Below are 288,358 nucleotides of genomic sequence, written 5' to 3' on the forward strand. Positions count from 1 at the left end.
TTTGCTTAATACATGATTCTCAACATGCGTCCTTATCACATGCTGGACCCACATGTTAGGATTTGTCATCTGTCAACTCCCACAAAAGTACACCAGAAAAACCTATTGATTGAAGAAAGAGAAGTTTACTGGACATACTACAATGAAGGAGAGTACCACACTGACAGTCTAAATGGTGTTTCCAAATGGGAAACCAGGGTATTTCTTGGGCTAAAGGTGAATAATCAAACAAGAAACAGCACATGACCTATTTAGAGATGCAAAGAGGAAACAGAGAAAAGGAATGGAAATAACATGTGACAGACTAATCCTCACAAGAAAAATATTGAAAATAAGCACTTTGAAATATTTTACCCTAAACAAGAAAACTTAAGTAGTTGTCTCCATAAAAGAATAACACAGAGCAAATATGTAAGAGCACATGGAAAATGTACTGACATAGGAAAGATATCTTCTGAGCTGTGTCAAGTCATATTTAAAATGCAAAAACCCCCAAAATCTGTGGGGTTTAAGAGGGAATTTGAAAGAAGGTGGGTGCTACTAAAATCACAGCAAGCCTTTGGAATGAAATGAAAAAGTAGAGCACAATTATGTATGTGTTGGACTCCCTTGACTATCTCTTTTCTCACTCATCCTTTTAAATTCTTTTTTTCCATTTATTTGCTCTGGGCCATTGCTTCAGTACTTTAATGGTTTCAAATCAAACATTAACAGTTTTACGTTTTGTTTCTCTTTCTCCTATGAATGATAGTCTTTTGCCTGGCTGTCCAAAGATTCATTTTGATTTTGGACACAAAATGGTCATCACTGAAATCTAATAACTTTACTAAGATTGTGTCTTTCCTCCTGGGTTGTGGTGTGGTATTTTAATTTAAAAGCTTTCTAGAAAGAAGACTGCTTTTAATTTTCAATATTCACTACCTATTAAAGAGTGGTTGCCGCATATAGAGTTCTTTGGTCATGCTTTATTTCCTTAAGCACTTTGCTTGCCCTTATTTGAACAGAAGTTTGGAGAAATGCCTGCAAATATCTTTGGATGAACATTCTAGATCTCAGGGAATGAGCCATTTCCTTAGAAGAACATGAAACTCAATCAGATAAGATTACTGAAAAAAAAAAGATGGTAAAAGAACTCATGAAAATATACTTAAATATATGATTGGCTAAAATACTTTTGGACATTCACATTCTGTTTTATAACTAATTGAAATGGAAGGGAAAGAGGAGATATGGTGGGAAGCAATATCGTTTCTACATTGTTAGAGTTTATAACTGCTCAGATTTCCTCATCTTTTATAGCTGGGAGGTTACATTGTTTGATGTGCTGTTGGATTAGTTTTACTAGGATTTTGTTGAAGATATTTTGCATCTATATTCATAAGAGATATTAGTCTGTAATTTTCTTGTGTTGTCTTTATCTGCCTTTGGTATCAAGTTAATGTTAAAACTAAGAAGAACAAGATAATCAATAAAAATCAGATTGTTGGGGGAAAGGAAGGGGAAGAGGAAGGAACAGTAAATATACTAATTTGAGAAGTAAAATGTTAAATCGTTTGTATTTCAAAATACAAATTTAAATTAAAACTGTTAATGTTACTGGGTAAGTGTTCGCAAAGCCTAAGAGAAAAAAGTAGTTAGATTTATGCTTAAACATGTTGGAGTGGAAGTGTTTGCCTTTAGGGATTAATACTTTTTAAGGAATTCTTGCTCTTATTTTATTTTATTTTATTTTTTTGTGTGGTACACGGGCCTCTCACTGCTGTGGCCTCTCCCGTTTCGGAGCACAGGCTCTGGATGCGCAGGCTCAGCGGCCATGGCTCACGGGCCCAGCCGCTCCGCGGCATGTGGGATCTTCCCGGACCGGGGCACAAACCCATGTCCCCTGCATTGGCAGGCGGACTCTCAACCACTGCACCACCAGGGAAGCCCCTTGCTCTTATTTTAATTTGGCTCTTTAAAGAAGCAGGGATAAAGAAGATGGGAGAAGAGACAACCGTGGAGACATATAAACACATCTTTGGCAGCTAGGAAGTTACCAGCTGGCAGAGGGGATGCCACGAAAAGTATTCTGATTCAGGCTGCTGACAACGAAATGCTCATCACAAAATACTGTACCTCAGAAGGGGAGCTGAGGCTTGGAGCTGAAAATGAGGAAGTTGTTTTAAAAGTCTGCACAATGAACGGTTAGGCCCTGAGCTCCCTTTCCCTCTCCTCCTATGAATCCAGGAGACCGCCCCTCCCAGAACTGCACTGGAAACTAAAGGCTTATTCTAAGGATATGTTGTACCAGAGAAGCTCTTAATTCCAGGGCAACAGGCATATTGAAAAGATTGATGAAAGTTTTCCTAAGTGAATGAAGAGACTCACAATCCCTTCTCATGCTCACTCTTAATAATGCTGACCATTGAACTTGACCCTTCCATCCCACACTGGAGATTGGGACTGTTGAATTTTCTCCAAAGACAAAATTTCTAGAGAAAGCCTGTTGATATGACACTTGGTGGGACTTCAACAAACTTTCAGGAGCTTACCAGATCAATGTCCACTGAAACTGTAGGAGGAAAACAGAGGGCTCCAGGAGAGGTAGCTCCAAGAAGTCAAAAGATGATTTTGACTAGAAAAAAGTATTCATAGGGGTTAACAGTTCGATTGTAGAACATAAAGAACTAGTGTTAAGGAAATGAGAAATGAAGAAAATGAAAAAAGTAAAAAAGGCAAAAAGACATTTGTGGTGAGTTCCCCAAGCTGGGACAGCTAGAGTTTTCAAGGTCTCTACAGGTGGTTTCTACCCCAACCCCCCAGAGCTGACTCCCATGTTGGCATCTCTGGACAACACTGCCCCCTGCTGGACACCTGGATACTGAGCAGTGCTGTCGCTGCCTCCATCCTTACCACCTCTACCAGGGTAGAGCATTTCTCAGAGGTTCAGTGCCTTCTTGATGCCTAGCCTCTTCCTGAGGCACTGTCCCTTGCAGCACCTAGTGCTCTCCATGTTTCACTGCCTTCCTGGGATTTTCACTTTTCATCTGGAGGGTTGTAATACTTCCACTGCTGAGTTAAAGTTTCAAGAGACTGTCCCCAGTACTACAATATTGAAAACATATTTTTTGTGTGTGTGAAAAATAAGATACAAATTTGAATGACTTTAATCTCTTTTCCAGTAGGAAACAGATGAAAAAAGAGAAAGAAATGTATTTTATAGTATTTTAATATTTTGTGATTCCTGCGATCATGGCTTCAGAAGTCAAGATAAGTATGACAGGCATATATCTGAATATGCAAAGGTTGATTGTCCTTTTAGTGTATGTGAAAAGATTGTCCCATTCTTTGAGAAAATTATGCATGCTTCTGCTCAAAGAAGGTCAAGTTAGAAGATTGCAAAATGGAGGGAAGAAGGAAGAGAAAACCATACATAACTCAAGCCAATCTTTTTTATTTCTGGCCACGCCAAGCGGCTTGTGGGATCTTTAGTTCCCCGACCAGGGATCAAACCTGTGGCCCCTGCAGTGCAAGTGCAGAGCCCTAACCACTGGACCACCAGGGAATTCCCTCAGGTCAATCTTGGAGGGAGTAAAAAGTAGAAGAAAGGAGCGGTATGGTTGCCACAGTATGGCCTGAAGAAGGGGATGTCCGGACATTTGCAAACGGCAAAGATGAAAAGTTGTGGAAAAAAAGATCCCAAATGGAAAAATGATTGTGTTGAAAGTAAAGCAGGGACTGGGTCAGGCAATTGCTAGTATGGTTCAAAAATGGAAGGTCTGGGCCTCCCTGATGGCGAAGTGGTTGAGAGTCCACCTGGCGATGCAGGGGACGCCGGTTCGTGCCCCGGTCTGGGAAGATCCCACATGCCGCGGAGCAGCTGGGCCCGTGAGCCATGGCCGCTGAGCCTGCGCGTCCGGAGCCTGTGCTCCGCGACGGGAGAGGCCACAACAGTGAGAGGCCCGTGTACCGAAAAAAAAAATAAATTGAAGGTCTGCTTGAGGTAAATGCTCACAAAGATGTACCAAATGGCCCAAATGGCCTCAGGCCCCCTTAGCATTCTGGCACTCGGGTTCTGAGTCTGTTAACAAGGAAAATCCAGAAAACATGGATACATCCCAGAAAGTATTACCCTATGCTCAGTAACGAGAAGGTATGGCAGACTTTCAGATTTGGAGAGCCAGAGAAACTGACATCTCCACTTAGGTGCTCAGGACTATTGCTAAGAACATTCATATTAGTCTCGATGGGAAAGTGAATGTAAGAAATCTCTCGGAAGGCAAAGGAGAAATGTTGAAAATGATAAATGCCCAAGCAAGGAAAAAAAGGGCTTGCTGCCCTTTTCTGTGTCCCTTCTTCCTTCTCTTCCTTCTTGTTAGCAAAGAGTGCATCATCAATATCTCCTGACGATATGTGTAGATTTGGACATTCAGCATAAGAAAAATGTTACTTTGCAGTCTGTGTGATACATCAAAGAATACTTTTTAGGACTTAATTGTGTGAAAAATTGAGAATGTACAGGAGTCTGTTTCAACACATAAAGCTGAAGCATATAATGGTAGTATCTTTTAGTCTGAAAAGGTTTTCCTCCACTAATGACTGATAACTAAATTGTAAGTCTTATGAGACATAGCAGATTTCCAAATTGTTTCTTTTGAACCTATGCAAATACTTAACTGAAATAAAAGAAAAAACAAGGCAAATGAATTCCAGGTACGGGGTAGAAGAGCACCAAAAAGGAATCATAATCATATTTACCACTTAGCTTTTCAGGGAATCATAGTGATCTTAATAAGGAAAATAGTAAATACTGGTTTAACCAGAAATTGATATAATATTAGAGGTGAGGGAGGCTGGCATTATGTAAGAGTGCTAAATCCACCTTCTGTAGTCAATTTATGAAATATTAAAGTTTAGAAATATAGAGGAAAAACCTGTTTTATTGTAAGTCTTGTAGCCTATGTTTTGATCATGTAATACAAAAACCAGAACTTAAAATTCAGACAGTACTGCATGACACTTGTATATCATCTCAATTTAAGAAAAATAATGTACCTAAGAAAAATAAAAGAGGAAATCTAACAAATATATTTCAGTTGAGGAATTGTGGATGATTTTAATTTTTTTAGTGCTTACTTTTTGTGTGTTTTCCAAGTTTATAAAATATTTACTCCTATGTTTTCAAACAAAACCAATCAATTTGCCTTCTCCCAAGGTGGGACAGGTCTGGGTGCAGATTCCAGTCTAGAGACTGCTTATTCGTTTTCATGTATAATTAACCTGGACTCTAAGAGTTTCCCTTTCCCTGTTTTCCTGAGTTTGGCCCATGTTCTGTCAGATTCTGGTTCTTTCTGGGTGTCCTTATGCTACCTCTAAAGCATTAACTGGCCGCTGAATAGGTTTTGAATGGAGAGAAATGAGATTCTTCTCTCACTTATATGTGATTCCTAAAGCCACAGCATGGCAAGTGTTGACTTTCCTCAGTGACTTTTTTCCTTCTCACTTCAATTCGATTTATTTTTCATTCTATTTTTTTGTTTGTTTTGGTCTAAGAAGAAGCTACCTTCCCTAGGCTCATGTTCTTTATTTATGGACTAATTATACTATCCCACAGTGGTTGGGCTTAAACTCTGGACCTCTTAAAATCATTTTCAGAGGAGACATAATCCCATTGGTCTGCTGGACAGCCCTGGTACCTTCCTACCTTTGGTCACCTAGAAAGGAGTTGGCTTAGCAGAAAATGCTGCAAAATCCCTAGCTGATTCCAGCATGGGTGTGTAAACTCTACTGTGTGCCTGATGTCTGAGAGTGGGCTGTTCCTCTTGCCAAAAAGGTCTTTGTCTGACTATGTGAGCTCAAGGACTTTCAATTGCCATTCACAAGACTCTTTGGTTACTCCCAATTTCCTTATAAAAAATTCCTTATAAAAATGTGAAATGTCAGGGAAGGGATCCTTCTCTGGGGGGCGCATTCCATGGTGCATCCAAGCAGATCCAGACCAAAAGAACATTTCTCCGAGGTGGGTTTAGGATACGCAGTCTCCCAAGCTCTCATTGTTCCAAGACAGCAAGCAGGGCTGTGGCCTGGAAGGGCAGCTTCACACATAATGGAAGCTGTATCTGGTATTAATGGGACTAGCGATACAGGCTGGGGCCCAGCCCAGATGGTGGCTGCTACTGCAAACTGATCAGCCAGAAAATAAATGTAATCATATAATGGGTGTAGGGATACCTAGAAGGTACTGGTAGAGAGTAATAGAGGTCTCGTCACATTTAGATGTTTGAGCCAGGGGGAGTGGAACTCACCACAAATGGAACTTATGACCTGCAAATGTACACAATAAGTTTGCTTTAGATCTGCAGCCTTCCTCATTGAGAGCAGTCCTGTAGTGCAAAGTGGGTGAGGCCAAGCGCATCATGGTCAGGCCCCTGTGTACATGGCTTTAAAGCTATAACAATTATCTTAGAAGACAAAATACATGGGGAGTTGCTGATATACCTTAACATCTCACCTTTTCCCTCCTGATCAACCAGAGTCTAGTTCTCAACGAGCTTCTCTTATTTGCAAGGCCCCCTGAGGTAAAATGTACATGGAAGACACCTCCCACCAATAAAACATATATTACTCAGAAGCTTCTGTTGGACCACATGAAGCCTGTTGCTAATTCTCCAGAAGGCTACACTGACTTTCGTACACAAGTTGGTCAGGCATCAGTAACCTCCGTCACTTTAGGACCTTGCTACTAAACTGGAATCCATGGACTGACAGCATTCGTATCCTCTGGGAGTTTGCTAGAAATGCATATTCTTTGGCCTTACCGTGGACCTACTGAATCAGAATTGTTTTCTAACAAGGTCCCCAGGTGATTCATATGCATGTTGGAGTTTGGGAAGAAGTGCCCTAAACCAGTGGTCCTCAAGCAGGAGGATGCCTAGGATTCCTTGTTATTCTCAGCCTTGTGAGATGGAGAGAGTCCAGAGATGGTAAAACCTCTCTGTAAGAGCATAATGCCCTCACTGTGCCTTACCTTTGCAGGGATGAGATGTGGAAAAGCTGGCCCTGTTTTCTTCCACTAACCCCTTTAGATAGGGAGTCTTTTCTTTGGGTATCAGGACTCTTATGAGGGAAATCAGGAGGAGCCTTGATGGTCCTATCAGCAGAGTCATTGTTTGGTGGTGGTATCACAGACTGATATCTATCCCTTGCTGTAAAGATTTCTGTTCCTTGTAGGAAAGGAAAGATATTTCCATTCTACCTGGCGTAAGGTTACCTTCCTACCTCAATGTAAACAGTAAAAGGCCTGGGGGATAAATATCTATATTAGGGTTCTCCAGAGAAGCAGAGCCAATAGGATTTATAGATAGATAAATACATACATACATACCATACATACTTTAAGGAATTGGCTCATGTGATAGATTGATAGATACATACATACATATTTTAAGGAATTGGCTCACGTGATTATGGAGGCTGGTAAGTCCAAAATCTGCAGTTCAAGTCTTAAGGCTGTCTGCTGGCAGAATTCCTTCTTTTTCAAGGGAGGTCATTCTTTTTCGTTGAGGTCTTCAACTGAATAGATGACTCCCACCCACATTATGGAGAGCAATCTGCTTTACTCAAAGTTCACCAATCTAAATGTTAATTTCATCCAAAACACCTTCACAGAAGCATGTAGAATAAAGTTTGACCAACTATCTGAGCAGTGTGGCCTAGTCAAGTTAATATATAAAATTAGCCATCACAATACCTCTTTGCCCACTGCTCTCTGTGCTATTCTTGAGTGGTGATTCCTCTTAACTATTCCCAGTTGACTCCTAGAACTATCTCTCGAGACTTGCTCCAGAGTTTTCTATTGCAGACACATCTATTTCACTGATACTTCAAATTCAGCGTGGCCCAGACATCCAACTTTATTTCCCCTAACCAGCTCTCCACCCCTAAACCTTTTCTGGTATTCACGATCACAGTTAATGTTACCGCACTCCCGCATCCAACTAGTCATGCAAGCCAAGTAGCCTGAGGGGATGTTCAACTCTTTTATCACCTCCTATGCTTGTCCCCCCAACAAAGGAAAATGTCCCACTTACAGCAGTGCTTGCATAGGAGATATGAAAGTTGAATGCTGTGTATCACCACAACTGTCTGTAACCAGCTGAAGCTGACAAAAGATCATGCTTTTTGAGTGACTGTGGTAAGCCACACACTTGTTGGAACTAATTGATGATGCTTTCCTGACCAGTGGGTGCTAGGACTTGAGTAAACCAACCTCGTCAGACCTATGGATTCATTCTGTTTTATCCAGAGTGTTAGTTTTCAATCTTCCATTAGCGTAACCACTATGAAGCTCCCTTTCTGGCACTTAATAATACCTCTATTTTTTTCCTCAGTAAATTAATCAGTGCATTTCTTCACTGGTGTGTGTTCCATTGCGTGGGAAATTAATAGACTCAACTTTGTACTTTTTTAACCTCTGATGGTTTTCATTTGTTCTTTGACACCTCTATTTGAGTATCCAGTTCTATTGATTTTTTTTACTTTTAAAATATTTATCAAACACATCCCAAATACTGTTAACCTGGTTCACATTTTCATCTCATGCCTGGATTGTGGTAGATTCTCCTCAGCTGGTTTCCATATTGCCAAGTTTCTGCCCTAACCATTCTCCCAACTTCCTATGTTGGGTGGAAACTATATTCAAAATTCTAAAACACTATACGAATCAACACCCTTCAAGAACTGCCTTTCTCTCTCAGACACACTGTCTGACATTGGGCACCAGTCTCAAGGTACTGGGTACCAGATCAAGAGAGCCTTGTGTGTCATATTAACTGCTTTTCAGCTTCAACTGAATTGACCTGTCTTGCTTTATAACTTACTTTCTGGTGGTACTGAATTACGCATGGTCCTCCATGAAAACATGTGAATAGCCTCCATGTAAACCACTCCTATTATTCCTCAACTTTCTTTACCTGAGTTCAGTCTTAGGGGATGAATATGATTCATTCGGGTGTTGTATCAGCCACGGTCCCAACAGGAAACAGATGGCACACCAATAGGGATCATTTAAGGAGGGTTTATTTACAAAGCGTTTCATTGAAATATAGGTGGAGTGAAAAGGACTCCAAGAGATAGTGCAGGAAGCAAGACTAGAAGCTGCTGTTACTAACCCTAGATCAGGAGAGAGGAGGGGAAGGAGCCATTACTGGAAACTAGAATGAGACGGAATCCTGTAGGGCAGGCCCCCGCGAGAGGAAACTTCTGCAGCAGGGTGAGCGATAGCAAACTTGCAGGGAGAGAGTCATGGGAATAAAAGCCCGATGGCACTCACCTTTTCTCTTCTGATCTCCCCACTGCATTCACTGGCTCCTGTGTCCTCTGGCTTCCAATCGACACAGAGCAGCTTTTGGGGCAGAGAGCAGTAAGGAAAAGGGTACAAAGCAGATCTGGAAGGCAAAGGAAAATACCCAGCACAGGTGTCATTCCAAACACCTTAGACCCACCTTTTGTTTTTCCTCATGTAACTACATCTGGTTTACAGCTTCTACTAGACATTGTCTCAAGGGCAGAGATTGCTTTACCCAGCTTTGGATCCACCAAGCCTAGAACCTAGACGTTTACAATGAGTTTAACTGACCAGTCTCGTGTTATCTTTCTCTTTCCTTCTCCTCATTTTGGAAGTGCTCTTTCTTCAGTGATTGGCTCTTGATGACCTTGTGCTTGGTGTATCTCTCTTGGCCACAGGCATGGTATTATTACACAGTGACAGAACACTAAGCTCATTCCTGAATTGACGTGGGGACCTAGCAATCAAAGTCAACTTGTGACTTCTCTCTGTTCTCTTGGGCATCTGGCAGGACTTTCCTACTAGATGGTCTTTTGCTGCCATCTCCTGGTATCCTGTCACCACAACCAAGAGTCATCAGGAAATTGTAGTCATACCTCTGCTGCTGAGGGTGGGGTCGAGGGGGAGTGGAAGAGTAGAACTTGTTCAAAAATAAGCAGGCACTGCTGGCCTTAGTCCCTTGTTGGTGAGAGGGCAGGAAAAGCTAGTATTTCAAGAAGCAGTAAAATAAAATTGTTCTTGTCTTTAATTACCGAACACTAAATCTTGATGTTATCCTGTTATTATAGCTTTTATGAAAGGCTGAAATGCTAGCTAGAGCTATCTCCTCGCCTTTCCACTGACTTCTGTACTACAACTGCAAGCATCAATATAGCATACTTCTCTGCCACACTCGAGTGGTTGCCCAAAGGGCCAACAAAATTTTTATTGTGGTAAAATCTACGTAAGATTTTACCATCTTAACCAATTTTTTAAAGTGTACGATTCGGTGACATTAAGTACACTCACATTGTTTTCCAACCATCACCACCATCTATCTCTAGAACTTTTGCATCCTCCCAAACAGAGACTCTGTCCCCATTAAACATCAACTCCTCATTCCCTCTTCCCTCCAGTTCCTGGCAACCACCATTCTACCTTCTATCTCTATGAATTTGACTACTCTAGGTGCCTCACATAAGTGGAACCATACACTATTTGTCCTTTTGTGGCTGGCCTTTTTTCACTTAGCATAATGTCCTCAAGGTTCATCCCTGTTGTAGCACGTGTTAGAACTCCACTCCTTTTTTGTGGTTGAATAATATTCCATGGTATGCATATAAATGTGCAGAAAAAGAGAAGAATATAATAAGCACCAATTTATATAAAAATGCCAGAGAAAATAGGCAAAATTAAGTGAAACCTTGCAGATATAAGTTCCGTGTATCCTCCTCCCCAATCCCATTCCCTTTCCTCCTTCCCTAAAGGCAACCACTGTGTTGAACTTGTTCCATTGTATATTTGTACATTACATGTTTAGTTTTCCAAAAACAACATATAGTACTGTGCTTTCATTTGTACATAAATAGTATGCTGTATGTATCATTCTGAAGTTTGCTTCTTTCACACCATTGTTTTTAAGATTCGGCCATGTTGATACATATGTAGCCCTTGTTCATTCAGCTTTACTGCTTTATGCTATTTAACTATGACAAACTAGCTGTCTTCTTGTTGCTGAACGTTTAGGATGTTTCCAATTTTTTTTTTTTTTTGCTCTTACAAATAGTGCTGCCATGAACATCCTTGTAACACATTTCCTTGAGCAGAGACATTTCCTCAGGTTTAGAATATATACCCAAATTAGAATTGCCCAACTACTGTCCATGCACATCCTCACTTTTACTAGATATTGCTAAATTGCTATTGGTATAGCAAAATAGCACTTCCAATTTGGACAGCAGTGTTTGAGAGTTCCCATTTTTCCATATTCTGGCCACCAACTGGTGTCAGACTTTTTAATATTTGACAATCTGTTGGGTATAAAATGGTAATTCATTGTTTTCATTTCCTTGATTTCTAGGGATGATAAACATTTTTTTCATATATTTATTAGTCTTTTGGAGTTTCTTTTCTAGGAAAATCCTAGGACTGGTTTATATTTTAGAACTCGAAAGGGTTCTAAAATGTAGCAGACTGCTAAGATCTTGTGATGGGTGTTGACAGTTTGCTTCCTGAAGCATTAAATAAGAACACTTCATGTTTCAGGGCCTGCTGCCACCAGGTGCCAGCACTGTACCACAGTCTTAAAGTCCTGATTTGCCAGGAAGTTGTTTTCTATAAGATTTAAGATGGTGGATCTTAATCACTTTAGGTAATATGGTACAACTCTGGGTTTCTGGAACTTATGTAAATAACTTGTAAAAATTAAAATATACTCAAGCAAATTGCTATTATTCTTTAAAACAAAACTTCAAAGCAAGTTAAGCACTGAGTCTAAATATTTTTTAAATATTTTTATTTATTTTTATTTTATTTTTGGCTGAGTTGGGTCTTCGTTGCTGCGTGCGGGCTTCATCTAGTTGCGGCGAGCGGGGGCTACTCTTCATTGCGGTGCATGGGCTTCTCATTCCAGTGGCTTCTCTTTGTTGCGGAGCATGGGCTTTAGGCACACGGGCTTCAGTAGTTGCAGCATGCGGGCTTCAGTAGTTGTGGCTCGTGGGCTCTAGAGTGCAGGCTCAGTAGTTGTGGTGCATGGGCTTATTTGCTCCGCAACATGTGGGATCTTCCCGGACCAGGGCTCGAACCCGTGTCCCCTGCATTGGCAGGCAGATTCTTAACCACTGTGCCACCAGGGAAGCCCCCGCAGGTGGATTCTTAATCACTGCACCACCAGGGAAGTCCCTCTGAGTCTAAATATTTAAGTAAATATTAGATTTCTGATTTCTACTGTGCCTATCTTAAAATTAGATGATAAGAAAATGTTGAAAGCAAACATCTTTTGAGTGATTATGTGCCAGGAACTGTGCTAAGAATTTTTCATATGTTGCCATATAATTCTTTTTTTAAAAAACATTTTATTGTAGTATAGTTGATTTACAGTGTTGTGTTAATTTCTGCTGTACAGCAAAGTGACTCAGTTATACACATATAGACATTCTTTGTTTATATTGTTTTCCATTATGGTTTATCACAGGATATTGAATATAGTTCTCTGTGCTATACAGTAGGACCTTGTTGTTTATCCATCCTGTGTATAATAGTTTGCATCTGCTAATCCCAAACTCCCAATCCTTCCTCCCCCCACGCCCCTCTCCCCCGTTGCCATGTAATTCTTTCTGCAGCTATGTGAGGTAGGCACCCTTACCCCATCTATCGAATAGGGAGAACTGAGATCTAGAGGGGTTGAGTAAATTGCTCACTAGCACACAGCTAGTTAAATATCACATACATGTCTTTCAACACAGGCAGGCTGGTTCCAGAGTTTGTATTTCCCACTATTATGCCACTCTGGCTCTCAACATATGCAATTCTGCAATCAACCCATGTCCCCATCCCCTAGGCAGTTTGTGTTTAGGGATCAGAATAAACTTGAGCTAACAAGGGAGAATCCTTTCTAAAACTGTCTCCTGGTGGTGGAGACACATCTGCTTATTTCTGAGGTCAGCGGTTTCTTCTAGTGACAAGCTTTTTTCTTTTTTTAAATCTTCCCCCTTTCAAAATCCATTTCTAAAATAATAACCCGAATTTTCTTTCACTCTGTCTCTTTGCATACTTTCTCTGAATTTCACCGCATTCAGGAAGAAAACACTTGTTTGCCAATTCTGCATGTGTCAGTGTAGTTTCCAGCAACTCTGTCCCCCACCAACTCCCAAAAGACTCCAGGTCTTCATTTCTACTCTCTCACTGGAGCTGCGTGCTCAGTTTATAATCTTCTTTGTTAATTTTCATTCGTCATTGGGCTTCCTTTAGAAACTTTGTGGTGCTATGTAGAAGAGGAAAAATGATTTTTCTCTACCTTTCTAAGTTCTTGGCTGGGACCCCTGTAAGAAAAGACGGGTTAGCAAGAGAAAAACAAAACAGACATGTGTACAAGGAAGAAACCCAGAGAAAAATGAGTAACTGTGTGAGGTGGCTTAAAATTCAGGCTTAAATACCATCTAGAGTAAAGATAAAAGAAAAGAAAGGTTTGAAGGGGAGGCCAGTTATGGGAGGTGACCAGGCAAAGCACAGTAAACAAGGGTAAGGTTGGCCTTCTCCATTGATAAGATTCTCTTGTAATTTAGAGTCATCCATTTCTTCCTGGTACAGAGAGGGAGACATCTGTACAAATGGACATTTCCCTTAAAAATGTAAATGTCTCTTACAAAAGAGTAATTTCTACTCAGTTTTCAGAGTGTCTCCTTTGCCTGCTGTTTCTCAAAGCAATCAGCTCAAATTAATCTTTATGCCATAGGGGCATATTTTGTTTTTGTTTTTTTGTTTGTTTTTTTGCGGTACGCTGGCCTCTCACTGTTGTGGCCTCTCCTGTTGCGGAGCACAGGCTCCAGACGCGCAGGCTCAGCGGCCATGGCTCACAGGCCCAGCCGATCCGCGGCATGTGGGATCTTCCCGGACCGGGGCACAAACCCGCGTCCCCTGCATCAGCAGGCGGACTCTCAACCACTGTGCCACCAGGGAAGCCCCATAGGGGCATATTTTGGGGTGGCATATTCTGTTCCCCTGCAGCTCTATCTTTGACAATTTGGTAATACTGTTTCTCACAGCAGAACTGAAATTTGGCATAAAGAAGACCTCTTGGGCATTGCTGCATAGGTTCTTGGCTCCATCTCTTGTTCCAGCTACTGCTGTAGTGACCAGTCCTGACCAGGCTTCAGCCGCTGTGCACAGGGGCCACCAGACAGCACCTGGCCCTGAGCCCACACTGAGTCCTCCTTGCTCTCTGTCCTGGGGCTTTTCTGACTCTGATTCATATTGTACAAGGGAATCAATACCAGTAGAACATCCCTTGACCAAAGGAGGACAGGAACTAATGGGCAAGTACTTCCCTCTTTTCTTCCCTAGACAGGTAATTCTTAGACACATTTCATAAGGTTCCTCAGAAAGTCCTGAAGATCAGTCAGCAGTCACCCATAGTAGTGACCAACTTGATAATATATCCTTACATTGAATTTCCCTCCTTCCATCACCCCACCTCTGGTCCCTCACTCTTGCTCCCTGGTAGCATTTCTAAATAAATGGCTGTTAGAACCCACAACCAAATACTGCCAGGAATATACCTGTAATCATAACAATGAAAAAGACAGGTCTATTTAGCTTGCTGCAGCAAGGGAGAACACACTCCAGGAACATCTCAGTAAGAGGGAGTAGAGAGGAGCTTCTTACAGGACGTGGAGTTGTGCTGGATGATCCTAAGGAGGATTTAATGGAATGGGGACCAGTTCTGATTTAGATGTTTTCAGAAAGCAGAGGCAATTCAGTTATTGGTTTTTTTAAAATAATTTTTATTTAGGTGGTGGGAGCATTAAAGTGGGGCTAGAGTTGTCACTGAGAAGAAGCCTCAGTAATCCATGTTAGTCAGAAAGGGGATGTTTAGTCATGGGGTGCATATGTGTGTGAATGTGTGGTTGTCTAGTGGCCTTGTCCCTGTCATGTTCCAAACATAGTCACAGAGTACTTGTCTGGACATTGTTTATATCCCGTGAGCATTGCTTATGTTCAGTTAGGGACATCATGGTCCAGCCACTAGCAGCGTGATTTTCTACTTTCTCACTACCTATTCACAAACTTTAGCTCGGGTGCCTCCAAAGAAGAGCCTAAAGGGAAATAAAACAAATCAAAACAAAACAATACAAAACGGGGATTGAGGTGGGACTAGTTCCCTTCCAATCAAGCAGTCCTGCTTTCTCTCTCATGCCTGGTCTGCCTTTGCACATGCTATTTCTTCTGAGAATATTCTTTTGTTGCGGCTGGTAAAAGGCTACTTACTCTTCATATTTTGCTTAGATATCACTTCATCCATGTTGCCTTACTGGATTCCACCAGGCAGAGCCAGGATAAGAAGATTCTGCTCTGTGCCCAGAAAATGTCACGCCTACTTCTCTGACAGTACTTATCACATTGTTTTATAATTTGGCCTTCTGTAACAAGGCATGAGAGACAAAGCTGTTTGAGATCAGAGCATATGTCTGGATCATCTTTCCATCACAATTAAATTGAAAAATAGTATACACAAATATCAAAATATACATTTAATACTTACTAGGTACTAGATATGCTTCTAAGACCCTGACTACAAATAAGATTGTTTGCTCAGGAATCCTGTAAATGATAAAGACACCAAATTGATGGCCTGATAGTCAAGACCACCCACCATTTGGCCACAAGCTACATTTCCTAGGCAAATTCTTCCACACTTTCCTTAATGGTCATTCTGTGTCATTTAAGCTGATCAGCCTACTGTCCCTTCAGCATATTTCCCACATTCCATCTAAGTACCTCTGCTCACAATAAACCCCTCACCTGAAAAGAAGGCCTTGTCGTATCTTTCTGTTTCCTATCTTTTCTAGTCATAACAGGTTAATGCAATGCAGATAACAGATATGAAGGGATGGCATCTAAATTATAAGGAGAGGTAGAGACATCTGACCCTGGCTCTTAAGTGTTGGGACACTTGCCCTTCACTTTTCACCCCCCATTGTCCAGCCACCACTTTTTACTGAACATGAGACAATATGATCTCGGTATGTGTAGTGATAATCTCTCCATGAGCTTCGTGTCTCTGCTTCGTGTCTCTGCTTCGTGGAGCTAGGGGTCACCATGTTTCTTCTTCAATGAGGGACCTAGAAGTCTACTGAGAAATTACTCCTCAGAACAAACCAGACTGTGTCAGCTATCATTCCAAAGAACAACACCCCTGTCTTGAATAGTTGAGATGATTTTGAGTATCAACATGGTCTCCCACTCAGCCAGCCCTTCAGTCCAGCCCCCATTGACTAATGTCTGAGTCCTGGGGTGAGCAGGCTGCAGGTGAAAATGAGAAGAATGGTCACACTGAAATGTCTGGGACTTAGGACTTGAAACAATGCAGTCTTATTTCCGGAGTAACATTTACTTTATTTTTTAAAATTTTTTTACATTTTTGGCCACACTGCAGCTTGCGGGACCTTAGTTCCCTGACCAGGGATTGAACCTGCACCCTCGGCAGTGAAAAAGCACAGAGTCCTAACCACTGGACCACCAGGGAATTCCCTCCAGAGTAACATTTAAAACACAAAGATGAGCAGAGAGGAATTTTCCCCACTTCTGAGAAGATATAGCCCAGCTGCAGTGGGACAGAGGCTTTGTATAACACAGTGAGTTACCCCATAAGTTCTCTTAAGGGGTGGCAATACCAGGGCCCTCACCTATGATGGCAGGTTGTTATAAACTGAAGGGCATTGCCTCTCGAGGGCATGAGCGGGCTGACATCTCAGCTTCAGAGAAGCACAGGAGGAGGAGAGAGAAATGGCTGATGCCGTGGAGTGGCAAAGAGAAATGTTCCTGTGAGCTCAGGCGAAGTGTCCCTGGAGATTCCCAGAAATAGTGCCTCCCTCCTCTCCTCTACCTCCGCCCAGGCCTGAAGATCCTGCTTTAGAAGGCGTGGGGAAAAGAGTCAGAGAAATGTTACTGATGATTGTGACTTACACAATTCTATATTCAAATAGGAACCTCAAGAATCAGGACAGGTCATTTAAAAACAAATTAGAGGAATTTGCCCTCAGGGGTTCTTGTTGGGGTATGACAACATAGCTTTGTATATTAACATTTTCTGAATCACATTAGACGCAGGGACAAACAATGTCCCAAAGTACAGTGCCCTGAGCTTCACTTGTCTTCCTGTGTTCATATTAGCAAGGAGTTCAGCCTTCCTGTCTGGGTTCCTGTTTTTGTAATAAGCCCAAGAACAGTGGTTGAGTTAGTTCTAAGAGTCCATCCTGATTGTGATACTTTGAGGAGGAGAAAAACAAAGAACCTGCTTGGAACTCCAAGGGCTGCCACTTGTATTGCCATGTGGCTCAATTCTGTCTCTGTCAAGTGACCTTTGGTGATTGAGGCACTGTTCTTGATCTGACGGTAGTACCTCCTGTGTTACCCACAATTGTAGACTCTCCCAGACTTGCCTGGATCTCCGAGTTACAATTCTTTATCTACAATGGTTTGTTAATTAGCATCTCTACTCATAGACACATCCCTGGGACAAATTCCACAACCAGAAGGAGCTTTGGGGCAGAATCTTCAGTTGGCCTTTTCACAAACCCATAACCATATCCACCTTCAGCTATGGAAATCCTGGTTTAGAAGCCACCATCACGGTCCAGTCTCTTTCTACTTGCAGGAAGGTTTTATCATCAAGGTGTGGCTATCTTTTCTATCACTACATCATAGCCAGAAACACCTCTAACCACCAAAATGGATTTCAATAACTTTGAGTCTCAGGAAGTAGTTTGTGGTCTCAACCTCTTCTGTTACAGAAGGTTCCCAGCAAAATTTCCCATGGCTTTCTCAGAAAGCCATGGAGTTTTACAGTTAGTGGAGTTTTACAGTTAGTGGAAATGGGCAAGTGTTGGGGATGGCTGGGTGATTCTGCCCCAACGATGAAAAGAGCTAGAGGTCCAAGTCTTCTTCCCATAACAGTGAGTTCCTATTTGCCTTGCTTCTATGCAGCCAAAAGGGAACATTTAATTTATTCCCTACAAAACAAGGAGGGTCTGCTCCAAGGCTAGTAAATGTCTCCATTGCTATACATAGAAAGGATTCCTAGAGAAATGATTACTTCTGAGTTATTGGGAAAGAAACAAAGAAACATCATTTGGCCTTATTGAGTACCCCCCAAATTGTGCCTTTTTTTTTTAATGTAGAATGTAAAGGAGACTTTGGGGAGTTTACCAATTTGTTTACTGTTGTGGTCATTGGTGTTGCTCCTTTCAGGCTCTTCACTTTCCAGACACATGGTAGGATTGAACTTCCTACCCCTTTGTTGTTAGGTGGGACCATGTGACCCATTTTGGCTAATGAATTGTGAGCTCCTATTAGTGTGAAACCCACTAGAGCTATGCTTCTACCATAGCTATTGGCAATGCTCCAAATGGTGTCTGCTCTCTTAGTTTGGGTCCTGAACTTGAGGGCAAAATAGAATAGATCCACAGCCAATGCATGAAGAAGGTGTAACATGATCGAGAAGTGAACCTTTGCTGCTTGTATAGCAGTCCCGATAGACTGGGTTATCATGGCAACCATGGAGGTGTGATACTTGGATCTCCCATCAATAAAAAAACTTGCCAGTCAGCTGTGAGGCGAGGAATGTGGCTAGCTGATAGCCTCCAGCTTGAGCACCTTTGAGATCCGTTGCATCAAGGCCATGGTCTTCTCAGGGAGCCCCCAGATGATGACTGAGCATGACATGACAGGGATGTATTAGGACTTGGCTGTTGGTGCACAATGTGGGTCTCTGCTAATGGACAGTCTTTGCTTCATTGCTCTCCATTGTGTTGACCAGATTTGTCCCAGCTGCATTGCATTCTGAGGCTCTGCCTGCTGGACTCTGCTTCCTTCCTTCTTTTCTTTCACAGGAGTCTGACTGGCATCCTGGTCTCAAGTCTTTCTGTGCCTAAACCTGCCTTCTCCCCATTTACCTTTCATAGGTATTACTCCCCAGCACACGTGTTATACTCTTAACTCATTCTCAGTGTCTGCTTACCAGAGGACCTGAACTAATAGCATTCTGCTATGGTAAAACGCCATGTATTTTGGGTACACAGTGAGTAGGGCAACGTATTGTAGCATGAGAATGAAGAGAGGAAACTATGAGAAATGAGAAGGGATGAAATGACATTCTTCAGGGGTAACTGACAGTTACATTTAAACTAGTAGAGCAGTTTAGGGAGACTAAAACTTTTGGTTAGCTAGTTGGCCTGTCTCAGAATGTGTTTCCGCCTTTATTTGAAGGGCACTGCTCCAGCTTTTCTTTCCAAGGTCATACCCAACCTCTGTCCCTTTAATTATCAATGTACGCTCTGTCTGTGGACTGTAATGTGTGGGTGTCCACCAAAGTGAGAAGGAGGATCCTTTTTACAGTTAAAACAGTAAATTAACTCATGAGGATAAAGGAGAAAAGCTCCGGCCATGCAAGTTTCCTGTTCAGAAAAACATGCTTTGGACATATAATGTTCCTTAATAATGAGAAGAGTCATTTGTTTCCTCCACTCCTGAATGGTTATTATTTAGCTGGGAATGAGAACACAAAATAGGTCAAAAGGACATAATCTGCAGCTCCTGCACATGGTGATAAAAATAATATGCTTTGGGTTTTTCTAATCATCTTAGGTAGCTACTGACTCATTAAGTATGATATGCCCTACAGGTTGTCCTTATGACACTGAACCAGAAGTTATGGCCCCGTGCTTAAGTGTTCCACAATTACCTTCCTCAGGATGTTAATTATCCACTTGGATTTCTCTCCTGGATGACTCAGTGGGCTGTAATAGCCCTGATGGTAAATACCTATGGCAAGGCTGTGAAGCAGTCATCTCCGTAAAGGGGGGCTAGATCACTAAGACAGAAATGGTCCATAAATACTAGTGCCTGACAGGTCTCAGGGAAGCAGCTAAGGGAAGCCATTTGGCATAGTCAGCACAATCTGCTCTGTGTGTAGGAACACATGTCTTGCGAAAGAACAATTTTCTCTTGCATTCTACTTCTCTTGCTTATTCGTTCACTATTTAGGGTGCCAGTTTGGGTCTTCAGGAAGCAGACGCTGAGATGGTGTTAAAAGTGCAAAGTGGCTTATTGGGGGATAAATGCCCATGGAAGGTAAGACAGAGGAAGCAGGATGGGGCAGGCAAAGCCTTCAGGCTGTGATGCTGACTCCCGAGGAAAGGGACTGAGAAGCAGGACTGGACAGAAGAGCTTCAGACTGTGAAGCACATATCACAAAGCCTTGGCCGAACCAGTGGAGAATGCTAGAGCAAAGGTAGCTCATTACAGGAGGCCCACACTGGACAGAAATGACTCTTGCCATGGTCAGTCAGCAGCTGGGGCTTTCCAGGAAACCTTGACTCAAAAGAGGGAAGTTGTCAGTTAACTGCAGTTCTCACAGCTGAATGATAAGCACTTTCTTGAAGGGAGATCTGTGTGATACACTTCCACACTTACCACATGTATTGTCGTCTTTTTGTGAGTACAAGAAGGATCCATTTTAGGGTCACCCTCGCGGAATACAGAAATGCAAAAATAATGACAGGGTGTTAAATATGACCTCATAGAGTCGTAAAAGGCCAGGGTTTTCGATGGATGGCACTTGGGCTAAGCCTCGTGCTTTGGGATCATCTGTGGCTTTACCACTGCTAGTTGGGTAACATTTGGCAAGTGATTTCCTAATTCTCCGAGCCTTGGTTTCCTGATATATGAAATGGGAATATCTGTGTTGAAAGATAATTGTGAAGGTTAAATTACAGTTTTTAAGACTCTCTTTGTAAAGCATCTGACATAATTTTTTAGTGCATCCTCTTTCTGTTTTTTAAGAGCTGACCTTTAAATTAAGCTCAATTAGCCTGATTAAGACCAGTTTGGGAGCTGGAGGTTCAAGAAGAGAAACGCCTGATAATTTCAGGATTATTAAAATAAGATATTTTAATCAGTATTTGCATGTTGGGTTTCTCTCACTTGCAACCAAAAATTAGGTAAGGCAAAGAGGAATTTATTGACTTATGTAAGCAATCTGAAAGAAGGCCAGAGATAATAATGGATTCAGAAATAATTGGAACCAGAAGTTGAAATGCTACAGGACCCTCACTCTTCACCTTCCTTCTCTGCTTCTTTGTTCCAGCTTTATTCCCTCAGGCTATCATTTTCCCCAAGGCAAAAAAAATCAAGGCTCATATATCTCTGTTGGTGAAGCTGGGAAGATGTTTATAAGTGAATCATGGAACTGCTCATGAATTGTATTTCCTTAATTCCAATACAGGAAATCTTGTTACGGGCTACCCCCACCCAAATCAGATAAAGTGCGGAAAGGTAGAGCAGTTTATCAAGAGTATGGTATACCCAAAACCACTTCCTTCAAGGTCAGCACCCCACACTAGTGATTTCTGCTATACCAGGTTGAAGATGAAGCAGGCATATCTTCTGTGTCATCAACCCTTGTTTTTCTTTTTCCATTCTAATCTTTAGCAGTGATCTGTAGAATTTATGGTGGTGAGTGGTACAGTTGCTCTACAAGATATTAGGTGATCAAGGACAGTCATTTTTGTCTCAAAAAATAGAGAAAATTTCCCTTAATTCCTTCTATACATTTTTTTTTCTCCCATAATTTTTACCCTATTTTAACAGAAAGGATGAGACTAAATTATCTGGTGGTGTCTTAAGTTGTTACCCCAGAAGCAGACCCAGAGACAAGGATTTGAGTAGAAGTACTCTGTTTGGGAAATGATCTCAGTAGTCATAGGTAGGAGAATAGAGAAGTAAGATGGAGATGGAGTGGAAGCCAATAAAATGTGCATTAATGAGTAGGTTACTGACCTGTGACCACCTGAAGGCTCAGTTCTTTTGGGAACCTCTGGAAGATGGTGTTCTACGTTTAGGGGCAAGGAGGCTGGAGTGTTTATCCAGCAAACTGTCAGTCATTGTAGGAGGGCTCCTTCTGGGGATATTGACTCCCTGATACTTCTGGCCTGCCCCTGCATGTGGAATGAGTGGGCTCCAGCAGCGAAAAAGCCCTCAGGCACAGAGTTACGGACGCCTTCATTTGGTAGCTGTTGGGTTGGCATGCACTAGAACAGTGAATATATTAATTATTTATTGCCACATGACAAACTACCCCCAAATTTTGTGAGGTAATGAATGTTTATTGTTTCTAAGCCACTGTTTCTGTGGGTCAGGAAATCAGCTTAACTGGCAATTCCGGCTTATGGTTTCTCATGAAGCTGTGTTCAAGATGGTAGCCACGCTGCAGTCATCTGAAGGCTTGACTGGGGCTGGAGGATCTGCTTCCAAGATGGCTCACTTGTATGACTGTTGGCAGGAAGCTTTATGTCCTTGCCACATGGGTCCCTCCTTAGGGCTCCTTGTGAATCCTCAAGGCATAGCAGCTGACTTCTTCAGAGTGAGTGATCCAAGAGAGAGCATGGAGGAAGGAGCAATGCCTTTTATGGCCTGGTCTTGGCAGTCACACACCATAATCTATTTCTGCCATTTTCTATTGTCATTAGAAGCAAATCAGTAATTCCAGCCCATACTCAAGGGGAGGGTTATCAGTCTCTACCTTTTGAAAGGAGGTGTGTCAGAGAATCTGTAGACTATTTTAAACCCACTACAGTGCATATGAGCTGGGCACCAACAGCATCTGCTAAGGGTGGGTCTATATCCTATTTTCTACCATCACCAGTCTGGGTTCTTATAGTTCCTGTCAGAAAGCACTAAGGATCAATTGCTCTGTCAGCTGCTTTTTAACATTTGCTTCATCCCTTCCCAAACACTCTCCTCTTCTTCACCTTCTGTCCTCCTGCCCCCTAAAAAGTCAACAGTTATTTTTTACCACTAGACTAATTGATCTCATGTCAGAGTCTCTATGTTGTACTACACCAGAGGTACCACCATATTATAATTTAAAGACTGTGATACTAAGTACCTTGTTGGCACACCAACCCCCAGTACCCTTTGCCTAAGAGCCTTAAGCCTGTATTGTGGTCTGCCTGCATATTGGTTCTTTAACTCAAAGGACACTGACAACCTGGGCCTCAGACTTCTGTCTGCATATAAAATTCCTTGTTGTGCCTAATATCATCAATTCTCTATTTTAATACTGCCTTTCTTACCTCTACCCCATAGATCTCTATACCTTTCCTTTCTTCCTGTTTCTTTTTTATTTTGAATGGTATATATTGTTTGGCATTTTTTGGAAAGAGAGTAATTTTAGAAGAGAGTGTAAAACATACTATATGACTATATTAGATTCTGCCTTGAGGGAACCCAAACTGAGATAAGGACTTGAGAGCAGGTGGTTTATTTGGGAGGTAATTGCAGGAAGCAAGAGTGGAGAAGTGGGGAAGAGAGACAGGGAAGGTAGAAAACCCTATATAAGGATTTGTAATTGAGGTCATTGCTATGAGGAACAGGGTCTTGATTCCACCGGGGCCTTCTAATAAGTGTAAGGAAACTGATAGAAACCCAGAGCTTTTATCTATTTACTCATCAGTCCCTTCCCCTATTGTTTGAGAATTGCCCCTGGGGTCATTGCTTTCCCACACTTTTGGGTCATGCTTACATGCAGGCAGAGCAAACTGCTAATATATTGGAGAAGATCCTAGAGCAAAAAGCTGAAAGAGGTGTGGCTTCCCGTGGGATGAAGGCAGAAATGGGTTTTTGCACAGAACTGAACACCATAGCTTTGGCTAAAGTCAAAGAAAGGCCCAGGGGCTATATCTAGAGTACCAGAGGCATCTGCTGTAATGGCCAAATAGTGGGTATTGAGAGACCCCTTGGACTAAATGGAAATACCTCGATGGCAGGTAATAACCAGGGGTTGAAGTTGCTGAGGCAGATGGGGCTGGGAATTTACCTGGAAGGGGTAGCCAAAAATCTTGATTCAGGAGTTCCCTGGAGGTCTAGTGGTTAGGGTTAGGCTCTTTCACTGCTGTGGCCCAGGTTCAATCGCTGGTCGGGGAACTGAGATCCCGCAAGCCGCACGGCATTCCTGCCCCGCCCCCACCAAAATCTTGATTCAGAAAAAAATCTGTGACGTTATTGAGATAGGAACATGAGTAGAAAGGCAGGGATAGCTCGGAGGCAGGCCTTATCTAAGCACAGGTCTGCAAAGAAACAAGTATATAAATGCAAGTGGCATTTTACAGAAGAGTTGTAAAAAAAAAAAATGGTCCCCCAGGAGGCCGGGTACCAGTCATATCTGTAGTGGGGCTGCTGGCAGAGTTTGGTACCTGGAGGAGGGAGGTGGGGCCAGGGAAGACACTGTGGGGTGGTACACAAATGTGACATAGTCCACAAGGAGTCCTGTTTGATTGAGGTGGCTGAAAACAAGAGTATTGAAGTGACACTGGTCAGTTCTAGAGGAATCAGTGGAAAAGAAAGAAAAGAGTATGGTGGTGATAGTAGAGGGTTAAAGTAGGATGGGGTCGTCTTTCGAAAGCAGTCCTAAATGGGCTGTGGCCACACATCTGTGTAGTCATTCTGGACAAGCATGATAAAGCGAATCCACAGCTAATCCAGGACCTGATAATTCTATTTCTTTAATGGTTCTTTACTGTCTGTTTTTTCTCTTTCCCACTGCAATTTTCTAGTTTGGGTCTCCATAGACTACTATAACCATCTTCTAACCAGTCCCCTGTCCCAAGTCTTGACTCTTCCAATCCTTTCTCCACAAAGTTACCAATTGTAATAGGTCTAGTAAATGCATGTATTATGATACTCTCCTGCCTAAGGTAACTCCTGATCATTATTTAAATCAGCTTAGCCACCCCCCTATTCCAGGAAGCCCTGCTAACTTCTGGGATGAATAAGCCTCCCTTCTTCTCTTCTCATAGCACCTGGTTCTCACCTGCACTATATTATTCATAATACCCTGTGATTTCATGTTTGGATCTGGGAACCACATCTTTGACTTACTGTCTGTAGTGCTCATTACATTCCCTGAAATAAAGAAGGCTTCATGTTTTAAACTAAGGTAAAGAAATTACTCGTCTCCCAAAGATGTTGCAAGACAGCCTTTCCCCTTTTTTTGTAGGTTTTTTCCCTTCTCTTTCATGGTAAAGAAAAGGGTCTCCCTGGCAGAGTGACCCATGCCTTGCTGACGATTCGCAAGAGCTGTCCATGGTCCTACTCCTGGGGCCTAGGGGGCAACTGTCTAGGTGATGGTACTTGGGGGACACAACATGGCTCTGCCAGCGCCCAAACACCCATCTCCCACCCCCTACACATGACTCTTCTAAAATCCATCTTTAGACCATTTGGTTAAGACAGTATTCTTAGGAGTTCCCTTTAAAATATTCGTAAAACTTCTTTTAAGTGTAACAGGGCAAGTAGCTAATATCTGCTACCACATCAAGCTACTACACCTCACCTTGCAGAGAAAGGTTCTAAAAAGGAAGGGATAAAGAACAATGCCTTTATATGAGGGAGAGGGGGAGGGGAAGGATAGAGACCAGTGGTTCTCAAAGTGTGATCCCTGGACCAGTACCATCAGCATTTAGAATGAGTTAGAAATGCAAATTCTCAGGCCCCACCCTAGACCTACTGATTCAAAAACTCTGCGACTGGGGTTGAGCAATCTGTGTTTTAGCAAGTCCTCCAGATGATTCTGACGCATGTTAAAGCTTGAGAACCACTGATAAAAACGCACACATGCATGTATACACACACAGAACCTAAGCCGGCATACCAACTCTGATCACTTTTTTTTTTCTCTTACTGTTGAGTTAGATTTAACTGCACAAGTTAAGGACACACAATGCTCTAGGTATCCACTATTGATTAATCAGTTAGGAATGTCTGCCTGGGCAGTGAGATGGGGAAGGGGATGGAGGCTGCACAGGTCTGTTACAAAGGCATACCCAGGTAGGTACAGTGGATCTCAGACAGAACAAAGGCCCCAGATAAAGAAATATGTGGGATGTTAGCATTCCATTTTTTCTCTTAACCAGAGCTACTGAAACTTTCATCTGCTTGTGAATCCCCTGGAGATTTGCTTCATGTCCAGATTCCCATTCAGTTGCCCTGGGGTGGGTCCCCAATTCTGCATTTCTAACCAGCTCCCAGCTGATGCTGATGCTGCTGGCCCTCAGATCTCAGTTTCGGTACTAAGCCACTAATCTTTATTTATCCACCTTATTTTTGTGACTCCCTGCCAAAATGTTATTTTGAGAAGAAATAAAATATTATATAACATTTTACAAAGAAAAATACTGAACAAAATGATACCTGGTAAAACACTCTGAAGGGCAGTTAACTGCAGGCTCTGAGTGCACTTTATCTGCAGTGCTCAGTAACTGCTCCTGTGCCCCTGCCTCTGTCAGACCTGCACTGCAGCCCTGTGAGAAACCCTTGGAACCTTCCCACCTTTGTTTCTGTTTGTTCTGTCACATTGTTTTGTTTCCTACTTTGGGTTCAATGCAATGTGGGAGCCAAATGGTAAACAGCGTTTGATGATTGATGTCTTTCCCTTCCCTCCTCCCTCTCAAATAAAATCTACCTGCTGTCAATTACCGAGTGCTTCTAGGCAGGATTAGAAATGTCACTAAAATCAGGTCAGCAGTACTTTGGAATCTGTGCAACGTGGGATTCCCTAGTGTTATAGCAGTAATAATAAAGTAAAAGTATCCTCATCCTTTCTCCCCAGCCTTCCTTTTCCTCTACATGTTTCTTCTTTCCCTAGGTTGCTTAAGCCATTCTATTCAGTATTTTCCCCGACAGATGCTCAGTCACCATGGAGTATAGCCAGCTGCAGCGTGGCAACAAAAATCCTCTCTGCATTAAGAAACAACAAACAAACAAAAAAACCTTTGTTACTGTTTTTCTTCCCCTAAAATTCCAACTCATAAGGTATATGATAGAGCACATTTCTTTCTTTCTTTTCTTTCTTCCTTCTCTTCCTCCATCCCTCTCCCTCTACTGCGTTTTCCTTCCCCCTCCTAACTTTTCCCCTCCTCTTACCTCCTTCCTCCTTCCCCTCCTCTTTTCCCCTCCTCCCCTTCCCCATTCTCTTCCTCTCATGTGTCTGAGTTTCCCCCCTCTCTCTTTGTCCCCCCTTCTTTCCCCTCCTCTCTCTTGCCCTCCCCCATCATTGTTCCTGGAATGTGGAGGTATTATAAAAATCTCTCTGCCAAGGAGGTTGGTGCATGCCTCCAAAGTCTATCATTGTGGAGTCCCCTGATCCTGAGCTCAGCGAAGACTGAAAGGGTTATTTCAGGCTTCCTGTTTAGTAACCACCCTTCTAATGAATGCCTCAATTGTTTTTTTTTTTTGCGGTACGCGGGCCCCTCACTGTTGTGGCCTCTCCCGTTGCGGAGCACAGGCTCCGGACGCGCAGGCTCAGCGGCCATGGCTCACGGGCCCAGCCGCTCCACGGCATGTGGGATCTTCCCGGACTGGGGCATGAACCCGTGTCCCCTGCATCGGCAGGCGGACTCTCAACCACTGCGCCACCAGGGAAGCCCCAATTGTTTGTTTTAAAGTAATGAATTGTTATTAACCAGCGACTTGAAATCTAGTATGTGCAGCTAGAGCAGAGTTTCCATCAATGTGGAACAAACATGATATGTTTAAGGTAGCAGCATGTTTATTGCTTTTCATTTGAAGGGATTAGGTAATGAGGTGGGATGTGAAGCATCTGCCATCTCTGGTTACAGCTCACATCGCATGATATGAAGCCAAGTGTCTCTGTCCAAGTTAGGGGTGCAGACATTCGCCTCATACTCACCACCTGGAATGTCTTATTGATACAATAAAAGTGTGGGCTGCAGCTTCCTTGACAGACAAATATCCTGAGCCTCTGGGAGCTGCATGGATGTGTGCATGGCATCATCACAGCCCATCCAAACACTTCCACTAGGTCCAGGGCTCTGAAGCCATTTGGAGATATTTTAGCAGTCCTAGGAGGGAGAAAGAAATAGGAGAGCAGTCAGGAACACTCAGGCCTTGCCTTCCCACAGCATCCTTGCTGGAAGGAGCCCTCCCTGAGGTGGGGTGCTCCCTCCTCCCCCCACCCTCCTGGCCGTGCTTTCTCCTCCTGAGCTCACCGGAAGCACGGCCCAGCACTTTTCTGATCGCATGAGGCTTCAGAACTGCCTTCAGTTGACCAGCAGAAATCACATTTTGTAATCATAGGCTGCCTAGAAGCAGCACGTGGGTAGAGAAGCTGACCAGTGTACAAGCCTTTTGTCCTTATCATCCATTCTCTTTTTCATTATATTTCTGAGTCCTTTTGGAAATCCACGCAGCTTGCCTTGCTTTGCACACAGTGGCCTGACCTCACATGCATATTTGACATACGTGAATTTTCCTGTATGTGTGCAGCAAAGAGAGATGGAGGAGGGAATTAAAAACACTCAAAGAGATTCTTCACTCAGTGGGCACGTGTCCCAGGTTGAGCCTTCCTAAGGCAGATGTCAGGCTTCAATATCATGCTCCTTTGCACCTTTTCTTGCCTGAGTATGATTTTAGTATTTAGAGACTCAAAATGTATTTCGAATACAGTGTGACCCCTGTGTGAAACTGGGCTGTAAGAATACTGTTTTTCTAAACTGGAGTTGTAGTGGAGTAATTAAGAAAGAGCATAGGGCTAAAAAAGAAAGAGCGTAGGGACTGGAATCAGACTGCCTGGTTCCAAATCCTGGCACTAGCTACTAGCTGTTTTGCCCTCATTCTCTCTGTAATCAATTTCTCATCTGCAAAGTGGGGTTATTGTTGTAGGAGAAAAAAAGCTTTTGCCCCTCTTAGGTTCAGTAACTGCGGTCTGTGAATTAAACTGACAAAAGGCAGATTAACAGGAGAAAAGATTTATTATGCAGGCATACAGGAGCTTCACAGAAAAGAAGTAGTAACCCAAACCTAGAAGTGACTAGGCTTGAGAGTTTATATGCCATTTTAACAAAGGGCAATACACTGAGGAGAAGTGACTAGACAAAGGAAAAGGGATTTGGGCTTCTAGGGGCTGTAAATTGTGGGAAGGGAAATACGTGGGGGGAACTAATGGAAGATAAGGATTATTTAGTAAGGTTTGTTATGCAGACTCAAGTTGGTGCTGTCCCTCCTGGGATTAAGACTAGTTCTCCTCTTCCTGGTGTGGGAGGAGGAAGGAGGACACCTTCACAAAGAGAAATTTGTGCCCTGCTTTTAGGCAGAAAGGGGGAGGGAAGAGAATTCCTCTATGTCTGCTGTCTCTTAATTGCTTTCACCTCAAAACAATCCTTATGCCAAAGTGGCATATTTTGGGGTGGCATATTCTACTCCCCTTCAGTGTAAAGTATAAAGAATAAGAAACTCATAGGGTTGTTATGAGGTTTAATTATAGTAATCATCTTATAATTGCTCCTTTTGCCTCTCAGGGGAGCAGGCTTCAAACCATATGGCTGGGGAAGTACATACATATTACTTGGAGACCACCAGGGAATGGGAGTACCTTCATCAGCCAGCACCCCGCAGAAGTCAAGGTGATCAATCAAATAGCCATGGGGAGCAAGGCCTGGCCCTGCCGAAGACCCTTCCTTTACCATAGGGCTTAGAGCGGGCTGGCAGTGAGAGGGCATGGCTGGTGGTTAGGAGGGGCTGTGTTGGGCTGGGCAGATAAGGAATGATGCTTTCCTAGGTAATCGCTAATGGCCACTCTTCCTATTCTTACTGCAATTATGGAATTTAATCACACATAACATGCCTGTGTTTTAAAGACTTTCACTTACAACTGGCTCATGAGCTAGTTAAGCTAAGAGTCAGGGTCAGCCATAGGCAAGCTTGGTTTTCCTTATAGTCCTCTATTTTGCTCTCCAATCAATGTTTTCTCCACCCAACTTCCCATATAAGCCTCATGTGCCATTTATGGTAACCCCAAGCCTCCCAGAAACCCCTCTCTTTAAGCTGAATCCATCTGGAGTCCTTCTCTAGGGGTTAATCTAACTAATATGGTAAACTAAGGTCTGCTGAGATGTTAATGAGGGCTAAGGAGTTATTCTCACTCAGGCGTAGCTTGAGGTGATATAGTTAACTGCCTACTAAATTATTTGATGGTGTAATTTCCCCCTTCTCCTCTCCCTCTCCATTGCCACTGGTCTGCTGTAATTCTGCAAATGTCCAGCATGAATCATTTATTTGGGTTAATAAGCTAGTGTGTGGCCTGAAAGTTAAGTTCACACTTAACAACAAGGAGATCTTAACAAGAGCACCTGGTCCAGACAGAAGCTACCCAGTTTGGTTTCCATGGGCATGGTGGGTGATTCATGGTGGGAAGAAGAGAACACAGAAAGTGTCCCCTTTATACTTGAGAAAGTAACTTATTTTTCCCTGAAGTTCATTCCTCTCAAAGCTGCCTATTCATATCAGATCTCGAACATTTGCAACGTACCTTACCCCAGGGCATATGCTCATGTAAAATATTTGGAATAACTGAGTGTAGACTGTTGTCAACTGGCCTGTTAAAATTGAAGACTGTTTCCTACTCCTGTATATTGGAAGATCTTCCTTAAACCTTTTTGGTGTACTGAGACTCAGACTTGCTCTTTTTTCTAGATCTGCTGTCCACCTAGATGTGTCTTAAAAGCAAGTTGATATATATTTTTTATTCTAAATACTTATGCTATAGGGACTTCCCTCGTGGCGCAGTGGTTAAGAATGCGCCTGCCAGTGCAGGGGACACAGGTTCGAGCCCTGGTCCTGGAAGATCTCACATGTCGCGGAGCAGCTAAGCCCGTGTGCTACAACTACTGAGCCTGTGCTCTAGAGCCCGTGAGGCACAACTACTGAGCCCGCATGCCATAACTACTGAAGCCCGTGTGCCTAGAGTCCCTGCTCAGCAACAAGAGAAGCCACTGCAGTGAGAAGCCCGCGCACCTCAACGAAGAGTAGCCCCTGCTCGCCGCAACTAGAGAAAGCCCATGCAGCAACGAAGACCCAATGCAGCCATAAATAAATAAATGCTTATGTTGTAAAGCAAAGAAAATTCTTGGATGGCTTTCAGAAACTCTGGGTTTGGGTCCAGATGCCTCAGGACGAAGCAAATTGTCCTCTCACTGAGATCACCTTCTCACTGGAGGCTTTGTTGTGTGGAAATAAATGAAGACCACCCACAGGAGAACAAAAGCTGTTTATTCTAAACTCTTTATAGCAAGGGAGTCAGCCACCATCATTTGTGATTTGGCAGAGACTCAAAGGCAGGCAAACGAGTGGGAAAGCTCTATGGTGGGAAAAGGGGAAGGCTTCAGGGATGCTCTGATTGCAGGCTGTTGGCATGGGGGAACTGCAGGTGGGCCAGCTAGGAGCGGGCATCGTATGCGATTGGTTCGGGGAGCATATTTGACTTTTCTTCGTTGGTCCTAAGCTGGAGGTGGCCACATTTGGTGCCGAATAACAGGAGTTATTCTTTGGCGTCCTGGATTGTTGCCACAAACAGAAATCTGACTCTCTACAAAATTGACTTATAGAGAGCAGACTGGCTTTCTGGGCTGGTTACTATAGTAAATGGGTTCGTTTCCTGGCCTGGTTGCTACAGGTTGGTGTGAGGGTTCTATTTTTATATGTGGTACGGCCATTGTCCATTGTCCGTTCAGGCTCTCATTTGAGAGCTGCAGCGCTTCGTATCTCTTTGTATGAATGAAGTTATCTGAGAATTTTCCGTTGGATTTTTCATACACCCTGCATGTACTTTGGGAAATAGTTTCTTTAAGAAACCCTGTAGTAGTTGATGTGCTGTGTTGCCAAGATCCTTCTTCAGGATGGGAGGACTTACTCCACTAGATGCCCTCAGGTATCAGTCCTCTCCTCTCTGGGACTTGCCTTCTCCTGAAGGAGCTGCCTTGCCCAAGTGTGTGCCTTTTCCTATGGGCAGCCAATAGCCAGTGATTGGCCAATGCAGGGGGCATAATGGCCTGACCTCCTCTGCTAAACTTTGGACAACTCTGAAGAACTGTCCTGGCTTCAGGGCTCCTGATAGAGTCTACTGAGACCTTAGATGAGATGGCATCATAGTTCAACTTCTCTCTCTGCCCAATTCTGCTTCCTTTTCTTCCCCAAGTTTTAATTCTCAGAACACTTCACAATAAACTTCCTATTTGCTAATCTCCATCTCAGTCTGCCTCTCGGGGGATATTACCTGTAACATTCCCTCTTTAAATCATCCTAATTTGAGTGTACCGTCTGTTTCCTGCTGGGACCATGACTGACTCAGGATATTACATTTATTATTTATTGCATTAAATGCAGGTTTATGATTCACAACAGGGCTTGGGTTTTTTGTTGTTATTATTTGTTTTTTACTCAGACCAGGGGATATAGGGTTGTTCTGATTGTGTGAATTGGGGTATGTTTAACGTCCTTTTTGTTTCCTTTTTTAATCACATTTTTCTGTTCTGTCACATTTACTTACACACACACACACACACACACACATTCACTCACTCTTTCTATGATGCCCAGTGTATATATCTAGGATTCAGAGCTTAATGGAGTGTGGTACTACACAGAGAAGGGACAGATGTAGCATATCTTGGTTTGGACTTGCACAGAGACTGTCAGAGGCAGCTGGGTGCGCTGATAGGGTATGGAATTGACAAAACAGCTCATTTGTTGCTATGCTACAAACCTTTTGTACTGTGCCTTACATAACTATTCTGGAAGAACATACACCAAGAATATGTGCAGTTCACTTTATAGCAGTTTTCACAGGCATTGGACTCTTCTGGTTCTTGAGCCACGTTCAGCATTTTGAGGACAGCAGCATCATAGGGAAGAAAGCAGGGTCAGTACCCAGGTGACAGTGAAAAATATGTCCACATCTAACTTCCTTAAGCTCTGGAACGTTATTTTTCTGTAGAGTTTGTCTGAGAGATAGAATTATAGCACAGAGCTTTAAAGCATGGGCCATGGAACTAGATTGCTTAGGTTCAAATCTTCTTTTTTCCATTTACCTGCTCTGTGGCCTTGGGAAGGTACTTAACCTTTCAGTGCCTCAGTTTCCTTGTTTGTTAAATGAAGAAGATGATAATACCTGATAAAATAGTTGTGCTGATTGAATGAGTTAATCTGTATGAAGCACTTAGAATTGTACCTGGTGTCTAGTGAGCATCATATTCCTTTTATGGTGTCAGCTTCATTGTTTTCCATGTAGAATTTTAAAATTATTGTCTAGTTAGATGTTAATATTTTCCTGTTTCTATTTTTTTCTTTAAGAAAAGAAATAATAGAGGAAGAAAAACTGACTTTCCAACCCTAATATCATGAGAGCCTTCACCTATGTCTTCCTCTAGCACATTTCTTCTAAATAATTAAAAATGTGTTATGGCAAAAAAAAGAGAAAGCTTAAAGACAAGAAACAAATACAGTCTATTAGACAAAGTTTTAATCTTTGTAACATATGAAGAGTACTATAAATCAATAAAAAAGATAAAGAACCCAGTAGGTGTATGGGCAAAGTATATATACAGGCAGCTTACAGAAGAAATGTGAATAACCCAACAAACGTATGAAAAGATGAGTAACCTCACTGGTAAAGCATAAATGCAAATTAAAACAAAAATAAGGTCCCTTGCCATCTATTGTTTTGGCAAAACTTAAAGGAAATGAGCAAACAAGATTCCTGTATTCCTTACTCTCCCCACCATTTGCCCTCCACTACTTCTAATATTTTGGAAGCTGTTCATCTTCTATCCATGCTAGTGCTTGCTATTAAGTTGAAATGTTTTTTGGTTATAAATTAATGTTTTTCTATCAACAGCTAGAATTTCAATATCTGTGACCTACCTCCCCTTTAATCTACTTTCATTTTCTGTCTTCACTCTCCTAATATCTTTTTGCTTAATTAATTAGCGTACTGGAAGATGGAGCAGAGTGATTCTCTCAGATAATTTCTTCAACTGTGTCCATTCTGCTTTTCAACCCATTTATTTTTATTGCTATAAGTCACATTTTTAATTTCTAAGAACTAATTTCATCTTTTTCATAGCAATCTGTTTTGCTTCTCTGGGTTAGTTTTTCTCTTGATTCTCGTGAGCTGTGGCTGCCATTTGGGACTTTAGATTTTATGATACCCCCTTATATTTCAGATAAATTCGCCCTTTTCTTTAAACCATTTGAGTAGGTTTCTATTACCTGCAATCCAAATAATGTCCACCTAGGACAGGAGTCTTATGGAGAATGGGAAGTGGGAGAGATCACATCTACTTAGTTGAATCAGCAAAGGCTTTACGTGGTGGTTTGTAACATTTGCTTTGTCAGATTATAAGATTTAAGCTACCAAGAGTGGATAAAGTGCTCCAGGTTGAAGGAAGAGCAGTAACAAAAGCAGCCTAGTACAAAATTTTCAGAGAACAAGAAGCATTACAATTTGGCTGGGATCATGGGATAGGTATGGTAGTGGTTGGTTAAGTGGGAAATCTGAAAAGGTATCTTGGGGGCAACATGTGAAGGGCTTTGAATACCAAGGGGAAGACTTTACAACTAGTCTGACATTGATAAGATGCTAAACGGGTTTGAATAAAAGCATGGCATAATCAAGGATGTTGTTCAGAAAGATTAATCTGGCTACAGTGTGCTGAGTGGATTGAAGTGGTGACTGGTAGCAGAGGGACAAGTGAGGGAGACTATCGAATTAGTTCAAGCAAGGTGTAATGAAAGTCTGAACGTGTGGAAATGGAAATATTTCACACTCGATACAGGATTTGAGTATCTATATTAGAAGGTGGTATATGCAAAGGAATAATTGTATTTTTATGTTCTAAGAATCAAGCAATAGCAGATTGTAGCGAAAAAATGCCCAAAATGTAACTCTCGCCGTATTGAAAACAAATTCACTCTTTACCCCCTTTAAACATTTACTTAACAGTTTTTCATAATAGTTCAACAAATGACATTGACAACATGTGTGAAATTAGGTTTGCATCATTTTGTGTGTTCTTCAAAGACCTGATCTTCAGAAATGTGTTTCTTAAAATGAATTCCTCAATTTCCCTCTAGAGTTCTCAGCTAAACAGTATCTCTTTTTTACTTTTAGCATGTTTCAGAATGATTGTATTGATCTTGCTCCTTGAGTAGTTTCTGGGAAAATCTGCTCTCTGAAGCTTTTCTTAACTTTAGAGACCCAAGGGAACTGAGGCATACAGAACATAAATGGAACTGTCGCCCTTCTCCCCCCACCCCACCAAAAAAACAAGAAAGCTCAAGAATGCTGAAGTAAGAATAGGATACACAAGTTTAATTTGCTTGGTAACAGCACATCTAACTGAAGCTGTTTTCCCTCCTGGGGCTACATATCAGTACTGCAAGAACTGGAGGTGAGGATGGGGATAATACATAGGTTTTCAGAGTACACTGGATTCTGTAGTATGCTGCGGAGATCCACCTTCTCATCCTTCCAAGACTTAAGCACTTATTGCCTCAGCCTCTGGGAGCGCTATGAGCCCTCTCTGGGAATTGCCCTTGGTTGAAAAAACTTCCTTGCTCAAGGTCACGCTGTTTTCTGGAGAACAGTCTGCATCCAGTGGGTGGTTTATTTGCAGGTATAAATGCCCAGTCCATAAACCTAACTTGGGACAAGTCTGAAAGGCCATTTCAGCTTCAGAGCTCCCCATGGAATTGGCTGAGGCCTTTTGTATGAGTTTCCTATTACTGGCTGTAACAAATTACTATAGACTTACGGGTTTCATACAACACAAATTTGTTATCTTACAGTTCTGGAGGTTAGGAGTCTGAAATGGATCTTATTGGGATAAAAATAAGGTGTCAGCAGAGCTGCATTACTTCTGTAGGATCTTGGGGAGAATCCATTCCCTTGCCTTTTCCACTTTCTAGAAGCCACCTCTATCCTTTGGCTCATGACTACTTCTTTCTTCTTCAAAGCCAGCAGCATAGCATCTTCTCTCCTCTCTGTCCTCCGCTTCCATCATTACTTCTTCTCTCTCTGACTCTGACCCTCCTGCCTCCTTCTATTTCTTATAAGAATCCTTGTGATTATATTGGGCCCCTTTGAATAATCCAGGATGAACTCCCCATCGCAGGATCCTCAACTTATGCGAAGAGTCCCTTTTGGCATGTAAGGAACGGATTCACAAGTTACAGGGATTAGGACATGGCTGTCTTTAGGGAGGGGTCACTATTCTGCCTACCACACCTTTTTTTTTGGTGGCTGCATTGCAGTCCAATTTCTCTTTCTGCCCGGTCCTGCTGCGTTCACTTCCACACAGGTGTCCATCCTAAGAGCACTACCTAGTAAACTTCCTGCACACAAGTATTCATGTCAAAGTCTGCTCCCCAGTGGACCCAACCTCTTACACAGAGCAATCCAGGTGCTTAGGAGAAGAGTCTGGGCATGGAACTAGACATTTGGAGTGGAATGAAATTTTAAGTACTCCTGAGAGCCTTTGCTGACCAGAAGGTAACTCTGAATTCCTTTGGATGGCACCCTGTCTTTACTCCCTGAAGGAGCATTCCTTAGCTCTCCAGAGACATAGATCTTATTTTAAACGCAAGGGGCGCAGTCTCTCTTTGACTCCCTCATATAGGAGATTATCCCATGTAGTGCTGAGCAAAAATCCCAGGGGCTTCAAAGAGGAAACCAGACAGGAGAGTTGTCACAGGTTGGGTTTCCTGAGAAGCAGATTTGAAGAGGAAGTTAAGTCTGCAGAAGGTGTTTTGGGACATACCCTTGGTGTCAACATTTATGGAGAAAGGGAAGGAATTAGGATTGGGCAGAGGGAGAAGTTGGGCTGCAATGTAGCTTCAATAAGCCGTTCAAACAAATGGATAGAATCTCTAGCCAATCTAAGAGAGTCTGTATCTCATTGTAGTTTTAATTTGCATTTCCCCAATGACTGATGATGTTGAGCATCTTTTTATGTATGTATTTGTCACCTGTATCTTTTTGGTGAAGTGTCTGTGCAAATCTTCTGCCTGTTTTTCAAAAATTAGATTGTTTGTCTTCTCATTGTTGAATTTTGAGGGCAAGTCTTTTTTATCAGGTGTGTGTTTTGCACATATTTTCTTAAGTCTGTCACTTGTCTCTTCAAGTAGTGTTTTTAAGAATAAGTGAGAGTAATCTCGACTCAGTGCCTAGGTTTTGAGAGTGAAACAAAGAAGGAAGGACTAAGGTGAGGAAAGCTGGAGTAGAATAGCTGTGCATCCAAGGAGTACAATCAGGAAGATTGGCCAGTTTGATGACACATTTTTCTGCTTCTATTAACTTGGCACAGGGCTTCTATTACATCAGCACAAGGCACTGATGTAGAATTACCAAAAATAAATACAGCAAATTATGGCAAGCTGGATTGGGAAACTTTGAGTTCCCTCCTGCTGGGGAGATTCCTGCCAGTGGAAATAGCACTCATGTAATGCTAATTATACAAAACAGTTGCTTACTCTGTATGTAGTGAGGTAAATGGTTTGATGGTACTCAATAAAGAAACTCAACTTTGAAGAGAGAAGCTCTGCTCCAAACGCATGTAGGTGTGGAGGAGGTTCTTCTTGGTTTGAGGAAGAGCCTGAAAGCTGTTCCTCCTAAGAGGAGAAGAAACTCATTAGTGTGACCTTGAGAGCAGAACCTAAGACAAGGCCTCTGGTGCAAGTAGTTTATTTGGGATGTGATCTCAGGAAGCAAGACAGAAGGCATGGGGAGAGTGAGACCGGAAAGGAGAATAAGCTGATTGAAGATGGAGTAGATGATGTCACTGCTATTGCCTTGCTCCCCACTGTTTGCCCAGACCCCAGCCTCTGCGTGATTTGCTCTCATTGACTCATAGCTGCAGCCTTCTTTATAGAAGTACCCTTGAACTATTAGAGTCGCCTTATCTGGAGACGCTGAGAGCCAGGGGTGCCTGGGAATTTATGTCCTTCCATCCCCCATGTCCCACGGTGGCCCATAGCCAGTGGCTGACTGGCACAAGGAGTGGGAAAGCCCAGCTCCCTGCCTTGAGGTGGGAAAAACTGTGGTGTGATTTACACTCTAGAATTCCTCAAGGCTGGGATTCACCTGAAATCCCACTCTTGGTGTGTTGCTTCTTCAGCTCTGCTCTGCTTTCCTCACTCCCTGACTGCTTTCTTCTGGGAACACCTATTTCCTTAATAAGTCACTCACACAAGAATCTTCATCTCAGGATCTGCTTCTGGGGACAAGGCCAAAACCTAAGGATGCATTATCGAGGTTGCCTCTGTAGGGAATAGTACCATTATTCTGCCAGGACTTCACAAGAAGCATACAGGAGAAAAATGAAGATGATATGCCTGATTTCATCTACCTGACAGTTTATAACAAGGCTTCATACTTTGTCTTTCTGAAAATATGAAAATTTAAAAAAAATCAAAGCATAATGGGAAACACCAATCTTTTACCAAGCTTATTATCTCTGTGTTTTAAACATTCCTAATAACGAGAAGATGAGACATTTCATTCATCAATGTCGTGGTGTCTGTTTTCAGCTTCAAGATTTTGGTGAAAACAGCATTTAATTTACATGATAATATAAAAGCAGTATATAAAAACTTATTTCAACTTTCCCAACCCTTTCTGGCTATATGATATTACACATGGTGCCTCTAAGTGGAAGAGTAACAGGAATAGTAAATTGCCATGTTGTAAGTTTTAGTGAAGTGTTTTTAACATACTCCCCACAAAATGAGAAAGTGAATGACTGAGTAGACTGGGTAACAAATCTATTTGTAAATCATATGCTTTCTAATTCCTTCTTTTCAAGTGATTTGAATAAGGACCTCATTAGGTTATCAACTGATACATCATTAAAAATGATTTCTGGTGCTATAACTACTATTGGACTTTTAGCATATAATTGGGAATGGAGTGGATTAAATGATTTCTACTTGTTTACTTATCTAGGTGAACGAGGTTTTTCAATTTTCACATCTATAAACATAATACAAATTTACCTTTTAAGAATATCAGGTATGTTATTTAGTTAATCTCATGAAAGGTTCATTCTGTGCACAGGTCTGGGTCACTCTGTAGAGACTGCAGTGAAGAGTGCCCCTGTGCCATACATTTTTTTTTCTTCTCCTTGCTGTTAGACAAGAAGGTACAACTTGGGTTGTATTTCTGCTCTCTGGGCCACAGGGAGGCTGGGGACCTGTTTCATTAATTACAAGAAAATGGCAGAGAGTCATTCTCCAACATTCTTTCTTCAGACAAAACAGTATTAGCTCTACCACTTTGAAATGGCTTGGCAAGTTGTTTTCAATACAAAGCCATGGTGTTTGCTGTGTAATTAGAGTGTTCTAAGGCACCTGTGAGAATTTAGTAATGCAGACGTTTTCTTGATGGATTTTGAGTATCTGATACTCTTAGCATCTTCAATTATACATTTTCTAGGAGAGCAGTCTTTAAACAACATACTACCCGTAATAACCAGCTCTACATTAACAGATTTTATTTATTCATATTGGGAGTTGGATTTTCCAAGACTAACTGAACTTTACTTATCCTTTTTGATATATTTATACAAATGAGAGCTCATCAATATCATCATTGTATTCATTGTACTTGTTAATATCTTAACACTATTAAAGCTGGAGAAAACAGTGAGAAGTGCCTTGTTGTTATAGTAAATTTTACTTTTGAGAAGATCTTGCAGTCACTGCAAAGAAAATGTGAGAGTTAAGTTGATGGTGAACTAGACTGTTTGATTTCTCTCATTCCCTGAGAGAATGAATAAGAGAGAAGGGGAAAAAAATAATCATGCCACATTTGACTCTGGAAAATAAACAGCTTCATCATACATAAGTGCCTAAAATATATATGACTAAACATTAGAATTGCAAATGAATTGGGGGAGGTAAGAGCTCTGTCTGCTTTTACATAATTTTGTTTTGCATTGGGCTAGGGGATTTTTTTTCCTACTATAAACTAAGAAGGAATTCCCAACTTCAAGCAGAGGCATGGACAAGAATTACCCTGCTTCAAGTGGTGATTAGAAAATGGATGTTTTGTTGAAGATCTGTCTCTTTTTAAATCATATAAGTGGAATCTAATGAACCTGATTAATTAGAAAAAGAAATGGCATTCATGGCAGAAAAATATCTTACCACAAATATATGCTTAATCCTGAAGCACGATGCCTTGTGTATAAATGTGTTCAGGCCCCAAAGTCCTTAGGTTTTACATTCAGATGAGGAGCCAGAGTAGGGGCAATTACTGTCCTAGGCAACAGAGCAAGAGTGGCAATCAGAAAGTTTCTTCATGTCATGTGGGCATCTTCGGGGGTGCCTAATTGATCTCAGTGTCCCTAGGACTGAAACAAGTTATTAGCCTATTGTCAGAGTTCAGCTTCTTCAGGACCAAACTCTGAGACAAGGTTTGTATTGTGAAATTTTATTGGGGAGTGTTTTTTGGGATTAACACCCATGGAGAAGTGAAGGAAGGAGGATTGGGCAGAAGATGAAGTTAAACTTCGATGCAGTCACAAAAGAGGCTACAGCTGATCCTGCGATGAGCTTTGAACCTGAGATGGACCTGCAGAGAGTTCATGTTTGGAGCAAAGGTATCTGGCCTTTATGCCCCTGCACTAACCAGTCATTGGGTACAGGCATGATTTCGGGCAACGCATCTATCTCTTCAGGCCCACGCAAGCTCCAAAGAGGGATTTCACTGCAAGCTGTTGGCTGCTAATACGCTCAATATCTGGGGAAATGAGCGCTTCGGTCTTAAAAGTCTGGGCTTTTGAGAGGTGCCCCAAAGTACCCACCTACTGAAATATTATAGGACCTATATGATTTGGGGGGAAAAAGCCTAAATCTAGTAAAGAGAGACCACACTTGAATTATGACAGTGAAAATCATCGCTTCTCACACTGTTCCCAGACCTAAGCCAGGTCAGAGAAACAGAGCCCCTTGAATAAAGGGGTATTGGGTCCCTGGAAAGGAGGATCCTTGTGACATTGCCATAAGCACATGCTGTAAATTTGCCTCTACACCTTCCTCCCAAAGACTTGGAGCCGTTTATCAGAGTGAACGTGGACTGGGGAATGGGAAATAGCCACATCAAGGATGACCCGTAGAGGCTTAGTGCTAATCCTGGAGTTCTCAAATGCTGCTGTGGCCCGCAATCAGAGTGGTGGCCGGAGGTTAGATGACTAATAGAGTTTTAGGCTAAGACTATGATTATTTCCCCAGTTTGGGAATCATGGCTAGGGTGGAGATACTGAGCAACTGGCAGAATCCCCTCATTGGCTCCTGTGCTCAGAAAGTGAGAGCCACTGCAGTAGGAAGGGCCTAGTGAAAACCCCTGGAATTTCCATCCCCTACCAGGATAATAAGCCAAGAGTAGTATTCCTTTCCTCGGGTAACAGAGGAAAAGCTTCCAAAACAACTCCTATGGCTACAGAGAACATCTCCTTCGCAATTGCACTTAGCCTGTCCCACATCCTCTCCCTGACCCTGGCTCGTCAGCTTAGCAGGGGAGGAAATGAGAGCTAATGAGAGAGAGCAGAGAAGTGGAGTTCAGAAAAACAGCTGAAGAGATGCCTTGAAGACTTCTTTAAAGCAAGCTTGACCATCTTGCTCCCTTTCTTAAATATGCATGGAGATGATCCAATTAGTTGGAAACCTGAATTTTTTCTTCCCCTGCATTTGTAAGAAGATGAACAGTGAGAAAACACTCACCGGAATCTTTGGAGCTGAATATAAAGAGAATCCCTAGGAAAGAGGGCGATAATGTTATGGATGACAGGAGGTAAGGGCATGAGGAATTTATCAGGAATGTTGCCTCAGATTTCAATGATGCAGTGAGGGAAATTTATGAACAAGTGACTGGGAGAAAGAAAAACTCAGCATGAAGAATGATATAAAATTTGCTGGTGCCATAGCTGACAGGGGAGTGGAGGAAGAAAAATAGCATATGTGTAGAGTCTGAGTGAGACACACTGCCTCAGAGCAGGAGCGCTGGCTGTTCCTGTGACATCGTTGCATGGGCCCTAGGAAAGTCTCTTCTACCCACTCTCCTTGCTGCCCCCCAAGTATCTTTGAAATGCACTGTTAGAAATTACTTTATCATGTCTTCTTTTCCCTTGTATTTGTACTTTGAAACTTATAGCATCTAGAACGAATTTGGGTTTGTGGTTGTATTCTGTAAACACTTCCTTTTTTTGAAAATGTGAATCCTCTTGGGAAACGTGACATTTCATATTTACTGGGGGAATTAACTGCATGTGATATATACTTTCCTTAGCTATTCGAGAACACTGGGCATACACCTGAGATGTGGGACAGTAGGAAGAAGGGTGTCAAAAAGAGAGGAAAAGGCCACCAGTGGTCCCAAAAGACCTGCACTTCCTATTTTCTAATGCAGCTTCAGGCCATGAGAAAATTGTCCAGTGGAGTCAGTGGTATGAGTTCAAGTCCTACCCTGAACTTATTTTTTTTTTCTGGAACGCGGGCCTCTCACTGTTGTGGCCTCTCCCGTTGTGGAGCACAGCCTCCGGAGCGCAGGCTCAGCGGCCATGGCGCACAGGCCAAGCCGCTCCGCAGCATGTGGGATCTTCCCGGACCGGGTCATGAACCTGTGTCCCCTGCATCGGCAGGCGGACTCTCAACCACTGCGCCACCAGGGAAGCCCCTGAACTTATTTTTTATAGTTAAGTGTTATAATATTTATAACCATAAATCACAAGTTAAAAGTCATAATATTTCAATCATATAACTATAAATCACAAGTTAAAAGATTTTTTTTTGTTTTTTTATAAATTTATTTTATTTATTTTTACTTTTGGCTGTGTTGGGTCTTCGTTGCTGTGTGCAGGCTTTCTCTAATTGCGGTGAGCAGGGCTACTCTTCCTTGCGGTGCGCGGGCTCCTCATTGCGGTGGCTTCTCTTGTTGCGGAGCACAGGCTCTAGGCGCGTGGGCTTCAATAGATGTGGCATGCAGGCTCAGTAGTTGGGGCTTGCAGGCTCTAGAGTGCAGACTCAGTAGTTGTGGCGCATGGACATAGTTGCTCCATGGCATGTGGGATCTTCCCGGACCAGGGCTCGAACCCCTGTCCCCTGCATTGGCAGGCAGCTTCTTAACCACTGTGCCACCAGGGAAGCCCTAAAAGATGTTTTAAGTAGAAAATATCTCTCCCTTAATTCCACCATGCTAATAGAGCAACTGCTTTCGTTTTTCTGTATTGCCTTCTGGTATCCATATACATATTTTAAATAATTTTGTAGTTATAGAATATTTTATATTTTGATTTGTCACATAAAAATAACTTTTCCATGTTGTTACACAGTCTTAATAATTATAGTTTTTCATGAGGTTCTGTGCCATAATTTACTCAGTTGTATTCCTACAGGACAATTGTGCGGGTTTGGAATTTTTGCACTACAGAGCAGTCTCAAATTTGAAAAGAGAAAGTAGTTGGTCACAGGGTTATGAATTTTGAAATATTGCTGGATTACTTTCCAAAATGTTTGTGGCAATTTAAAATCCACCCAACATTTTCACCTCACTTGCCAGCATTTGGTGTTACCATTTTAAATGATTCTATTGTTTTAATGATGTAAAATATGACTTTACTGTTTTACCATGTATTTCTTTGAGGATTGGCAAGGTTTAATGGATTCCCCATAGGCTTGAAATTTCCTCAAAATAAAAAGTTAAAAAATACATATGTAACAAATTTTCTAGAAGTTGTGGGAAGGGTACAAAATCTCTGTATACCTTTGTCCTAATGCACCAATTGGAAACATCTTGCCACATTGGGTTTTTTTTTTAACATTTTATTTATTTATTTATTTATTTATTTATTTATTTATTTATTTATTTATTTATGGCTGTGTTGGGTCTTCGTCGCTGTGCGCGGGCTTTCTCTAGTTGCAGCGAGCAGGGGCTACTCTTCGTTGCAGTGCGCGGGCTTCTCATTGCGGTGGCTTCTCTTGTTGTGCAGCACGGGCGCTAGGCATGCGGGCTTCAGTAGTTGTGGCACGTGGGCTCAGTAGTTGTGGCTCATGGGCTCTAGAGCGCAGGTTCAGTAGTTGTGGCCCATGGGCTTAGTTGCTCCACGCATGTGGGATCTTCCTGGACCGGGGATTGAACCCGTGTTCCCTGCATTGGCAGGCGGATTCTTAACCACTGTGTCACCAGGGAAGTCCCTTGCCACATTGTTTTATCATTTTCTCTCTCTGTATATTTATAAGTATTATTTTTCCTGAACCATTTGAGAGTATGCTAAATACATCATACACATCTACCCATCCACAATACTGTATTATGTTACATTTCCTGACTTTGATAATTATGCTATCGTTATGTAAGAAAATATCCTTGTTCTTAAGAAGTACACATTTAAGTTTTATCTAATCTAAGATTCATATTCCAGTTTTTTTTAAACAGCAAATGGTGTGTGGTAGTGTCACCTTATTATGTTACATTTTTCTTCTTTTAATATTTATTTTATTTATTTATTTGGTTGTGCTGGGTCTTAGTTGTGGCAGGTGTGCTCCTTAGTTGCGGCTCTCTGGCTCCTTAGTTGTGGCACACAAACTCTTTAGTTGTGGCATGCATGTAGGATCTAGTTCCCTGACCAGGGATCAAACCCGGGCCCCCTGCATTGGGAGCATGGAATCTTAACCACTGTGCCACCAGGGAAGTCCCCATATTCCAGTTTTACAAATTATTTCATTAATATCTTTGAGAACAAAATATGTTTCCTTTTCAGAAACCAATCAGTGATTGTGCATGCACCTAGCTGTTGTGATTCTTTAGTTTCTTTTAATATGGAATATTTTCTCAGCATTATTTGTCTTTCATGGCACTGACATTTTCAAAATGTACAGGCCAATACGGTGTTTTGTATAATGTCCAGCAGTGATCTGGTAATGTTTAATACATGTCTTTCTGAAAAATAATTCCTACTGAGTCGCATTTGCCGATTTCTGTGGTATAAATATTCCCACCATGTTTGATGTCAAGCTACTGATGTGATGTTGCTGAATGTGCCACTGGAGAGAACTGTGCACAGTCAGCTCTCATGAGCTGTATGCATAACTCCAGCACATCACTGAATGTCCCTCAGTTTGGGTTTATCTGCTTGTTTTCTCATGAATAGAACAGGTTATGCATTTTTGTCAGGAGTGTCAGTGAAGTAATGCTACATAGTTCTTAGTACATCATATCAGGAGGCACACGACGTAGATATGTCCCACCTTTACTTATTTTAGAGTGAAAAAAAAATACATTTGGGTATGTGTCTGTGTGTGTCTAATGTGAATTTGCTTCCCCCTCAATATATGAAATATGTGGAAGTGGGAATAAGGGGATGTTCTGGTTGAAGCAGAGGAAGTCAGGTTCTCAAAGTCCCATTATCCCCACATTGTGGCCATGAGAGGACTCTTGAGTTGCGCAGTTTGAAAATCACTATCCCGAATGGAGGATGAGGGTTTATTTTCAAAGGGCACAGGATTTTAATTATTCCTGAAGGTTGTGCAATGTTAATGAAAAGGATTGGTTCACTTATTAATATCATGCCTGTCCAGCGTGCCAACCTAAATGCACCAGTGGGACGCACTTCCATCTGTATTTATTTAACTCAAATGTATTTTTAATTAAATAGATTTGCATATCAGATATCAGTCTCTCCTAATTTAATTATCTCATTCTTATTTCTTCAAGAGTGGTATACTTAGACTTAATTTAGTTCTGTGACAATAAGTATGTCACATAATTTTCTGGCGTCTAATTCTGTCACCTGTGAAAGGAGAAAGATGTTGTACTCACTGATCCCTGGGTCTGTATGGGAAAGGACTCTAAAATTCCAAATTGGACTGCTCCCAAAGGGACAGAGATTAGCCTAGGTACGATAGAATAACTGCAGGACTGTCACTTAGGCTCTCTGAGCCTCATCTTTCTCAAATGGAAATCTTGATCTGAGTGGGCTCACACCAAGTGACAGCACTTCCTTGGCTCTTATCTATGAAAATCTGTTCCTCCCCACGATTCACAGCACCTTCGTCACATTTTACCTTCTTCAGGTACCTGTGGTTCCTCCTATTATTTGAAGACTTTTAATAAGAAAACAGTGAGTGGGCAAAAATAACAACTGTACAAAACATCCTATTTTTGAGGTAACTCAGTTTTATATATGCTGAAATGTTAGCTGAAGTACAGCAATTAAATCTTTTAAAAATTATGTTTTACTCCTATTATATATATATATATATATTTATTCTTCAATGGACTGATGGAATTTCAGCATTATAAATCTCATAAATAGGGTCTTCCCTGGTGGTCCGTGGTAAAGAATCCGCCTTCCAATGTAGGGGACGCAGGTTCAATCCCTGGTGGGGGAACTAATATCCCACATGCCGCGGGGCAACTAAGCCCGTGCGCCACAACTACTGAGCTTGTTCGCCTCAACGAGAGAGCCCTCGTGCTGCAAACTACAGAGCCTGCGCGCTCTGGAGCCCTTGCGCCACAACTAGAGAAGAGAAAACCCGCACGCCACAACTAGAGAGGAACCCACGTGCCGCAACGAAAAAAGATCCCATGTGCCACAACTAAGACCTGACACAGCCAAAAAAAACCAAAACTCATAAATAGATTTTTATTCCAGGTTATAGATTATTTATACATATTTAAAAGCAAGTGCTCAGATGTTAATGATAAATCTGAAAGAATGACATGCCTTTTTTTGTTTGTTTTTGTTTTTGCGGTACGCGGGCCTCTCACTATTGTGGCCTCTCCCGTTGCGGACCATAGGCTCTGGACGCGCAGGCTCAGAGCCATGGCTCACGGGCCCAGCTGCTCCGCGGCATGTGGGATCTTCCCGGACCGGGGCACGAACCTGTGTCCCCTGCATCGGCAGGTGGACTCTCAACCACTGCGCCACCAGGGAAGCCCATGACATGCCTTTTTAATACTATGGACGTTATTCAAGGATGCCAGAAATGATGTCGATGTGGGTGTTTGGCTATTCAGCCTTTCAAAGGTTGAGATATAAAAGGAATATTACATTTTGGATAAATGTCAAAGCTAAAGCCAACTTTCAGTTGTCCCTCACGTTCTGCCCCTGCTCCAGGCTTTTAGTAAATCTTTTTTGAAAGGACTTTTGAAACACTTTTGCTGAGAAAGACGCCAAGGACTTTTCCAGAGCTGAAGCACCTCTAGTACACAGTCACAGTGCGGGCATGCCAGGCTTTGTCTCCCCTTGTTGCTGTTAACTCTGTCTTAGCTCACCTTCCCCACTGGGAAAATGCACATTTCCCAGTGGCTCTTCTTTGCTCTCAACTTTTGGTGTGTTTATCACCCACTCATTTTTTAAAATGGAGCCAAAAATGGAAAGAAACAAAGGAGAGAAACAAGGAAGGCATTAAATAAATTTGACAACTGTTCTAGGTCACATTTTGGAGGAATGGGTAGCTTGAGGTGCAAATAGAAGACATGGAAACACTGGCTGCTATGCATGTCAAATAGTTCTTCAAAGTATCTTGTGGCCATAAAAGAAAACAAACGAGAAAACCAAGATAAAGAGCTACACAAATTCTGTAATCTCTGTGAAGGCAGAGGCCATGTTTTCTGTTTCTCTGTTATGATTTAGTACTGGACACTTAGTACGTAGATAATTACATGTAAAGTTAAACTCAATTCCAGCAGCCCAGTTCCTCAGGTCCAGCTAAAGAAAAATCCTTGTCTAAAGAAAACCCTAGGGAAAGGAATCCTCATGTTTTCCATGTTTTTTCTCTCCCATATCCTCTTTCTGTGATGTTTTGATGGCTAATCATTAATTCTTTCAACAAATACTGTCTTCTTCGTCTTTTTCTTTTTTTTTTTTGTAAGTTTGTATTGAGTGTTTCTCTCTCAATGACTATTGAGTGTCTTCTATGTGGTACTTGCCATAAAGATATGAACAAGATAAACTTGGTCCCTGCGTCAGGGTCTAGCTGAAGTTCAAGTCGTGGTGAACTTAACTTTGCTGATTGGCCTAGCTAGAATGGCCCCTGCCATGTGCAGAAGGCAAACCCAGTCTTCTGATGTATTTTCTGGGAAATGGTGTTGTTCACATGCTTACCAATCCTATTACATTCTTTCAAAGAGTTCCTTGAGCTATAGAGCCCCAAATTAACGTCCTGTTCATTTAAAATGCATCTAAATAAGATGGTTAAACAGACTAATTTCAGTATATACAGAACCAAGCAATGCTGGGGGAGTTATTTCTCAGATTCCCCCACCCCCATCTCCAACACCATATACTCATTACAAACACGGGAAGAAAGAAATGTTACAAATGGCTTTATGCAAAGAACAAACTGATAGATTTTTTTTACATCTTTCTCAAGTTTGTAAGTCTGTGATCTTCTTCAGAATAGCATGCTATGGACAGGTTGATCATGCCTGCAAATGGAAATATTTGCAAAAATACAAGTCACTGGTTTGTCTTTGCTGTAGCCATCAGATACATCTGCAGAAGAATTTCTTAGGTAAAGTGTAATCCTCCTCATGAATATTTGCCTCCTTCACTCCTTAGATGATTTCAAATGAAAATCCATTTTCAATGAACTGTAATTTTTAGAGGCCAAGATGTACATTAGAAAGATTATTTTGGAAAAGAGCAAATTTGAACTCTCCTTATATTAGCCAGGGCCCCAACAGGAAACAGATGATGCTCTTGAATTAAGATAATTTAAGGAGGGATTAATAAAGGCAGTATTTATAAAGGTGTGGGAAGGATATAGGGAAACCATAAAAGATATTGCAGGAACCACAGACTTTAGTGCTGGTAACTGCAAAATGTTACTACTGCTTGGCCTGAAGGGAGATAAGAAAGCGCTTACTGGGACCCAGAAGGCCAGAGTCTCGTAGAGAAGGTTTCCTTTGGTTGAGGAACTCATCCAGCTCAAGGCAAACTGGCAGGGAGGGAAATATGGAAATAAATACATTGACCTCACTTAATTTTCTCCCCGATCTTCTGCCAAGGGTCTTCATGAGCCAAACCCACCTGGAAACTAAAGGACAAGGAAGACATTGATATAGTTTATACTGACCAGGTTCTCAAGGCAGAGAGCAAGATGGAGAATGATGGATAACAGATCTGGAGGGGCAAATGGAAGATACTCTGGTACACCTTCCCTATTAATTATAAACCTCTTCAATTTAGGCTGTAGCGCAAGGAGATTACAAAATCATCTTTTAGCTTGAATCATACCTCCAACTTTGTAGATTTATGTATGCCTCTTTTAAGCCCCTGTTTTGCACCAAACTATTTGGTGTGAATAATACAGACAAAAATTCCTACCTCCATTAAGCCTATATTCTATTGGTGGCCATTTCTATTAGTCAGGAGTCGTTTAGTTGCAAGAGAAAGTCACTCAGCTTAGAAATTTAAAAAAGATTGCTTGTAAGAAATTCTTCTCAATTGCCGTAAATCTGTCAGACCACTACCCTCTGGGCATTTTATTACACCTCTGTCTTCTCCAAAAGAGAAAAAATGGTTTACTTCTCTACATATTCCTCTGAATCTGTTCTTCTCTCCTCTGTATTAGGCGGGTTTCATTTTAAGGCTCTTATTTTCAACTTCCCTATGTTTTCAATTTGCATGTACCTTGGTTATCCACTGTTTCAAAAAATTTTATATGAAAGTACTCTCTCAAGTGGTGGTCATCTTCTTCCAGCCTACATTACCCTCACCCTAAAAATGGTTGTTCATGTGACAGGTGCTCTTCTGTGCCATATCTATTCACCTGTCTGTTCATTCCCTAAAACTTCATTAGTATATTTATTGAGTACTTCGGCACACCAGAGGTCAAGAGAAAATTCCCATGGAATGGTGGACACTTCATTCACTCAGGTTGGCACTGGGGCAGGGGTAGGCTGGGCATATAATGAACTGCAGGCTTTGCAAGAAGTTGCTACCAGATGGAACAAACCAAATCCAGAGTTCAGAGTCATTTCCTATCTGAGCTTGAAGCATAATGCCCAAGAGATAGGAGCACAGACAAACCAATCTGCAGAGTGGTTGAAAAATGGTAGAGGGACCATTAAGCTGGAACAAGAATCCAAATCTTCTAAGAGCAGGAACTCTGTGTCTCAGAGACTGTTCAGAGTTTCTGCACTCAGCAAACACTTACTGAGTGTCTACTCTTTTTCTTTCTTTCTTTTTTTTTTTTTGGCTGTGCGGCATGCAGGATCTTAGTTTCCCCACCAGAGATCGAACTTGTGCCCCCTGCAGTGGAAGCATGGAGTCATAACCACTGGATGACCATGGAAGTCCCCGAGTGTCTGTTCTTATAGAGGGGGATAGACGTGGTTCCTGCCCTCAAATGGTTTTACTCACTTACAAAGGTAGAATAAGCATTTGTTGATGGTTTCAATGGTCCGCTTTTTAGTGTTTCCCAGTCCATCTCTTCCATTTGCTCTGTGTTTTCTTCAGCATTTACATATACTGAACACTTCCATTGCATTTTGGAATAACAGGTTAATGTGCTATCTTTTCCAAACAGCATTTTCATTTAGTTCCTATTTATTTCTCAATAAGTTATACCTGATCATATATATATATATATATATATATATGTACGCACCTATATGTATATGTTTGTAGGTATGCACGCGCGCGCGCGCGCACACACACACACACACACACACACACACACATCAATGTTTTGATAGAGACTGAGAAAGTACAGTGGCATGGTGGGCCTTAATCGATCTACTCTGCCCTTTGCAGAGGTTTTGAGTCTGGGGGTGAAATTGTATTCTGGTCCTTCATTATTTTTCCAGTCCTTGTTTCCAGTGGTTGTTATGGTAACAACCATAGCCTAAACTGTGCTACGTGAATTGACATTTGAAAAGGGAATTCCCTACATCTGATATTGCTCTGCACCCAGTGCATGGTCTTAGATTTTCAGATGCCCTTTTGGATTTACTCTCCCTGGGGTGCAGGCACTACATTATTTATTTCACTCTAGACTAAGTTTCTTAAACGAGTGCACACAGAACTGCCTGCAGACCTTGTTAGAAATGCAGAAGCGCAGATGATAACGCCATGGAACTGCCTGCAGACCTTGTTAGAAATGCAGAAGCGCAGATGATAATGCCGTGGACAGTGACACAATAGATCATGGGTGTATTGTTTTTTAGGACTGCTGTTAACAAAGTATCACAAACTGGGTGGCTTAAACGACGGAGGTGTATTTTCTCACAATTCTACAGGCCAGAAGTTGGAGATCAAGGTGTCAGCAGGGCCACGCTCCCTCTGAGGGTGCTAGGAAAGGATCTGTTCCAGAGCTCTCTTTTAACTTCTGGAACTTCCTTGGTTTGTTGCAAAATAACTATAATCTTTACGTGGTGTTCTCCCTGTGTGTGTCTGTGTCCAAATTTCTTCTTTTTATAAGGATACCAGTCATATTGGATTGTGGTTGCACTGTACTTTAACTTAAGAATTACTTAACTAAGCATGTCTGCACTGACCCTATTTCCAAATAAGGTCACAATCTGAGATACTGGGAGTTCGGACTTCAACATAGGAATTTTGAAGGGGACACAATTCAACTCATAACAATGAATAGATCACCAGGAACTGACATTTTAACATGCTGTATTGGAAACCTCTTGAGCTGCGCTTATAATTTTGGCCCCATCTTGGACTCCAGTAGCCTGATGTCAACCAGTTCTAAGCAGATTTTGGTCCATTTCATCCAGATGCACCTGGACAGCACCTCACCCCTAGCTGGCACCTTCTACTTCTGGCTTCTTGTCCCAGGTTTCTTCAACACAATAGCACAGAATGCCTGCTGCTGCCCACTCAGCAATGCCACGTGAATAGCTCAGGATTTTGGCGGAATTAACACGCCATGGGCAATCCTTGACCAATGGGAGATAAAATCCAATAAGTAAAAGCTTCCCTCTCTTGTCCTCAGGTGAACAGGTCTGAGACCAATTCCATCTGGATCTTTAGAGAGCTGTCCAAAATCAAGCACCAGTCACCAGGAGCAGTGGCCAGCTTGATAGTGCATCCTTGTATTGCTTTGTCCTCCTTCCCTTTTATTTCTTCAGTTCTTACTCCTACTCCCTGAGTTCAGTTCCCAAATAAACTACCTATATCAAAACCTTGGGCTCTGCTTCTGGGAGACCCTAACCTAAGCTCCAAGCTTCCCAGGTGATTCTGATGTAAATGATCCTTGAACCAACAATTGTAGAAAATTCTATGCAAAACAGAATGGGTTAAAATCATACTTTAATGTATTTGTTAAGTAGGAGATCCACCACACCATCCTCTTTTGTTAATCCTAGAAATACAGTTGGCCCTCCATATCCATGAATGTGGAACCTGTGGATGTGGAGGGCTGACCGTACTACACCATTTTATTTAACGGACTTGAGCATCTGCAGATTGTGCTATCTATGGGTGGGGGTGGGGATATGTGTCCTGCGACCTATCCCCCGCAGATAACGATGGATATAAGAGAGATCCTGAAGCAGGGGCTAGATGAGCAGAAGTCCAAAACCACAGTACATCTCAGAATGAGGAGCAAGCCATCTGTGACAGAAGACAAGTGCCCAGATACTATGGCTAGTACTTTCCATCTTCAGAAAATATCTGTGTGATGGGTCAATGTGACTCAATTCTCAAAGCTTCAGTAACTCTGCACACTGAGAAAATTTAGTTTGGGGCCCTGTAAAGCTGTGGTCATATGCTCCCAACCCTTCATGACGCAGGGTCCTGTGCGTCTTCAGAGCTGGCCAAAAGGTGGGAAGGCCAGCACGCTGATAGCCGGCAGGAGTTTAGGTCATGATAATTTCCCTGCTACATCCCATAAAAATGGGACTTGTGTCCCTGAGAACTCTATACCAGTCTTAAAGCTTCATTTGAATAAACCACCAATTTACAATAGCCTTTAACTTGGCGGAACAGATGTTCTAACCTAGACTTTCTGTTTCTGCTACTAGACTGACAGGAGGGCCAGTTTTGTCTGAGGTTGACTCAGCAATTTATTTTTTTAATTTAAAAAAAATTTAATATTTTTAAACATCTTTATTAGAGTATAATTGCTTCACAATGGTGTGTTAGTTTCTGCTGTATAACAAAGTGAATCAGCTATATGTATACATACATCCCCATATCCCCTCCCTCTTGCGTCTCCCGCCCACCCTCCCTATCCCACCCCTCTAGGTGGTCACAAAGCACCGAGCTGATCTCCCTGTGCTATACGGCTGCTTCCCACTAGCTATCTATTTTACATTTGGTAGTGTATATATGTCCATGCTACCCTCTTACTCCGTCCCAGCTTACCCTTCCCCCTCCCTGTGTCCTCAAGTCCATTCTTTATGTCTGCGTCTTTATTCCTGTCCTGCCCCTAGGTTTTTCAGAACTACTTTTATTTTTTTAGATTCCATATATATGTGTTAGCATATGGTATTTGTTTTTCTCTTTCTGAGTGACTTCACTCTGTATAACAGACTCTAGGTCCATCCACCGCACTACAAATAACTTAATTTTGTTATTTTTATGGCTGAGTAATATTCCATTGTATATATGTGCCACATCTTTTTTATCCATTCATCTGTCGATAGACATTTAGGTTGCTTCCATGTCCTGGCTATTGTAAATAGAGCTACAATGAACACTGTGGTACATGACTCTTTTTGAATTATGGTTTTCTCAGGGTATATGCCCAGTAGTGGGGTTGCTGGGTCGTATGGTAGTTCGATTTTTAGTTTTTTAAGGAACTTCCATACTGTTGTCCATAGTGGCTGTATCAATTTACATTCCCACTAACAGTGCAATAGGGTTTCATTTTCTCCACACCCTCTCCATCATTTATTGTTTGTAGATTTTTTGATGATGGCCATTCTGATTGGTGTGAGGTGATACTTCATTGTTGTTTTGATTTGCATTTCTCTAATGATTAGTGATGTTGAGCATTCTTTCATGTGTTTGTTGGCAATCTGTATATCTTCTTTGATGAAATGTCTGTTTAGGTCTTCTGCCCATTTTTGGATTGGGTTGTTTGCTTTTTTGTTATTGAGCTGCATGAGCTGCTTGTATATTTTGGAGATTAATCCTTTGTCAGTTGCTTCATTTGCAAATATTTTCTCCCATTGTGAGGGTTGTCTTTTGGTCTTGTTTATGGTTTCCTTTGCTGTGCAAAAGCTTTGAAGTTTCATTAGGTCCCATTTGTTTATTTTTGTTTTTATTTCCATTTCTCTAGGAGGTGGGTCAAAAAGGATCTTGCTGTAATTTATGTCATAGAGTGTTCTGCCTATGTTTTCCTCTAAGAGTTTCGTAGTGTCTGGGCTTACATTTAGGTCTTTAATCCATTTTGAGTTTATTTTTGTGTATGGTGTTAGGGAGTGTTCTAATTTCATTCTTTTACATGTAGCTGTCCAGTTTTCCCAGCACCACTTATTGAAGAGGCTGTCTTTTCTCCATTGTATATTCTTGCCTCCTTTATCAACAATAAGGTGACCATATGTGTGTGGGTTTATCTCTGGGCTTTCTATCCTGTTGCATTGATCTATATTTCTGTTTTTGTGCCAGTACCATACTGTCTTGATTACTGGAGCTTTGTAGCGTAGTATAGTCTGAAGTCCGGGAGCCTGATTCCTCCAGCTCCGTTTTTTTTCCTCAAGATTGCTTTGGCTATTTGCCTCAGCAATTTAAAAAGCCAAATAATTACTAACCAGAATGGCCAACTCAGCAGAAAGGATGACAACTCTGGGCTCTGAATATCAGGATTTAAAATCACGCCAGGCCTTGTCAGTCCTATGTGCCCCGATACAGTTGGGGAAAAAAATTCCTGAGGGACAAGAGAAATAATAAACTAAGGAAGATAAATGCAAAAATGTGTGTGTGCATGAGTGTGTGTGTGTATCTCTGTGTATAAAATGATAGCATTATCCTAATCATGGATGAAGTGTTTAGTGTTCAGAAGACTGGTTTGTGCATGGATGACTCAACATGGAGGAAGAGAGTGAACAAGAGAACATGACAAGGACAGACCAGCCAGGCTGTGCCTAAGCAGAGACCCTAAATCTACTGGTAATGGAGCCAGCCACTGAATGAATTTCATACTTCCCCTGTTACCCTTGAAAGGGTTTAGACTTGGGGAGATTTGGGCTTGTACCATAGCTCCTTCATTTACCAGCCGAGTGCCAGCCAGTTTCTTAACCTCCCTAGTTATACTGCCTTGCAGGGTTGCGAGGAGTAAATGAGAGAATGTATTAAAGACACCCAGCTTAATTCTTAGTACATAGTAGCCATTCAATAAATGGGGTGTATATTATAGTAATTGTTATGAGAACACTATTTTAGTGGACTCACACATGGGTTCCATCTTGGGATTTTGTGTATGCAATCTTCATCCCTGAAGTGTCTAAAAAATCTAGACATACAGCAGTCACTGGGCATGGACCACAAAGACCAATTAGAGGGAAAACTTGTATATATAAGAGATGATTAAATATATGCATTTATATATATATATATTATAACATATACATGTACTTATATTTTTGACTTTTAAAAATCCTTCCTTTAAATCTCTGTTCCTCTTTGTCTTGTTCTTTTTCAGGGTTGCAGTATCTTTGCAGCTCTTTGATTATTCAGGGAGATGAAAGTTTAGACAAAGTACCTGTTGCCTCTGATCGCTTTTTTTCTGCTTATCTGGTGATCCTTGGTTGTTTGTTTACATTTACAAGAGGGACACTAGAAAGGTGCTTTAGCACGAGTGGGATTTGTTAACTGTGAATGTCGCTCTAGGGTTATCTGGCTGGGCCATTTCTTTGGGGAAAGTTTGATTAGGTTTTCCTCTTGTGTTGGTCAGATTCTTTAGTGAAGACTTTTCCAGTAGCTTTCCTTGAGGGTAAAGGCATGGTGACCAGTATTCTGAGAGTAGGAGTAGGTAGGGAAGAAGACTGGACAGAGCTCACCAGAGAATAAATCTCCAATAATGTTCTGTGGTGAGTGGAAGAAATTTTAAGGACTGAAGGACTGGACCTGGGGACCTAATTGCTGCCTAAATAGATTTAAAACTCATCTTCCTTATTTTGGATCTTTCCTTTCCCCACTTCCAGAGGTACATGATGCTGACATTGGGGATTTTGTTCTGTAAATTGATGTACTTTGTGTTGTTTCCTCATTGCTTGGCTTAAGATTCAGTGTTCTTGTGCCTCCTAAAATTCCTTCCCCTTGTTTGCCCGTCAGCTTTCCAGTTTCCAAAATTTTGTTACTGTTGTGTCCTCTCCTGTCCACCCAATCCTTGTGTGGTTTTGTGCCTTTAAAAATATATTTGAGATGAGTTTGTCTAATCTACTATCTTTACCTATACATATATACTTTTATTATGATCCTGATTAAATGTATTTAGTGTAGAAGTTTTATTTTTTGACCTTTACTTACACAGTATGCAGCAAAGCAAAGTTCCAAAAGGCGAAGACAGAGGAGGAATAACTAGGTAAAAAGGGAAATGAAATGAATTTTGTGTCTTGGACTATGTACTTGAACCTGGGCTTCAGTCCTGCCATGTCTGTAGTCCAATGTGTGGTAGAACATTTATGAGTGTTCCCTCTTGCAAGACCCCCATGTGCTAGTTTAATGAAATTTGAAACTGTGTTTCCCCTCAAGAATGTGTCATACAGAACAGTTAAGTCCATGCCCCAGAACTGCTTCTTCAGTTCTGCTACCTCTAATAGTGTTAAATAGATAAAATGACCAGAAAGAAAAAGGCACTGATATGTGTGTATATATACATATACATATAAACTTTTGGGGGATCCTGGTATAGGCTGTGCTCTAAATTCTCATCCTGCTTACTGACATGAACTTCAGTGGTCATAAATAAGGCAAGCTCACACTCACTGGTGATGAACTTGGCTATTATGCAAGCTGATTTTTTAGGCCCATGTGTTCCGGTTTCCCCAGAGGGCTCAGAAAATACAGACTGTAGTCCCTTCCAAAACCTGTGATCCAGACACTTGCTGTTTGGGATGTGCTGCACTTGTTTACCCTTCCCACAGTCCATTGAAAACTCAGAGGGAGGTAGGACAAAAAAACCTCTTTTGATCTATTCCTGCATTGCTGCCATATCTTTCCATTGACACTGCCAGCTTGTCATATATCTTCCTGTTTCTTTACTTACATCCAGGAAAGAAAAGATGAAAAATATTGCAGATGTTTCTGAAGCATTGAACTTCTAGAGCTTGTTTACCAATTATCTTAGTGTCTGATCCAGTAAACTCTACCACGTAATTCCTGAATCAAAGAGGCTGTCATTTAACTCCTCTGGGCCTCAGTTTCTCTATCTATGATGTAAAAAGGAGATGAGAATCTCTAACCTCTTCCAGACTTTGTTGTCTTCTTCTATACCCGGAATGTGTCTGGGGATATCCATATTCATATGGATTCCATTTTGGGAACTCAATGGAGAAGCAAGATGTCAGAGAAGTCCTCTGATTAGATTTTACCAATAGGGAGGAGGGAGAATCCATGAATTAAGCAGAGAGAGAGTTGTTCTTTCTTCCTCCTGAGGACATTGGCTACTGCCTTTGGGAAAATAATTTTAGTTATTTTCAGTCAAAATGAGGATGATCAATCCTGTGACCAGACACATGGATTATTCTGAGAGTTATGGCAGGGCACAGGTGATAGGAAGAGAGAGAACTAGAGCAGGGAGCTGCTCTGGTTGACTGAATGTCCAGGGGAAATAAGAGAATTGAGGTTAGGATGGGCAGGCCTTGCTCTGCTAGGAATGGACATGTGGATCAGGAGTAAAGCTGAAGGAGACTTTATCCCCTCTCCCGGGAGGAACCTTTAGGAAGGTTGAGGGGAAGCAGAGGCTTTGACACCAGAACACAGCCTGGTGGGAGTTCCTAGTCTGGGAGTAAGGCAGACCAGAAGTGAAACTGGAGAGGGATGTAGAAGTAAGAGGTGAAGGTCAGGAAGCCATGCTTCCAATTCTGGTTCTAGAACTAACTAGCTGGGTGATTTGACCAGATGTAGCCTTCAGATTTCTCATCTGTAAGATTAGCAAGTTGGATTACTACTCTCTAATACTAGGTAGTTTTAACATTTTTTATAATTTTATGAAATGGAAAAGGAAAGGCTTACGTTAGTGAAAAGGTAATTATTATTTTTGATAATAGAAATGCCAGTTACTACTGTTAATTGGTTGCTATATGCTAGGCATTGTGCTCAGCATTTTACAAACATTACAACTTGTAAATGAGGTAGTTCTTTATCTGTAAAAAGAAGCACAGATAGTTAAATATTTTAATAAGATTACATATCTAATGAGAGGCAAAGCCACGATTTGAACTCAATTTAATAACCAGTCGACTTAGAATCATAGAATTAGAGATTACCTTAGGTTTAAACAGATGGTATTCAAGCCAATAATCCCTTTTAAAACTTGAGGAAACAAGGCTAGAATTCTTGTCCCAGTACTCATTACAGGTATGAACGTAAAGATGTCATTCCCCTTCCCCAGCTTTCTGGGTCTCTAAATCTAAGTGCAGCTTTTTTCCAGTGCCCTAGGTTGCCTTGCTCAAGAAAAATGGGCTCAAGCTGGTCTGTAGCTGTGTCTTTCAAGAAATAACTGCTTAGAGTACAGGAGAAGTAACGTGAGCCCTTGGAGAAAGGCAGCCTTTCAGACATACTGGGCTCAGCATGTCTGAAAGGTCCTTTGCTGTGTGGGTGACTTTCACACCTGATTGGGTGTGCCTTTTTTTTTTAAACAAAACATGGTTTTCCAGAACTTTATAGTCTGGGCCTAACTCCATTCAAATTAGAATATGTAGCACCCATTTGTAGTGAGCAAAATTTGCTAGGTTATATCTGAGAACAGAACCTGCCTTGTCTTGTCAAAGTTTACACAAAGTGTTAGCATTGCCAGGGGCCAACATTATGCCCTGCTTATATTTTTCCAATGTGCAAGTTCCCTGTCCCCAGAGAGCACTTACTGAAGGAGTCAAAGCTCGCGGGTTTGTTATGTTATTTAATCTTTGCCCTGGACCATTTCTGGAGTGAGTAGCAAAGTAATGAGACAAAAACAGTTACATGGGAAGTAAAGAGGGGAAAAGAAATATAGTAAAGTTATAAGAGCTTTCTTTTCACCTTGGATTATATCTCAACAAGTGCCCTCTTTTCAAACTGCCTTATCCTACCCATTTTTATTTTAAAATAGAATGTTAAGTGACTTTTTAATATTTGATATAAATCAAAATACCATATACAGAATTGTATATTATGGCTGCCATCATGCAACAATGAACTTTCATAATGAAAAATAACATTTGAAAATAAAAATAGTTGTGAATTATGGGTGCTTGTATCTGCTCTCAATATGCTTATTAATTGTTATATGGCCTTTTAATTAAACAAGTACAGAGCTTTTAAATGGGTCCTCCAATAGGAAAACGGGCAAAGATATGAGTAAGCAATTCACAAAAGAAGCAAAAAAAACCCCACCAATAAACATGTCAGAATTGTACAATTTTATTTATGCTAAAATGTGCACTTTTGGTGCATAATTTCATATGTCAACTCAGCTGGCCACCGAGTGCCCAAACATTTGGCCAAACATTATTCTGGGTATGTCTGCTATGGTGTTTCTAGATGAGATTAAAATTTGAATCTGTAGACTGAGTAGTGCAGATTGCCCTCTTTAATGTGGGTCGGCCTCTTCTAAACAGTCAAAGACCAGAATAGAACAAAAAGGCTGTGTAACAGGGAACTCGTCCTGCCTGACTGCTTGAGCTGGGATGTCAGTTTTTCTTGCCTTTGGACTTGAACTGAAACATTGGCTCTTCCTGGGTCTCTAGCCTGCTGGCTTTCAGGTTGGAATTTACACCACTGGCTTTCCTGGTTCTTAGGCTTTTGGACTCAGAATGGAACTACACCTTTGGCTTTCCTGGGTCTCCAGCTTGCTGACTGCAGACCTTAGGACTTCTCAGTCTCCATAATCATGTGAGCCAATTCCTTGTAATAAATTCCTCTTGTCTTGTCTCTGGAGAACCCTGATTCATATAACATTTTAGCAATAATAAAATATTATTTTATGCCAATTGTACGTTTGTTAGGGCTGCCATAATGAAGTACCACAAACTGAATGGCTTAAACAGCAGAAATTTATTGTCTCACATTTCTGGAGGCTAGATGTCCACCATCAAGGTGTCAGCAAGGTAGGTTCCTTCTGAGTGCTATGGGAAATAATCTATTCCATACCTCCTCTGTCCTAGCTTCTGATGGTTTGCTGGCAATCTTTGGCATTTCCTGGCTTGTAGAAGCATCACCTCCATCTTGTCTCTGCATTTAATCTTCACATGGTGTTTTACTATGTGTATTTGTGTCCAAATTCCTCCTATCTATAAGGACACCAGTCATATTGGATTAGGGGTCCACCCTACTCCAGGATGACTTCATCTTAGCTAATTATATCGTCAATGACCCTATTTCCAAATAAAGTTACATTCTAAACTACTGGGGGTTAAGATTTCAACATATGGATTTTAAGGTGACACAATTTGACCTATAACATTTCCACCCTCTGGCCTTCACAAATTCATGTCATATTCAAAATACATTCATCCCATCCCAACATCCCCCAAAGTCTTAACCCATTCCAATATCAACTGTAAGTACAAAATCGCATCTACAATAGCATTTAAATTGGTATGGATGAGGTATGATTCATCCTGGGACCAAATTCCTCTCCATCTGTGAACCTGTGAAACAGACAGACATAGGATACTCATTCCCATTCTGAAAGGGAGAAATTGGGAGGAAAAAGGTATTACAGGTCCCAAGCAAGTCTGAAACCTAGAAGGGTAAATTTTATTAGATTTTAAGACTTGAGAATAATCCTCTTCGGCTGATGCTCTGTTCTTCAGACACTGGGCAACACTCCTGCCCTCTTGGCCTGAGAGGTGGTCCTGCCCCCTGGACCTGTGCCCTCTGGGTTGGTGATATCAGTGGCAGCCCCATCAGCCTCTGCATACACGCCTCTGCCCTCAAAGTCATTCTTCCGCCATTTAATTCACATATTGAAGTCCTAACTCCCAATACTTCAGAATTTAACGTTATTTGGAAATAGGGTCATTGCAGATATACGATGAGGTCATGCTGGAGTAGGGTGGACCCCTAATCAGATATGACTGGTATCCTTATAAAAAGGGGAAATTTGGACATAGACACATAGTTGGAGAATGCCCTGTGAAGATGATTGCAGGTTGGGAATGATGCTTCTACAAGCCAAGGAATGCCAAAGATTGCCAGTAAACCATGAGATGATAAGGGAGAGGCATGGAAAAAATTATTCCTCACAGCACTCAGAAAGAGCCAACCCTGCTGACACCGTGATCTCAGATATCTAGCTCCAGAACTGTGAGACAATAAATTTCTGTTGTTTAAGCCACTCAGTTTGTGATAATTTGTTATGGTAGTTCTAGAAAACTAATAATACCTATCAAATTGGAAAAAGTTAAAAAGATGGGTAAGGTTCAGTGTTAGTACAGTTGTGGAGAAATGGAGAAAGTATGAATAGGCACCTCTTTGGAAGTATTTTGGGAATAAACAGCAACATAAATTTCATGTATCCATTGATGCAACAGAATACGTGCTCAAGTACTTAAGAATTTATTTGACAGGATGATAGTTACAGAGCTACTGATAAGTACAAAAATTTCAAACAATCAAAATTTGTATCAATAAAGGAATGATTTAAAATTTAATGTAGATTAATATTATGGAATTAATGCATCTGGTTAAAAGACTGAGATAGGTCTAAGTGAATTGGTAGGAAGGTTGTCCTTGATATGTTGGTTAGTGAAAAAAGCAATTTGCAAAAGAGCATAAACTAATGATCTCATCATTGTAAAAATCAAAAAAGCTTTTTTGAGAGGTGATTGACATACAATTGAACATATTTAAAGTTTGCAAATTGATAAATTTTGACATATGCATACACTCATAAAATCATCACCACAACGAAATAAAAAACATATCATCACCCCCAAAACTGTCCTCATGCCACTTTGTAACCTCTTTCTCCTGCTCTTTCCCAATCCACCAGTGATTTATTTCTGTCACTATAGATTAGTTAAAACTTTCTAGAAATTTAAATAAATACAATCATACAGTATGTACTCTCTTTTGTCTGGCTTTTCTCACTTGACATAATGATTTTGAGATTTCAACCATTTTGTGTGTTTCAAAAGTTGGTTCCTTTCTATTATGTACTAGATAGTATTCCATTGTATGCATATATCACAGTTTGTTAATTCATTCATCTTTTGACGGGCATTTGGATTGTTTCATTTTTGTCTATTACAAATACAGCTGCTATGAACGTAGTATACAAGATTTTGTGAGTTCCTGTTTTCATTTCTCTTGGGTAAATACCTAGGAGTGGGATATCTCAGTCATACTTTAGGTATATGTTTTAATTTTTTAAGAAACTGTCAAATGTTTTCCAAAGGAGATGTACCATTTTACATTCCCATTAAGAGTTGGAGAGTTTCACTTGCTCCAATCCTTGCTGATACTTAGTACTATCAGTATTTCTAATTTTAGCCATTCTGATAGGTGCATAATATATCTGATTGTGGCTTTAATTTGAATTTCTCTAATGACTGATGACATTGAAAATCTCTTTGTGTGCTTATTTGCCATACATATTTGTTCTTTAGTGAAGTGTCTATTCAAATTTCCCCCCATTTTTTTTTTTTTTTGGCTGAACCGTGCAGCTTGTGGAATCTTAGTGACCAGGGATTGAACCCAGGCCCTTGGCAGTAAGAGCGAGGAGTCCTAACCACTGGACCGCTAGGGAATTCCCATCCCCCAATTTTTAATTGTCTTATTTCCTTATTATTGTGACTTGAGAGTTCTTTATATATTCTGAGCACAAGTCTTTTATCAAATATGCAACTGGCGAATATTTACTTCTAATCTGTGGCTTGCCTTTTCACTCTTTAAATAGTGTCTTTTGAGGACAAGTTCTTAATTTGTGAATCTTTGTCTATCCAGTTTTTCTTTCATAAATTGTGCTTTGGTGTCATACTTAAGAAATCTTTGCCCAACCCAAGTCACAAAGATTTTCTCCTATATTTTCTTCTAGAAGTTTTATAGTTTTGGTTTTTGTACATTTAGGTCTATGTCACATTATGATTCAGTTATTATAATGGTACAAGTTATGAATGGTAGGCAGAATACTAAGTTGACTCCCAAGAGCTCTGGTGTACACACCTTTTCATAGTTATTCTAACATTAATCTAGGTGTTACTGTGATGAGATTTTGCAGATGCAATTAATATCCCAAATCATTTGAATTTAAGATAGAGAGACCATCCTGGGTGGGCCTGACCTAATAGAGCGAGGCCTTAAAAAGGCCTGGGCTTTTCCTGAAGTAAAAGATTGAAAGAATAAGAGAAGTTGAACGTAAGAGAGCTTATCCATTGCTAGCTTTGAAGATGGAAGAGGCCATATGTCAAAGAGAGCTGATACCTTCTAGTTGCTGAAAGTGCCTCCTGGCTGATAGTCAGCAAGGAAACAGGGACCTCAGTCCTACAACCTCAAGAAATTGAATTCTGCCACAACCACATGAGCTTAGATGAGGAGTCTGGGCTCCAGATGATAACACAGCTTGGCTGACACATTGATATTAGCCTTCTAAGACATGGGGCAGAGAATCCAGTCATAATGTACCCAGACTAAGAAGTAGGTAAGAACCTAAAGAACTGTGAGTTAATAAATGGGTGTTATTTTAAGCCACTAAGTTTGAGGTAATTTTTTTAATGCAGCAATAGAAAACTAATACATTTTGGGTCAAGGTTAATTTGTTTCTTATATGGATATCTAATTATTTCAGCATCATTTGATAAAAAGGCCATCCTTTTTCCATTGATTTGACTTTGTACCTTTGACAAAAATCACTGCACCATATTTGTGTGGGTCTATTTTTGTTCTGTTTCACTTACCTATTTGTCTATATTTATGTCAATACCATACTCTCTTAACTAGTTTTAGACTAAATCTTAAATTCAGATAGTGTATACCCTGTCCAATTTATTTTCATTTTCCAAAGTTGTTATGGCTATTCTAGATCATTTGCTTTTCCATGTACATTTCAAAATCAGCTTGTTATTTTTCAAACACACACACACAGGCGCACACACACACACACACACACACCCCTCCAATTGAGTGAATTGAGATTGTGTTAAACTTGTAGGTCAGTTTGTGAAGAATTGATATCATAAGAGTATTGATTCTTCCAATCAATGAATATATCTCTCCATTTATTTAGGTTTTTTCAATTTCCCTCAGCAGTATTTTATAGTTTTCAGTTTACAGGTCCTGCACACATTTTATCAAATTTATCCCCAAGTATTTCATATATTGATGCTATTGTAAATAGTATTATTTATTTAATTTCAATTTCCAATTGTATATTTGTATGTATTACACACACATACATACAGAACTGATTTTTGTATATTGACCTTATCTCTCCAAATTCTTATGTTTAACCCCTGACCCCCAATGTGATGGTATTTGGAGACGGGGCTTTGGAGAGGTATTTAGGGTTAGATTAGATTAAGAATGTGGCACCATCATGATGGGATTAGTGGCCTTATAAGAAGTGGAAGAGAGAGAGATTGCTCTCTCTCCTCCATGTGAGGACACAGCAAGAAGGCAGCCATCTGCAAGTCAGGAAAACTCTCACCGGAACCTGACGCTGCTGGCACCCTGATCTTGAACATCCAAACTCCAGAACTGTGAGAAAATAAATTTTTGTTTTTTTAAGCACCCCCCCCACATACCAGTCTATGGTATTTTGTTATGACAGCTCAAGCTGACTAATACAACCTTGTATCCTGCCACTTTGCTAATCTCACTTATACTAGTACCTGTTTCTAAAAGATAATATAGGATTTTCTACATAGACAATTATATCATCTGCTAATAAAGGTGGTTTTAATTGTTCTTTTCCAGTCTTCATGATTTTTCTTTTTTCTTGCCTTGTTGTATTGGCTAGAACTTCCAGTCTAATGTGGAATAGAAGTGGTGAGAGTAGATATCCTTGCCTTTTTTAAGACTTTAGGGGAAAAATTCCGTTTTCAGTTTTTTTTTTACCATAAGTATGATATTATTTAGATTTTTTTCAAAGCTGTCCTTTATAAGTTTGAGACAGTTTTCTTCTAAGTTTACTGAGATTTTACTGAGAATAGATGTTGGAATTGTCTTTTGTGGTTTTTTTTGCAATTATTGAGATTATCATTTTGTTTTTCTTTTTTAATTTGTTAAACCAGGAATGTTAAACAAGTTTGCACTCTGAGAATAATACCTACTTGATCATTGCATATTAACTTTTTTATCTACTGTTGAATTAAATTTGTAAAATTTTAAGAAGTTTTACATCTATGTTCATGAGGAATATTGTTCTGTAATTTTTTTTAAAACAGTCTTTGTCTGGTTTTGGTATCAGGCTATTTCTTATTTCATTGAAAGAATCAGGAAGTATTTCCTCCTTTTTAATTTTCTGGAAGAGTCTTGTAGAACTAGTATTATTTTGTTTTTAAATGTTTGGTAGAATTCACCAGTGGAGTCATCTGAGCCTAGAGTTTTGTTTATAAAGTTATTCAGAATATTTCCTTACATGGTGGTTTTAAATTATATTCTGATTAGTCTGGCTAGAGGTTTATCACCTTCATTTTTTCTTTATCTCAAAGAGCCAGCTGTTGGTTTCATTAATTTCCTCCATTAATTTGGTTTTGTATTCTTATTTCCAGGTTTAATTTCTCTTATAATTTCTAGTTCCTTAAGGTAGAAGTCGAGGTCATTGACTTGAGACCTTTCTGCTTTCCTGATATAAGCATTTAGTGCAACTCACAAATTTTGACATGTTGTGTTTTCATTTTCGTTCAATTGAAAATACTTTCAAATTTCCTTTATTATTTCTTCTTGGACCCATGGGTTAATAAGAACTATGTTATTTAGTTTCTAAATATACAGTGACTTTCTGGATATCTTTCTGTTACTGATTTCTATTTCATTGTGGTCAGAGAAGATACTTTGTATGATTTAAATTTAAAAAAATTTATTGAAACTTGTTTTATGGTTGGAAATATGGTCTATCTTGGTAAATAAAAATTTGGTGAAATTGGTTGTGTTATTTATTCAAGTCTTTTATGTCCTTACTGATTTTTTTGGTCTATTTTTTACATTAGTTATTGAGATAGGAGTGTTGAAAGTTCCCCTCATTATTGTAGATTTGTCTATTTATCACTTTAGTTCTATCAGGTTTTGCTTAATGTAGTTTGAAACTCCATTATTAGATAAATAAATGCTTAGAATTGTTATGTCCTCTTGATAAATTGACAGCATTATCCTTGTGAAATGCCCCTCTTCATCCCAGGTAATATCTTTGCTCTGAAATCTACTTTATCTGGTATTAATGCGACAATTCCAACATTCTTTTGCTTAGTGTTAGCATGGTATATCTTTTTCTGTCCATTTACTTTAATTTATTTGTCTTTATATTTAAAATGGGTTTCTTGAAGGCATCATATAGCTACTTGGTCCTTGCTTCTTAATCCAGTTTGGAAATGTCTAGCCTTTAATTGAGATGTTTAGACCATTTATACTTAACATGATTATTAATACAGTTGCACTTAAATCTTCTACCCTTCCTTTTTTCCTATTTGTCCCATCTATTATTTGTTCCATTTTTCTTTTTATCTTCTTCCTTTTTGTTTAATTGAGGAGTTTAAAAAATATTTCTTTTTATCTCCTTTGTTGGATTATTTGCTATGATTTTGTTTTGGTTTCTTTAGTGCTTACAAATACATCTTTAATTTATTGAATTAATTGTCTTCAAGTAATATTTTACCACTTCACATATAGTATAAAAACCTTATAATCATGTATTTCCATCTTCCCACTTCAGCCTTTGTGTCATTTTACTTATACATATGTTATAAAGTCACAATACATTGTTATTCTTTTTGCTTTTAACAGTTATCATTTAATAGGTTAAAAATAACAAAGAAAGTATTTTATATTTACACACCTCTTTACCACCTCTGGTGCTTTTCATTCCTTGTATAGATCTTTTTCTTCTACCTAAAGCACTTCCTTTAATATTTCTTGTAGTGCAGGTCTCCTGATAATGAATTCTTTCAGAATTTGTATGTATGAGAAAATCTTTTACCCCTTTTGAAAGATACTTTCACTAGGTGTAGAATTCCATGTGAGAGTTTTTTTTTTCTTTCAATACTTTAAAGATGTTGTTCCACTCTCTTGGGTTGCATTATTTTAAATGAAAAGTCTGTTATCATTCTTATGTTTGTTACTGTACATAATGTATCTTTTTACCCTCTGGCTAGTTTTCATATTTCTTTTTATTACTGGTTTAGTATTTTGAGTATAATATCCCTTAATGTGGTTTTCTTCATATTTCTTGTGGTTAAGAATCACTGAACATTTTGGATCTGTGAGTTTGTAGTTTTCATTAAATTAAAAATTTCAACCATTATTTCTTCATGTTTTTCGATTCTTCTGTGAACTCTGATTACATGTATATTAGGCCACTTAAAGTTATCCTAGAGCTCACTAACACTCTGTATTTTTAGTCTTTTTTATCTGTATATTTCATTTCTGATAACTCCTATTGCAATGATTTTGCGTTTACTATTGCTTTCTTCTGTAGTGTCTAATTTGCTTTTAACCCTGTCCAGTATATTTTTCATCTTGGACATTGTAGTTTTCATCTCTAAAATTTTAATTTGGGGCTTTGTATTGTTTCCATGTGTCTATCTAACATGCTCAATCTTTTTTCTGCTTTCTTAAACATATGAAATATAGCTATAATATGTTTTAATATTCTTGTCTACTAATTCTGACATCCATGTCACTGCTGGGTTTGTTTCTACTGATTGACTTTCTCCTCATTATTAGTTGCATTTTCCTGCTTGTTTGAAGACCTGGTAATTCTTAATTGGATGCCAGGCATTGTGAATTTTATTTTGTTGGGTGCTGGATATTTTTGTGTCCTATGAATATTCATGAACTTTGTTCTTGGATGTAGTTTGATAACTTGGAAACAGTTTAATCCTTTCAAAGCTTGCTTATAAGCTTTGTTAGCTGTTACCAGATCAGCCTTTAGTCCAAAACTAATTTTCTCCCCCACTACTAAGGCTATACTTTTCTGAGTACTGTGAGTACTCAGTTCATTGTCCTGTGAATTACAAGGTTTTCCCACTCTGGTTGGTGGAAAGACAAAGTATTCAAGCTCTACCTGTTTTCCAAGTAGTTTGGATGCTTCTGTCCTCAGCCTCAGGTAGTTTCCTTCTCATCCTATTGTGTGAAGTGGCTTCATGCAAATTTTTGGAAAGCAGGGGATACCTGTACATCCAAACTCTGTTTTCTGATGTTCAAGGCCTCCTAGTACAATGAAAAGCATTCTATCCTTTTGTTTCCCCTTCCATTGGACAAAGAGAGGATAAAGAGTAGGAAGTCACTTTGATGCCGTTCCTCTTTCCCTTTGAGGGATCTGCCCCAAGATTGGTAGCCCTTTTGTGTATAATCTATGATTCTAGGTGAGACTGAAGGTCAGACAGTGGAGAAGTATGTAGCTGACAATCAAAACCTGTGATGGCAGGATTGTCTTAATTATTTGAATCCTTAATGTGTAATGTATCTGGTATATATTTGATAAAGATACATTCTGTGTAAACCACAGTACCTGGAACAAAACTGTGTTTACATAATAGTTCTATAGAATTACTTCTTGGCTTAGGAAGAGATAAATACATTTAAGACCTTAAAAATGTAGAAAAGCATGAATCACATCTTTTTTCCTCTTAAGCAATCAATTAGGCCTTATTATCACTGGCATTTTCTGTTGCAGATCAAGCCGTGGCTATCTCAGGTAGGGAAAGCTGTTGTTGACATTGTTTCTCAGTCTCAAAGACTGAGGTTTAACATAAAATATTTGAAAGGAGGAATTGGAAGGAAAAACAAAACCCTGTCTGGGGAAATGTTAGTAGCCGTGTCCAATCTCGATGAAGCAAATAAGGAGAGAGTTTTCCTAGCATTTCAGTTGTCACTTTTATTTGTCAGTAAATGTTTTTGAATTTTCCCAGGTTATGAAACAACCAGCGGCAGCAGCAGGGATGGGCTAAGTCATAAGCTGCTTGGCTGATTATCTCAGTACTGACCTGTAAGCGGCCCCCTCTGGGGTGAAATGCAATTGAGCCTCCCTATTAACTCTAGTCCTGAGCGGCTCCCCAGCAGTCTCTGTTATCAGGCTCGGGACACATTGAGTTAAGCAGGAAGGCACATGGTAGGTAATAATATTGTGACACAGGTGACTATCAGCAAGAGACTAAGCTGAAAATGACTTCCCTGGGGCAGCTGAGAATGGGAAATCAGGGTGAAAGTTGAGATTGAGCTGCAAGGTTTGGTTTTCTATCCTCTGAAATGGTCTTGCACTGTGGGTTAAAGGCCACTGTTGTACTCATGAATATATACTATTTCTGGCTGCTGTAATTGATTAGCTACACTTTGCAGCTGGCTTGATGAGCCTGCGAGCTACTCAAAGCCCGAGGAGCAGTACAGAATAGCATATCCATAGAGGCTTTGAGTTCTCATTGGCCATGTGAAAACTGAGACAGCAGACTTGACAGCAGTAAAATACTCTACACATTAAAAGGAGTGAATTTTGAACCACTGTCTTCCCGGCACTGTTTCCAGGTTGGTTATATCCCTTTATATTTTACAGGAAAAAAAACCACCCCAAAACCCTCAACTCTTAATCTTTCTTAAGTTTGCCTTTACCTTCACTTATCTGTGTAAGCACATGGTTTTATCTGTGTTATGGGAAGTGGATTCAGCATCTGATATGGCATGGCCCCAGGCTAAGACCTGGACTCTGGAGAAGACCTTATGGTGTTGGATCCCAGCTTTACCTTTTACTAGCTGTATGACCCTAGGTAAATTACTTCACCTCTCTGTGTCCCAGTATACTCATCTGTAAAATGGGGATGATAAAATGACTGTCCTGGTATGGCTGCTATAGTACTAAATAAGTTAATAAAGGTAAAACACTTCCATAGTGTTTACCACATTCTAGACCTTATTCTAAGCTGTAGTCATTATTGTTATTTGAAATGACAGAAGAATAGCAATGTACCTGTGTACAATGTAAAGCTTAGGATTCAAGCAGATGTTACCATTTCATCCTTGACCTCAAGCCTATTTCTGAAAGGCTTTCCTTTGTGTTTGGTTATACACACATGTAATTTATTACTATTACTTTTTGAATTTTTAAAGTTCTTTTTCCTTTTTTGGTAACATCTTTATTGGAGTATAATTGCTTTACAATGGTGTGTTAGTTTCTACTTTATAACAAAGTGAATCAGCTATACATATACACATATCCCCGTATCTCCTCCCTCTTGCATCTCGCTCCCACCCTCCCTTTCCCAACCTTTAGGTGGCCACAAAGCACTGAGCTGATCTTGTGCTATGTGGCTGCGTCCCACTAGCTATCTGTTTTACATTTGGTAGTGTTTATATGTCCATGCCACTCTCTCACTTGGCCCAAGCTTACCCTTCCCCCCGCTCCGTGTCCTCAAGTCCGTTCTCTATGTCTGCATCTTTATTCCTGTCCTGCCCCTAGGTTCTTCATAACCATTTTTTCCTTAGATTCCATATATATGTGTTACCATACAGTAGTTATTTTTCTCTTTCTGACTTACTTCACTCTGTATGACAGACTCTAGGTCCATCCACCTCAGTACAAATAACTCAATTTCATTTCTTTTTATGGCTGAGTAATATTCCATTGTATATATGTGCCACATCTTCTTTATCCACTTGTCTGTCGATGGACAATTAGGTTGCTTCCATGTCCTGGCTATTGTAAATAGAGCTGCAGTGACCATTGTGGTTCATGACTCTCTTTGAATTATGGTTTTCTCGGTATATGCCCAGTAGTGGGATTGCTGGGTCATAAGGTAATTCTATTTTTAGTTTTTTAAGGAAGCTCCATACTGTTCTCCATAGTAGCTGTATCAATTTACATTCCCAACAACAGTATAAGAGGGTTCCCTTTTCTCCACACCCTCTCCAGCATTTATTGTTTGTAGATTTTTTGATGATGGCCATTCTGACTGGTGTGAGGTGATACCTCATTGTAGTTTTGACTTGCATTTCTCTAATGATTAGTGATGTTGAGCATCCTTTCGTGTGTTCATTGGCAATCTGTATATCTTCTTTGGAGAAATGTTTATTTAGGTCTTCTGCCCATTTTTGGATTGGGTTGTTTTTTTGATATTGAGCTGCATGAGCTGCTTGTAAATTTTGGAGATTAATCCTTTGTCAGTTGCTTCATTTGCAAGTATTTCCTCCCATGCTCAGGGTTGTCTTTTGGTCTTGTTTATGGTTTCCTTTGCTGTGCAAAAGCTTTGAAGTTTCATTAGGTCCCATTTGTTTATTTTTGTTTTTATTTCCATTACTCTAGGAGGTGGAACAAAAAAGATCTTGCTGTGATTTATGTCATAGAGTGTTCTGCCTATGTTTTCCTCTAAGAGTTTGATAGTGTCTGGCCTTACATTTAGGTCTTTAATCCATTTTGAGTTTATTTTTGTGTATGGTGTTCGGGAGTGTTCTAATTTCATTCTTTTACATGTAGCTGTCCAGTTTTCCCAGCACCACTTATCAAAGTGGCTGTCTTTCCTCCATTGTCTATTCTTGCCTCCTTTATCAAAAATAAGGTAACCATATGTGTGTGGGTTTATCTCTGGGCTTTCTATCCTGTTCCATTAATCTATATCTCTGTTTTTGTGCCAGTACCATACTGTCTTGATTACTGTGGCTTTGTAATATAGTTTGAAGTCAGGGAGCCTGATTCCTCCAGCTCTGTTTTTCTTTCTCAAGATTGCTTTGGCTATTAATGGTCTTTTGTGTTTCCATACAAATTGTGAAATTTTTTGTTCTAGTTCTGGGAAAAATGCCATTGGTAGTTTGACAGGGATTGCATTGAATCTGTAGATTGCTTTGGGTAGTAGAGTCATTTTCACAATGTTGATTCTTCCAATCTAAGAACATGGTATATATCTCCATCTGTTTGTATCCTCTTTAATTTCTTTCATCAGTGTCTTACAGTTTTCTGCATACAGGTCTTTTGTCTCCTTAGGTAGGTTTCTTCCAAGATATATTATTCTTTTTGTTGCAATGGTAAATGGGAGTGTTTCCTTAATTTCTCTTTCAGATTTTTCATCGGTAGTGTATAGGAATGCAAGAGATTTCTGTGCATTAATTTTGTATCCTGCTACTTTACCAAATTCATTGATTAGCCCTAGTAGTTTTCTGGTGGCATCTTTAGGATACTCTATGTATAGTATCATGTCATCTGCAAACAGTGACAGCTTTACTTCTTCTTTTCCGATTTGGATTCCTTTTATTTCCTTTTCTTCTCTGATTGTTGTGGCTAAAACTTGCAAAACTATGTTGAATAATAGTGGTGAAAGTGGGCAACCTTGTCTTGTTCCTGATCTTAGTGGAAATGATTTCATTTTTTCACCATTCAGGATGATGTTGGCTGTGGGTTTGTCATATATGGCCTTTATTATGTTGAGGTAAGTTCCCTCTGTGCCTACTTTCTGGAGGGTTTTTGTCATAAATAGGTGTTGAATTTTGTTGAAAGATTTTTTCTGCATCTATTGAGATGATCATATGGTTTCTCTCCTTCAGTTTGTTAATATGGTGTATCACATTGATTGATTTGCGTATACTGAAGAATCCTTGCATTCCTGGGATAAACCCCACATGATCATGGTGTATGATCCTTTTAATGTGCTGTTGGATTCGGTGTGCTAGTATTTTGTTGAGGATTTTTGCATCTATGTTCATCAGTGATATTGGCCTGTAGTTTTCTTTCTTTGTGACATCTTTGTCTGGTTTTGGTATCAGGGAGATGGTGGTCTCAAAGAATGAGTTTGGGAGTGTTCCTCCCTCTGCTATATTTTGGAAGAGTTTGAGATGGATAGGTGTTAGCTCTTCTCTAAATGTTTGGTGGAATTCACCTGTGAAGCCATCTGGTCCTGGACTTTTGTTTGTTGGAAGAATTTTAATCACAGTCTCAATTTCAGTGCTTGTGATTGGTCTGTTTATATTTTCTATTTCTTCCTGGTTCAGTCTCGGGAGGTTGTGCTTTTCTAAGAATTTGTCCATTTCTTCAAGGTTGTCCCTTTTATTGACATATAGTTGCTTGTAGTAATCTCTCATGATCCTTTGTATTTCTGTGGTGTCAGATGTTACTTGTTTTTCATTTCTAATTCTACTGATTTGAGTCTTACCCCTTTTTTTTGAGGAGTCTGGCTAGTGGTTTATCAATGTTGTTTATATTCTCAAAGAAGCAGCCTTTAGTTTTTTTTTTTTTTTTTTTTTTTTTTTGGCGGTACGTGGGCCTCTCACTGTTGTGGCCTCTCCCGTTGTGGAGCACAGGCTCTGGACGCACAGGCTCAGCAGCCATGGCTCACGGGCCCAGCCGCTCTGCGGCATGTGGGATCTTCCCGGACTGGGGCACGAACCTGTGTCCCCTGCATTGGCAGGCGGACTCTCAGCCACTGCGCCACCAGGGAAGCCCCCTTTAGTTTTTTTGATCTTTGCTATTGTTTCCTTCATTTCTTTTTCATTTATCTCTGATCTGAACTTTAGGATTTCTTTCCTTCTGCTAACTTTGGGGTTTTTTTTTTTTTGGTTCTTCTTTCTCTAATTGCTTTAGGTGTAAGGTTAGGTTGTTTATTTGAGATCTTTCTTGTTTCATGAGGTAGGATTGTATTGCTATACACTTCCCTCTTAGAACTGCGTTTGCTGCATCCCATAGGTTTTGGGTTGTCTTGTTTTCATTGTCATTTGTTTCTAGGTATAATTTGATTTCTTCAGTGATCTCTTGGTTACTAAGTAGTGTATTGTTTAGCCTCCATGTGTTTGTATTTTTTACAGGTTTTTTTCCTGTAATTGATTATCTAGTCTTATAGCATTGTGGTTGGGAAAGATACTTGCTATGATTTCAGTTTTCTTAAATTTACCAAGGCTTGATTTGTGACCAAAGATACTGTCTATCCTGGAGAATGTTCCATGAGCACTTGAGAAGAAAGTGTATTCTGTTGCTTTTGGATGGAATGTCCTATAAATACCAATTAAGTCCATCTTGCTTAATGTATCATTTAAAGCTTGTGTTTCCTTATTTATTTTCATTTTGGATGATCTCTCCATTGGTGAAAGTGGGTGTTAAAGTCCCTACTATGATTGTGTTCCTGTCGATTTCCCCTTTTATGGCTGTTAATATTTGTCTTATGTATTGAGGTGCTCCTATGTTGGGTGCATAAATATTTACAATTGTTATATCTTCTTCTTGGATTGATCCCTTGATCATTATGTAGTGTCTTTCTTTGTTTCTTGTAATAGTCTTTGTTTGAAAGTCTACTTTGTCTGATATGAGAATTGCTACTCCAGCTTTCTTTTGATTTCCATTTGCATGGAATATCTTTTTCTATCCCCTCAATTTCAGTGTATATGTGTCCCTAGGTCTGACGTGGGTCTCTTGTAGACAGCATATATATGGGTCTTGTTTCTGTATCCATTCAGCCAGTCTGTGTCTTTTGGTTGGATCATTTAATCCATTTACATTTAAGGTGATTATCATACATATGTTCCGATTACCATTTTCTTTTTTCTTTTTTCTTTTTTTTTTTTTTTTTTTGCGGTATGTGGGCCTCTCACTGTTGTGGCCTCTCCCATTGAGGAGCACAGGCTCCGGACATGCAGGCTCAATGGCCATGGCTCCTGGGTCCAGCCGCTCCACGGCATGTAGGGTCTTCCCAGACCAGGGCATGAACCCATGTCCCCTGCTTCGGCAGGCGGACTCTCAACCACTGCACCACCAGGGAAGCCCTGATTACCATTTTCTTAATCGTTTTGGGTTTGTTATTGGAGGTCTTTTCCTTCTCCTGTGTTTCCTGCCTGGAGAAATTCCTTTAGCATTTGTTGTAAAGCTGGTTTGGTGGTGCTGAATTCTTTTAGCTTTTGCTTTTCTCTGAAGGCTTTAATTTCTCCGTCAAATCTGAATGAGATCCTTGCTGGGTAGAGTAATCTTGGTTGTAGGATTTTCCCTTTCATCACTTTAAATATGTCCTGCCACTCCCTTCTGGCTTGCAGAGTTTCTGCTGAAAGATCAGGTGTTAACCTTATGGAGATTCCCTTGTATGTTATTTATTGTTCTTCCCTTGCTGCTTTTAATATTTTTTCTTTGTATTGAATTTTTGGTAGTTTAAGTAATATGTGTCTTGGCGTGTTTCTCCTTGGATTTATCCTGTATGGGACTCTCTGTCCTTCCTGGACTTAACTATTTCTTTTCCCATATTAGGGAAGTTTTCGGCTATAACGTCTTCAAATATTTTCTCAGTCCCTTTGTTTTTCTCTTCTTCTTCTGGGACCCCTATAATTCTATTGTTGGTGCATTTAATGTTGTCCCAGATGTCTCTGAGACTGTCTTCAATTCTTTTCATTCTTTTTTCTTCTACTCTGCCATAGTTATTTCCAGTATTTTATCTTCCAGGTCACTTATCCATTCTTCTGCCTCAGTTATTCTGCTATTGATTCCTTCTAGAAAGTTTTTAATTTCACTTTTTGTGTTGTTCACCAACTTGCTCTTTAGTTCTAGGTTTTTTTGCTTGCTCTTTAGTTCTTCTAGGTCCTTGTTAAATGTTTCTTGTATTTTTTCCATTCTATTTCCAAGATTTTGGATCATCTTTACTATCATTACTCTGAATTCTTTTTCAGGTAGACTGCCAATTTCCTCTTTATTAGTTTGGTCTGGTGGGTTTTTACCTTGCTCCTTCAGGATCTGCTGTGTGTTTCTCTGTCTTCTCATTTTGCTTAACTTACTGTGTTTGGGGTCTCTTTGTTGCAGGCTGCAGGTTCGTAGTTCCCGTTGTTTTTGGTGTCTGCCCCCAGTGGCTAAGGTTGGTTCAGTGGGTTTTGTAGGCTTCCTGGTGGAGGGGACTGGTGCCTGTGTTCTGGTGGCTGAGGCTGGATCTTGTCTTTCTTGTGGGCAGGACCGGGTCCGGTGGTGTGTTTTTGGGTGTCTGTGACCTTATTATGATTTTATGCAGCTTCTCTGCTAATGGGTGGGTTTGTGTTACTGTCTTTCTAGTTGTTTGGCATGGGGTGTTCAGCACTGGAGCTTGCTGGTTGTTGAATGGAGCTGAGTGTTAACGTTGAGATGGAGATCTCTGGGCGATCTTTTGCTGTTTGACATTACATGGAGCTTGGAGGTCTCTAGTGGACCAACGTCCTGAACTCAGCTCTCCCATCTCAGAGGCACCCGCCTGACACCCGGCCGGAGCACCAAGACTCTGTCAGCCACATGGCTCAGAAGAAAAGGGCAAAAAAAAGAAAGAAAAAGTAAAAAATAAATAAATAAAATAGTTATTAAAATTAAAAATTAAAAAAGAAGGTAAAAAATAGTTATTAAAATAAAAAATTAAAAAAGTTATTAAAAGTAAAATAATTAAAAAATAATTAATAAAAGAAAGAAAAGAGCAACCAAACCAAAAAACAAATCCACCAATGATAACAAGTGCTAAAAACTATACTAAAAGAAAACAAAACCAAAAGCAGACAGACAGAACTGTAGGACAGATGGCAAAAGCAAAGCTATACAGATGAAATCACACAAAGAAGCATACACATACACACTCACAAATAGAGAAAAAGGAAAAAAATATACCTTTGCTCCCAACGTCCACTGCTTCAATTTTGGGATGATTCGTTGTCTATTCAGGTATTCCAGAGATGCAGGGTACATCAAGTTGATTGTGGAGCTTTAATCCGCTGCTTCTGAGGCTGCTGGGAGAGATTTCCCTTTCTCTTCTTTGTTCTCACAGCTCCTGGGGTTCAGCTTTGGATCTGGCCCCGCCTGTGCATGTAGGTCGCCTGAGGGCGTCTGTTCTTCGCTCAGACAGGACGGGGTTAAAGGAGCCGCTGATTCGTGGGCTCTGGCTCACTCAGGCCGGGGGGAGGGAGGGTCACGGAGTGCGGGGCGGGCCTGCGGCGGCAGAGGCCGGCGTGACGTTGCACCCGCCTGAGGCGCGCCGTGCGTTCTCCCGGGGAAGTTGTCCCTGGATCACGGGACCCTGGCAGTGGCGGGCTGCACAGGCTCCCAGGAGCTGAGGTGTGGATAGTGATCTTTGCTCGCACACAGGCTTCCTGGTGGCGGCAGCAGCAGCCTTAGCATCTCATGTCGGTCTCTGGGGTCCGTGCTGATAGCCGTGGCTCCCGTCCGTCTCTGGAGCTCGTTTAGGTTGTGCTCTGAATCCCCTCTCCTCGCGCACCTGGAAATAATGGTTTCTTGCCTCTTAGGCAGGTGCAGACTTTTTCCCCTGCAGGCTGTGTTCACGCCGCCAACCCCAGTCCTCTCCCTGGGATCTGACCTCTGAAGCCCGAGCCTCAGCTCCCAGCCCCGCCTGCTCCGGCGGGTGAGCAGACAAGCCTCTCGGACTGGTGAGTGCTGGTCGGCACCGATCCTCTGTGTGGGAATCTCTCTGCTTTGCCCTCCGCACTCCTGTGGCTGTGCTCTCCTCCATGGCTCTGAAGCTGCCCCTGGCCACCCTCCATCTCTGCCCACGAAGGGGCTTCCTAGTGTGTGGAAACCTTGCTTCCTTCACAGCTCCCTCCCACTGGTGCAGGTCCCCTCCCTATTCTTTTGTCTCTGTTGTTTCTTTTTTCTTTTGCCCTACCCAGGTACGTGGGGCGTTTCTTGCCTTTTGGGAGGTCTGAGGTCTTCTGCCAGCGTTCAGTCGGTGTTCTGTAGGAGTTGTTCCACATGTAGGTGTATTTCTGATGTATTTGTGGGGAGGAAGGTGATCTCCGCGTCTTACTCCTCTGCCATCTTGAAGGTCCAAAAAAACGTAATTTATTGTTGTGCTGTCTTGGCTGACTAGAAGCTCTTCAGGTGGAGATTTCATTTCGCTTTTCACTTGCTCTGTAAATAAGGAGAGGCTAGCACAAGCAATGTGTTTGTACATATTACTTTTACCAAGTCTATTTTTCACTAAATAAAAGCACTGGCTTTATGTGCAGACTCTACACCTTGTTGCTGTGAGTGTAAATGTGCATGTATTAACTCTTTAATTATCTGATATTATTAGGATCATAAGTCCAAAAAGATACCAGCTACCATTTATTGAGTGGCTACCATCTGTAGGGCTCTGTACAACTACTTTACATAGCCAGTCTTCTGGAACTCTCACAAAATCTCTGTGAAGTGGCATTAGCCCCACTTTAGAGATGGCAAGATAGAAGCTCAGAGAGATGGAGTTACTTACCAGGGTCACATAGCTCTGTCGCCTGGGTCTGTTGGACTTTAAAGCTTATTGGTTTGTTTATCACACTGCACTGGGATTCTCCGTGTTTTTGCCTCACAGGTGTCCTCACTTTATATACCCTCTATTGAATTTTTTGCCTCCTCGCCTTGTATTGCTTTGATAGTTTTTATCAACAGGCATAAACATCAGAGTTAAATGGAGCTAGTTCACTTTAGTTCAGAAAACTAAGCCTTGAGACTTTCCCTGTGGTGTAAATGAATAAAAGCATGGTTAACCTTTGATTAAACATCTCTCCACGTCACTTGATGTGGCCACTTGCAAAGCTTTTTTTATCCTAGGCTCAAATACTCTGATTAACCGAGAATTAAGTGACTGAAGTCCCCACTGTGCTCAGAGAGCAGCCACAGTGATGGGGTGGGAGGAGAAATACAGGTTGAGCTTTTCATAACAGACAGAAAAATTCATAGGCTTCATGAGGATTCTGGATTATCATGCGGGGAGAAGATCTGGAAATGACTGTTCATCAAAGCTGTGATTGAAGGAGGGACTGCTTCTCAGTTCTTCTCTACTCTTTTCATGTTTCAGTGGCAGCACAGCATAGTGGTTCAGAAACACTGATGGATGCTGGAGCCTCATAGCTGGCTTGATATCACAGCTGGACGTTACTTAACAGGACGTGTGATGTCGGGCAGCTACTTGACTCATCTAATCTTCAAACAGCCCTACGTGGTAGGTACTGTCATTGTCCCCACTTCACGGATGAGAAGACTGATGCGTAGAGAGTTTCTATAGCCTGCCTAACTTCATCCTAGTGGCATATCCTGAAGCCTTGTGATTCTGGGTGTAAGAACCAATCCTTTAGGTTAGGGCTTTGGTATATAAGAAGCCATGATTAAATGGAAATGTCAAATGGAATTATTTGTTTCTTTTTTAGCCATATCTGCCAGCCCTTTTTCTTATCTATCATCACTATAATTGCTAGTCTCTTGACATATTTTCCTCCTCCCATCCCTCCCCAAGCTCTATCCTAATTCATCTCACACCCTCACAGGTAGAGAGCATCTGTTCCCAAGCCAGTGATATGGATCTAGGGGAGGGAAAAAGGTGAGAGTGGGGTGCATGCTTGATGGAGCATGCTGAGAAATGCCAGGAACCAGCTTCCGTAGCTCTGTGACATCCCCTTGGCCCACCACTTTCAGCTAACTTCCTCCAAAGTGCCTGCCAAACCAGGGCTTCTCAAATTTTGATGTGCATAAGAGTCACCTGGGGATATTGTTAAAATGAAGAGTCAGACTCATTAGGTCTGTGGTGGAGCCTACGGTTTGTATTTCTAACAAGCTCCTAGGTGATGCTAATTCTGCTGGTCCGTGGACCACATTTTGAGTAGTTAAGTGCTAACATCCTTCTCTGGAAAGAAAGAACAAAGATAGTAAATATGTGGTGAGCATTCAGAGCATTTTCGGAGTATAAGAGGGGTCTGACCAGGGTTCTCCTAGAATATCCTGCTAATGAGAATCATGATTCAGCGTGAGTCCTAATGACTGGTGGGCTCTACAGTTTTTCCAGTTTGTAGTAGCTGGTAGGGCTGGGTGAGCTGTCACTGAACATAGCTTTTGCCCACAGAGCCACAGCTTTCCCCACTAGCCCAGTCTGTAAGCCTCGGCTGCTGCTATCCCATTCCTGACTTTGCCTTTAGTTCCTTCTTAGATTAAGTCCCTAGAATGCTAGCGCCTTGACTGGAGCCCTGGCAACCTGCCTAGTCTTGCCAGCCCTCCTTTTAATGGCACATGGCCCTGACCTTATGCCATGAGACCCTGGGGTCCTCCCCTAAAGGAGGGCCTCCACTTGCCTGACTACAGCTATTGCCACTGACCTGTGATAGGTGATGAATCAAATATTTCACTGGATGTTGCAAAATGGTGATTTTCTAATTTTGTCATTTTATTGCTGGCTTTCATTTATTGTTTCCCTTATTAGCTGGGAATGAACTACAGGTCCTCCCACATCAGCAGTCTAAAAGGTATATTATTTTATCACTATGGATTCATGTATTTAAATTTTTTCAGTGTTTTATAACCAGTTGAGAGTCACTATTCTTTTGATGCTCACATTGTGCTCACTTTGGCCAGTGTGAACCCTTTCACGTTGGCTTCTGTATCCTTTTGACATGTCCCCATTATTCTTTGAGCCCTTGCTTGCTTTCTAGCACAGAATCATTCAGGCTCCCCTTTTATTTTGCCTGCCACAGACATGAGTTCAGCCAGTTCTCCACGTAGATTCTTTCTCGTGGGAAATGGTTCGTATATATCAAGATCTGAGTGCTAGTTATCCTCAGTACAACTGTGATGTCATTGCTTCTAATACCTTTCAGGGATAAAGCTAGCATATATTAATATGAATTAAATTGTTTAAAATATGTTTCCAATACAAATTTAATACTACAGAGTTTTTTTTTAATTTGCTTTTGTAGTTCTTTTCTCTAACACTTAAAATATTGGTCCCTGAAAAGATTAACTATTTACTTCCTTGCTTATTCTACAATATACATACAATTGCAAGACCACAATACTAATATTCTCACTGTTTTAACGACTGAATTAAGTTTAAGCTTTCTTTGCTGTTCTTTTTGTCTTAACTATTTAACACACAAATCTTTCTGTATATGCTCTGTAAACATCTAAGAACATACAGATATCTATGAGAAAAATCCCTTGAAATAACTCTTTTCTTTGTGTAATTATTACCCATTTCATATGAAATTAGTTTATCTGTGCTCAATTTTAAGTTTTGCATACTTTTTATTTTTGGTATAAATTGATTTTTGTGTGTATAAGACATTTACACAGTTCAAAGTCAAAACTTTATTTAAAAACTATATTCAGAGAAGGGCTACTTCCATCCCTTTTATCTGTACATACTCCTTTCACCCTACTGCCATAAGTAATCACTTTTATTCGCATTTTTTCCTTTTTTCATTTCACTAGTTTAGATTGTAGTTTGTCTATTTTTTTTTCAAGGAACCAGCTTATTATTTATATATTAGTTCATTCATTAACTCTACTCTTTAGTATTTTGTTCTTTCTGCTTTAGTGGTTTTTTCCTTACCTTTTGAGTTGGATATTTATTTTCATGCTTTTATCTTTATCAATTTTAGTGTTTAAGGGTATGAATATTTCTATTATCAATGTTATATGTGGAGTTTTTTGAAATTCAGCATTTTCATTTTATTTCTCCCATTTAATAGAAAGTTTTAAAATGTGCTCTGTATTTCCTACCACACTTTGCAGTTTTGTTGGCCATGTGACTGGTTTTATCCAATGAACTATGAGAAGTGGTATGTTTCACTTCTGGAAGAAGGCAGTAAAGTAGACAGTCTGCCTGCAGAGACAATTTTCTCTTTTCTTTGTCTGAGCGGCTAGAAGTGAAAGACTCCATCATGATAGAACCATGATTGAAGGAGCTTGGATCCCCAATGTATTATTTTGAGGAAGGGTTGGTGAACTTTTTCTATAAAGGGCCAGATAGTAAATATTTTTGGTGTGTGTGTGCCATACTGCCTCTGTTGCAAAAACTCAACTCTACTCATAGCCATAGATAATATGTAAATGAATGGGTGTGGCTATGTTCCAATAAAACTTTATTTATAAAAACAGGGGCTGGCTGGATTTAGCCTGTGAACTGTAGTTTGTTAACCCCTGGTTTAGAGAAAAGCTGCCAGGATAGCTGCCCAAAATGCATGAGATCATGTCAGAAATGAGAAATAAACTTTTATTGTATTAAGTCACTGAGTTCTGGGGTGGTTTGCTACAACAGATAACAATATTTCCCCTGAAGGGGGGGCTTCCCTGGTGGCACAGTGGTTAAGAATCGACCTGCCAATGCAGGGGACATGGGTTCGAGCCCTGGTCCAGGAAGATCCCACATGCCGTGGAGCAACTAAGCCTGTGTGCCACAACTACTGAGCCCGTGTGGCACAACTACTGAGCCCACATGCCACAACTACTGAAGCCCACGTGCCTAGAGCCTGTGCTCTGCAATAAGAGAAGCCACCGCAAAGAGAAGCCCATGCACCGCAACAAAGAGTAGTCCCTGCTCTCTGCAACTAGAAAAAGTCCTTGTGCAGCAACGAGGACCCAAAGCAGCCAAAAATAAACAAATAAATAGATTTAAAAAAATTTCCCCTGAAGGGAAATACAAGGAAGAATCTGAGAATCAGATTCAGTAATTTCCTCAAGAGCCATAGCTAGTTCTCCACAAACCTGAGATTTTAACAACGTCTATACAACTCCAAAGCCCATGTTTCCCTGTGATACCATATTGCAGCTCTATCTTCTTCACTTTTTCTCTTGAGGAAATTTTAGACAAGTGAGATTGAAAGATATGGCCCAAATCGCACAGCTAGTTAGAACTGTATCAGATTATCGTTCAAAAATGTTTACTCCTTTCCTCTCACACCTATGGAAAAGGTATATTTCCCTGAAACATTGACTTTGGGCTTGTCCGTGTGATTTGCTTTGGCCTTAGAGTGGAATGAGTATATTTTGTTGCCCCTTATTGTTTAGCTTTGCTTTGCCATGTGACTTGCTTTAGCCAATGCTGTGATAGAAACTTGATGCAAGCAGAAATGTGAAATGCACTTCTGCAATTGGGTTTGTCTTCTGGTGCCTCTGCCATTGTCCTGGCTAGCTGCTGTCCATTCAGCTGGGTTCCACAGTGTGAGCACACATAGATCAGACTTGTGCCCTTGCAGCAAGGGAACAAGCCACGCTGGAGCCTAAGGTTGAAACAGAGTTACCCAGCCAAGCACAGCTTCAATCAAAGATGTATAAGTGAAAATAAGTGATTGTAGTTTTAATTCCCTGACTTTTAAGGTGATTTTATTACAGGGAATTATTTTGACAATAGAAAATTTATAACGGCAGAGACGCCCCCCCTCCTGCCACCAGTCAGTGAAGTTTTCTGAATCCTTGCCTAGTCATGTTTTCTTTGGAGTAGTTTTTGATTGATACTCTCATATACCCTTGAATTGCAAAATATTTCAGTTATAAGTTCCTCACTCTTACATATACTATTCCTTTCTTCACTGTGGTAATGAGTTATATTGATTTGATTTTCTATACATTTTAATAGCTAGCTGCAATTCACGTTTCTATTACCTAGAAATAAATAAGCAGGGTTGAAAATAAACCACAACCCACATCCTCTCCCATGTAAAACTCAGGTGGCAGTTTAAAGCACTTGTTTAATCCAAGAAAGCAACCAGTTGAAACTAACTATTAAAATGTTAGTCTACCCGCTAACTATATTCTTAAATAAGAAAATAGTATTTGCCTCCCATCTCCTTTTCTTTTCCCCCTCTGTTCCATATACCGCAACACAGGCAAAGCTGTAAATCTAAACTGTGATCCCCAGAACTGATAGCAAAAAAGACCCTAACTTTTCGTCAGTTTCAGTGTGCCAGAGAATCAGTATTTTCCTTAAGTAGCACGTCCTCTCCCCCCACCCCCCGCCACCCCAGGCAAAGGCACAGAGAATGGTCAGAGAATCCTCAGGAAGGCTGGAGATTTTTATGAGACAAACATTGATAGTTCTGAAGCCCATAGCCGGGCTGATCTGTCTTTTCCAGGAAGATTATTACGTAAGCAACAATACTAGGCCCACAGGCCACAGGCTTAAAAATTGCATTTTAATACCGTATTGAGCTCTCTGACCTTCTTGTAAAAGAGACTGAAAAGTAAACAAATGGTAATTTGTACTTGAACTCCATCATGCAATTCAATTTTTGCTTATGCTATCCATTTTTTTCTTATTTCCAATGGTTCATTTAAAATAATATGCTTGGCTTATTTTAAAAAGACTCATTATGTATTTCTTCTCCTCTGAACCTCTCTTAGGTCACCTTGCCACTAATTGAGACCGCAAGACAATTCATCTCTTGTTTCTTTGTTTCTGCTGTGATTCTACATTGCTTCTTTTCTTGTTTTTAATGATCAGGTTGAGAGGTAACAGATATTTTTTGGATTGTATTAAATAGGTCAGGTGTGATAATATGATCTTTTAATACTTTTGTTTGCCAGGTATTGATTTCTTGCTTGCAAGTGTTCTCATTCTTCTGTCTCTCTCCTCTACACACACCCTCATTGTTCCTGAGGTGTCAGAATTCAACCCACCCCCCAAAATGATTTCTCTTGTCTCAGATTTTTACGTTTTTTCATTTTCTTTATGATGAGGGAGTATTTGAAGAGAGAATTAGATGCTTTAAGCTACTGATTCTTTGTTCCCATGGCAACCTTGATGACATCAGGGAGAAGACACATCAATGCCACAAAGATTCCAGTGTAAGTGAATGTAGCAAATGCCTCTTAATTGCAGTTTAAATCTTTTCTATGCTAAAAACAACCCCAAGCTTCAGCAGTGGAGGTGGTGAATAAAAGTTCATTCCCTAAAGGCTGCCTGTACTATGCAGTTCTCAGCTTTCACCCCCATCCATAAGTGTTTTTCTGTCAGAAAGCATTCACCTAACACCACACTCACCTGTAACTTGGTAATCCATCCAGCTACAGATGGCTCTGATAATATTTAGCGTGCAGTTGAGATAAACTGAGTAGTACAATTCCTTCTCTTATTTGCCACACAAAAAGGGCATACTTCAAGGACTTATCCCTGGGAGACGAACAAACAAAAAAACCATGTTTGCTTCTAAGAATCTCTGGAAGCTAAAGACAGCTGGGCCAAAAATCATTTCCAGATTTCCATGGAGCTGAGGTATTGTATCATTTTCATTTTCATTTTTGTCACAGCCCAAGACTTCAATGCTGTGACTCCTTTAAAATAAGTCATTTTCACTTTCAAGGACTTTATCTGTTTACATCTTTTATTGAAAAGCCTTTATTTAAGCTTGGCCTAATTATAACAACTCCTTTGACAGCCATCACTCCCTTCTCCAAGCACTTTCTCCTCTCCAAATGAACGGCATAGTCATCATCTGCAAAGGGCTGTAGTTAACAGCTTGTCCTCACAGTTTTCCACAGTAGGGATGGGATCCTCATAGCATACAAGAGGAACTGCCTAACAGTCTTTGATGTTCTGCCTTGTTTATCTGGGCCATGATTCCCCATCATCAGATTTCCATGCTGCTGGTCTAAATGGGCTTTTGTCTGAACGCAGGCTAATTTAAGACACTCCTAGACCCAACCTTTCCTGAGTTCCCAGATCTTCTGTTCTGGTCTTGGGCTGTTGTGTGAGGTTCAAGGTGTGTTAACTGGACGGAGGCTCTTCTGCATCATTCCTTGCCTACATCCTTCACTCTAATCTGTACTGACAGATAGATGGACAAAATAAATATAAACGTGCTCTGCCTTCTGAGTTCCACACATCACAAATCAAGCGATGTGAATTAAGTTTTCAGCATCTGTGCAGTGCTGCTTTCTGAAACACTAACCACTGTGCATGGAAGAATTTCATTTTCAGCCCCGTGTGTTCCTCAGCTGCCTGGAGTAAGCAGGGATAGAAAACCCACAAAGCACAAGATAGTGTTTGGTCGAGTCACAGTTGGATACTATAACGTACCAGTGAAAGGATTAAGCCCTAGTTTTAGCAGTGGACATTGAATGTCTCCTAACCCCAAGTCACAGTGTTGTTAGGCAAAGAGTGTGACCCCCAAGCCTCTCTAAAGGTTTAAGGCCCAAGGAGGCAATAAGGCATGGATGCAAAATCCTCCTGAAATTTATCTTTGGAGAATGTAACATCACCCAATTTGAATATAACTCATTTTATCTCTGTAGTTATGAAAAGTGATCAAATATATACTTCATTAACAGTCACTTACGACAAAGATGCACATGTTTACTTTTTTCAGGCATAAGAATGAATACTATGGCAATCACTTCTTTTCACATTAAAGACCACAGATTTACATGATGTTTTGAGTCATAGGCGAGGAAGGCATGATAGCATTTAAAACTTAACCGTTAAAAGAAAACTGAACAAAGAAGGTAATGATGTTATGTTTTTTATTGTATAATGGTCGGCTAAGATAGTTGAAGGGCATTACTGTTCAAAGGCAGGTAAAGAATATGTTGCTATCTCAGAGTATCTTATGACTCACTGCTCTGACGGTTGACTATTTTCTCATCCAGCTAGATTTATCAGGGTCATGTAAGTAATTAATTCTGTGAGCATGATTTAGGCTTGTAGTAAACAATGTTGGTTTCCTAGCCACAATCCCATGACCTACTCCTGATTTCAAGTGCAGCTACATTGGACAGTTTCCATGTGTGTTGTCAATATGTTACCTCAAATCCTTGTTTCATTGCTCTAGCTTTTTTTTTTTTTTTTTGCCTCAGAGTTTTCTCCAAAGCCATAGAAGCTTATTCAGTCTTCCTGGAGGGTAACCTCATTCTAAGTGGAAGTTAACACCCTCAGCTTTAGCTAGCAACAGGAGGACAATTCTAAGGCACTCAGGGGGCCCCCAGTTGCCCACAGCAGTTACCAGCACAATAACGTAAACGTTTATTAGATCTCTCCTTCCCTTTCTCATTCTCCCTGCTCCTTCACACATACACTGGCATCAACTCCCAAATAAACTAGTGCACCCAAATGAGTATAGCACATTCTGTATGCATAGACAAACACCTGGGAAGATACACACCAAACTTAAAGTGGATACCTATGGGGACTGGAACTGTTGGGTATGTGGGATAGGAATGGTAGCAAGTGCTATTGTTGTCATGCTCATATCTCCTTGGCATTCGTTGTTGCCATTCATACCTATAGTTTCTTACTGCAAGCACATGAGGACTTCCTGTGGACACAGGAGTGTGCTTGGCCTGCCTACAGAGTCAGCCAGAAGGTCTGAGGAGTTAGCACCCCTAGGGCAGCCCTCAGCTGATGAGGGATGAGTGGAGGTCAACACTTCAGCCTCCTCACCCTTGGTGGGACAACTCTGAGGCAGGTTCTATACCATGGACTTGCAGACTTTGTCTGTAGGGCCAAATAATAAGTAATTTAGGCTTTGAGGGTGATATTGTTTGTCATAATTGTTCAACTTACAGAAAACATGTAAAAAAAAGAGGAAGTGGTTATATTCCATTAAAACTTTACTTATAAAAATAATCATTGGGTGGATTTTACTCATGGGCTGAGAACTTTGCCAGCTTCTGTTTTATACCATCTACTGGAGGTTCATAGGGGAATTGGCCCCAACTGCAGTGAATGAGAACTTGCTCATCAACACATCCTTTATTGACTTTCCTTCCCTCCTCTGTGTCATTTTCTGGCTCCCTCCCTGTGCTCCTTTACCTTACAAATAAACTGCTTGTCTGCAAATTCTAATCTCAGGGTCTGTTTTTAGGGAATCCAACCTAAGGAACTTGACTTTTTACTTCTGTATATTTTACATTTTAATTTTATAAGAACATATTATTTAAAAATCCTTTTAAAGAAAAGATTAATAAATGGCACATGAGAGATGAGTCCTTGTTCTTGGACCCTGAACCAGCTACTTTCAGAATAGTCTTAATAGAGGGAGGACAGTTTTGGCACTTTGGGGAAGTAAGCCTGTGATTCTCTCGGGGACCCTGGCCTTGACAATGGTCTATATAAAAGTATATCTTGAGCTGTGCCAAAGTGTTTCTGAAAACCTGGCAGTGAATCAGAGTTTAGATAATCATTTACTCTCATATTCTCTGTTTATATAACTTATAACTTTACCTGTGTTATTTCTATTTCAAATGAACTCAGAATTGGTTAGGGCTCAACTACTTTACCTTCACTCTCTGTCCTACAGCTTCTTTGTGATCCATTAGTAAGATCTCAAGGCTGAAAGGAGCTCTATATTTGAAGGAATCATTAACAATACTAATGACCACCCAAATTCAATTTTCTTGAGTTTGGGCAGAAGCTTGGTTTAATCTATTTCTTTGAACAATCAAAGTGCCACCTAGAGTATCATAATGATAAAATCGGAATACTGGTTACTTTTTTGGGGGATTGGGGGCTAGTATTTGGGGTGAAGGGCACATGGAAATCCTTTGGGATGTTGGCAGCATTCTATTTATCTGGATGGTGGTTACATGGGTGTTCATTTTGCGATAAATTCTTGAGTTGTACATGTTCGTTTTGTTCAGTTTTCAGTATGTATGTTAATATTTCACAATTTAAAGGGTTAAAAAAAACCATGGTGATCATTTTGCCCATTCTTGTACTCAGTACTCAGAAGGAAAGCAGGCAATTTGCTTTAAGTCAATTTTCTGCTTAGGAAAAATTTCTAATTCTGCACCGTCTCTCTGGGGCAATCATGGAGCTGTGCCACTCAGAAATGAACTTGCCATTCAGCTGTAACACCTTAAGGATCCACCTCTGCTTTTGAGCAGAGGCTGCACTCTTCCTGTGTAGCCGCCAGCCAAAGGCTGAGCACAGCTGGGCTTACTAGAGCCTGGCTGTTTTTATCCAATATGAGACTTCTCTAATGGGCAATCTTTGCTTTGAAGTTTCCTGTTGGGTTGACCAAGACTTTGTCAGGTCTGACTTTTCATCTGAGGTGCTTCCTTTTCAATCCTATTTCCTCCCCTTTTATCTTTCAGGGCGTTTTGTCCCCAACTTCTTATACTCCTAACTTAGTCTCAGCATCTGCTTCCTAGAGGAACCAACTAGTTAGTGATTTGGCTTACAGGCCTTCTTGGTATTAAACACTGATCAGCTTGTGAGTGTCAGAAAAAAAGAAAAAGAAAAGAGAAGAAAAGAAAGGGGTATTAGTTAGAAGGAGTGCCTGTGCCTGTGTTAAAAATGTTGCCCTGGCTTCTCTTGATAATCTGTTCTTTTACTTTCCTGGGCATCATCTGTTTCTTAGAGCACCCTGTTTTCTCACCAAAGAAGCACAGAGAAGATTCCATGCATCCTCCTTACGATATGAATTGGCATGAAGGGAAAGCCTCAGAAGTCCAGGCCAGCCCTGCTTCCTCAAGTGTATTGCTAACTTTCAGTAACAGGGTGGAGGTCAAAATATTAAACATCCTGAATGAACTTCCCTTGAATTAATGCATAGCCCAGTGAATTGCATGGTCTTGGATGGAAGGGACTTACCCCATACACACCCAACACAGTGCCTGAAACTAACGAAGAAAAATTGTACCAGACAAATTAAACAGGCAAGGAAGAATTTATTCAAGACTATTGCATTAGGGGAGAGAGAGCTGTGGATTTATAGTCATTGGGAAGGGTGAGGGGGGTCAGTGAATGGAAAATTACTAGGAAAAACTTGCTTAAGTGTGAAGGAGGGAACAGATTCCTGCTAAACTGGCTTGGCAGGATTTTTTTTGCAGGATTGGGTTTGGCAGGATTTTTTTTGCAGAATTGGGTTTGGCAGGCCAAGGACAACAGTCTGTAGAGGAGGAGAAAACATTTCCTCTACCCTCTTAGGTTTAGTAACTAAGGCCCTGCAAATTAAACTGATAAAAGGAAAATGATCAGGAGAAAAGGTTTATTATGTATGCATATGGAAGCCTTCATAGAAAAGAAGTGAAGACCCAAAGAAGCGGTTGGATGGGGTTTTATATACCATTTTAACAGAGAGTAATAAATTGTGGAGAAGTAACAAAGCAAAGGGAAAGGGGCTTGGGCTGCTAGGGGTGGTAAATTATGGGAAGGCAAATATACTGGGCAAACTAATGGGAGAAAAGAGCTATTTTTATAAGGTTTGTTATGCAGACTCATCTCATGCAGTCCTTGGGGTGATAAAAGTATCTCTGGTGATTAAAAATCATTATATTCTTCCTGGTACAAGAGAGAGGACAAGGGACACCTTCACAAAGGGAAGTTTATACCTTGTCTTTAGGCAGAAAGGGGGATGGTAGTGAGCTTTTCCTGTTCCTGCATTAATTGTCTTCGGCTCAAAATAATCCAAAGTGGTGTATTTTGGGGTGGCATACTATAATCTCCTTCAAGGACAAGGAGGGTAGGCCACAGATGAGGCCTAGTCTAGAAGAGGGCTCAGGGGAACCAAGCCAAAGCTTGATCAAGGAGAGAGTCCTTGTCAGCACTTAGTATGCTTTCCAGAGCTTGAATTATGTGATGCCTGTCAAGATACCATTTCACCCCAGCAACATAATTTTCCTTCAACCCAGAGTGTCAAACACACAAAACACAATTTTGGTATTACTCAGAGAATAGCAAACTCATAATCAGAACAATATTTTGAAAAGAATGGTTTATTTAAAATAGTATTTTACAGGTATCTAGATTTAGATACTACATAAATACTCCTCCCAAAAGATATCCAGGTATTTAGTCAGTTTTCTGCTAAATGGATAAGGGAATCAGTGAAAATACAGTCTTGCTCATGATAGCAATACAATATTGATACAGACCGTCTGCTGGGATATAAAGGTCCCTCTGTAAGGACTGAGGTTTTGTTCTTTTTATTCATTTAAGTGGGATTCTAATGGCAGAGGGTTTCCTTAAATTGGGACCTAACTAGGTTATGGAAAGTGCTAAGGATAAAACATTTCCTTCCACATTTATAGAGACAAAAATGTGCTTTAGGCTCCTCATGCTGTGTTGTAGGCACAGGGACTGTGGTTCTATAATATGTACTGTTCTGTCTAGATAGGTTCAACCTGTTGGACTTAGAATTATCTGATGCTTAGAGAACTAGGATACCAGGGGAAATTGCTCCTTGGGGAGATGATTACCACTTAATGGATCTCACTGTCTGATAAATAAGAACCTGCCTTGGAAGAGGTTTAGAGGTAGGGACTCTTAAAAGATTTCTCTACAGCACCAACTCAACTACTCCTCCAGTTCCTTTTTCCTTGATACATCAGGAAATAATGACCCAGATTCTATTTCTAAAGTGCAAAATCTTTTCTGCTTGGCAGCTCTGATCATTCTCCTTTGGCCCATGGTGTAAACTCCAACCTTTTCAGCATCCTCACGAGGGTAGCTTTCAGACTGGGGAATTTGTACTCCCAGAGATATATAAAGTCTTTCTAAGTGGGACACAGGAATGGCTGGTTTTAAGGGGATCACGTTATAAATCCTAAACTTCCATATTTACTCGTTTTTGTATTTTCTGTGTGAAAATGCACTTGGGGCCAAGACCTCAAGGTGAATTCCCACACTCCCCTTTTATTTCACATTCTCCTTTATTCTATTTTACAAAAGAAAGGCACACTTCTCACTTAGGATCCTGTTGTGGAACCTTTCCATGAGTATTACCCTCCTGGGTAACAAACAGAAAGACAGTTCCAAATATTGGTGTCAGAAGTCCTCCTTACGGCAAAAATAACCTCTGTCCTTCTCATAGAGATACGTGTCTCCAATAAATCATTGCTTTTTAGGTTTAATAATTTTCAAAGTTTTGTAATGTAGTCATTTTGATCAAATGTGTATTACTGATAAAAATTTATTCTGGATTGAACTGTAATTATAATTAACATTTAAGCCTTAAGGCCATGGGTAATTTTATTTTATTTATTTATTTTAAATTTAATTTTAAAAGAATTTATTTATTTTATTTATTTATTTTTGGCTGCATTGGGTCTTCGTTGCTGCGTTGTGGGGACCGGGGACTACTCTTGGTTTTAGTGCGCGGGCTTCTCTTGTTGCAGAGCACGGGCTCTAGGCATGCAGGCTTCAGTAGTTGTGGCTCATGGGCTGAGTAGTTGTGGTTCATGGGCTCTAGAGCACAGCGCAGGCTCTAGAGCACAAGCTCAGTAGTTGTGGTGCAAGGGCTTAGTTGCTCTGGGTCATGTGGGATCTTTCCAGACCAGGGCTCGAACCTGTGTCCCCTGCATTGGCAGGCGGATTCTTAACCACTGTGCCACCAGGGAAGCCCGGTCATGGGTAATTTTAAAAATTAAAGTTTCAATTTATATATATTCCTATTGCAGAGAGGTATGTTAGTATAATCAGTGGGACTTTAAAGCATAAAAATGTATCTCAATAGAATTAAATTATGTAGGGGGATAATTTGGAAATATGAGTTCAAGAAGAATAAGGAATAATTTAATATTTCTGACAGTTAAGAGAAGAGCTTGTTCATGTATTTGTTAAATTGAAGATCGTGATTCAAATTGCTTTGGTATTTATAGTCTTTTGAATATATTTAAAAGAGTCATGTGACAGTTTTAGTTTAAAATAGCAATATTTATAACATGTTGGAAATTATATCTTTTGCAAATATTTAAACTTATGATGAAAAAGTTTAGATGTCACCTTAAAAGTACCTGAGAAGATACATATTATTTTTTTAAATAACTTTTTGTTTTGAAATACTTTACAATTTACAGAAAAGTTGCAAAGACAGTGCAGGGAGTTTCTGTTTGCCCTTCACCTACTTTCCTCAAATGTTAATATCTTATATAACCATGATACATTTATCAAAACAAAAAACTTAAGAGAAATAATAACTCTATACTTTATTCAGATTTCCTTAGTTTTTTCTTTTTCTTCTTCTTTTTAAAAATTTAATGTCTTTTTTTTTGTGTGTCCATTTCAGAGTCCTATCCAGGAAACCACTTTACATTTAGTCATCATGTCTTCTTAATCTCCCTTGATCTGTAACAGTTCCTTTGTCTTTTTTTTTTTTTTTTGCTTTTCATGACCTTGATAGTTTTGAAGAGTATTGGTCAGGTATTTTGTATGATGCCCCTCGATTTGGGTTTTTATGATGTTTTCTTATGATTAGATTGGGGTTATGGGTTTTGGAGAAGAAGGTCACAGAAGTGCAGTGCCCTTCTCATCACATCATATCAGGGAGTACATGCTGTCAACATGACTTATTGCTAGTGTTAACCTTAATCATCTGGCCAGAGTAGTGCTTGCCAAGCTTCAACACCATAAAGTTACTATGTTTCCATTTCTGAATTGGTCAGAAGCAAGTCACTAAATCCAGTCCACATTCAAGGTAGAGGGGATTAAGCTCCACCTCCTGTAGGGGAGAATATCTACACATGTTCTGTAAGGAAGATTTATCCCTTCTGCCCCATATATTTACTTATTCAACCATTTGTTTACCTAGTATAGACTCATGTATATTGAGAGACTGAATATACAGATGGACAATGGCCAGACCATATATAAAAATAGAACTCTGACCCATAATCTGCAGCAGCCCTCCCAGGAAACCAAATCATTATCTACAGTATCCAGCTCAGAAAGTCAGCCTGCTATCTCTAAGTCAGCTTTGTAAAAAGCCAAATTGCTATCACCAGCAACAATCCAGGAAGCCAGACAATAATTCCTATAGCAATCAGCCTCAAATTGTCAGGACTTGATTAATAACTGACAGCTTTGCTAATTTCTGTCCTTACTTCCAATTTAAGACTAACCAGAGAAAGCCAAGAATGCAGCCCTAACCAATCACATAAGATGACCCACTTCTAGGTGGCCTGCCTCCAACTCCCTCATGCCCACAGCCTCCAGTCAGGGCGTACCTGAAGCCTTCCCTTTGTTCTGCTATGAAGCTTTCCCACCTATTTGCCTATCTTTGAGTCTCTGACAAAACACAAGGGCTGACTCTCTTGCTATAGAAAGCTCTGAATAAATTGCCTTTGCTTGCTCTCATTTGGTTGGTCTTCATTTATTTCCACAGTATTTATTTTATACTTGGGTTATAATGCAGTATTATTTTATTTATTTTCTTGCTCAAGTTGTTCCAGCTTTGGCCATTGGGAGCTCTTTCAGTTTGGCTCCTGTTTCCCTTTAACACGTCCCATCATTTTGTTTCTTTGAGTACTTTCTTTCTGGCATACAAAATGCTGCAGACTCATCTTGTGTATTTCCTGTCCCAGTCCCAGAATCAGCTGTTTTTCCAAGGAGTCCTGGTTTCTTTTATTAAAGAATGGTATTTAAAAAACAAAATCTGGGTACTGACTGTGCCTCATTGCTACTGGGCTATCATTACTTCTAGATCCTCCCAGGAAAAAGAGTTAGGAAATATATGTATGTTTACTAAACAATGTATACATATACCTATAATTATTTCTGTATCCATTTGTATATATATCAAGCTAAACATGGATTCATACTGATGTCTCCAACTCTAATCCAGCACCACACGGTTCATTCTAGTCTTCCCCTAGCTTATTTTTAACTTTTTTTCTATGATGGTGAGTAACATAACTGCATTATATATCATTTATTAACTCATGTATTCTATCATAGTATATACATAAAGATTTCAGACTTCTCAACTGATACCCCTTGAGAAACAAATGTACCCACTCGAGTACACTGTTTACGTATAGTCTTTTTGTCTTTAGCCTTACCTTTTCCAGTCAAAACACCATTTTCCAAAGTTATTTAAATCAGCTTGTTTTTCCTCATACCTTTCACTGAGATGATGTCATAAATTTATTATATAGTTAGAATAATATGTCATAATCTGTATTCCATCTGAAGATCCCTTGACATTCTGGTTGATTTTTTTATTTGCATACTTTAAAATTGACTTTTGGTGACGTACTTAGGGTTTTGACAAATGCAAAGGGTCACGTATCCACCAGCTTAGTGCTGTATAGAATGGTTTCATCACACTAAAAATTCCCCTGTGCATCTCCTTTGTAGTCATCCATTCCTCCTTCCTTAAATGCTGGTGGCCTGTGATCTGCTTTTCATTGCTATAATGTTTCATTTTCCAGAATGTCATATAAATGTAATTATACGGTACATATCCTTTTGGATCTGGCTTCTTTTACTTAGCAAAATGTATTTATAACTCGCCTATGTTGTGTTTATCAATAAATCATTCCTTTTCATCGCTGAATAGTATTCCTTTGTATGGGTGTACTGCTGTTTGCTTATTCATTCACCCATTGAAGGACATTTGGTTGCTCGCAGTTTTTAGAGATTATGAAAAGCTGCTAAAACACTTGTATGTAGGATTTTGTGTGAACATAAATTTTAAATTCACTTGGGCAATACCAAGGAGTGTGATTACTAGGTCGTATTGAAAATCTATGAGTTTATAAGCAACTGCTAAACTGTCTCTGATTCCCACTAGCTATGAATGAGTGCATGCTGCTCTCTATCCTTGCCAGCATTTTTTATTGTTATTTTTTTAAATTTTAGCCATTCTAGTAGATGTGTAGTAATGTCATTATTGTTTTAATAATAATTTCCCTAATGACAGATGATGTAGAACGTCTTTTTATATGCTTACTTGCCCTTCTTAAATCTTTCTTTAATGAAGTATCTGTTCAGATCTTTATTTTCATTTAACTAGATTATTTGTTTTCTTATTGTTAAGTTTTAGGATTTCTTTATGTGTTCTGGATATAAGTCCTTTATCAGATATGTGATTTACAAGTATTTTCTCCCAGTCTGTACTTTATCTTCTAATTCTCTTAACAGTGTCTTTCAAAAAGCAAACATTTTAATTTGTTAAAGTCTAATTTTTTTTCTTTCATGGGTAATGCTTTTGGTGTTGTATCTAAAAATTGATTGCAAAACCCAAGGTCACACAGATTTTCTCCTAGAAATTTTTATAGTTTTAGATTTTACATTTAGTTCTATGGTCCATTTTGAGTTAAATTTTGTTTGTAGTATGAGGTATGTGCTGAAGTTCATATTTTTGCATATAGACATCCAGTTGTTCCAGCACCATCTGGTGAAAAGTTTATACTTTCTACGGTAAATTGCCTTTGCATCTTTGTCTAATATAAGTTGACTGTATTTGTAGGGGTCTATTTCTGGGCTCATTGTTTTGTTCCATTGATCTCTATGTTTATCCTTTTGCCAATACCACACTTTCATGATTATTATAGCTTTATGATAAGTATTGAAATCAGGTAATGTGTGTCCTCTAACTTTGCTTTATTTCAGATTTTTTCTACTATTCTAGAGCCTTTGTCTTTTCATATAAATGTTAGAATTAGCTTTTTGGTATCAATAAAAGCTTTCTGCATTTTGATGATGATTGTGTTGGATTTATAGATCAAATTGGGGAGAACTGATATCTTGACAATATTGGGTCTTCCAGTTCATGAACTGCATATTTCTCCATTTATTTAGATTTTCTTTGATCGATCTCTTAATTTTTTTCAGTTTTCAACATACAGATCCTATACAATATGTTTTATTTAGATTTATACCTGTACCAGTCAGTGTTTAGCCAGAAAACAGGATCAGTAGGATCTGTCTATCTATCAAGATTTATTACAAGGAATTGGGTTATATGATTGTGAGGGCTGGTCAGGAAAGGAAGCTTACCAGCAGGATGAAACTCCACAGGTTGAGCTAAAGCTCTTGTTCACAAGTAGAATTTTTTCCTCTTCCTCCCCCTCTTCTTCCTCATCTTCCTCCTCTTCTCTCCTCCCTCCCCTCTTCTCCCTGTTCTCTACTCTCTCCTCTCCCATCTCCTCCTCCTTCTCCCCGTCCTCCTCCTTATTTCAGTATTTAAAAAATTTATTTATTTTTTGGCTGCGTTGCGTCTTCGTTGCTGCATGCGGGCTTTTCTCTAGTTGTGGCGAGCGGGGGCTCCTCTTCGTTGAGGTGCACGGGCTTCTTATTGCAGTGGCTTCTCTTGTTGTGGAGCACGGGCTCTAGGCACGTGGGCTTCAGTAGCTGTGGCTCATGGGCTCTAGAGCACAGACTCAGTAGTTGTGGTGCACGGGCTTAGTTGCTCCGCAGCATGTGGGATCTTCCCGGACCAGGGATCGAACCCGTGTCCCCTGCATTGGCAGGCAGGTTCTTAACCACTGTGCTGCCAGGGAAGTCCCTCCTTATTTCATTTTATTTGTTTTTATTAAAATTTGCTGATTATATGATCTTTTGTTAATTTATTTAAAAAATTGATGTATAGTTGATTTACAATGTTGTGTTAGTTTCAGGTGTACAGCAAAGTGATACATATATATGTGTGTATATATATATATATATATATGCTTTTGCAGATTATTTTCCATTGTAGGTAATTACAAGGTGTTGAATATAGTTCCCTGTGCTATACAGTAGGTCCTTCTTGTTTACCTATTTTATATAGTAGTGTGTATCTGTTAATCCCAAATTACTAATTTATCTTCTCCCTCCCCACTTCTATCCCCTTGGGTAACCATAAGTTTGTTTTCTATGTCTGTGAGTCTATTTCTGTTTTGTAAATAAGTTCATTTGTATCATTTTTTTTAGATTCCACATATAAGTGATATCATATGATATTTGTCTTTCTCTGTTTGACCGACTTAGTACGATAATCTCTAGGTCCATCCATGTTGCTGCAAATGGCATTATTTCATTCTTTTTTGTGACTGAGTAGTCAATGTCTTTTTTTGATGGATAGGATTTATTATCTGTATTACATAGATAGGGGAAACTGAGGTTCAGGCACATTAAATTAATCACCCAAGTTTTGCAGCTGTGTCACTCCAAATGGGAATGCAGACAGGGACCATTGTATCAAGAGCCAACGATGGCTTCACAGGACCTTCTTTTGTTCCTCCCTTGGTTGTCAAATCTTGGTCAGTGATGCCCAGGCTACCTGGTCAAAATGTACCATGTACCTGCATGGGACAGCATGGCTGAGAAGCAGGCACAAGAGTAGAACTGTGGCAGTCACCCCTGGTTTGTCATCCATAAGTACACACTTTGCTGACCTTTGCTCCAGGAAAAAGACACAAAAATAATTGCTAAAAAAGATCTGAGGATCACAAGAAGTTAATCTGAATTATGGTCCAGGATTATGATTGACATGGTAACTTGGATCCTCAGATGATTTCTAGATAAAAGAGAAAAATACCCAAATACAACAAGATACCTAGGAAAGTGCCCAGTGTGAATGACTGAAAAATTAAGTAGACTCTGCAAATTAGCATGGCAATATTTGAGACAGCTGGTACTTGGAGAGGGTCAGTTTTCTTGATCAAAGTTAATTTGACAGAACATCCATGAGTAGCAGACATCTGACATCCCTTTCCCGATGGCCATTGTCTGCATATGTGCAAGTTGTCCATACAGTGGTGACCCCTAAGAGGGTCAGTGGGGGCTGAATTCTCTGTCTCTAGGATGGATAAAGAGCACCTTTTTCTACTACATTCATCTCGAGGGGCAACTTTTTCTAACTTGCATTAAGTCCCAACTTCCATTTTCTTTTAGTATAGCACCACCTTACTTTTTCTTTGGAAACTGGTCTCCCCACCATCGGACGCAGAGCTGGTGGGGTCTTCCATTGTGCTGGCTCAACTCCCCCCAACCTAGGGGGATATACTCTTGGGCCAAGCTGAGTGAATTGGGCTCTCCTGGGATCTTCAACTTGAGAACACAAGGATGACCCAAGGATGGGAGGTGTCCAGAGCAAAGTTATTATAAAGTTGGAGCTGGACATGCGTTCTTGCTTCTGAGACCCTCAGCGCTCCCTGGCACCTGTGTTTCCTGAGGCCTGAGACTTTACCAGTTCTTTGACCATCTTAAGCAAAAGGAAGATGGCTGTAGAAGGAAGCTGTGGCTCAAAGAAAGACTCCTGTTGTTTAATCAGTACAAAGGAAATCAGAATCAGAGCTCTTTGACGTTTTATCCATCAAGGGCAATATCCATTCAACCATCATTCAACAAGTACTGAGTTTTTTATTTTCAACTCTCAGTAGTCATTTTTTACCCTGTGAAGTTTGTGAATCGGTTTACCTTTTAAAACCAATGTGTGCTTTTAGGGGAGTGTTTTTTATTTTCTCAGATATGTCATTAAGTGTGTAATAAATCTTATAATCAACAGTATCTGAGGCACCCAATCAGAGGGTCCCAGTAGCTGGTGCCCTTGATACTGAAATCAAAGGTCTTCCTTGGGCTGTCCCAGCAAGACAACAAGTACCCAAGGATGTCTGGTTTCATTAAGATCAGGCCTCAGCAAGGATCCACCCTTGGTTATTGGTACTCTTACTTTTTAGCAATTTTACTGTCTTCAGCAAGAATCTGTTTGCGTTGTTCTGTCCATTTTTCTGTTAGTTCATATAGTTAAACCTACTCAGGATTTTTTTGTTGTTGTTGAATTACTAGGGGGCTGAATAGCCCTGCTTTCTGCAGTCTCCAGAGTAATACTCTACTGGGTCTACGTAGGAGGTGGGTTACAAGCCCTGGATTAGCTATCCTCAGTTCTCAGAGTTTGCAAAGGATGTCTTGGACTGATTTCTTACTCTGGGTTAGATGCCATATCTGGCAGATAGTGAGCTTTGAGCAAGAAGCCGCAGGTTTGTTTTCCAGAAAGTTCGACCCTCATTTTGAACAATTTCTAAAATCAAGATGCTTTATAGAGAATGTCTAAAAATTGTCAACTACCTTCTAAATAAACTGCATTCTTTTACTTGAAAGTTAATTGATTTTACTTTGCACTTAAAAGATTGTTCTTTCTGTTTGAGAATGAGTTTTTTTTTAATGAGAAATAAATTCATGGCATAGTCACATTATGTGCACTTATGTAGCCACTGTATTAAAAGTTAGGAGAGTCAGAAAGTTAGAAATAGGGGCAGATGTGGGGATAGAACTCATGTTCCTAAGTCTGGGCCTTCTATAAAGACAGGGATCTTGTTTGCCCTCTCTGACTCTCAGGGTTATGGGGAGCATTAGAGAAGATGCCTTGGAAACTTAAGTGCTCTACAAATGCAAGTTATTAGTATAGCTGATTGTGCAGACTGAAAGGAATTCCATCTCAGAATAAAAACAGTTTCAAGCAGGCAGACACCACAAATTAGGCATTCTTGCAGCCATCGCTAAACCTGACAGCAAACAGAATATAGAAGCAGGGCCTGCCATGAAAATATTGAGCCAAATAAATTATTAATTGGCAGGTATATATGAAATGTTTGACTTTGAATTACTGATGGGTAGATCTCAAGGATGTCAAGGCAGAAAGCCCCCTTACCTCACCAGGATGTGAAGGTGAGTGGTTGGAAAAGAAAGATGTGTGCCCAGGGGCTAAGAACTCGGTAAGACCCAAAGGAAATCAGGCATAGGTGCTAAACTACATTATAATATATATTTAATCACTCAACAGTCATTGTGCTGTAGGTTGAGATTACAAAAATGAATGAGATAAAATATTTGCCTGAGAAGGACATGTTCACAGGTTAGCGATTTAGCAGCAGAGAAGAAAATACTAAACTCTAATAATATGAATTTTCTTTAATAAAACCATATGTTTAAAACTGTGCCTTAAAAGTAACAGTTTATGGAAAAAATAGGCTTGAGGCATGCCACTTAAAATTTATGGCAAATGTGAACCAGAGAACTATCAAAAACAAGGATGTGAGACTAATAAAACACTGGCATGGAGAAATCTGCACTGATACTTGCCCCCAGCTTCACATTCAATCTTTGGCATCTTATAAACTGGAGTTTCTGTTTCCTCCTCCAAGGTAAGTCCTAGAGAGCTGTTTCATCGAACATATGTTTCATCAAAATTAAACATTTCATCTAGGGTATAGCCTTCTTCATTTTCTATCAATATGAAGGGAAATGTCTTTGCAGCTTCTGCACCTGCCTTTGCAACTACCCTAGATAGTCGCCACTTCTGAAGTCACTAAACTATTTGCACTGAAGGAATTTACTTCTATAAGATTTTCAGGTTTTTTCCTTAAGGTCTTCATGTGCTGCTAGGTCTTCCACTTTAGTGTGAAAAAAAAATTGTCCCCAGTTGCTTCAAACCATTTTATGTTGGAGAAAGCATATGTAAACCATGACTGCCACAAGGGACAGCGTCATATTTTGTGGATTCTGAATTTCATATAATTAGGAGAACTTCCCTTCAAGAAGAATATCAAATTTTATATGAAATTAGGTAAAGAGTTGTTTATGAGGAAAAATGTGCTGACCTAAGTAACTCTGGAAGTGAGTGGAGTCTTTAAACAAAAGGCAGAAGGAACTGTACATAAACACTGTACTTCACTTGATAAAATTGTTTCCATTTCAGAAACAGTTCTGAAATCATGATACATAAATGGATGGCAGATGTTGGAGCCAAATTTTTCACTGTTGGAATGGGAACTTACAGATAATCAAGGGGAGGACCCTCGAATGATCCATATGGTAATGGTTTAGAGTTGGAGACATCAGTATGAACTCATATTTACCTTAATATAGATACAGATGGCTACATACAGCAATATATATGTATAATTTACATATATATCCACATGGGTTTTCTTAGTCTGTCAGTCAGAGGATGTAGATGTAACAACACTCCAATCTCAGTAAATACCCTTAGAACAAAGATCTTGGTTTCTAATACCATTTTCCAATAAAAAGAATCAAGACTCCTTGGAGAAATGATTCTAGACCTGGGTCAGGAAATGTACAAGATGAGTCTGGAGCATCTTGTAGTGAGAAAGTAAGAAAGGACTCAAAAATAAACACACACACAGTTATTGGGGCATGTAAAAAGGGACACAGGAACAACTAAAAGAACTCCCAATGGCCAAACTGGAACACTTTGAGCAACAAAGTACATAAAATGGTATTGAATTATAGCCCAAAGTATAAAATAAACATCCCTGAGTCCACACTGATATAAGCATATGATTGAATAAATAATTAAATGGGGCAGAAGAGACAAATCTATGTAAAAAAGTCCAAATAATGTATGTAGGTACTCTGTCTTCAACTATGTGGATATAACTCCCCACTCCTTAGGTGTGGGCTGTGCATAGTGACTGCCTTTCAAAGAGTACAGTGTGAAAAGAGGGAGAATAGAGTAACTTTTTAGTGGCAAAACCTGACAAACAGTACCTCAGCCAGGAGATTAAGGTTAGTATCATCAGTGACAAATGATGTTGATAGTATGGACCCTTGCTGTAATGTGGTGAGAATTTCACTTTATTTCTGTGGTGTTCCTCCCCAGAACTCATAACCTCAGTCTAATCATGAGAAAACTATCAGACAAATCCCAATTGAGAGACATTCTATTTGACCAGTGCTCTCCCAAACTGTCAAGGTCATCAAATACAGAGTCTGAGAAATAGTCACAGTCAAGAGGAGCCTAAGGAAACATGTTGACTAAATGTAATGTTGTTAAATAACATTCTCAATAAAGGGGTAACACCAGGGAGGTCTTTGTGGTGATGGAACAGTTCTATATCTTGATTGCCGTCATGGTTGTATGAATCTACACATGATAAGGTGGCATGGAACTGTATGTGACTTTGTTTTACTACCCCTTTATTTTATTGCCCAGGGTAAGTTGGTATAGTGGGAAGTAGCAGTATGCCTGGAAGCCATTGCTATGCCACACTGTGCTGTATACTTAGACCATCAGCAGTAACTTGATGAGATTACAAACTCCATCAATTGCCCACTCTCCATAATCTAAGTGTATCTCCAACTTAGTTTCTCCTTGGCTAGGTACCAAAATGCCTGCAGCTATTCCAGTGCCTCATGGGCTGATAGGAAATTGGGGTATAAAAACACAGCAGCTTTAAATAGCTGCAATTAAAAAATCTCCTCACCAGTTTTACTAACATGCCCATGTGAACGCAAAGCTAGGGCCTTGGAAGGGACCCATGTAATTGAGGGCCCTTAAGGCTTAGCTTCATTAGCTTCACCGTAAATCTGCTTCTGATTTCCATGTTATGCTGGTTTCAGTCCCCTATTAATCAATCATGTATAAGCCAATTCACAAACAAAGAAGGGTAGAGATTTTCGCACAGCAGATAGTACTGCTATACAGGATACATGCTACAGTGTTGAAGGAAGAGTCAGGTTTTGACCAGAGTGTTAAGGAGTGTGAAATCCAGGTGGAGGAAGCTATAGTTCAAAACCCTTCCCAATCCCAGGGCTCTGAGTTTGTGAGGGTCTCTAAGGGCTATTTCTTCAGGACAAGCTGTTGACCCCATAATGGAGAGCCAAGACAGAATGGGAATGCTTCAAGTCAAGGGTGTCTTTGTTAACTCCAAGGCTTTCAAAGAGAAATCTGTGACTCTACCATAAGAGAAAATGCAGGAATGGAGCCCTTCAAACCATGTGGCTTTCCTGCGAGTGAAGTGGGAACTTGCTCACAGACAGTCCCTTAGAACTCGGAACCTCTGGCTGCCTGCAGCCTGGAGTCCAGCCTGTCTGCATTTTGGAAAAGGCCAATTTCCCAATTTGTCCTGGAGGGAGGCATGGCTGGGACCCCTGCTCCATTTCACTTCCCCAGGAGAAAAGAGGGAGCCTTATCTATCACGAAGCTTTCTCATTCAGTGTTGTTTTCCTCCTGGGAACCGCATGTAAAAAGTTGGTCTGGGTAATACTTCAGTTCTACTAAATCAGAGGATTTTGTATTTCATGCTCATTAGAATCACCCAGGGTGCTTGTTTGAAAGGAATTGTGTGGGCAACCCCAGGCATTCTAATGTGGGGGGGGGGGTGGTCCGTGGATTTCATTTTGAGAAACATTGAGCTAATCCCTCCTATCCTTCAAGTAGGCTTGGCAGTGGGGACAGTTTGATTCTTTCTTCTAATAGTTGTCTTCTGCCTAGATAAGGGGGTGGGGGGGAGGAAGACTAATGAAAAAGTGGCCCCAACTTATCCTGCTACAATAAATACTGCACAGATAATGATCCCTTTCACCTACCATTTCTGCAGTCACCTCTCATTGAGTGCTGTGTAGTCCCAAGACTAGATAGCAGCCTCACCCCAGAAGAGGCAAATCTATAGTATCCAGGGACTGGCAGACTGTTCTACTCTTTCCTCAACTCTTTATCTTCATGCACCTGAACCACAAATGCCAATTAGGAACAGATGCGAATAGCATATGCCCTGAGTGTACAAAACTTCTGTTCTAAAAAGCACAGTAATCTCTGGTTTCCTAGTGCTTGAACTAGCAGAAATGTTAATTTTGGATCATTTCTCCTAAAGTATATTGTGGTGTCTCACAAGCTGTGTATGGTTTACAGACTCAGAGTGGGGATTCATGGAGCATTTCCACATATAGAAAGATTCTACTCCAACTGCACAAGGCAATCAATAGAGAAGCCAACTTCCTGGCTCAGAAAGAAAACTCCCCAGCCCTCTAATACTGCAGGTGACTGTGTGTGCCCTGTCTGGGGGCCCCCGCATAGAGAAGTCTCATTTTCACTCAGTGTTGGCCTTTAGTGTGCCATGCAATGATGCCATCCACAGTGTTTCAGAACAGACAGGGCAGAGGGCATGTGGAATCACTCCTTGTGCATTCTCTGTGGACTCTGAAACTCCCGTTCTCCTATTCCAGCTCCTATCCTGCCAAGTGAAAGCAGTCAATGAGGATGAAGCTGGGTGTTATCGAGTGCTTCTTCATGCTGGGCCTATGCTAGGTGCATTGTCTAGTTTAACCTTCTTGGTAACTCTGTAAGGTAAATGGTATTTTTATTATCTGGGTTTCCCTAGGAAACGGAGCCTTGGGCAAGGATTGAGCGTTAATGCTTTCTATGGGAAAGGCCTTCTCAGGACAGTGAGAATGAGGGAAAAGGGACATGGGCAGGAAAGGCTCGTAAACAAAGCAAAGCAATTTATTACTGTATTGGCCACTGTTTCATCACAAGCCCCGAAGAGACACAGCTGATTGCTCAGTAGGTCCACCGAGTCAGGTATGTGGGGTATCTCTGAACAGGCCGTGTGGTGAGCCATGTTTTAGAATATTTTATCAGAGGGAGAAAGGGAGAGGAAATTTATTTGCCTGACTCTTTCCATCTTCTGTGTACATTTGGTTAAAGTTTGCTCAGGGTGGGAGGTGTTAACTGCCTCATACCTCCAGGTTGCTTCATCAAGCCCTGTAGCAGCTGCTCTGGAAGCCATGACTCCTTGTGGGAAATGAGGAATGGCCGTGAGGATGAAGTGAGATAGCCCTGTAGAATGATGAGGCATTTCCCAAGTAAAGGGTTTTGGGGAAGGGTGCCTGGGCAGAGGGAAGTGTGTGGGGCTTTTTCATATTACATAATGGCTAGAGCCTGCAGTACAACAAGGACTCATGTGAGTGGAGATGGAAGATTGAAAAAGGGTTAAATCATAAAACTTAGGCTGGGCTCTTTAAACTCTATCCTGTAGGTTATGGTGAGTCATTTATGCATTGTATGGTTGAGTATGATACATAAGAATTTTCAGGGGCTTCCCTGGTGGTCCAGTAGTTAAGACCCTGTGCTCCCAATGTAGGGGACATGGGTTTGATCCATGCTGCACGGGGTAGCCAAAAAAAAAAAAAAGAATTTTCGGGGGCTTCCCTGGTGGCGCAGTGGTTGAGAGTCCACCTGCCGATGCAGGGGACACAGGTTCGTGCCCCAGTCTGGGAAGATCCCACATGCCGTGGAGCGGCTGGGCCTGTGAGCCATGGCTGCTGAGCCTGCGCGTCCGGAGCCTGTGCCCCGCAACGGGAGAGGCCACAGCAGAGAGAGGCCCGTGTACCGCAAAAAAAAAAAAAAAAAAAAGAATTTTCATTTCAGAAAGCTCACTCTGGTGATCTTGGTAAATAGTTTGGAGCGGGAAAGATATAAAGGTAGAGATACTAGTCATGAGGTAGTTCACTATACCAGAGGTTGTGTATAATATATTTCTATAATAATACAGTAATGATGGTGAGTATGTAGATAGGAAAATGGATTCAGGATGTGTCATAGAGGTACAATCATCTGGTCTTAGTGACTGATTAGATTTGGGGACTTAAATAAAGGGGGGATCTGGGATGGTGGGGGCTGGGGGTGATGTCACCTTTCAAAGAAACAGGCAATATAGGGGATGGAGAGAGAAAGGTGGAAGAGGTAGGGGTGGTGAGAAATGAATGCAGCTCTAGACATACTACACTTGAGTAGCCTATGAGGCAATCAGGTGATACATGGGGAGAGGTCTGGAGTAACAGTTTTAAGAATCATCAGTATGTAACCATGTGGTAAATGAATCCACAGAAATTGATGAATTTGCCTAGAATGGGTATAGAGTGAAAAGCGAAGTGGTTCAAGGACAGAACCTCAGAGGGCAGTTATTTTCAGGGATGGACAAAGGAAGAATGGCTGCAAAGGAGACCAGAGACTGTGCAGGAGCAACCTGAGAGGAAGAAAATCAGGAAAGAATAGTTTTAGGAAATTTCCCTTTGGGAAAATTAAGGATTGAGTGTAACCAAGGAAATGATTCACGCCACTTCAGAACAAAAGGTGGATCTCTGAAAAACTCTTTGTAAGGAAGAAGCTACCCTTGAGGAATTAGTAAGCAAAGGGTAAACATATGCATTTGTTTAACACTATGATTGTTGCATATACTATATTTTCAGCTGCAGCACATTTTATAAAACTTCCAGATTTGGTACATCAATTTCCTTTTAATTTTTTTTCTCTTTTAAACCATGCACCATATGTCAGTCACCATAACAATGACAATAGTAACAATAATAAAGGAAATCATATATAACTTCTTATTTTATGAATATACTGTTTTCAAATTTTATTTGCTTTCTGATAACTTGTGTATTATAATTTTAACATATGTGCACTGAAATTTTTGTTTATTTACAAATGTTGTAAGCATATCTCAACATAGATACATAGATGATAGAACTGTGATTTTAAATGTCTATCCAATATTACATTATATGTTAATACTCTAAATTACTATTCATTCTTTTATAGGTATATATTTAGTCTGTTCCTAAATTTGCTAAATTGAATGTTTATATGCATAGTGAGTCTTTCCAGTCACTCCTAGAATTGAAGAAATGCACTGCAAATTTGAATAGTTTTTGAAATTTCAGTTTAACATTATAATACAGTGATTAAAATCTAGCTTAAGATTTAGTTCATTTATGTCTTTGATTTTAATGACTGTCATAGTTGAAATTATTCATTACAAGGTCTTTAACATGAAATAGACACTTTGGGAGAGGTCTGTTGTTAATAGCAGATGTAAATCCATATTTCAGATAGTCTTATTGTTAATTCTGCAAGTTTGTTGTCAACTTCTGGTCAGATATCATTAAATAATTATTTAAAAAAATACTATTTTCTGTCTAATGAAGAGTTCATACTAGGAGTAGAAGTTTTAGCCTTGCTTTTTTATTTTTTGTTTACTTGAGCTTATGTTATTAGTGTTACGTTCAGTCATGCTTCATTTATCTAACTATCCATCTGTCTATCTGGCAGAAATAATTCCTAGCTTCTCCTTTCTAGCACTTTATGAGAATTTGTTTAGTTAAGGCCAGTGATATGACTATTCGTCTTAACTATGTGGGTCGCATTTTGCAGCCTGTTGCAGGAGGCACTGAATTCATGAGTTGTCCATGACTCTAGACTTACGGACCAATAAGGCTGCCTCATAGTAAATAGTTGGTAGAGCTTTCCTTCGTCCCTTTTTATTCATACATAACGATAACTAGAAATTCTAATGTTTCTTCCTTCCCCTTTTCCACTAAAATCCTATTCCTGTTCCAGGATCCAATTCAGGATCCCATATAGGATCATCCTGCATCCCTCTTGAGTGTGAGCATCCCACTTTGAAGACCACTGCTCCAAAAGAGATTCCTTGTCTTTGCACTCTAACAAGCTTCTGCTGTTGTCTGCTGTCAAGCTTCTGCTATCTAGCAATTCTCGGGTGGGGTAGACATAGTTCTTTCCACGGAGTAAGCAGAATCTTTGAGTACTAAGCATTGCTGAATATGGTTTTTCTTTTTTTTTTTTTTTGCTGAGATTTCAAAAACAATAGTGACCTATCTAATCATTACTATGTACAAATGTATAACATCACTTATAATGAACGCATCATATAGTATTGCTAATTAGGAATCACTAATATGTAACCAAACTATATAATTAAGGACCAGTGTTTTCAAATTTATGTAGCCCTGTGAATTTAGTTGGTATAGTTACCAGACCTCACCTGAGAGACCATTTTCTCTTGCCTTTCAGTTTTTCTCTTGCTCTTATTCATTGATGCATCCATTCACTCAACCAGATTTTAAAGAGTATCTTCAATAATAATAAAGAAAAGCTAATATTTATTGATTGGGTGCTTAGTTCCAGTCCCTGTTCTAAGCACTTTAAAGGTATTAATTCCTTTAACTCTCATAGTAATACTAAGGGAGATTTTCGGAGGCTCCATATATGATCCCTGTTTGCTACAGACATTTTCAAATAACCTTGAGTATGCTGTTCATAAGGCCCCAGTAACAGGAGCCACTGCAACAGCCTGGACCTGCTGCAGAGCCTTTTCTTGCTGCAGAAGAGCACACTCAAAACTGACAGCCTTATGGGTTAGCTGGCAAATGAGTCTGAACAGCATGCCCACATGTGGTGGGTGTTGCTGAGGCACATAGGTTGAGAAACAATTTGCCCAAGGTCATGTGAGTGTGGCTTCAAAAAGCTAAGAACCATGCTGAGCCATAACAATAGAGAAAGACACTGTCTGCTCTAAAGGAGCTCCCAGATATGTGGAATATTTTTAGAAAGGAGAGAAACAATGTGCTTTAGTAGATTCTGTGGCTTTATGCATTCATTGTCAAGAACCTATGTACCAGGTCTCTTTGTCCCATCAGATTCAATAATGAAGGTCAGAACAAGAGATTTTCCTTTAGAAAATTGCCAACCTTAGCTTGGTCCATTGTACACAAATATTGATGCAATAATTGTAATTGCAAGTTATGTTTTCCTGAATTCCTATCAAGTATTCTACTTGACATTTTATTATGAAGAGAGTGGAGATTATATGTTACCTGACTGGGTGAGGTAGCATTTCTTGCATTCTACCTCTTTGGAGAGTTAGAATGTTTCAACATATAATTTGACATCAAAATCAGTGTTTTTGCCAAGAAAATCTTTGCAGCTCATTCATGAACTTTCCATCTCCTGCTACCTTCTTTCCCCAACCCAGTCCATTCATGTGCCCTGGTCTAATGTTCCAAGTGTTACCTTAGAGTCAGGCTGTAAGACTATCAGAGCTAGAGATTTGGTTTGCTTTATTTAGTGCCCAATAACCATTCAGTAAAGGAATTGCTTTTCTGAATGATACTTGAGCACTAAGTCGTCGACAGAGCCTGAGGGAATGGGCAGAAACAAAATGAAACTCACTGTCATATCTTACCATAAAAGCATGATCCGGAACTTCATCCACTGTTTCCCACAGTATCCTCTTCTGTCAGGACCTACAGGAGAAACCACTCTAAGATTTATATATCACAAACAAGTTGCCTAGGAAAAACAGAGCTTTTTCTATCTTATGGACTCTGTGAGTCATGTTTCATTATCATGTTTACTTTTTGTTTGGCCACTAAAAGCAAACAGATAAATTGTTGTAACTATATAGGATGCTATGCTCTGCAATTCCAATAGTACCTCTGTCTGATTTTTTTCCCATCATACCAACCAACCTCAAGTGTTCATTTGTATCCTGTTGTACAGCATGTCTTTCTGAAAGCAACCTTAAATCTTTTGTGGGAGAGTCTGGGGTATAAATAAATAATTGTGGTGCAGTTTTTGTGTTGTTGTTGTTCATTTTGTTTGTTTCCCACTGTGCTGCATCATTAATTGTGTATGAATCTGTACTGAAGAAATCAGCATATGTCCTAAGTTGTATTTTTAAAACTGTTTACAGAATAGTTTCAAAAATGTGTAAGCTCAAAGCCATTCCCTGCCATGGATCACTGATGATTGTGTGTCTTCAGAAAATTCCAGAGTTGTTGACATTGTCATGTCATTGACCACATAATTATAATTATTTTTAAAAGAAATTTATTTATTTATTTATTTATTTATTTATTTTTGACTGAGTTGGGTCCTTGTTGCTGCACGCGGGCTTTCTCTAGTTGCAGCGAGTAGGGGCTACTCTTCGTTGCAGTGTGTGGGCTTCTCATTGCAGTGGCTTCTCTTGTTGCGGCGCATGGGCTCTAGGCACGCGGGCTCAGTAGTTGTGGCTCACGGGCTTTAGAGCGCAGGCTCAGTAGTTGTGGCACACGGGCTTAGTTGCTCTGAGGCATGTGGGATCTTCCCGGACCAGGACTCGAACCCGTGCCCCCTGATTGGCAGGCGGATTCTTAACCATTGCGCCACCAGGGAAGCTCTATGATTATTTTTAAATGTATGTTTTGTTGTGGTTTTCCACCTACTAAGTTGAGTGTTAATGACAGAAGGTGGTAAAATCCATTAATCTAGGTGAAATATATGTAGGCATTCATTGTATTAATCTTTTGACTCTTTTGTAAGTTTGACTTTTTTTATTTTAAAAAGTAAAGCATAAGTAAATAAAAATGTAATGCTAGCAAAGAATCCTCTGGCCCTACTCCAACTTGAAATATGTTAGACTGAATAGAATTCAAAGAATCACCAATGTTATATGAATCTTGAAGCAATTCTTCTATTATGCTAATGACTGGACATCTGTGCTTCCCTCCTTGGAGATGAACGATGATTTGTGCTAAACAAGATCTAAAGTGTCTTTGAACATTATTCCAAGTTAAATACTGTTGTCTCATGCCATTGAGTTATGTGAGTGGGTCAGAACTTTGTTAAATCTGTTGTGCCTGATACTTACTTTGCAGGTATTCTCTGGTAAATATTCTCTGAAAATGGCTTTCTCAGTTTTTAAGAGCTATGGTTCTTTGGGATTCACATATTTGGGAATGAATAGTATGCATATCACTTAAGTCCCTCCTGGATCTTTTCTAACTTCATAAGTTTGCTAGCTTCTTATTACTAGTCCTCATCCAGATGGAAAAACATTACGCCATCTGGCTATGATTCTGAGTTGCTCCATATACTATGAAATATAATGAGTACTTCGCTCTCTCTAATGACACAGGCTTATCCTCCATCACCCGCCTTACCAAAGCTGTCAAATATAACTTGAGCCTTAAAACTCAAGGGAGCTTTCCAGATCTACATATGCTGTAGATGATTTTTCTTTCCAGGAGGGGAGGGGAGGGTCCTGTGGATTCGTGGATTACTAGTGAGATATTCAACTCAGTATTTATTGAGCACTTACTAGGTGCTCTGACCAAGTTCTGGATGGGATAGAGAAATCAGTTTTGTTTTGAAGATTAGCCAATGTTTTTATAGACAGAGATGGGAGAAAGGTGTGCTACATGGGAGAAAAACAGTTTTCAAGACATGAAAAAACAAAGAATATATCCAGGGAATAGCAATAATTTTAATTTGGCTGGAATATTGGTTGGGTAACAAGGAATATTGAGAGATCCCTTGAATACCATGCAATTTTGATATTTGGGTAATATCAAATAGCTGATATTTGCCTATTCACCTTTTTTTTTATTCACCTTTTTATATTGACATAAATTTTGGGCAGGGGAGAGATAGATTGATCTGACAACAGTGAGTAGGATAAAGGCCAAGAGGGAAGACTATAGGCAAGGAGATGGTTTTTAAATGATTGTCATAACTTATGCACGAAGTCATGCAGGCATGTACCAGTGTTTTAGGAGTGGAAAAGGGAATGATGAGAAAGGTATGAAAAGGAAATTCAGAGTTGGGAGTGACAGCATTTAGCAGATGATTGTTAGGATTGCGGGTAAGGAGGAAAGGGAGGATGGGAAGTAGAAAGTTCTCAAGGTTTTGATCTTAGAAGTACTCAAAGATAAAGGCATTAAAAGAATATGAAATATGAGAATATTTGCACTAGGAGATTTTAATATGTTTACTTTAAAAAATATTTTAATAATATACATATGGTGAAGCGCACCAATTTAAAGTGCTTGATAGACTCATGAATTGAATACACCTGCGTAATCAACAATTAGATCAACATATAAAATAAAATTTGACCAGCACCCCAGAAACCTTTATAATGCTCTCTCAGTTACTACTCCCTCCAAAGTAACAACTGTTCTGAATTATCTCACTGTAGAACAGTTATAGCTGCTTTTGTGTAATACATTAGTATGGTGATAAAATATTTAACAACCAGCTGTTGGGTGGGGGAAGGAGAAGACCTGCTTTGTAACATTTGACAATTTCTGTGGTATAAATACTCCCAGCACGGCTGATTTTAAGCTACCAAGGAGATAATCACCGAACATGGAGTTGAAAAGAACTGCACACAATCAGCTCTCACAAGCCGATATAAACTGGCTGTATCACATGCCTGGAGCAATATGATATATATTCTTTTGTGTTGGCATCTTTTGCTCAGTATTGTAAGATTCATCCATGTTGCTCTGTGCAGTAGTGGTTCATTCTGTTTTATTCCTATATCACAATTTATTTACCCAGTCTACATTTTATGGAATAATTGGGTCTTTTTCAATTTTTAGCTATTACAAATAATGCTGCTCTGAAGGCTTTTGTACATGACTTTTGATATACATATGTACACATTTCCACTGGGTAATGGAGTTCGATTACTGGGTGTGCAAGTGTTAAGTTTTACTAGATACTGCCAAACAGCTTTCCAAAGAGGTTTTTACCAATTTATACTCCAGTAGAGCTATATGAGAATTTCAGTTTCTCCATAACCTTGTCAAAACTTGGTGTTGTTAGTCTATTAGCCTAGCTATTCTAGTGATTATGTAGCAGTACTGAATTGTGGTTTTAGTTTGTATTTCTGTCGTGTACCATGAGGTTGGGCATTGGCCATTTGAATATTATTTTTTGTGAAATGCCTTTGTAGACTTTTGCTGGTTTATTTTTAATTGGGCAATCTGCATTTTCTTATCAATTGGTGAAGTTCTTTATATATTCTCAGTAAGAGTTCTTTAGATAAATCTCCTGTGGCTTGATTTTCTGTCTTTTAGTGGTGTCTTTTGTTGAAAAGAAGTTCTTAATTTTAATAAAATCTAATTTATTAATCTTTTATGGCCGGTGCTTTTGGTATCTTGTTAAAAAAATACTTTCCTACATCAAAGGTATTGAAGATACTCATTTGTTTTCTTCTATTTTCTTTTAACTTTTCACATTTCAATGTGAGATCTACATAGAATTAAATTTTATCTATACTGTGATGTAGGGGACCAGAGTTGTTTACCATACGAGTGCACAATTGATTCAAGCCATTCTTTCCCTAGTGTACTACAATGGCACAATCATGTTTTCTATGAATAATGACAATTTTATTTCTCCCTTTATAACCCTGCTACTTTTCTTTCTTTTTTAAAATTTGCCTTGTTTCACTAATGACCATCTCCAAATCTCCAGTACATGTGAGAATTGATCTTAGTGGGTAACCTCACCTCATTCCCAATCTCAGCAGGAAAGCATTCAATAATTCACCATTAATTATGATGTTTGCTGAACAGTGGTGTTTTTTTGTTTTTTTTTGGTTTGTCTTTGTGTGATAACCCTATAACAGATTTTTAAAGTTCCTATCTGCTTCTTTGGATATTAAATTTTATCAAATAATTTTTTTGCATCCATTGAGATAGTTATATATCAATAGTTGTCTTCCCTTTATTTCCTATCAATGTGTTGAATTGCTGTGATTTATTTTTGAATGTTAAAACACCTGTGCATTCCTGAAAGAAACTAACTTATTTGTGACATTTTATCTTCTTTGTATGTTGATGGATATTACTTGAAAATGTTTTAAAGTTTTTTTTAAATTTTCATATCAGAGTTTTACCTATAACTAAACTTTTAAATAATATACCTACAGGTTTTGGTATAAAGATTGTCCTGACTTCTCAAAACCACTTGGAGGTGTCTCCTTTTTTCTAGTTTCTGGAAGAGGATTTTTCTCTTCTCTTGAAGTTAATATTATTTTTCCCTTAAATATTAAAGATAATTTACTGGACAAGCCATCTGGGTTATTGGAAGTTTTATTATTTTTTTAATTTTAATTTTAATTTTTTAATTTTTTGGCCGTGCCACGCGGCATGCAGGATCTTAGTTCCCTGACCAGGGATGGAACCCATGGCCCCTGCATTGGAAGTGCGGAGTCTCAACCGCTGGACTGCCAGGTAAGTCCCTGGAAGTTTTAAATTACAAGTTCACTTTCTTTACAAGAATAGGGCTATGCTTTTTTTTTAAAATTGAGATATAATTCGCATACCATAAATCTCCCTTTTTAAATGATAGAATTCAGTAGTTTCTTGTATACTCCTATAATTGTACAACCATCACTACTATCTAATTCTAAAATATTTTCAGCACGACAAAAAGAAATCCTGATCTCATTAGCAGTCAGTCCTCATTAATCTTTCCCTTCAGCCTCTGGAAAACTCTAGTCTACTTTCTGTCTCTGTGGATTTACCTATTCTGTACATTTCATAAATATGGGATTATACAGCATATAGATTTTGTCTGACTTCTTTCACTTAGAATAATGTTTTCAAAGGTCATCTATGTTTTACCATGTATCAGTATTTCATTCCTTTTTACAGCTGGATACTATTATTGTATGGATATACCACATTTTGTTTATCCATTTATAAATTGATGGACACTTTTTGGCTATTATGAATAATGTTTCTATAAATATTCATGTCCATGTTTTTTGTATGGACATATGTTGTCAGTTTCAAAGCAGCTGCACCATTTTACATTCTCAGCAGCAATGTATGAGGGTTTCAGTTTCTCGTTATCCTTGTTAATATATGTTACTGTTATTTTGATTAGAGCATCCTAGTATGTACAAAGTGGTATTTTATTGTTGTTTTGATTTGCATTTCTGTAATGATTAATGATGTTGAGCATCTTTTCATGTACTTACTGGTCATCTGTATATCTCCTTTGGAGAAATATCCAAAGATACTTCCAGGATATCCAAGATTCACATCTTTTGCCAATTTTTAAATTGGATTATTTGTCCTTTTATTTTTTTAGTTGTAAGAGTTCTTTGTATATTCTGGATACAAGCAGTTACCAGATATGTGATTGAAAAAAATTTTCTCCTATTCTCTTAGCTGCCTTTTCACTTTCTTAATAGAATTATTTAAAGCACAAAAATGATTTTAATGAAGTCCAATTTATCTATTTTTTATTATTGTTGTTGGTTGTGCTTGTGGTGTCATATAAGAAACCATTGCCTAATCCAGATAGACTACACCTATATTTTCTTCTAAGAGTTTTCTAGTTTGAGTTCTTAAAATTAAACCTTTATATATTTTGAGTTTATTTTTCTGTATGGTGTAAGGTAGGGCTAGAACTTCATTCTTTTGCTTGTAGATATCCATTTATACCAGCAGCATTTATAGAAAAAAATATTTTGTCCCCATTGAATTGTCTTGACACCAGTGTCAAAGGTTAATTGGCCATAATATTTCTGGACTCTTAATTTGATTCCATTGATCTATAAGTCTATCCTTTTGACAGTACCCTGCTCTCTTTGTTTTTTTTTTTAATATTTATTTATTTGGCTGTGCCTGGTCTTAGTTGCGCTGCGTGGGATCTGCGTTGCTGCATGCGGGATCTTTTAGTTGCAGCATGCAGGGTCTTTAGTTGTGGCATGTGAACTCTTAGTTGCGGCATGTGGGATCTAGTTCCCTGACCAGGGATCAAACCTGGGCCCCCTGCATTGGGAGTGTGGAGTCTTAGCCACTGGACCACCAGGAAAGTCCCAGTACCATGCTGTCTTGATACTGTAGCTTTGTAATAAGTTTAAAAATCACAAAGGCTGAGTCCTCCAACTTCGTTCTTCTTTTCAAGATTGTTTTGGCTTTTTGGGGCCCTTGCATTTTCACATACCTTTTAGGATCAATTTGTCTATTACTGCAAAAAAAAAGGCAGTTGGGATTTTGATGGTGTATTGAATAAGCAGGTCAATTTTGGAAGTATTGTCATCTTAATAATATTAAATCTAATAATCCATGAACATGGGATATTTTCTAATTTTTGTAGGTCTTTTAAATTTCTTGAAATGATGTTATATAGTTTTCAGTGTATAAGACTTGTTCTTTTTTTGTTAAATTTCTTCTTAAATATTTTATTCATTTTAATGATACTGTAAATGGAATTGTTTTCTTTATTTCTTTTCTGGATTGTTCCTTGCTAGTGTATACAAACACAAGTGATTTTTATATTGGATATTGTATCCTGTAACCTTGCTGAACTTGTTTATTAGTTCTAATAGGTTTTATGTGGATTACTTGGGGTTCTCTATATACAAGATCACGTCATCTGTAAATAGAGATTGTTTAACTTCTTCCTTCCCAATCTGGATGCTTTTTATTTATTTATTTATCTTCCTGGGTAATTGCTGGCTTGAATCTCCAGTACAATTTTGAATAGAAATGTTGAAAAGGCATGTCCTTGTCTTGTTTGTGATCTTAAGGGGAAAGCCATCAACCATTCACCATTAAGTGTGATGTCAGTTGTGGATTTTTTTGTAGATTCTCTATATCTATATATGTCAATTAAGTTAAACTTTTAAATTATATTATTTAAAACTCCTATAACCTTACTGATTTTAGTTTGCTGGCTCTATCCACTGAAAGAGGTATGCTGAAGTCTCCAACAGTTGTTCTTGGATTATTTATTATTCCTTATTGGTCTGTCAGTGTTTGCTTTATATATTTGGGGGCTATGCTATTAGACATTCAAATTTCGATTTTTATATCCTATTGAATTGACTTTTCTGAATTTGAATTATTCCTCTTTTTCTCTAGGAATACTTCAGTAAAATTTTTGTCATTCTTTTTCTTTAAAACTTTTGATACACTTATATTTTAGGCATGCCTCTTTTATTTTTTTAATTTTTTTATTGGAGTATAGTTGATTTACAATGTTGTGTTAGTATCTGCTGTACAGCAAAGTGGATCAGCCATATGTATACATATATCTACTTTCTTCTAGACGCCCTTCCCATATAGGTCATTGCAGAGTACTGAATGGAGTTCCCTGTGCTATACAGTAGGTTCTCATTAGTTATCTTTTATATATAGTGGTGTGTGTATGTCAATCCCAATCTCCCAATTTATCTGCCCCCTGCCCCGCACCGTTCCCCCTTGGTAACCATTCTTTTCTACATCTGTGACTCAGTTTCTGTTTTGTAAATAAGTTCATTTGTACCATTTTTTTAGATTCCATGTATAAGCGATATATGATATTTGTCTTTCTCTGTCTGACTTACTTCACTCAGTATGACAATCTCTAGGTCCATCCATATTGCTGCAAATAGGCATGCCTCTTTTAAACAGCAAAGAGTTTGTATGTGTATATGTGTGTTTTTAAAATTTAGTCTGAAGGTCTTAGTCTTCAACCTCAAATATTTGGTCTAATGTTATTTAATTTAATAGTGATATATTTATATATAAATATACTATTTCTTATTTCTCCTCTCATTTCTCCCTCATCTTGATATTTTTTCCTTTTTGGGGGGGGATTAATCAGTATTCTTTTTTAATATTCCATTTTCACTGTTAATTTTTCATTATTTTATTATTCTTTTAATTTTTAACCTACACATTACAAATACATCCTTGCCTTACTTGATTCTAATCTAAGGTAGATATTTTACCACTCTCTGAGCAATGCAAGGATCTTACAACATTTTAACTCCATTTACCCCTACTCTGCTTTTGGCCTATTGTTGTTATGTATTTTAATTCTCTCTATATTTTAAACCCATAAACTAATAGTTTTGTTGTTTTGAACAGTCAGTTTATATACATATTTATCCTATTTAGTGGCTCTTTATGCCTACTTACATTACCATGATTGCAACTCAGATAATTTTTCTTCTTTCTTCTTCCTTCTTCCTTCTTCCTGTAATATTTCTTCAGTGGATCTAAACAGGTTCTCTTTGCTTGAAAATGATGTATTTCCTCTTTATTTTTGAAGGATATTTCCCCTCAGTTCTAAGTTGGTAGTTCTTTTATTTCAGCATTTAAAACATATTATTCCACAATTTTCTGTATTCCATTGTATCTGGTGAGAACGTGACTCTTAGTCATGTAGTCACATTGCTGTTCCTTTGGAGGTATATGCCATGTTCCCTGCTTCTAAATGTTTTATTTTTCTTTTCCTGTCATAATTTAAACGATTTTATGCCTATATGTAATTACACATTTCAGATTCATGGAGCTTCTTGTTAATGGAGTTTGTGAAACTTAAAGAATTGCATCTCTTCAAATATTATAATATTACTTCTACTCCATATTCCTTCTAGTCTTGCCAAAAATATAAATTACACATATGATAGACCTTTTGCCATGTCTCATACCTTACACTCTTTTCTCATTTCTTGTATTTTCTCCCTGTATTTTATTTTTTTTCATTTTTCTTTTTTTAACATCTTTATTGGAGTATAATTGCTTTACAATGGTGTGTTAGTTTCTGCTTTATAACAAAATGAATCAGTTATACATATACATATGTCTCCATATCTCTTCCCTCTTGCATCTCCCTCCCTCCCACCATCCCTATCCCACCCTTCTAGGTGGTCACAAAGCACCGAGCTGATCTCCCTGTGCTATGCGGCTGCTTCCCAGTAGCTATCTATTTTACGTTTGGTAGTGTATATATGTCCATGCCACTCTCTCACTTTGTCCCAGCTTACCCTTCCCCCTCCTTGTATCCTCAAGTCTATTCACTAGTAGGTCTGCGTCTTTATTCTCGTCTTGCCCCTAGGTTCATCGTGACCATTTTTAAAAAATTCTATATATATGTGTTATCATATGTTATTTGTTTTTCTCTTTCTGACTTACTTCACTCTGTATGACAGATTCTAGGTCCATCCACCTCACGACAAATAACTCAATTTCGTTTCTTTTTATGGCTGAGTAATACTCCATTGTATATATGTGCCACATCTTCTTTATCCATTCATCTGTTGATGGACACTTAGGTTGCTTCCATGTCCTGGCTATTGTACATAGAGCTGCAATGAACATTTTGGTACATGACTCTTTTTGAATTATGGTTTTCTCAGGGTATATGCCCAGTAGTGATATTGCTGGATCATATGGTAGTTCTATTTTTAGTTTTTTAAGGAACCTCCATACTGTTCTCCATAGTGGCTGTATCCATTTACATTCCCACCAACAGTGCAAGACGGTTCCCTTTTCTCCACACCCTCTCCAGCACTTATTGTTTGTAGATTTTTTGATGATGACCAATCTGACCAGTGTGAGATGATACCTCATTGTAGTTTTGATTTGCATTTCTCTAATGATTAATGATGTTGAGCATTCTTTCATGTGTTTGTTGGCAATCTGTCTATCTTCTTTGGAGAAATGTCTCTTTAGGTCTTCAGCCCATTTTTGGATTGGGTTGTTTGATTTTTTGATATTGAGCTGCATGGAGCTGCTTCTAAATTTTGGAGATTAATCCTTTGTCAGTTGCTTCATTTGCAAATATTTTCTCCCATTCTGAGGGTTGTCTTTTCGTCTTGTTTATGGTTTCCTTTGCTGTGCAAAAGCTTTTAAGTTCCTTTAGGTCCCATTTGTTTTTTTTTTTTTGTTTTTATTTTCATTCCTCTAGGCGGTGGGTCAAAAAGGATCTTGCTGTGATTTATGTCATAGAGTGTTCTGCTTATGTTTTCCTCTAAGAGTTTGATAGTGTCTGGCCTTACATTTAGGTCTTTAATCCATTTTGAGTTTATTTTTGTGTATGGTGTTAGGGAGTGTTCTAATTTCATTCTTTGACATGTAGCTGTCCAGTTTTCCCAGCACCGCTTATTGAAGAGGCTGTCTTTTCTCTATTGTATATTCTTGCCTCCATTATCAAAGATAAGGTGACCGTATGTGCGTGGGTTTATCGCTGGGCTTTCTATCCTGTTCCATTGATCTATATTTCTGTTTTTGTGCCAGTACCATACTGGCTTGATTACTGTAGCTTTGTAATATAGTCTGAAGCCAGGGAGCCTGATTCCTCCAGCCCCGTTTTTCTTTCCCAAGATTGCTTTGGCTATTCGGGGTCTTTTGTGTTTCCATACAAATTGTGAAATTTTTTGTTCTTGTTCTGTGAAAAATACCAGTGGTAGTTTGATAGGGATTGCATTGAATCTGTAGATTGCTTTGGGTAGTAGAGTCATTTTCACAATGTTGATTCTTCCAATCCAAGAACATGGTATATATCTCCATCTGTTTGTATCCTCTTTAATTTGTTTCATCAGTGTCTTATAGCTTTCTGCATACAGATCTTTCGTTTCCTTAGGTAGGTTTATTCCTAGATATTTTATTCTTTTTGTTGCAATGGTAAATGGGAGTGTTTTCTTAATTTTACTTTCAGATTTTTCATCATTAGTGCATAGGAAGGCTAGAGATTTCTGTGCATTAATTTTGTATCCTGCTACTTTACCAAAGTCATTGATTAGCTCTAGTAGTTTTCTGGTGGTATCTTTAGGATTCTCTATGTATAGTATCATGTCATCTGAAAACAGTGACAGCTTAACTTCTTCTTTTCTCATTTGGCTTCCTTTTATTTCTTTTTCTTCTCTGATTGCTGTGGCTAAAACTTCCAAAACTATGTTGAGTACTTGTGGTGAGAGTAGGCAACCTTGTCTTGCTCCTGATCTTAATGGAAATGGTTTCAGTTTTTCACCATTGAGAACGATGTTGGCTGTGGGTTTGTCATATATGGCCTTTATATTTTGAGGAAAGTTCCGTCTATGCCTACTTTCTGGAGGGTTCTTTTCATAGATGGGTGTTGAATTTTGTTGAAAGCTTTCTCTGCATCTATTGAGATGATCGTATGGTTTTTCTCCTTCAGTTTGTTAATATGGTGTATCACATTGATTGATTTGCGTATACTGAAGAATCCTTTCATTCCTGGGATAAACCCCACTTGATCATGGTGTATGATGCTTTTAATGTGCGGTTGGATTCTGTTTGCTAGTATTTTGTTGAGGATTTTTGCATCTATGTTAATCAGTGATATTGGCCTGTAGGTTTCTTTCTTTGTGCCATCTTTCTCTGGTTTTGGTATTAGCGTGATGGTGGCCTCATAGAATGAGTTTGGGAGTGTTTCTCCCTCTGCTACATTTTGGAAGAGTTTGAGAAGGATAGGTGTTAGCTCTTCTCCAAATGTTTGATGCAGTTCGCCTGTGAAGCCATGTGGTCCTGGGCTTTTGTTTGTTGGAAGATTTTTAATCACAGTCTCAATTTCAGTGCTTGTGATTGGTCTGTTTATATTTTCTATTTCTTCCTGGTTCAGTCCTGGAAGGTTGTGCATATCTAAGAATTTTTCCATTTCTTCCAGCTTGTCCATTTTATGGGCATATAGCTGCTTGTAGTAATCCCTCATGATCCTTTGTATTTCTGCAGTGTCACAAGTTACTTCTCCTGTTTCATTTCTTATTCTATTGATTTGAGTCTTCTCCCTTTTTTTCTTGATGAGTCTGGCTAGTGGTTTATGAATTTTGTTTATCCTCTCAAAGAACCAGCTTGTAGTTCTATTGATCTTTGCTATTGTTTCCTTCATTTCTTTTTCATTTATTTCTGATCTGATCTTTTTGATTTCTGTCCTTCAGCTAACTTCGGGGTTTTTTTGTTCTTCTTTCTCTGATTGCTCTAAGTGTGAGGTTAGGTTTATTTGAGGTGTTTCTTGTGTCTTAAGGTCCGATTGTATTGCTATAAACTTCCCTCTTAGAACTGCTTTTGCTGCATTGCATAGGTTTTGAGTTGTTGTGTTTTCATTATCATTTGTTTCTAGGTATTTTTTGATATTTTCTTGATATCTTCAGTGATCTCTTGGTTATTAAGTAGTGTGTTGTTTAGCCTCCATGTGTCTATATTTTTTACAGATTTTTTCCTGTAATTGATATCTAGTCTCGTAGCATTGTGGTCTGAAAAGATACTTGATACGATTTCAGTTTTCTTAAATTTCCCAAGGCTTGATTTGTGACCCCAGATATGATCTATCCTGGAGAATGTTCCATGAGCACTTGAGACAAATGTGTATTCTGTTGTTTGGATGGAATGTCCTATAAATACCGATTAAGTCTATCTTGTTTAATGTATCATTTAAAGCTTGTGTTTCCTTATTTATTTTCATTTTGGCTGATCTGTCCATTGGTGAAAGTGGGGTGTTAAAATCCCCTACTATGGTTGTGTTCCTTTCGATTTCCCCTTTTATGGCTGTTAATATTTGCCTTATGTATTGAGGTGCTCCTATGTTTGGTGCATAAATATTTACATTTGTTGTATCTTCTTCTTGCGTTGCTCCCTAGGTCATTATGTAGTGTCCTTCTTTGTCTCTTGTAATAATCTTTGTTTTAAAGTCTATTTTGTCTGATATGAGAATTGCTACTCCAGCTTTCTTTTGGTTTACACTTGCATGGAATATCTTTTTACAACCCCTCACTTTCAGTCTGTATGTGTCCCTAGGTATGAAGTGTGTCTCTTGTCGTCAGCATATATACGGGTCTTGTTTTTGTATCCATTCAGCCAATCTATGTCTTTTGGTTGGAGCATTTAATCCATTTATATTTAAGGTAATTATAGATATGTATGTTCCTATTACCATTTTCTTAATTGTTTTGCGTTTGTTATTGTAGGTCTTTCCCTTCCCTTGTGTTTCCTGCCTAGAGAAATTCCTTTAGCATTTGTTGTAAAGCTGGTTTGGTGGTGCTGAATTCTCTCAGCTTTTGCTTGTCTGTAAAGGTTTTAATTTCTCCATCAAATCTGAATGAGATCCTTGCTGGGTAGAGTAATCTTGGTTGTAGGTTTTTCTCCTTCATCACTTTAAATATGTCCTGCAAGTCCCTTCTGGCTTCCAGAGTTTCTGCTGAAAGATCAGCTGTTAACCTTATGGGGATTCCCTTGTATGTTATTTGTTGTTTTCCCCTTGCTGCTTTTTTTTTTAATTAAAAAAAATTTTTTTTACTTATTTATTTTTGGCTACGTTGGGTCTTCATTGCTGCGCACGGGCTTTCTTTAGTTGTGGCGAGCGGGGGCTTCTCATTGCAGTGGCTTCTCTTGTTGCAGAGCTGGGGCTGTAGAGCGCAGGCTCAGTAGTTGTGGTGCAGGAGCTTAGTTGCTCCGCGGCATGTGGGATCTGCTTGGACCAGGGCTCAAAACCGTGTCCTTTGCATTGGCAGGCGGATTCTTAACCACTGCACCACTAGGGAAGCCCCTCCCTTGCTGCTTTTAATATGTTTTCTTTGTATTTAATTTTTGAAAGTTTGATTGATATGTGTCTTGGTGTGTTTCTCCTTGTATTTATCCTGTATGGGACTCTCTGTGCTTCCTGCACTTGATTAACTATTTCCTTTCCCATATTAGGGAAGTTTTCAACTATAATCTCTTCAAATATTTCTCAGTACTTTTCTATTTCTCTTCTTCTTCTGGGACCCCTATAATTCGAATGTTGGTGCGTTTAATGTTGTCCCAGAGGTCTCTGAGACTCTCCTCAATTCTTTTCATTCTTTTTTCTTTATTCTGCTCTGCAGTAGTTATTTCCACTGTTTTATCTTCCAGGTCACTTATCCGTTCTTCTGCCTCAGTTATTCTGCTATTGATCCCATCTAGAGTATTTTTAATTTCATATATTGTGTTGTTCATCATTGTTTGTTTCATCTTTAGTTCTTCTAGGTCCTTGTTAAATGCTTCTTGCATTTTGTCTATTCTATTTCCAAGATTTTGGATCATCTTTACTATCATTATTCTGAATTCTTTTTCAGGTAGACTGCCTATTTCCTCTTCATTTGTTAGGTCTGGTGGGTTTTTATCTTGCTCCTTCATCTGCTGTGTGTTTCTCTGTCTTCTCACTTTACTTAACTTACTGTGTTTGGGGCCTCCTTTTCACAGGCTGCAGGTTCGTAGTTCCTGTTGTTTTTGGTGTCTGCCCCCAGTGGATAAAGTTGGCTGAGTGGATTGTGTAGGCTTCCTGGTGGAGGGGACTAGTGCCAGTGTTCTGCTGGATGAGGCTGGATCTTGTCTTTCTGATGGGCAGTTCCACGTGTGGTGGTGTGTTTTGGGGTGTCTCTGGCCTTATTATGATTTTAGGCAGCCTCTCTGCTAATGGGTCGGGTTGTGTTCCTGTCTTGCTAGTTGTTTGGCATAGGGTGTCCAGCACTGTAGCTTGCCGGTCATTGAGTGAAGCTGGGTGCTGGTGTTGAGATGGAGATCTCTGGGAGAATTTCGCCGTTTGATATTATGTGGAGCTGGGAGGTCTCCTGTGGACCAGTGTCTTGAAGTTGGCTCTCCCACCTCAGAGGCACAGCCCTGACGCCTGGCTGGAGCACCAAGAGCCTGTCATCCACATGTCTGAGAATAAACGGGAGGAAAAAAATGAAAGAAGAAGGAAAATAAAATAAAATAACATAAAATAAAGTTATTAAAATAAATAATTATTAGAAAAATTTTTTTAAAAGTAATTTAAAAAAATGGACAGGCAGAACCCTAGGACAGATGGTAAAAGCAAAGGTATACAGACGAAATCACATACAAAAACATACACATACATACTCACAAAAAGAGAAAAAGGGAAAAAATATATATATATATTGTTGTTCCCAAAGTCCGCCTCCTCAATTTGGGATGATTCGTTGTCTGTTCAAGTATTCCAGAGACGCAAGGTACATCAAGTTGATTGTGGAGCTTTAATCCGCTGCTCCTGAGGCTGCTGGGAGAAATTTCCCTTTCTCTTCTTTGTTCGCACAGCTCCTGAGGTTCAGCTTTGGATTTGGCCCCGCCTCTGCATGTAGGTCGCCTGAGGGCGTCTGTTCTTCTCTGAGACAGGACGGGGTTAAAGGAGCAGCTGATTCGGGGGCTCTGGCTCACTCAGGCCAGGGGGAGGGAGGGGTACGGAATGTGGGGCGAGCCTGCGGCAGCAGAGGTAGGTATGACGTTGCACCAGCCTGAGGCGTGCTGTGTGTTCCCCTGGGGAAGTTGTCCCTGGATCCCGGGACCCTGGCAGTGGCGGGCTGCACAGGCTCCTGGGAGGGCAGGTGTGGATAGTGAGCTGTGCTTGCACACAGGTTTCTTGGTGGCTGCAGCAGCAGCCTTAGCATCTCATGTTGGTCTCTGGGGTCCGTGCTGATAGCCGTGGCTCCCGTCCGTCTCTGGAGCTCGTTTAGGTTGTGCTCTGAATCCCCTCTCCTTGCGCATCCGGAAACAATGGTCTCTTGCCTCTTAGGCAGGTCCAGACTCTTTCCTGGACTCCCTCCCAGCTAGCTGTGGCGCACTAGCCCCTTCAGGCTGTGTTCACGCAGCCAACCCCAGTCCTCTCCCTAGGATTCAACCTCTGAAGCCCAAGCCTCAGCTCCCAGCCCCGCCCGCCCCAGCGGGTGAGCAGACAAGCCTCTCGGGCTGGTGAGTGCCTGTCGGCACCAATCCTCTGTGCAGGAATCTCTCTGGTTTGCCCTCGCACCGCTGTTGCTGCCCACTCCTCCATGGCTCCGAACCTTGCCCCCTCCGCCACCCTCCATCTCTGCCCGCGAAGGGGCTTCCTAGTGTGTGGAAACCTTGCCTCCTTCACAGGTCCGTCCCACTGGTGCAGGTCCCGTCCCTATTCTTTTGTCTTTTTTTTCTTTTTTCTTTTTCCCTCCCCAGGTACGTGGAGAGTTACTTGCCTTTTGGGAGGTCTGAGGTCTTCTGCCAGCGTTCATTCGGTGTTCTGTAGGAGTTGTTCCACATGTAGATGTATTTCTGATGTATTTATGGGGAGGAAGGTGGTCTCCACATCTTACCCTTCCACCACCTTGTAGGTCCTCTTCTCCCTTTATTTTAATATGTATATTTTCTACCAACGAACTTACTGTTCACTATGCTATTCTTCTGTTGTGCTAATGTGCTGTTAATTATATTCAGTTAGTGTTTAATTTCATATTATTGTACTTTCTATTTAGAATTTCCATCTGATTTTTCAAATAGACTCCAGTTCTCGGGGGAGAAATTTCTACTTTTTCATCTGTTTTCTTGAATGACTTAATCGTATTTAGAAAGTTTTAGAAGTCCATGTCTGATAACTCCAATTTCTGGATCATCTGTGGCTGTAATTGTCTCTATTTTTCTTGATTTTTAGTCATTTTGTTCTGTTTCCTGCCATGACTTTTAATTTTTGAATGTGAGGCATTGTGTATAAAAACTTGTAGAGGCCCAGGATAATACTATTTTCCTCTGAAGAAAATTTAATTTTCTTCCAATAAAAGTTGGGGTTAGGGGAATCACATTGTTCTAACTGAAAATGTTCTATTTCCATTTTGCTCTTATTCTTAAGTATAGCCATTCTGAATCATTTACTAAAATTTCATGGTGGGCCTTAAATTCTGGTTTTCATCCTCTTAGCAGTTGCTTTCTTCTTGGTTCCCCAGAATCGTTCTTCATGTGCTTTCAAATTGCTTCAAGGGAGGATGGCATGTATGATATTAATACATTGATGATCTCAGTGTATTTCCCTTCTCTCTGGGATCCTGGTCCTTTGAATTCTGACTCCTAAATGCCATCAAACAACTATTTTTGTACTGTAATAACTTTTGTACTTGTTCTCACTGGGAGATTTAGTCTGAGATCGGCTAATCCTTTATTGTTAGGAACAGAAATATTCCCTTCATAAACTGTATTCTCATTATGTACTTTAGTTACTGGCGGAATATTCAAGAGGTGTTATATGACAATAGTATTCAAATCTGGTTTTAGGGTTCAGGAACAAGTAGTAGCTAGCATTGTAGGTCTCAGTGTCATCAACATGCATAAGATTTTTGAAAACTTGGAATACCCAGAGAATGAGAACTTTAGAAAGGAAAGGAAAACAGTAAAGGAGAAGAAGAAATTGTCACTAAAATAGGAATATAACTGTAGATGAACAATTTCACAGAGAAAGATTCAAGAAGAAGGTAGCCAAGTTGATCAAATTCTAGAGTTAAGGAAGAGGAAGACTCAGAAAGGATCATCGGATTTTATCTTTATGCAGACAGTTTGGACAACCGAGTGAGTAGTTTTAGCAAAGAGATAGGAGTAATGCTTAGATTGTGAGAGATTAAAGAAAAAGAAGGCCTTAATAAAGTGGAAGAATTAGAGTTTTTAAAAAAGAATTTAACAATGAAATAAAAGAGAAACATCAGAAGCTTAGTGGGATACCAAACCTTGGGTAATATTTTTAGAGAAATTTTAAGGCTATATGAACATGGAGGTAGAAAGACTTTAAGGATCAAGTAAAGAGGAGGTTAAAGATGCATGTAAGGACAAAGATACATATGATAAGGATATCTAAGGTGTGAAATTGAGAGTAATTTGAATGAGAAAGCTTGTAAAAGGAGATTATGGAATACTTTGTCTTCTGAGAGGAAAGGAAAGAAAAAATGACCCTGTTTTATTTCAGTTAAGGAGTAGTTGAGGTTGTATGCTGAGGGTGGGGATGAGAGTCAAGATGTGAAAAGAATGGAGTTCAAGATGGAGTGACTATGAGGGCTGTTGGAATTATGGGGTTCAAGGGACAGTGAGGTTAAAGTATAAAATATCTATCTGGATAATCCTCTTAGCTGATTTTAGTGATAAATTCATCAGCAACAGAGGCCTGGAAGTCCACAAACTAAAGATAAAGATAAGAAGAAAATAATATGAAACAAGATGTGTTTCAGAAGAGAAAGGATTATCAAGCAAGAATGGGAAAAAACCCCAACATGGAACAAGTTTTTTTTTTTTTGTTATTTCTTTGCTGTGAGATATGAGGTGGCTTATCAGGGAGATATTTGGTTGGGGGCTGTGATTTTTAATTAAGGGGCATTATAGAAAAATATAAGGATAGATTGGAATTTGATCCAAGGAGGCTCAGGAATAGGGAATGGTAGAGAATCCTGCAAAAGTTGTGTGGACCTGAGATGAAGCGATGAAATGGATAGGAATAAAAGTAGAGGAAGAAGTGGCATTGATGGATTAAAGATGAGGAAATGGGAAGCTGAGTCGTAAGCCAGAGGTACATGTTAGGGACCAGGCAGTGTTGAGGAAGCTAGAATTTTGTAATTGGGAGTTTTCAATGGATCCACATGGTCATATTAACTTTCCAATGAAAGATTTTGATTATTTCTGCACATTCTTTGAATCAAAATGTTGGCTTCTTGGAGGTTTATTGTGTCTTGTAAGGTGGTAGGCTATGGCAGTGGTACCTTTAATTTCAGGGAGATAACACTGGAAACCTTTAATTTCAACTTACTTTATTGTAGCCTTCTATTATTTTTCACATGATACTGTAGTAGAGGAATAACTTCCCTCTATCATCTTAGGTTCAATGAATAGGGCCCTATAGATTAAACTGACAAAATACAGATTAACAGGAGAAGAAAGGGCATATATAGAGAGAGAGCTTCACAGAAAAGAAGTGAAAATCCAGAGGTAGGTGGACCTCGGGCCTTACATACCATTTTAACACAGTGTGAAGAAGGGAGTTGGGCCTCTGCGGTGTGGGAGGGGATAAGTTGTGGGCAGGTGACTAAGACATGTATGGTAAATAAGAGTTGTTTAGAAAGATTTGTTGTGCAGATTCAAGTCATCTCATGTGACAGGAATTGTCTCCAGGCAAGTCAGGAGAGGACAACTTAAAAAAAATCCTTTATAAATATAAATTGCCTTTACAAAGGGAAATTTATGTGCTGGTTTTTGAGCTTTTCCTGCATGTGCTGTCCCTCAATTGCCTTCAGCTCAAATAATTCTTATGCCAAAGTGGCATATTTTGGGGTGGCATATTCTGGTCCCTTTCAGTACAATTCAGCGACACTCTCTAGTTACATCTTTTAATATATTCTCATAGGTGGTTTTGATTGCCATCAACTAACAATTTCTGGATTTAAATTCTTCAGGAATTTCTATCACTCTGGAGTCCAGGGTTGGCTCTTTTCAAGGTTCAAGGAATTATGAATTTTATGGGAGAAATGTTTTCAAAGGCATGCCTGACTAACATTTCTTGTTCTGAATCCAGTCTTGTCTCTTAGGACTTTATAGTTTTGTTCATCTTACACCAAGCTGATTTATAGCTGATGTCGAAAGCTTGGCCTCTGTGCACTGGTGCCAAATCAAATCTCAGAGACAGAGTTTTGGGTGAAGTAGAAAAGAATAGCTTTATTGTTTTGCCAGGCAAAGGGGGACACAGAGGGCTCCTGCCCTCAAAACTGTGTGTCCCAAAATGGGAGGATTTGGTGAGGAGTTTTATAGCAATGGTTCAAGGATGGGGTTGCTGATAAGGATTAGGGTGTGTGCAGGGCCTGCACTCCTTTAATCTGTTCTCAGCTAATCTCTTGATGAGCTTCTTTGGTTCCTTTAATCTGGCCTCAGGTGGTCTTCTCTGGAATGAAGAATGCTAACTCTGTTGGGGTTTTTAGTTCTGCAGAAGAGCTCAAAGATATTGCTATGTGTGTCCCTTGAGGTGGCACCAGGACCCTGCCCCAAGGCTGCGCTGTTGTTTCTTGACTGCTCCTTGCTTGTCTTTGCATCCCCTCCTTCCCCTGATTAGCAACTATTTGAATCTGCCCTTTGGAACTCGGAAAGTCATGGAGGCTGGAGTCTGTTCTGTACAAACAAGGAACAGGGGACACAGAAAGGTTTCCATGCCCAGGAGCCCTTCAGCATCCTGCTCAGTTTCATAGCTCCTGTATGCATTTTTTAGGGAACAATTTCCAAAGTATTTGTTTTATGTCTACACTTTTCATCTGTGTATTCTTCAAATAGATGTAAGAACTCTACCTCTTTTGCTAAACATATAGTTGAGTGCTTGGTATTCACTGGCTCAATCTTGGACACAGTTTATTAGTTTGGTCTCCAGTTCCCTGTTTTGTTTCTCAGCTTTTTTGGTTCTTTGCTGTAGAGTGCAAATACCACTCATGCTGAGACTCTTCTGATTTAGACTAAAACCCGTAACACACGCATTTGGAAACCTGTGGCTGCTTGCGGGGGGGCATATGGCAACTTAAGAGAGTCCCTGTTACTGCTGCCAAGTCCCTGGTTGTTATGAAAACACAACTCCATTGTTTCCAAAGCCCTAGGAAGGGGAGAGCTAATTTTTCCTTCTTCTTTTGCAAAACAGCAGGAACTGTAAATAACAGTCCTCTAGGTAACACAAATAGGTAAACATTGCACAGGTTTGTTATCTAAAGTACCAAAAATTCTACCTTCTTATTGGGTGGTTGTTTTACTACTTACAGAGGTTCAGAATGTCTGTTGCTGATAGTGGTAGCCAGCCAGAGGAGAAATTATATGGAGGAGAAAAATAGTATCTTTTCTTCTAAGTAATATGGAGTAAATCTGTTGACTTTTATTGTATTTTGAATTTGGAAAAACATTTTATTCCAGACAGTACTATCCTGACAAAAGATTTGAAACACAGCTCTGTTTTATTACCATTCATTATAGGACAACCACTTTAAATTCTTACATAATTTTAAAGTTTTTTAGTGAGTTGGCAGTTTTTGGGTATGTTAAACATCAAGAGCAATTCCTGAGTTTTCCTCTTTATTTTAGGTATGAAGAGTACTGTACCTAATGGGTTTTTTGTTGGAAAATAATTTTCTGATATTGAAAAATGTGAAACAAGTATGATTTGTGTCACTTGGCATGATTATTGTGAATTCATCGTGTATTTGGTTACTATACGTGCACGATAATCTCTATCTATCTATAGCTATATAATATATATAATTTTTTTTCTAACAAACCACATACCTTGGGTATTTATGTCACCCTGCATTCTCTCCCCTGTGGGGAGACTTGTTAGTCGAGAGGCTCTCAGAGTCAGCCTTTTTCGTCCTCTAAGAACCTTCTGCATTCAAGGAGTCTGCTGGATGCTCAGGGTCATGTATGAGAACAAAGTTCACTGCCTCCTTTCCCCAAATAATTGCTCCATTTATTGGGGTCTGATTTATATTTAACTGCACAAGTAGTATAAAAGATGTGTAAGTAAGTGCTGAGAAGCACTGATAATTAGTTTTGATTTTGAGAAAATCATAGAAAAAGTGACATGAAAAAGATTTCAACAGAGAGAAAAAAGATCCTTGATTTGGGACTGGGCATGGCATTTCAAGCAGAGGAGAAAGCAGGAACAAGGGTCTAGGAGCTGTCTAAAGTGTTTAACTTGGCATCTGGTTATAACTTTTGTGGACATTTCAGGTTATGTTACAATGAATTGGATGTTAATAGAAGTACTGTAAAACAGCACAGCAGCTGTATTTTGTATCAGTGGGTTTGGGGGAGAGAAGACCTTAGTTCAAATGTCAGTTCTCAGTCAAGTATCCCATGAGATGTGTTTTAAAAGCTTAGCATGGAAGTAACTCACATATATATGTGCATGTAGACACATGCATACACACATACCAATGATACCTTTGTTCCCAGTGAAAGAAAGGTTCATGTCTTGTCACAGAAGGAATTCAGAAACGAGACAGGGAGGTCAAGAAAGTAAAGCGAGGATTTATGTAAGCAAAAGTACACTCTCAAAGGGATAGCAGGCAAACACGTGAGTAGCTGCCCTTGAGTTTTTTTTGGCAAGCTGGTTTTGTGGGGCATACAAATAAAGGGGCGGAATATTCATTGGGGAAGGAGGGGTTTGGGGGTCGTATTCCCTGATTTTCATCCCAGCTCCACCTTCCCAAGGGGAGGAGGGATTTTTGTCCTTATTTAGCCTTGATTGGAAGTGTCGTGGCATTGGTGCGTCATGGGTACTTCTTATCTGCAAGGCTAATTTTATTGTAATGAGAGCATAATGAGAAAAATGTTACATTCAGGTGCCGAGATTCCCACCTTTTTTTTGGTCTGCCCCCAGGACACTTATCACCCCAAAATGTGTGGTTTCCTGTCAGTCTGGAGGTTCCTTCTTTTCTTTGTCTGCCTATGGACCCCTGCTGTTTACAAGGTGTGTGGTTTCCTGCCACCTGGCCCATGCCCTTCCTTTCTCTGCTCGTATCTAGCTACCTGTCTGCTGTAACACCTTTATCCCTTTGCATGTCCATCCTGTCCTCTGTCAAGGTATGCCTGCCTTTGTAATCAGGGAAGCTGGTGAAGCAACTTACCATTATATCATTGGGTGTAATACCACAGCTAATCACTTAAACATCTCTCATTTTGTACATCACATGCATTATCACATTACAGTGATGTTAATCAAAATTTCAATGATATAGTAGCCTACTCTAGGTTTGCTCGATGCCAGAGCTTCCTCATTAGCTGATTTAACCATCCTTTCCCATCTTGATGGTGTGAATTCAGAGAAACAACTTTACTACCTGCTCAAAATGAGAAGGGACTTATCATATCCAGCTTCCAAAATAGCCACCAATAATCTCTGCCTCCTGCTATTCACACCCTTATGTGGTACCCTCCCAACACTGTATGAAGTTTATTTGGTGTAACCAATAGAACACAGCAGAAATGATGGTATGTCACTTCCAAGATTAGGTTATAAAGATTGGGTTCCATCTTGGATTCTTTCTCTTTCTTGGATTACATACTCTCAAAGAAGCCAACAGCCATGTTGTGAGGACAAGCAGTCCATCTGTGGAGAGGTCCACGTGGCAAGGGACTGAGGTCTCCAGCAAAAGGTCAGCAAGGAACTGAGTCCTGCCAACAACCATGAGAGCTTGGAAGCAGATTCCCCAGGCTTGAGATGACTGCAGCTCTGGCTGACACCTTGACTGTAACTTCATGAGAGACTCTGAGCTACAACTACTAAGTTAAACTGCTCTTGGATTCCTGACTCACAGAAATTGTAAGATCGTAAATGTTTATTTTGTAAGCTAGTAAATTTAGAGGTAATTTGTTATGCAACAATAGATAACTAACGTAAGACCCTTCTGCGTGAGAGTTTTCCCTTGTGCAGAAACCACAGAACAGGCTCAAACAAAGTCTGTCTTTGTGAAATTGCTGGGGGACAGATTATCTTCTGTCACCTCAACAATGACGCATGACCTCTCAGCACAATTTTGGGCCTGTGATTCAGATGATATAGTTAACATCATCTGATCCACACAATAGAAGTAGAAGAGAGAAGGTTCAGCTGCCTGACCCATTATGGCTGGAACCACATTTCTGCCTAGAACATGCAGCACCTCTGTTCTTAAATTTGATCTTTTCATTTAAAATCAGTCGATCTTCTATTTATCCAATAGGTGGTTCAGATCCTAACTTTTGCTTTCAGAAAAACTATAAAAAGCAAAAGGCAATCCTCATGGTTGAAAATGAGAAAACAAATCACATATTAGAACAAGACTGATCCCTTAGCAGCAGCAGCAGGATAGCAGTTGTGAGAGGAGGACTGGACTTGTGAATGGAGATCCCCTCTGTGGGCACAAATATGGACCCAGAAATTTATTCAGTCACTCTGAGCCTTGATATCTTCTTTTGTAAAATTAGGTAAACAAGACCTGACAGAGGTGATGATTAAATGTGATACTAATTATGAAAGCATTTGTACCTATTAAATATCATTTGAAAATATTCTCTAAGGTGCAGTCCATTCTTAGGAGACATATCCATTCAAACAAGAGGATGCCTTAATCCATTGAGCAGATATTATCTGGGCACCTACTATGTGCCAGGCACTGTGCTTGGATGGGGATTACAATAATGAATAAAAGAAACCTAGTCTTTGTACTCAAAGAACTTATAGCCTGGTGGAGAAGTAGTACTTAATCAAATAATCGCACAAATGATAACAAAATTCCAGCTGTGACTAGTGAGGAGGTAGAGGTACTATGAGGGCACATATGAAGGGAGATTTGACCTGTTGAGAAAAATTAAAAATGCTTCCCTGGGAAATAACACTTGAGTTGGGATCTGAAGAAGTAGGTGTTAAAGAGGGGTGGGAAATGCCTCTTAGGTTGAGGGAACAGCAGTCACAAAGACCTAGTGGGAGGGCCTGAGTGTTTTGAGTGGGAGGAACCAAAAAACCAGTGAAGCTGGAAGACAGAGAAGTATGAACCTTTTTCCTAGTTCCTATGTCTGCTAAGGTCTGTAATTGACCTAATGGAATCACTGCACCTCAAGTACCTGATAGTGTGGATAATCTTGTTTTAATTCCTTTTAATTACGTAACAAAAGGATAACTAAGAGAAACAATGTTTGGGGGGGGATCCCTTGAAGGCTGCAAAAATTATACATTCCCTCTGTTTTTTTTTAATTGAAGTATAGCTGATTTACAATGTTGTGTTAGTTTCAGGTGTACAGCAAAGTGATTCAGTTACATATATACATATTCTTTTTCAGATTCTTTTCCCATATAGGTTATTACCTCTCAGTGGTTTTTGATTCTCTTTTTTATCTTGATGAATGAGCAAGGCCTGAGGACTGGACTGCTGTGAATTAGATCCTCAAAGATCCATTTCTTTTCTTGAGCTTTGGTGTGGAGCCATTAGTCAGTATTGAAGAGCTCTATAAGAAAGAGGACTAATATCCTTAATATGCAAAGAAAGCCAAGAAATCATTAAGGAAATGTGAATATATATATATCCTAAAGGAAAAATAGGTCAAGGACATGAACAGGTAATTTACAGAATATCAAATACAAATGGCCAGTAAGCATGGGAACAAAAGTTCAAACTCAATAGCTGAAGAAAACGTAGGATGGAATCATTAATCGCCTTTGAACTCATTAAGATTTTCAACAGTGCTAATAGCCCTTGTTGGTAAGTGTACAGGAAAATGAAAAGTCTCATACATTTTTTACAAGTTTATTGAGGCATTGTGTTGGGGGTCCACAAGACCACCAGGAGTTTTGATGCTTTGCTAGAAGGACTTACAGGACTCAGCATAGAGTCATACTCATGGCTATGATTTCTTATACACCAAAAGAATACACAATAAAATCACTAAAGAAAAAAAAAATGCATGAGATGAAGTGCAGCGGAGACCAGAGACAAGTTACCAAGAGTCTTCTCCTGATGGAGCCACACAGGACACACTTAATTACTCCAGCAACAAATTGTGATAACACATATGAAATGTTGTGTGTCAGAGAGGAAATCAGAAAGTCAGTGGCAAAGGTTTTTATTGGGGACTGGTCATATAGGTACTCTTTGCCTGGCATGTACCCAAATTTCAGTGTCCCACAAAGAAAGCAGGTGTTTAGTGTGAACTACATTGTTTGCACATTTTAGGCACGGTGAACAGTCTTAATAGTTGGGAAATGATGGGAAGCCTCCCCAAATCCAAGCTCTGAGTTATGATACAGTTTGGTTTGTCACTTTTTTCATTTTCTGCCATGTTGTCTAAAAAAGTTTATTGTTTAACTCCTTTTTTTTTTTTTTTTTGCGGTACGCGGGCCTCTCACTGTTGTGGCCTCTCCCGTTGCGGAGCACAGGCTCCGGACGCGCAGGCTCAGCAGCCATGGCTCACGGGCCCTGCCGCTCCGCGGCATGTGGGATCTTCCCGGACCGGGGCACGAACCCATGTCCCCTGCATCGGCAGGCGGACTCTCAACCACTGTGCCATCAGGGAAGCCGTACAGTTGTCTTTTAAATCAGTTAGGAGAGGGAAAGAGTGAAAAATATGCTTATACATTTAAAAAAATTATTCATTTAATTATCCTAGCAGTGTCTTGTCTTTGTGTGGATCCAAATTATTATGATTATTATGTATTGGTTTCTTTTTTCTTCAGCCTGAAGAACTCCCTTTTGTATTTCTAATAGGGCAGGTGAACTGGTGACACATTTTCTGTCTTTGCTTATCTGGGGATGCTTTTATTTATCTTTCATTTTTGAAGGATAGTTTTGCTGGATATATTAAGTCTTGTTTGATAGTCTTTTATTTCAGCACTTTGAGTATTTTATCCCACAGTGTTTTGTGGCCTCCATGTTTTCTGACAAAAAATTAACTGTTAATCTCATGGAGGGTAACTTGTAATTGAGTTTTTCTCTTGCTGTTTTTAAAATTTTTCTCATTTTCTTTGACTTTTGACAGTTTTACTATAATGTTATCATTATAAAATTTTATTTTAGTTTATCCTGCATGGAGTTTGTTGAGCTTATTAGATATATAGATTAATGTTTTTCATCAAATTTGAGAAGTTTTCAGCCATTACTTCTTTAAATAATTTTTTCTGCTTTCTCTCTTTTTTTCTTACTTTAGAGCCCCCATTATGTGTATATCAGTAAGCTTAGTAATGTCATACAGGTTTCTAAGACTCTGTTCATTTTTCTTAATTCTGTTTTTCTGTTCCTCAAACTGAATAATCTTAATTGACCTGTTTTCAAGTCTGTTTATCTATTGCCAGCTCAAATCTGTTGTTAAGCCCCTCTAGTGATTTTTATACTTTAAATCTCCAGAATTTTTATTTGTTTCTTTTTGTCTTATTTCTCTTACTTTACTGATATTCTCTATTTGGTGAGACATAGTTGCCATATTTTCATTCTTGAAACCTAGTTTCTTTTAGTTCTTTTAATATTTTCAGAGTAGCTTATTTAAAGTCTTTGTCTAAGTCAAAATCTGCTCCCCTACCCCATAGACATTTTCTAGTGTTTGCTGTTTTCCTTTGCGTGTGTCATAATTTCCTGGTATTTTGCACATCTCATAATTTTTCTTTAAACTGGACATTTTAGACAATTTATTGTGCTGACTTTGGAATTAGAACCTTCCTTCCCCCTTTGGGTCTGTTGTTTCTGTGATTACTTTTTCTGGTTTCTGCTTGTTTACTTAGTGACTTTCCTGGGCTAATTCTATGGATTTCATATTTCCTGCTATAACTGAGTTCTCTTCCCACTTAAAATTAAAAAAAAAAGACAAATATTAAGCCTAGCTTTTTATGGGTCACCTCTGGATCAGTATATTTTAGTGGTCAGTCAAGGATCAGTCATAAGACTTCCTTAAATATCCTGAGACAATAAGTCTTCCACACTCTGCCGGGTGGATCTCTGTGTGAAGGCATGCCTTCAAACCTCAGGAAGTTTAAAAGTCAGCCTTAGCTTTCACTTTCTCATTGTATAGGGCCTCAAGTTCCACCAGAAGTGAGCGACTTGGGCACTGTCCTTTCTCAGTTATCTCCTGAGCATAAGCACAGCCCTGAACAGGCACACAGCCTTCTAGGCTCCCAGAAATATCTTAAAGCTTTTCAAAGTCTCTTATGGTTGTCTACTTCCCCAGGTCTACCTTTGACATTTTTGGCCAGGTTCTTGTTTTCCCTAACTGAAATCACAGTGTTAGACAGCTGTCATGTTAATAGTTCCAGCTGATTGCTATTGTTTTTAGTTACATAGGGATAGGGCTTGTTTCACATAGCTGAGTTTTGAGTCAGATCAGGTAGTAACAATACCCTTGAATTGGAGCTTTTATAGAGAGCTGTGAATATGGTCAAATATAGAATGTGCTCTGGGGATGGGCTTTTAACAGTGCTCCAAAAGAGGTCACTTCCTTCCATTGGCTCTAAGACTGTCAGCTTTTCATGGCTACCATGCTAATGACCTGGGGAGGGAGCATGGGAGAAGACTCAAATTAACATGCCATAGACCCCACTGTTCTTACCAAGATTCAGTGCTTTTTATTGAATAAACTCTTTTCAGTTTGTTCTCTGCCTTTGGTTATTCTTCAGAGTTCATAAATTGTTGCTTTGGATTCCTTTGTCAATATTTTCTTTGCTTTTATTGGGGAGCAGATTCACTAAGGTCCCCCCTCTGTCACTTTGGAAGTTGGCTCAATTTCTCACACATTTTTAAATAAGTGGAGATTTGTATTACTTTCCCACAGGGAAGATTATGAATGTGAATATAAAAAACGTTTATGCCTTTTTTCCTAGTTTTTAAATTTTATTTTTTAATAGATCTTTATTGTAGTATAATTGCTTCATGATACTGTGTTAGTTTCTGTCGCACAGTAAAGCAGATCAGCCATATGCATACACATGTCCCCATATCCCCTTCCTCTTGAGCCTCCCTCCCACCCTCCCTATCCCACCCCTCTATGTCATCACAAAGCACCGAGCCGATCTCCCTGTGCTATGCTGCTGCTTCCCACCAGCCAACTATTTTACATTCAGTAGTGTATGTATGTCGATGCTGGTCTGATTTCGCCCCAGCTTCGCCCTCCCACCCCATGTCCTCAAGTCCATTTTCTGTGTCTGTTTCTTTATTACTGCCCTGCAACTAGGTTCATCAGTACCATTTTTCTTTTTTCTTTTTTTTAGATTCCATATATATGCATTAGCATACGCTATTTGTTTTTCTCTTTCTGACTTACTTCACTCTGTATGACAGACTCTAGGTCCATCCACCTGACTACAAAGAACTCAGTTTCGTTTCCTTTTATGGCTGAGTAATATTCCATTGTATATATGTGCCACATCTTCTTTATCCATTCATCTGTCGATGGACATTTAGGTTGGTTCCATGTCCAATGCAATGAACATTGGGGTACATGTCTCTTTTTGAATTACGGTTTTCTCAGGGTATATGCCCAGTAGTGGGATTTCTGGGTCATATGGTAATTCTATTTTTAGTCTTTTAAGGAACCTCCATACTGTTTTCCATAGTGGTTGTATCAATTTACATTCCCACCAGCAGTGCAAGAGGGTTCCCTTCTCACCACACCCTTTCCAGCATTTATTGTTTCTAGATTTTTTGATAATGGCCATTCTGACCAGCGTGAGGTGATACCTCATTGTAGTTTTGATTTGTATTTCTCTAATAATTAGTGATGTTGAGCATCTTTTCATTTGCCTCTTATCCATCTGTATGTCTTCCTTGGTAAAATGTCTATTTAGGTCTTCCACCCATTTTTTAACTGGATTGTTTGTTTTTTTGATATTGAGCTCCATGAGCTGTTTTTATATTTTGGAGATTAATCCTTTGTTATTTCATTTGCAAATATTTTCTCCCATTCTGAGTGTTGTATTTTTGTCTTATTTATGGTTTCCTTTGCTGTGCAAAAGATTTTAAGTTTAATTGAGTCCCGTTTGTTTATTTTTGTTTTTCTTTCTGTTACTCTAGGAGGTGGGTCAAAAAAGATCTTGCTGTGGTTTTTGTCAGAGAGTGTTTTTCCTAAGTTTTCTTCAAGAGTTTTATAGTGCCTGGTCTTACATTTAAGTCTTTAATCCATTTGGAGTTTATTTTTGTGTATGGAGTTAGGTAGTGTTCTAATTTCATTCTTTTACATGTAGCTGTCCAGTTTTCCCAGCACCACTTACTTACGACAATGGAGGCAAGAACATACAATGGAGAAAAGACAGCCTAGTTTATTTTGTTTTGAGCAGCTGATCATAAGGAAACAATCAATTCAAAAAAATGAATATGTACAGTTTTATTCATAATAGAGAAAAACATATACATATATATCCAGCCATATATGTTTGGTTAAATAAATTCTAACATAATTTCAATTACTGTATAGTATTGCATATATAAATGTGCCATAAGAGAATATACAACATGGGGAAATATTCAAAGCCTACTAATAAATGACCAATGTATGAGCCCAATTTTGTAATATCATGTATTGGAAGTTATAAATTATATGTGATTTATAAATATAAAATATATATTTTGTAACATATTTTTTCACTTTCATCTTCAACTTACTGTGTTTTTTAATAGTTTTTATATCCTAAAGCATCTTCAACCCCTCTTAGAGCAACAGAACAACGGGGACATGAATATATCTGTATACACACACAGATACACATACATATATTTTAAAGGTAAGCACAGCATAATTCAGAATTTTTGAGATTTTAAAATATTTATCTATAAGTCCATCTATTCTTTATGCATTGCATCCATTCTTTATACAGTCCATTATTTCTACAATTGGTTGGCAGTTTTAGAACACAAAGCTATTTATCCTGTCCTGTTTCTCTGTAGGTGCATTTTTTTCCTTTAGTCCTGTCACAGCCATTATTCTAACCACTGTTTCATGCAGTCCTGTTGTGGTTCGTATCTGGTCCACAAAGGCAACCTAGTCTCCTGGAAAATGCACTAGAATTGATATCGGAATTTTAGAGTTTGTGTCCAGGCTATGACAGTTACTGGCCATGTAGCCTCAGGTAAGTCACTTAAACAATCTGAACCACCTAATCTGTGAAGTAGAACGATAATACCTTCCATCTTAACTAGCTAACACAGTTTTTAGAATCAGTTGAAATCAGGAGTTTGGAAAGTTTGTGTCAGATCCACATATGGTTGTAAATGGTGGCCAAAGATGTCTAGGCTAACAAAGTCTGAATTTGCCAAGCTGATCACCTTAATTCAGGGCTGCATCTGCCCAAAGAGAGTGACATTTTCTAATTTTTACAAGTTCTCCATAGGGACTAGTTGCATTTCCAGAAGATTATCTTCATAAATTGTAAAGATATTACACAGATGCATTTTTCTATATCAACAATTTTGTAGGCTAAGATCCTGAAAATGCTGATGGGTTTAACCACTTGTTTTCTTTCCTAGGAAGTCACCAGTTGATTAACAGATAGCATACGTTTATAAGAACTCAGTTTTTACTGGAACTACACTATTATTCAGAATAACAGTAATCATTAGCATTGAGAGTTTTGCAAAAAGCTATGCTATAGCGTTTGCATCAAAACTAATCTACCTGGGAATGTTTTGCCCTCATTTTCTTCCTCCCTTTCCACTGTGTCTAACACATTCTGTGAGATCAGCATGGAGAGTCTGTACTTCAGCATGTGCAGCTCAACTTATTATTAGCTTGGTGTTGTGGATGCTGAGATGCATTTCCTCTTCAGGTATTTCCTGGGAGTGTTGGTTGCTGGCAGTTCAGAGCTGAGTCTGCCTCCAGGAATTTGGTTGAAATGGCTGCCTCTTTCAAGGTTACATCCCCCTTCTCAGGGGCAGCCAGCATTCAATAACTAGGTGCTGCAGAGTACAAGGCCAATCGCTTTGCCTCAATTTGGAACATTTCTGGGGACCCATCTTTAAAGCTTTCTATGAAGCCAACTGGTCTCTGTTGCAACTACATTATAGTTCAGTTTTTCCCATACTCCCTCACATGTGTTGTTCACAAGAGCACTCCCCTACAAACCTCCTGCACACAAATCTTTATCTCTCAGTCAGTTTCCCAGGGAACGCAACCTCAATACCTAACAAAACTTTTGGAAATCCCCGAGATGAATCTTCAGGTATGGGAGCTAGTTGCCTGGTCAATAGCCATTCTTTCCGTCTTTCTTACAAACTGAACTCCAATTTTATTTAGGCTGCCTAATGGGCCCAGCTTATATTACAAAATATATTTGCCAGACTTCATTGCAGTCAGGGGTGCCATGTGACACAACTCTGACCAATGAGATGTAAGCAGAAGTCACTGCATTTTTAAGGGGCTAAGTGAGCTGATACATGTATCTCTGCCCTTCAGCCTCTCTCTTCTTCTTTCCTCAAGTGTTTCAGTGCTGGAAGGGGACATGAGGGAAAAACAAACAGATTTGGAACCTCAGCTTTTACGTCCTTCAGCTCCTGAACCAATTTCAGACATCACTTAATTTAGGACTTTCATAAATAGAGAGAAATAAACCATATCTTGTTTAATCATTGATATTTGGATTTTGTTATATTCAGCCAAACTCAATCCCTACCTAAAACAGGTGGGGAAAATACTTTTAGGCTCTGATAGGATTCTGATGAGTCCTGAGTTGAAGTTTATACCCTAAGTTGGAGTTATAAGATGGGGTCTTCTATCTTGGTTCACTCATGCATTCACAGCCTCAGATCCCTTACTTGTAGTCTGGGGAGACTATGACACCTGATTCGTAATGCGGATTAAATGAGAGAATAGATGTAACAGTGTAAAAAAATCTAGCACAATGCCTGGCATAACATTAGTGCCCTGTTAATATTAGTTCACTTATTTTACACATATCCCCAGCCTCTTGCAGCTACCAAGTTTATTCTTATAGATAAGAGCATATCAGATGCCCTGTGGGTCTGAGTAACTCTGATAGGGTTTTCTTTCAGTCTGTTTCCAACCACCTAGTATTGGGGTCAGTTCTTTGCTGATCTGTCATTTCGTGAAGCCATGCTACATAGTGTGATACAGCAAAGGAAAAAAGAAAAATGAGAAAGTGTTGCAGTTTGGTTCCCTGGGAAGGAGACTGTGAGACAGAATTTAGCATCCAGGATGTTTATTCAGAAGTGCCTTTAGATTCAACCTCCATGGAATGGAGAGGAAGGAAGCAAGATTGGGCAGAGGGAGAAGTCCAGCTGTGATGTAGGCCCAGTGACAGCGTCTACTGGCCCTACAGAGAGTGCTGGAGCAAGCCCAAATTGGGCTGAGATGGCCAGCCATTTATACTATCACACGAATCAGACGTTGTGTGTAGACTACCCAGGGAAGGGGTGTGACCTTGGCAAGGCTGCTCTTTGCTGCTAAGGGAGACCCAGAGGAGGCTGTTAGCTGGAGGCTGGCTATCCACAGCAGTCCCAACAGCTGGAGCAACATGTCCTTCATTGACGAGGGATCGGGTTAGAGGCTCATCTCAGTGTCCACTATAGATGAGAAGAAGAAGCACAGTTAATAGGAAATCACAGTGCTGAAACTTACGTATAAACTAACAAAATATTTTCTGATGCATCACAGGCAATAGCAGTTTTAGTTCCAGGATACAGGAATTTTCAATACTGTTCTTTGAAAAGAAATGACTAGAAATTAAGCTTAATTTACACCACTTCTTTTCTCATCTTCAAAAACTTACAATCTTGGTCTTGCTTCCTTGAAACACAAGAACTGGGTTGTGCCCATGGCATTGGAGATAAAAGATCTGGGATACCATATGTGAACGTTTTCAGTGTTTTGAAATGAACTGTATTGTTATGAAGCCAAATTAATTATTGCTTTTATTGGTCTAAGATTAGTCCACACATAATTAATACTTATGGCACTTAATCACTGAAAAAGCAATTTACATACATTACCTCACCTAACCCATACAGCTATGTTAGAAGACTGGAATTGTCACCCTCATTTTCTTTATTTCTTTTGGCTTTGTAGAGTTCTTTACCAAATTCCTCAGTTGCTTAGAGGAAAAATAAAAGTAAACAAGCAAACACAATAATAAAAAAGGAGGGAGTTTATGTTTCACAATTTATGTAGATGATTTCACAAGTTTTAAAAAATGGTATTTCTAACATTTTCAATCTTCTCCTTCTCTGGGATGTTGCTGAGAATGTAGAAGGAAGGTTAGGGAGAGGTCACTATCCTTACCTTCCCTTCTACATTATATCTGTGTGTGTGTGTGTGTGTGTGTATGTATATGTGTATATATATATATATATATATATATATGTATGTATGTATATATATATATAAAATCTCAAAAGAAAGCAAGAGAGGAAATTTTCCAGATGAGAAAATTTAAATTCAGACACATTAAGTACCTTTACCAAGGTCATTATTAGGTGGAATATTGACTAGAACCTAAGTTTTCAGCCATGCCGTGTATCTTGCAGGATCTTAGGTCCCCGATCCGGGACCGAACCCACGGCCCAGGCAGTGAGAGCATCGAATCCTAACCACTGGACTGCCAGGGAATTCCCGAGAACCTAGGTGTTTTTGCTCTGAGGCTAGTAGTTTCTCTGTTGTGCTGCCTACCTCATGATTGCTCCTCCATATGTCCTTTACTACTTTTTTTTTGAATTTTATTTTATTTATTTTTATACAGCAGGTTCTTATTCATTATCTATTTTATACATATTAGTGTATATATGTCAAGCCCAATCTCCCAATTCATCCCACCACCACTCCCCCACCCCCCCGCCACTTTCCCCCCTTGGTGTCCATACATTTGTTCTCTACATCTGTGTCTCTAGATCTGCCTTGCAGACCGGTTCATGTGTACGATTTTTCTAGGTTCCACATATATGCGTTAATGTACGATATTTATCTTTCTCTTTCTGACTTACTTTACTCTGTATGACAGTCTCTAGATACGTCCACATCTCGGCAAATGACCCAATTTCGTTCCTTTTTATGGCTGAGAAATATTCCATTGTATATACGTACCACATCTTCTTTATCCATTTATCTGTCGATGGGCATTTAGATTGCGTCCATGACCTGGCTATTGTAAATAGTGCTGCAATGAACATTGGGGTACATGTATCTTTTTGAATTATGGTTTTCTCAGGGTATATGCCCAGGAGTGGGATTGCTGGGTCATGTTGTAATTCTACTTTTAGTCTTTTAAGGAACCTCCATACTGTTCTCCATAGTGGCTGTATCCATTTACATTCCCAACAACAGTGCAAGAGGGTTCCCTTTTCTCCACACCCTCTCCTGCATTTGTTGTTTGTAGATTTTCTGATGATGCCCATTCTAACTGGTGTGAGGTGATACCTCATTGTAGTTTTGATTTGCATTTCTCTAATAATTAGTGGTGTTCAGCAGCTTTTCATATGCTTCTTGGCCATCTGTACGTCTTCTTTGGAGAAATGTCTGTTTAGGTCTTCTGCCCATTTTTGGATTGGGTTATTTGTTTTTTTAATATTGAGCTGCATGAGCTGTTTATATATTTTGGAGATTAATCCTTTGTCCATTGATTCATTTGCAAATATTTTCTCCCATTCTGAGGGTTGTCTTTTAGTCTTGTTTGTAGTATCCTTTGCTTTGCAAAAGCTTTTAAGTTTCACTAGGTCCCATTTGTTTATTTTTGTTTTTTATTTCCATTACTCTAGGAGGTGGATCAAAAAAGATCTTGCTGTGATTTATGTCAAAGAGTGTTCTGCCTATGTTTTCCTCTAAGAGTTTTATAGTGTCCAGATACACATTTAGATCTCTAATCCATTTTGAGTTTATTTTTGTGTATGGTGTTAGGGGGTGTTCTAATTTCATTCTTTTACATGTAGCTGTCCAGTTTTTCCAGCACCACTTATCAGAGAGACTGTCTTTTCTCCATTGTATATCCTTGCCTCCTTTGTCATAGATTAGTTGACCATAGGTGTGTGGGTTTACCTCTAGGCTTTCTATCCTGTTCCATTGATCTATATTTCTGTTTTTGTGCCAGTACCATATTGTCTTGATTACTGTAGCTTTGTAGTATAGTCTGAAGTCAGGGGACCTGATTCCTCCAGCTCTGTTTTTTTCCCTCAAGACTGCTTTGTCTATTCAGGGTCTTTTGTTTCTCCATACAAATTTTAAGATTTTTTGTTCTAGTTCTGTAAAAAATGCCATTGTTAATTTGATAGGGATTGCATTGAATCTGTGATTGCTTTGGGTAGTATAGTCATCTTCACAATATTGATTCTTCCAATCCAGGAATATGGTATATCTCTCCATCTGTTGGTATCATCTTTGATTTCTTTCATCAGTGGCTTATAGTTTTCTGAGTGCAGGTAGGTTTATTCCTAGGTATTTTATTCTTTTCATTGAATGGGATTGTTTTCTTAATTTCTCTTTTTCATCTTTTGTTGTTAGTGTATAAGAATGCAGGAAATTTCTGTGCATTAATTGTGTATCCTGCAATTAACCAGATTCACTGATTAGCTCTAGTGGTTTTCTGGTGGCATCTTTGGGATTCTCTATGTATAGTGTTATGTCATCTGCAAACAATGACAGTTTTACTTCTTCTTTTACAATTTGTATTCCTTTTATTTCTTTTTCTGCTCTGATTGCCGTGGCTAGGACTTCCAAAACTGTGTTGAATAATAGTGGTGAGAGTGGACATCCTTGTCTTGTTCCTGATCTTAGAGGAAATGCTTTCAGTTTTCACCATTGAGAATGATGTTTCCTGTGGGTTTGTCATATATGGCCTTTATTTTGTTGAGGTAGGTTCCCTCTATGCCCACTTTCTGGAGAGTTTTTATCATAAACGGTTTTGAATTTTGTCAGAAGTTTTTTATGCATCTATTGAGATGATCATATGGTTTTTCTTCTTTAATTTGTTAATATGGTGTATCACATTGATTAATTTGTGTATATTGAAGAATCCTTGCATCCCTGGGATAAATCCCACTTGATCATGGTGTATGATCCTTTTAATGTGTTGTTGGATTCTGTTTGCTAGTATTTTGTTGAGGATTTTTGCATATATATTCCTCAGTGATATTGGTCTGTAATTTTCTCTTTTTGTAGTATCTTTGTCTGGTTTTGGTATCAGGGTGATGGTGGCCCTGTAAAATGAGTTTGGGAGTGTTCCTTACTCTGAAATTTTTTTGACGAGTTTGAGAATGATGGGTGTTAGCTCTCCTCTAAATGTTTGATAGAATTCACCTGTGAAGCCATCTGGTCCTGAACTTTTGTTTGTTGGAAGATTTTCAATTACAGTTTCAATTTCATTACTTGTGATTGGTCTGTTCATATTTTCTATTTCTTCCTGGTTCAGTCTTGGAAGGTTATACCTTTCTAAGAATTTATCCATTTCTTCCAGTTTGTCCATTTTATTGGCATAGAGTTGCTTGTAGTAGTCTCTTACGATGCTTTGTATTATTGTGGTATCTGTTGTAACTTCTCCGTTTTCATTTCTAGTTTTATTGATTTGAGCCCTCTCCATCTTTTTCTAGATGAGTCTGGCTAAAGGTTTATCCATTTTGTTTATCTTCTCAAAGAACCAGCTTTTAGTTTTACTGATTTTTGCTATTGTTTTCTTTGTTTCTATTTCATTTATTTCTGCTCTGATCTTTATGATTTCTTTCCTTCTACTAACTTTGGGTTTTATTTGTTCTTCTTTTTCTAGTTCCTTTAGGTGTAAGGTTAGATTGTTTATTTGAGATTTTTCTTGTTTTCTGAGGTAGGCTTGTATTTCTGTAAACTTCCCTCTTAGAACTGCTTTTGCTGCATCCCATAGGTTTTGGATCATCATGTTTTCATTTTCATTTGTCTCTAGGTATTTTTTGATTTCTCTTTGTTTTCTTCAGTGATCTCTTGGTTGTTTAGTAACATATTCTTTAGCCTCCATGTGTTTGTGTTTTTTACATTTTTTCCCTGTAATTGATTTCTGATCTCATAATGTTATGGTTGGAAAAGTTGCTTGATATGATTCCAATTTTCTTAAATTTTCTGAGGCTTGATTTGTGACCCAAGATGTGCTCTATCCTGGAGAATGTTCTGTGTGCACTTGAGAAGAAAGTGTAATCTGCTGTTTTTGGATGGATGTCCTATAAATGTCAATTAAATCAATCTGGTCTTTTGTGTCATTTAAAGCTTGTGTTTCCTTATTAATTTTCTGTCTGGATGATCTGTCCATTGGTGTAAGTGGGGTGTTAAAATCCCCCACTATTATTGTGTTATTGTCGATTTCCTCTTTTATAGCTGTTAGCAGTTGCCTTATGTATTGAGGTCCTCCTGTGTGGGATGCATATATATTTATAATTGTTATATCTTCTTCTTGGATTGATCCCTTGATCGTTATGTAGTGTCCTTCCTTGTCTCTTTTAACAGTCTTTAGTTTAAAGTCTATTTTATCTGATATGAGTATTGCTACTCCAGCTTTCTTTTGATTTCCATTTGCATGGAATATCTTTTTCCATCCCCTCACTTTCAGTCTGTATGTGTCCCTAGGTCTGAAGTGGGTCTCTTGTAGATAGCATATATATGGGTCTTCTTTTTGTATCCATTCAGGGAGCCTGTGTCTTTTGTTTGGAGCATTTAATCCATTCACATTTAAGGTAATTATCAATATGCATGTTCCTGTTACCATTTTCTTAATTGTTATGGGTTTGTTTTTGTAGGTCCTTTTCTTCTCTTGTGTTTCCCACTTAGAGAAGTTCCTTTAGCATTTGTTGTAGAGCTGGTTTGGTGGTGCTGAATCCTCTTAGTTTTTGCTTGTCTGTAAAGGTTTTAATTTCTCTGTCGAATATGAATGAGATCCTTGCTGGGTAGAGTAATCTTGGTTGTACATTCTTCCCTTTCATCGCTTTAAATATATTGTGCCACTCCCTCTGGCTTGTAGAGTTTCTGCTGAGAAATGAGCTGTTAACCTTATGGGAGTTCCCTTTTATGTTATTTGTCATTTTTCCCTTGCTGCTTTCAGTAGTTTTTCTTTGTCTTTAATTTTTGTCAATTTGATTACTATGTGTCTTGGTGTGTTTCTCTTTGGGTTTATCCTGCCTGGGACTCTCTGCGCTTCCTGGACTTGGGTGGCTATTTCCTTTCCCATGTTAGGGAAGTTTTCGACTATAATCTCTTCAGGTATTTTCTCGGGTCGTTTCTCTCTCTCTTCTCGTTCTGGGACCCCTATGATGCGAATTTTGTTGCGTTTAATGTTGTCACAAAGGTCTCTTAAGCTGTCTTCATTTTTGTTCATCCTTTTTTCTTTATTCTGTTGCATGGCAGTGAATTCCACCATTCTGTCTTCCAGGTCACTTATCCATTCTTTTCCCTCAGTTTTTCTGCTATTGATTCCTTCTAGTGTACTTTTCATTTCAGTTTTTGTATTGTTCATCTCTGTTCTTTAATTCTTTTAGTTGTTTGTTCTTTAATTCTTCTAGGTCTTTGTTAAACATTTCTTGCATCTTCTCGATCTTTGCCTCCATTCTTTTGCCAGTGTCCTGGATCATCTTCACTATTATTATTCTGAATTCTTTTTCTGGAAGATTGCCCATCTCCACTTCATTTCGTTGTCTTTCTGGGGTTTTATCTTGTTCCTTCATCTGGTACAGAGTCTTCTGCCTTTTCATTTTGTATCTTTCTGTGAATGTGTTTTCCCTTCCACAGGCTTCAGAATTGTAGTGTTTCTTGCTTCTCCTCTCTCTACTCTTTTGTATCTTATTCGGTGTCTGTTCTCAGACATCATTGGGTACATCACGCCATCATCAATACCCTCTTCGGTAGATAATCCAGCAAATACATTCCAGAATCCTAAAATATAAAAGCAAATGGCACATATTTACCTACTTTAGACCATAGATGCTGGGTTGTGAATGTAGAGGTGAGAATGAGACACATATTCAACCATTAGTTAAGCTTCACTTGTTGAGATCAGGCTTTGGGTTGTTGCCAAACATCTTTCTTGTCAAGAGCACTTCTCTCTGATTCTCTGTCACTCTCTCTGCGTCTGTCTGTTTCTTTATTTCTCTCTCTTTCTTTCTCACTGTTTTTGACTCTCCATTCCTGTCTCTTTCCCTGTCTCTCTGTCACTCAGTGTGTATCTGTTTTTCATTTTCCTCCCTTTGACTGTGTTTCTTTTCTCTCCTCTCCTTTCATCTCCTCCTCTCTTCCCCTCCCTTCCCCCCACCTCTCTTTCTCCTCCTCCGTCCTCCCTCTCCCCACCTCTCTCCCTCTTTTTCTTTTATCTCTATGTGTGGCCTCTTCCTCTCTGTCTCTGTTTCAGCTTCTTTCTGTGTGTGTCTGTGGGTGTTTCTTGTATGTCTGTCTCTTGCTCTTTTTTTCTCTGGAATACACAGAGGTTCACTAGGAACTATTTTGCTTCTTGAGAGATCTTCAGGTCTTCTAAATTAAGCCATTTTGTTAAAAGATTTTCTCATAATAACCATAAGCAGAAGGCAACTGATTAAACAGTAGATGAATATTTAATGATAAATCCCTGAATACTTAGTTTTATGTAGCCCATTATGTTTTTGGAGCCTGTAAAACTCATTAGTTAATTCCTGCTGCATTTCTGTCAGATGATTCTGCTTTAACCCTCCCCAGAGAAGACGGATGTATAACTGAGGCCTCTGAATCCTCCACTCTGCACTGGGTGGCCCTGCCATCTTTCTTCACCTCCAGGCTTTAGAGCAGAGGTCAGCAAACTGTAGCCCGTGGACCAAATCCTGCCTGCTGCTTGCTTCTGTATGAGTTAGGAGCTAAGAAAGCTGTTTACAGTTTTAAAGGGTTTTAAGGAAAGGAGAAATGTAATATGTGGCAGAGACCTGCAAAGCCTAAACAGCTGTTTACAGAATAAGCTTGCTGACTTCTTAGAGAATTTTGCGTGGTAGTAGCCACACCAGTGATTCCTCCAGGACATTAGAAGCATCAAAAACTGTTCCCACACTCCCTGCGCTCAGCTTCCCAAGAAACAGAGCCTGAGGCCGAGATGCTTGTGCAAATGTTTTAGTGAGGAAGTATTCCCCGATGAAACCTATAATGAAGTAAGGCAGTGAAGACAGGGTGCAAGAGGCCGGGCAAAGACATGGGTTCAGTGGAAGTCTAGGCTTAGCCTGATTCACAAGGAAAGGAGCTCTGTAATGTGAAGAATACCACAAAATTGTCCCACCTTGAGTCAAGGGGGCTAAGCTTTAATTCCCCAGTATTAGTAAGTCAGTAGTAATGACCCAACTCCCAGGAAAGGGGGGTCTGTGTAACCTTCTAGTCCTCTTTGTACAAAGCAGTCCCTGTTAACCTAGCACAGTTCTCTAGAGATGGGTGAGCCATGAGCTATTAGCAGGTAACACTCATAATAGCTGGAGAATGGACACAATGGCCCAATGAAGGGGATCTGGGCAGGGCACCAACAGTAACTGCTACACGAATGACATTGGGGATGAGGAGGCTACTGTAACCTTACACTCCCTGTTGGCGGGTTAACACCTGTGTTGCACACCATAGTGGTCTTTGACTCTATGGGGCTGCCTGGGATGGGCTCCAACATCCTATTCACAAATACATAGTCATGCCCAAGAGGGGAGTATCAGCCTTATGAATGTGTGAGAAGCCTGATGTGCCTTCTAGATTAGGGGGTGAAGAGTGATGGAATGTCTGAGCTGGACAGGCTTCAAAGATCATCAGAACCCAAACCCTCATTTTAAAGAGGAAAGATTTCACAAGGTCCCACAGCTGGCAAGCAACTGAGTTAGCACTACATCCCTGTTTTCTAACTTATAGTACAGGGTGGTTTTCATCATTTTACAATGCATGTCTGGGCTGTATACTTAACATCATATCATGGTTAGTGCTTCTACCTTTAAGGAAAGATGAGAAAAATTAGCAGTTAATTTTCTCTGCCATTTAATCCATTAACCACTATTCCTATGACATGTAAAGTTATTCTCCAAATTGCTAACTAGTATGTTTTAAATAAACTTTAAAATTTTATTTTAGAGAGGTTTTAGACTTACAGAATTATTGTGAAGATAGTACAGAGAGTTCCTATATGCTCCACATTATTTCCCCTGTTACTAACATCTGGTATTAGTATAGTATTAATACACATATTTCTATATTTAAACATCTAAATCTTTATTAAGCTAAAATTGGTTCATACTGATGTCTCTATCTCTAATCCATTACCTCAGGGATCATTCAAGCTTCCTTTCCTGTAATCTTCCGCTCCAACAGTGAGATCTGGCTTCTACTATCTGCCATCCATTTAATTCATTGTTCAATTCCAGCATGTATGGATATTATTTTCAGAATTGGTAGCTCATACGCTGATGGGAAACAATTTTATCAACTAGAGCACAGTAGTTAAATATAGGTCCTTTTGCTTTTAGTCTTATAAATTTCACTCATTTCCAAAGTAACTTAGGTAAGCACCTTTTCACCCACTACCTTCAGTGAGGCTATCTCAGACTTTTGTAATACATTTAGAGTCTTTGGTCACATTCTGCATTCCATCCTGGGACCTCTCAACCTCCTAAATGATTTTTTAAATTTGCACATATTAAGGTTTACTCTTTGTTCTATAACATTCCATGGGTTTTGACAAATGCTTAATGTCTTATTTTCACCATCATGGTATCATATGCTGGAATAGGCAAAATTACGGAGACAGTAAAAACATCAAGGGTTTCCAGAGACTTGGGGCAAGGATATGAGGATTGAATAGGTGAAGCACAATGTTTTTCTAGAATGAGTGAGGAAGTGTCCTTTCTGTTTCTATTTTCTGGAAGAGATTATGAAACATTGTTATCATTTCCTCTTTAAATATATGGTGCATTTCACCAGTGAAATAACCTGAGTCTGGTGCTTTTTGGGGAAATTTATTAATTCAGTTTCACTAATAAATATAGAACTATTTCTCCTTTTATAAGTTTTGGTCATTTATAAGGAATTGGTCCATTTCATCTAGTTATCAGACTTGTAGGCTTAGAAATGTTCTTAGTATTTCTTTATTATCCTTTTAATGTCCATGTAATTAAATAGCGATGAACTCTTTCATTTCTGATATTGGTAATTTGGGTCTTCTCTCTTTTTTTCTTGGTTAACCTGTTTATGGGTTTATCAATTTTATTGATTTTTTGGTTTCACTAATTTTCTCTACTGTGTTCTTGTTTTCAATTTCACAGATTTCCACTCTTTTTTTGTTGAAATATAGTTGATTTACAATATTGTATTAGTTTCAGGTGTACAGCAAAGTGATTCAGTTTTATATATATATATATACTTTTTTCAGATTATTTTCCATCATAGGTTATTATAAGATATTGAATATTGTTCCCTGTGTTTTACAGTAAATCCTTGTTTCTTATCTGTTTTATATATAGTAGTGTGTATCTGTTAATCCCATACTCCTAAATTATGCCCCCAACTCCCTTTCCCCTTTGGTAACCGTAAGTTTGTTTTCTATGTCTGTGAATCTGTTTCTGCTTTGTAAATAGATTCATTTGTATTATTTTTTAGATTCCACATATAAGTGATACCATCTAATATTTGTCTTTCTCTGTCTGACTTCACTTAGTATGATAATCTCTAGGTCCATCCATGTTGCTACAAATGGCAATATTTCATTCTTTTTTATGGCTGATCTACTCTAATTTTTATTATTTTTTTCTACTACTTGCTTTAGGCTTAAATTGCTCTTCTTTCTCTTGTTTCCTAAAGGTTAAGCTTACCTTATTGATATTAGATCTTTCTTCTTTTCCTAATATATGTATTGAATGTTAAAATTTTCCCTCTGCTTTCACTGCATCTCACAAATTTTGATGTTGTATTTTCATTTTTATTTAATTCAATATATTTTTACATTATGTTCTTGAGACTTCTTCTTTGACCCGTCTGTTATTGCAAATGTGTTGCTTAATCTCCAAATATTTGGGGATTTTTCAGGTGTCTTCTGTTGATTTCTCTTTTAAATTTTGTTGGCTTTGAGAACATACTTTGTAGGATTTGTACTCTTTTAAATTTGTTAAGGTGTATTTTATGGTCCAGAATGTGATCTATCTTGGGGAATATTCCAGGCAAGCTTGAGAAGAATATATGAATATACTGATGTTGGAGTGTTCTATTAATGTCAATTAGATCAAATTGATTGATATTGCTGTTCGGTTCAACTATATCCTAATTGATTTTCTTACTGCTTGACCTATCAGTTACTGGCAGAGATATTGAAGTCTTCAACTATTATACTGAATTTGTCTATTTCTCCTTTCACTTTAATCAGTTTTGGCCTCATGTATTTTGGTGTTCTGTCATTAAGTTCATACATGTTTAGGATTGTTACGTCTTTTGGAGAATTGTCTCCTTTGTTATTGTGCAGTACCTCTCTTTATCCCTGATAAATTTCCTTGCTCTGAAGTCTATTTTGTCTCAAATTAATATAGCTATTCCAGCTTTCTTTGATTAGTGTTAGCATAGTGTATTTTCTTTCTTCACTTTTAAACTATCAGAGTCTTAATATTTAAAGTAGATTTCTCGTACAGTTTTCCCTTCCAAGAAGAGTCATTGATTTTCAGTGTGCCCAGTTTTTTTCTTGTTGTAAGGACTGGAGTGATGATTTCCAAGTTTTTTATATGTCAGAGATGAAATCACAAGTCCTGCTAATCTTTTAAAAATCAACATCTTCTTGCTTTCTTCCTTCTCTCCAGCCAGTATGAAAATCCTTCCCTACTTTTCTTGCAACCTCTTTCACAGGACTTCCTCAGCAGAGCTCTTTGACCTCTGAGAACATTGTTTTCTCCTTTATGTCACAGCCATCTGACTCTTAAAATTCACAAAGGGCTGTACAACCTCACTTTCTACCTAGAAATCCTGCTACTTCTCATACCTAGTCCCAACAATGAAGTCAGCTTTGTTCATGCCTTTGTGAAACATACATATGTACTTTCTTGTAGAGATTCCACTGTTTTCTTCCATTTTGGTTTCCTTTGGAAATCCTCCAGAATATGTCAAGTTGTATGAATCACAACAGAGAACCTAATTTAAATTCTTTCTCATGAGGTCCTGAAGTCCATGAAAAGTGAGGATTAAGGAATGTGGTAGCTGAGTATCTGATTTAAATGTTCCTAACAGTCAGGATATGATGGCTTACACAGATGACAGTAGATAACAGTATAGATTTTCACATAACCAGAAGTATGGGCGGACCAGTCCAGAGTTGGGAAGGCCAGGGTTGGACAACATCTCACGAACACAGGTTTTAAAAAATTATCTTTCTACTCTGTCAAATCTAGTGTGTTAGATTTTTGCATCCTGATCTCAAGATGGCTTCCCCATCTGCATCTATCTCTTTTATCAGGAAAGAAAAAGAAATGTCTCTATAAGCTCTTTGTATCAATTTACATCACATGGGTACCCCTAGCGGAAGAGAGACTGGGAAAGTGAGCATTTCACTTTTGAAGCCTCTCTAGGAAATGTGCTAGAAAGGAGTGGAGAGTGAGTGTTAAGTCATGCATGGTGGCGGCTTCTGTTGACTGGTTCACCCAAGTTTCAGAAACAGTATGCTCTCTCATTATAGCCTTACTGCAACTCTGTGACATAGAAAAGGTCGGTGGACAGTTTGATGTGGATTGAAGGGCAGGTGTTCTGACTGATATCATTATTTTTCTTCCTTTTCATCTTTTAAGACCTATTTCACGATTCTAATCCTCCATGAAACTGGGCCACTCTGGTATCTTTTAATAAAGAAACTTATTTTCTAGATCACTCATATGTGTGTCAGTTTAGGTTTTCTGATAAGCAGATGGTTAGACAGAGTTAGAAGTGTAAGTGGTTTATTGGGGGATAATGCCAATGAGAGATAAAAGGGCATGAAGCAGAATTGGACAGGAAGAGCCTCAAGACAGTAAAGCAGATCTGACAGAGTTTTGGCCAATCCAATAAGGAGCTCTTGAGAAAAGATTGCCCATTGGTGGAATCTTGTGTTAGGCAGAGATGGCCAGTTCCTACTATCTGCACCGTGATCATTTGTTGGCTGAGAGATGCCTGGGAAAACAGTGAATTTGATTCAAATGCTGCAGTGAATCCTGAAGGTCCTATAGATAGAGTCTGTCAGCTCACTGCTCCTTTCACAGCTAAAGGCAAGCTCTTTCTTGAAGGGAGAGCTAGAAGGTGCACCTCCATGACTAACACTGAATGATTTTTCAGTCATGTTTGTTAATTATCAAACTGTCCACAAGCTCTTGTTGAGTCCATACTATGTAGAAACTGCTCTGCTAGGCTCTTTGATGATTCAAGGAAGTGTAAGGCACTTGCTGTGTTGGTTATCTTTTGTTTTCCCCTCTAGATTCATTCTCACCCTTCTCCACCTTGCTCTGTGCTCCTGGAGACTATATGGAATGTACCACGGGGCTCCATTGCCCTCTGGTTTCCAATTGGATCTGACCAATGGAGAGACTCGGCAACAGATTAAAGGGAGGGAGAAGAATGAGGAGGAAACTTACCCTGTAGACTCTCCTTTTTGAAGTCATCTTGGGTTGGCTGTGTCCCTTGGCCAAAAGTTACTGTTCTTAAGATTCTTCTGTGCAATTTTCTCTCCTTCCACGTTCCAATAATCTCTCTCTCTTTACCTCTTCATCCCTTCAGGCATAGGGGTAGAAATAGTAAAACTATCTGTAACAGTGCAAATAGGTTCCTGCACTATTCCTTGTGGTTCTCCTGCATCCTGTCCAAACCTTTGTTATCTGACCCTTTGTAAATCACATCTCCTCAAATTATCTTAATTGGAGTGTGCCATCTGTTTTCAGTTGGGACCCTGACTCATGCACTTGCTTTTTCTTTTTATATGCATACGCCACTTCTAGCTAATTAGTTTGATATAAACAACTTGAGGCAGAAGCTTACACTGGATTCTTAATAAACATCTTTTAACCAACATAGTTCCTCTTCTGAATGCTTCTTTATTTCTCCACTTATCCATTCAGCTCAACAAAGATGTATCTAGTGCCTACTGTGTGCCATGTGCTATGTTAGATATTGTACACAGAGATTTGGTCCAGGTCTCAAAGAGCAGCCTAGAACACAGGCACAAACTGCAAAGTACAGCCAAATGATGAGGGAGCTGAGATTAAATATACCCAGTTAACTATGAATGCCTGGAGGAGAGTGATCATTTTTAACATGGGAAGTCAGGAGAGGATGTGCTGAAAAAGTGACAGCTGAAATGAGTTTTGAGAGAGGTATCACCAGGTAGACAAGTGAGACTCACGGTGAGGTCTGTTTAACTGCTATTACCATAGCTCAGGTGAGAAGGGAATAGTAATAATAATAATAATAATAATAATAATAATAATAACATTGAGAGAGATGCAGACTGATTTGGCAATGTCACTTGAGTCATCAGGGAAACAGGAAAGTGCTACTTTAGGAAGGAACTGTAATTCCTTAATGGCATTTGAATACCAGGAGCAGTATAAGCTGATTTTCAATTGTCTATAATAGTATGGAAGTAAATACTCTGCCCTAATGGAGACTGAACAATGATGTGTTAGTGTTTATTATTGCTTTAAAATGGGAAGAATGAGTTACCTCTGCTTCAAGACTCCTGTGTAGTTGCCTAGTGAAACCATCTTTTTATTTATTTATTTTAAGAATATCCTACGGGGGAAGAAACTTCATGGAAATGATATGTAAATAGGCTATTACTTTGTGACTTTGCCTATTTCCACTTTGCATCACATGTGGTTGCAAATTTGTCTCTACCAAGGAATAGCCTTTTCTTTTTTATTACTGGTACCTTAGATTTTTTTTTTCTCTTTATAAAAACAAAGAGTTAATGTAGCCTGGGGAAAAGAAATTTAAAGCAATGGTACTTCCTGTGAAAAAGTACTGCATTTAAAAGCCTAGAATTTTAAACAACACTATGTTGTAAGTTTTGATATCCACTTGAACAGATTTTTTTTTCTGTTGATAACTTACTCATGCAGTTCCTGGTGATGTTAATGATAACCATTGTGTACTCTTCAAGAAGAGAATACAATTTGCCCCAAAAATAACTCTGGAAAATATCTCTGATCAGTCCTTCAGAAATCCTACACTGAAAAAAAATTCATTGTGCCCCATATTTGATCTTTTTGTCATCAAAAATAAATATTGACAAGGGATAAGTATTTTAACGTAAGAAAAAAGGTGAAACCTCAAATACACAAAAGGGCAAAGGTTAGAACATTCAATTTACCAAAAAAGGTGTATATATATATAAATGGAAAATGAGCAAATGAAAATGTTCAACTTGAGGAATAATAAAAGAAATGCAAATTAGACCAACAATGAAATTATGTTTTAGCCATAAATTTGCAAATTATAAAATATAAATACCCAGCTTTAACTAAAGTCGAGTGAATCAAGTTGCCTCATATATGGCTGATATAAATCAGCATAAGTTGTCACAAGTTTACTGGAGGGCAATATGGAAATCTGTAATAAGGTACTTAAAATTATCTTTGAACCATCAATTTCACTTCAAAAAATGAATCCTAGGGAAATTAAGACAAATGTCCACTAGGATTTAGCTAAACTGTAATATTTGCAGTGTTATTGAGAGCAAAAATTTTAAACTATGTATGTGTGTGGTCCAGGGGTGGGGGGAACTAAATAACCCACAACAGGAATTTTAAAAAATCTGTTTATCTAAAATCTACTTTGGTATATATATGGAACCAGACCTGGTCCCCATAGGAAATAGAGATGGTACATTTAAAATAGGAGAATTCAAGAAGGGTTTATCTCCATGTAGGACCATAGGGCTCATAGCAGCCAAGATGTTATGATTCTAGGCTTGAAAGCATATGAGAAAGGGGAAAGAATGTTGTATAGAGTTGGTCACCTTAAGAGAAACAGTGAGTGACCTTTAGCTGAGGAAAATAGCCAGCCCAAGGCAGCCTTTCGAGGAGAGAACTAAAGGAGTAAATACCCTGTCTCACACTCCTCAGGTCCCTGTAGACTGTTTGCCGGGGTTCCCCACTGACCAAACCCAGCAGGAACCTATTGGTGTGATCCACATAGGTCAGCTTCTGGGGGAGAAGAGAGTCTTCTGGTGGTGGTGGTGGTGGGGTTGAGAATGACTGAGAAAAGGTTAAAGGCTAGTAGAAGATGGATGAGGAGAAGGCGGGGCATCAAACAGAACTCATTTCATACAGTCTGCTCCTTTTGTTTTGAATTATCCACTCTTGTGTTTCATTAGGATTAGGATGAAGCCTTCATTTTCCCAACAGAGGAGTACATGAAGTCTCATTAACTGCTGTATCATGGCAGGATGATAAAAGTCCCATCATATTCTTACCTAAAATATAAAACATTAGCTAACACCAGAGTTCATATAATACAGTGTGGGAAAGGGATTAGTTACATAGTTGTAGCTGTGTTAGGCCCTTCTTCTGTAGCTGGTTATGAGGGTTACGTTAATTATCATAACTACCTTCTTCTACCTCACATTACATGTGCCCTTATCCTTTGCCGGCGTGTAAAACTGGATGACAATCTTTATTGGGGAGTAGTCCAAACTTTAATCTCTAAAGGATTCGAGTCTTTGCTGTCTGTTTTTTTTCTTTTCCATTATGATTTTTTTTTATAAGACATTGAATATAGTTCCCTGTGCTATACTGTAGGACCTTGCTGTTTATTTTATATATAGTAGTATGTATCTGCTAATCTCAAACTCCTAATTTATCTCCACTCCTTTCCCCTTTGGTAACCATAAGTTTGTTTTCTATGTCTGTGAGTCTGTTTCTGTTTTGTAAATAAGTTCATTTGTATCATTTTTTAGATTCCACATATAAGGGATATCATATTATTTTTGTCTTTCTCTGTCTGACTTAATTCACTTAGTATGATAATCTCTAGGTCCATTCACCTTGCTGCAAATGGCATTATTTCATTCTTTTTTATGGTTGAGTAGTATTCTACCATACATATATATTTATATATACCACATCTTTATTTATTCATCTGTTGATGGGCATTTAGGTTGGTTCCATGTCTTGGCTATTGTAGATAGTGCTGCTATGAACATAGGGGTGCATGTATCTTTTTTTCTTAATTAATTTTTATTGGAGTGTAATTGCTTTACAGTGTTGTGTTAGTTTCTACTGTACAGCAAAGTGAATTAGCTATGTGTATACATATGTCCCCCCTTTTTTTGGATTTCCTTACCATTTAGGTCACCACTGAGCACTGAGTAGAGTTCCCTGTGCTATACAATAGGTTCTCATTAGTTATCTATTTTATACATAGTATCAATAGTGTATATATGTCAATCCCAATATCCCAATTCATCCCACCCTCCCCTTTCCCCCTTGGTATCCATAGGTTTGATCTCTATGTCTGTTTCTCTATTTCTGCTTGCAAATAAGAACATCTGTACCATTTTTCGAGATTCCACATATATGTGTTAATATACGATATTTGTTTCTCTCTTTCTGACTTACTTTACGCTGTATGATAGTCTCTAGGTCCATCCACGTCTCTACAAATAACCCAATTTCGTTCCTTTTTATGGCTGAGTAACATTCCATTGTATATATGTACCATATCTTCTTTGTCCATTCACCTGTCAGTGGACGTTTACGTTCCTTCCATGTCCTGGCTATTGTAAATAGTGCTGCAGTGAACATTGGAGTGCAAGTGTCTTTTTGAATTCTGTTTTTCTCTGGGTATATGCCCAGTAGTGGGATTGCTCGGTCATATGGTAGCTCTATTTTTAGATTTCTAAGGAACCTCCATACTGTTCTCCATAGTGGCTGTATTAATTAACATTCCCACCAACAGTGCACGAGGGTTCCCTTTTCGCCATACCCTCTCCAGCATTTATTGTTTGTAGATATCTTGATGATGGCTATTCTGACCAGTGTGAGGTGATACCTCATTGTAGTTTTTTTTTTTTTTTTTTTTTTTTTCCGGTACGCGGGCCTCTCACTGCTGTGGCCTCTCCCGTTGCGGAGCACAGGCTCTGGACGCGCAGGCTCAGCGGCCATGGCTCACGGGCCCAGCCTCTCCGTGACATGTGGAATCTTCCCGGACCGGGGCACGAACCCATGTCCCCTGCATTGGCAGGTGGACTCTCAACCACTGCGCCACCAGGGAAGCCCCTCATTGTAGTTTTGATTTGCATTTCTCTAATAATTAGTGATGTTGAGCATCTTTTCATGTGTTTGTTGGCCATCTGTATGTCTTCTTTGGAGAATTAGGTCTTCTGCCCATTTTTGGATTGGGTTTGTTTGTTTGATATTGAGCTGCATGAACTGCTTGTATGTTTTGGAGATTAATCCTTTGTTAGTTGCTTCATTTGCAAATATATTTTCCCATTCTGAGGGTTGTCTTTTCATCCTGTTTATGGTTTCCTTTGCTGTGCAAAAGCTTTTAAGTTTCATTAGGTCCCATTTATTTATTTTTGTTTTTATTTTCATTATTCTAGGAGGTGGGTCAAAAAAGAACTTGCTGTGGTTTATGTCAAAGGGTGTTCTGCCTATGTTTTCCTCTAAGAGTTTGATAGTGTCTGGTCTTACATTTAGGTCTTTAATCCATTTTGAGTTTATTTTTGTGTATGGTGTTAGGGAGCGTTCTAATTTCATTCTTCTACAAAACTACAGAAAAGTAAAGTAAAAATAGAAAAATAAAAAATATATATTAAAAAAATTAAAAAATAAAAAAGCAATAAAACAGCAATACCATCAACGGAACAAACGAAACAAACAAAAAAAGAATAAGAGTAATAAGTATATTTTCCTGGGGCCTCCTCTGTCAGTGTCCTTGCCCCCACAGTCAGCCACAGGCAATCCCCACCTCCCCAGGAGGCCCTCCAATATCTCTAGGTAGGTCTCTGGACCTGCTGTGGGCACTGTGGTGTCAGCTCAGACTCTGACATGGCCCAAGTCCTGCATGTAATTGCCCCCAAAGTCCACTGCAGCTAAGCCTATACTGGTAAAAGTTGTGGGAGCACTCATTGTCTATTCAGGTATTCCAGAGATGCGTGATTTACCAAGCCAGTTGCGGGGATTTAATCCACAACTTGTGCAGCTGCACCGAAAGATTTCCGTTCCTCTTCCTTAGTCGCACCGCCTCTGTGGCTCAGCTTTGGTTTTGGCCCCACCCCTGCGTGTGCACCACCCTCAGGCATCTGTCTCCTGCCCAGGCCAGAGGGAGCAAAAGCAGCAGCTTATTGGGGCACACTTACTTCCTCAGGCCGGAGAGGGGTGCAGCAGCCACAAGTCGGGGGTGTGTGAATTGCCTGCAGCAGCAGCGACTGGCAGGCAGTTGCAACAGACTGGGCCATGCTCGCTCTGGCAGGAGCCCCTTGCAGTGCCTGCAGAAGCCAAAGAAGCCAGCAGGTGGGGAAAGGGGTTGTAATGGCGGCCCTGCTCCTTGCGCGCCACTCGACAATGACGCCTTGCTTCTATGGTGTCCCGGGCTTTTCCTACAAATTTTCCCGGGTGTGAGCTCCTTACTCCTGTCCCTTCAAGGCTGTCTTTTCACAGCCAACAGCTGTCCGCTCCCTAGGTCCACTCCCCAAACCCCATTTTCCAGCACCCAGACCCCCTCCACAACAGGACGCTCACAGCTCAGGCTGGGATACGCAGAGCTGCGGCGCAGACCATGCTCACAGTTCCTACTTTGTACTCCCTTCCACAGGCCGTCTGCTGCATTCTCCTTTGATCTTCCACAGGTCCCTTTCTATCCCAGCTGATTTCCCCACTGTGAGGGAGTTTTTCTGAGTGCGGGGACCTCCCCTCACCTTCAGCTTCCCGCTAGGGTTGCTGGTCCCTTTTTTGATTCCTCTTTTCCTTTTTTCTTTCTTTCATCCTACCCGGCTGCGAGGGGATTTTTCTTGTCCTTTTAGGTGTCCAAAGTCTTCCACTAATGTTCAGCAGGTTCTCTGAGAGAATTGTTCCATTTGTAGCTGTATTCTTTTTTTTTTTTTTTTTTTTTTTGTAGCTGTATTCTTGATGTACTTGTGAGGAGCGAAGAAGTCCGCGTCCTCCTATTCCACCATCTTGACTCTTTGGCCCATATATCTTTTTGAATTAGAGTTTTCTCCAGATATATGCCCAGGAGTGGGATGGCTGGATCATATGGTAAATCTATTTTTACTTTTTTAAGGAACCTCCATTCTGTTTTCCATAGTGCCTGCACCAATTTATATTTCCACCAAGCGTGTAGGAGGGTTCCCTTTTTTCCACAACCTCTCCAGCATTTGTTATTTGTAGACTTTTTAGTGATGGCCATTCTGTGATGTCTGGTTTTATTGCAATGATGAAATCTGTCAGGATCAGGACGATTGAGTAAACCAAAATGTGCCCTGGGAATGCCCTAGGTTTGTACATGGTCCTTGTCCATATTGTGTAGCAGCAACCAAATTTCCCCCTGATAATCTGAATAAATTACTTACTCAGTACAGTAACCCTATGGCTGTTGGTTCAGTGACATGAGGAGCCCAAAATGGCCTGGTAGCAGTCTCAGCTTCTACTGTCGGAACCATACCTCTGTTTTCTGGTACAAGGATTTCTCTCTTGGCCACTAGGACATCTACACACACTAAACCAAAGTTTGTAGTAACTGGAACAAAAATACTTCCAGTGGGTTATTAGATACAGTAGTTAGAGGGGACACTCCTATTGATATCTGTTGGTTTCCGGACTCCTGTGTTATAATTATAAGGAAGAGAGCACCACATATTGAGAGTTGCAAGGTGACTTTTTCCCAGCTGGCCCTGTAACCAAAGCTTCAGCAGTCTGCTACACTGTGTAAGGCCATGGCTTCTTGGTGAAAGAGCACCTGGTAATGCTCGTGAAATCTGCGAGCACTGGAAGACATTACTGCACTTCAAGACAGATCATAAAAGGGGATTGAGTGAAATTCTGCATAGTAAAGGTGAAACTCCAGTTCTCTACTCTCACTCAACACCAGAACAAAGACAGCCAGCCTCAGACTCCCCTGGTAAGTGACTGGAAGATTTGCTGATGGGACTAAACTCCCCTAGAGAGAAGATCCATAGATACTGACATCTGGGGAGTTTTCAATGAAAAATATGCTTGGCCATTTGATTATTTAATTGTGAAGTCCATGGTCAACAAGGCCCTCCCATGGACAAAACTTCTGATCAACTTTTTGTTGTCTCATCTTTAAATATAAGTGGGCCACCAAAAAATCACCAAATATTTGGGGAAAGATTTCAACACAAAAAAGAGACCAAAAAATTGACATAATGTAGAGAACAGAAGAACTTAACTTGTATCATCAGAGATTAGGAATGAGTTCTTGGAAATTAAAAATACAATTAAAAATAAAGTTGATTAAAATATTAGAATATTCAGTCATGGAAATATCCTAGAAATTGGAACCAAAAGGCAAAATGATTTAGAATAAAGACAAAAGGTTTTTTCTTTTTAATAAGTAGTACAACAGGCAAATAAAAGTTTCAGAAAGTGATAACTTTCTTCCCAGAATTATTTTCTGTGTTCTATGAAAAATAGTGCAAGAACATTCCCCAGAATTGATGGACTTGAGTCTCCAAACTGCAAGAGCCCTACAAGGATAAATTAATGAAAAAAAGTCTGTCCCAATGTACTTTATTTGGAGCCTCAGAACTCCAGAGATAAAGAGAAGATCCTAAATTATTCCAGAAAAAAACAATTAGATCACTTAAAAGTATATGAAATAAGGGTAACATTTGACTTCCTTGCAACATTAGAAGTTGGAAAACAATGCAACTGTATCTAAAACAGACATATCAAAATCAAACAGTATAAACGTGTATATATATATATATATATATATATATATAATATATACATATATTTAAAATATATGTATGGGACTTCCCTGGTGGTGCAGTGGTTAAGAATCCGCCTGCCAATGCAGAGACACAGGTTCGGTCTCTGGTTCGGGAAGATCCCACATGCTGCGGAGCATCTATGCCCGTGTGCCACAACTGCTGAGCACATGCACCACAACTACTGAAGCGCGTGCACCCTAGCCCCCGTGCTGCAACTACTGAAGCCCCTGCGCTCTAGGGCCCGCGTGCTGCAACTACTGAAGCCCATGCGCCTAGAGCCTGTGCTCTGCAACAAGAGAAGCCACCGCAATGAGAAGCCTGTGCACTGCAGCAAAGAGTAGCCCCCTCTCTCCGCAACTAGAGAAAGTCCGTGTGCAGCAACGAAGACCCAACACAGCCAAAAAAAAAAAAATATATATATATATATATATATGTATGTATGTGTATATATATATATATGGATGTTAACATCAGAATAAATAGCTAAAAGGCCTCTGGGGTATAGAGTAGAGAGGCGAGTAGGGGACTTCTGTTTATTCATATGTTTTTCTTATAAGCCTAGTAGATCTGTTTAATTTTTTAAACTATCTGAAGGAACAAATAAAAATCGTTTTAAAAAATCAGATTTGGGCCTCCCTGGTGGCACAGCGGTTGAGAGTCCGTCTGCCGATGCAGGCGACACGGGTTCGTGCCCCGGTCCGGGAAGATCCCACATGCCGCGGAGCGGCTGGGCCCGTGAGCCATGGCCGCTGAGCCTGCGTGTCCGGAACCTGTGCTCCGCAACGGGAGAGGCCACAACAGTGAGAGGCCCACGTACTGCAAAAAAAAAAAAACTTAAAAAAAATAAGATTTGTGTGTAGATTCACTTGTATGATTTTTTAGATTCCAAATATAAGTGAAATCGTATAGCACACAGTATTTTGTAATAACCTATAATGGAATATAATCTGCAAAAGAAAACCCCATAACAAATCACTATGCTATACACCTGAAACTAGCACAGTGCTGTAAATCAACTATACTTCAGTTAAAAAAAATTCAGAAGTGGAGGCTGGATTAGCTAATCTTTGAGATTACTGCCAGTCTCCTTTTCAAAGAGTTTTAGTTTGTTAGTTGTCTTGCAACTGGCACAGTATAGCATATCCCTTTGCATAGAGGTGTGGGAACTACAGGAACGTTAACATTAGGTATAATTGTGCAAAACAGCAGAATGGAATTAAAATACTCTCCATTTGTTGATTACTGACTGAGTGCCAGGCATTTTACATAATTGGTAACTGATTATCACAATAATCCTGTGTTAGTTAAGACTTAGAAACTGAGATTTAAATTAGTTAATGGCAGAGAGGGGCTTTGAAATAGATTAATCTGACTACAAAATCCAGAGCACTCTCTAACATAGACTGTTACTTGACCGTAAAATATAAACAGACCCTGAGCGGTTTAGGCTTTACACATCACATACCAGAGAATGAGGAAAATGTACCTCTCGTGGATACAGTTTCAGGCACCACAGTCTTCCATGTGACAGTGAAAATACTCAAGTGAAGAAAGGGAGAATAGAGTACACACACTCACAAAATTAAAACACACATCCACACTCACAAACATATTGGAGAAGTATTTAAATGAAGACAATGTCAAAACAAAGAATAATTACTATTATGAACTACCTACAACAAATGTAGAAAGAAATTTAAAATTGCAAATGATCTCTCTTCCCATTTGCTATAGGATATTTAATTTGGGAGAGATTAAGGATAGAATTTGAATTTATTATGATTTTGTAACTTTTAAATTTTGCTGTAATTTCAAATTTAAAGTTACAAAGATAGTACAAAGAACTCCTATATGTCCTTTACCCTGATTTACTAAATATTTACATTCTGACCTATTCTCTTTCTCTCTCTTTCTGACATTTTTCCTGAAACATTTGAGGGTAAGCTGCATATAGCATTCTTCTTTACCCCTGAAAACTTCAGTATGTAATAGTTCAGTTTTTTTGATACTAAGGATAAAGACATTTTCTTATATAACAATAGTACAATGAACAAAATCAGGAAATTTACATTAATAACTTGCTATTATTTAATCCAAAGTTTGCATTAAAATTTGATCAAAATTTTCAATAATATCCTTTATTGGGATATATATTTTTTATCCTAGTCAGAGATACAATCTGGATCACCTATAGAATTTAATGTCTTTAGTCTTTAGTCTGGAATAGTTCCCAGTCTTTTGTTTTTCATGACCATGATGTTTTTGAAGAGAAAAACCAATTATTTAGTAGAATGCTCTTCAATTAGCGTTTCCTGATGTTTCCTCGAGATTAAGTTTAGGTTATGCAATTTTGGCATTAAGTACTACAGAAACCAGGTTATGTCTTCTCGGTGCACCAAGTGAAGAGCCACACAATACCCTTTAAATCATTATTAGTGATGTTAACTTTTATCACTTGGTTAAGGTCGTGTTCACTAGGTTTTTCACTATAAAAATTTCCTTTTGTAATTGATAATTGGTGGGAAGATACCTTGAGACTATGTAAGTATCCTGTTCCATATCAAACTTTCACCCACTTGTTTACCTACTGGTTTTAGCAACTATTGATGATTCTAGCCTGGATTGATTATTACTATGATGATTGTCAAACGGTGATTTTCCAACTCCATTACTTCTGACATTATTAGTTGACATTATACTGTAATAAGCAGCTTTCTCTTCTCCTCCTTTATTATTTATATATGTGTGGATTACTATTTTATTCATTGGATTATAATATGTTACTATCATTATTTACTTATTTTTATGTTCAGATTTCCCCAGATTTGGCCAGTAGGAACTCCTTCAAGTTTTGACGTGCTCTGAAATCAGCCAGTTTGCCAAGGGGCTCTGGTTCTTTTAGCAGAGAATAGTAATTAGAAACCAAGATATGAGTGATAAGTGTGCTCATTGCTACTGGAATGTCATTGCTTCTAGGCCTTTTCAGTGAACAGAGGTAGGATACATGTGTTTGTATGTATGTATACATACATATGTACACCTACGTGGCACGTACCTTATACATCTCTTGCTATATATGCGCGTGCACACACACACACACACACACACACACACAACCTCAGGTAGATCACATCCAACTCCTGTTCAGCACCACAAGTTTTATTCAAGACTTCCCATTCCCATGTTTGTATCTCCCTTCTCTACAGTGAGAAACCTGGCTCTTATTTTGCCCAATATATTTATTCATTTTTACAATTTAGAATAGACAGTTTTCTCACCTTCTTCACTGATATTCCTAACATGTCATAGAAGGGGAGTTAGGAAAACAAATGGCCCTCTAATGTCTGAAGCTTTTATTAGGCTTGCATATTGCAGTCTGGCTCTTTGGGCTTCACAAGTCTCTTCTCTGAAGAACATGAGACAAATTCCAGGGGCTGCCAAAACATATTTCGGTGGCTCCACACAAATCTCTGCTGAAAAGTGAAGACTTAATGAAAAACCACTGTCCTAAAGCAAAATCTAGGCATTAAGTTGAAAATTAGCAGCCTGTAACAGTGGAAATATCCTTGTCTCCCTTCTTTTTTTGGGAGTATTAATCGTTGGTCAGACCATCTTTAAAGAATAGCTGACAGTATAGCAAGGAGCATCTAAAGCTGTAAAATTAATGTAGCTCATTGTTTTGGAGTCCTAATTATATTGAATGGAGAATAACTAAAGATATTATTTGATATTAAAACAAACAGATTATGAAGTAGTTTGCAACATTTCCTCAAATTTTAAAGAAAAGAAAAGAAAACCAAAAACTTGAGACATCCATGAAACTTGGGACTTGCAGTTGGCACAAACTGAATGCTTTGGGCTTCCCATTTCCTCTCCTATGACATTGAAGGGCTCTTCAGTGGACAGTTTAGAGATGCTCTGGTGGGCTAATAAAGCCTGAGTATAAGACCAAGTACACATTGATTCAAGTCTTGTCTCATACTCTTACTAGCTGTGTGAATTTGGACAAATTCCTTAACCACTCGGAGCCTTTACTGTAAAATAGGGAAAATAATAGCCATCTCACAGGGTTGGTGAGAGATTAAATGATATAATAAATATAATGTTCCCAGCGTGTAGCAAATATTCAATACATGTTAGACTCTCTCCCTTCTCTCCCCACTTTCCCTTCACCATTTCTCCCTCAATGTGCTCCAGAAATGCAAATTCACCTGGATGTCTGTTCTGGTTTGGCAGAAGTCTCAAGTTGGAACAATTTAATTGTTTCCACCACCCTTTAAACTCATCCTCCAAAAGGACCTTTGTTCAATTTATATGTTTTAAAAAGTAATTCTCAAAAAGTTTTCATACAAATCTCACTTGTTCTTTATAACAAAAGATACATGTTGCATATGGAAGAAATTATCCTCATTTGAAAAATGAGGAAATTCTGGCTTAAAGAAATCAGTGACTTTCTCAAGGTTTCACAGTAAACAGGGAGCTGGGACTAAGGTTCCTGAAACAGAAGCCTGGGAGCCCTAAGCTCTACATAACATTTGGCAGGTTTCCTCCTCACTTTCCTCTTTCTATATTTTCCTCCTTAATATTTCTAATACATTCTACCCCTGGCTGACAGTTTAATCCCTGCTTGGCCCAATCACTGAATCCCCTCCACCTAGCCATGAAAATAGCTCTTTCCCAGCACAGCTGAATTATCCTTTTTCCAAAACAGTTGTAGATGGAAGCATCCAATTCTTCCCAGTAAACCTCCAACCCCTATCCACTGGTTTGTTCTCTTGCCTCAAGGCTCTAATAGCACAATCACAGAATAATTCAACTTTAGAACATTTCCAAAAATTTAAGTTATTCTCTCTTATCCTTGGTCACTGTGTTATGCTAAGAATATTTAAAACCCATAGATAATATGGAAAATTATTATTAAAGTTAAAAACATTTTTCTTCTCCTACGTTTCTTAACCTTCTTAATCTAAGTAAGGATTTATTAGAGTCATACCTTCCTTCTTCTTTCCTTCGCACCCTCTGAAGCTGATAATGAATAAGGAAATGTTCCGAGGTCAGAAAGTGGGAGGGTAAAAGAAAATCAAGTGGTCTGGTACATCTACTGACTAGTCAAGTGAGTTCTTGCATAAGTAGGAGTTGGCTATACAATTCCCCTTGAAATGTGATTTCTTGGAGCTGAGGTTCAATTCAGAATCCCCTCATTAAATTGTATCTCTGAATCCTGCTGATTTCATGACTCATCAGCATATTTGATATCCAGAAAATTTTAGGTGCATTCTGAATTTAGGAAGGAAAAGAAAAACACCAAATTAATAAAACCCAACACCCATATCTTCTTGACAGTTAAGTAGAAAAGAGCATAGATTCTAAACTAGCAAATAGGACATCCTCAGATATAAAAATGTCCATTTCTGCTTTGGAGGCATTAAAGATAAATCAGGGAGTGGATCTTATCATTTCATCTTTGTTCTTGCTTATTGTCACAGCCTATGCATAGTGTCTAAATGTTTTACAACTATTAGATTACTTGGGGGATTCACTTTAAAACATTAGGACGACCGTATATTCTTTAAAAGGAACTGGATGTTGGTTATCACCAGAAAATATGCAGTATGGATCTATCCTCTGAGATTAGACTTTTACAAAATGTCCTAGTTATTGAACTATTTCAAAAGGCATAATTTACCTTAGCTTAATCTAGACCTTAAGAACAATAAGCAGAAAAAACAGTAAAAGCTCTTGGAAAACATTTTAAAATAAAATGCTGTGCCTGCATGTGTAAAAGTTCATAATTTCTCACTGGAGAAATGATTAGAAATCACAATATTCTATTTAGTTTAATTGTGGATGCCCAGGGAACTATTTTGAGAATGGCAGTGCTGGAAGGGTTAAAAGTAAAATATTACTCTAAGCATAGCCCGCAAACAGGTTTTCTTCTCATCATATAACCAGCTCTTTTCTCATCTCCTGTTTGCTCTCTAAACATGCTATTCATTCCCATGACAGTCACTTTCGGTGCTTTAAATAAAGGAACTAATTAGATGCAATAGACTACTGAGAGTTTCCTGCTTGTTTGTTTTGTTTTATTTTTCAGTCATTTATTTCACAAATCATCACATTGTATCTACTACTTATGCTAAACACTATAAAGGCTAAAAAAATTGAGTATGGCACAGACCTGTCTTACAGAGATTCGTATTCACCCACTGGTCATCTTTTAAAAATCATTTGTAACATTATTATCTTATTGTCTTTAATGATATCAACATCAAATGAGTCATTTTTAGTCTGAATCTTTTTCTCCTCTGACTGTATTAACAAGTTCATTCCAGCATTACAACCTCCTTCCCCACAAATGATTGATTGGCTCTTAAAAAAACACACAAACGTGTATAAATTATTTCTTCCTATGTTCATTTTTATTAGATTTACCTGTATATTTAAATAAATTTTAACAGTTGAGTCATAAAATGAATAGTCCTCCTGATTCTTCTCTTCTGACTTAATTGATTCAACAAATGTTTCTAAGTACCTATTGCATGAGAGGTGCTGTCACACGTTGCTTTGTGATCTAAAGAACAGATCACATTCCCTTGAGCAGTGGAAGAGAATTATATAAACAGAATATTTCCAGCTGATATTTTATAACTGTCATTGGATCCACTGGTTAAAGAACAGGACTGAATGGCATGCTTTCTTTTTCAAAAAACATTGGCAGGGTGAGGAGGATATTTAAAAGATATATAAATAAGACACTACGTTGTTGGTGGGAGAATAAATTGGTACTATCACTTGGAAATACTGTTTGGCTGTATCTAGTAAATCTAAGTATATATATACCCTACAAGCCAGCAATTCAACTCCTAGCTGTATACCCAACAGAGATGCACACATATGTTTACCAAAGACCCATTCCAGGATTCTCATAACAACACTATTAAGAATAGCCAAACAATGGAAACTACACATATGCCCATCAATAGTGTAATGAATGAATAAATTGTGGTATAGTCAGTCAATTGAATTGAATTCTGTGCAGTCATAAGAATGAAAAATTTACAACTTCGTGTAACAGCATGGATGAATTTCACAAACATAATGTTACATGAAAGAAATCAGATGTAAAATATATGCTGTATGATTGCATTTGTATAAAATCCCAAGACAGGTAAAACTAATCTTATTATTAGAAGTCAGTCTAGTGGTTTCCCTTAGGTAGGAGAGTGAATGGAAGAGATCATGAGTGGGGAGCTTCTGGTGTACTGGTTAGTTCTGTGTCTTGATCTTGGTGCTAATTACATGGGCAGATTTAGTTTGGGATATTCATTGAGCAGCATGTTTATGTGTGCTTTTTCTATATGCAAATTGTACTTCAATAAAAAGTTAAAAAAAGACACTAAAATAATCACCAGCAGGCTATGCTGAGATAAATGTTAACTTAATTTGCCCTACGTTTTATTATCGTTATTATTTTTGTTTTTGTTTACTGTTGTTCAATTTCTTTCTAGTATAACGTGGGAGTGATATTTTGTACTACATTTCTTTTGAGGTTATGAGGCCAATTAGATATTGTGGTTTAACTTGCATTGTGTTCTTTCTTTCATCAACATTTTCCATTTACTGTTCTAGAATTCCAAGGTTTTTGCATAAGCAATCTTATTATCCATCAGTGGTGTGCAAAACTGTCAAAGTGAAGCAGAATTAGCTGTGAGTCTGTAACTTTGACAAGTGCCATTGCAGTCCAACTCCCTGCTAATCACAGTTATGGATACTGCATTGAGAAATAGCCCTTGAAAAGTTAAGTAAATCCTGTTATACAGACTAAAATGAATGTAAAGGGCAGGGAGAAAAAGCTAACAAAAAGGGGATGACAAACAGCAGCTTGCTGAATTGAAGACATATCTTGCCGTGTAAACAGAGATATTTAAATGCACAGAAGATACTAAATTGGGAGGTGTTGCCTTGACCAGCAGGGACTGAGAAATCATTCTTTTGGACTTAGGAAGGTTAAAGTCAGGGCAGGAAATAAAATTAAATTCAACCAGGGGAAAGTAGAAGCTGCTTTCTACTTTCCCAGGTAAAGTAATCTGAAGCACAGATATTCTCTGGGAGAGAGAAGCTGGAAAGGCCAGTATCCTGAGAGAGCCTGGGGAGAGCAAAGGCATAAATAATTAGGTACCAGGAACTAGTAGGACTGGAGGGAAAGACCAGTGATCATTCTCAACTCAGGATCCATTTCTTCTTGTTTCCCTCTGAGCCACCTTGGAGCTTGTTTCAAGGTCAATAGTAGTTGGTAAGGCCACGAAAATGGAGAAATAGGAAATGTCATGTAGAAATCACGTGAAAATAGAGTCGTGTGGGGGGAAGAAAACTGTATCTCTGAGCCTTGCACTCTTACTTGGGAAGCAGACCAAAGCTCTCCTTTAAAAAGAGTTACATGTATATGCAGACACTTGTGTGCACATCCATGTGTGCTATGCGTGCATGTGTGTGTTTGTGTGTTTATTCCTTGAGTTCCCTGTTGTACCGTTATGCTTAGAGCACAATCGATTAATCCACTTCAGAGGTGGCTCAGGAACCCAAAACTGCAGTTTGGTCCTGCCCTGCCTTGACTTCTAGCTCATCAAATATAAAGGCAAGTCTCTGGTACTTTGAATTTGGCCCTTTTAAAAATACTCTGTCTTTTGGTTACTACATTTACTGAAACTGTGGATAATATAAGCTATTCTTGGACGCGTGTTGTATATTCGATAAATAATTCATAGGACACATTTCATGCTCTATTTTGTGTTAAAAAACATTTCATTTACTGATGCAAACTCCAGTACTAGCTAGATGTCAATAAAACGAAGGCATGCAGGTTTTAGAAAAAAGCACCCAGAATTACCATGATTCCGACAAATTAAAAAGTTACTAGAGAAGTTGTGGCTTTGAGAGTTTTAAGATATTTGCAAAACAGTGTAATAAGTTATGAAAAATGTAGAGGTAAATATCTTGAGGAGGAAAAATATTAGCTTGAACCAGACTAATTAGACTAGGGAAAGCAGAATAAAGACAGACAACTTCAGGGACTTCCCTGGCAGTCCAGTGGTTAAGACTCCACGCTGTCAATGCAGGGGGCACAGGTTCGATCCCTGGTTGGGGAACTAAGATCCTGCATGCTGCATGGCGTGGCTAAAACCAAAGCAAACCAAACAAAAACAAAAAAACAACAGACAACTTCAAGAGAAGGGAGACTCAGCCTAAAATGGGAGTATAGAATGAGGATATTTTCAGGAATTAAAAGCAGTGGGAATCATGGAGGTAAAACCCATTTTTTTTGCCCTTGCATAACCTCAGGGGCACCATTCCCATAGAGTACAATGTTATACTCCAAGGGGTACCATTCACATTATATTCTATGATAACTGCCTCCCTCCGCCCCACATCCTCTCCTGCTCCAGTTGTACAACACCAAGAAGTCCCTAACTCCTTATAGGAGAGGAGAATGAGGGTGTCAAAGTTCTGTGGGACTCCTACGCATGTAGTAGGAATCAGAAGAGAAGGAGACCTTGGACCTAATCCTGAGGGCAATGGGGAGCCCCTGGAAGCATGCTAGTTTCCATTTTACAAAGTTACCCTGACAGAGAAGTTGAGAATATACTAAAAGAGATTGATTACTGAGCAGAATAATTCCTTCCAAAGCTATTACAACTGCTCTACTGAGAAAGGTGGAGAGCTGATCTAAAAGAATTGTGGAGGGGATGATAAAGGGTAGGGGATGCTGGGAAAATACCTAAAAAGTAGAATTTACAAATCTGTCACCAGTAGGATATTTAAATGGAGAATTGGTAGAAAGGGAGTGTCAGGAAGGCTTCAAGGTCAAATGTCTTGGTCAGAGAATACGGGAAGAATATCTTTTGCTTGTGGCTTGGAGAAGGGAATGACTAACTTGGGGCAAGCTGAGTTTTAGGTGTCTGGTGAATGTAGAGCCTTCGGGTGATGTTCTCTAGCAAGGAAATACAAATATGAGCCAAGGGAAAAAGAGAGGCTTAGGTTGGAGACTGAAATTTAGCAGTGTTGATACTTAGTGTTATTTGAGACCACGGGCTTGAATATGATCACCCATTGGGAAAGAGTAGCTAGAGTGGCTGAAGACAAAGGACACCAAAAACAGTGGAGCAAATAAGTCATAAATATCAAACATGACCTCATGATGACTTGCAAAAGAAAGGATTATAGCACTTACTCATCTTTCTTTCCCTGTTGTATAAATTTAAGTGTTTTAACTAAATTCACTTTTATACTCACCTTCTTCTCTGTTATAGAGTGTTTGTTGGTAGTTAATTTTGGAATTTAGTTTATAGTTGAAGAATACCAAACATGCATATCATTAAAGATCTGGGTGAGGAGTTGGAAGCAGTAACTGAAGTGGAGGCACTGTCAGCTGGAAAAGAGAGGGATACCTTGTGTTAGGTGAGGAATTTTTTTCCTTGACAGTAAAAAATATGGGGAAGAAAGGAAGGAGGGGAGGAAGGGAAGGAGGGAGGAAGGGAGGAAGAAAGGAAAGAAGGAGGAAGGAAGGAGGGAGGGAAAAGGTGTATACGGATAGAGATATTGGATAGCCAAAAGTGGGGACTAAAGCAGGCTGCTGTAATTTTGATGGCCTCAGTTCTGAACTCTCTTCCTATTTAGGATGAATCCAAAAGAGATAGGTGGATAGGAGACCAGCTCCCACTATTGAAACCTAGGAAGGGAAAGGAGTTCTCTTCCCTGTCTACTGTGTGCCCATTATAGAAGCATGGCCAATCAACTGTTCTCACCTAAGACTGTGAATCTTGAAGGGTGATACACTGGTACAGGCCAGTTTTAAATTATATTGGGGGGTTGGCCAAATAAGAGTCCATGTGATATATACATAGAGATAAGCTACTTGGATTCCCCGTTTGAGAAAAGACTTGCTGCCCAGCTGTAGGGAGTGTGGTCAGCAGCTAGCCTCCAGCTGTCAGCAACTTCAGGATCTATTGTAGCTGCAGAAAGCCACCTTGGTGAGGGTCACGCCCTTGCCTGGGCGGTCTGCATCTGGTGACTGAGCAAAGTGATTATATAAAGACAGCCATTTCAGCCTAATGCAGGACCATCTTATGGACATAACCTGCTCCTGAGCTCCCTGCCGGGTCGGCAGAGGCTTTGCTGGCTCTGTATCACAATTCTTGCCCTGCCCAGCCCTGCTTTCTTTCCCTTCTCGTCACAGTTTTCAACTCCTAATAAACATCTTTTACCCCAAACTCCACCTCGGTGAATTCCTCTGGTGAACCCAACCTGTGACATTGCATCAGTACGATGATGCCTGTCCAGTACCACTGGCACCAGTGGTGAAAATCTAAGTAGAATATTTCTGTGACAGCATCTTTGAGTTCCTGTGTATTGGCTGAGCCCAATTCTCCAAAATTCTTACCAATTATATAATCTCTTGGTACTCTTTCAATAAATTCATTTTTTGTTAAAGATGAAGAAAAGGAGTCCATTTTTCCTATTTGTAATAGAGAATATGGCTGGTGTGAAATGTATTGAAATTTGAGCATTCCAGTCATCCTGAAAGAGGATTTGTTTGTGCTGTGCCAAGAAACTTTGTCATTAGGAAGGTACCTTCAGATATGTTACCTTAACTGAAAGGAAACAAGATAATTTGGGTTTGACATAATTTGAGAGGTGTCTTAGTTTAAACAGATTCTGAGACAAGGACTTGGGTACAGACAGTTTATTTGGGAGTTGATCCCTAGAAGCACAAAATAAGAGTGCATTATTGAGGAAATCATATTTGTGAGCAACTAGAGCTTCAGACTTACTGGGGAGCCCTCTGAGAAACTGTATGGAACATGCTTCAGAATTCATGCTCCCAGAGGATGGGCATGCTAACGCATTTATCCATCATTTTTCATTGTGCATCGGTAAATATTTGCTTTGCATTGTTTTCGCCTAAGGAAATTTAAAAATTCTTGCAAGACACAGTGATATCCATTTACGAAGGAAAAATCATGTATGTTGTCATATGTTGGTATTTCCTGGAGGCATTGTGGGTTATTCATCAAAACTGTTACTCTAGGCAGGGGCTGGAATTGACAGCACAGGCTCAGACCTGGTGGCAAGTATGATGTTCAAGGGCAATGGTGATCTCTGTTTCCAGCACGTGGTTGGTTGTGGTGGGTATAAGGTGTTGGAGCCTGAGCGGAAGGCTGTGGTGAGAATGAGTGGTTCAACGACAAGTAGGGAGAACAGCATGTCAAAGAGTCTTGGCAGTTCTTGTACGATCAGGCAGAGAGGCAAGTTGACCATTAGAAACCGGGGCCAGAAGTTTCTGTGTTAAAATTCAATTTTCCCCTGCCTGGAAAAGGGGAACTGCAAGCATAAAGCAGGGTCTCAGGCTCAAGAGATTGCTGGAAAGAAACCAGTGAAGGATGCCATTCTCTAAACTGGAAGACAGGGCCGAGAATTATAGCTCATGGACCAAGGGGACACTGCAGGAATCTGTGGTTATGAATTTTGCCTGATAGTGAACTCCGTTGGATGTGGGACTAGAGCAACTCAACCAGTTCCAAACTCATGTAAGAATTGATCTAAGCCTGCAGGTGGGTGTCAGTTGGTAGTGCAGGGGGGTGGGGGGGTAGGTTTGCCAAAATATAGAGGTCTGGCAGAGCTTCATATTTGTCAGCTAAACAGACTCTTGACATCTTTGAAGAGCTGGATTTATTCAGTCACCTTATTTTTCCAATTGAGTTGCAGGCACATATATTTCTAGAATGTCAGTATGAATAATTAATGCTTTATAAACAAAATGCTCATACATTTGTCAATTTCTACTTAAATGATGTGTTAAACTTTCAAGATATTTATTATTCTCCTTTTATGAGTAAAGCATCGTGCAGCATACAAAAAAGAATAAGACAGACCCTGCCTTGTAGAAGGTTGCAACATTATTAAATGTACACAATTAGCATAATGTATGTATCTCTAGCACATGGCATACTGTCCATCACATAACAGATACTTGATACATATTAACTAAATTAAGAGCTTATAGGGAAATCCAGTGTCTCCCTAATATAATTAAAGCCCTGTACTTCTAACTTTAGCAATGGAGAGAGAATCTCACCTATAAAGGAAAAGACAAACTTTATAGCACCAACATTTCCCTCTAATATTCATCTTCCCATTGAAGTCTCATTAACTCCTATTGCAAATGTGCTGACATAAGGAGGTGTTATTCACCCCAAAGTGAACTCATACATCTTCCCAAAATGGTGCAAATCACACTTGAGATTAAGAGGAAACATTTAATTACACGTACAACAATGCCAGGCACATGGTAGATACTATATAAGCACTTTATGCAGATTAATTTATTGAATCCTCACCAAAACCTGTGGAGTAGGTACTGTAATTATGGAGGAACTGAGGCCCAGAATGGTGAAGTGACTTGCATAAGTTTACCCAGGTACAAAGTGCCAAGCCAGGATCCCAGCCCAGTCAGTGTGACTTCAAGGTCTGTCTTTGTAAGTACTACTCTATTCTGATCCAAGACTTCATTCAGATCTATAGAGAGCAAAGTAATCCCTGGGAGAAACATACAATGGGCAAATTGCTTATACAGTGAGGCTTATTTATCTTAATCTTTGCTTCCCCTACTTGGGCAAGTTACTTAACGTGTCAGGTGCCATCTTTTTCCTTCTGCTTTGGAGCATCCTCTAAGGCAGGGGTCCCCAACCCCCGGGGCTGCGGACCAGTACCGCACAGCAGGAGGTAAGTGGTGGGCGAGCGAGCGAAGCTTCATCTGCCGTTTCCCATTGCTCCCCATCACTCCCATTACCGCCTGAACCATCCCCCTGCACCTTGCCCCGTCTGTGGAAAATTGTCTTCCACAAAACTGGTCCCCGGTACCAAGAATGTTGGGGACCGCTGTTCTAAGGCCCAAAAGAGTCTGAAAAAGCAATAGGAGGCAGTTCTGCTCTCTTTATAAGGCTGCTATTGCAGTCTTCTTCACATGACTGACACCGGTGATGTTCATGCTTTATAGGAGACTCTTCTTGCCATGCTTCCCTCTTAATGTGAATGAAAATAATTGGTAAACTGTAAAGAACTGTTAAAAAACCAAAATATTGTTATCTGTATTTAGCGGACCTAATGACACAGTTAAAATACTTTGCTCTAACATCCTGTTTTAGGTGAAAATGGCAAATGTTTTAGCAGGAATGTTCACAGAGTCTGTAATTAGTAGTCCAGTCAGCTTGGTGGTTACACAAAGAAACAAGGAAGCATCCTGAAGAAAGGTGAATATACAGATTAATTTAATGATGACATGGAAAAGATTGGACCTATTTTTGCCATTCAAGAAAGGATGAGTCATTTTTATATTTGGATCAGTTTATGCTGTACTAGTGAGGAAAATTATTTGCAAGTATAAAAAAATGAGCACTTGGGCATTTTCTCTCCTCTTTGCCACGTGTTCATTACCTATAAACTAGTTTGAACATCATTCCTTACCAATATTGAATTTAGATTTTGTTCTTCCTCCAGGTATAGATGACAGTACATTAATTTGTATATTTTGACTAACACATTTTTAGAGGAAACAATTCAGGTATATCACCTTATGTTTCCTTTGGAATACATGTAAGGTTTCCCATATTTTAAGGTTTGTTGCATAGTAACTGCAGTAAGTACTGAAAGGCTGGTAATGATATTTTAGTGACTTCATAGATTTTATGTAAAGATGGGTATTTACACAAAAAGAATAGCTATTTTCTTTGATCTTTCTGAAGATGAGCAGTCACATCTATTCACTTTCAGTATCTGACTACCAATAAGAACATATGAATAGTAGACTGAGGGATTTTATTTTTGCTGTTGTTTCTTTGTTTTCTCCTGGAGCAGGCATCTAGTCTTATTCTGTGCTGACTTTTGTTTTTAAAGTAAAAGATGCTTTTCTCAATGCAAATATCAGGTATTCCTGTACCAGATTTATGGAACAAGCAACACATTCATTTGTATTTTTCAACTCAGACATGACAAACGTCCAAGCAATTTAGGACTGTTACTCAAAAATCGTGTCCACTCTGGTGGACTAGTTCCTAAATTTCTGAAGCTGCTTCCCACTGGAGAATAAAAATGAATTTTAAAATCTCATTGCATTACACTGAACACAGAGCAAATGTTCATGAATATTCACTACAAAATTAGAGGTTATTGGAGCCTTAAGATTTGAATTAGTATGGAAATGTAAGTTTTTTGCAGTCCCTGGATACTAAAAAAGCTGTTGTTTTAGTGTCTACAAAGGTAATGTTGGGAAAATTTCCCTACCAGATGGAGTAAATTTGGGATTCCCTGGAAGTGGTAAAAAAAAAAAAAAATCTGAAAGGTCTCAGGACTTCCCTGGTGGTCCAGTGGTTAAGAATCTGCTTGCCAGTGCAGGGGACACGGGTTCGAGCCCTGGTCCAGGAGGATCCCACATGCCACGGAGCAGCTAAGCTGAGCCTGTGCTCTAGAGCCCGCGAGCCACAACTACTAAGCCTGCATGCCACAACTGCTGAAGCCTGTGCGCCTGGGGCCCATGCTCCACAACAGGAGAAGCCATTGCAATGAGAAGCCCACGTGCTGCAACAAAGGGTAGCCCCCGCTCGCCGCAACTAGAGAAAGCCCGCACGCAGCAACGAAGATCCAGCACAGCCAAAAATAAATAAATAATAAAAATAAATTAATTATAAAAAAAATCGAAAGGTCTGAAAACGCTGTCATATGGGGCATAGATGAAGAAACTGGGGAGGTTTACCTAGGAAGCCGGTAGCTATAAATGGGATGGCTGTCTGTTTTAAGGATGAAGTTTTTCAGACAAAATCCCTCTGATAGGTGAGAGGTAGGGTTGGATTATTTCTAGAAAACCTTTCCTACTTTATGTTTTTGTTTTGTTTTGTTCATCCTAACCTCATCACCATACTCACATTGAAGGACACGAATGCTGGTGGAAATCGTCTTTATGATCCAATGTGGTAATGCTCCTTCACTGTTTTAAACAGAGTGGCTTGTTAATATCTAGTAATTATCTTTATGATCTAGTTTCTACAGACCATTTTCATATGTTGAATCGTTAGTTTCTTGTACTTCTTACTTCTGCATAACAGAAGATGGTTGCAAAATTAATTATTAAAAATAGCAATATTCTTGCCTACAAAATAATAAGCAAAATATATAAGGAAAGATTCAACATACAACAAAACAATTATATTACCCAAGAATAAGCCAAACAAAAAGATGCGTAAGATTTGTAAAAAGAAAATTTAGAAACACTACAGAAGGATTTTAAATAAACATTTGTGCAGATGGAAAGGCACGCATCATTCTTGAATGGAAATAAAATTAATCTATAAATTCAATGTGATTCTAATTATAATTTCAGTATTATAAAATGAAACTCTTAATAGTCTGAAGTATAAACACATGATATAAATCAAGAGAATAGGGATAAAGAGAAATAAAAAGAGAGGATAAGATTCACCAAATGTTAAAACATAATATAAATGTTCTATAATTAAAACTCACAAAAATAATAAACAATTCAAAAGAACAGAATAAAGAGTCTAGAAATAGACCTAAATAAATATGAGTATTAATAGCTGATGACAATGACACTTCAAGTCTGTGGGGTAATACTGTATTAGTCAAGTGATAGTGGTAGTTTATTTGTCTATCCATTTCCAAAAGCATAAAATTGGATTCCCTATGTCATGTCTTAGAAAAATATTCATTTCTGATCTATCACATTTTGTACACATAAAATTTTAAAGAACACTAGAATGAAATATAAATAATCTTGGGAATACTTTTCTAAGCATCTCTCTCTCACACACACACACACACACACAAGACGAAGTAAAAGACTAATAAACTTGACCACATAAAAACTGATACTCTGGAAAATAAAGTCAAATAATTATCATTGAATCTTCAAGAATGTAAATGTCTTAGTGGTTTCACAGCATTATCTACGCAGATGTGCCAGAAATACACCACTCAACTGTTGGTTGATTTTGAATCTAATTTATTTCAAGATTGTTATCTTTCTGCATGAATCTTTGCTAGCATTTCTGTTTATTTTGTCACAATAAATTCTTAAATGTGAAAAAAATAAAGGCAAATAAAAACTGGGGAGGAGTTGTATGTATACTAGCTAAAGGACCTACTTCATTAACACATAAGTTCTAACAATAGGAAAAATATGAATTGTTCTATTGAAAAATGAGCAAATAATATAAAGAAGCATATGATGGTAAAAGAAATACAAATGACCAATCAACATATGAAAAGATATTTAATCTCAGTCATAAATTGAAAAGAACAACAAAACAACTTTTTCATTTATCAGGTTGCCAATGTTGGATTTTTCTCAACCTTTTGAAGTGTTGGGAATTAGTCATTCTCATCATTTACTGGTGTAGTATACATGTGTGTAACTTATTGCAGGGCAGTTTAACAATGTTTATCAACATTTTAAATGCATTTATCCTTTCATTGAACAATTCCAGCACCCCAGCACCAGATTTACTCTACATAAAATCTCATAAATATCCTAAACACGTCCACTGCAGCATCAATTCTTAAAGAAAAAGTCTGGAAACAATACATGGTGGAATATTTCACAGCATTAAGAGAATGAGGTAGATGTGTATGTGCTGATATGAAATGATCTCTTAGCTGAGTTTTCCACTCATTCCTGTTTTCTTTCCAGAAGAGCTTATTGACGATCAACTGTGATCTATCAGTATTCTATTATAAGCACTAACGATACAGTGGTGAATGAGCTGGCCTAACCCCATCCCTCACAGTACTTATATCTGGTGAGAAAGATAGTCGAAACGGGAACACCAATGCGATCATTTGAGATAGTATTAAGTTCCTTGAAAAGCTAAGTAATCGGATAGACAGTGATGGAGTAGGGCTTGAGGGGATACATTTCAATTTTCATTTTAAGAATATTTTCTTTATTTGAATTGCTTTTGCTACCTGTAGAAAATTTTCCTTTTACTTATGAAAAAAAGAATAAAAATAAGTTTTGAATAATGTTAGAAGAGATGGTTTTTTTCCCCCTATAGTTGAGACAAAAATACAAAGTAAAAACGTATCTATGTTATAACATCTAACTCTGGAAATAAATATGATGTTTTAACTTTTCTGTTTCTTTTTGTTTTATAAGAAATTTACCATTAACTTTGGCAGTTTTCATGTACCTTGTGGGAATCTGAGGAAATTTAGCTAAGAGGATCCCTTAAGTGACTTAAATTATGAGAGTCAGTTCTAGCCCTCCTGATAGCGTTTAGGAAAGTTCCTTGAATCTTTATAGCACCTCTGTGACGAAAGAATGCCTTTCATCATTTAAAAAGATTGTACAATATACCAGAAAATTGCATAAAACCTAAATATATGGCTTAACAACTTGCTGTAAAACAAACACTGTGTAAACACTCCACAGGTCAAGAAATAGAAATTTGCCAGAAGCTTCCTGTGTGCTGCTTCCAGATCATAATCTGTTCTTCCACCCCAGCCCTACACACAGGTGAACTAATAGCCTGTCTCTTTTAGTGTTTCTTTATTCCTTCCCTTCAGAGTTTTATCACCCATATATATTTTTCACTTAAAAAAATAGATTTATTCTTTAGTTTTGCCTGTTTTCATATTAGTAGAATTATACTACACGTATTTTTTTCTTTCTTGATTTTTACACTCAACGTTAAAATGTGTCAAATTCATCCATATTGTTGCATTTAGCCGGTAGTGTACTTGAGCTGGTGCTTCCCAGCTCATGGGTGCTGATTGTATGCATCTCTCCTCAATCCTGTGCCCAATGAAATTACATTGGTAATGTGAATTTAGCCAAGGTAAGAGCATTTGCACCATGAAAATTGGAAAATGCAACAAATCAAAGCTTTTTCTTTCAGAGTCCATTGTTAAGCATTAACCAGTGCAGCAGTGTACTTTAGCTGTAGTTACACCATTTCAATTGCTGTGCCTTCTTTCATTATATAACTAGACCACAGTTTATTTATCCATTCTTCTGTTGATGGACAGTAGAGCTGTTTCCAGTTTTCTGCAACCATAAACTGTTCACCTATTACCTTTCTTGTACATGTGTCTTGATGCACATAATAAGCACACATACATGTATGGTGTACTCCCAGGAGTGGAATTATTGGGTCACAGTTCAGGCTCTCTCTCTGATCTCTAGTCCTTTCCTTGTCTTGGCTCAGTAACTCCTTCATATCTTGTTAGTGTTTTATGCTTCTTAAATGTTTGTTGTCTGCTTGTTTGTTTACTTATATTTTGCCTAGTTTTGCTTTGTTTTTAGTATTTTTCAGTAAGCAGGTTGGTCTAATTTATCAGAACTTCTATTATCAAAAGCTTTCCTTTCACTGCTCCCTCAGTAACACCTTGGAGCTATTCTTGCTTCCAGTGCCTCCTCAATTGCACCATTAGACAAATAGTTCAACTGCTGAGACAGGGCTATTTTACAGACAACTTTTAATGGATATAAAGAATCATCTGTTCAGTAAGAAAAATTGATGTCAGAAAAGAATAAATATCCTACAGCTTAGAATAGAGCAGAATCCCTCTACCTGATATATTCATTGGCTTAGAGCACAATATTCTGTTCATAGGGAACATCGATTCTGAAAGTGAGATCTGATTTACTCCACAGTGGCCATAAGAATGTTCTGAGGGCAAGACTTCAATGAATTGTATGTGATTCCTTCTTCCTATATTTATTCAAGTTGCTTTTGTGGTTGAGGGAGTTATGGACGTTAGGGAACAAGGAGGAGGAGAGGAAGGATGAAAAATGCCCCATTCCCTCACTCTACCTTAAAGTACATTCCATTCTTTTCTGGATCATCACTGCACTAAGGGCTACCCAAGGAGTTTCCATTTGACCTCTTCTGACCCTGCCATATACAAACTTTAATATTCCTAAGTCCTATTTGCTCAGAGTTTTGCTTTCTGCATTAAAAAATATCTAATTCCTATCAATGTATTTTACTTCCCAAGACACGGATATTTTAGTGATACTTCCATTCCATGTTTTAACTTCAATGATTACTCCCCATTCAGAGAGACTTTTGGGGGGATATTTGAGGACAACTAGTGTATATGAAGGAGTAACCTTACTTTATCATTTTGTTTCATCTAAAGATGCCATGACAGTGCTAAGGATCTAGAAAGCCTCTCCCACTGTAATAGAAAAAAAAAAGACAACAATAACAAGATAATCTATAGAATCTTATCTTTTCCTGTGCTTATCATACAGTTGAACGTCTCAATGCAATGAGTAAGTAAGTAAAATAAATTCCAAAGGGTAACAGGCCTCACGAAGGAAAGAGATACATACAAACTGTTTCACCCTGACAGAGCATAAAAAGAAGAGGTGTCCTACAAAAAAGCAAGTGAGAAGACAGCTAAAATTTTAACGAATTCCTCAAGAGCAACTGTGGGACAGTATAGACTGTCTCAGAGCCCCGTTCCTTCCTGATCTCTTTTCCATGGGCCTCTGCCAAGCACCTATGAGAAAGACTGGGGAGAGAGCAGGAGACCTGAGAGCACAGGCATGAAACGCCACCCAACTCCTAGACCCTTCTCTCATATGGAGCAAACACCTTAAACTTCGGTGGAAGGGCAGGGAATCAGCTTTTACCCAAGGTCCAGGGAAAGATCCATTGCTTTGGGAGGAGAGATAGAAGCAAAAACCATTTGTTCCTGGGAAAGAGGTAGAAAACCCTCCTTTCCCCAGTTACAAGCAAGAGTAAACTGCCGTTGTGAGAGGCGCAGGAAACCTGCCATAACGGTAACCACACCAAGAGCCTTGCACCAAATAACAAGGAACAGCAATCTATCACTTAGGGAAGGGAAGGGAAACCCTCTCACCACTGATTCAAGAAAAATACGCTCTTGTTGAGGGAAAAGTAAAATCAAAAGCCTACCCCTGGGCAAGAAACCCTCTCGCATCCCAGGTCCTCTATAGATACAATAGTTTGGTTGCTATAGGGGGAGGAAAGACCGGAATGCTGAGAAATTCCCACTCCAATTTTCCAGGTATACGTAGCCCGAGACAGGCTGGCTGAGGAGAATTGAGAATTGCCCCCTCCCCTAGCTCCCATGATGAGCTTCACATCAAGTAACAAGTAATGGCAATCTACTTTTCTCTAGAGGAGGGGCAAGATCATGTAGAGAGAACCCATGTGATACAGGTGCACAGGGCCTTTCAAAAGCCGAGGGTGAAGCAGGAGAACATGGACAAAATACCCTCGTATCCAAGAGCCCACATTAAGTAAAAGTAACAGCAGCCACTCCTGGAGGATTCTGAATTCTGTGGTGCACTGAATATAACTATAATAAAATCTAAACCCAGCTCAGTTACTAACTAGATTTATTCAGACTACTCCACAGGAACAGCCTGACAGAGGAGAGGTGAGCTCATTTCTAGTTATAAGTATCATTTACCTCAGTCTGTGCACAGTGTCCAGTATCCAAACAAAAATTAGGAAATGTACACAAAAGAGAGTAAAACTGACCTATGGTCAGGAAATAAAGCAGTAAAAAGAACCAGACCTAGAGATGATACCAGTGTTGGAACTTATAGGAAATTTTAAATAACCTTGATTAATAAGTTAAAGTATCTAGTGCAAAAAGGTGGACAACATGCATGAATAGATAGAGATTTTAATTAAAAGAATTTAAAACAACGTATCAAAATTTGTGGTTCATGGCTAAAGCCATGTAAGTTTCTGTCTTAAGAAACTAGAAAAGGAAGAGCAAATTAAGCCCAAAACAAGCAGAAGGAAGGAAGTAATTATAAGAGCAGAAATTAATAAAAGAGAAGACAAAAAGACAATAGAGAAATCAATGAAACCAAAAGGTGTTTTTTTGGGGGGGAAAATGTCAATATGATAAACGTTTAGACAGATGTATCAAGAAAAAAGAAAATAATACACAAATTACTAATATCAGGAAACAAGAGGGGCATCACTATAGATCTTATAGACATTACATGAATAGTAAATGAGTATTATTAATAACTTTATGCTAACAAATTGCATGATTTAGATAAAGTAAACACATTCCTTAGAAACCACACACTATCAAAGCTCACTTAGGAAGAAGTTGTTAACTCAAATATCCATATATATATATATTAAGGAAATTGAATTTGCAGTGAAATATCTTCCCCCCTCCCCCAAAAAAAAGCAAAGCAAAAAAAAAAAGCCAGACCTAGATGGCTCTTCTGTTGAATTCTATCAAACATTAAAAGATGAAATAATACCAACTCTATACCAGGGTGTCTTGAAAATAGAAGTGGAGGAAAACTTCCCAGATAATTTTGTAAGGCTGACATTGACCTGATACCAAACACAAAGATATTACAATCAAAACAAACTATAGATGCGTGTCCTTTATAAACATAGAACCAAAAATCTTTAACAAGGTACTATAGAATAAAATCATCAATATTTTAAAAGGATAATGCATCATGACCAACTGGGTCATACCCTAGGAATGCAAATTTGTTAACATTAAAAAAATCTATCAGTGTAATTCGCCATATTAACAGTGGAAAAAGAAAAAAGTTATCTTAGATGCAGAAAGAATATTTGACAAAAATTCAACATTTGTTCAAAGTAAAACATCTCTGCAAACTAAAAATATCTGGGAACTTCTCACAACCTGATGAAGATCATCTGCAAAACACACCTAACACGATAGTTAGTGGTGATTGACTGAACAGTTTCACTTACTGATTAGAAATGAAGCAAGAATGTCTGTTCTCACTCCAAGTATTCAATATTGTGCTGGAGAATCTAGCCAGTATAATCAGGAAAAAGAAATGAAATGCACACAGGTTGGAAAGAAAGAAACAAAATTCCTTTTATTCTTATGTGACATGGTCATCTACAAATAAAATACCAAATAATCTACAAAATAACACACTAGAATTAATAAATGAGTTTAACAAGATCAAAGAATACAAGGTCAGTTTCCAAATATCAGTTATATACTAATAATGAACAATCACAAAATGACGTTTTAAAATGAATTTATAATAGCATCAAAAATAAATACTTAGGAATAATTTTAATAAAGTATGTTCAAGATTTGTATTATGATATCTAGAAAACTTTGCTGAGAGAAATTAAAAAAAACAAATAGATACACTATGTGGGTTAGAGACAATATATGTAATACATGAATTCTTGATTTTTTAAATTGGGGTATAGTTAATTTATAATGTTGTGTTACTTTCTGCTGTACAAAAAAGTGAATCAGATATACATATACATATATCCACTCTTTTTAGATTCTTTTCCATATATGTCATCACAGAGTATTGAGTGGAGTTCCCTGTACTATACAGTAGGTCCTTATTAGTTATCTATTTTATATATAGCAGTGTGTATATGTCTCCCAATTTATTCCTCCCCCCCTTCCTCCTTGGTGACCGTAAGATTGTTTCTTACATCTGTGATTCTATTTCTGTTTTATAAATAAGTTCATTTGTACCATTTTTTTAGATTCCACTTATGAATGATATCATATGATAGCTGTCTTTGTCTGACTTACTTCACTCAGTATGACAATCTCTAGGTCCATCCATATTGCTGCAGATGGCATTATTTCGTTCTTTTTCATGGCTGATCAATATTCCATTGTATATATGTACTACATCTTCTTTATCCATTCCTCTGTCTATGGACATTTGGGTTGCTTCCATGTCCTGGCTATTGTAAATAGTGCTGCTGTGAACAGTGGGGTGCATGTATCTTTTCTAATTACAGTTTTCCTTGTATACTAGATAGACATCTTGATCATATGTTGGAGAATAACCTGTATTTAAACCCTGGTAGCACTTATATCACATGGGATTGTGTGGGCCTGATGACTCGGTCTCTTATCACATGGGATTGTGTGGGCCTGATGACTCGGTCTCTTTCTCTAGGCTGTTTGATCCTTGAAGGTTGGTGGTTAGTAAATTACTGTTGAACAAAATAAATGGCTGTGATTTTCTATGTCCTAATATTTTCTTCTAACATTTTTCACAATAAAGTAAAAAGAGAATGTTTTTATCACTCTATAAAAGTAAATCTGGCATATTCTACTCTGAAGTGAGATGAAATGCCAGATCAGTGAAAAGTTAGGAAGAGAATATAACCTGTAAAAACATTTTTCATTCAGGGAAGGGAAAGCTACCTTTTTCTTTTTTGGTGTACTTCCACACAATATTTTATTTGCATTGATTATTTTTCTTTTATTATTTTTATTTAAATCACCAAGGTAAGAATACTAGTTTTGATTGATTATTTTCTTTCTAACATTAAAATCTTTATCTGCCTCCATCATCAGAATATCTTATTCATTTCATTTATGCAATGCTATAGGAGAAAAGGATTTTATTTTCATAATTTTATGTAGAGAATTTGTTTTAAAATATGTATAGTTGCTCAGCCCATGTATTATCTTAATTGTTTTCTCTAACATTCTACCATTTCCATATGTTGCAGAAGATGCTGTATCCTCTAGGTTTAAAGGATGTATAGATACAATTGACCAGAAAGTACTCTAGGGCTCCTGAAATCCTTCCTGGGATCTATCAATAAATTTGCATAGGCGTAGTGTTTAATTCAATTAAGGAAGAAAAAAGAGCAGATTCATTTTTAAAAAATTGATTACCTTTGTTAATACTTCCTCAAAATACACAAGTGTTAAATTTGCTTTATTTACATTAGAACAATATTGGCTCCTTTCAGGAGGTCCATGAGGGTAAAGCGAGTATTTTTCTAAGATGCATGATGTATTTCTACGTATGGAAATCTCAGCTATGATATTATTACTAGAAAGAAGTCTTGAGGCCTCTAGTGTTCATACTAGGGACACAGAGTCATCCTCCTAGGATAACGGTTATTAATAAGTACCACTGTGAATCAAGTCAGTTTATGAGCAGTGTGTGCAAAATGTACAGTCACCTTTAAACCTTCTGTTAAGGATCTGGGACTGCAGAATGTATCTGAACTTCCCAGGAAGCCAATAATGAAAACGTCCCAATGCCCTTCATATATGTAAAGATGATCTTTTCTTTTCATCATAAATGTATTCCAGAAAAATTAGTAGAAGGTTATCATTATTGTTTGAGTTTGGGGACTAAGTAAAATCCTCATTCAAGCATATCGGAGGAACTTGACAAATCTAAGAATAATATGTCCAAATATGAGGTGATAAAAAAGATAAGTCCTTCATTATCTTTTGTGTGACTCCAAACCAAACAGGTTTATATCACTATCCAAATACACATGATTTACATTTCTTCATGTCCCTGTTCATGCAGTTCCCCTTCCTAACCCTACCAGAAATATTAATCTCCATCTCTTTTTGTTCATGTATATGTTACCCATATTCCTTGACTCTTCTACACCATTAAGCTATTGCTGACCACTTATTTATAGTGATTTTTGCCCTTCTTGTGACACTAATCTGGAATATTCATTTACCTTAAACCACGTGTCTGTCTCTTGTAATGTGTATCCCAAATTCAATATTTATTTTTTCCAATTAGATTATTTACTTCATCATTTCAGGAATTAAGTATCTTTTCAGGTCCCCTAAGGCAGTGTTTTTCAAATTGTGGATTGTGCCTCATTAGTGGATTACAAAGTCATCTTAGTGGCTCACAACTAGCAATTTTAAAAACAATAATGACTCTAGCATTGTGACTATGGTACAGAATTTGAGAAAAAACTGAAAAAAACTCCCCAAATCCCACACAAAAAATTTCATAATTAATATTAAACCAATGCCAGAAAATCATCAAAAGCTCAGTGTGTAAAGATGAATAGTCAGACAGATAGGTGGGTGAACAGACATAATTTCATAGAAAGGAGATTATCCTACAAATCACTGTTTTTCATGAAACTGTTCCATATAATTTTACTTGAACTGCCACCTGCTTTATAAGTGGTGCTTAAATAGTAGGGAACTTTGACCTCTGTGACTGCTTTGAACCTCCTCTGATTTAATATTATAATCAAAGTCCTGAAAAATGTTGCTTTTGCTTACTTTTCCTATGGGGAATTAAATATTTTAAAAGTCTAAAATAAAAAATTTCAAAAATACATAAAAGTATATAGAATAACGCAATGAATCCCTATATTCCCTTTACCTTGATTGAGCAGTTACCAAGATTTTGCCATATTCACTTCATCTAATTATTTTTTGTTTGTTTTTGCCTTCTCTGAAGTAGTTTGAAACAAATCCCAGATATGATGTCATTTTTATTTCTGCACTATAGTATACATCTTTAAAAATTAGGGACATTTTCTTAAATAACCAGAATACCATTAACACATCTACCGAAATTAACAATAAAAATATTTCTTTGGTGTCAACTAATACACAGTCCATATCCAAATGATCCCAATGTATCCTTCTGCAGTTGACTTATTTGAAACAGGATCTAAGCAATGTTCACACATTACCATAGGCTACTATTTCCCTTAGGTTTCCTTTAATGTAAGTGAGTCCTCCCTTCCATTTTTCCTTTTCCAATTTTTCCTGACCATGTTCTGTTTGCAGAAGTCAGTCCCATGTTCTTGTAGAAGGGTCCATATTATCAATTCGGCAGTTTGGTCCATACAGTGTCGCTTAACTTGTTCCTCTATATTGCTTATACTTTTGGTAAGTTGGGGTTAGTACTAGAGGCTTGATTAGTTCAGCTTCAGTATTGTTAGTAAAACTTTTATAGGTGAGGCTATGTGCTTGACATAGCATATCACCTCAGAAGATGCATAGTGTTGGTTGTTCTACTATCAGTGAGGCTACAGTTGGTCAGTGAGTTTAGCTGTCAACTGCCATCTCCCTCCATTGTCAATTTCCCACTCAAGCTTTCATCTAATGGTTTCATTCAGTGATAACTCATTCAAGAATCAATTGTTTTATTAGGGATTGCCAAGCGGTTATTTTCTAACTGGTTACTCTAAAAAATGGTTCATAGAGGAAAGGCAAGGTAAATGCTTATTTGTCAATTTTGATAAAAAGTTTATGCCCTTGTTTCTTTTGTTTTTGTTCAATCATGGTATTTTTCTCTTTCTGTTTTATTTATTTTAAAATATTAGAGATTTATAATATTTAATAAATTCAGCATGCTTTATCAGTTGTGTTCATTATTCATTAGTCAATTTGATGCTCAAATTACCCCATCTTTGGCCAATGATATTATCTACGCGTTGGCTCTGATCTCTTGTTGTCACAGCCTTTTAGTCTCTGATGGCACAACATGATGTTTGTATGTTTTTTGACCCAAACTTGGAAATAGACTGTAAGGAGAGCTCATTTCTTTTGGTGAAATATGATATTTGAAGACCACAATCTGGGTGTAGTTGTGTTCACTGCTATTGACTTGTCACTGCTTCTAGTAGAGAAATGCTAAGGCATATGTATCTTAAAAAAGAAAAGAAATAATGACTTCATGTTAAGAATTTTAATTCAAATTTAATATTATATTTTTAATTTAAATTATTTGATTTTATACCTGAATCTCTTTTCTCTTACATGGGAAGCATTGGTTCCTAACTATATTCCCGTACTTAATAATTTGCATTACTTACACTATTAAAAATAAATTCAGGGAGCTCCTGGTGGTCTAGTGGTTAGGATTCAGCGCTTTCGCTGCCGTGACCCAGGTTCAGTCCCTGATTGGGGAACTGAGATCTCTCAAGCCGCGAGGCCAAAGTTAAAAAAAAAAAAAAAAAACCACAACCCATCCCCCCTCCAAATAGATTCAAAATAACACTGATACTGTTACTAACAATTTTCCTAATGAATTAATTTTGAGATTTCTTTGTGGCTTTATTTTTTTTGAGCCTATATTCCACTAAGTATGTGCTGTTAAAATACCAGGTTCTAAAGTCAGTTAAAATAATTGTTTTCTGTATTATTTTGTCACCAACTTGATTTGCAGTTTGGTTAAGTTGTTTTAAATTATTAAAAAATTTTAGATACTGATTTTCCCTTTTTATTTAATTTTATATTTAAACATGTAAAACCAAGTACAAATCCAAATTCAAAACTATGTAGTAAGACATATTCAGGAAAGTGTTAATTTTTTTGCTTTAAACACCAAATGTTATTTTACTTTATCAATTTAGGGTAAGACTCTTTCTCTACTATTGTATAAAATACGTTGAACATAATTATACATTTTCTTGATGACATAAGAGCTTCATTACATATCAACCATAATTGCATGCTATGGTTTTGCGATAATCAGAGCTCCTTTACTGCATACTAAAGGTCCTTAGAACTTGAGTTAACATTTTTTAACCTTTTTTTTTTTTTTTTTTTTGCGGTACGTGGGCCTCTCACTGTTGTGGCCTCTCCCGTTGCGGAGCACAGGCTCCGGACGTGCAGGCTCAGCGGCCATGGCTCACGGGCCCAGGCGCTCCGTGGCATATGGGATCTTCCCGGACCGGGGCACGAACGCGTGTCCCCTGCATCGGCAGGCGGACTCTCAACCACTGCACCACCAGGGAAGCCCTTAACCTATTATTTTTATTAGTTTTCTTGTGGACTTTCAAGCTGTCCGTTCTCATGCCTCTGCCAGTTACCTTCCATAGATGCTTCTCATTACCTCCTGTTTTGTAAACTTGGTGTTCAGATAACCAAGCAAGTTAGCATAGTAAGTAAAGTAAATGTATATTGAAGGAGAACTTAAGGACATTTCCTGAGTAAAGTACATACGTTTTAAGTGGCATGTTGCATCCTTTAATTTTTTTTCTTACTGCTCTCAGCTGCATTCTGGAGAGACTACAGAATGCCAACACATCAATTTCAGACAGGCGAGGTGGTGTCAGTTTGTATTTAATGACAATACATAATGTAGTGGTTAAGAAGATGATCTCTGAAATCAACAGAACTGGATTTGAATCCTACGGTGTCACTTACTAGCTCTGTTTCCTTGTTCATTCTCCTTCAGATTTCTAAGCTTCAGTTGTCTCATCCACAGATGAAATGGGGAGAATAACACTACTCTTGTCAAGCATTAGTTTCTTTACTTTCCCACTTACCATGTGTTTTAACTATAGATAACAATTTTTATTGGTTTTTGGCTTACTGTTACAATCATTTTTGGGGGGCAGGGTTGGAAATATAAACATATATGTATACTTATATTTCTATACATAAAATGTAGCATACTAGATATACTGTTCATAACTAATAATCACTCTGGAAAATCGCTCCATATCAGTGTAAATTGATCTTCCACATTCATTTTATGGCTGTATAGTATTCTAGTTATTAAATCAGTTCCTTAATGATAGCAATGTGGATTATGTCTGCAGTTTTTCCATCACAAATAACGTTGTAAAGAATAACCAAATGTATAAATAATTACAGATATTTGATAGTGTATCTTTGGGATAGCAGTGACATTGCTGAGATATAAGGTACATGCGAATGTAATTTTTTTTTTGGATCTTGTCAAACTCACCTACATAGGAATTGTATTATTTTGCATCCCCCACCAGTAATATATGATTATAATTGTTTCTCTATAGCTTTGCCAGCGCAGTGTCTTGTTAGATTTTTGGATTTTTGTCAACTAGTAGGTAAGAAATACCATCTAACTATAGTTTTAATGAACAATTCTTATATAATAAGACAGAGTATATGTTCACATTTAGAATCCATTTTTTATTTCTTTGATGAGCTTAAGGTTCATATTTTTGGTCCATTTCTTTCTTCATATTGATGGCCTCTAATGCTCTATTTTGAGAATCTCTGTATTATTAGAGCTAGTTTTCTTTTTTTTTCTGTGATATAAATCACAAACATATTTTCCCAGTTTTTCTTTTGATTTTTATTAATGTGCTTTTTGCCATGCAAAAAAAATTAATGTAATAAAATTTATCAATCCTTTCTTTTATTGCTTCTGAATTTTGAATTATAATTAAGGAAGTTTTTCTACTACCATGTTATAAGAAAATCCACCCATATTTTACTTAGTGTTTATATAATTTAATATTTTATATTTAAATTTCTGATCTCTTTGAAATTTATTCTTGTATAAAAAGACCAAGGCCTTTTTAAGAGAAAAACATCAGATATCCATTAGACTTTTTGACAGGAAGGCCTTACACCAAAAGCCAGTGGAGTAACGTATTTAAAATAGACAGCGAAAGATAATACAAGTCAAGGATTTATATATCCAGCCAAGCTAACTTTCAAGTATAAAGGCTACAGACATGCTATGAGCATGAAAGGATTCGGGGAATATTTTTCCATGAACACTTTGTGAGGAATCTATTAGAGAATGAACTTCACAAATCCACAACGACTGAAGAAGCTTGGCATAAGGACTGGTTTTAACCATCAAATAAAATTTCCTGTAGAGTTAAGTCTAAATGATAGATATAGGATGGAGCATTATAGTACAAATCTCTGACTCTGTCTTCCCACTTATAAGGACTTCTGTGATTACATTGGACTCACCTGGATAATCCAGGAAAATCACTTCATCTCAAGGTTCTTAACTTAATCACACACGCAAAATCCCTTTTGCCATGTAAAGTAACATATTTACAAGTGTTGAGGATTAGGACATGAACATCTTTGCAGAAGGCATTATTCTGTCTATCACAGGTATTACTAGGATTGAAAACAATACTTCTAAGATCATAGCAGGGAAGCAATAGAGTATCAAAAAAAGAAAGTATATATATATATATATATATATGTACACATATATATAATGATATTAATATACAAGTAACCATTTATAGAAGATTATCTTTCTAGATATCAGTGATATAACAGAGAGAATAAAACATACTTTCTAGTAAAAGACTATATATATGCATACGTGTATACATACATATACAAAAGAACTACATGTATGTGTGTGTGTATATATATATGCTTGTATATATGTAAATGTGAGGAAAAATGGATGACAGATTCACACTAATAAAAGGAGACATTTACATACTTCTCAATATAAGACAGAATAAGTGGATAAAAATTAGAAGGATATAGAAAGCAATTAACAAGGTATACATTATAGCATACTTTGAACCTATATAATAGAGAACATACTTTCTTCAAGTGTACATAAGTCATTCAAAAAAATTAACTGTATCTTAGGCCACAAAGAGAGATAGTTTCAGTAAAATTCAAGAATAGAAAAACTACAAAAAGTATTCACTGATCACAGTGCAATAAAACTAGAAATTAATAACAGGGCAATTAAAAAATTCTTTTCTACCTGGAAATTAAAAAAAAACTAGTAAACAACATTTGAATCCAAGAAAAAACATGGACCAAAATTGCAGAATTTTTGAAAATAACAATAATGAAAACATGATCTATCAGAATCTATGGATACAGCTAAAGTATTTATCAGAGGAAATTTTATATCTTTAAATACTTATACAAATAAAGCCGATATACATTTTTTTCTGATAACTACCTCCCCCAAGAATATCCTTGCCCCATCCACAACTACAGTAGCTCCCTTGCCAGGGCTGGGACTCGTCCTTATTTAAAATTCTGATATTTTGTTCATCATGGATTTTTGTATTAACTTTCATTTTTAAAAAATATTGCATTAAAGTATCATTTATCTCGATTAATGCATTTTTTGGTGCCTCCTTAAATTTTGGACCCAAGATCAGTGCCTCATTTGCCTTATTTTAGTCTTAGCCCTGAGTTGGGCCTCAGAGGTCATCATCACTTCCCTTGACAACACGGATGGGCATAAACATCACCCAGCCCTCCAAATTGAGTGAATTCCCTTCAACTGCAGCAGAGAAGCTGGCAGAATTTCTGCATTTACTGAGCTGGGAAGGAGATGCCACCAGGGTAAAGGGGTGTCTATAGGAGCAGCCAGAAACAAGATCACCATAGACTTCCATGGTTCTTGCCTGAAGTTCAGCATTTTTTCAAGCACAAATGCCCCTCAGATTATTGTGTCTTTGGTTAATTTCCAGAGCACTAAAATGGTTTTTTGGTCAATTTTGTATAGCTTTATAGTATACAAAATTGTATAGCTTTATAGCTATTTGAGGAGAGGATTTACTCATGTCCTCACTTGAGCATACCAGAAGTCCGGCCTTGGGTCAGAATGTTTATTATTTTTATGTCAGCAATTAAAGGATTTTCAAGAAGTAAAGGAAAGTAATAACCAGTAAAAACCAGTCAGACCTGCAGGCTATTTTCAATATTTTTTAAAGGCCTACCCGAAATAGCATGTTCATTTCAATAAATATGTCCGGAGTAATTAAAAAGATGTCTTACTTTGCTTCTGTTGTAATCACATCATTTCAGAGTGGATCCCAGCTACTTAATGATGTTCAGAAGCTGTGTTTGGTAGTTATAGATGTTTCTGATTAATTAAAAACAGAAAAGGAAATTATGACTTAATAGATGCAGTTTGTTCTCTAGGCACTGACTTTCAAAACATGAAGTACGTGGGGGAAGGAAGTAATAAATAAGTGGCGTTTAGTGGTTGAAAGGTTGAATCAGTACTTTAAAGAAAATTTAGAGCAGCCATTTCTCTTAAGCCCAGAGAATCTTGGAAGATGGAAGAGAGGTAAATATACACTTCAAAGACTTCCTAAGAATGGCCTTGGGATTAGGAATGTGGATCTCTTTTGGTAAAAGAAATAAATACACTGAAAAAAATATTCTCCTTGCTTCTTCTCCTTTGCTAATGGCAACAAAATCCACAATTTGTAACATTTTATATATGTTTAAAAATGAGGCACCTCTGCTCAAAAATCTCTTCTCCAATCGGTGGTGTCTGATATCCCAAACTTAGAGAGTTCTAATATTTAAGCTTCCCCTATGGTTGTGGACATTTTTTCAAATGTAAATACTGCTGGCTGGGGTCTCAAACTCAGCCATGAAAAGATGTTAGGGAATGTGAATTAGATACTCAATTCTCTGACTAAAAATGGGGGGGCGAGCAAGAAGGTAGGAGAATAAGGCACAGCAATGCCTGATAGGCCCTCTAAAGAGGATTGTTCTCTGCTACAAAATTTTCCTAGGTACAAGAGCTAAAGCCCATACTAGTCTGTTCTAAGGAGACTGGTTCTTGTTAACTGATGCTCCCTTTGTTTCTCTGAGGATCATGGAGGTCCATGTACCATATGTCTGAATGGTTAAAAGTTACAAATCAAGCTAACAAACTGGTAAACCTAAAATATCAGTGCATTCAAACATACTATCCTCCTATCTTGGCAAATATATCTTCATAATGACTAAATTTAAAAGTCTATATATTTAAAAGCTAAACTACTAAAATTAATTACTGTGCATGTCTAGTTGTTCTGTTGATGTGTTAGTGATGTTTAGGTGAGTAATAAAATAAGGCAAGTATAATTTATTAATTATTACATGTTTATTTCATGAAATTTTTTCTTGCTTTCATCTCAATGAAATCCTTCATTATATTATTATAGTCAATATTTTCACATAATTCGTGAAAATTACGCTATTTATGCTACTGATCGAAACCCAAATTATCAATTAAGATTAAAAGCCAAACACAAAATTATAATTAATAACAAATTTTTGGTAAAACGTTTTAAGGTAAAGCTGAAAATATTTTAATTTTTAAAAATATAATGAAATCTTACCAAATATTTTTATGAATATTAAAACTAATAACAATTTTGGCATTCAATGGTCATTTAGCTGCCAGTGTGAAGAATTGGTATCACAGTTTACTCCTGTTTTGTGTAGACCTATAGGTAATCAAATTTAAGAGTGATATGAATGGTTTAGTATTGCAAAATTTCCTTTAGATGCCATGTTGCAAGCACCATGCTAATTTGTAATTATTTCTAAATTAGAATGGGAGTACGAAGAAAAGCAAGAAAATGCTTTCTCCTCAGCATTACTGGGAAATATTTCAATGTGCAAAAATTTATTGTGTTGCTGATGTCTGAGAAAAAAAGAGTTGAAAATGAACCTTTTCTCTTACTTTAGTACTTCTGCCATTCAAATTCTCTCAGAACTCCAAAGAAGTGTTTATTTCCAATGTTGCCAATGACATAAATCACAGATCTTCACAGCCTTAAGATATGTTTGGCCTTAGTTTTGAGGACTTCATTCCTGTTGGATCCAAATGGCGTCAGGCGTAAAGGTGGACACTTAGCACAGTGGGTTATGGGTTGTGCTGTGTTAGCACTGAGCACCAGAGCTGAGTGCAAGAGGTGCCCATATGTTCATTCACACATTTTTACGTGTGCATATTTGTGGCATTGTGTTCTCTAAAGCATGAGCCCAGGGCAGATGTCCCTCTTGCCCAGGTCTGAGAATGGTATTAGCAAAGATAAGCATTAAGTGTTGGAAATACAAAGAGAAAAACTTCAAGAGAATTTGTGAAACATTTCTTTTATGTAGTTAAAGTTGTTTACTGAGGACGTGTGATGTAAACAGCCTAATCTACCTCCCTTTAAAAATATCTAGATAATTCCACATTGCTTATTAATGATTTGAATATATTCTTCACATTGCTTTCTTTTTCTCCAGTCAATATTGCTTTTTAAATTTATCCAGGTGAATCCACATGGATTAACCCAGGTTCAGTCATTTTACCGATGTGTAATATTCTATGGTGTGAATACACTACCATTTATTTATCCACTCCTCCACTGATGGACATTTATGTTGTTTACAATTTTTCACTAATAAAAATGAATGCTGACATAAATATTTCTGTATGCCTCCTTATGCAAATGTGTGCATTTCTCTGCGATGTAGCCCCCCCAAATATTTAGATTAAAGGATGTGCATATCATCTACTTTCTAGGTATTGCCAAATTGCACCAATTTGCATTCTGCCATGAGTATGAGTCCTCATTTCTCTGCAACCTAGACAAAATTTGACAAACCTAGGTAATGTCAAATCAATAATAGATATAAAACCATATTTTATTATTTCAATTAGTATTTCTCTGATTACTAGTGAGGCTGATTATTTTTTCAAATGTTTATTGACCTTTTGATGAAATGCTTATTTAAATTCTTCATCCATTTTAGAGATATTATGTTTTAATGAAAATGAAGCTTTGATTAATTGTTCACATCTGCTCCTACCCCTTAGGCTACTTTGTTTCTTTTTAAAAATTTTTAATTGTAAAATTTTGACAATATATTCACTTGATTTAAGATTATATAAAAAGTTACACATGAGAAACATCACTCCAAGTCAAGTCCCATTAACCTCACTGCCATGTAAACTCTTCATTGATAATCATTTTTCAATTTACCGTTTTGACGTTTATTTATTCTTTATTTTTATATTTATTCTTTTATTCTTATTAAGAAAGAATAATGAAACTATTAGTCTTATTAGAGAATAAAATAGACTACCCAGATTAAGAAATGATCATTACCACAGCTTTAGAAGCCCCCTCTCCCTATCCCTAGAGATAACCATGTTATGACTTTGCTTTTCTTTATACTTTACTCTTATCTATGGCTTTATTCTATCTCCACATTTCATTGATAGTTTGACTGAATATAGGATTCTAGGTTGGAAATCATTTTCCTTTAGCAGTTTGAAAATATCAGTTCATTTGCTTCTAGATTTCAGTGTAGCTAATGAAACAGGTGTTGTTAATGAAACATCTAGATTTCGATGTTGCTAATGGAACATCTGTTGTTAATCTTAATTATTTTTCATGATTCTCCAATATTATTTGTTCCCCCCGCCCTCGGAAGCTTGAAGAATCTTCTTTCCATTCCCAACTTTCTGAAATTTCACAATCAAGTATCCATACCAGGGTATATTTTCACCTATTGTGGTGGGTACTTGGTGTGCCCTTTCAATTTGGAAATGTGTTTCCTTCAGTTCTGATCAATTTTGTTGAATTATTTCATAGACAGTTTCCTCCCCTGCACTTTCTCTTTATCATTGTTCCGTAAGTCTTCTTATTTAGCTCTTGAAATTCCAGACAGTATGCCAACATTTTTCTCTTTCACTTCTAATTAACATTTTTTTCCTTCTGATTTCTGAGCGATTACCTCAAAAGACTTGAGCTCTAGACCCAATATTCCAATTATTATCTTGGTCTCTCTCTAAGTTTCAGATTCATCATGTTTAGAAGGAATAAGCTGAACTATAAAATGTTTAACTTGCCTTCCAACTCTAACTTACTGTGATTTTCACATTGAATCATCAGGTAGGCAGGCAAGTTTATCTATTCCCTGTGTGAACAGATGAAGGAATTAAGTCTCAGAGAGTTTAAGGTCAGAAGTAGAACATATCTTTCTGACTCCTGGTCTAGTCAACCTTCTGTTAGACTATGTCACGTGACACAATAATCATAATACTGCAGTCATGAACATAAAGTAGTTTGACTAAAATAATAATTTGCTTTTAAAGTAGTTCTTCTGTACTGTACACATATGCCAGTAATCTCTACCTAGTCTAATCTTATCTTTGTCTCTACCTAAATTTATCTTTCTGGGCTTCCCTGGTGGCGCAGTGGTTGAGAGTCCCCCTGCCGATGCAGGGGACATGGGTTCGTGCCCCAGTCTGGGAAGATCCCACATGCCATGGAGCGGCTGGGCCCGTGAGCCATGGCCGCTGAGCCTGCGCGTCCAGAGCCTGTGCTCCGCAGCGGGAGAGGCCACAACAGTGAGAGGCCCGCATACCGCAAAAAAAAAAAAAAAAAAAATTATCTTTCTAAGATGTTAACTATTATTCGATAAGATAGTAGCAGCACTAGGTATAATAAACTGCTAACAAATGATAGAGAGTTTTCACTAACCAATTAAATTGAGACTTCAAACACTCAACTTTCTCCTTGAGTAAAATACATTTTAAGCTTTAGGGGAATTGGAGCCCTTAAGTTTACTTTTAATGATGGTGTCCGGAATGTAAACTATATCTTTCTCTTTGTTCAAATGCCTCTAATTATGATTATTTTCCTGTACTTAAATGACAATCTTCACATCTTTCTCTTCTCTTCCTTTTTCTCCATGTTTAAGTGATGACACATACGAGATAACATATAAAATATATTTAAAGTTAAAATAATGATAATACTAAAACTCCCCCATACCCATCATCCATATTAAAATATGGAACATTATCATTACCTTAGAAGATCATCTACGGCCCTCCCTGATTTCATCCTTCTGCCCCATCCTCAGATACGTCCACAATCCTGACTGCACTAGTCAGTTTCAGCTGCTATAACAAAATACCAAAGACTGGGTTACTCAGGCAAGAGAAATTTATTCTCTCAGTTCTGGAGGCTAGAGTCCAAGGTCAAGGTGACAGCAAGTTTGGTCTCTTTGTAGACCTCTCTCCTTGGTTTGTAGACCGTCATCTTCTCACCGTGTGTTTACATGGTGGTCTCTCCTTGCACACACATATCTGATGTCTCTCTGTTTGTGTCCTAATCTCCTCTTCTCATAAGGACCTTCTTATATCCTCCTATAAGGATTAGGTCCCACCCTAATGACACCATTTTAACTTAATTACCTCTTTAATGACCCTCCAAATAGTCATATTCTGAGGTACTGAGGCTTACGGCTTCAACACATGAATTTTGAGGGGACACAATTCAGCCCATAACACTGACTTTTGCATCAATCGTGTCTGCTGTGGTCTGAATGTTTGTGTCCCCCCAAAATTCATATGTTGAAACTTAATCCCCAAGGTGATGGTATTATGAGGCGGAATCTCTGGGAGGTGATTAAGAGGCAGGGCCCCTGGAAAGTGGATTAGTGTCCTTTGAAAAGTGGCCAAAGAAAGCTTACTTGCCCCCTTCCACCATGTGAGAACACAGTGAAGAGGTTCTGTCTTATAAACCAGGATGCAGGCCTTCACCAGACACCAAATCTTCCAACGCCATGATTTAGACTTCCAGCCTCTAACACTGCAAAAGAAATTTCTGTTGTTTATAAACCACCCAGTCTTTGGTATTGCAGTAGCCCATACAGATGGGCCACTTGGGGTCCTCAGTCCTTCGAGTCAACAGGCACAGATTAATCCTGACTACTTACCCAGGGAAAATTTGACTACTATTCCACAGTGAAGGTAAGAAAGAATATGTCTGGAATACAGGAAATTTCTTAGGACATTTCTTAGTATTACAGTGTCCTATGATTAAGTCAGTGGAAAACTACAACAACACAATCCAGGCAGGACTACTAAGGGCCCAGACCCCTCAGGAATGAAGGTTTGGGTCACCCCACCAGATAAAGAACCACAACCAGCTGAGGTGCTTGATGAAGGCAAAGGGAATATGTGATGGTCGTTAAAGAAGGTGGTTATAAATACCAGCTATGACCGTGTGATCAGTGACAGAAATAGGGACTGTAATTATCATGACTATTTCCTCATTTTGTTATGAAAATGTTTGTGTATATATATACATATAGTAAGCAAATACCTTTGTTTTCTTTCCTACCTTATTTCCTTATTGTATAACATAAGATGTATTCACTTTATATCAGTTAATTTTACATCATAGTAATTTTACATCATATAAGTAGTGTTAATTTTACATCATAGTATTCAAGTTACAGGATATAAGAAGAGTAAACATCATTCAAAGGCTTTACTTCCTCTTCTGAGGAAGGGACTAGTACATTTTGGGTTGTACACAGGATAGTTGTATCATGTTAGGCAGAATTATGATCTTGTTATTGGTTTAAGGAGATGCATATAGATATTAAATTGACAAGGGGTGGAATTGTGATAATTTTATGTGTTAACCTGACTGGGCTAAGGGATGTCCAGATAGCTGATAAAACATATTTTCTAGGTGAGTCTACAAGGGTGTTTCTGGAAGAGATTAGTATTTGAATTGATGAACTGAGCAAAGCAGATTACCTTTCCCACTGTGAGTGGGCATTATCCAATCTGTTGAGGGACAGAATAGAACAAAGAGGTAGAGGAAAGATGAATCACTCTCTGGTTGAGCTGACACACCCATCTGCTGTCCTCAGACACAGGCACTCCTGGTTCTCAGGCTTTTGGACTTCAGTTGGGACTTTTATGCCATAAGGCCTTTGGACTTAGACTGAATCGTGCCAGCATCTTTCCTTGTTCTCCAGCTTGCAGATGGCAGACTGTGGGACTTCTCAGCCTCCACAACCTTGTAAGCCAATTCCTATAATAAATCTCCTCATATACATAGCTACATATCCTATTGGTTCTGTTTCTCTGGAGAGCCCTGACTAATACATTACCCTTGCTTTACTTTATGGATATACTGTATATTTTTTACCACCTGTCTTAGTCAGTTCAGGCTGCTATAATAAAATACATACTGGGTGGCTGATAGACAACAGAAATTTATTTCTCACAGTTCTAGAGGCTGTAAGTCAGAGATCAGGGTTCCAGCATGGTTGGGTTCTGATGAGAGCCCTCTTCTGGCTTGTAGACTGCTGTTTTCTTGTATTTTCACATGGTGGAGAGCAGAGCAGAGGAAGGAAACTCTCTTGTGACGTATAAAGCCCCCATTCATGGGGGCTCCACCTTTATGAGCTCATCTCTCAAAGGCCCCACTTCCTTATACCGTTCATAGGGTTTTAACATATGCATTTGGAGGGACACAAACACTCAGTTTATAAAACCACCAATGGGTATATACTTAAACATTACTTAGTTTTGCCAGTTTTTGAACTTTATATCAATGGAACCAATACTGTATTCCACTGGGTCTTGCTTCTATCAATTCTTCGAGATACATGATTGATTTCCACTGCAGTATAAGAGTTTATTACACAATTTTATTATCTATTCTATTATTAATGATGTTTGGTTGTTTCTAGTTTCTTGATATTATTAGCATTGCTGTTATGAAAGTTCTTGTACATGCTTTCTGGTATATATTTGCAAGAATTTCTCTAAGCTTTTATATACTGGTAGAACTTCTGGGTCTTGGGATTTGTGTACAGTCAATTTTACTCAAGGTGCCTTTTGTTTCTAGGCCCGTTTTTATTTTTCCTACTCAATGACAGAGGATTCCTGTTGCTTCCCAGTTGACATTCCCCCCTTCTTCCTTTAGTGGAATTCTGATTTTCAGCTGGGCATGTGATCATTCAGAATAGAGACTTTATTCTCAGCTCCCTTGCTAAAATGAAAGCATGAATATTGGTTGGGACTTTTCGGAAGGCTGCGTAAAGAAAGCTGACTGCTGGGAGGTTGCACTTTGTACTTCCTGCTACTTGAAATGCAAGTTAGATAGTGAATATCCAGCAGCCATCTTGACCTTTAAAGATGGAAACCATATCCTAGGATGTTGGAGCAGAAAGAAGGAATTGTGGTTTCCAGAGGACACTGTGGACTTCCATACCAGCTCTGGACTTCCAAATTTCAGACTTCTTTAATGTGAGATATTAAATCTTTGTGTGTTTAAGCCACTATTTTTTAGTCTGTGTACTTGCAGCTAATAGAGTTTCTAACTCAACACATTTTCAAATTTAATTTGATATTCAATTTCTGATATTTGAGCATATAAAAATATTTTGAATTTTTAGTTTGTTACCTCTCAAGTTTGATGATTTCTTGATACCTCTTAGAGAAAAAAAAATCTTTATTTCAGAATGTCAGTTATTCCCCCAAGGAATAAGAGATCTTTGATAGGAACACTTGATAGTCCCTAAGAAACCGTAGCAATGATTCTCCATCTAACAGGAAGCCTATGCCTTTAATAAGTGTTTCCATGCAAAGAAGGATTACAGAAGACAATAGAATTATTAACTGAGAGGTTGTGGTTAATCTTACTACACATTTTTCTCATCTACCTATATATTCCTCCCAGTCCCACCCTCTGACTCCCCTCAGAATTAACCACTATCATTATTTTTAAAAATTTTTTATGGCTTTGAAAATATGATTCTTAAGCAATATATTATTAGAGTTACTTGTTTTGAGTCTGTAAAACTGTAGTTTACTGTATTTTGTCTTCTGGGATCTGCTGTCCTCTCTCAAAATAAGTTTTCCAAGAATTATCTATGATTTAATGAGTCACTAAGAGCATGATTTAGGATATAATTAGCTGTCATAATAGACAAACCCTCAAATTTCAATATTGCAACACAATATAAGTTCATTTCTCTCCTGCATAAAGTCTAAAATACACATGCTTTAATAGTGTATGGCTCTCATCCAATTGGTGAATCAGGAACTTAGAATTTCTCAACATTATCCTCTGCTGCCTTCAACATATGGCTTCCTAAGTTTCCATATTTATCTTCCCTCAAGCTACAGAGAGAGGAAAAATATGGAGGATCCACGTAAGATGTTTCTATAAGTCAGTTCCAGAAGGGGCACACATCACTTCCTCTTGTGTCCCATTTATGAAAGCTCAGTCACATGGTGTGGCAACCATGGAGGTGTGCTTCTCAGATCTCCCTTTAACACAGAAGCTCCTGGAAGGAATTCAGTGAGCTGACAGCCTCCAGCTGCATCACCTTTAGGATCTATCACAACATTCAAGGTGAGGCTAGTTTCCCAGGCAGTTTCCAACCAATGACAGCGTGGCAAGTTTACAAGGGGCTGGACATTTTTACCCAGTGCAGAATTTATCTGTGGGCAATCTTTGTGTTGGGACTTCACATTGGACTGGCCAAAACTTTCTCAGAGCTGCGCTGCAGTCTGAAGTTTCTCTTAGCCACTTATCCTTCCTTCTCCTCTCCTTTCACATGGGTGAGACCTGCATCACGGTTTGAAGGGTCTCCCTGAATACTCTTGCTCCCTCTGCCCTTTGTTATTCATAGGGCTCAAGCTCAATAAAACTCTTAAACTCCTAATTCCATCTTTGTGTTGGCTTCCCAGAGGATTCCAAATGACACACATGATCACACATAAATTCAAGGGAGGCTGGAAAATAGAGTCTAGCTGTATTCCCAGGAATAAGAGAAAATAGGTACAGTGATCAGCTAGTCAGTATCAGCCATAATTTAGCTCATTCATTTTTACTGATGTGATGGCTCTTTTGTGAATATACCACAACCTATTTTATTTACTTTTATGTCAGTGGACAATTGGGTTGTTCTGAATTTGGGGGCGGGGTTGTTTCTTACCATTACAGACATTGCTGCTATGAAGAATTGCACATATCCTGTAACATAATTATGAGAGTTTCTCTTAGTTATATGTACTTACAAGTGGTTGCTGAACTATAAGATGTGCACATGTTCAACTTTGTGAGATTATGTCCAACTATTTTCCACAGAAGTTGTATCAATTCATACACATGCCAGCTATATATGAGTTCCCTTTGATCCACATCCTCTCCTTCACTTGTTTTGTTAAATTCTTAATTTTTGCCATTATTGTGAGATATAAGAAAATAATGGAATTAAATATTAATTTTCCTCTGTCCTCCACAGTTTTTAGGAACTGGTACAGAAGTTTTATAAACATTTGTCCTATTATAGCCAGCCCCTCTTTCTAGTAGCTCATTCATACCATTCATCCTACTCAGGTCTGTCTGTGTTTATTTTTCCTTCATTGCTACCATTCATTACCTTTTACTTCTACATCAAGGGTTCTTTGCTTTGTCTTTATCTTTTAATACTCTCTAATTCTTTCCTTATTAAAAACAAGATTTCATCTGACATTTTCTTTTAATTAAGATTAATCCCAGAACCCCCTTACTTAAAGAAAATTAAAACCACGTTAAATAAATAGAGGAAACTGGAAAAAGGAGAGACATATAATATACACAATTCAGCAGTATTCCATGGTTCTCCTGTTCCCACACCCAACTCACTGAATATAAACATACATGTATACATACGCATGTGTTTATGATGCATGTGTGTACATATGATTGTGTGAATATATACATATATGTGTATGTATACACACACATAATATATATATACAATACTATAATATGGAAAAACCTAAAATATATATGCATTATATATGTGTACATTACATATATGTACATTATAGGTATCTGAGAAATATAGATAGCTAGACAGATAGATGGATAGATAAATTGATTGATTCAAGGTACCTAACATAACATTGGATTTATTGAGAGTATATTAGGTTAGTGTTACTGTGCAGTATTGAAATTTGTGACTGAGAAAAAGAGGTGTTTGAGAAAAAGAGGTGTTAAGTATCTTATGTTCCAGCTTTAGAGTCTACTGCTCCACCAGATGTTCAAGGCTGCTGCCTCCCTGTATGGCTTGCTAATATTTGCCATTGGGCAGAATTACACACTCCCTTCCCCCATAAATCCAAATAAGAAGACTTAAAGAAAGGAAAAATCTCCTCCAGGCAGATTGTTCTGTTTGTGATCTGAGATATGTCTTCCTCCTCTCAGTGGCCCCTGATTTTGGAGCCACTGAAGAGATTAAAGACTACAGCATTGTTAGGGACTATCACGGCATGTGGCAGAATTCTGAAGTTCAAGTAGAATGTGGGGAAGCAGCTTACCAATGCCTAGGGCAGTAGCATAAAAAAGGCCTCTCATCATGTGGCCTATGGGAGTTACCTCCTGTCCAAAGAGCCCAAAGCCAAAAAGCCAGAGCAATAATTATAACTAAGTAAGGAAAGGAGAGCAACCCCACCATGAACCATTGTGTAATAGCACATTGGGCGCTCCCTACTCTTTTCTTTACACCTTACTGCAAAGAAGATGGAGTAAAAGTGGTTAAAAGAGCAGACCTTGTGCTCTACCACAGCCATCGGGCCCTTAAAGTTCCCTACATGTAAGCTGTTAGACACACAAGTTTAGCTTTTCCTCTGGGGAAAAGAGAAAGGCTTTGGATTGAATATGACATTGACTTTGTAAAAAGAATAGGACTAAGTCATGAAAACTTGAATGAAACTGCTTTAATTACTGAAAGTGACTGGAAAAGCCATTGAAGTGAGATACGAAGCTCCTCACCAAGAAAGGAGTGACTGAGAGCACAGTTGGAAACAGTAATTGAAAACAAAAGACTCTGGGCCAAGATGTCAGCATTGGAGGCTCTTGAATTTCCCTCTTCCCATGGATGCACCAAATATACAGCTACACATGGAGAAATCCCTTCTAACAGAATCCCAGAAGCTAGTTGAGGGACTCCTACACATCAGGAAACAGAAAATACTCACATCTAAATGACCTGCATCTAGGTACTGATAGTGATCCTCCCTTTTGGCACACTCCTGGGGCTCAACACACACAAAAACTGAGATCCACTAGGAATGAAGACAATGACTTTGACAGTCACAAAGTTTTGAGAGGCAACCAGGAGCTTGGGCCAGACTGATTGACATGGTTTATCTCCTAAATGAGACCAATCTGTTAAGACTGGGAGAGGTGGTGGTTTTATCTAATTTGTGGAAACCAACACAGAGAGTCAAGAAAAATTAAGAAAAAGGGGACTATATTTCAAACAAAAGAACAAGATAAATCTCCATAAATCAATCTTTTTAAAAATTATTTATTTATTTATTTATGGCTCATTGGGTCTTTGTTGCTGCGCACAAGCTTTCTCTAGTTGCGGCGAGCAGGGGCTACTCTTCATTGTGGTGCACGGGCTTCTTGTTGCGGTGGCTTCTCTTGTTGTGGAGCATGGGCTCTAGGCATGCAGACTTCAGTAGTTGTGGAACACACTCTTAGTAGTTGTGGCTTTCAGGGTCTAGAGCACAGGCTCAATAGTTGTGGCACATGGGCTTAGTTGCTCCGTGGCATGTGGGATCTTCCCGGACCAGGGCTTGAACCTGTGTCCCCTGCATTGACAGGTGGATTCTTAACAACTGCGCCACCAGGGAAGTCCCAGAGATCAATCTTAATAAAACAGAGATAAGTGAATTATCCAGAAGAGAGTTCAAATTAACAGTTGTAAAGATGCTCACTGAGGTCAGGAGAGCAATGCATGAATAAAGTGAGGATTTCAACAAAAAAGATAGGAAATATTTAAAAAGTACCAAACAGAAATCATATAGCTGAACAATAAAATAACTGAACTGAAAAATTCAATAGAGGGGTTCAACAACAGGTCAAGCTGGGGAAAGGATTAGTGAACTTGAATACTGGGCAGTGGAATTCATCCAATCAGAAAAGCAAAAAGAAAAAAAGAATGAAAAAGAGTGAGTATAGCTTAAGGGATTTATGGGACACTATAAAACAGCCAACATATGCACTACCAGAGTCCCAGAAGGCAAAGAGAGAAAACAAAGAAAGAAACAAAGGGGAAGAAAGCTTATTCAAAGAAATAATGGCTAACCTTGGGAAAGAAACAGACACCCAGATCCTGGAAGCCCAGAGAGTTTCAGAAAAGAATTCAAACACTCACATGAGATACATTATAATTAAATTGTCAAAAGTTAAAGACAGAGAGAGAATAATAAAAGCAGGAAGGGAAAAGCAAATTTTTATGTACAAGGGGACCCCCCAAGGAAATAATCAGTGTTTTTTCCAGCAGAAATCTTGCAGGCCAGAGGGGAGTAGTATGATATATTCTCAGTGCTGAAAGAAAAAAAAACTGCCAATGAAGAATATTCTACCTGTTCAAGTTGTCCTTTAGAACTGAAGGAGATGGAGGCTTTGAGATTGAACCCAATCCCAAACTCACTCAGATTGTTAGCAGAATCTCCTCCTTGTGGTTGTAGGGCTGAGGTCCTTGTTTTCCTTACTAAATGTCAGCTGAGGGACACTTCTAGCTCCTTGAGGCCTCTGTCTGTTTTTTCCATATTGTCCCTTTCATCTAAGGGCCCATTATTGTGTGCTGAGTTCTCACACTTGGAATCACTCTGATTTTGCCTTCTCACTAACTTCTGTTACATCCCTCTGTTTTTAAAGTGACATGTAACTAGATTGGGACCCCCTCGATAATACAATATAATCTTCCTATTATAAAATCTTTCATCTTTGTGACATCTTAAAAACTTCTCTTATTACTTAGAAGATTTTATTCTTTTTAAATTCAAATATAGAAAAGCAAATGGGAGAATTCCTGTTTTTGTTACTGCAAGTCTTTTATAACATAAATTTGAAGTTTTCAATTTTTAAGAGCACACTATATGAAATACCGCAAACTTTGTTATGCATCAGTGGCAAAATGTTAAATCTGATTGCCTCAGTTAAAAGTTAAATTTCACCCTATCCTTATTTATCTGACCTAAATATTATATACCCAAGTATATGTTCAAAACAAGCCTAGAAAGTACAAGAGCAATAAAATTGCAAGGAGATTTGGTGTGATGAGAAGAGAGAGTGGAAAAAGTGATTTTCTTCCTTCTTACTATAGAAAGAAAATCATTACAGTATAAAATTGATCAAATCAGGATAATGGCAAAGGATGAAGATTAATACCTATTTTGAGAAACCAATGAACAAATATAGATTTTTTAAATTATTCTTATTAAATTTTCTATCTTCCACTGTTTATTCATTTAGTCAACCATCATATGCTGTATATTTTGAGGCTACAATGTGCCAGATACAGTGATAGGCTTTGAGGAAAAAGATGAGAAAAAAGACAGTCTTCCCCCCGTTAATGTGGAGCATGTGTTCTAGACTGCGACTGTTCATTAGGAGATATTTAGAGATAGCAGTAGAAACTTGGGGGAAAAAAAGGATTTTATGTACCTAAAGATATTGACATGGTGCAGCGTGCAGAGTAGTAAAACAATAGCACCATGGATAAAATCTTGAGGTAAACATCCCATTTTAAAGACATCCAGAAGAAAGGGGCACTGTAGAAAACAAGGGGAATATAGATAAGGAGGAAGAGAGTCAGGGACAGTATTGCAGAAGCTAAGTGTGGAAAGCATTTTACAAAGTAGACTAAGTGAGCATCAGATTTAATACATGAAAATATTTTAAAACTCAAATATCAGAGAAGTTATGGTTAAATGGATGATCACATATACTTTTGGTTGTATAGCTTCTTTGAAAGGCAACCTGCTGATATATATTATTCAAAATTTCAAATATCAATCTTTTATAAATCTGTAATTCTACTTTTGGTATGTATCCTGGTGAAATGCTCATACATGAGTACAAACTCTTGTACAAAGGTGATTCTTCAACTATTATTTTGTCATAGTAATTACTCAGTGTAAATGCTTGCCCAGCAAAAAGAGAATATCAAAATTAGCACTATCCAATAAAACTTCCTATGTTAGTGGATACATTCTATATCTGCTATTGAATACCTAAAGCTGCTAAGCATCAATATTTTTAATGTTAGTAGGTTAAAATATGACTTGAAAAAATACATCGTATATACATACATATACATATATGTATTACTAGTTTAAAGCTTTAAGGACAGAATAATGCACATGTTGCGATGATATTATATGTAGTACATTTCTGTATGTATGTATGTGCATACATGTGAAGTTTTAAAATATGTATTAATAAATCAATTTGACTTTTGCATTAAAGTAATTAATGGATTAAAAATTTTAAAAAAATTTAAAAAAGAGAACTGAAGGAGAGGGGCTTCTCTGGTGGCCCAGTGGTTAAGAATCTGCCTGCCAATGCAGGGGACATGGATTCGAGCCCTGGCCTAGGAAGATCCCACATGCCGTGGAGCAACTGGGCCCATGTGCCACAGCTGCTGAGCCTGAGTTCTGGAGCCTGCGAGCCACAGCTGCTGAGCCCACGTGCCACAACTACTGAAGCCTGTGCACCTAGAGCCTGTGCTCTGCAACAAGAGAAGCCACAACAATGAGAAGCCCGCGCACTGCAATGAAGAGTGGCCCCCCGCTCACCGCAACTAGAGGAAGCCCGTGCACAGCAGTGAAGACCCAACATAGCCAAAACAGACAAACAAAAAAGAACTGAAGGAGAGATGAAGAGTTTCCCAGAAAAACAAAAGCTGAAGGAGTTTATCACCACTAGACCAGCCTTACAAGAAATGTTAAAGAGAGTTCTTAAAGCTGAAACTAAAGGGCACTGATTAGTAACATGAAAATATATGAAAGTATAGAATTCACTGGTAAAGGTAAACATATAGTTAAATTCAGAATACTCTAAAATAGTAATGGTGATGGGAAAATCACTTATAACTCCATTATAAAGGTTAAAAGACAAAAGTATTAAAATAACTATAACTAAAAAAAACCTTTTAAAAAAGAAAAGTCCAGAACCAAATGACTTCACTGGCAAATTCAACCAGATATTTAAGGAAGAGTTAACACCAATCCTTTTCAAACTCTTCGCAAAAACAGAAGATGAGGCAACACTACCAAACTCATTTTACCTGGACAGCATTACTTTGATATCAAAGCCTAACAAGGACACAACAAGAAAGGAAAATTACAGGCTGATATCCTTGATGATCATAGATGCAAATACTTTTGCACAGCAAAGGAAACCATAAACAAGACAAAAAGACAACCCTCAGAATGGAAGAAAATATTTGCAAATGAAACAACAGACAAAAGATTAATCTCCAAAATATACAAGCAGCATATGCAGCTCAATATCAAAAAAACAATCCAGTTAAAAACTGGTTTTTGATGTGGGAAAAACCCCACACATTTAGTTCCAGGAGTGTTGTGAGGAAAAACAGCTCAGGAAGCCTTGGCCAGATATTGGGCAACAATAAAGACTTTTTATCCATTTCTGAGTCTCTATCACCCCCCCCCCCCACCACCACTCTGGCCCAGACAGTGAGGACTTTAGGAAAAGGACTGTTGTGGATGCTGTGACATGCTACCCAGATGCCACCTTCTGGATAGAAGTACTTACTTCCCCAGCTGCTGTGAGAACTGCTGGTCCACAACCCTCAACCATCAGCCTTCTTCCCCAGGATTGCCATTGGCTGAAGAGAGATGCCTCACCCAAGATTATGCCTCCCTTCTGGGGATCGCCTGCATCCAGTGGCTGGTTGATTTCAGGGTATAAAGGCCCAGCCCCCTCACCCCAACTGGGGACGACTCTATAGGGCTCTTCCTGCTTCTGAGCTCCCTATCAATTTGGCTGAGGCCTTTCTTGTCACTACGTCAGAGCCTAACATTGCCCGCTGCCCTATCTGTCTTCCTTCTTATCTTTCACAGGTGCTAATCCCAAAATTAGTCCCTGATAAAGTTCCTGCATGCTAATCTTCATCTCAAAGCCTCCTTTTTTGGGGACCACATCTTGCAATAGATACAATGTCTTTCATGTCTTCTTACACATAGTGGCTGAGCATACATCCCAGAACCTCAACAAACATTTGTCAAATTAATAAATGATAGAAAAGGGTGGAAGTGAATACCGGGATGGGCCGGGTAGGTGTGTTGGTGGTGGCCTCAGTGATGCAAAGGAGGAGAAATAACAGAATTGTAAAAAGGAGGTGCAAACCAGAAGAGGGAAGAAAACTTCCAGTCTTCTTTTGAGAAGTTCAGCACAGGACTTAGGACAGTGAATACTTATTTGAGCTACCAGAGTGTCAGACCTTTGAGGGATGAAATCAAGCTTGTGTCACCACCAGAAAGTCAACTATCTACTTTGTGGGGGCTTTTCATTACCTTCCCCTAAATGAAGAAGTAGAATGTGGTTATTTCATTGATTTATGTGACCTCTTCCTCCTCAGCTCATCTAGCAAACCCCAAATCCTGAGATATCTAAGTATGGTTGCAACCAGGTTTGACAGTGAATTTCAGTTGGCTTGAAGAGCACACAGTAATGCAAAGTGCTTCCTCGTGTGTGTGTGTGTGTGTGTGTGTGTGTGTGTGTGTGTGTGTGTGTAGGTGATGGCGTTAAAGAGAGAAGACATCAAGTGACCACAAAAGGGTTGTAAATTCCCCAAGGTGTTCAGTGAACTTAGATCCTTATCTGGGTATAAAGACTGGCCTGACAGATATAAAAGTGCTCTAGTCCCCATGATTCACCCGGAAGTATAATGTAGGGGGTCCTTTACAAGTGTTGTCTTTCTGGGCAGTGCCGCCAGCGACAGCTGAAAGAGTACCAACAGCCTGTTCTCCATATTCTTGTGACAGCCCTGGGTGACCCACTGTAAGGAAACAACACGTTTCCTACCATTACCCTGACAGTCATAGTGGGCAGAGCCAGGCAACACCTGGGATTATACATATTTCCTGGGGTAGATGCAGCAGAAGTGAAGACTGGTTTGGGCAGGAGTGACTCTAAGCAAAATGAAACATTAGTGCTCCCCTCCCCTCCCTGGCTGCCTTCCCACATCTCCTTTCCCCTCAGGAACTGCTCTCATGTACCTCCCCTCCTCATTGTGAGTTCCTGCCAGGGAAGAATATATGTGTGTGTGTGTGTGTGTGTGTGTGTGTGTGTGTGTGTATTAAAGTATAACTACATACAGTAAAGTACATAAATCTTAAATGCACAATGAAATTTTACATGTAAACACCTATATAATCACCACCCCATATTAAGATATAGAACATTCCCAGCTGCCCCAAAAGCCCTCTCATGCCCTTTTCCAGCTAATATCCCATAAAAGTGACCATTATTCTGACTGCCATCATTGTTGATTATTTTGCTTGTTTTTAAAGTTTTTATGAGTGGAATTATACAGCATGTACTATTTTGTGACTTTTTTTGTTTAATAATCTGACTGTGAGATCTAGGTTGGTGCTTGTGGCAGAAGGTTAATCTTTTTCATTGTTGTGTAGTCATTATATGAATATACAAATAGCTATCAGTTCTACTTGATTGACATTTGGGTTGTTTCCAGTGTTTACCTGTTACGAATAACCCTTCATGGAACTTTCTTGAACGTGTCTTTTGGTGGACAGAAGCACTCATTTCTCTTGGGTATATACTCAGTTGTGAAATTGTTCACTTAACAGGTATAGGATGTTTTTAGCTTTAGTAGAAACTTCCAAACAGCTTTCAAAATAGTTGTATAATTTTACACTTCCATCAGCAAATGTATGAGATTTCTTGTTACCCTTCATTCTCACCAAACTCAGTATTGCAAGTCCTTTAAAGTTTGAACATTCTAGTGGGAGCATCTGGGAAATATATCTTTTTAAAATTAATTAATTAATTAATTTTTGGCTGCATTGGGTCTTCTCATTGTGGTGGCTTCTCTTGTTGTGGAGCACAGGCTCTAGGTGCGTGGGCTTCAGTAGTTGTGGTGCACAGGCTCATTAGTTGTGGCACGCAGGCTCAGTAATTGTGGCACGCAGGCTCTGTAGAGTGCAGACTCACCAGTTGTGGCGCGCGGGCTTAGTTGCTCCGTGGCATGTGGGATATTCCTGGACCAGGGATGGAACCTGTGTCCCCTGCATTGGCAGGTGGATTCTTAACCACTGCGCCAGCAGGGGAGTCCCTGGGAAATATTTTATAATCTAGATTCTTATTGCCCTTTTGCAAGTGCAAATTTACCCACCCCATATTTGGACAAAATAGGAACAACACAACACTAAATGAGTAGAGAAGCAAGAGAGAAATGGTACAGTACGATAAACTTACTGACTATATATATGTAATAAGTGGTAGTCAATGGACATCATTCAAACCTGACAAAATAAATAGTAAAGCCTAAGTAAGGAAAAATGGGACTAACAGCAATATCAAAGGAAATGGTAAAATGAAAACCAATAGAAAAAAAATGCAAATTTGCTAACCATCAAAAGAATTAAAAAAATAATAAAAGGAAACAGACCACAGAGAGAAACGTGGTAAATATAGGATAATACCACAGAAAATATAAAATAATAGAGTTGAGGTCATATATATTAGTCATATCAATAAATGGAAATGAGCTTACGTCAGCTTTCCAAAGAAAAGAATTTTCAAATTGGCTCTCAAAAAATATTTTGCTTATCTTACATACACACACATAATAAAACAGTGATTCATAAAGATTAAAACTAAACTAATGTAAAAGTATGACAAGAAATACAAACAAGTCAGAAAAGCAGGAGTTGTAATCCTGATACCAAAGTGTGCAGGGAGAAATAGACCAAAACAGAATAATAATAGACAAATTTAACATACCAATTTCAGCCCAAGACAAGTGGACAAAAATTCAGTTATGATGTAGAATACCCAGAAAACATTAGTAAGGTAGGTCATGTGGACTTATTTTGAACTTTACACTCAAATGTTAGAGAATATGCCTCTTCTTCAAACACACATGAAAAATCATAAAAATAAACCATAAATGATGTCACAGAACTCTCAATATGATTCACAAAGTAGAAATAATATCACAGAATTTTCACAGTGCAAAACAAAATCAGATAACAAAAAAGCCCTTTCACTTGAGAATTTTAAAACTCCGTAAAGCACTCTTGTAAAAGGAGACATATAAATCAAAACTGTAGAATTTCTCAAATGTAATAATAATGAAAACATTATGTTTTAGAATATATTGGAAACCAAGTGGCGATCAGTTAAAAATTATAGACTTAAATACTGAACAATAAAATAAGAATGCATATAAATGAACTCAGATCTATCAAGCTAACAGCATCATAATCCAAAAGAAAACAGACTGAAGGAATCAGTAAAGACAGAAGGAGGTATGAATGAGATAGAAAACAGAAAAACAGTAGAAATAATAAATTAAAATGCTGTTCTGCAAAGGTCAACAAAATAGACAAACCACTAACGTAGTTAAGTAAAAAAAAAAGTTCAGTTCCAGAGCACTGCAATAAAGTGAATATCACAATACTGCAGTAAAGCAAGTCACACAAAGTTTTTGGTTTCGCAGTGACTATAAAAGTTATGTTAATCCTAGGCTATAGTCTATTTTTTTGCTCTTTTTTTTGAACTTTATTTTTTTATACAGCAGGTTCTTATTACTTATCCATTTTATACATATTAGTGTATACATGTCAATCCCAATCTCCCAATTCATCACAGCACCCCGCCCCCGCCGCTTTCGCCCCTTGGTGTCCAAACGTTTGTTCTCTACATCTGTGTCTCAATTTCTGCCCTGCAAACCAGTTCATCTGTACCATTTTTGTAGGTTCCACATATATGCGTTAATATACAATATTTGTTTTTCTCTTTTTAACTTACTTCACCCTGTATGACAGTCTCTAGATTCATCCACGTCTCTACAAATGACCCAATTTCGTTCCTTTTTATGGCTGAGTAATATTCCATTGTATATATGTACTACATCTTCTTTATCCATTCGTCTCTTAATGGGCATTTAGATTGCTTCCATGACCTGGCTATTGTAAATAGTGCTACAGTGAACATTGGGGTGCATGTGTCTTTTTGAATTATGGTTTTCTCTGGGTATATGCCCAGTAGTGGGATTACTGGGTCATATGGTAGTTCTTTTTTTAGTTTTTTAAGGAACCTCCATACTGTTCTCCATAGTGGCTGTATCAATTTACATTCCCACCAACAAGTGCAAGAGGGTTCCCTTTTCTCCACACCCTCTCCAGCATTTGTTGTTTGTAGATTTTCTGATGATGCCCATTCTAACTGGTGTGAGGTGATATCTCATTGTAGTTTTGATTTGCATTTTTCTAATAATTAGTGATGTTGAGCAGCTTTTCATGTGCTTCTTGGACATTTGTATGTCTTCTTTGGAGAAATGTCTATTTAGGTCTTCTGCCCATTTTTGGATTAGGTTGTTTGTTTTTTTAATATTGAACTGCATGAACTGTTTATATATTTTGGAGAGTAATCCTTTGTCCGTTGATTCGTTTGCAAATATTTTCTCCCATTCTGAGGGTTGTCTTTTAGTCTTGTCTGTAGTTGCCTTTGCTTTGCGAAAGCTTTAAGTTTCAGCAGGTCCCATTTGTTTTTGTTTTTATTTCCATTACTCTAGGAGGTGGATCAAAAAAGATCTTGCTGTGATTTATGTCAAAGAGTGTTCTTCTTATGTTTTCCTCTAAGAGTTTTGTAGTCCTACATTTAGGTCTCTAGTCCATTTTGAGTTTATTTTTGTGTATGGTGTTAGGGAGTGTTCTAATTTCATTCTTGTACATGTAGCTGTCCAGTTTTTCCAGCACCACTTATTGAAGAGACTGTCTTTTCTCCATTGTATATCCTTGCCTCCTTTGTCATAGAGTAGTTGACCATAGGTGTGTGAGTTTATCTCTGGGCTTTCTGTCCTGTTCCACTGATCTATATTTCTGTTTTTGTGCCAGTACCATATTGTCTTGATTACTGTAGCTTTGTAGTATAGTCAGAAGTCAGGGAGTATGATTCCTCCAGCTCTGTTTTTTTCCCTCAAGACTGCTTTGGCTCTTCGGGGTCTTTTGTGTCTCCATACAAATTTTAAGATTTTTTTGTTCTAGTTCTATAAAAAATGCCATTGGTAATTTGATAGGGATTGCATTGAATCTGTAGATTGCTTTGGGTAGTATAGTCATTTTCACAATATTGATTCTTCCAATCCAAGAACATGGTATATCTCTCCATCTGTTGGTATCGTCTTTAATTTCTTTCATCAGTGTCTTATTGTTTTCTGCATACAGGTCTTTTGTCTCCCTAGGTAGGTTTATTCCTGGGTATTTTATTCTTTTTGTTGCAGTGGTAAATGGGAGTGTATTCTCAATTTCTCTTTCAGATTTTTCATCATTAGTGTATAGGAGTGCAAGAGATTTCTGTGCATTAATTTTGTATCCTGTAACTTTACCAAGTTCATTGATTAGCTCAAGTAGTATTCTGGTGGCATCTTTAGGATTCTCTATGTATAGTATCATGTCATCTGCAAACAGTGACAGCTTAACTTCTTTTCTGATTTGGCTTCCTTTTATTTCTTTTTCTTCTCTGATTGCTGTGGCTAAAACTTTCAAAACTATGTTGAGTACTTGTGGTGAGAGTGGACATCCTTGTCTTGTTCCTGATTTTAGAGGAAATGCTTTCAGTTTTTCACCATTGAGATATAGTCTATTAATGTGCAATAGCATCATGACTAAAAAAACAATGTACATACTTTAATTAAAAAATACTTTATTGCTAAAAATGCTAACTAAAAAAAGAAAAAGGAAAAATCCCAAATATACAAAATAAAAAGTGACAAAGAGGAAATAAACATTGAGATAGAGAAACTTTTTTTTTTGGTCGCAACACGCAGCTTGAGGGATCTTAGTTTCCTGACCAGGGATCGAGCCCGGGCCCCGGGAGTGAAAGCACTGAGTCTTAACCACTGGACTTCCAGGGACTTCCCATGAGATAGGGGAATTTTTTCAACCCTGAGACTGCTGTTTCTGCTGCTACCAAACCCTGGAGGCTGCCGCTTGAACAGCTACTCTCTACTAGACTTGATTGGGGTAGCTACTGCTGTCAGCGCCAAAGTAACTTCTGCACCAAGAACTCAATTTTCCTGCTGCTGTCTCCCTTTACAATTCACATGCTTCTGCTATGACCCTCCCTTGGATTGTGGATTAGACATGGAAGCTGCTCATTCCAATCAAACTTTAACATGGGCATGTCTAAGTTACGTGATTGTACCCTAGCTGAAAGGAACCAGTGGAGGCGAGGTACCTGGGTTCTAATGTACAGAGATGAGACTCAAATTCTCTAGACATTTCAAAGGTGCTCAAAAAGTTCCGGGCAATCATGTCAAATAACCACTTCAGATGTTCAACTTCATGCCTGCTTCATGCAGAATTACAAAATCATTTGTATTAGTAAATAATTAGAAACAACCTAAATACCCATCATTAGAGAGATGGTTAAGTAAATAATGAAATATTCTTAGTTTGGTGTACTATGTAAAAATGAAAAGATTGAGAGCATTCTGTATAGAATAGTATCTAATAATTCTTTAGGTGTACAAATTCAAGATACAGAAATACATGCACCTATATGTACATACGTATTGGTGAGCGTTAATAGCATGATCGTATTCACATTCGTAAATATATATGTGAATATCTGCATATCATTGTATATAGACCCATAGAAAAAGGACTAGAGAGACATACATCCAAATGTTAAGTTTGATTACTTTTAGGAGGGAAAGACTATGTTGAATGTTAGGGGCAAAGTAAAGGGAATAGTCACATTTAATTCTCTATAACTCACATTGTATAAATCTATTATCATAAGATTATATTTATGTTTGGCTAGTGAATTTTTTAAAAATTAAATTTATGGAGAAGATGGAGATTTAAAATACAAATAAGGTGACCATATGATCTACAAATTTGTCTCCAAGGTTCTTAATGGCCAAAGTAAAAATGGCAACATCCTCAGTTTCATAGGTTGCCTTGTCCACAAGCAGGGGAAATTCCAGTGACTCTGGGGCAACAACATTTTTCCTGGTATTAAGGTTTTGTGGTATAATACAAAATCAATATTTGATTCTTGTCCCATTTCCTGGCACGAAGGTCCTAAAACCCTTGGAATCTCCTGAGTGATAAGAGTGTCTTGTGTATGCTAATGAGATGACTGGGGGCCCCTAGATAGCTTCAGGGGGCTGGTCACCGGAAAGACCAAGCCATGATTAGAGGGTTAGAACTTTCAGGCCCCTCGCCTCCCACCTCTGGGTAAGGGAGAGGGCCAAGACATTGAGTTCATCACCAATGGCCAGTGATTTAGTCAATTATGCCTATGTCATGACACCACCATAAAAACCCCTAAATGACAGGGTCTGGGGAGTTTCCAGGTTGGTGAACATACTGATGTGCTGGGAAGGTGGCTTGGCATAGAAGCTTTGCATCCTTCCCCTCCCCATACCTTGCCCTATACACCTGTTCCATTTGTCTGTTCTGAGTTATAGCCTTTATTATAAACTGGTAATAGAAAATAAAGCACTTTCTTGAGTTCTGTGAGTCACTCTGGCAAATTATTGAACCTGAACTCGGCTATCAAATTTATAAACAGAATATAGTCAGAAGTATGGGTGGCAACCTGGGACCTGCAAGTGGCATCTGAAGTGGGGGCCATCTTGTGGGACTGAGCCCTTAACTTGTGGGGTCTGTGCTAACTCTGGGCAATTAGTGTCAGAATTAGATTGAATTGTTGGATAACTAGTTGGTATCAGAGAATCAGAGAACTGGTGTTATAAAATCCCCACATATTTGGTGTCAGGGGAAAAAAAAACCTTTGTAGGTATGAATAACCTTTTCATATGTGTCTCTAAGTAGGAGTACTGAGCAATGGATGTGACAATTTCCCAAGATCACACCTATATTAAATGCAATAGCGGAAAAGTTCCAACCTGAAGAAGCAATCTTACAAGGACCAAAGTTCCTCCAGTTAGTACCTTCCTCTCACGAAATAGGATCATTGGTCATCAGGGAAAGGAAGGCCGTTGGAAGGACAGTCAGAGCTGCACAGTCAACCTGGAATAGTGCTAAGCACAAATCCTGATCAAAAAGGAACTTCACTGGTAAAGATAGAACACTGGTCAAGTATCCGCCAGCAACCTCTTTAAACATTCATGCTTTGTAATAAGACCAGGGCTCATTTATCAATAGTCAGCTTCTTTATAGGTCAGGTTGAATAATTGAAATACATATTTATGTTACTCCCTCTCTTTGTTAGTAAGTTCTACTAAGCGCCTTCCAGATAGAGAACTAAGCAGGGAGCAGACAATATTCATACCCTGTCCCAGATTTCTTTGGCCTACCTCAGTTCACCAGGAGCTGCAAATAAACAATTTTCAGCACCTGTTAGCTTCCCAACGTAAGCATCTGTGTCTCTCTTCTTTCCTGGCTGAGGATTTTCTCCAGCATGGAAGCCTGGTCTGCCATACACAGTCACAACATGGAGGTATGGGGGAGTTCATGCCACCTGAGAAGAACTCAACCAATGAGGGATGGGATCTGGGAATAAATGCCCCAGCCCCTCCCCTCCCCTCCCCCAGTTCATGGGACGTCTATCCCACATGGTTTATCAGAGGTTCCCTGGCAAGGTTAAGTTCTGGTTGCCCACAGTGTTATTAACCTGCTTGGGAACACATACTTTATTAGCTTTCTTCTTTATTTATTATTTTTAATTAATTTTTATTGGAGTATAGTTGATTTACAATGTTGTGTTAATTTCTGCTGTACAGCAAAGTGAATCAGTTATACACATCTCCACTCTTTTTTAGATTCTGTTCCCATATAGGTCATCACAGAGTACTGAGTAGAGTTCTCTGTGCTATACAGTAGGTCCTTATTAGTTATCTATTTTATATATAGTAGTGTGTATATGTCAATCCCAATCTCCCAATTTATCCCTCTTCCCCATGCCGCCCCTCTGGTAACCGTAAGTTTGTTTTTTACATCTCTGACTCTATTTCTGTTTTGTAGATAAGTTTATTTGTACCGTTTTTTTCGATTCCACATATAAGCGATATCTGATATTTGTCTCTCTCTGTTTGACTTACTTCACTCAGTAGGACAATCTCTAGGTCCATCTATAGCTTTCTTCTTTTCTTTTGTCACTTCCTCACTTCTGCTTCTTGTGCTCACCTCCCAAATAAAGTATTTGCACACACATCCTCACCTCAGAGTCTGCTTTGAAAGGAGACCAAAGCAAGACAAATCATATTTAGGGCATGTGTCAATTTCTACCTTCTTACTTGAAATAAATTAGAATAAGATAAAATAACTATGTCAAGCTCTTAGGCAGAAGCTATGAGCGTTCTAAGGGTTGAGAAATTTTTTAAGATTTTTTTTAAAAGCTTATGAATCAATATTTGGCTTTGTAGAAAATACACAAAAATCACATTTCTGGTAATCACTGTTATAACCTGACTGTGAAATATGTGTTTTCCCTCTTAACATTTCTCAAATCCAAGTTAAAGATTAAACCCTTTGGAGACCCTTTCATTGAATGAATAAAGAACCTGTCTCCATCATTTCCTTCAATCAATCTTCCTTCTTGTAGATGTGATAATCTTGCAAAAACAAAAAGCAAAGCAAAGTGATTTGTTTAAACATGCCTACCAGGTGATCACTGCCTTAGTTGTCTTTTCAGAAATGGTAGCGGCCCAGAGGATTTTCTGTGCTCTAAGCCTGCAATTAGTTCTGGAGAATAAAGAGAAATTTGCTTTCCTGGGTTATGAGATTTTGAAGCACAATGAGTAATGTATGGGTACATGGCCCTTCTGCTAAGCTTGAGAGACAGCTAAGAAAGAATACACTGTTATTATAAAATCTGTGTTTACTGAAGTAAGGGAGGTTCAGAGAAAAATCAAATGAAAAGATAACAGCCAACATCTGCAAATGTTTTGTTGTAAATGTGATAAAATTATGAAAACTGTCTGCCCCTTGTTCTGCAAATCTCTAGTATGCAAAGCCTGACACTTGCTTCCAAATGAAGAACTTATCTCCAAGGGTTAGAGATACTTCAGTTCACATGTGGCCACAAGGTTTTAATTATGTCTGATTTGTTTTCATCCCCTCACTTGCTTATTGTTTCAAAAATGTCTTTCATTAAAATGCTTTATGCTCCATTCAATACACGATGTAGGTGTTGGTGTTTATGGACAGAATATCTGTTTTGAAGTAAATGCCAAGTTTGATCAAGATCTATTGCAATTGGTTTCTCATAGCTGTTTATATTTCTTTCTGGGAAGGAAAGATTACATTCAGAAATCATGCAAACCTTATTTCAAAGACCCTTATCATTTCCTGGTGCCGCCCTTTCCCTAAAACCAACTACTGTTCTGAAACTACTGTGGTGTTGGGATAATTGAAGCATATGAAGATGCTTTATTCTATCAGAATCTTAAATGTCTTAAAGACTGCAAATTTGGATATTATCATTATATTCAGATCTGATAATGGTTCAGTGTATTATTAGAGATGGAATTTCTTATTTTCTCTGTATCTCTTGTCACAGCCATAAAAGGTGGATAAAACCTATTGCCTTTTCAGTTGTACAAAGTCATTTTTATCATCAGCCATTGAAAGCATTTATTAAGTTTTGATTTATGAATGGAGCCAAGCTTGGCAGACAGAGGCAGATCATAACTTCTTCTGGAAAGTGGTTAATTTCCTTCAATGCGTCACTATGATAGGTGGGATCTCTTTATGGCACACACTGATAATTGAATAATAAACATTTATCTGAATGAATAAGCATAATGTTCAGGTGTTTCCATTATGTAGAAATAGTTACTGAATTCATATGGGAATTAGTGAATGAAAAGTCATTTTATGTACATTTTATGTTTGGACATGATAATGGGAAAACTTGTTTACTCATGCAATTAATCCATGAAGGCTTTATTGAGTACTTGGGGTTTTAAAAGCAGTGATGACACTTGGCAGTGATGTGATGCGGCAGAATGGCGCTTTTAACTGAAAATGACAGTGACCGCTCAACTTCTTTAGCTCAGTAAAGTGTTCCTTAGGGTCCAGTGAGTGGCAGGTATACACAGAACAGGGCTTCTAAATGATGAGGGGGCAAACTATTCCAAAGACACTCCTATTTCAATTTGGAAGTGGGTAGAAGACCAAAGTGAAAGAGAATCCTTTAATTCTGATGTCGTTTTCAACAAATTGAATGAACCTGGTAATACTCCTAAATCCTTGGCAGTTCCTGCTGTGCAAATTTATTTCAAAATGAACATATAACATCAAACCTATAACAATCAAACGGTTTAAAAATAGGGAGGAAACAACCACACTGGTGTTTTAATGAAATTAATCTAAATTGTAGGCCAAAAAAAATATCTCGTTTTGTTTATGGATTCAAACTCTTTAGGAAAAAGAGCTATTTAAAAAAAATATTTTGACTACCTTAAAATATGACTTTAAGTCACTACTTGTAACAATAAGATTTTTCTAAGTCTTTCCTAGTTACAAGCATTCTGTAAAATTCAAGGGGCATAAAATTCCATTCAAAGAAGGCAAACTGTTTATGTGAGAGGGAAACTAAAAAGCCTTCAGTGGAAACATACAATTTTCAGATAAGAAGAAAAAGTCATGAAAAATGGAGCTTGCACTATATAAAAGGAGTATCATATAATTTTCTTTCTATGTCATGTGTGAAGAAAGGAACAAGAATCTTGAAAAGGCAACGGAAACCTCATCTCTAGTCCCTGTTCTCAAACAGCCTGGACAGGCAGAATAGAGATTTGAGATCAAGACACAGTGTATAGGTAACTTGTCACTAAGTCTTCAAGTCTCTCAGTCACTACTCTTAGTCATCTAAAGGACTGAGTACAAATTGCTGGAAAAGGCTATTGATTATCAAATATTCCATGTCCATTTCTTTTTACTGCCCCTTCTTTTGGTAGGCATTTCTCATAGATTCATGTATCCACCACCACAATCAGAACACATCGCCCCCCCCCGAAAATGACCCTCATGCTATCCCTTTATAGTCTCACTCTCCTCCCCCTCCCAGCTTCTGGCATCCACTGATCTGCTTTGTCTTTCCAGAATGTCTTATAATTGGAATCAGGCAGTATGTAACTTTTACAGACTTGCTTTATTCACTTAGCATAATGCCTTTGGGATTCATTGATGTCATTCCATGTTTCAGTAGCTCATTGCTTTTCATTGCTGAGTAGTATTCTATTGCATAGATATGCCACTATTTGTTTATCCATTCACCATTTGAAGAACACGTGTGTTGTTTCTGTTTTGCGGCAATTACAAATAGAGCTGCCAAATACATTCATATACTGGTTTTTGTATGAACATAAGTTTTCATTTCTCTTGGGTAAATATCAAGGAATAAGATAGCTGGATCATATAATTAAGTATATGTTTAACTTTGTAAGAAACTGCCAAACCATTTTCTGGAGTGGCTGTGCCATTTTGTATTCCCACTCGCAATGTATGAGCATTCCAGTTGCTCCACACCTTTGCCAGCAGTTGATATTATCAGTATTTTTTTTTAGCCATTGTAATACATATATAGTAGTGTCTCCTCATGGTTTTAATTTGCATTTACCTAATGGATAAAGATGTTAAACATCTTTTCATGTGCTTATTTGCCATCCTTATATGATCTTTGGTGAAGTGTATGTTCTGGTACTTTGCAACTTAAAAAAATTCATTGAGATAATTGTTTATTCACATGTAGTTGTAAAAAAATTATGTGGAGAGATCCTTTGTACCCTTTACCCAATTTCTACTAGTGGTAACAATTTACAAAAGTGTAATATAATATCACAACCAGGATATTGACATTGATACAATCCACCAATCTTATTTAGATTTGTCCAGTTTTACTTATCCTAATTTGTATGTGTATGTATTAAATTCTATACAGTCTTATCACCTGTATAGGCTTGTGTATCCATCATCACAGTCGAGATACTGAACAGTTCTGTCATCACAAGGATCCCTCATATTGCCCTTTTATAACTCCACCCACCTCCCTCTTGTGACCCCCTTCCTCAGTCCCAACCCCTGGCAACCACTAATATGTCCTACACTTCTAAAATTTCAGCATTTCAAAATGTTATAGAAATTGAATCATACAGTATATAACCTTTTGGGATTGCTGTCTTATGCTCAGTGTAATCTCCCAGATGTTCATTTGAGTTGTTTTGTGTATCAATGGTTCATTCTTTTTTATTGCTGAGTATGTATATACCACAGTTTGTTTAACCATTCACTCACTGAAGGATATCTGGGATGATTCCAGTCTCTGATTGTCACAAGTAAAAGTGCTATTCATGTACAGGTTTTTGTGTGGCCCTATTTTCATAATTTGGGGATAAATGCTAAAGAGTACAATTTCTGGGTCATGTGGTAGTTGCATGTTCAGTTGTATAAGAAACTGTCAACTGTTTCCCAGAGTGCCTGTAGCATTTGGCATTTCCACCAGCAATTCAGGTAATCCAGTATCTCCACATCCTCACAAGCATTTTGTACTACATCATTTTGTTGTTTTTGTTGTTATTCTGGTAGGTGTATAGTGATATCTCATTTTGGTATTAATTTACATTTCCCTGGCTAACGATGTTGAACATCTTTTCATGTGCTTTTTGCCATCTGTATAAACCTCTTTAGTGAAATGTGTCTTCAAGCCTTTTGTCCATTTTCTAATTGGATTGTTTGTGTTCTTACTGTTGAGATTGGGTAGTTCTTTATATTCTACATAATAGTCCTTTGTCAGATCAGACATGTGGTTTGCAAATATTTTCTCCCAGTCCGTGGATTGTATTTTCATCCTCTTCATATGGCTTTCACAGGGCAAAAGTTTTTAGTTTATTAATTTTTCCTTTTATGGATCATGCTTTGGTATCAGGTCTAAAAAATTCTTTGTGTAGTACTAGATACCAAAGACTTTCTCCTTTTTTTTCTCTAAAAGTTTTATAGTTTTACATTTAAGTCCATTATCCATTTTAGGTTAATCATTGCATGAGGTGTGAAGTTAGGGCAAGATTCATTTTTTGCTTATGGAGGGCAAACTGCTCCCACGTGTGTTGAAAAGGTTATCCTTCCTCTATTGAACTGCATTTGCACCTTTGTCAAAAATAGATTGATTGTGGGGCTTCCCTGGCAGTCCAGTAGTTAAGAGTCTGTGTTTCCAATGCAGGGGGCGTGGGCCCGATCCTTGGTTGGGGAACTAGAATCCCACATGCCACACTACACGGCCAAAAAGAAAAAAATACTTGATTGATTGTACTTGTGTAGAAGCTATATCTGTGTTCTCTACTCTAATCCATTGATCAATGTGTCTCGCTACCAATACCATACTGTCTTGATTACTGGCGCTATATAAGTAAGCCTTAATATTGGGTAAAGTGAGTTCTCCCACTTTATTCTTCTTTATCAAGATTATTTTAACTATTCTAGGACCTGTGCCTTTCCCTATGAATTTTAGAATAAGCCTATTTCTATTAAAAAAAAAAACTTGCTTGGATTCTGACAGAAATTGTCTTAGCCCCGTATATAAATTAAGAAATAATTGACATCTTTACTGTGCTGAGCCTTCTAATTCATAAATATGGTATGTCCACATATTTAGGTCTTCTTTGATTAGCTTCATCAACATTTTGTAACTGTCAGCATACAGATCCTGTACATGTTTGTCAAATTTATGGGTATGGAGTTGTTTCAAGTATTTCCTTATCATTTTGATGTCTGCAGGGTGTGTAATGATATGCAGTCTTTCATTCCTGATTTAGTTATTTGTGTCTTTTCTCGTTTTTCCTTTGTCAAGTCTTGGTAGAGTTTTTTTCAATTTTATTGATCTTTTCAAAGGACTAGCTTTGTATTTTATTAATTTTTCTCTATTGTTATTCTGTTTTCAGTTTCATTGCTTTTTGTTTTTTATCGTTCTTTCCTTCCTTCTGCTCTTTTTTTTTTTTTTTTTTTGCGGTACACGGGCCTCTCACTGTTGTGGCCTCTCCCGTTGCGGAGCACAGGCTCCGGACGCGCAGGCTCAGTGGCCATGGCTCACGGGCCTAGCCACTCTGTGGCATGTGGGATCTTCCCGGACCGGGGCACGAACCCATGTCCCCTGCATCGGCAGGCAGACTCTCAACCACTGCGCCACCAGTGAAGCCCCCTTCTGCTCATTTTGAATTTATTTTTCTCTTTGTTTTTTAGATTCTTGAAGTGGGAATCTTAGATTATTGACTGGAGATGTTTCCCCTTTTCTGATGTACATGTTCAGTGCTATAAATTTCCCTCTTAGCACTGTTTTTGCTATGTCACACAAATTTTGATATGTTGTATTTTCATTTCCATTCAGTACAATGTGTTTTTAAAAATTTCCGCTCAGGTTTATCATTGACCAGCAAATTATTTAGGAGCATGATTTTTAGTGTGGAATTTTTCTGTTATCTCTCTGATATTGATTTATAGTTTGATTTCATTGTGGTCAGAGACACACTGTATGATTTCAATTCTTTAAATTTATTCAGATTTGTTTAAGGGGCTATGTTGTTTTGCTATCCATTGCCACTTGAAAAGAATGTGGATTCTGCTATTGTTGGGTGGAGTGTTCAATGTCAAATAGATTCTCTTAGTTGACACTGCCTTTGAGTTATTTTATACCCATGCTGATTTTCTGTTTAATTGTTCAATTAGTTGTTGAGAGAAGGATGGTGATGTCTTCTCATCTTTTGGCTGTGCTTATTACTCCTTTCAGTTCTCTCAGCCTTTGTCTTCATGTATTTTGCTGCTGTGTTGTTCGGTGCATGCACATTTTACTTTGTCTTCTTGGTGGCCTGAATTTTTGATAATTATATAGTGTCCCTTTTTGTCTCTGGTCATTTTCTTTACTCTGAAGTTCTTTTTTTCTGAAATTAATGTAGCCACTCCACTTTCTTTTGATTTATGTTAGCATGATATGACAATCTGTCTGTATCATTATATTTGGAGAGTTTCCTGTAGAGAGCATATAGTCATATTTTTTAATCTACCCCACAAATTTCTGTCTTTAATTGGCATATGTAGATCATCTACATTTAATGTAATTATTGAGATGTTAGGGCTCAAATCTGCTGGATGTTTTTTTCTGTTTATTCTGTGTTTTGTTCCTATTTTCTTTTTCCTGCCTTCTTGTGGATTACTTGAACCTATTTTATAATTCCATTTTGATTTATCTATAGTGATTTTGAGTGTATCTTTTTGCACAGCATCTTTAGTGGCTGCTCTGCATAACTTAGTCTTCTGATGTTGACATTTTACCAGTTTGAGTGAAGTGTAGAAACCTTGTCTCCCTTTTATGATATGATTGCCTTAAATATTTCCTCCACAGACATCTAGAGCCATATCAGACATTGTTATAATTTTTCCTTCAATCACCAAATGTAATCTAGAAGACTCAAGAGGAGAAGTAAAGTTAATGTATTTACCTATATTTTTTCTTCTTGTGTTTTTTCTTCTTTCTTGGTAATCCAAGATTCTTTCTTTAATGATTTTGTTTCTCTTAATAAAATTTCCTTCAACCATTCCTTTAGGGTAGGTCTGCTGGTGACAAATTCCCTTAGTTTCCCTTCATCTGAGAATGTCTTTATATTTCCTTTGTTCCCGAAGGAATTTTTTACTGGATATAGGATTGTGGGTTTACAGTTCTTTTTAGCACTGGAAAAATGTTGTATCAATTCCTTCTGGCCTCCATGTTTTCTAATGAGAAATCCTGTCATTTGAATTGTTGTCCCAATATAGGGAAGTTGTTTCTGTATCACTGATTTCAAGATTGTTTTTCTGTCTTTGGTTTTCAGAAGTTTGACTATGATATGCCTTTACATGAATTTCTTTGTGGTTCGTGCAGCTTCTTGAACCTATAGATTTATGAATTTTGCCAAATTTGGGACGTTTTCAGCTATTATTTTACTGTTATTTCATAGTTTTTTAGCCCCACCCTTTTCTCCTCTTTTTCTCGGACTTCGATGGCATAAATGTTAGATCTTATTTTATCTTCCAGTAGGTCTCTGAAAATCTGTTCTTTTTTTTAAAGTCTGTTTTCTGTCTGCTGTTTAGATTGTGTAATTTCTGTTGTTCTCTCTTCAAGTTCAGTAATTCTTCTCCCCTTGCCTTACACTCTGCTCTTGAACCCATGTACTGAGTTTTTGTATTTCTAAGTTCTAAAATTTCTAATTGATTCTTCCTTATATTTTCTATTTCTCTACTTAGACTTGCAATTCTTTTGCTGAGGCTTTCTATTTTTTCATTTTAAGTATATTCATAGGTGTGTTTCAGGTATGTTTATAATTGCTTGTTGAAGCAGTTTCATGATGGCTGCTTTAAAATCTTGGTCAGAGAATTTTAATATCTCTGTCATCTTTGCATTGAAATCTATTGGTTGTCTTTTTTATTCAGTTTGAGATCTTACTGGTTCTTGGAATAAGTGATTTTTTTCTATTGTCACCTAGACATTTTGCGTATTATGTGAGAATCTGGATCTTATATAAGCCTTTTGTTTTAGCTAGCTTCCTCTGATACTTCAGAGAGGAAGGGAGAACACTGCCTCATTACTGTCAGTTGCAGGTAGAAGTCTGGTTTTCCCAGTTAGCCTTGGCTGATACTTGAGGAGGAGAGAACTCATCATTACTGCTGGGCAAACTTCTCACTAGGCCTCCACTGATATCTCCCTGGCTAGGATTGGTAGGAGTGCCTTGTTACTACTCCCCACATGATCTCCATTGACACCGTGGGGTGGGTGGGCCGCCGTCTTACCATTGGGCAGTGTTGTAAATCCCAACTATCCAGTAGGCCTCCTCTGATACCACCTCAGTGGAGTGGAGGAGGGGTGCCTCATTGCTACCAGGTGATGGAGGAAGCCCATGCTTGCTGCATGGTTTCCACTGACTCCATGGTTTGGGGTTGTGGTCACTTGTACTGCTTAGTGTGGATAAAAGTCCCAATTCTGTTCTTGACCTTTTCTGACACCACACCTGCAGGGGGTTGGGTTGCCTCATTACAGTCTGATGTCTAGGCTCCCTATTAGTCACTGCTGCTATGGATAGAGGTCAGGCCACAGCTTTTTTTCTAGTGATGTTTGGCTGTAGTAGAACAGCTAGTAAAAGTTTTCTCTCTTTCTAGACTGCCTCTTTCCTAGTCCTTAGGCTCGAGAGAGTAGGATTTTTGGTTCTTGTTTTATCTACAACCATTGGCATTTGCTAGTTCTGTTTCTATTTCTTTGACTTCTGCTCTTATCTTTATTATTTCTTGCCTTCTTCTTGCTTTGGGTTTATTTTGCTCTCCTCTTCCTAGTTTCCTGAGGTAGCAACTTATATTATTGAGACTTTTCTCCATTTCTAATGTAAACACTGTTGCTATAAAATTCCCTCTAAGCTCTGCTCTGGATGCATCCCACAAGTTTTGATATCTTATTACCATTCAGTTAAAAATATGTTTCATTTTTTGGAGAATTCCTCTTTGATCATGGATTATTAGGGTTTTTAAAAAAATTTTTTAGGTGTTTAAAGATTTTCCTGTTATCTTTTTCATATTGATTTCTAGTTTAATTCCATTATGAGCTAAGATCATATCATATCTTTTAAGCTTTAAGGTTTGTTTTAGCACCCGGGATCTCATCAATCTTGGAGAATATTCCATCTGTACTTTCCCCACATGAACTCGTAAAGGAAGAGAAATAGTTAAAGATATGTAAGAAAGTAACCAAATCATACTCTAGACATACACTAATACATTTTATTTTTATTTTTTTAAATTAATTTTTATTTGAGTATTGATTTACAGTGTTGTGTTCATTTCTGCTATACAGAAAAATAAGTCAGTTATACATAAACATTTATCCACTCTTTTTTAGATTCTATTCCCATATAGGTCATTACAGAGTATTGAGTAGAGTTCCCTGTGCTGTACAGTAGGTCCTTATTAGTTATCTATTTTGTATCTAGTAGTTAATCCCAGTCTCCTAATTTACCACCCCACTTTGCCTTCGGTAACCATAAGTTTATTTTCTACATCTGTGGCTCTATTTCTGTTTTGTAGATAAATTCATTTGTACCATTTTTTTAGATTCCACATACGAGCGATATTATATGATATTTGTCTTTCTCTGTCTGACTTACTTCACTCAGTATGACAATCTCTAGGTACATCCATGTTGCTGCAACTAACAAATTTTATTTAAAACATTTTCCAATGGTAATGCTGTTACATGTGGCTACTTTAAAGAAATTATGCTTATAAACCAAGGAAGAGAACATTTCTAATTAAATGATAGAGCCAAGAGACTGAGCTCTAGGATTTCTTCACAGAAAATGCCTATAGCCTTTGCTTCCAACTAGGTCCCCTGACCATAGCATATCACTACCACCTGGGTACAAATACTGTTTAAAATCATAAAGTGGAAAGTGAATATGATTGTGAATATCACTGTTCTACCCTTCTTGAACATCTTTTTGTGAAAGGAATTTAATTTTTTGTAATATATTTTTGTTGTACAATTAAAGAGGATAGTTACAACATTTTTATGGACTCCAATATATATGTTATAAAACTGTATATTTGCAAGAGTAACTATTGTTATTATGTTATTATTGGTAATTATACCAATAAATTATAAAACAATTTTTACTAAATTGTTAGTAAGCAATTAGTAAACAATTGTTATTGAACAATTCTCAGTCAATTGCAGTAAAACATTGTTTAATTACCCTCCTCAAAGCACAGATAAGCAGCCTTCCTGTTCATTTTAGGAGATAAAGGGCTTCATGTGCCATTTTGGCATTGAATAGTCACTCATAGCAACCAAGCTGTCTTGGTTACTGTTTTGAAAACAGACATGAGTCTCTAATTATGTCACAGTTGATTCCTGTCCAGAAGGCTCTCTGTTATGTCTGCCTCCTTATATACATGTCTTGTTATTTTGGCGAGCAGGAAATAACTTCTTCATGACACAAGGCAACATCAGTCACAACCTTTCCTAAAAACAACTAATGTCAAGAGGAAGAAGAGGAGTACAAAAAGAAAAGGATGCTGCAGAGGCTTTGAGAAGCAGCCTGCTTTTTGATATGTGCCTCTTGTGTGCTGAAGTGTGTTCCCCCAAAATTCGTATATTGAAAACCTAACGCCCAGTACCTCAGAACTCGACCTTATTTGGAGATAGAGTCTTTACAGAGATAAACTTAAAAAGATATCATTAGGGTAGGCCCCAATCCAATATGACTGGTGTCCTTATAAAAAGAAGAAATTTAGACACAGAGACAGACACACATAGAGGGAAGATAATGTGAAGACACAGAGAGATGACAGCCATCTACAAGCCAAGGAGAGAGGCCTGGAACAGATCCTTCCCTCACAGCCCTCAGAAGGAACTGACCCCACTAGAATTTTGATTTCAGACTTGCTTCTAGAACTGTTAGAGAATGAATTTCTGTTATTTAAGCCTCCCAATTTGTGGTACTTTTTTCCAGCAGCCCTCGCAAACTAATACAGTGCCAAAAAACACAAAAGCTACAGCAGTAGGTTTCCAGCCAAATACCATTATGGAAGTGTGGTTCAGCACATTTAGTTTTCTGTGGTCATTTGAGAAAAAGAAGCCACAGAGAAATTGCTGAAAAGATTTCTATGTAGTTTTTCTCCTTCAGAGTTGGATAAGATTGTGAACTGAATGACAACTTACCCATCTGAGATAGTATGCCCTGCAAACCTTTTCCAATGGCAAATGAGAGTCCCTCCGATAATATAACTCCCAGATGTTTTTTCTTATTCTGACCTCTTATGTCTGTTCAATAAATTAATCAGTTGAAGTTCAAAGGATTTCCCAAGTTGAATACCTTCAACCTTAAGAAAGGCAATAAGCCCACGCAACTTTTGTGAGACTTGACACGTGTTCCTCACCAAACTTTGTTACACAGGGGTATTTGTTGCTTTAAACAATGGAGAAAGAAGTGCTGAGGATCTCTATATAGCCCATGTCTCTGGGTGAGGATAGAGTTAACTTGTACCTGGACTGGGATAGCTCTATGCTTGTCTCCAGGGTTGCCTGAAAGTCTGGTACTGACCCTTGGTTAAGATAAGGATGAAATGTACTAGCTAAAGATTTATAATGTGCTTCTTGAAGTTCGAAATTCCCTTGGAGACATCCTATACTGGCTTGTCTGCATCAGTTAGGGATCTATAGGTTGATGGTTTGTACCTGGTTTTGCCATTTACACAGTCTGGTTTTAGTTGTGACCAGTGGTATGTTAAAGACCCCTCAGTAAACTAGTATCTTGGCTTCCTTGAAACCAAGATACCTTGCACATATCTTTGTGGTCCATAATTTGAATGCAAAGCACATCTTCTGTAACTGAGAGAACTCTAGGAGGTGCTCCTGGACATATCAAACCCCTCAATGACTGACTATACTTTCTTTCTCCTGCTATACTTATCTTTATTAAAGCCTTAGGTGTGAAATGTACATCCTTTCAGTTGTCTGGCCCTGTGTGATTGTTATACTCTTGAACCCTAGACTCAAGGCTGAGACTTTGCACCCCTCTTAAAATTTACCTTAAAAGGTAAAGCAAACCCTAGTCCTGGAGACCAAATATTGCACAGAAACTGACGAAGCAGTAGAGGCCCCAGTCTTTGTTGAGTTTTAAGGCAAACTCAAGGCCTGGATAAGAGGCCATAAAGATGTCTGTGGAATCCTGGATCTTGGTTCTAGATATAAGTGGAGAGAAATTGAAGAGGAGCATAGGCGTAGAATAGATATTACTGGGTCATCAGATCCCACCTCTGTCAGGAATAAAACTCTGGTTGGCGGGGGAGGGGGGGTGGTTGAGCCTGCAGGTGAAATTAAAATGGGGTCTGACAGCGGTTTCTTCTGGTTCACATGACTTCTGTTCTAGAGACTGTCTCTGGGGCCAAAAACATTATGGAATATAAGGGAATAAAAGCCAAAAACATTATAGAATATAAGGGAATAAAAGCTACAGCATAATGAAAATTGCACAATTAAATCAAGGTCATATGCCAAAGACACACACATTCTAAATAGCCATTAAATCTACTGCCTTCCATAACCTATTTGTTTCGAGTGTTGTAGGGTTAAATTAGGCAGAGACAGCTTTATATTCCTGGCACTATAAAGGCTATAAATAGAATCTCTCTCATAAAGCATATGTGAATAGAGGAGTTAGTTATGAAGTATAAGAGAAGAACAGAAACATTTACACACAGAAAAAAAGCCTTGTAACTGTAATCAGAATAAAGAAAGGGAATAAGCACCAAGAGAATGTCTAACATTAGAGAAATGGTTTAATAAATTATGGTACATCAAAAGGATAGAATATTATGTAGGCATTAAAATGATAATTAAGATTATGTAGAAACATAAACAAGATGTTAGATATAATGCTAAGTAAAACCAGGAGAATACAAAGTGGCATATAAATATATGAGAGAGCTGAAGGCAATATATTAAAACAGTGGATTATCATAACTGGGAGTGGACCATTTGGTTTTTTTGCTTTTTTAAAAAACTTTTTTAACATCTTTATTGGAGTATAATTGCTTTACAACTGTGTGTTAGTTTCTACTTTATAGCAAAGTGAATCAGCTATACATATACATATATCCCCATATCTCCTCCCTCTTGCATCTCCCTCCCACCCTCCCTATCCCGCCTCTCTAGGTGGTCACAAAGCACCGAGCTGATCTCCCTGTGCTATGTGGCTGCTTCCCACTAGCTATCTATTTTACGTTTGGTAGTGTATATATGTCCATGCCACTCTCTCACTTTGTCCCAGCTTACCCTTCTCCCTCCCTGTGTCCTCAAGTCCATTCTCTATGGCTGCGTCTTTATTCCTGTCCTGCCCCTAGGTTCTTCAGAACCATTTTTTTTTTTACATCTTTATTGGAGTATGATTGCTTTAAAATGGTGTGTTAGTTTCTGCTTTATAACAAAGTGAATCAGTTATACATATACATATGTTCCCATATCTCTTCCCTCTTGCGTCTCCCTCCCTCCCACCCTCCCTATCCCACCCCTCTAGGTGGTCACAAAGCACCGAGCTGATCTCCCTGTGCTATGCACAGCTTCCCACTAGCTAGCTATTTTATGTTTGGTAGTGTATATATGTCCATGCCACTCTCTCACTTTGTCACAGCTTACCCTACCCCTCCCCATATCCTCAAGTCCATTCTCTAGTAGGTTTGTGTCTTTGTTCCTGTCTTACCCCTAGGTTCTTCATGATATTTTTTTCTTAAATTCCATATATATGTAGTAGCATACGGTATTTGTCTTTCTCTTTCTGACTTCACTCTGTATGACAGACTCTAGGTCCATCCACCTCATTACAAATAGCTCAATTTCGTTTCTTTTTATGGCCGAGTAATATTCCATTGTATATATGTGCCACATCTTCTTTATCCATTAATCCGATGATGGACACTTAGGTTGTTTCCATCTCCGGGTTATTGTAAATAGAGCTTCAATGAACATTTTGGTACATGACTCTTTTTGAATTATGGTTTTCTCAGGGTATATGCCCAGTAGTGGGATTGCTGGGTCATATGGTAGTTCTATTTGTAGTTTTTTAAGGACCCTCCATACTGTTCTCCATAGTGGCTGAACCAATTCACATTCCCACCAGCAGTGCAAGAGTGTTCCCTTTTCTCCACACCCTCTCCAGCATTTATTGTTTCTAGATTTTTTGATGATGGCCATTCTGACTGGTGTGAGATGATATCTCATTGTAGTTTTGATTTGCATTTCTCTAATGATTAATGATGTTGAACATTCTTTCATGTGTTTGTTGGCAGTCTGTATATCTTCTTTGGAGAAATGTCTATTTAGGTCTTCTGCCCATTTTTGGATTGGGTTGTTTGTTTTTTTGTTATTGAGCTGCATGAGCTGCTTGTAAATTTTGGAGATTAATCCTTTGTCAGTTGCTTCATTTGCAAATATTTTCTCGCAAAACTAGACAGGTACATGTAAAAGTATGAGATGAGATCACTCCCTAACACCGTACACAAAAATAAGCTCAAAATGGATTAAAGACCTAAATGTAAGGCCAGAAACTATCAAACTCTTAGAGGAAAACGTAGGCAGAACACTCTGTGACATAAATCACAGCAAGATCCTTTTTGACCCACCTCCTAGAGAAATGGAAATAAAAACAAAAATAAACAAATGGGACCTAATGAAACTGCAAAGCTTTTGCACAGCAAAGGAAACCATAAACAAGTCCAAAAGACAACCCTCAGAACCATTTTTTTTAAACAATAGCCAGGGCATGGAAGCATCTCATGCCCGTCTCTGGGGTCCGCGCTGATAGACGCGGCTCGCGCCCGTCTCTGGAGCTTATTTAGGCAGTGCTCAGAATCCCCTCTCCTCACACACCCCGAAACAATGTTCTCTTGCCTCTTCGGCAGCTCCAGACTTTTTCCCGGACTCCCTCCCAGCTAGCCGTGGCGCACTAGCCCCCTTCAGGCTGTGTTCACGCCGCCAACCCCAGTTCTCTCCCTGCGATCCGACCTCCGAAGCCCGAGCCTCAGCTCCCAGCCCCGCCCGCCCCGGCGGGTGAGCAGACAAGCGTCTCGGGCTGGTGAGTGCCAGTCGGCACCGATCCTCTGTGCGGGACTCTCTCCGCTTTGCCCTCCGCACCCTGTTGCTGCGCTCTCCTCCGCAGCTCCGAAGCTTCCCCCTTCCGCCACCCGCAGTCTCCGCCCGCGAAGGGGCTTCGTAGTGTGTGGAAATCTTTCCTCCTTCTCAGCTCCCTCCCACTGGTGCAGGTCCTGTCCCTATTCTTTTGTCTCTGTTGTTTCTTTTTTCTTTTGCCCTACCCAGGTACGTGGGGGGGTTTCTTGCCTTTTGGGAGGTCTGAGGTCTTCTGCCAGCATTCAGTAGGTGTTCTGTAGGAGTTGTTCCACATGTAGGTGTATTTCTGATGTATTTGTGGGGAGTAAGGTGATCTCCACTTCTTACTCCTCCGCTATCTTGAAGGTGTCTCCAAACTCCGACCATTTGTTTTTAATTAAAATATCCTGTTGTAGAGACTTTGTATGTGTACATATATATATATATATGTATGTATATATACACACCTTCTATATGTATAGGTCTATATATAGACATAAGATATTTAGTGGTGGGCGTGTTAGTCCGGATTTTTTTGAGATGCTTTCTCATCACATATAGCAACACTTTCTAATAGAACTTCCTGCAGTGATATATCCATTCTATAAATCTGTGCTGTCCAATATGGTAGACACTAACCATGTATGTTTTCCAAGCACTTGAAATGTGGCTAGTGTGGCTGAGAAATCAATTTTTAAAAAATTTTAACTAGTTAAAATTTAAATTCAAGTAGCCACACTTGACTAGTGATTACCATATCATTATCTCATTAGTACAGATTTAGAGCTAGAAAATAGACAAAATTTAGTAGTGGGTTCATTAGTCTGGATTTTTTCCCAGTGTCATTAATGTTTATTTTCCATAATCAGTTGGAGCCTTTAAAAGTGCTCCGTCATTCACTTCTCCCTTTGGAGCAAGAGATTGTGCAAAAAGTGCACCCTACTGAACTGCAAAGGATAAAATATGTCAACTTACTGTGTACTTCAGTGGAATTTTGGTAAAGTCTTTAATCACAAATCTATCAAAGAGCTGTAAATAGCTCATAAATAGCTACCCCTTTATGGTACAAAAACACGAGACCAGGAAAGCACCAGGTCATAGGTTCCCTGGCTTACCCTGGCCTAGAAGGTACATGAATAAAGTGCTCTTGCATAGTCAATAACCAAGTGAACATGAATGGGGAAGAAATGAACAGTAGTTTTCCCACTTGAGAAAATGTGTAGGCTCTGCGTAACTTTTTCCTTATTGTTGGAATCATGTTCCCATGTGTCCCTAGTAAGCAATGCCCACCTGACTTAGGCAGATCCCATCCTGACTTCTGCATTGCCATGCCTCCTCTTTCTTCTACATCTTTGTATACCCACCCTTCTCAACCACATCTCTCCACTCTTATCCTCCATCTCCTCCCTGGAATGCCATTTTCATCTCCAAAGGAGGTATTGAATTGTATCTTGATGGATAGGAGAATTTGGATTAGAGATGAGTAAGGAAGAAGAAGACTCAAACTGAGTGTGATGTGATTCCCAAACTCTTTCAGGGAAGTAATGATTATTCCTGATAATATGTTTAGAGACTGTTCTGATAGACCTAAATGAAATTTTAAAAATTGATAATGTTATTTACTAACCTAGCCAGCTATCTATCAGGCAGCAGTCTAAACATCTCTAAGCAAGCATTCTTTTTCATCTTGTATCTGGTGTAACAATGATTTCCTAATCAGTCTTTTTTCCTGTATATCTATGAAAAGTGAAATCTTTTACTTGGCTAATTTAGAGGCCTAATCTCTTGTATCACACTTAAAATAAAACATTGACGTAATGAATTTGTCATATATGTTTTCCTTAAGAATTTGGAGGCCCTACCAAGATAGCTCAACTCATGACAGCCTACCAGAGTGAAGCAAGAACAGCTCTGAGTCAAGTTATACCACATCAAGTATGACACTGAAAACGTGGAGAGGAAGTTTGGAGCCAGAGTACTGGATTTCCCTGTAGTTTGGGCAATTACGTCGAATGTCCCTACCCCTGCCACTCCTGTAAGCGCCTGGAAAGGTCATTTGATGTTGGAAGGATGTCATAGGACTGGAGAAAAGGTAAGTTGGGTTTAATTCCACAGGCTTTCGGTCAGTGTATTAAATTATATTACTAAGGGATGACCAAAGACCCTAGCAAAGATGGGGTGGGTAGGTATGCATTTATTTCTTTTGGTTTCAGGAATTTATTCTGTGTTTTGTTGGCAAAAACTTTGCGTCTTGTTTTCATTTTTCTTTTAGCTAAAATTGTGTAATTTGCCCAGCAATTTTTCACATGTTAATCTCTGTCTGTAAATGGTCATTTGAAATTCTTTGTGTGTGTGACCAGAGAGATTTTAGATATAGAGCTGTTTGCTTTAAATACCTTTGAAAAATTAAACTTAATTGATTGAAGGAATTGGTCATTTGTATGCAACATGAGAACATTTAGTTCAAACAGAGAGATCCATCTTGAGATGAAGTAAGAACAGAAAATCTGATCAGCTGATATCATGAAAATATACTATCTTATTCTGTGATGTTAAAGAAAATGGCAGGGTTTTTGTGTGCTGAGCATAAAGACTGAGAGGATTGACTGGAATAGACTAAGAAATGGGACTACCTATGGAGATATAAATAATATTATCTAATGCAAACTGTTTACTTACTTACTGTTGCAAGTTGGTTCTCCTGGAAGTAGACCCAGAGATAGAGTTTAGCAGGCAGGATGGCTATGAAGGGATCAACACCTATGGGAGGTAGGGGGGATCAAGGGAGAAGTCCAAACTGTAATGCAGTCCCTACAAATACTGATACTTTGGGCAACCCTATGGGGCACTTAGAAGTTAGAATAGGAGTTGTTCCCTGTTGGGCCAAGATTGATGCACATTTATATCTCCACGTGGATCAGGGTAGTGGGAGTAACTTTGTGGCTCCCTACAGCTGAGATATCTTTGACAGCTGTGGGCTTCATGCTTGTATCACTCCCAGAAGCTGGGGCAAGTCCTTCAATGAGAGGGGATCTGGGTGGAACATCAAGGGATCCACCTCCTTAGTTATGTAATTTTGTGAAACTAAATTGCTTAATCTGGAAGGAAATTAACAAGATTGTTAAATTTATCATATTTAATGGAGGACATATTTAATTAGTCTAGGGACTTAGCTTATGTACATTTAAATATGCATATTTAGAATAGTCTCAAGAACTCATACACAAAAAAAGGAGAAATAAAAAAGAAAAAAGTGTGCTCAAAAGGGAGCAATTAAATTTTAGGTAACTTTAGGCTACTAAGATAAGAAACAATGGAATGAACATTGGTATCAGGCCAATTTCAAGAAAATGTTCTAAATGAAGACTTTTAAGCAAAATTAGAATAGTTTTAATATTACATAATAAACAAATATTAGAGAATTATAAATTTACTCTTGTAGTAAGTCATATACAAATTAAACTATTATTACATTTGTTTTAAAAGATATTTACAACATTCTAAACTTGATAAAGAACACCTGTAACAAAGTGAGAGAGTGGCATGGACTTATATATACTACCAAATTTAAAATAGATAGCTAGTGGGAAGCAGCCGCATAGCACAGGGAGATCAGCTCGGTGCTTTGTGACCACCTAGAGGGGTGGGATAGGGAGAGTGGGAGGGAGATGCAAGAGGGTGGAGATATGGGGATATATGTATACGTATAGCTGATTCACTTTGTTATAAAGCAGAAATTAACACACCATTGTAAAGCAATTATACTCCAATAAAGATGTTAAAAAGAAAAGAACACCTACAAAAAAACCCTGCAACTAACATAGTACTTAATGGTGAGAAACTTGAAGTATCTCACTAAGATCAGGTGCAAGGCAAGGATATTTCCTCTCACTGCTCTTTTTCAAAATCATACTGGAAGTTCTAGCTAATGCAATAGACAAGAAAAGGAAATAAAATGTATACAGATTAGAAAGAAACAAATAAAACTGTCTTTGTTTGTAGATGATATGATTGTCTATGTGGAAAACCCCAAAGAATTGACCAAAAAACTCCTGGAACTAATAAGAGATTTTAGCAAGGTTGCAGGAGACGAGGTGAGTACACAAAAGTTAATCACTTTCCTATATGCCAGCAATGAACAGTGGAATTTGAGATTAAAAACACAATACCATTTACATTGACACCCCAAAAATGAAATACTTAGGTATGAATCTAACAAAATATGTACAAGATCTATATGAAGAAAACTACAAAACTCTGGTGAATGAAATCAAAGAAGAACTAAATAAATGGAGAGATAATCCACATTCAAGGATAGGAAGACTCAATATTTTTAAGATGTCACTTCTTCCCAGCATAATGTATAGATTCAATGCAGTCTCAATCAAAATCCCAGCAAGTTATTTTGCGGATACCGATAAACTAATTCTAAAGTTTACATGGAGAGACAAAAGACCTAGAATAGCCAACACAATATTGAAAGAGAACAAATTTGGACACTACCTGACTTCAAGATTTACTATAAAGCTACAGGAATCAAGACAGTGTGGCACTGGCAAAATGATGGACAAATAGATCAATGGAACAGAATAAAGAACTCAGAAATAGACCCACATAAATATAGTCAATTGATCTTTGACAAAGGAGCAAAGGCAATACAATAAAGATAGTGTTCCTGCAAAGAGTGCCAGAACAACTGGGTATCCACATCCAAAAAAATAAAACTAGACACAAACCTTATACCATTCACAAGAATTAACTCAAAATGGGTCACAGACTTAAATGTAAAACATAAAACTATAAAGCTCCTAGAAGATAACATAGGAGAAACCCTAGATGACCTTGGGTATGGTAATGACTTTTTAGATACAATACCAAAGGCACAATCCATGGAAGAAATAATTGATATGCTAGACATCATTAAAATTAAAAATTTCTGTTCCATGAAAGGCAATGTTAAGAGAATGAGAAGACAAGTCACAGACTGGGAGAAAATACTTGCAAAAGACCCATGTGATAAAGGGCTATTATCCAAAAATACATACAGAATCTTTAAAACTCAACAATAAGAAAACAAACCTGATTAAAAATGGGTCAAAGATCTTAACAGACATCTCACCAAAGAAGATGTACAGATGGAAAATAAGCATATGAAAAGATACTCCACATCATAAGTCGTCATCAGGGAAATGCAAATTAAACTTACTGGAACGGCCAAAATCCAGAACACTGAGAACACCAAGTGTCAGTGGAACAACAGGAATTTTTATTCATTGCTGGTGGCACTGCAAAATGGTACAGCCACTTTGGGAGACAGCTTGGAGGTTTCTTACAAAACTGAACATATTTTTACCATATGATCCAGCAATCACTCTCCTTGGTATTTACCCAAAGGAGCTGAAAACTTATGCCCACACAAAAACCTGAACATGTATCTTTATAACAGCTTCATTCATATTTGCCAAAACGTGTAAGCCACCAAGATGTCCTTCAGTAAGTGATTGTATAAACTGTAGTGCATCCTGACAATGTAATATTCAGCACTAAAAAGAAATGAGCTATCAAACCATGAAAAGACATGGCGGCCACTTAAATGCATATTACTAGGTAAAAAAAGTCAAATTTAAAATGCAAAGTACTGTATGATTTCAACTATATGACATTCTGAAATAGGCAAAACTATGAAGAGAGTAAAAGGGTCAGTGGTTGCCAGGAGTTGGGGGAATGAAGAGAGGAAGCGTAGTAGATTTTTATGGCAATGAAAATACTCTGTATGTTACCGTAATGATTGATACATATCATTTTACATTTGTCCAAACCTATAGAATATACAGCATCATGAGTGAACTGTAATGTAAATTATGGACTTTGGGTGATTATGATGTGTCAGTGTAAGTTCATCAGCTGTAACAAATGTACCACTTTGTTGGGAGATATTGATAATGGGGGCTGCTACGCATGTGTGGGAACAGAGGATATATGGGAAATCTCTGTATTTTTCCTCTCTCTTAGATTTGCTGTGAACCTTAAACTGCTCTAAAAAATAATGTCTTCATTTTTAAAAATTAATTTAAAAAGGTAAAATCAGATGTTCTTTCTGATTTTATTACAGTGTAGAATATGATATAAAAAGTATATACAATGTTTAATTTTTTTTAAAGACTGTTTTTATAAAAAATTTATTTAGTTTATTTATTTTTGGCTGCGTTGGGTCTTCATTGCTGTGTGCTGGCTTTCTCTAGTTGCGGCGAGCGGGGGCTACTCTTCATTGCGGCGCGCAGGCTTCTCATTGCGGTGGCTTCTCTTATTGAGGGGCACAGGCTCTAGGCGCATGGGCTTCAGTAGTTGTAGCACGTGGTCGCAGTAGCTGTGGCTTGTGGGCTCTAGGCGTGGGCTTCAGTAGTTGTGGCTCATGGGCTCTAGAGCGCAGGCTCAGTAGTTGTGGAGCATGGGCTTAGTTGCTCCGCGGCATGTGGGATCTTCCTGGACCAGGGCTCGAACCCGTGTACCCTGCATTGGCTGGCAGATTCTTAACCACTGCACCACCGGGGAAGCCCTACAGTGTTTAATTTTATTTTCTTACAAAATAGTCTGGGACTTTCCTATACTTATCTTATGGGTCAGAAAAGTGATCATTACTGACAGAAAAATTTTAGGAACGTATAAACATAGATGCTCAACTAAATTGAATTATACTAATATCCTTCTGATTTTTTTTGTTCTTGTGACTTCCAGCCAATGTTTCAAAACACATAAACCCTGGAACTACTCTACTTGCACTGTGTGAATAAAATTTCATTGTGTTATAATTTTTGATAAGTTATTTTTTTAAATATCAACAGTGATTGCATTATTATTTAATTAATTCACAGTTTATTAAGGATCTTGCAATTGCAACTTAAGTCTTTCTATAAATATTATAATGGTGTAGTTAATTAATAATCTTAGGTTACCTGGAAATTTTTTTTTTTTTTTTTTTTTTGCGGTACGCGGGCCTCTCACTGTTGTGGCCTCTCCTGTTGTGGAGCACAGGCTCCGGACGCGCAGGCTCAGTGGCCATGGCTCACGGGCCTAGCCGCTCTGCGGCATGTGGGATCTTCCCGGACCGGGGCACGAACCCGTGTACCCTGCATCAGCAGGCGGACTTTCAACCAATGTGCCACCAGGGAAGCCCCTTGGAAAATTTTTAAAGAAATCAAAGTGAATAGAGACAAAAAGAGCAAAGTAATTGGTCACCAAATAATAGTTTTAATTTACATATTCTCACCTATATGTAAACATATTTGCCCATATAAAAAAAGTGCTTTCTTATATGTTTACAAATGTTAAAAGCTGAAGTTTAAATTTTCAAAAAATGATAATCTTTCATTTTTTAGTATGATTGTATACATACATGTTTATTTTATTTACTTATTTATTTAAAAATTTATGTTTATGTGAGAGGAAATGCAGGCATACCTTGGAGAATTGGCAGATTCGGTTCCAGACCGCTGCAATTGACGCGCTGGTGGTATAGTGTTTAGCATAGCTGCCTTCCAGACCACTGCAATAAAGTGAATATCACAATAGAGTCACACTAATTGTTCGGTTTCCCAGTGCATATAAAAGTTATGTTTACACTATGTAGTTTATTAAGTGTGCAATAGCATTATGTCTAAAAAATGTACATACTTTACTTTAAAAGTACTTTATTGCTAAAAATTGTTAACCATCATCTGAGCCTTTGAGGAGTCTAAATCTTTGCAATAATAACATCAAAGTTCACTGATCATATCACCATAACAAATATAGTAAGTTTAAAATATTGTGAGACAATGTTCATTGCAGCTCTGTTTACAATGGCCAGGACATGGAAGCAACCTAAGTGTCCATCCGCAGATGAATGGATAAAGAAGATGTGGCACATATATACAATGGAATATTACTCAACCATAAAAAGAAACGAAATTGAGTTATTTGTAGTGAGGTGGATGGACCTAGAGTCTGTCCTACAGAGTGAAGTAAGTCAGAAAGAGAAAAACAAATACCATGTGCTAACACATATATATGGAATCTAAAAAAAAAATGGTTCTGAAGAACCTAGGGGCAGGACAGGAATAAAGACACAAATGTAGAGAATGGACTTGAGGACACGGGGAGGGGGAAGGGTAAGCTGGGACGAAGTGAGAGAGTGGCATGGACTTATATATACTACCAAATGTAAATAGATAGCTAGTGGGAAGCAGCCGCATAGCACAGGGAGATCAGCTCGGTGCTTTGTGACCACCTAGTGGGGTGGGATAGGGAGGGTGGGAAGGAGATGCAAGAGGGAGGGGATATGGGGATATATGTATATGTATAGCTGATTCACTTTGTTATAAAGCAGAAACTAAAACACCATTGTAAAGCAATTATACTCCAATAAATATGTTAATAAATAAATTAAATAAATAAATAAAATATTGTGAGAATTACCAAAATATGATAGAGACACAAAGTGGGCAAATGCTGTTGGGAAAATGGCACTGATAGACTTGTTCAATGCAAGGTTGCCACAAACCTTCAATCTGTAAAAAACACAATATCTGTGAAGCGCAGTAAAGAGGATTGCAATAAAATGAGGTATGCCTATACTGGTAGCTCAGAAGACAAAATAAAATGTCATTAGAGTACTGTCTGTTCTGAATGTGAAGCAATAAAAGTTACTATTTGCTTTCAGTGTATTTTACCCAGATGGCAGGTGATTTTTGCCTCATTCAACCTGCTTGTGCATTCTCAAAAGAGTCTGTTAATTTTTATGCTATTTATGCTTTGGGGAATTCCATAACTGTAGACAACTGTAAACACCTGACATGAAGAACTAAATTCCTAATGTTTATTATGAACAAAATTCTGTTATGGTTTTTATATGGTATTGCTACTCTCTGGACCTTTCTTGTCCTCGAACAAGTGAACTATCATCTGAAAACTATTAAGATGTTGCTTCCCTCTGAGTTCAGACCTCAAATTCAGAATAATACGATTGAAGAGGTGTTTTTTACACTCTAACCGTATTCATTGCTCCCAAGACAGCTGCTAGATAGCACCAAAGGATTTCTCCTCATCTTGTAAACCAGAAAGTGGCACTCATGAACAAGAAGGGGTGTTAGAAGTAATTGGGTTTGCTTGGTATGCTTATTATCTTCTTAATTGGCTCAACAGAATGGTAAGAGTTGTCCTTTACTAGGGTGCAAAATTCGGAGAAACCATCAAATCAAAGAAGAAGCAACCACCCCCAGGTTAATTTTTTGCAAGACAAGTGCTGTAAAACAAAGATATTTTTAACAGTGGTTAATTCCTTTAATATGTATAGAGTCCCACTTTTATTCCTGTGCAAGGGGCGACTTAACACATTGACTTCTCAAAAAAATGTATTCCCAGATTTTAGAGAGATTTTAAAATTTTTTATCAAATGTTAGTGATTATGACACACATTTTACAGGAGAGATACTAAGGTGTTCTAAATCCAGCAATTACTCTGCTACCATAACATATTTTTACGTTCATAATAATCAACTAAGTTGGTATGAAATGTTACAGGGAGGTCCACATGCATCAGAACTATGCCCCAGTAAGAGATTTCACTCTTCCTCACTCTGATAGAGTTCCAGGAATAAAGTGATAGTTTCGTCAATCAGGGATTTCTGCTCTGACTTCACATTTATCTGAAACCAAAGCCAAAAGTTGCCAATTGGCAAATATTTCTGAACAAAATATCCAAGATAACAAGACTTGATAACAGAGACTCTTGACTATTTTAATGTAGTTAGGTTTGAGGGAATAAACTCATGGATACATGCTGATGTCACCACTATAGTCAGATACCTGGGAGACTCAACCTGTATGGAACTTAAGATGCAGAATTTCCAGGACTATTTTTTTTCTAGGAATAGATGACTTTAGGAAACTAGACAGTTGAACAGTATCAGTGGAATAATGTTTGAATATGTAGAATTGAGTAAAAACTTTGACAAATCTAGTACTGATTATTTTCTTGGAACATGTGGTATTGTTCTTTTTTTTAACATCTTTATTGGAGTATAATTGCTTTAAAATGGCGTGTTAGTTTCTGCTTTATAACAAAGTGAATCACTTATACATATGTCCCCATATCTCTTCCCTCTTCCGTCTCCCTCCCTCCCACCACCCCTATCCCACCCCTCTAGGTGGTCACAAAGCACCGAGCTGATCTCGCTGTGCTATGTGGCTGCTTCCCACTATCTATCTATTTTACATTTGGTAGTGTATATATGTCCATGCCACTCTCTCACTTTGTCCCAGCTTACCCTTCCCCCTCCCCATATCCTCAAGTCCATTCTCTACTAGGTCTGCGTCTTTATTCCCATCTTGCCTCTAGGTTCTTTATGACCTCTTTTTTTCTTCCATTCTATATATATGTGTTAGCATATGGTATTTGTGTTTCTCTTTCTGACTTACTTCACTCTGTATGACAGACTCTAGGTCCATCCACCTCACGACAAATAACTCAATTTCGTTTCTTTTTATGGCTGAATAATATTCCATTGTATATATGTGCCACATCTTCTTTATCCATTCATCTGTGGATGGACACTTAAGTTGCTTCCATGTCCTGGCTATTGTAAATAGAGCTTCAATGAACATTTTGGTACATGACTCTTGAATTAAGGTTTTCTCAGGGTATATGCCCAGTAGTGGGATTGCTGGGTCGTATGGTAGTTCTATTTTTAGTTTTTTAAGGAACCTCCATATGTTCTCCATAGTGGCTGTATCCATTCACATTCCCACCAACAGTACCAGAAGAGTTCCCTTTTCTCCACACCCTCTCCAGCATTTATTGTTTCTAGATTTTTTGATGATGGCCATTCTGACTGGTGTGAGATGATATCTCATTGTCGTTTTGATTTGCATTTCTCTAATGATTAATGTTGTTGAGCATTCTTTCATGTGTTTATTGGCAATCTGTATGTCTTCTTTGGAGAAATGTCTATTTAGGTCTTCTGCCCATTTTTGGATTGGGTTGTTTGTTTTTTGGATATTGAGCTGCATGAGCTGCCTGTAAATTTTGGAGATTAATCCTTTATCAGTTGCTTCATTTGCAAATAATTTCTCACATTCTGAGGGTTGTCTTTTCGTCTTGTTTATGGTTTCCTTTGCTGTGCAAAAGCTTTGAAGTTTCATTAGGTCCCATTTGTTTATTTTTGTTTTCATTTCCATTTCTCTAGGAGGTGGGTCAAAAAGTATCTTGCTGTGATTTATGTCATAGAGTGTTCTGCCTATGTTTTCCTCTAAGAGTGTGATAGTGTCTGGCCTTACATTTAGGGCTTTAATCCATTTTGAGTTTATTTTTCTGTATGTGTTAGGGAGTGTTCTAATTTCATACTTTTACATGTGCCTGTCCAGTTTTCCCAGCACCACTTATTGAAGAGGCTGTCTTTTCTCCACTGTATATTCTTGCCTCCTTTATCAAAGATAAGGTGACCATATGTGCATAGGTTTATCTCTGGGCTTTCTATTCTGTTCCATTGATCAATATTTCTTTTTTTGTGCCAGTACCATACTGTCTTGATTACTGTAGCTTTGTAGTATAGTCTGAAGTCAGGGAGACTGATTCATCCAGCTCGGTTTTTTTTTCTCTAGATTGCTTTGGCTATTCAGCGTCTTTTGTGTTTCCATACAAATTGTGAAAATTTTTTATTCTAGTTCTGTGAAAAATGCCAGTGGTAGTTTGATAGGGATTGCAGTGAATCTGTAGATTGCTTTGGGTAGTAGAGTCATTTTCACAATGTTGATTCTTCCAATCCAAGAACATGGTATATCTTTCCATTTATTTGTATCTTCTTTCATTACTTTCATCAGTGTCTTATTATTTTCTGCATACAGGTCTTTTGTCTCCTTAGGTAGGTTTATTCCTAGATATTTTATTCTTTTTGTTGCAATTGTAAATGGGAGTGTTTTCTTAATTTCACTTTCAGGTTTTTCATGATTAGTATATAGGAATGCAAGAGACTTTTGTGCATTAATTTTGTATCCTGCTACTTTACCAAATTCATTGATTAGCTTTAGTAGTTTTCTGGTAGCATCTTTAGGATTCTCTATGTATAGTATCATGTCATCTGCAAACAGTGACAGCTTTACTTCTTCTTTTCCGATTTGGATTCCTTTTATTTCTTTTTCTTCTCTGATTGCTGTGGCTAAAACTTCCAAAACTATGTTGAATAATAGTGGTGAGAGTGGGCAACCTTGTCTTGTTCCTTACCTTACTGGAAATGGTTTCAGTATTTCACCATTGAGGACGATGTTGACTGTGGGTTTGTCATATATGGTCTACTTTCTGGAGGGTTTTTATCGTAAATGGGTTTTGAATTTTGTCAGAAGCTTTCTCTGCATCTATTGAGATGATCATATAGTTTTTCTCCTTCAATTTGTTAAAATGGTGTATCACATTGTTTGATTTGTGTATATTGAAGAATCCTTGCATTCTTGGGATAAACCCCACTTGATCATGATGTATGATCCCTTTAATGTGCTGTTGGATTCTGTTTGCTAGTATTTTGTTGAGGATTTTTGCATCTATGTTCATGAGTGATATTTGCTTGTAGTTTTCTTTTTTTCTGACATCTTTGTCTGGTATTGGTATCAGAGTGATGGTGGCCTCGTAGAATGAGTTTGGGAGTGTTCCTCCCTCTGCTATATTTTGGAAGAGTTTGAGAAGGATAGGTGTTAGCTGTTCTCTAAATGTTTGATAGAATTCGCCTGTGAAGCCATCTGGTCCTGGGTTTTTGTTTGTTGGAAGATTTTTAATCACAGTCTCAATTTCAGTGCTTGTGATTGGTCTGTTCATATTTTCTATTTCTTCCTGGTTCAGTCTCGGGAAGTTGTGCTTTTCTAAGAATTTGTCCATTTCTTCCAGGTTGTCCAGTTTATTGGCATAGAGTTGCTTGTAATAATCTCTCATGATCCTTTGTATTTCTGCAGCATCAGTTGTTACTTTTCCTTTTTCATTTCTAATTCTATTGATTTTAGTCTTCTCCCTTTTTTTCTTGATGAGTCTGGCTAATGGTTTATCAATTTTGTTTATCTTCTCAAAGAACCAGCTTTTAGTTTTATTAAACTTTGCTATTGTTTCCTTCATTTCTTTTTCATTTATTTCTGATGTGATCTTTATGATTTCTTTGCTTCTACTAAGTTTGGGTTTCTTTTGTTCTTTCTCTAATTGCTTTAGGTGTAAGTTTAGGTTGTTTATTTGAGTTGTTTCTTGTTTCTTAAGGTAGGATTGTACTGCTATAAATTCCCTCTTAGCACTGCCTTTGCTGCATCCCATAGGTTTTGGGTCATCTTGTTTTCATAGTCATTTGTTTCTAGGTGTTTTTTTTAATTTCCTCTTTGATTTCTTCAGTGATCTCTTCGTTATTAAGTAATGTGTTGTTAAGCCTCCACGTGTTTGTATTTCTTACAGATTTTTTCCTGTAATTGTTATCTAGTCTCATAGCGTTTTGGTTGGAAGCGATAGTTGATAGAGATTCAATTTTCTTAAATTTCACAAGGCTTGATTTGTGACCCAAGATATGATGTATCCTGAAGAATGTTCCATGAGCACTTGAGAAGGAAGTGTATTCTGTTGTTTTTATATGGAATGTCCTGCAAATATCAATTAAGTCCATCTTGTTTAATGTATCATTTAAAGCTTGTGTTTCCTTATTTATTTTCATTTTGGATGATCTGTCCATTGGTGAAAGTGGGGTGTTAAAGTCCCCGAGAATGATTGTGTTACGGTCGATTTCCCTTTTTATGGCTTTTAGCATTTGCCTTACGTATTGAGGTGCTCCTGTGTTGGGTGCATATATATTTATAATTGTTATATCTTCTTCTTGGTTTGATCCCTTGATTATTATGTAGTGTCCTCCTTTGTCTCTTGTAATAGTCTTTATTTTAAAGTCTATTATGTCTGATATTAGAATTGCTACTGCAGCTTTCTTTTGATTTCCATTTGCATGGAATATCTTTTTTTTTGTCCCCTCACTTTCAGTCTGTATGTATCCCTAGGTCCTTTAGCATTTGCTGTAAAGCTGGTTTGGTGGTGCTGAATTCTCTTAGCTTTTGCTTGTCTTTAAAGGTTTTAATGTTTCAGTCAAATCTGAATGAGATCCTAGCTGCGTAGAGTAATCTTGGTTGTAGCTTTTTCCCCTTCATCACTTTAAATATGTCCTGCCACTCCTTGTCTTGCAGAGTTTCTGCTGAAAGATCAGCTGTTCACCTTATAGTGATTCCCTTGTGTGTTATTTGTTGTTTTTTCCTTGTTGCTTTTAATATGTTTTCTTTGTATTTAATTTTTGATAGTTTGATTAATATGTGTCTTGGTGTGTTTCTCCTTGGATTTATCCTGTATGGGACTCTATGCTTTAAATTCAATTATTAAATTTTCATTAAATACACTTGGCCATTTTGTATAGGTTTCTGTACACTGCAAATTATTCCAAGCTTGTCTTTTATTAAACATCTTCCATTTAGTATTTTAAAATTTGCTTTTGATAATGGAAATATCTGTAATCTAGGGGAACGGGCCTAAATTTCTGTGGACTGTTTTTTTTCTACTGATTCTTATTCCCTGTGATGTGTTTCTTTGTGTTGCCTATTATCTATTTATTTATTTATTCACTACAAGCTGCTCACTTTTTGGAAAATTATTTACATGAACTCTTTGATGTCTAGCATGAATATGACTCATACACAAAGGATTTGCATCTACTTCCACATAAAGCTTGGGGAAATTATTAGTTCTCAACCACTTTAATCTAAATTCTTGAAGCTTTTCTCACCACCTGGGTGATGTAGGTTGCAAATCATGAAAGGCCTGGCTCTGGTTTTCTGTCTCACTTACATTTGGCTTGACAGTTTCCTAATTGTCAGTTATTTAATACTTTTAAGAAGTTTGAACTTTATTTAGATTTTAAAATTGTTTTTAGTGAGAGAGTGAGTCTGATTTCTTGACTGACCCTGTTTATACTCAGGTGATTTCACCCAAGAAACCTGAGTTTTATTATGATGATTACATCTGCCAATATTTTTACATAAAGTATAATTTTGAAGCTTTTTTCCTCTTCTTACTATTTGGGATGAGAGGGTGGTTATGTGTTTGGCTAATGATCTGTTTGTTTCTTTTGTCTATCAGAAAGCCACTACCTCTCTCTGCTCAAGAGGAAACTTCAAGTAGCCAGTTTCCCTTGTTTGAAATTCCTCTGCCCTAAAAGTGAAAGTAAATGTTATTTAAAAAGAAAAGTTGGATGGATATTGAAATAAGAAAATTACACTTCATCTCATTGCACATATGTTCAGAATGCTGAACATCATATTTCATAACTAGATTAGTAGAGAAGTAGAAGAAAAATGAGACTCGGTGTCTGTCCATTAATAAATACATGTATGCTAGTAACTGCTTGAAAACAATCAACTCTGAATCAGGTTCAAATTGGCTGCTTCTGAGATAGTGGAAATGAAATTCGCCCTCTGAGCCAGTGTGCAAACTGTTCTGCTTTCAGTTTGAGTCGTAACAAAAAAACAAACTTCCCCTAACTCCATTTCTTTTCTTCTCCTTGTTAGAGTAGGTTTAAAAGAGAAAATACTGTTCTGCTAAGTAAAGTCATAGATACATGGGTAAGATTTCTGTTTACTATGCTTCAAACTCTGTGAAACATTTGACATAAATTGACTTTGTGTTTCACTGCACAGCAGGATTTGTTGTTCATTCTGAATTAATGTTATTCTGTAGCATGCATTGTTGCCATTGAGAAGCCAAGTCAGGGAAGCAAAATGGCAATATTAATCAACTCTGAGGCTTTTTCAAATCTCATGTTTTGGAAACCCTATAAGTTTGGAACATCTTCTGAATTTGAAGAAATAACCAAACTCCTTCATCAGTTCTTGTTGGATACGTGCCAATTTGTCATTAGGACTGTATGAAGGACTGGAAAATTCCATTCTGAGAAGTCTCTTTGTAGTGGTCAGTTTGGGGATGTCTCTCCATTCCATGGGACAAAGAATGCTCCCCCTTTTCTATGGGAACTGTTTCCTCTTAGTCACAACACTGATGTTTGTACAGTGCTACTCCATCCCCTAGATACAGTTGAAGGATGGGGTGATTCAATTAGAATCCCTACCCTGGGAATTGAGAATAGGAGCTGAGAGAATCTAGTGGCAGTCTATGCTGATCTCTTAAAGAGAAGAGTTGTAAAAATTTGGGAGCAGGGGTGTTGTTGATTAGTGTATTGGTTTCCTAGGGTTGCCATATCAAAGTACCAAAAGCTGGATAGCTTAAAACAACATAAATTTGTTCTCTTACATTCTGGAGGCCAGAAGTCTGAAATCAAGGCCGTGTTCTCTTCGATGGCTCTAGGGGAGACTCCTTCCTTGCCTCTTCTAGCTTCTGGTGTTTGCTGGAAGTCTTTGGCATTCCTTGGCTTGTAGACACATCACTTTAGTCACATGGCCATCCTCTCCCTCTGTGTCTTCCTTCTATGAATGTATGTTCATGTCTAAATTTCCCCTTTTTATAAGGACACCAGTCATATTGGATTAGGGTCCAACATAATGACCTCATCTTAACTAATTACATCTGCAATGATCTTATTTCTAACATATATTTTGGGGGGGACACAATTAAAACCATAATAGTTGAGTTCCCCTGAAGCAGACTCTGAAATGAGGATACATCTGCAAATAAATCATGAAATAAGGGTGCACAGGAAAAATCAGTAAGGGACAGATGGAAATAGGGTAGGAAAAAGGAGGAGGCGAAAGTCCCACAAAGGGTAGAGCAACTCAATCTAATCCCACAGCAGAACCCCGGAATATGTTATGCTGTGGAGTTTTCCTGATTTGAGGTAAGGAAGCATGACATTCAAATGCCTTCAGCCATTATCATTGGCTAAGGGCTGGGGGTGGGGGAATGTAAATTCCCAGGCACTTCCATTTCTGCTACATCCAGCAAACAGGACTTCAGTGTCCCTTGGCTGTCCTCTAAACAGTCACAGGTGCTAACTGTTGGAAGGGAAAGTATACCAAAACCAAGGGATCCACAAAAAGGACAAAAGGGGATTGGAGAAGGCTGGGTAGAACACTGACATCTGCTATCGGTGGCATGGCCACCTCCCAGTATGTGGCCTGGGTAGCAGAAAAGGCTGATCCTCAGGTAAAGAATAAGGAGCCAACACAAGGAAAAGACCAGGAGGCAGTCCTTCCTGCATATCTGATGGCTTTCCTTTGGAACTATAATCTCTTTCTGAGGCTCTGCTATATTCTTCCCAATTCATTCCACAGTATTTTCCTATATTACAAAAATAAATTCCTGTACACTCCTGCTACTTCTTCCTAAGGTACTTAGAATTGTTTCTGTGACTTGCAACCATACAACCAAACCACTATATGTGGCACCCTTCTTGAAATCCGGATTGATTCAATCCTGATTGGCGGATTCTTTGGGTTTAACACGAGATCTTTTTGAATAAATATCCACTCTTCCAGATTCCTTTTCAGATTAATTACCCAAATGTCCTAAACTCAGTACATCACCTCCCCCTGGAATTTTTTCCCGTTCTATGAATGACACCACTATTCATTCATTCAGTTATTGAAGTTCACAATTCTGAGTTATTGCCACTCCCCATACCCTGTCAGATTCCAAGTCCTGTGGAACTATCTGAGCAACATTTCAGAAACCTGCTTCCTCTCCACTTTCACTACTGTCCCCCTGTTTCAAAAACCTCTTTATCTTTTTCTCTTATTATTACATCAGGTTCCAAACAGTTTTTCTGCCTCCTGTCTGTCCACTACTGATCTTCTCTATGCGTGCATACATCTGTTCATTCCTCAACTATTTACTGAGCACCTGTAGAAGAAGCAGAAAATACAAATATGCATGTGATATTGATAACAGTGACATTTTTTATCATGTCTTGTGCTGTTTTATGGGCTTTAGATGTCTTAGCTCATTCAATCCTCTTTAAAAAATATGAACAAGGTAAAAATTTTACCCCCACATTAGAAGTTAAAATGAAAAGACAGGCTTAGAAAGGGTAAATGATTTATTCAGCCTGTAACCACTCTCATAAGGGATTTAGTGAGAGAATTAGGCCCTAGGGAAAAAAAAAAGATTTGAGTGACTATTTTCTCAGTTCTTCCAAGGAGGGCACATAGCTAGCACTATTCTAGGTACAAAGGAGAGAAGCTAATGCATTGTGTCCATTGATTGCTTTAGGGCTTAATTCTCTGGTGGAATCCCCCATTAAGAAGTCAAGTCACAGGCTGGCCAATAAATACTGGACAATATTTGACTTCAGTCTGTTGACTCTAGTGCCCGTGCTCTCAGCTGCTATGGACTGCTGAGACATGCTGTAGTGGACAGTTTTCATTGTTGCAGCTGTTCAGCATTCACCCTCTTCCTATTGTTGGTGTAGGGGAGAAAAAATAATTTTCCCTCTACCTTTCTAGGTTCCGGGCTGAGACTCCCCAAGCTTCCCACAATAACAGACAGATTAACAGGAGGAAAACAAACAGAAGTTTAATAACCCATATACCTCCTGTGTACATGGGAGATACCCAGAAAAATTGAGTAACTCCCTAAAATGGCCCAAGAAACCACCTTAAATGCTTTCTTCAGCTAAAGACAAATGATATTGAGGGTGGGCAGTTATGGTAGGTTATCAGGAAAAGCATGGTAAACAAGGGGAAGGTTGTTATGCAGATTTAGGTCCTTTCCCATTGATGAATTTCTAGAGATTTAGTCATCCTCTTCTTCCTGGTAGGAGAGGAAGACGTGATTACAAAGGAGATTTCCCTTGTAAATGTACATGTCTCTTACAAAAGGGTAACTTCTATTCAGTTTTCAGAGCTTCTCCTGTGTCTGCTGTTTGTTGTTGTTGTTATCAGTTCAAGATAACCCTTATGCCACAGAGGCATATTTGGGGGTGGCATATTCTGCTGTCCTTCAGTGGGAATCCCTCATTTCATGCAGAGCCTGCTTCACATGAGGGAAGATGACATTGTTTTCGCTCTCTGTCTCTCATGGTTTCTTTTCAGGTTTTAAACGTTTCATTTTGCTATATTTAAACATTTCATGTCTTTGGCTAAAAGAGTGAAGGAGGGCTCCCTGCACCGCCCACCTCCCTGCATTATTTTCCAGTGACCAGCCAACGCCATTGTGAACAATCTGTCTTGGGTTGAACAGTATAAAAGCTATCTTCAAAATATGCTGCAGGACCTGTGTTACAGACCGTATGTTTGCTGAAGAACTGTGTGAGAAGGGCACACAGAGACTTTAGCCTGCTTGGATTTAAATCCAGAATCTCAGGATGGGTTTACATGGATTGTGCAGCTCGGGCTGACAAGATTGGCCTGGGAGTCTTGCAGTAAAACCTCTGTGCTACAGGCTTCTTCTTTTTTTTTAAAAAAAGCATCTTTATTGGAGTATAATTGCTTTACAATGGTGTGTTAGTTTCTGCTGTATAACAAAGTGAATCAGCTATACATATACATATATCCCCATATCCCATCCCTTGCGTCTCCCTCCCACCCTCCCTATCCCACCCCTCTAGGTCATTGCAAATCCCTGTGCTATGTGGCTGCTTCCCACTAGCTATCTATTTTACATTTGGTAGTGTATATATGTCCATGCCTCTCTCTCACTTCGTCCCAGCTTACCCTTCCCCCTCCCCGTGTCCTCAAGTCCATTCTCCACGTCTGCCTCTTTATTCCTGTCCTGCCCCTAGGTTCTTCAGAACCACTTTTTTTTTTTTTTTAGATTCCATATATATGTGTTAGCATACGGTATTTGTTTTTCTCTTTCTGACTTACTTCACTCTGTATGACAGACTCGAGGTCCATCCACCTCACTACAAATAACTCAATTTCGTTTCTTTTTATATTCCACTTGTTTTTGGCGAGCTTTGTGCTCTACTCAAATTCCAAAGTTTTAACTCTAGTTCTTATAATTAGTAGTTGTGTGATCTTGGGCATGTTATATTCTCTGTTTCATTGCTTCTAAATGAGGATAGTAATAGTACCTGCCTCCGTGTTGTTAGGATTAAATTAGTGAGCACTTAGAACATTTTTTGGCATGTGGTACATGCTCGATAATTATTATCAGTTACTCCCTAATGTCTGCAGAATTTTACGTCTATCTTGGCATCTACCCCTGTTTAAGTTCAAATTACACTGCATTTGGCTTTGTGGCTGCTTCTCGATTTTGTTTAAAATGGAATTTTCTTCACTTTATATTTCCTTTCCTTGGGGTAAGGGTGGGATTTGATTTCATATGGGAAGGAATATCTCTTTGCCTTAGTTTTTCAGTATAAGATAAAAAGATCATTCTATGCATATGCAATATATCCCTGATCACTTCTATAGTTATAAAAAGATATATATTCTCTTTCTCTCTCTGCTTGAGTTTTATTCGGTATTTACTTAGATACTTTAAAGAACACTCATTTATCCAGAAACGGTTTAGAGACCTTGAGGTGTTTTTAGTTTGTTTTGTTTTGTCCCTCTTTTGTTTTGTTTTTATTTAAAAAATCCCTAACCATTGGTCTGATAGAAATGCCATTCACTTTGGGGGAGCGGGTAGCATGTGATACAATAGTTTCTCATTTCAATAAATAACTGAAAAGTAATAGGTGCGATTCAATATGGGTACATTTCAAAATCCCTTTCTCCAGCAATTATATGAAGATATAGAAATCCATAAGCAACAGACATTTGTCTTTATTTTCCTAATTTTATTTTGTGAAAATGCAGCAGTTTTCCTCTCATGTAACTCACCTTTAAGTTACGCTGTGTTTCTCCATTGATTCTCTAAAGCAAGGCTGATTTTCTTACTTGTGCCTCATCAGAGGTGTCGTGAGGATCAAATCAGATAATGTATGTAAAGCACTTAGAACCCTGTCAGTGCCTGGCATGCAGTAAGCACTCAGTGTAATAGTAATACTATTCTGATCCCCTCTGGCCCTGAAGGAGGAAATTTATCCCTTTAAGATGTCTTCCTAAGCATTGAGCTGTGGTCATTTATATCACACACAGAGCTCCCTTTAGGGTCTCCTTCTTCCCCATTTCCAGCCACACACAAGGAAACCCCAAAGAGATGCAAAAGTCTCCTTTTGTGGCCCTTTTTCTACATTAAATTTTGTGGCTCATCCCAGTTTCCTTGTCTTACTTGATTTAGATTTAAAAATCTTTGCTGAAATCCCCTTCCAAGTGTACTTGAAATGCAGGGTTGCAGACTACCCCTGTGCTTCTTCCTCTGGTGATTGATGCTTTTGGAGGTTAAAATGCATCAGTGCAGCTGCATATTTGAACTTGACTGTGGGAAGAGCCTTCGTTTCTGACAATTCTATTCAGATCTCATGTCTAGAGTTAGGGCATACCTGACCTAGTGTTTGGAAGGCATAGCATTGAGCCTAGGCAGGCCTCTATTTGAGGTTTTCTGGTGGCTTTGTGACTAGGGTGAGGGACCAGAAACTCAGTGCCTCAACTTCCTCATCTGGGGAGTAGGGACCACAGTAATTCCTACCTCAATGGGTGAAGGTTAGGGTTAAATGAGACAAATATGTGAAGATTTTAGCACACTGTAAGGATATAATACATTATCATTTATATTGTATTATTTTATTATATACTATTTTTTATAAATTACTATTATTATTTTTTTAAATTATTACCGTTGGGCTTCCCTGGTGGTGCAGTGGTTGCCAGTCCGCCTGCCGATGCAGGGGACACGGGTTCGTGCCCCGGTCTGGGAAGATCCCACATGCCGCGGAGCGGCTGGTCCCATGAGCCATGGCCGCTGGGCCTGCGCGTCCGGAGCCTGTGCTCCGCAATGGGAGAGGCCACAACAGTGAGAGGCCCGCGTACCGCAAAAATATAAATAAATAAAATAAAATAAAATAAAATAATTACTGTTATCTAACACTGCATTCTGATTGTCCTCTCCCCTACTCCATAAAGAACTACGTAGCTTGTGTTATTTTTTTTTTTACCTGTTAGGCCCTACCCCTCCCTCTATTATCTACAGAAACAAACAACAGATGCCATTCTTCTTCAATTTTTGTACCTCCCCTTATATTTTCATTTGACAGGGTTCAGGAATGCTACCCCACAATATGTCACCTTGGCATATTGGGTGTTTCAAGCTGAAGGAATTTGAGAAATGGCAGGTGCAGTAAGGACTTTCCGATCTTCCCCTGTAGCATGTTGTAAAACCCTCATGTGGAAGGTGCCCTCCCTTTACCTGGAGGAAAGGAGCATCCTTACCTCCAAAGATAGAGAGGAACAGAGAGGAATCCAAAAGAACAGGCCCTGCAAAATTTTGCCCATTTTACTGTACTTATCCCATAATCTTTATCCTATTTTTCCATGACCGTCCAATTTTCATCAAACCTAGCACAGAAACACTCAGTTTTAACCATTTCTTCATTTCCTTATGAAGGCTTCAGAGTCATGTAAAACATATTAAATAAATGCGTATGCTTTCCCCTTGTTAATCTATCTTTTGTTCCGGGGGGGTCCCAGTGGAGAGAGAAAAGAGATTTTCCTTCCCTAACTTTCCAAATAGCAACAACTCACTAATTTCTGTGAGGGAGACCAGCTTTTTTAACTAGGTTCCTCTCAGAACTTCTCTCATTTCTACTAGATAATTTGCATTTCTAGACCTAGGATTGAGACATTTCACATAATCACAGACTAGTTTCCTTGAAAGATTGTGTTAAAAGATAAACTGAGGACTTCCCTGGTGGTGCAGTGGGTTAAGAATCCACCTGCCAATGCAGGGGACATGAGTTCGAGCCCTGGCCTGGGAAGATCCCACATGCTGTGGAGCAACTACGTCTGTGCACCACAACTACTGAGCCTGTGCTCTAGAGCGCACGAGCCACAACTGCTGAGCCTGTTCATCGTAACTACTGAAGCCCGTGCGCCTAGAGACCATGCTCTGCAACAAGAGAAGCCACCACAATGAGAAGCCCGTGCACCGCAACGAAGAGTAGCCCCCGCTCGCCATAATTAGAGAAAGCCTGCGCACAGCAACGAAGACCCAACGCAGCCAAAAATAAATAAATTATAAAAGATAAACTGAGGCACATACAAATTTTAAGACTTTAGTTGAGCAAAAATTCTATTCCAGTCAGGCAGTGCCAAACCGGAAATGGCTAGGAGCATTCCACTGACAGAAGCTGAGGGAGAGACTTTATAGAGAAAAGACAGAAGCAAACTAAGGAAATTATTGGTTGGCTGTAGCTTAAAGCCTAGTTGGCTGCTTGTGATTGGTTGTCCTTAGGTTTCAGTTCTGTAACCTTGAGGCATTTACAGGCTGAGGTTTTGGTCTGCTTATGTAGGCGCCTTGGCATCAGAGCCACATCAGTCTAATGGCCTCCTTGTTTAATTAATTTAACAATTGGAAATGAGCTGCTTTTTGTTTTGTTTTCCAGGAGGTAATGTTTTGCAATGGTTTTGCAATGTGGATTTTGGAGGAAAATAAGACCTGAATTTTAATTCTGGCTCTGTTGCTTTCTGGTTATGTGACTGGGGCACATGAACTCTGCAAGCTTCAATTTTCTCATCTATAATTTTGGAAAGTAGTACTTATCTCATAGGATTTTTGAGAAAACTAAATTGGATGATGCATGAAAAGTACCTAGCATAGGTGTTCAGAAATTGCAGTGTCTTTCTTGTACTTTGAAACATAATTACACATATCATGATGCAATATGTTTTTAAACATGTGAGACGTGTCTACTTACATCAACAGGACACAGCAGTTGGGATTAAGAACTGAGATCACCTGTGTCAACATGACTTAGTTATTTGCTACAGGAAGACCTTGCCCAGGAAAGAAAAGACTATAAACCAAGGACGAGAAGCCAATAAATAGCTTCACTCTTTGCTTCAGGAAATTCCTGCAAGTCAATTTACCTGAGACAACAGTCTGCTCTCCTGGAAAATAATTCATTTACCAAACAACAGTGTACTTATCAAGGCTTTCTTCAAGATGCTGTGTCCACCAATACTAAGCTATTATGTCGCAGAATTTCCCCAAGCCCAATTTGGCCGCCACTGAAAGTCACATGTTAAATTAGGCCCCAAAACTCTTTAAATATCCCTTGTTTGACCTTCTTATTCTGATCTGACCCTTGGCTACCTGTCTGACCACATCTCCTGTCACACCCCACTCATCTTTACTCAACTTCAGCCACATCAACGCCCTTGCTATTTCTCAAATGGTCCAGGTATGATGGGTTTTAAACTTGCTAATATATTTATTTCATTCTCTCATTTCCTTCAAGTCTTTGTTTAAATATCCCATTATCAGAGTGATTTTCCTGATTACTTCATATAAAATTGGCCCTCCTGGTGTTGTCTAGCTCTGATTTTCTTTTCTCCATAGCACTTATAACCTACATACTGTATCTGTTTGCTTGTGTGTGTGTGTGTGTGTGTGTGTGTGTGTCTTCCTCCCACTAGAATATAAGCATCATGAGAGAAACAACTTTATTTTTGTTTGTTCTTATATCCCTAGTGCCTAAACAGTGGCTGGATCATGATGGGACCTCAATAAATATTTGTAGAATAAAGGGATAAAATGAATGAGAAGTGAAAGTATGAGGACACAGAGTCCCAGTTGCTGACACTTGTTAGAAGCAGCCATTTCATCTAGACTGGGATGGCCTGAGAGTGTTTCTGGCATGAACCAGACTGTTAGAACAGCATTATCCAAAACTGATCACATCCATTCCTTCCTTAAAACCCTTTAATGGTTTCCTATATTTCAGGAGTTGGCAAACTATGGCCCATAGGCTAAACCCATTCTGGTGCCTGTTTTTGTAAATAAAGTTTTATAGCAACACAATCAATGCTCATTCATTTCTGTATTGTCTGTGGCTGTTTTCCTGCTACAACAGTAGAGTTGAGTAGTTGCAAGAGACCATATGGCCCACAAAGCTTAAAATATTTATGATCTGGTCCTTCATTTCAGAAAGATTTATGACCCTCGCTATTGGCTAAGATGAAGTACAGTGTTCTTCAGACCTGTCTCCTACCTAGAAGAGCAGTGTGGGATTTGACTAAGGGTTTGGAATCAAATAGGTTCACATGTCAACTCTGCCAATTATTAGCCATGGGAACTTGTGCCAGTTACTCAACATTTCCCAGCCTCAGTTTCCTCATGTGAGAAATGAAGGTGCTAACGGTGCTTATGTCAGGTGTTATTAGAATTAAATTATTTTCTGTTGGTAAGGCTCTTAACCACAGAGCCTGGTATATGGCATATACACATGCAATTTAGGGTTAGGGTTAGGGTTAGCTTAATATTTTAAGCTATGATTTTTATTGTCTACTCTCTGACTACTTCATGCCTCGTGCTTCACTTATTATTCACACTTAACTGCTGAGCATTCCTGTTCACTGCAAGTTGCTTCCTGCTTCCATACCTTGCTTACTGATTTCCTTTGCCTGGAACACATAATTGAAACTTAACTTGCCTTTGCAGACCTCCACTAAGGCTCCGTCTGTCAGAAGACTTCCCTGAAAGCCATGGGTAGCTTCATTGGTCCACTGTGGTCCTAAAGTACCCTTACAGTTAGTGCCTTGTCTTAGGACTCTTCGCATCAAATTGAAATAATGTAAGTCTCTGTCTCCTAAACTAAAAGCTCCTGGTGGTGGTGGTAGTGGTGTGTGTGTGGGGTGGGGGGGAGAAGGGGGTAGAAAGAACAGTTCTTCCTCATTTTGCTATTCCCAGTACCCAGCACAGTGCTTGGAACATTGCTAATGGTTTTGACTAAATCAGTTCCTTGGAGGAGATACTCCCTTTTGTTCATTCCCTTTTGTACGCGCGTTGCTTGTAGCTGTTTCTAATTGAAAGGAGAGCATTGATGCTGGCTTAAACTTCCTGTGAAGGAATGAGTAGGGGAGCTACCTCAGCTCAGAGTCTGCTTCGAAAGGCTCTGCTGGCTCAGGGAAAAATGCAGGGACAGAGCACTTGATTTCCTGTACTGGTAGCTGTGATGGAATAAAATGAACAGTGCATTGTCTTCCTGATTTGTTTGGTGGTTTGAGTCCCATCTTTGCCACTTACTAGTGATATGATTTTAGTTTGTTCTCTCAACCTCAGGCTCCTCATTGTAAACATGGGGAAATTTCCTCTCTCACTGACTTCGGATGAGGACCAGGAGAGATGGTTAGTAAACTCTCTTAGTAAATTGGTCTGTACACTTTAAGCTATTTATAGTTAAGCTATTTAGATGGTCCCATTGTCCTGGCTTATTGAGTGGGGAGCAGAAATGAGACCAGCATGGGTTTATTTGTAAATTAGTTCATTCAGTAAAGATAAGGCTGGTCCTATGTGGTTGGCCCATTCCATCAGATAAGTATAGGCCACAAGGATTTGTATGACAAACATATTAACACAAAACAGTTATTTGATCCAATGATGCAATACTTTTAAAAATATTTTTTTCAAAGACATGACATAATTATCCAAAATGACTGAAGTATTTTAGAGTGTTAGTTATCTCTATGACCTAAAAGCAAGACCACAGTTCTGTCTGTATTAATGTTCTCTGCCATATAACAAAATACTACAAACTTAGCAACTTAAAGCAACGTGCATTTACTATCTCACAGTTTCTGTGTTTCAGGAGTCCAGGTACAGTTTAGCTAGATCCTCTGCTTAGTGTCTTACAAAGCTGCAATCGAGACGTCAGTCAGGAGTGGGTTCTCATCAGAGGCTCAGCTAGGAAAGGATCTGTTCCAAAGTTCCCTCAGGTTATCGGCAGAATTACTTTCCTTGAGGGTGTAGGATTCATGGCAGTGTAGGAGGGGAAAATGCTTTCCTTGACTCTTAGGATCCCAGGCTGGGTCTCAAAATTAAACTAAGACAGATTAATGGGAGATACGCATATAAATGTATTTAATATAATTTTTATGTGACATGGAAGCCTTCATAAAGGAATGAAGACCTAAAGAAATAGTTAGACCTTAGTATTTTTATGCTAGGTTTGATGAAGAGTGGACAGTTGTGGAGAAATAGGAGAGGTCAGAGAGTATGAGGTAAGTGTAGGAAACTGGGGGAAACTTAGCAAGGCCTGTTTGTTTAGGTTCTTCTCAGTGTCCCTTTGTATTTGTAGATAAGGATGCTCCTGTTCTCTGGGTATAGGGAGAGCACCTCTCACATGAGGATTTTCTAACCTGCTTTAGGGGAGAAGTGTAGGTGGGAAGGTCAGAGTGACTCTCCTGCTTCTGTTGTGTTTTCAAACTCCTTCACCTTAAACTATTCAATAGCCAAGATGCCATATTTTGGAGTAACTTGTCATGAACCCAATCAGCAGTGTGATTCTTCAAAGTTGGTGGTGGAAAGACACATACACACACGCACACACACACACACACACACACTCACTCACTCAGAGAGAGAGAGAGAGGCTAGCAAAACGAGTGCTACAGGCTTATGTAATCATGTATACACATGATCACCTACATCCCACCACCTTTGCCACACTGGACTGGTTAAAAGCAAGTCACAGATCCTGCCCACACCCAATGTGAAAGGATTACACAAAGGTGTTGTAGGGAAAGAAAAAATTATTTTCCTTCTGCCCTTCTAAGTTCTCAGTTGGGGCTCCTATAACAGAACACAGATCAATAAGAGAAAAACAAACAGTTTATTAACATGTACACCTCACGTATACATAAGTGATACTCAGAAAAATGAGTAACTCTGAGAGGTGGCTTAGAATTCAGGCTTAAATAACTATATTCAACTAAATACAAAAGAAGGAGGTATGTGGGGGAAGCCATTTATGAGGAGGTGATCTGGAAAAGTATGGTAAACAAGAGTAAGGTTTGGTATGAAGATTTAAGTCAGTGCCTTCTCCAGTAATAAGAATTTCTTGTGATTTAGTCATCCTCTCTTTCTGGTACAGAGAGGAAGATACCCTTACAAATGGGAAATTTCCTTTTTAAATGTAAAATATCCCTTACAAAAGGGTAATTTCCAATTTGTTTGCAGAGCTTCTCGTATGTCTGCTGTTGCTCAAAATAATCAGATTAAAATAATCCTTATGGCAAAAAAGTATATTTTGGGGGTGGCATATTCTGCTACCCTTCAGTGTAAATACCAGGAGATGGGAATCATGGGAGCTCATTGAAGTCTGTCTAGCACACTGTACAGCCCATAAAGTATGTCACTCCTTCACTTAACACCAGTGTGTGTGTGTGTGTGTGTGTGTGTGTGTGTGTGTGTGTGTGTGTTTCAAGGGATGGTAGGTATGCTCCATGAGAAAAAAGAACTTTGTTTCCCTTGTTCACAGTTGCATGTTCAGCACCTAGAATAGTACCTAAGACATAGGAGCTGCTCAATAGATATTTATGGAAGGAATAAATTAATGAACAAATAAATACCCACTACGTGCATGGCACTGACATTTATTTCAGGCTGTGACAGTGCATAATATATTTAGTTTGCAGTATTTTGTACACCCAAATAGCATAAACCATTATCCTTTTAGTGATGATAAACTCTAAATTGTTGAATGTAAAGCATTTGACAAGAATTATGGGATTATTTTGAACTCAGTGAAGACATGTAGCTATTAAATTTCTGAAGCCCAGTGATTTTTATGATGTAAAATTTATGACCAAGTCACCTTTCTAAAACTAATTATAAGAAAATAGAACTTTCAAGTTGTAGAATTCTAACATGATTAAAAAAGCCCTTGACCCTGCCTCTTCTTCACCAAATCTCTTTTCTTTTTTCCATGGGACAGATTTTCATCTTAGCCTCTGAAGAGTTATGCCCTGAAGTAACTTGTAATGACTGCTCTCTGTTAAGGAGAAATCCTTAACATTACAGAATTATAGAATCGTTGTAGCTTTAGGGTCCCTTGATCCAGAATGCAGAAAAATAGCACCTCATGGCTTCAGCAGATGTTTTTCTTGTTTACACTGAAATTCCAGTGTCAAAAAGCTAGTTCCTTGCTCCATCCTCAGAAGAAGGAAATATTCCATATTCCACAGTGTAGTATGAAGAAAAAAAAGGAAAAAAAAGAATGTTTTAGATGCCAAACAGCACATGGAGAGCTTTGTACACCAGGATGTCTGGGAACATCAATAACAGGATGCCTTCTCACAGCTGTTGGAGCCCCTCTGATGAGAAGGCTTTATGGAAAAAAAATAGGCAATCAACATTCTGCAAAGGATGACATTTTCTATTAAATTGTCCCCACTTTTTATATAACACAGCTGCAACAGCTTTATGTGGCTTTTCCTAATGATACCTCCTCTTACAAGCACAAGCAGTTGCGAAATCGTTTGTCAATGGCTCCCTCTAAATTCACAGTGTTTCAGAGTAGTGACTTCCCACTTTACCTGAAAGTCCCTATCCCCATCCCCGAGAGTCCCAGATGCCTATATTTATTGGTACCTGTAACAATACAAAACTTTAAAATGGGCCACTGAATATGAAGGACAGACTATGTCACAGTGGCTTCCCAGTAATATCTTCCTAATGTAGGTAGGGTTGTTCTTCAAAAAAGGTGGGATGTGGGTTGATCATTGATGATTTAGTACATTACCTTCCATACCTACTCCATAAGTGAATGAATGGTCAATTAACTTCTCTATGTTTCCTTTTAATTAAAAAGAAAGGTAACTTTGTAGTTTTCATGTTTATCAAGTAGCTGTTAAGTGCAATGGTTATAAATTAGTATGTCTTCTAAACACTCTCAGCTGGTGCTGATGCCTTTCCTCTATAGTAAATTGTTATTGTTTTGCAGATGTGTGTGATACACTGAATTATACGTACTACTGATAAATAACATGATCTGTTGAAGAAATTGTCCAGATTAATCTAGATCGAGCACTTTTGGCTGTGGGATTTGCTGTCTCTTATTAAAGTGCTAGTTTTGAACATTAAAGGAATATCTCAAACCTCCTAACGTTTATCAAGCTTTTAATGTTCAGAAGAAGTTCTGTAGTTATTTGTATACCTGTTGTATAGATCCTAAAATCAATTTCATAAACTTTAAGGCTCAGTTTTGCAATATTTAAGGTAAAAGATAACAATACATCTCCCCTAGTTTTCTGGTTCATGTATCATTAAGTTATTTGTTTCCACAGAACATTTTAGATAACGTGGTGAAAACAAAAAAGAATGACTAATATAAAGTACTTTGAAATGTGAAAATATAAAAAATTTCAGACTCAAGGAGTTCCCAAGATGGTGGAGTAGGAAGACCCTGAGCTCACCTCCTTTCACAGACACACAAAAATTATAACTATTTACAGAGAAGCCACTAATGAGAAAAACCAGAACCTACCAGAAAAGACCTTCTACAAGTAAAGATATAAAGAAGGAACCACAACAAGATGGGTAAGAGGGGGCAGAGTTGGGGTGTAGTCAAGACCTATACCCCCAGGTGGGCAACCCACAAATGGGAGAATAACTACAATTGCAGATGTTCTCCCCAAGGACCGAGGGGTCTGAACCTCACGTACGTCTCCCTGGCCCAGGGGTCCTGTACCAGGAAGATGAGCCCCCAGAACGTTTGGCTTTGAAGACCAGTGGGGCTTACTTTCAGTAGACCCAGAGGACTGTGGGAAATAGAGACTCAACTCTTAGAGGGTGCACACAAAATATCACATGTTCTAGGACCCAGGGCAAGAGCAGTAATTTGAAAGGAGCCTGACTCATACCCATCTACTGATCTTGGAGAGTCTACTGGACAGGCTGGAGGCAACTGGAGCTCACCCTGGGGACATAGACACTGGTGGCAGCTATTTTGGGGAGCTTGTTCTACCATGTGGACACTGGTGCTGACAAGCGCCATTTTGGAATCCTCCCTCTATGTTATTAGCTTCGGGACCCAGCCCCACCCCCAGCCACCATTCTGTAGGCTCCAGTACTGGGATGCCTCAGGCCCAACAACTAACTGGGCAGTGATGCAGCCCTACCTACCAGCAGACAGGCTGCTTTAAGATTGCTTGAGCCCACCACTGCCCTGGACATGACCCTGTCTACCAGAGGGCCCAGGATCTGGCCCCACACATCAAGGTGCAGGCAGTAGCCCTGGAATCCCCTGGACCCTGACCACACCCACCTACCAGCAGGCCAACACCATCTCTGAGATACTTTGGACTCCTCAGCCAGCCATCCTGGGATTCAACCCCATTCATCAGTGGGCTAGTACCAGCTTTGGGATACCCAAGAACCTGCAGCTAGCCATGTGAGGAACCGACCCCACCCACCAGCAGGCTGACACTAGATCGAGGAATGCCGACCCTGCAACCACCCACCCCAAAACCTGGCTCTGCCCACCAGTGAGACAGCACAAGCTCCAGGAACTGCTGCAGTCCAGCAGCCAGCTGCATAGTGACCCAGCCCTGCCAACCAGTGGCCAGTAGTCTCCACACAAGACAGGGCTTGACGACCAACCAGACTGAGGGACAGCCACACCTACCAGACTGCCCACAGTAGACAGCCAGCCACAACAGAAAAACCCACATAACCAATATAAGGGGCACCCATAGAACTTACAGTTCTGATGACCAGAGGGGAGTATGCTGGGACATACCAGACATCTTCTATAAAAGGCCACTTCCCCAATGTATATGCTGTAAGAGACTCACTTCAGATATAAAGACACACACAGACTGAAAGTGAGTTGATGGAGTGAGGTATTCCATGCAAATGGAATCAAAAGTAAGCTGAGGTAGCAATATTTATATCAGAAAAAATAGAGTTTTAAACAAAGATTGTAACAGGAAACAAAAAGGACACTACATAATGATGAAGGGATCACTCCAAGAAGAAGATAAAACAATTGTAAATATACATGCATTCAACATAGGAGCACCTAAATACATAAAGCAAATATTAATGGACATAAAGGGGGAAACTGACAGCAACACAATAACAGTATGGGAATTCAACACCCCACTTGCATCAATGGACCAATCATCCAGACAGAAAATTAATAAGGAGATACTGGACTTAAATGACACATTAAACCTGATGGGCTTAATAGATATATATAGAGAGAGCATTCCATCCAAAAGCAGCAGAATACACATTCTTTTTAAGTAACATGGAATATTCTTCAGGATAGATCACATGTCAGGCCACAAAACAAGCCTCAGTAAATTTAAGAAAACTGAAATCATATCAGGCATCTTTTCTGACCACAACACTATAAGGCTAGAAGTCAACTACAAGGAAAAAAAATGCAGAAAAACAAACACAGGGAGGCTAAACAATTGCTACTAAACAACCAATGGGTCACTGAAGAAATCAAAGAAGAAATTTAAACAGGAGAACAGGAATAAAGATGCAGATGTAGAGAATGGACTTGAGGACACTGGGAGGGAGAAGGGTAAGCTGGGACAAAGTGAGAGAGTGACATGGACATATATACACTACCAAATGTAAAATAGATAGCTAGTGGGAAGCAGCCACATAGCACAGGGAGATCAGCTCGGTGCTTTGTGACCACCTAGAGGGAGGGGATAGGGAGGGTGGGAGGGAGATGCAAGAGGGAGGAGATAAGGGGATATATGTATACGTATAGCTGATTCACTTTGTTATAAAGCAGAAACTAACACACAGTTGTAAAGCAATTATATTCCAATAAAGATGTTAAAAAAATACCTGGAGAAATACGAGAATAAAAACACAATGATCCAAAATCTGTAAGATGCAGCAAAAGCAGTTCTAAGAGGGAAATTTATAGAAATAAAAGCCTACCTCAGGAAACAAGAAAAATCTCAAATAAACAACGTAAACTTATGCCTAACAGAACTAGAATAATAACAAAAATTTAGTAGAAGGAAAGAAATCATAAAGATCAGAGCAGAAATAAATGAAATGGAGACTAAAAGAAAATAGAAAATATCAATAAAACTAACAGCTAACTAAGAATGAAATTGGAACATTTCCTCACACCATATACAAAGAAAAAAAAACCCTCAAAATGAATTAAAGACCTAAATGTAAGACTGGAAATGATAAAAAATAGAAGAAAACATAGGCAGAACACTCTGACATAAATCGTAGCAATATTTTTTTGAATTTGTCTCTTAAGGCAAAGGAAACAAAAGCAAAAATAAACAAATAGGACCTGGTTAAACTTAAGAGCTTTTGCACAGCAAAGGAAACCATCAACAAAATGAAAAGACAGCCTACTGAATCGGAGAAAACTTTTGCAAATGATATGACTGATAAGGGGTTAATATTCAACATATGTAAACAGCTCATACAACTCAATATCAAAAAACCCAAACAACACATTAAAAAACGGGCAGAAGACCTGAATAGACATTTTTTCAAGGAAGACACACAGATGGCCAACAGGCACGTGAAAAGATGCTCAATATCACTAATCATCAGAGAAATGCAAATTAAAACAACAATTAGACATCACCTCACATCTTTCAGAAAGGCTATCATCAAAATGTCTACAAATAACAAATTTCGGTGAGGAAGTGGAGAAAAGGGAACCCTAGGGAACTGTTGGTGAGAATGTAAATTGGTGCAGCTACTGTGGAAAACAGTATGGAGGTTCCTCAGAAAACTGAAAATAGAACTACCATATGACCCAGCAATCCACTCCTGGGTATATATCCAAAGAAAGTGAAACCACTATTTTGAAAAGGCATATGCACCCCAATGTTCATTTCAGCTTTATTTACAATAGCCAAGGTATGGAAGCAACTTAATTGTCCACCAGCAGATGAATGGATAAAGAAGATGTGGTATATATACACAATGGAATATTACTCAGCCATAAAAAAGAAGGAAATTCCGCCATTTGCAACAACATAGATGGACCTAGAGGGTATTATGTTTAGTGAAATAAATCAAACAGAGAAAGACAAATACTGTATCTCATCACTTATATGTGGAATCTAAAAAATAAAACAAACGAATGAAATATAGCAAAACAGAAACAGACCCAGCTGTTTGGGTCTGTTTACAGAGATATCTAGTCTCTGATACAGAGATACAAACTAGTGGTTACCAGTGGCAAGAGGGAAGGGGGGAGGGGAAAAAGAGGTGTAGGGGATTAAGAGGCACAAGCTACTATGTATAAAATACATAAGATACAAGGATATATTGTACAGCATAGGGAATATAGCCAATATTTTATAATAACTTTAAATGGAATATAATCTATAAAATTTTGAATTGCTATGTTGAACACCTGCAACTAATATAATATTTTACATCAACTCTACCTCAATTTTTTAAAAAAAGTTAAAAATATTGACAATTTTAAAATACTGTGCATTAACATTATTATAGCCTAAAAGTTACCAGAGGAAACCTTTATCACTTTTGATATCAGGTACCCCTGTTATATTCTCTCAAATCAACCTATCATTTCATTCTGTGGTATTGTTTTATCATAAATTTTTAGTGTATATTTATATGATTTATTGGTCAATTAACAGGAAGCTACATAAGAAGAGGGACCACGTCTGTTTTGCTCAACATTGTTTCCCAGCATCTAGCATAGCTTTGGGCACAAAATGGATCACAGGTTCAGGTAGCTGGTTTGTTTTTAATATCTGCATAGATCTTAGTTATGTGGGTAGTGTCACAGTTTACTGATCTTACCATGTTAGACATTTATTTTTTGCCAATCTTGTGCCATTTTAAATAATCTAAATGTTATTCATATTTACCTATGAAATGTGTTAGAACATGGAAACTAATATCAAAAGATTTTATAACATATAACAAAATATCCCCCAAACATGCTGGAAAACAGCAGAAAGAATGTCAGTATTAAGTTAACTGATGCACTGGTCCCACCAATATGAGACTAGATATCTGAATCCAATGATTTAGCTTTTTCTTTTTCTTTTTTTAAAATAACTTGATATTGAAGTCTCATAATTGAAATATTCTTGATGTTTGCATGCCCTTTATTGTTTTTCACATTCTGACTTCAAATATTTAAGTCAAGCATATATTGAAGATATTATATCCACCATAAGCATAAAAAATAAAAACTTTGCTTGTTTATTGAAATCTCACCTTTCTCTGATTGCTGGGATCTGCTAATATGGCAAAGCTGCCCTGAGAAGTAGCATCGTTTCTGGTTTCTGGTAGAAATGAAAATGGTGCCACAGGTGGAGCCTGATTCAGAGTCCAAATAGCAGTGGCCTCTACTTTAAAAATATATTTAACTGACAAAATTATTTGTTACTGTGTTGGGGAGTAAACGATATGGAATAAAACTAACCACAAAATATATTAATATGTTCAAAATCAAATAGAATTTTAGAAGTAAGTGGTGTTTGCTTTGGTTTTTGTTGTGGACTAGTGTCTCCCCAAATGGAAAAGAACAATGATAGTGAAAAAACAGGTCAATGTAACGCCAACTACGAGGTAAAATAGAAAGTAAATGTCTAGTTCCTTTCACAGTATTCATCAGAGAAGTGTAATAGAGCTTGTGCATACATGGACGAAAATAAACCTGTGTCAAGAAGCATCAGGGAGGACAATACTGGTGATAAAGCGGGCCAGTACGGCCAGTACGACCAAGTCTAGTTTGAGTCCCGGAGGAGACAGTGCTGTAGGACTTTTGTGTAAATATGTAAACCTGAGTGTTTGGAAAATTCTGGGATAATATAAACCTTCTTTTCTCCAGACCCAGTCACTGATCACATACAAATCAGTGTTGCTAGCTACACATTGCCTCACTTCTGCTACTTCCCCTCGACCAGGAAATGGTGAGGAAACATACTCCTTGGGCAGTATTATACATTGAATGGGGATTGTAGTGATTTTAAGGCCCCTCTTTCAGGGCCTCTTATAGCCCTATCTCAAAGGGTATAACCCTTTGATTAGTGTCTGTCTAGGGATGACAGAGACTGTCCTTTATGGGAAGGGAGTAGATTGAAGACGTGTGAACAACCTGCACAATAGTTTGCTCAGGTATAAAATGATAGGGTTGGGTTTAATCTGTAAAGCCTCTTCCAACTCACATACTGCAAGACTTGTTTCTCTTATTCCACTACTCCAGTATCCACCCAAGGTACCAATAAAACCAGAGTGCTCACCATAAGCTTAAAACACGCTGGGCTTTCCTGCCTCTTCCCCTATGGTACCTTACACTGGAAAAGCCCTCCCCACATCACCACCTCTCAGACGTACTTTTTTTTTTTTTTTTTGCGGTACGCGGGCCTCTCACTGTTGTGGCCTCTCCCGTTGTGGAGCACAGGCTCCGGACGCGCAGGCCCAGCAGCCATGGCTTACGGGTCCAGCCGCTCTGCGGCATGTAGGATCTTCCCGGACCGGGGCACGAACCCATGTCCCCTGCGTTGGCAGGCGGACTCTCAACCACTGCGCCACCAGGGAAGCCCTCAGACGTACTTATAATTGAAGGCTTATCTCAAATTCTTTATCTGTCATGACATCCATTCATGGGGACATTTTCTCTCTCTCTGCCTCTCTCTCTCTCTCTCTCTCTCTCTTTCTTTGAACTCTGGGAGCTTTTTTTTCTGGCTTCCATGACTTTTATATCTATATTTGTGATACGTAAGCACATTTTTCTTATCTTTTAACAAGCACTGAACATGGAAGTTACATTAGAAAATAACATGGAAGTTACTTTCAAGTTTCCAAGTTAACATGGAAGTTACATTTGAAAACCCTCTGTTATTCTAACACACACAGACTCAGCAACATGTGTTCGTACAGACTTTGGAGAGAGTAAGTAAAGGTTCAGAATCATTTGAATTCACTTTTTGTGTCATTCATATCTCCATTCCCTGGGGTACTACATATTCCATGTTCCTGTATTTAAATAGTAGATTTGAAATAAACAATGATGGTAAAGTGATCATAAATGCAAAAACCAAAGAACTTGAGCTACTTCACTTGGTCTTTAAAATTGAAATTACTTTGTTTTAACTTGTTTCTGTTTTAAATCTAAAGGATGAATTAAGAAAATAATAATCATTGTTGACTATTATATGACTTTTACTGAAAATAATTGTGTCATATGGAGGAGAGGATAGGAAAAAAGGAGACACTGCAGATTTCAAATACACTAGGAATGCCACTGATCTAAGCCTTTCTCCTAATTTGAAAAATGCGAATAGTATTATCTTACAGGGTGAGTGTGGAAATCCAATGAGGTAATACACACAAGGGCCTCATTGCAGTGCCTGGCACAGAGTGAAGTAGCAGTCCTTATTTTGAATTTTGATGAAGATAGCAGTGTGTGTCTTACTGAGAGTAGAAAATAAGGTAAATGAGTAAAATACGGATATATGATGTGTTAGGTAGGGATATATGCTAGGGAGAAAAAGTGTATCAGTAATTGGCAAGGTAGTAAGTGGAAATTTTGGAGTGAGAATGATTGTTAAGTAAACTGCAAGAAGTCAGGGTTTAGTGGAAGAGCTGTATGGGAGAATAACATTCCAGGCAGGGGGAAAGAAAGAACAAAGGCCCCTGAGAAAGGAATGTGCTTGGAATATTTGAGACATAGATAAGTATGGCTGTAGCAGAGTGAGGGAGGGAGGGAGAGTAGTAGGTGTTAAGATTAGCAGGTCACAGTATGATGAGACAGATCTTGTAGAGTTCCAAAAACCATAGAAAAATTTTAACTTTTTCTATGAGGAACATGGGAAGCATTTGAAAGGTTTTCAACAGAGGGGTGATAGGAGTTGACTACATTTTATCATTTCTGACCCCCTGAGCTGAAAATAGACTGAACAGTTATGCCGGGAGACTAGTTTCCATAGTCCAGATGAGGTACAATGATGGGCTGGACCAGTATGGTGGCAGTGGTGGTAGTGAGAATCGGCTTTATTCTGATATATTTCAAAGGTAGGGATACATAAGTTGAAAATGTTATAGTCATCTTCTCTTCTGTTATTCTTCCCTAACATGTATTCTAATGCTTTAGAATACTAGTCACACCTGAGGATTTGAGTAATCAACTGGTCCAACTGGTGGTCTCAGAGTCTGAGTTAAGCACACAACTGGTCTGTTTATTATGGAACAACAATCAACAATGAATCAACATTTTTTTTTCAAGTGGGAAAATAACATCATGTGTCTTAGTGTCTTGGGGATTCCATCTTCCTCCTACCGATATATTATGAACCCTTTAAATTGGATAATAGTAACCTTCACTTTTCTCTTTACAAAGGTCTTCTTCCTTTCTTATTTTTGTGCCAAGTCTTGTCTAATCCAGGCCATTAATGGGTCTTTGACTTCTATTAATTTTTGGCTTATCTGTATAGAGGGAAGGGATCTGTTTTTCCAAACTTACTATCTCTAAATCTTTTTATTTGCATAGAATACCCGCGTGCTAGCTGGTAAAGTCAATGATTCCTCAATCTTCGTTTTAATTACATTAAATTAATTTCATCAAAAAATCTATTGAGCATGATGCGAGACACTGTATTTTAGGGATAAGTAAGATATGATTCCTTCTCACTAGTAACTTATGATCTCCAGGGCAGATTTAAACTGATCAAAAACTCTACATTACAATGTGGTAAGTTCTTCAGTTAAGAGGAAGCAAATAATTTTGCCTGGCCAGGTTGGAATCATATAACAAGGAAGAGCATCTGAGAGGTGAGTTTCACCAGTGGAGAATGAGGGAAGGGACTTCCTAGAAAAAGGGAGCAGGAAAAATACTCAGAGCTGTGATGATATATTCTGTCTAAGGGAAAAAAAAAAGTAGTCCACTGTAATTACTGTGTCATGCCATATGTGTAGATGGTTGGAGGTGAGGTTGGATAGATAGACTGAGAAATGATTATGAAGGGCCTTAATATATTAAATCATTATCTAATTCTGCCAAATTGACTTGCTGATTTTGCACAGAAGCTAGAATTGCTTATTATAATGAAGAATCTTTTGATCATCCAGTACTACCTGGGACCTGAGCCTGTTCTTCAATTTTTCTAGGGAGTAAGTAATCCTGGGGCCTCAGAAACATACCAGGTATGCATATTTGTGCAGTAATACTCCATTTCATTACATCTACATTAAAAGTCTTCTTTTGAAATAATTATAGACTCATAAGAAGTTGAAAAAAGAGTTACAAAAGGTTCCATGTTCCCTTCACCCAGCTTTCCCTAATGATGGCATTTTATACAGCTTATAGGTAGTATAAAATCAAACCAGGAAATTAACATCAGTACATTACTGTTAACAAGAATACGAACCTTTTGCAGTTTTCACCATCTTTTTAACCTACATTTACATGTGTGTGTGTGCATGTGTATTTCTATATAATTTTATTTTATGTATAGATTGTTATAACTATCACTATAATCAGGATACAGAACTGTTCCATCACCACAAAAGAACTCCTTTATACTACCTCTTAGAATTCATACCCACACACCACCGTATTCCTGTCACTGTCCCCTGGCAACCACTAAATTGTCCTTCATTTCTATAGCTTTGTCATTTCAAGGATGTTATATAAATGGAATCATACATGTGTAACTTTTGAGACATTTTTCACTGAGCACAATGCCTTGCAGTCCAGTCAAGTTGCTGCATGTATCATTAGTTCATTCCTTTTTATTGCTGAGCAGTATTCCATTGTATGGAGGTACCAGAGTTTTTCAGCCATTCACCTACTGAAGGGCATTTGGGTTGCTTCTAGTATTTTGCTATTACGAACAAAGCCACTATGAATATTCATGTACATGTTTCTTTTGGTGAGCATACATTTTCATTTCTCTAAGATCATGCCCAACAGGGCAGTTGCTGGGTCCTGTAAAGGCATATTTAGTTTTGTAAAAATTGCCAAACTATTTTCTAGAGTGCTTGCGCCATTTGACATTCCCACCAGCAATGTATGAGAGATCCAGTTCCTTCACATACTTGCCAGCATTTGGCATTATTGGCAGTTTTTATTTTAGCTTTTTAAAAGGTGTATAGTGATATACCATTGTGGTTTTAATATCCATTTCCTTAATCGGTAGTGATTTTGAACATTTTCCTGTGCTTCTTGTGATCTTTATCTTCTCTTTGTACGAATGTACTTTCATGTTTTTTGCCCATTTTATAATTGAATTATTTGTAAAAAAGAAAACTTGAGTTTTGAGACTGATTTATAAATTCTAGATCTAAGGCCATTTTCAGATACATGGTTTGCAAATATTTTCTTTTGGCCTGTAGTTGTCTTTTCATCCTCATAATAGGGTCTTTTGCAGTGTAAAAGTTTTTAATTTTGATGAAGTCCAATTTATTGAAGTTTTTTTTTTAATGGGACATGCTTTTGGGGTCATGTCTAAACAGTAGGTCATTGCCCAGAACTAGGTCCCAAAGACATTGTCCTATGTTTTCTTCTAAAATCTTTATAGTTTCATATTTTACATTTAACTTTATGATCCATTTTGAATTAATTTTTGTATGCAGTGTGAGGATTAGATTAAAATTACTTTTTTTAACCTATGGATGTCCAATTGTTCTAGCACAATTTATTGAAAAAAATTCACGCTTCTTCCATTGAATTGCTTTTGCACTTTACCAAAAATCAATTGTGTATATTTGCGTTAGTCTATTTCTGGTTTCTGTATTCTGTTCTATTGATCTATGAGTCTCTTATTTCTCCAGCTGTCTTGATTGCTATAGCTATATAGTAAGTTATAATCTCAGATTCATCTCATTTTATTCTTTTTTGTCAAAATTGTTTTAGCTATTCTAGTTCCTTTGCCTTTACATATAAATTTTAGAATATGCTTATCTATATCTGCAAAAAACCTTGAACAAAACTAACATCTTTACTATGGTGAGTCTTCCAATCCATGAACATATGTCTGTCCTTTCATTTAGATCTTCTTTGCTTTCTTTCCTTAGTGTTTTATGATTTTCTGTATACAGATTCTCTATGTGTTTTGTTAGATTTCCTTTTTTTCACAATTATAAATGGTATTGTATTTTTAATTTTAGCTTCCATGTGTTCATTGCTAATATTTAGAATATAATTTACTTTTGTGTGTTGATCCTGTACCTTATGACTTTGGTAAACTCACTTATTAGTCCTAGCTGCTTTTTGGTAGATTCCTTACAGTTTTCTACATAGAGAATGGTGTCATCTGAAAGTAACGATAGTTCTATTTCTTTATTTCCAATCTGAATGCCTTCATTTACCTTTCTTCCCCTATTGCAATGGCTAGATCTTTCTGTACTATATTGAATACAAGTGATGAGAGTAGACATCCTTGTCTTGTTTCCAATCTTGGGGGAAAACATTGTCTTTCACCTTTAAGTGCAATATTAGCTATAGATTTCTTTTTTGGTAGATTTGCCTTATCAACCGGAGGAAGTTTCCCTGTATTCTTAATTTACTGAGAGTTTTTATCATGAATCAGCTTTGAATTTTATCAAATACTCTTCTCCATTGATTGATATGATCATATGATTTTCTTTTTTACTCTGTTGATATTGTAGATTGTATTTATTAATTTTCATATGGTGAACGAATCTTGCATTCCTGAAATAAACCTCATTTATTTGTGGTGTATAATTAATTTTGTGTATTGGTGGGTTCAGTTTGTTAGTATGTTGTTGAGGATTTCTGCCTGTAGATTTGTGAGAAATTTTGTTTCTAAGTTCACAAGATATTTTTATCTGTAGTTTTCTGTATCTATTTTTAAAGTATCAAGAAACTGTCAGAGATGTGTCTCCACAGCCACATCTCAAAAAATTGCCTTCTGTTTTAAGAAGGTAGATTCTAAGAAGCTTAATGTGGTCGAGCTCTTGGCTTCTATCTCAACCTTCCATACTACCATGAAGGTAGGAGGGAAATTAGAAAACTTAGTTTCCACTTGGAACTCTCAGCCAGGAGTATACATTACCCTTCTCTAGCTTGTTCTTTACTTTTCCTGATAGTTTGAATGTTCTAAGATAGGAATTTCAGACTTGGAAAGCCAGTGTTTGCATCTTCTCAACTCATCACCAATATTGCATTGATATTTGTGGTAAGAAGTTAAACTTGCATGGTTACATCTAAAAAATTAAATGTAGTTAAAATATAATCAAGCAATGAAATATGATTATACATGATAAAGTTATTTTCTGTGTTCCTCAATTTATCTTATATCTTCACTGATATTAATAGCATCACATCTATCACATAAGACAACGTAAAATTCATCAATTTCTTCACATAGATATTGACTCAGTCTGGTCCACTTTTATTGCTATTGTAATCATAAAGATAAAGCAAACCCTTTATTTTACATTTATTCATACAAAATTCCAGAAGGCTTTCGATGTGTGCTTGTGCATAGCTAAAAATGGTTCCTTCTAAAAGTTTTCTTCTGTATTTCTAGGGTTTTATGTTTATCTTACTTATTTTTATACATCATCTATAACACTTTTTTCCTGTGTTTTTTAAGGGTCTAGTAATAGCCTGTGAGATTATTATGTGACTGTGCTCAGTAAAATAAAATCATAGAGTCTCAAGACTGTAAAACAAGAGATAAATGTATATAACTCAAATAAAATCTCAGGCTCAGACTGGTTAAGTGACTTGCTAAAGGTTATACACAGAGTCAGCATCAGAATCCTAACTAAATACCAGCTCTCCCATCTGTCAGAACAGTGTTAAGACTTGTAGCCCATAGTTTCACCTTAACCAATGGCAGACTATAAATGTATAGGTCAATCTGAATTTTTGGTACAGATATAGTGGATTTGGCCTAGTTTAATTTTGGGGAGTGTGAAACTCACTTGGAGGGAAGATTCTACAAAACTCAGATTTGGGGAGTCAGTAGTGGAGTCCCAGACTTCATGTCAAAAACCCCCTGGTGATTCCGATGCTGGTTACCCTGAAGAATCACCTATGTGTGGTGACTTGTTCTTCTGGTACTCCCCATCCCTGCCAACTGAGGGCAGTAGAACACTACCCGCTACCTGCTGCTGAACCTACTTCTAAAACGCATTGATCCCTATACCCGCTGCTACTGTTAATTTATCAACTAGGAGTCCCTCTTAAATTAGGAAGGTGAGGAAATAGGGAATGGGAAATCCTCTTTCAGTTGCCCAAAGCTGCTGAAACCCAGATAGGGCAAGTTTAGTGGCTGGTATTGACAGTAAAAATTTCAACCCTAGTATGAAGAAGCTAATTGAATGGATAAAACTAATCCCTAGGAACTTCTCTGAAAAATGTAGATGTAAGGCAAAAGGTTCACTGGCAGACTGAGATCAGAATAGCAAAGTAGCTTGAAAATATGAAACTGTTGTGAAAATGACTTTATCTTTGTTTCAAAATTGTCAGTTTCGGAACTATTTCTTTTTCATCTTTGTATCCCTTATAGCACTTTGCACACAGCAGACACTCAATAGTAGTTGTTGAAGAGGTATCCCATAATGAATTCATCTATTTAACTCTCCAAAGGTCACTCTATATATAATGTAATAAAGTGAATGTGATTCTATTATTTTCCATCAACTTCACTTGTTATTTTGAAAATCTTTTGGGAGTTTTTATGTAGAATGTGGTAGTTAATAGAATGGGCTTTGGAATATCAGCTCCATACCTTTTCAGTTGTGTGAACTTGGGAAAGTTACTTCATCATTCTGTGTCTCAGTTTTCCAATCTTTAGAATGGAGATAACAATATTAATTCCCTCAAAGGGCTGTTGGAAGGATAAATGACATAAGGCATATAAAGTACTTAGCACGATGGCTGCCACAGAGAGAGTATGTGCTGATTAAATGTTCACAGGTAAGATAACTGATCTAAAATCAATAATTGAGTCATTTACCTAACAGATGTTATGTACCAAGTACTGTGCTTATTGGGAGTTAAGACAGAGTTTCCCTAACTTTCTCAGTTCACAGAACCTTTAGTGTCTCAGTGAATTTTTCACAGAAACCCTATGTCGAAAGAAATACCTATCAGTTCCACTTACTAAGTAGTTAGACCCAAGCAATTTAATAGTTACAGTTTATGCTGTCATTCTGTTTTTGTCAAAAATTTACATTACCCCATGATACTCCTTGTATCATGCTTTACTGAAGCACTCTGAGACACCTGGGCATACAGTTTGGAAATCATGGAGTTAGGGATACAAAAATAAATAAAATACGGCTCCTTCTCTAAAGGAGTTTTCAAATTTAGCATTGTAAACAACTTACTAAAATATTATAAATGCTTTACTGAAGTATTGCCAAGGTCTATGGGGGAGATAAAGGAAGCTGGGGTATGCAAGACATCATAAAGGAAGGATTATTTGACTGATGATTCAAGATTGAGTAGAAGATAATGAGACGGAGAAGAAAAGGAAAGGCAGAGAGAGGCAACAGTGTCAGTAAAGATCCTGATGTACAAACATTTGTAGAAATTCAGAAGGTGGTAACTTTGTCTGTTGGTAATGATTGTAAAAAGAGAAAATTAGGAATAGACATAGAGATAAAGTAAATATTTGTGGCAGCCATGGAGGTGCACACAGAGATTGTTTTGCAAGAGAGAACACTCTGGAAGGAGTGCTATTAGCTGGCAGCCTCCAACTGCTGCACCTTTGGAGTCTGCTGCAACATTCCTACCAAGGCCACACCCACCCCAGGCTGTTCCCACCAAGGACTGATCACAGGGGAGCACCAGAGCGGGACAATTCTGCCTGACACGGAACTTCTCTGATGGGCAGTCTGCTCCGGGGCTTCCCATTGGCCTGGCCAAGATTCTGCTGCAGTCTGAGATTACTGGTATTTACACTGAAGGGTGGCAGAATTTATTTCACAGTTGTCAGACCTACATTGCAGTCTGAAGACTCTCCTTGTCTCTCCTCTCTCCTGTTCCCTACCCATTTATCTATCACAGGCATTTCCCCCCAGTAAATGTCTTGTGCTTCTAATTCAATCTTGGTGCTTGTTTTCTGGAGGATCTGAACCCATACAATGCTAAAACTGAATTTTTAAAACATATACTGTCCTAGTTGAAATAAATTGAAGCATAATACCCTAGAACCACGGTGGAGATGTTGACGAGAAGGAGTCAGTTCTAGAAGTTCTTTTAGTTTGGGCTTTGCTCTACAATAAAGAGATTTTGAGAGCCTCAGTGGTATGTGGGAAATGAGTTTGAAATGAGTTTGAAAGTCTTTCCTGGCACACGTGGTGGGATGTCCTTCACTTAGATAATCTAAGGCAAGGATTTTGATGGAAGTTGTCTAAAGCTTTTCCTGTCAAAAGCAGCTGAGTTACTTTGCTTCTCTTGGGAGCCTAAACTACCTCATGAGGTAGGTGTTTAACCAGTAAAGTAGGTCTAGGGTATAAGACGGATGGGCAAAGAGTGTGAGAAGGGGAGGGGTGGAGATGAGTGAGGACATATGAGAAGCGTTGTCCATGTGAGGCTAATGAGTTTAAAACTTACTTAGGAAATGAGGAGCCATCAAAGGTTTAGAGGCAAAGTCGTGATATTTTTCTTACCTAAATGGATCTAATGATATTCAGGGAGCTAAGTGTAAAGTCAGGCCATGAATTAGGAGGAAAACTTGATTGGAGCAGGCGAAATCCAGTGTGGGTTTAGACATACTGGCTTTGAGGCTCAAGCAAAGTGCTTTTCATTTCTAGCAGGCAGAACTGTTTATTTCGTTCCTGGAGCATGAATAAGGAGGGTCTCTGACTTTATTGTATTGGCAAGGTGCCTGAAGAATAATGCTATGGTAGTCTCTCCCTGCTTGCTTGTCACAATGGACAGCAGCATGATTGATCCAAACATGCAAACAGTCACTGCTAGAGGATGTCAACTTTCTTTAATGGCAGAGGTCATAGAAATTTATGAAGATGGTTACATGAAGCAGGAAATAGCACAGCATGCCCTCAGATAGAGGTCCAGCATCCTAGGACCTCCATCCTACCTGCCATTCTAGAGATGGCCTCTAACCCAGCCAGCTCTCCAGATGCGGTGCACATGTGTATGGACGGTGGGTGAACCTTTAGAGCTGCTGGGGAATTCCATTATTCTTTCCAAGTCCAGCATTCTCCCATTCTTTTAGATAATTATTATCATGCCTTTTTCTCTTTCCACAACCACCAATACCTCCTTCCTTTTCTCATTGTCAACGGATGGTGGTGTTTCTTATTTCTCTGAGAAAATAGGAACATTCAAAAGGGAAGGTTCATATCTTCCCACCAAAGTCATCTTCAGTTTTCAGATTTCTGCACCTCCCCTTGTGTCACAACAAATGAGCTCTTTATCTACTTACACAAGACCAAATCCTCCCCCTGTGCATGAGATCCCATTCTTGACTTCTTACTCAAGGACATTGCTCAAGGATTTGTCCGCCTCTTTCTCTTATTATTTTTTCCCTCAGCACTGGATCAGTCTTCTCAGCATGCAAACAGACAATAATGTTTCTCTCCCTTCGCCTCACATTTCCCTCTGACTGCTGTACCATTTCTCTGTTGCCGTTTTAACAAACATTGTTTCTTCTTTTTTTTTTTTTACATCTTTATTGGAGTATAATTGCTTTACAATGGTACGTTAGTTTCTGCTCTATAACAAAGTGAGTCAGTTATACATATACATATGTTGCCATATCTCTTCCCTCTTGCTCTCCCTCCCCACCACCCTCCGTATCCCACCCCTCCAGGCTGTCACAAAGCACCGAGCTGATCTCCCTGTGCTATGCGGCTGCTTCCCACTAGCTATCTATTTTACGTTTGGTAGTGTATATATGTCCATGCCTCTCTCTCGCTTTGTCACAGCTCACCCTTCCCCCTCCCCATATCCTCAAGTCCATTCTCTAGTAGGTCTGTGTCTTTATTCCTGTCTTACTGCTAGGTTCTTCATGACATTTTTTCCCCTTAAATTCCTTATATATGTGTTAGCATACGATATTTGTCTTTCTCTTTCTGACTGACTTCACTCTGTATGACAGACTCTAGGTCTATCCACCTCATTACAAATAGCTCAATTTCGTTTCTTTTTATGGCTGAGTAATATTCCATTGTATATATGTGCCGCATCTTCTAAATTAATTTATTTTTTGGCCGCGTTGGGTCTTCATTGCTGCACGCGGGCTTCCTCTAGTTGCGTTGAGCAGGGGCTACTCTTTGTTGCAGTGCGTGGGCTTCTCATCGCAGTGGCTTCTCTTGTTGCGGAGCATGGGCTCTAGGTGCACGGGCTTCAGTAGTTGTGGCTTGCGGGCTCTAGAGCTCAGGCTTAGTAGTTGCGGCGCATGGGCTTAGTTGCTCTGTGGCATGTGGGATCTTCCTGGACCAGGGCTTGAGCCTGTGTCCCCTGCATTGGCAGGCAGATTCTTAACCACTGCGCCACCAGGGAAGGCCTGTTTCTTATTTCTGTTTTCTCTTATTTTCTCTTGAGCCCTATCTGATCAGGCTTCCATCTCCACCAGTCCACCAAAGTTTGCTGACAAGGTCACCAGTGACCTTCGTGTTGCCAAATCCAGTGAATATTTCTTGGTTTTCACCTATTGGATCTGTTTTGTGCACACAACTCAGCTGATCACTCTCTCCTTTTTAGACTATGTTCTTCACTTTGTTTCTGGGCCATCATTCTCTTGGTTCTCCTTTTTCTCTGATGGTGTTAAATAAAATAACATCCCTTAGTGTAGCCTTCTATGCCTTTAAATTACTTCACATCATGAAATACACCATGACATATTACATATGTATTTGTTTACTTGTTATTTGTCTCTTCTGATTCTAAAATGTAAACTCCCTGAAAGCAGCAATTTGTTCATTGTTCACTGCTGTATTCCTGGCTCCTAGAGCAGTACCTGCCATGTAGTCTATACCACATAGATATTCGTTGAGCAAATTGATGAAAATAACTCCAATATAAACTTGAAGGTTTTTTTCAAGTCTGGGTACAGTGTGTGCCATTTCTTTAGGGCCATCCCTCTAGCTTTAGGACCACCCACCCCCCTAGGTTTTATTCCTGATTGAGGTCCATCCCTGTACTATATGAAAGGAAAGCAAATGTCATATTGTCATGCTTAGGATTCAGATAGCCAGAAATTTTTGGCTTAAGATGTTCCTAAAATTCTTGTTTTATGTAGAAATGAGTTTTGAAGGTTAACTTTTTAAGATAAAAAAATCCCCTATAGTCAAAAATATCCTTAAAAGATCCTTAAATCCACTAGAAGGTATGACACATCTGCTTTTGAATGTACAGTCCTTTATATTAATTGTTATGAACATAAGGGTTTGCAAGCTACTGAGATATATTAAAGGAAGGACCAAAATGAAAGTGTGCAGACTCTGACATTCAAATTAATCTTTCTTTAAAATAAAGATCAAATTACTCACTGCAAATAAGAGATGAGTGGAGATTTCTGATGTTTCCACATTTGCTGCAGATTTTACTTCACTATATTACAATATCAAACCTCTATCAGCTTAATACAGAACATTAGATTTGCATATTGTTGTGGGGACTACACAAGATACATTTAGACGAGTACCTAGCACAAGGCCTGACACACAGTAGATGCTCAGAAAATGTTGGCTAGATGTGAATCTAAGTCTTCTTTGATCAGATCTGCAGAGAAATGTTGTAGGGAAGAACTAAAATCCTCGCTAATTCCTGCTTTTCCAAGTTACTGTTTTCTCATGTGGCCAGTGAATAGATATTGTTCACGACCTTGGGCAGAGATTTCATGGAATCACCTTTTAGGCGGACTTGAGGGAGGGGTCCTCTAAATTGGCATATAGTTAATTGCATGAATGGAATTATGCAACTTGTTATGAGTAAAAAGTAGTATTTGTGATGATGGAAAAAATTTAGCCCGTAGAATATTTTGATTTGTTAAGCTTGTCTTTTGCAGTGAGATAAAGCAGTTGAGCCAGAAATAATTAGACCATGCCCTACCTCCCCTCCATAAGCCCTGCTTTGGTAGGTTTGGGATTCGAAAAGGAGAAGAATGACTTCAGGTAGGCGTGCTGATGGCACTATACAAGACCGGGGGCCTAGTCAGAGATGCAGTTGGTGTTATGTTTACACCATTGAGAGAGAATGTCCTTCAGCTTGTCGGTTTTCACCATTCTTGTGATATTTTTATAATTGGCCATCTCTGGTTCAGTGTGGTCCACGGACTTTGCCACCATCTGCTCCTTGGATATCATTGTTCCTCTCTGCTTTTCTCAATTCCTAAAACTGTCTTAGGCACAGAAGTTCAGTTCAAAGTCTATGAGTATAAAAGTATAGCTCTTCCCAACAACAACAAAGACAACTCGGGCTTTTGAGCACTAACTTGTTCCAAGCTCAGTGCATCGCACATGTCTTTTTATCTTCACAAAACCCCGTGAGAGTGGATTCTTAGGAGTAGCATCGCCATCACCTGGGAACTTGTTAGCAATGCTAATTTTCAGGCTCTGCACAGACGTACTGACTCAGATACTTTACCAGTGGGAGCCAGCCATCTGTGCTTTAATAAGCCCCCTATGTGATTTTGGTGTAGGTGAAGTTTGAGAACCCCTGCCCTAGGTTGGCATAGGCAGTGCTATCACTGCCATTGGAAATGTGAGGAAGGAAGATAAAATTACACCGAACAGAAATGGGGCAAGGCCACAGAGCTGGTAGGCCATAAGTCTAAGTTGCAAACCTGCACAGTCTGATCCCTGGTCCTTCAAATATCCTGCCTTGGGAAGAATGAGATTTGTGATGGTGCTACTTTGCTTTTGCCCCCAGTACTCAATTTCAGCTGCATCTGTTTGGGTCAGTTCCTGAAAATAAACTCAAAGATGGAGATCAGCCTGCAGGGAGTTTACAGGGGAGTGCCTTTCGAATCAACACCCATGGGGTGTGAAGGAAGCCACTTGGTGCAGGTGGCCCCAGGCGATGGGACCTGACCCTGGGCCAGGTTGTCTTAGCGGAGAGCCTTCAGCTGCCAACACTCCCAGCAGCTGGGGGAATGAGTGCCTCAGTCCTGAAGGGGGGAAGTTGGGGGATTCAAATTCTCCCCATAATATCTACGAATGCTGGGATTAGGAGCGCCCCGACCATCCACAGACTTGAAAATCTGCCCATAACTTATAGTCAGCTCTCTGTGTCTGCTGTTCGCATCCATGGATTCAACCAACCCGGATGGTATAGTACTGGGTGGGAGGGAGGTCCATAGAGGGAGGGGATATAGATATACATATAGCTGATTCACTTCATTGTAGAGCAGAAACTAACACAATATTATAAAGCAATTATACGCCAATAAAAAAAAGAAAATTAAAAAAAAAGAAAAAAGTCCATGTATAAGTGGACCCATGCAGTTCAAACCTGTGTTCTTCAGGGTCACCTGTATTAATTTCAGGGAAATTTTAAAAAATAGGTTTACAAGAAATCAAATACAAGCATGGACACTGCATGGCTCCATCCACAATTAGGTTAAGCTTGTAATAATAATGCACAACAGAATGTCAATCTCCCCCAAACATAATATTGAAAAGAGAAAAACATTAAGAAGTAGCAATAGGGATGTTATATACCAAAATCAAAAGCGCCAGAGTAGTAATCAGCTTGTGAGGGATAGGAAAGGATCTGCTGTTTTTCAAATAAACCTTATAATAATGTTGGCCTTTTAAAACACTGTATGTGTAATACTGGATACAGATGTTTAAGATAATTTTATGTACACTCAAATAATTTTAAATGCCCACTTATGGTACTTTCTGTGAACAGGCTGCAGAAAATAGATGGCCTCTTTTATCGTTTTTCTTTGTAATTAATGAGGTCATCTTTGCATGTACCAAGAATATGATACATTACTTATGCACT

At 38.6% G+C, this 288,358-nt stretch overlaps 1 long non-coding RNA gene and 1 other non-coding gene across 2 annotated transcripts; one reads left to right on the forward strand and one right to left on the reverse strand.

Annotated features, from left to right (window-relative positions):
* Positions 1–3,471: 3,471 nt before the first annotated feature.
* On the reverse strand, positions 3,472–3,544 carry TRNAA-UGC (transfer RNA alanine (anticodon UGC)). Its single transcript has one exon. It is a non-coding gene; the product is annotated as a tRNA-Ala (tRNA).
* A 110,538-nt stretch (positions 3,545–114,082) lies between these two features.
* On the forward strand, positions 114,083–241,700 carry LOC137216755 (uncharacterized). Its single transcript, XR_010939842.1, has 3 exons — positions 114,083–114,161; positions 239,452–239,697; positions 241,608–241,700. It is a non-coding gene; the product is annotated as an uncharacterized lncRNA (long non-coding RNA).
* Positions 241,701–288,358: the final 46,658 nt, after the last annotated feature.

Source organism: Pseudorca crassidens, chromosome X (genome assembly GCF_039906515.1).
Source record: "Pseudorca crassidens isolate mPseCra1 chromosome X, mPseCra1.hap1, whole genome shotgun sequence".
Classification (NCBI taxonomy): Eukaryota; Metazoa; Chordata; class Mammalia; order Artiodactyla; family Delphinidae; genus Pseudorca; species Pseudorca crassidens.